Consider the following 287,782-nt stretch of genomic DNA (forward strand, 5'->3'; position numbering starts at 1 on the left):
GCTGTAATCTTTAAAAAATATATATCACTGCGATTTTAAGCCGCTTTTATGCGGTGGTTGTGAAGCGGTGATTTTTAAACTTACACTAGCCCCTAATTTCACCCTATCCGGAATCCTTGTATATCGGCCTCCGGAGGCGGCAGCATCCAAATGGGTAACAAATATGTCGGAACTCATCGGTCCACTAGCCATGAGAACTGCCAACTTTACTATTCTAGGTGATATAAACCTACACTTAGAGGATGAGAAATGCTCCTTGGTCAAAGTTCTTATAAATGACTTAGCAGCTATTAATTTAACCCTAAAGAATTCTGGCCCCACACACCGTGCAGGACACCTGTTAGACCCCATCTTTTCTAACCTCAATAACATTGAGACGCAGTCTGCCCAGCCTTTGCCTTGGTCCGATCACTTCCTGGTTAAATTTAATCTTCAGGTTGACATATCAAATAATGACAACACACCTTTACCCACTCAGTTCATAAGGAAATGGAAACAACTTGATATTGACAGTCTCAATGTCCTACTGGAAAAACATTGTCCTTGCACTAAGACTACTGTCCAACAGCTCTCCTCCACAGTACAAAACTGGCTTCTTTCAGCCATTGATTCCATTCTGCCTAAAACAAAGTTAAAACAAAACACCCACCGCTCTCCTGCACCATGGTTCGATGATATTTTACAAAATGAAAAAACTAAATGTAAGAATCTCGAACGTCAATGGAGGAGGTTTTACTAACCTGCAGATAAGGAAAAATATCAAATTCAGCTAACAGCCTACCAAAAACAGTGTAGCAAAGTCAAAGCAGAATTCATCTGCACGAAAATCACAAATGCTTTAGATCACTCTAAAACACTTTTCAAGTTAGTTAAAGAGCTGGCGGGATCCAATACGTCCCAACCTCCACCTGAGCTAAACAAAACGCAATGTGACATGCTAGCCAACTTTTTTATTAATAAAGTTGATAAAATCCACCAAGATATCAACTACGCTTCTAATGAACATGACTTCACTCCTGAAGCTACCTCCAATTGTACATCACATGCTTCAGGTAACACCATAGGTATTACTGATTGCCCTTCCCTGGCTGATACATCTTTTGCCACACTAGATAGTTGGCCCCTGCTGCATCCTGATATGGTTCAAGGGCTGCTAAAAACCATCAAATCGGGCTCCCCTAGAGACCCACTGCCATGTTCAATCTTAAAACAACTTAGCAGTAACGTTCTAACTACTGTTACTGATCTTCTTAATACGTCGCTACTGGAACAATCTGTACCCAGTGAATGGAAGCATGCGATGATTCATCCACTCTTGAAGAAAGCTGGCGCAGACCCCAACTTGCCAGCTAACTTCCATCCAATATCATTGCTACCCACCTTTGCAAAGTTATTAGAGAAGCATGTTCATCGCTGCCTTACAGATTTCATCACCATTCATGATCTGTTACCATCTCACAAGTCGGGATTTCGTGCAGGTTTTTCTACAGAGTCTACATTGCTAGGGGTGACCGAAAACATCAGTCGCATGGTGGATAAGGGCGAAACAGTAGCACTTGTGCTACTCGACCTCAGCGCGGCATTCGACACCGTGTCTCATGCGGTCCTCGCCCAGACTCTCCACTCCCTAGGCATCCGCGGGGCAGCTCTTAATTGGATCAGATCACTATTAGAAAACCGAACGTTTCAGGTATTCTCGCAAACCGCTTGTTCTGATACAAGAACATTCAAACACGGAGTAACTCAAGGGTCCATTCTTAGCCCGTTGCTTTTTAATATTTATATGAGTCCCCTGTCCAAGATTGTGGAAGACACTGGGCTTTTAATGTTTTCTTACGCTGAAGACTCTCAGCTGCTTTTTTCGCTATCAGCGGCAGATTCTGACAATTCTTCTTCCCTACAACTCGGACTCAGTAAAATCGCTGGATGGATGCAGAAAAACTTCCTAAAACTAAACGGCGAGAAAACCGAGTTGATCGTGTTGGGCAGAAACAAAGAACTCTGGGGACCCCAACACTGGCCAACTGAAATGGGTACCCCCCCAACCCCTGTCACACATGCTCGCAACCTGGGAGTCATTATTGACGACTCACTCAGTCTACACCAGCAAGCAGTAAAAACCTCATCTACCTGCTTCGCCATATTGAAATGGCTCAAAAAGATCTGTTGGATGTTACCTGAAAACACCAAGAAAACAGTTGTCAACGCCCTAATTACATCCAGATTAGACTATGGCAATGCTCTGTACCTGGGGGCAAATAAAGCTACTGTCCGCAGGTTACAGTCAGTACAGAATGCAGCAGCCAGACTACTCTGGAAAATTCCCATCACTTCTCCAACTACCAAATACATTAGGAAACTACACTGGTTAAAAATTGAAAATCGGGTCAAATTCAAATCCCTATGTTTCATGCACAAGATTTCCACCAATACCGCTCCAAAATACTTGCAAAGCCTGATGCGCCCCAACCGACCCTCCAGATCTCTTCGTTCCTCCACGGCAAATAATTTTGAAATCCCAAAGATCAAGCTGTCACGCATGGGTGGCAAGTCCTTTTCATTTCTAGGACCCATACTTTGGAATTCAATGCCACACACATTGCGGTCTGAACCAAGCTACATCAAATTCAGGAAAGCCCTAAAAACATGGCTATTCAACATCTAATTCCTGTAACCGCATTGACACTGGGATCTGTTGCACCGGGAAACCCTTTGTTGGGTAGCTGTGCGCCATACAAATGCAAACAAATAAATAAATAAAAATAACCCTGTCTCAGAATACGCAAGTATGCCAACTCAAAGATGGCTACTTCTGAAAAATCATGTCCACTTCAGTGTAGCCCACCCTAGGGGTGTTTCTAGCCTGGAAGTGTTTTACGCCTACCTGACCAGCTAACTTTCCTGCCTGTCCAGGTGGCCAGGAGGTCCTGGCCAACGGGGAGGGCGTCTTCCTCTCCTGCAAGGGGGGCCAGATTCACATTTCAACCGCAGCCGCTCTTTGAAGCTTACCGGTCTGGGGAGGCTAATCAGCAGGTCATCCTGTGGGAGGGGATGTTACACCCCCTTTATGGACAGGCTTTCATTCTAGACCACCTGAGAGCAGAGGCTCCTCCTCTTGAAGGTCAAAATAGTGTCTTGGGTGGCTGGCTGGTACAAACCAGTCAGGGAGCACACCAGAGGCTGATAGGTTTCCAAGGGTACCTCTAAGGTGCCCCCTGGGTGCATGTAGTGGTAAATTCATCAATGGAACCAGTGCAGGCTTACAAATATAAGATGTTGATACCAAACATCCCTATTTTCAGCGAAGCCATCATGTAGCTGGAGAACGTGTTTTCACCAGTGTCCAGCACATGTTTTAAAATGGCTTCCCTGTCCACTTGCACTGGAATTAATAGGACTGACCAGAACAGGGGGATATCTACTCATGCAGGTATGCCCTCACATGTAATATTCAGTACCCTGCCTTAGGGCTATCAGGCCTACTGTAGGGTGACTTTTCAAATATCACATGCAGTAGTTATAGGACATGGTACACATGGATGTGTGACATGTGTTTTCACTTTTCTCTGCAACAAGATACGCAGTCTGTAATGACAGCCTTGGATGTGCTTGGTGAGGGGTCCCTTACGGTGGCCAATTTGTGCTGCTGCCCTTAGGGACCCCCTTTAATACCTGAGGCCCTTGGTACCTGGTGATGGGTGAGGTGGAGTGACTGGGAGCACCAGTGAATGTGTTTCCTATGTTATTAATATGCAGTCAGGCAACCTCTGCTAGAGAAGTGTGATCTAGCCTCGGGAAATCTGATGGCTTCAGTGAGGAGGTTTGTCCAGCAAGGCCCAGAGCTCTAGAGGAAATGAAGATAGTAGTTGAATCAATATTGCTGCGTGTGCATGATTTCAAAAAGGGTGGTGCTGCAGAAGTTAAGAGTCTTAAACTACATTTAAATGGCATATTGGAACCCTGGGTGTGGGATAGTACGTGTATTAAAAGGCAGTAACCCATATACTAGGCTAAGGTCTATAAGGATCAGCTTAATGGCATCAAAGTCAACGGTACGATTAGTTAGGCGCTGCGCATGGATAATGTCTGAATGAATAAGGCAACAGCAATGACGCTCGAAGCATATCCAATGATTTGCCTTATTTATTGGTGATGCAGTAGATTCTCTTGCCCCTTCCTTAACTTTGGGAGGTTAATCATGTATATTAATGATTCCCTGGTGGCTTGGGTTAGAACAGCAGAATGATTAGAGCGCACCAAAGAAGAGTCACCCCACTTGATCAGGCAGGCTCTAATGGTGGACTGCTTATTTTGTTCAATCCTACTGCTGTTGTGAGATGAGGGGTTTGAAATGGTTCTGGCGGGGCAAGGATTGACTGCATTTGCGTTGTTACCTTTTTGTTGGTTAGCATACATTACATTATTCTTAACACCCGCACCCCCTAACCCGGTTCGAATACAATCAGTGTTGGGAATGCAGTGGTGGATCATGCTTCTATTCCCAATAACACAACTACCCAAAAAGAAACCACCATAAACGTCTGTTCTCATATGATGGCTAAGAGGTTCCACTCGGCAAACAGGGTAATCACTGTCCTGGTAAGTTAAGAATTTCTTGGTTAATCTATTGTTAACGTCAAAAAGTCTGTTAGCCTTGAGCTCTACATAGACACTACTTCTCTGCCTTCATTGAGGTCATGTCTCAGGCTGCTAAAAATACTTCTTATATTATCGAACCATGAGATCTCAGACATCGGCTCAGAAGTAGGATAACATTTCCTTTCCCCATCCCAGCTTGCAAGTGATGTATAGTGATTTGAGTGAGTTGGGGGGGACAAACTAGTCTGCTGATCATTCATAGCAGCTTCCACATGCAGCTGACCATTCGTGGGAACTGTCTGTGCACTCTATGATGCAACAGAACTTGGGGCCCTTTTCCTCACTAGGTTTTGTGGGTCAGCATGAGAAGGAATTGTCATACTGGGACAATCAACATTTGCCTTCGAATGTAAAATTAAGTTATTTTAGTCTTAAGGGTCTGCACTGCAGGCCGTTTTCTCTTTTTATTGAGGATGTCCTACATTTCCACAATCAAATTGTCAATATCCTGTAGGGTGCAATTGTCTGCCCTGTGACTACTGGTGGACTTCAGCTCCTTTCCGACACAAAGAAAAGTGATCGTCCACCTTTCTTTTGTCCATAATTAAATTCCCCCTTGGTTCAATGAGAAAATGGTACATACTAAACGAATCTCTAGTGTTGTGACCCCCTTTCATACAGATTGTATGATTGGGTATCGAGATGTGCTTTAAGACATGAGCCACAGCAAAGTTAGCACATTAAAACTTTAAATGGACAGGTGGACCCTCTGTATCTCCACATGAGCAGTTAAAATACTAGCCTTACTGGCAGTATTCTAATATTTTCCGGAGTGCAGAGCCAAGGGGCGTGGCCCTGCCCTGCCTCCTCCCGATGCTGATGGGTGCCGAAGGGCACGCCCTTGGCCGGGGAGTGTCCCACGCAGCGGCTGTCGAGGTAGCACTATATAGCGCAGATGGGGTCTGGCTCCTCTTCCCTATCTCTTGTGGTCTCTCATTGGTGCCATCCAGGCACAGTGCAGTATGGGGCTGGAAGTCTCCCCAGGAGGAAAGGCCTCCTGGGTAGTGGGACTCAAGGTAGCACTTTTAAAGTGCAGATGGGTCTAGCTCCTCCTCTGGTGGCCTCTTGTTGATGCCACTCAGCCGCAGTGCAGTATGGGTCTGGAAATTCCCCCCGGCAGAAAAGGCATCCTGCACAGCTGGAGTGAAGAGAGCGCTATATAGCGCAGAGAAGGGTCTGGCTCCTCCTATTCTCCTTCGTGGCCTCTCATTGGCAAAACTCTGGCTCAGTGTAGTATGGATCTGGAAATCCCCCCAGTAGACAAGGCATAATAAGAATAATTATTAATCTTTTAAGCATTAGTATCAACATTTTATATAATCTAGTAATTGATATTTAAATATAACAAAGAATACTATATTTGTAAGTATGACAGTTAATACTGTAATAATACATCAAGTGTGTTCCATAAAGGAATTTCCCTAATCTAAAATTAAATTAGAATTGAATAGAATTAGGTGTCAGTTCAGAAAAACAATACAGAATTCTGAAGAGAGAATAAATGCATAATTATAATGCCTTTGCACATCAATAAAAAGGAATGATCAAGCTGGAAAGTATTCTCAGCTTTAAATCAGCAGGCATCTAATAAACAGAATAGGCTAAGCAATTGCCCAAAAAGAGAGACATGGTCTAAAAAAGCTCAGAGAAGAATCTCCAGCAAATGTGAGTGAGAGAAGACACCCTCTACTCTAGAATCAGGCATTAATATAAACATACAATATTCTAAATAACATATTTCACTTTCTTCGTTCACACCATACAATAGGATTTCAGTAAACCCATGTGAATAGGTAAACTCGACAGTTTGCAACAACTGTGCAATGACCTACAAACACAGGTTCTTGAAAGGATACTTCATCCATATTTTGTGGTTCAGACAGTTTTTCCCATTAATCATCCTTTCTGTTGTCTCCTCTCCTCCCAGAGAGAACCTCACTATCAGTTGACTAATACATAACAAATGCCTATTTACTAAGTAACAGAAGCCTTCTGGAAAGTTGCAGCATCTGCAGCAAAAAAGCAAAATAAATAGGCATCTCATGCGAAACAACAGCTCAACATGAAAAACATGCCTTTTTAATGCTAGTGTATTATTTTGTATTCAATATGGCATCAACAGCTAAGCTAACTTAAATCAGCACATTACTATTTCTTACACATATATACTTATATTGTCTCAGTATGATTAGTTACTTCAATTTGCATTCACATATATGTGTTACTTTTCATATACTTTTTCACTTTTTAGTTAAATGTGTTTATGTTAGTCCCTAAAGTAATCCACACTTCTTAGATCTGGTTTGTAATAACCACTTCAACTCTCCTCAGCATCCCATCTTTGTGGTCTCTGATCTCTTGTATCTGTAAAACTTTTTTGGGTGCATAGAAGTATTACAGCGGATAACAGAAGACAAAATAATTCCCTGTTAATGAGTTCAGCAGTTAGAGGGCAAATTCTAGCGTTCACTTTGGAACAAAGAGGGTACTGGGGAATGCGTGCTAATTTATTTGAAGGGTACAAAAGGAGGTAGTGATGGACGGAGCATCTGAACCAATCAAACTCACACCCAGTCAACAGATCTGGGTTTAATCCATCACCGTTCGTTAGCTCACTCTGCCACCCCAGTTCAGACATGGCCATATGCAAATTAGTCTGACCCTGTGCCTCATGGGAACAGTCCAGCCCGAACTGCCAAGCCATGCCTTCCCTGGACTGGAAACAAGCTTCCGAGGACCGGTTTCTGGCATTTCAGCCGTCTTCAGCCCGGCTTGCTTGAATCCAGTGGCAAAGTGAGCAAGGGACTCACGTCTGAGCATACCCTGCCAACTTATGGCGAACAAAGTGGTACAAAAGGAGGTGGTGATGGACGGAGCATCTGAACCAATCAAATACTCACACCCAGTCAACAGATCTGGGTTTAATCCATCACCGTTCTTTAGCCCACTCTGCCACCCCAGTTCAGACATGGCCATATGCAAATCAGTCTGACCCTGTGCCTCATGGGAACAGTCCAGCCCGAACTGCCCAAAGCATGCCTTCCCTGGACCGGAAACAAGCTTCCGAGGATCGGTTTCTGGCATTTAAGCCGTATTCAGCCCGGCTTGCTTGAATCCAGGGGCAAAGTGAGCAAGGGACTCACGTCTGAGCATACCCTGTCAACTTATGGCGAACAAAGTGGTACAAAAAGAGGTGGTGATGGACAGAGCATCTGAACCAATCAAACACTCACACCCAGTCAACAGATCTGGGTTTAATCCATCACCGTTCGTTAGCTCACTCTGCCACCCCAGTTCAGACATGGCCATATGCAAATCAGTCTGACCCTGTGCCTCATGGGAACAGTCCAGCCCGAACTGCCAAGCCATGCCTTCCCTGGACCAGAAACAAGCTTCCGTGGACCGGTTTCTGGCATTTCAGCCGTCTTTAGCCCGGCTTGCTTGAATCCAGTGGCAAAGTGAGCAAGGGACTCACGTCTGAGCATGCCCTGCCAACTTATGGCGAACAAAGTGGTACAAAAGGAGGTGGTGATGGGCGGAGCATCTGAACCAATCAAACACTCACACCCAGTCAACAGATCTGGGTTTAATCCATCACCGTTCTTTAGCCCACTCTGCCACCCCAGTTCAGGCATGGCCATATGCAAATCAGTCTGACCCTGTGCCTCATGGGAACAGTCCAGCCCGAACTGCCAAACCATGATTTCCCTGGACAGGAAACAAGCTTCTGAGGACCGGTTTCTGGCATTTCAGCCGTCTTCAGCCGGCTGACTTTGAAAAGCAAAGTTTTAAGGAGTTTGCGGAAAGGCAAATGGTTGGACTGAATCCAGTGGCAAAATGAGCCAGGGACTCATGTCTGAGCATACCCTGCCAACTCATTGATGTTGTGGAATACTTCTCTTCTCGCCACTAATGGTAGTAATATGACATTAGGACTTACTTTCAATCACTGACTTTAGTGGGTTTTGGGACCTCCTCACTCATGTAATTTGTTTGCTTTAATAATGCAGCCTTTTTACTCGATCTCTTCGTATCATATATCAACTATCCTTGATCAGACAGAATTTGTTTACCCTTCCGGGTTGGAATTATCACCGGAACTGGGGTAAGAACACTATGATCTTTTCCCTACCATATTATTGGTTTTACCTATCTCACTTAGAATACATTTCATTAATTCCCCCTCCCTCTTTCCCTTTCTCTTTCTCTCTTTTTTCTTAGCCTATCCGACTTGGGATCCAGCTATTTAGGTACCATAAAAAATCGCTGACACAAAATATATCCTAGTCACTTGGGTTTCACTTGGAGCGTGCTTCACAGTCACTCAAATGTTTATTTGCATGTTTTCATGTTGAAGTACATTACGTGTGTTATTTACTGTTCACTTCCCGACACTGGGCTGGCACTTATGTTCGGACATTTTGGCCTTTCTATCAAATTTTTAGTTTTTGTATAAATTAATTTTTCCTTAGGAATTCTCTTTTGTTGGTCTCCATGCGTGTTGGGTGACGTTAGTCTAACATGCCACCAGAAATGGGTATGATTGGTATTGTTATGGACATGGATATCCATGCCCTGTTCTGAGGTCATCTTTTTTCAATTTTTCCAGCCCTGAGGAGTTGTAGAGATTTGTTTGTCTACAACTAAACACGTGTCGGCTGGCTGTGTATAACCTCTACTTGATGACCTATTAAAAAAAAAGGAGAACATAAAAGCTCCAGAACCAACGCTGGATTGTGTTTCTTCATCGCCAGAACTTTTACTTTACACATTGTTGTTTTCTGTTTCTGAGTGCGCAGGGTGTTCGTTTATTGGCACCGGAGCAATGATGGTTCCTCCAGCAACTACTGAGATCGGAAGGGCCTTGTTTGTGAGTGCCCTGTCCAGCAGATGCATATGAATTTGTGCAGAAGGTGAAACTGAAGGGAAACGTTCAGTTCTCCTCTGTGAAGTTGGCATCTCCACTTACACATGTAGTTGCCGACATATATCTATGTTTCCTCTGTGAAGTAGTACCATTAGTTAGAAAGTAAATCCAGCATAGTACTCCCAGGGACATGGGGAGTTACTCAAGATGTCACAGTACTACTAGTACCAGTACACAGGCAGTCCCAGTAAAGCTTGTGCAATTGCAGTGTTTCTCAAGCAGTAAAAGTGCTGCTGCCCATTGCATCAGGATGTTTATCGGTCTGCTAGTGTTGCCGGTATCATTATATTCCCCTCATTGTTGCAGGGCCCTTAGGGTTGTTCTTATTGTGGTTATATAATTGGTGGCCTTCAGCAGGTTTAACAGCCACTCTGTCTTCATGGTGCCTCTGACAGAGATCTTTGTAGTGATTGCGAGACGGGCAACATCTGCACATCAATTAAATACTATGCTAGTAAATGTGCACTCTCTGGGGGGCCAGGACCTATTAAGTATCTATGAAAGGTTCCAGCCAATTCCACCACATGATTGATCCCCTCCAAGAATGTTTCTACCCCGCTCACTGGCTGGGAGCTCTTAAGAGCCTAATCTCTGGCACGGCTGACAGATGGGCGTATGTCAACACGGCAGTAATGGATATTAGATTTTGGTATGAAGACTGTTCAGATTTCTGGACTCACCTTCACTCTAAACAAGCATTTGCAATACAATATTAAACATTATTTAATGTATACATGAGTCTGCTGGCAGAGATAGTCTGTCCATTTGGCATAAAAATAGTTATGTTATGTTATGTTATGTTATGTTATGCGTTTTTATTTGGCGCACAGATGCTCCAGCTAAGGAGCGTCCTGGCGCCCGACAAGGCAGCTGCACAACACAACTAAACAATAGACAAACAGTGTAAACAAACTAAGGGAATAAAAAGGTTTTCACCGCACGGCGAAAGGAAAGCAGATCCCTCATAGCACGGATCGCCGGGGGCAGGGAGTTCCACAGGACCGCCGCGCGAACTCGAAACGAACGTCCTCCTGCCCTACTCTGCTTAAAGCGCGGCACAACAACCAGTTCTAGGTCCGCAGATCTTAAGAGTCGAGCTGGGGTGTAATGGGCTAGAAGGGCCATAAGAATCATTGCTGGGGACCCCTTCAGAATTTTATAGGCGACACAGAGGACCTTAAACTGGATCCGCTGGGCCACCGGGAGCCAATGCAGTGACCGCAGGGTACTGGAGGTAGGACAGAATCTTGGGAGGCCTACCACCGCTCTTGCTGCGGCGTTCTGGATCCGTTGTAAACGCCCGATCTCTGCCTGATTCAGACCAACCAGTAAGGAACTCGCATAATCCAGCCTGGAGATGACAGTGGCTTGGATCATGAGTTGCCTGGTGGGGGCATCGAAGAACTTAAGCACTGGACGGAGCCCGCGCAGGATGCCAAAGCAACAGGCCGCCGTGCGTTTGGTATGACACACAAACGTAAGGGAAGGGTCCAGCCAGACCCCGAGGTTCTTAAGCTCGGCAACTGGGATGGGAGCAGGACCCAGATCCCCTGGCCACCATCTCTCCACCAGTTACACATGGCGATGATACACAACTTGTTGTGGCCGTAAACCATCCAGAAAAATCATCCTCCAGCTTAGGCCCCTGTCTGGAGAAGGTAGTTAAATGGATGGAGCTCTCCTGCCTGAAATTGAACGGAGATAAGACGGAGGCCATGCTCCTAAGCAACTCTCCAATCTTCAATCTTGGGCTACTGTGGCCAAATTGTCTTGGCCCTGCTCCAGCACCGAAGAATCAGATCAAAAGTCTGGGCATGTGGTTTGATTGATCCCTGTCGTTTGACTATCAGGCGGCGAAACTTTCATCCACATGCTATGGCATTTTGAGGATGCTTCGAAAAATTCTTCCCCTTCTCCCATTCCTTGCGAGAAGGATAATGGTCCGAGCTTTGATCCTCTCATGCCTGGTTTACGGGAATGCGCTCTATCTGGGAACCCAACAAGCCACCACCTCTAAGCTACAGGTCATTCAAAACTGCGCAGCTCAATCAGGGATTTGTTAAAGCGCGACTACTCACCTATAAGGGTGTCAAGGCGCTAGGGGTGGTTGCATGTTCCATTCAATCAAGGAGGGGTTCTGTCGAAGAGCCATTTTTTGAGGTTTCTTGCAAAGATGGGGAGCAATGTTGTCTGTCTGAGGCGGAGTGGTAGAGCGTTCCATGCATTGGCCGCGAGGAAGGAGAAGGAGCTTTCTTTCGATCTGGCCTTTCTGGTGCGGGGGACCACAGAGTAGGAGAGCTAGGCTGATCGTAGGGTCTTTTGGGGTTCGTGGAATTTGAGTCGGCTGTTCAGGTATGCTGCTCCGGTGCCGTGGAGGGCCTTGTGTGCATGGGTGAGTATCTTGAAAGTGATTCTCGCCTCGAGAGGGAGCCAGTGGAGTATGCACAAGTGCTGGGAGATGTGGCAGTCTTTTGGCAGGCTTAGAACTAGTCTTGAGGCAGCGTTCTGGATGTTCTGTAGCCTGCGGGTGAGGTTTTTGTTTATTCCAGCGTAGAGTGCATTGCCATAGTTGAGTCTGCTGGTGACCAGGGCGGGACTGACGGTCTTAATGTGTTTGAGGGGCATCCTTTGAAGGTCTTATGAATGAGGCAGAGGGTGTGGAAGCAGGAAGACAAGATGAAGTTGATTTGGCGGTCCATTTTGAGCTCGGAGTCAAGGATGATTCCCAGATTGCGTGTGTGGTCCTTGGGGGTTGGCGGTTTTCCATCAGTTCTGTGGGCTCGTGGGGGAGTGTGCTCAGGAGGAGGCTGGATTTGTGGACGATGGCGATTCCTCCTCCCGGGCGGGTGGGACGGTCCAATCCTGGAGATCTGGTATCCTTGGGGATGGCAATTTCCGGGCCCGAGGTGGTGTTGGTCCAGGTTTCGTTGAAGAACGCTACGCCCGGGGTGGTGCTGTCGAGGAGGGAAACCTGCGGTTGGAGAAGGGCCTCAATCACCAACACTAGAGAGTGCAGGGGCAGGCCTCAATTAATGTTGGAGCTGCGAGGGTGGGAGAGCAATTTCACTGACAATGAGTCAGTGGTCTTGCTCGCCTGTCTCCGCAGCGGCTGCCATTAAGTAGGGGTCGGGGAGGGCTGGACAGCTGGGAGGCGGGGAGGGGAGCTGGATTGGTCGCGCAGGGGATAGGGGCCGCGGGGGCAGCAGCGGCAGCGAAATAAGGGATAAAGGAATTAAAGGAAAAAGGGGAAAATAAGCAGAAAAAAGGCTCATAAGAGCAGAGATGCAGAAAAGTGCAAAAAGTGAAAAATAAAAGAGGGTAGAAAAACAAGTGAAAGAGCAGAGCGAGAGGAAGGAGACAGAGGTCCACTGGACCACCAGGGATGAGGCACCGGGAAACCTGCAGGTGGAGGAGGGCCTCGATTACCAACACTCGAGAGTGCAGGGGCAGGGGGCAGACCACACTTAATGGTGGAGCTGCAAGGGTGGGAGAGCAATTCCACTGACAAGGAGTCAGTGGTCAGCTCACCTGCTCCTTAAGATCCCTTATCGTCAATCTGCCAAGCCTGCACTGAAGACTCTTCATTGGCTGCCTATATTGGAGAGAATTAAATTCAAGGTTCTTTGCATCACCTACAAGTCATTCTGGGGGAAAGAACCGCCGATTAATTGATCTAATGCTACCCCTTACTGCCCTAACAGAAGCCTCCGTTCTGCTTACCTCTTGCTCATCGTGGTTCCATAAATAAAGAGAGCAAGAAGCGGCTCCCATTCCTTTTCCTACAATGCTGTTAGGCTCTGGCACACCCTCCCTCCCCACATACGTCGGGAGTCCAACCATTTGCCGTTCCGCAAATTCCTTAAAACTTGGCTTTTCAAAGCCACCGCCTAGTAATATTTTCTCCTCGGTCCGCTGCAGCTGATAGCACTGGGATGCCCCAGGGTAGCTACGCGCTTTACAAATGTTTTCTCATTCATTCATTCATTCACTCATTTCTCATTCATTCAATAGGCCTCGCATTTACAAAACTCTCCTAAATGCGAGACTTATTGAATTGCAAATGCTTGTTTGTCAAAGCGCCCATGCTCCCCTTTCCTTAGACGAGCCTCAGCTAAAGTAATTGGCGTGGCCGACATTGAAGTTAAAGTGCGGCAAGTTGACAAACCAATATTTTTTTTTGTAAAAGCATCACATGCAGCGTTTGCACTTTATTGTCAACTACGCCCAACCTCAGCCACCCCAACTCCACCGCGCTCCTCGACAACCTCGTCCAACATCGGACTGAAACAACTCATCCCCACCCACAAGGCAGGACACACCCTCGACCCCCAACTTCACAGGAGGAAACAACATCCACTTCAGCCACACCATGCAACCCCTATGGATGGACCACCACTGCGTACATTTCTCCTTCCCACCCACCACACATAAACCGACACCATGCCCCCATGCAGGAACTGGGGCAAGGTCACCATAGAGCACCTCAACTCCGCCTTCAACCACGCTCCTCCTCCCACCACAAACGCCACCAACGAACTCCGCAGATCGTTCACTGACTGCGCAGACAAACTCCCCCCCATCCGGAACTCCGACAGACAACGCCCCACAAAATCCACCTGGTTCACTACCGACCTCCGAGAATCCAGACGCACTTGCAGATGTCTCAAGAAAGTATGGAGATACAGCAAAACCCTGGAAGCTCGCTCTGGATGCAAAACCATTTAACAACAAGGGGTGGTGATGGACAGAGTTTCTGAATTAAGCAGAATACTCTCACCCAGTCAAGAGATCAGGGCTAGATCCAACACCGTTTTTTAGCTCACTGCACCATCCCAGCTCAGAACCTGGCTATGTGCAAATTAGTCTTTTCCTGTCCCAGTGCATGATGGGAACAGGGCAAACCAAACTACCAAGCCAATTCTTACACTGGGAAGGAAACAAGCTTCCGGGGACCGGTTTCTGGCATTTCAGCCGTCGTCGGCCCGGCTTGCTTGAATCCTGATGGTGCAATGAGCAAGGGACTCACATCTGAGTATACCCTTCCACGCTTAGGGTGGACAAAATATTTAACAACAAGGGGTGGTGATGGACAGAGTTTCTGAATTAAGCAGAATACTCTCACCCAGTCAAGAGATCAGGGCTAGATCCAACACCGTTTTTTAGCTCACTGCACCATCCCAGCTCAGAACCTTGCTATATGCAAATTAGTTTTTTCCTGTCCCAGTGCATGATGGGAATAGGGCAAACCAAACTACCAAGCCAATTCTTACACTGGGAAGGAAACAAGCTTCCGGGGACCGGTTTCTGGCAATTCAGCCGTCGTCGGCCCGGCTTGCTTGAATCCTGATGGTGCAATGAGCAAGGGACTCATATCTGAGTATACCTTTCCACGCTTAGGGTGGGCAAAATATTTAACAACAAGGGGTGGTGATGGACAGAGTTTCTGAATTAAACAGAATACTCTCACCCAGTCAAGAGATCAGGGCTAGATCCAACACCGTTTTTTAGCTCACTGCACCATCCCAGCTCAGAACCTGGCTATATGCAAATTAGTCTTTTCCTGTCCCAGTGCATGATGGGAACAGGGCAAACCAAACTACCAAGCCAATTCTTACACTGGGAAGGAAAGAAGCTTCCGGGGACCGGTTTCTGGCATTTCAGCCGTCGTCGGCCTGGCTTGCTTGAATTCTGATGGTGCAATGAGCAAGGGACTCACAACTGAGTATACCCTTCCACGCTTAGGGTGGACAAAATATTTAACAACAAGGGGTGGTGATGGACAGAGTTTCTGAATTAAGCAGAATACTCTCACCCAGTCAAGAGATCAGGGCTAGATCCAACACCGTTTTTTAGCTCACTGCACCATCCCAGCTCAGAACCTGGCTATATGCAAATTAGTCTTTTCCTGTCCCAGTGCATGATGGGAACAGGGCAAACCAAACTACCAAGCCAATTCTTACACTGGGAAGGAAACAAGCTTCAGGGGACCGGTTTCTGGCATTTCAGCCGTCGTCGGCCCAGCTTGCTTGAATCCTGATGGTGCAATGAGCAAGGGACTCACATCTGAGCATACCCTTCCACGCTTAGGGTGGACAAAATATTTAACAACAAGGGGTGGTGATGGACAGAGTTTCTGAATTAAGCCGAATACTCTCACCCAGTCAAGAGATCAGGGCTAGATCCAACACCGTTTTTTAGCTCACTGCACCATCCCAGCTCAGAACCTGGCTATATGCAAATGAGTCTTTTCCTGTCCCAGTGCATGATGGGAACAGGGCAAACCAACCTACCAAGCCAATTCTTACACTGGGAAGGAAACAAGCTTCCGGGGACTGGTTTCTGGCATTTCAGCCGTCGTCGGCCCGGCTTGCTTGAATCCTGATGGTGCAATGAGCAAGGGACTCACATCTGAGTATACCCTTCCACGCTTAGGGTGGACAAAATATTTAACAACAAGGGTTGGTGATGGACAGAGTTTCTGAATTAAGCAGAATACTCTCACCCAGTCAAGAGATCAGGGCTAGATCCAACACCGTTTTTTAGCTCACTGCACCATCCCAGCTCAGAACCTGGCTATATGCAAATTAGTCTTTTCCTGTCCCAGTGCATGATGTAAAAGTGGTCTGCTTAATTCAGACACTCTGTTCATCACCACCCCCTTTTCTGAATCGTTTTTGGCCACTATAGGTGTGGCAGGGTATACTCAGACATGAGTCCCTTTCTCACTGCACCATCAGGATTCAAGCAAGCCGGGCCAAAGAAGGCTGAAATGCCAGAAACCGGTCCCCGGTAGCTTGTCTCCTTTCTGATGAAGAATTGGCTTGGTAGTTTAGTCTGCCCTGTTCCCATGATGCACTGGGCCAGGGACAGACTCATTTGCATATAGCCAGGTTCTGAGCTGGGATGGTGCAGTGAGATAAATAACGGTGATGGATCAAGCCCTGATCTTTGGACTGGGTAAGAGTGGTCTGCTTAATTCAGACACTCTGTTCATCACCACCCCCTTTTCTGAATCTGGATGCAAAACCGCCATGACTGAATACCACCAACGCATCAGATCCACAAAATGGAACTTCATCCAGGACAGAATCCTCGCCAACTCCCGCCACTCAAAGGAACTTTTCAGCGTCATACAAGAATTCTCCAAACTCCCCAGTGAAGCCTCAGTTGCCCCCTCCCCCCCAGGACCTCTGCAACAAACTCAGCTCCTACTTCCATCTCAAGATCAAGTCCCTCTATGACGACTTCAATGAACATAAACAAGGCACCAACGCCACACCCATCTCCAGCAACGCCAGCCAGCCCACCATCTCTGCCTGGATGCCTGTCATTACTGAAGACACTGCCACAACCATGAAGCGCGTACACTCTGGAGCCCCCACGGACCCCTGCCTGCCACACATCTTTCACAGAGCCGCTGCCGCCATTGCGCACCAATTATGACACACCATCAACTCCACATTCAAAACCAACACGTTCCCCAACGACTGGAAACACGCAGAAGTCAAGGATGTAGCCTTAAGGCTAAAGTGGTCTACCTCGAAGTTGGAGAACCGCGTTTGAGTCTCGGCAACGACGTTCAACATCCTGTGATTCTGGGCAAATAATTTAATCTCCCTGTGCCTAAGAATGAACGTGTCCTTGTGTCACAAAACTGGTGCTCGTGTAAAGCGCTCTGATACCCGATATCTGTGGGTATAGTTTGAGCTATATAAAAATAAAACAATTTAAAAAAAAGAAGGCCTCTGTAGACCCATCGGACCTCAAAAACTACAGACCCATCTCTCTCCCCCCTTTCGCAGCTAAGGTCACAGAGAAGATCATCAAAATCCAGCTCACGAACTTCATAGAAACCTACGCAATCCTCGATTCCTCCCAATCCGGATTCCGCAGCAACCACAGCACCAAGACTGACCTCCTAGCCACCACAGACGACATCTGCACTCTCCTGGACCAGGGCCACATGGTAGCCCTCATCGTCCTTGACCTCTCTGCAGCCTTCAACACTGTCTCCCACTGCACACTCACTGCCAGACTCCACGACGTCGGCATACAAGGTACTACCCTACACTGGATCCGCTCATTCCTCAACCCAAAGAATCAGATTTCCGCCCTTCCTCTCTGAACCCACAGACATCAGCTGTGGAGTACCCACGCTCTTCAACATATACATGGCCCCCCCTTGCCGCCATCTTCAGAAAGCATGAACTCAGCATAGTATCCTATGCCGACGACATCCAGCTCATCCTTTCCCTCACCAAGGAATCCAACACCGCCAGATTCAGCTTCCAACAAGGGATGAAAGACGTAGCATCCTGGATGAGCAGCAGCTGCCTGAAGCTCAACTTGGAGAAGGCAGGAGTCCTCGGATCTACCCCCTCTGCATGGGACAACACTAACCCTGGGCGGAGTGGGAAGAGAGGGGCTATGCGGAGCCCCACAAAGTTGAGAACAAACTCAGTGAAACTCCACGTAGCTCCGGTACAACACCAGCCTCCCACCTGCCCTATTAACAGTTTGTTCAAACTGTTAAAAAATGAGTTAGAAGTAAATAAAAATGCCTTACCTTAGCTGCAGCGTCCCCGAGCTGCCCTCTTCATTGCATTCTTGGTGAAAACTGCACATGTGCGGGCGCCTGCGCATGCGCAGATTTACACCAAGAATGCGATGAAGAGGAAGATGGCAGCCCTGGGATGCCGCAGCTAAGGTAAGACATTTTTATTTACTTTTAACTTGTTTTTTAACAGTGTTAATCAATTGTTAATAGGGCGAGTGGGAGGCGGGGGCTGGCCAACTCCGCTCTGCCGCGGAGTGTGCATAGATTTGCCTATTCCGCATTCTCCGTGGAACGCAGAGTAGGCAAATCTCCGCACAATCTGTGAGCGGAGTTCTCTGCCCACGGTTAGACACCACCTGGTGGCCCACCACCCTCGGCATCCCCCCGGCCCCGACACCCATGGACCACGCCAACAATCTAGGCATCATACTTGACTCTTTCCTCACCATGACACGACAGATCAATGCCGTTTCCTCCATGTGCTTCAACACGCAACGCATCTTCAGCAACCCCTTCAAATAGCTCCCCTCCGTAACTAGAAAGGCCATCACCCACACACTCATATCTAGTAGACTGGACTATGGAAACGCCCTCTAGGCCAGAATCAACAAATCCCTACTCTGCAAACTCCAGGCCATACAGAACACCACTGCCAGACTCGCCCTCAGAATCCCACGACAAGTCCACATCACACAGCACCTGTGAGACCTCTATTGGCTCCCCGTGGAGAAGAGAGTTACCTTTAAGCTGCTCACTCACGCCTACAAATCCCTCCACAACACCTGACCCCAATACCTCCATGAATGAGTCTCCTTCTTTGCACCTAAGAGAACCCTCGGCACCCCCGACCTAGCCTAGGCCAAAACCCCTCACATCCGCAGAGTCAGAACGGGAGGAAGAGCCTTCTCCTATATCGGGGAAAAGACATGGAACGAACTCCGCTCAGCATCAGAGGATCTTCCACCCTGCAAGCATTCAGGAAGAGCCTCCAGACCTCGTGGCTCTTTGGATGAGACGGAGCTGCACGATAACCCTCCTCCCTCCCCTATTGCCTTGAGAACCACATGGGTGAGTAACACGCTTCACAAGTCCCTGATTGATTGATTGATGTATGCAGTAGGTGGTGCATAACACTGTTTAATTTTGGAAACCCAGGGAAACTAGTGGAATTGAGTACCGAAACCCTAAGACAGTAGATGTGAATTGCTGACATTCCTGAGGGTTGAGGTTGAAACACACACACTGTAGGAAGGAAAGCAGAACATCCTTTGTGCACAACAGTTTTTTTTTATTCCAGGAAGAGTTACTGGACAGTGGGATTTGGGCTCATTATTATAGAGATTTGCAACTGGTTTGGTTGGCACTGTAAGATCAGGGAATCATGAAAGAAAGGAAGGCTTAGGCTTCTGAACCATTATGAGACATGTTTCTGTGAATACTGACAACCAGGTGTGATCCCAGTTACTGCTTTATTCTGTGCTATAGCTCAATCATAATTAGTGCCGCTCCTGCTGTGTCACTGTTTCTTTGACAAAGGACAGGGCAGAGGAGAGCTCACTTGTAAGGAGCTGACAACTCCAACGTGAGTTTCAAAGGCTCAGACACTAAATTCCATTTGTGTCTGGATTTGGTCCTCAGAGGTGGGAGCATGAGTTAATCATTTGCCTCAACATCCTGTGATTCTGGACAAATCACAATCTTCACCTGCCTAAAAAAAACATGAATGCAACCTTGTGTAATGTAACTGGTGCTCACGTAAAGCCCTTCAGTACCTTCTTTGGGTCGAGCTCGTACTATATAAAACTGACAAAAAGTGTTATATTCCAATGTTCTCATTTATTCTGTATTATATTCTCTTTTTTTATGGTCTGGTGCATGTTGCATCACAGCCATCTCTGGTTACCTAGGTTATTAGAATGTTTGCTTATTTGAAGCTCCAGTTTGATCAGTTGCTGCGGTGGGCTGATGATGGGAGCTGCTCTGTGAGGGTCCTTGGTGCTGTCTTACTCTTCTACCTCTACTCCTGTGTGGATCACCTTTATTCAAGATGCAACATTAATTGGCAGCGAGGGTGGGATGAAGCCAGCACCCTGAGAACCCATTTCTACGTGTGCCTGCCTTCTATCAACACCCTTTTCTAGAAAAAGTCTCTCCTGGACCCTCGTCTTATATGCAGCCATTCCACCTTGGATTTTGTTGTTACTAGTGTGTTGAAAAGACTCAGCCAGGTAAGATTAAAGAGTCTTTATTCAGTTTAAGATGATAGCCACCAGCTCCTGCTGCCGGCCTGCTGTCACACCAGGACAAACTGTACAATCAAAGTCATCCATGGAGATAGAATTAAAACAGCGCCTGCAGCTTACTTTGAATCATCACAACACATCCCCCTTACATAGGAAACAAAAAGAAGGTAAATTGAAACAAAGATGACAACAGAAACCATGTGGAAAATTAATACACAACTAGCACATTTGTTATAAAACGTTGTAAATTTAATTATAGTTATGCACTGAAGAAATAATACCTTTGATGAAAGAATGAGGACATTTCATAGTTCTCATACTTTTTTTGAAGACGATGTGTTCTAGGAGGGTGGGATGAAGAGTCTCTAATGGGAAGTGCATCAGAAGTAGGTGAAACATCTGGACATGATGGAAACATAGATTTATCACCTTGAAACGTCACCAATCAACACATACTCCACTTACCTCCATTATGTACAGTGACAACATTTTTGAAAACTGCAACAATAACAAAAGGTTCCATGTAATCAGAGACACCTTTCTTGTGCTAGCGTGGTCAAGTTCAAGTTCAAGTTTTATTTTTATTTGCTTTGGTACTCCACTGAGGACCACAAATATTATACAGATAACATTCAATTACTACAACATTTAAAACTTCTCATGTTAGTACAAAGATAAAAAAGGTTTTAAAAATGTATAAAATTTATAATATACTAGTTCATTCGGGGGAGATTTGCATACGATAATCAGTTCCTTTACGGTGGTAATACGGCATCTGACATAAATGGGGTACAGATGTTTTGCCCTTGCTGTTACTACTTTTGGATTGGGGCAGGTGAACAGTAGATGCTCTAAGTCTTGCTCCCCGCCATTACATAGGCTGCATAATGTGGTTTCGTTTGGATGCCATTTCGCTGTTATAGTTTGGACGGGTAAAATGCCCAGCCGAAGCCGGATGATTGATCTCCTAGCGCCATGCGTGAGATTAAAATCTATATAATTCTGCGTTTTCTTGAGCGCCACTGTTTCCGTAATGTTTTTGTATAAAGTTAATTTGACGCAATGCGAGGAGTCAAGTTCAAAGCTAAGTCTTGGGGTATAGCATTTCAGAAAAAGTTTCAATTGAGATGGTGTCCACGTTAGCAGCAGATTGACATTAATATCCGCCAGTTTAAAGGCAATAGACATGTTTTTGAAGAATACATGTTTCGATGAATCGCAGTCAAAGGTCTCTGCTTTGAGCAGGGAGCGAAGAGTCCCATCCTTTGCATGTAGCAGGTTGTATGCCCACCTAATCACGTTGGCTATACCTTTAGAGTAAGAGCTCGTGAGTGAAAGTTCAAGGCGGAGAGCTTGTACTGGAATAGATTGCGATACCTTTAACATTCTCCTTAGTATTTTTCCTTCTTTTAGGTCCAGGAATGACCACTGTTTGATTGGAATGTGTTCCAAGGCGTATGATAGAACTGAAGGTATCTTCATACTGTAGACTTTTAGCAAAGAGGAGAAGTGTCTATTTCCAGAGGCCGCGAATAACCTTTGCAGAGCTCCTGCATGCATCTCAGATTTCCTGGACAAGTTTAGGAGCTGTTGATTGTTTTTTATAGACTAAGTAAATATCCTGCCCAGGTAGGTGTAGTCTTCAACCTCTTCGACTTTTTCGTCGCCCAGTCTCCAACAGTATTTGCTGCTTTTTTTCCTCCCTGAAAAAGAGACTATTTTTGTTTTGCTTCAATTAGGAATTAAATTTTTTTCCTGGGTATACTTATACAAGGCATCCAGATCGCTTTGCAGACCAAAGGGGGTTAGGTCCAGTACTTTAATATCGTCTGTATATAGTAGGGCATGTATATTTTGAGCTGCTACCTTTGGTGGGAAGCTACGCACTTGTTGTAGACGCTGCGGCAGATCACTGAGATAATGAAAACAGCAAGGGGGCAAGGAGACATCCTTGCTTGAGTCCGTTTGGCGTCAGGATCGGGTTGGTCAGGCCCTTTTCCCTCCCCATTTGAATTTGACACCAGGTTTCTGTGTACAGGGCAGTTATAATTCGTAGTAGCTGTTCTGGGATTCATAATTTCCTCAATTTATTCCATAGCAACGCTCTGTCCACTCAAGGAACGCTGTTGTAAAGTCAATACATGCTGCATACACAGGCTGGGATTTAACTACCACATATTTGTCAAGTATAGTTTGTAGCATCGCGATATTGTCTATGACTGAGTGCTTTGGCCTGAAGCCTGCTTGGTAGAGTGGAATCAGTCCCAGTGAAAATGCCCACTTTTTAAGTTGGTCCAGGACCTCTGCAGCAAAGATCTTTCCTGTGGCGTCCAATAGCGCTATTTGTCTATAATTGCCAGGTTGGTGTCTCGGTCCCTTTTTGTGTATTGGTACTACAATGCTCCCCTTCCAAGATTTTGGCATTTCCCCTGTCTTGAGAATGAAATTAAAGAGGGGAGAAAGCACCGTACTCCATCCCTTAGGGTCAGCCTGAAGGACCATGATTGGAATTTGATCTGGGCCGGTGGCTCCTGTTGATCTTGCCTTCCTTATGTGCATTTCCGTAGAGAAGGGGGAAGCAGTTCCAATGGGCGAGGGGTTTCCTTCGCATATACTTGTGGGGTTACTAGGCATTTTATAGGTTGTATTTAATTTATACATGTTGGTTATATATAAATCCCATTCTTTAGGGGGAACTGGGATAGCTTGCAGGGCCTTTTTTGTGCCTGTCTCTTTTGCAATTAAGGACCAGTAAGTGCGTTGGTTGTACTGCTTTGCTGCCATCCGCAGGTCGACCCAGTTTTTATCTTCTGCTGTACTTTTTATTCGTTGTTTCTCCCTCTTGAGTTGATTCTTCAATTTGTTGATTTCTGCCTGTCTTGGGATTGAGAGTTCCAGGAACTGTGCTCTTATCAGTTTGTTTAGCATTTTTGCGGTTGTGGATGACTTAATGGTTTTGTTTCCGTGCTTTGCTGGTACTGCTTGTTGCAATTTGTATTGAAGCATTTGTTTCAGTATCTCAAGAATTGACTCAAAGTTTGTTATTGGGTTGGAGGAGTGCTTTATCAGAAGAAGTTGATTAGTGTTTATTAAGGTGGTTATTTTATTGAGCGTAGATGAATTCCAATAGATCCGCCTTTGATTTGTCTTTACCATAACTGTACTGTGCTTAAACATGATATGGCTAGTTGGACATGTGATTGTTTTCCATTGCGTAAGTAATGACAGAATAGCATGGTCGCTTCCCTGGACAGAGTGAATTCGAAGATGTGAGACAGACCCAAATATATCCAAGCTACAGATCATATAGTCTAGGATTGATAAGGTATTAGTTCCCCGTCTCGTGTAAGATGCAGGAATGTCACCTTCCACATTCCCGTTTAGAATAGTTCCGTTTAATAGTGGGAGTGATGCTAATAATATTTTCCCCCTTTTATCGACCTTGTTTCTAATCGGGAACACCGGCACTGAAATTTCAAGAGCTTGTTCTTTGTACCAGTTTGCCCATTTTGATATTTCACTATTTGATAGTTTTCCATTAAGGTCGCCCATGATGATATATGGCAAATAGGCTAGGGCTTCTATTATTTGCTGGATACCGTCCAGGATGTCAACAAATAGCCCATCATTTTTTTGTCCAGGTGGAATATATACGTTAAAAAAAGATTTTTTTGCAGATCTGAGGGGTCTGTCCCCAGCCTGATCTTAATACATTGAAAGTGTTTAGATTTTGTAGTGATGATTTCTTGGGCCCAATTATACTCTTCGCTTAGTAGGATAACCATCCCTCCCTTCGCATCAACTTCCTGCGCAGGAATATCATAGGTGAAATACCCATCTTGATGAAAACTTTTTGTTGACCAGGTTTCGTGTAGCGCAATTATAGCGGGTTGATTTTTTGCGAGCTCAATCATTTTTTCTTTTGTTTTCCCTGCTATATTCCAGGATGATATCAATAGGCCATTGTTAAACAGAGTGATTTTTGTTCAGCGCTTGGTTTTTGTTGTTCAGAGTCTCTGCGATCCATAACCATGACTGATCTACTCTTACTGCATCCTTTTTTTGGGTACTTTGGCTCCAAATTTCCCTTTCTCCGTCCTTTACGGAAATAAATAGATTTTCTGCTGAATCTTCGATGTAATTGGTCATTTTATTTGGCTGATGGGGAATTTTTCGTAATGATCCCTTATGCCGATTTCTCGAGTTACAGTCTGAAGTTTTCTGTACTGAGGTCAAATCGTAGCCACATTTGTGGAGAGTCTCTTGTTCCTTCAAGATAATTCCTGGCAGCACAGGTGACCAAAATTCTACCATGGCAGTTTTCATGTTTTCTTTATCCGGGAAGGTTACTAAGTTAATTTCTTTTCGTGTTAAGGTTTGTAGCGGCAAAATACGTTGTAGGAGATTAATGATTCGGCCTCGATTGAGAGGGGCATCTTCTGTGGGAAGGAGCTCTGTTATTTGTAGGTGTGTTGATATTATCTCCTCCTGCGGTGAGTATTTATTTTGATGATCTTCGGGTCCTTTGAAATAGACTTTTAATGCTGGGCTTGCCGGGTCGTAAAGGAAGTCTTTTGCCCTTGGGTTTAACGCGTAGCTTTGTTGTGGGTTTTTATTTTCAGATTTTACCGTCGAGTTTCGATTTTTTATCTTTGCTGGCGTTTGCGATTTTGTACTTTCTTCATTGTCGAGCTGGATATCAGGGGAAGCAGTTGTCTTCTGAAATTTGAGTTTATGCGCTTTCTTCTTTTTGAATCTTCTTAGCGGCTTTCCCCTTTTTTTCTTTACCTCCACTTGTTTCTTTTTTCTATTTTTTCTATTTTGTAAATCCCACGCGTCCTCGCTATTTAAGTCAATGCTATCCTGTATTTCTTGATCCCCGGCAGGACTAGTCATGATATGTTTGTTTTTGGTATTCCTAAATATAGGATATTGGTTAGGCTCTCTGCTGTTTTCTTCTTTAAAGAGTTTCCTTAGGGAATATACGATAGTTTCACACTGGTTACTCATAGTTCCCTTGCATGATTTATTCCCTGTTTGTGTTCCAAATTCTCTTTTACCCGGAGCTAGATGGGTACTGGTGGTTTTGATATCACTTGTTGATTCTTGATTGTTAGCAGATGTTCCTTTTGTTTTTATTGACTCGGTTTGTTCTTTTTTCCTCTTTTCGTCTACTAGGAATTTTAAAATTCCTATTTGCACATCGAGTGTTTGATCCGAATTCTCCAAAATATTGCCTAAATGGGCGAGGACCGAGTCCAGGATTTTTTGCAATGTGAAAAGAGATTTAGACACTGGAGTATAGTTGTTCGTTAAGCTGGCAGTCTTAAACATAAAGAGATCTGGTGAATACTCCAGGAGGCCTTCTCGATCCGAGGATTTTAGTAGCGTGCTATTGTGTATGTCATCAGGCTCTATTTGTGGCCCGAGATCCATGTCTCTGTCTTTGGTAATGGTTTCTGGCCGTATGGGTTTATAGTCTGGGCTGTGTAGAATATTTGATAGGCCCAATGCTATTTGGCCATTTGATTCTATTTCCAGAGGTGAGTCCACCAGCTCCGTTAGAATGTTTTTTTGATCAGCCTCGGGAGTTTTTAGTGTGTGTTCTTTGGGGTGGTCTTTTATAATTCCCACTTTATCTTCCACTTCCTCCTTTATAACAGCTACTATAGCTGAGTTTGACAGATTTTTTGCTATTTGTCCATCAGTGATTAATGTTGTAAAGTACTTTCTTATTTCAGGAGTTCCTGTTATCCGTCCTTTTACCGCTTTATTAGAGGTCTTTCTGATTGCCTCTTCTGTTCCCATTCTTTTCATAAAGATGGTTCGTGATCTCAGTTTCTTGAAGGCCATTTCCCTGCACCGGGACTATTGGTAGTATAATCTCCGATGGTCGGGTGATACTTGCGTTTTACACCGGGCAGGGGGTTTGTTTGTCTTCCTTCCTCTGGTCTCTGCTCACTAGACTCTGGCTGGTGCTAGTGCCCAGATCTCGGCAGGCTGAGGGCTGCGGGCTGCCGCAGCAGTGCGGATCGTTGCGGGCGGCTCGGCGGGCGGCTCGGTTTGGCTTTTCCAGACGGTCCGCAAGCCTCCCGACTCCTGACTCCTGCTCCTCTCCTCTCCGGTCGTGATTCAGACTCGCTGGTTCTGGTTCTGCTCTCGAGCGCCCGTTCTGCTCTCGTGCTGAAATGGTGGTCTGTAGTGCAGACCAGTAGGGCACGCACAACAGAAAAAGGCCACTCCCGACCTGGTAAACCAGCCTCTGTTGAGTCTGCCACGGGTGTACACTCACCTTCAGCAGGGCTCCTGGCTCTCCTCTCACGCTTGCAAAGGTAGCTGAGCCGCCTCCCGGCCGTGCTGCAGTGCTGCAGTGCTGCACAGTGCCGCGTACGCTACACTCACAAGGCTTTTCGGGGCAGCACAGTCCAGTAGCCAGAGCTGCTGCTTCCTCCTTCCTTCAGTCCGCTCGTGGTCGGCTCTCTTTCTCGCTGTATAATCCCGCTGTGTGGTCCCGCTGGTTACACAGCGCTGGGTTTGCGTGGGGCTCACAGGGCTCACAGTCCAGATCTGCTGCCCTGGTCGCGTCCCTGCTGAAGTCCGCCTCTCTCCGGTACTGCTGCCGCTTCCTATACCGCCACCTGAGCGCACAGCTCGCCTGAGCCCCCGCAGGCCCCCACAGAACCACAAGATTATCGGACACTGTCGGAGCCGCCGCCGCCTCTCTACTGCTCGCGGTTCGCGGCTCCCAAGCTCGCAGTCTCGATCTCCCTCGTTCGCTGCTCTCTGCTGCTAGTGTGGTCGCTTGACCCAAACCCATTCTCCAATTTCCCATTTTACAATTTTGGTAGACTTTTTTTCATCAAACCTTTGTTTATATGAGTCTTGATACTCCGACAAGTCACTGTCTTCTCAAAAAAGCTACAAAGAAAATTGTAAAACAGGAATCTTGGATTGAAGATAAGGCAGCCCTAACAAAGAGGTCGCGTGGCTGGATGATCCTGGTCACCTATTCTTCTCAGGCAGCACAAAAGTATTTAGCTTTTGGCTTCACCAAACATATAAAAATCTAAATTTTAAAATACAGAATAGGCTTGTTGCCATGCACAAAGCACTTTCCACATTGGCTGAAAAACCAATCTGATTCTAACTGCCGTCTGTGTGGGACCGCGCAAGAAGATATGCTGCATCTCCTCTGTACGTGCAAAGATCTAACAGAGGAAAAAAGACAGCTTTTAAAACCACTTTTCAATCAGAGAGGCATCCGTACACGGAGACAGGCTGTGTTAGCGCGATTTGCACCTGGGGTCACGCAGCTTAACTGCAGGTTTGTGAAATTTTTAGGAAAAGTGGAGAAGAAAAGGCTAAATCAGATCAGCATTGCAGCTGAGAAGGAAAGAGACAGACGCTGTTAGAATAATTGCTTGCTTTTTTAATGGATTGTAAATACTATAATGTCTTTTAATCGATTTTAATTTTGAACTTGCAATGAGTTATTTGTAGCAATGGTTTTAAGTAACTCTGCTAAATAAAATAAACTTGAACTTGAGTCTTGATACAATTTGATTTTCTCACTCACCTCTTCTTCACTTAAAACAGGACCTTCAATTGGAGGTAACCAATTTGGGTTGAGTTTAGAAGAAGTAACCCTGCCACATAATATCTGAAATGGGGACCTCTGCAAAATACAGTTAACAGCAGTACGATGAGCCCACCATGTGTCTCCTAAAATTCCTTTCAAGGGAAGTCTCGACACCACTACTCTTTGCACGCATGCCTTGACTACTCTGTTCATGCATTCGGCCAATCCATTGGCTTGAGGCGAATACAGAGCAGTTCTCTGATGTATTATGCCATACTCATTCAAAAATTCATGCATTTCCTGTGAAACAAACTGGAGACCATTGTCTGTGACAATGTACTTTGGAACTCCTTCTGCAGCAAATTAATCTCTAAGAAAGTCAATCACTGCCCTTGTACTTACTGAGCTGACACGCCTGGTAGAAACCCATTTTGATGAATAAATCGCTAACAGAATTACAAATCTGTCTCCAGGGCCTAACAGCTCAAAAGGACCCATTAGATTTAAACCAAGTTTCACCCATGGTTCCTTGGGAACATCAACAGGAGAAAGTGGAGTACTGCTGACGACTTAGGACTTATCACAAGAGCCACATTCATTGCACTCTTTAACCACTTTCTCAACTTGTTCATCCAATATCTTTCTCGTAAGTGAGACTTAGTAAGACCTCTTCCCAGGTGTCATTCATGGGCTAAATTAGTTAATCTAGATCTAAGTGCTTCAGGCCAACCTTCAATAACAAGACGTGTTAATGATGGAAACAAGGGATCTTCTAGCCTGGAACTCTCCCATTCACATTCAGGAATGGTGGACTCCTTAACCCAAGCAACACTGAAGGTATCATTGTCAAGCAAATTCTCAGTGTTCTCAACAGGCAATCTTGACAAACAATCTACCACCTTGTTGGCCGTGCCAGGGAGATACTCCACAGAAAAGTTGTACTCTTTAAGACCTGCACTCCAATGCTTTAGCCTCGGAGTGAGTCTTTCACTTTCCATAGAAGAGAACACTTGCACTAAGGGCCGATGATCAGATCTAACCACAAAGGGAATGCCCCATAAATAAAACAAAGTGCCCCACTCTATGGCTAAAGCTTCCCTTTCAATGCAGGAGCATTGTTGTTCCGTTTTTTTAAAGCCCTGGAAGCAAATGCCACAACTTTTTTCTCTCCACACTCCACTTGTGGAAGTACAACCCCCAAACCACTCAAACTTGCATCAGTAGTGAGAATAGTTTTCTTCTTGGAGTCAAAATGACCAAAGGTAGGCTTTTTGCCAATAGTTTGTTTGACAAGATTGAAAGCAGAAGCGCACTCCAGAGACCAAGCAAAATGTACTCCCTTTCTTAATAAAGCTCTGATAGGCTCCACAATAGAGGCAAAACCTTGAATTAATTTAGATTAAAATTCTGCAAGACCCAAAAAGGATCTAACTCGGGCCTTGGGGGACGTACCTTGTTTGCGCCAGTGTGCTCTTTGTTGTTGGAGCATTTCTTTGAGCCCGATCCTTGTGCCCGCATCACCGCCACTCCTTGAATTGCCACCCGGGGTCTCCTACCGCCGCCACAGCTCCGCAACACTCGAGCGCGGCCGCAATGGGGGGGGAGACCTGCCTGGGGAAGGACTACGAGAACCAGCAGCCTTCGCGGCCGGGAGCCGCCTTCACCTGCGCCAGGAGGCGCTTAAACATCCTGCTACCCGGGCAAAGGGCGGGCCCTCTGTGGCTCTCGGAGGCCAGAAGAGGCTGGGCTGGGCCAATCCCTTTACATCTCGCTCCGGCCTACTAGAGACATTCAAGAGTTAAGGTACTTAGCCATTTGACTCTGGACCTTATGAACATAACTGCCTGCTATATTGCTTTTTGAAGGTGGGGTTTCTGCTCACTCAAACATCTTTTTAAAAATCACGTACTGTCTTAGCATAATTAGCAGATCATGTCACCAAGGGCCCCAAAGGAAAGGAAATCACTAGTGGGTGGGTCTGTGAGGGGCACGCTCGATCAATTTAAAACAAGGGCGGCTTCCATGCTGGAGCATGAGATAGCCATAACCGAGCTCCGCATCTCAACTGAACTCCAAAATAAACGTTAATCTTTAGGACCCCTCAAGCTAGCGACTACCCCGACGCCTAACCCAGACAGTGAGAGCTCTTGGCACAGTAATATTAGCACTCCCCCCCAGCTTAAAGATGCCACAAATTTATCTGAGTCCAATAGGTTATATAGCAGTAAAGATTTGAGTATGGAGCTTCCCTTAGTAATAACATCAGACGAATCTCTGCTAAAGAAAACTCGAAACTCCATAGTAACTAACAAACCTCGGGCACCAATACAAACAAAAGAACATACACTAAAGAGAAAAAGAGGTGGAAACAGGCATAGGGGTAGACAGGCTAAAATGACCAAGACGAATCTATATCCCCCTCAACATCAAACCGCAGGAACCGAGATTACAACAGAAAAGTCAATTCCAGGTCAGGTCCCAATGTCTTCTTCCTCAACACATGAGCTCATAGGAAACATTGAGGTCCTAGTAAAGTCTTTACTTCTTCCACTTGTTGAAAGAGTTAAGAGGATAGCAGAGCAACTAGGTACAATTGAGGCAGCTGTTAAATTAAACACTTTTTTTGAGGGATCTATCTAACAACACAGTTATCAAACCTATGACAGTGGAACCCGGGATATTTAATACCAGTAAGACCATGAACACTTTAGAACATACACATACACTGGTAGACAAAACTCAGATTCCAATTGCTGATAAAACAACGACTAGAGCAGAGGGTTATGAGGGGAATTAAACCAGGCCTGTGGCAACAAAGGGAGATATAGGCAAAACCAAACTATCAAGGACAGAGGGACTAGTGAGACATGAAACTGTCTCATCTACCACACGAGGAAAAAATAATAGGGTCAACTTAGACAATAGTAAAAATATTCGCCCTGTGGTTCTGAAAATTCTGAACCTGTGTTTAAAATATCATGATTCTGTTATGAATTTGGTATCAGTGAACCGCAAATGACGAATGCGGTATGCATGAGTATTTTCATCATGTTACACCAATGGATTCACTGTACATTTGAAGGTTTTGTATTGAACACTTGGGTTCCATCTTGTGAATAGCAGCCATGTTATGCATTGCCCTTACAGTAGGCTCTCACCATGGCAGAACAAGCATTTAAAGGACATAACCTTAGCATGGGTTTGTGCTGACTTCTGCATGACCTGACGACAGCTGACCCTGTTGCTTGAGGCTAACCTCGCCAAGCCAGTTCCTTGTTCAGCAGCTGGCGCAATAAAGATCAAAGAGCAGGACGTGTCCAACTTTATGGCCCACCATTCCCACTCCTCTATTTCCTTCCCATCTGTTTCTGCCTTTCCTTTAAGACATGTTCATCGATCTGAGTTGAAGGTTTTATGATGGGTTTGTCCGGCCTGATTGAACAGGAAACCAAGCATGTGTGCGATCCTTTTTTAGCCTGGACTTATCTTGAAAGTGGTGCTTTGTGTGCACGTCCTGGGAATCTCCAACTTAATGCACTTCAAAGCAGGAATGTGTGCTTAGGGCACAATATTCTGTATAAAAGGCCTGTGCGGAGGCCATGCAGACAGACTCCCTCATCCAGTTGCTTTATGTGTGACTGGGCGACAGAGCCTCACAATTAATTATAATAAAGATGTCTTTTCATATTTCAGATTCTGTGTTGATTTCTTTGCCACTTTTGAATGGACTACTTATTGGTAAGACCCCTGAGAAGGAGTATTGTAAATATTTGGTTCTTCAGCCCCATTGTGCAAATTGACCTCCCACCAGAGTCAGCCCCATACACTGCAGTATTAACTAGGGTCCCAGAACTACCAATAGGGAAAACTGAAGGTTACAGGGAACTTAAAAACAAAGTCATATACTGGCTGAGAACAAATAGACCACTACCCCCTAACATTAATGGGGAAATCCTTTTTGCGAGAAGGCTGGATTGGGTGGGACAGAGGCCTAAAGACACCAGAGGTGATGTCGTAATAATTAACTTTAGGGACCGTAGGGTCATCCCGTACTTAAATGACTGGTATCATGAAAGTGGAGGGGATGGGATCCAGATTCGAGACTTGAGCTATTTCTACCCAAGGTCCCTATTACTTCAGGATAATACCACGAAGAGCGCTTATCAGAGATTTCAAGGGGTCCCCATTTTTCAAATCCCGATTGCTAATAGATTCGATGCCTTCACAGGACTAGACGGAGTAGATTGACTTAATCGTGACAGATCTACGGTCCCATGCTCACAAGATCATAGGGACTGGTCATCCTTTCCATCACAGTCTAATGAGGAATCAAGTAAATGTTCCCACACTAGAGAGATCCCCATACAGGACGGTAGGAGAAATGTTGGCATGAGGCATGGGAGCGAGAAAAACATTGTTCTCAATATAGCTCTGCCTGATTCAATGACGCCCATTATAAATGGTAGTCTTGATAATAGCATTAAGAATTATCATTCGAACAACAAAAATGCTAAACCTAATGCTATAAAACATTTTAATAAAGCAATCAGCTTTTTAGCTAATCCCAATCAAATTCATGAAATAGGTGCCATAAACTCTTTACCATCTTGTATAAACCCACTTAATTGTGCCCAATCTCCTAACTGTACAGTGGGACTTAAGGCGCATGTACCTCAGTCAACTATAAGTAACCACACAGTAATTTCACCAGGGAGCAAACAGTTCATTTGTCCCGTGCCACTAGTAGGTAGCGATGATTTTATTCCCCCTGTACCCGTCGAAATTGATACTTTACTGGAATCTGTATCTTCCAGAAGTATTATAACCTGGAATGTGGCAGGTTTGTCCACCAAAATCAATGATCCGATGTGGCAATCACTGACTTTAAGTCATGGCATAATATGCCTGCAAGAAACATGGGCTAATAAAGAACTACACATGGTGGGATACAAAACTTTTTTTACTCCAGCTATACCTAGTCAAAGTGGAAGACACAAGGGTGGTCTATGTACGTATATTTCAACTACTACTGGACCCTCCAATGTTAAATTCTCCACTAATGATTATTACCAGATCCTAATTACATCATGGGGACACCTGCAAAATCTAGTGATGGTAAACTTTTAGAATGATATTCCCCCTGTACAAAGAGAGCATGTCATCAATAAACACTTAAAGGACCTTATCAAGACTGAAGAACATATGTCAGGAGACATGGCTCTGTGTGGGTAGGGGACTTTAATTGCTCACTATGTCCCCGAGGAGCAGCGGGTCTGTGTGGTATGGATGACGATAATGAAGAGGCTATGAGTCACTTTACCCACACCAAGTTAGGGGATATGTACAACATCATAACAGCTCAATTTTCTCTTTCTTTTATTAATGAACTTTGTTGCCCGCCCAAAATATTTAATCCAACTTTTAATGGGAGGGGGTCTAATTCGACCATTGATTTCACTCTTTTGTCAAACCGCTATGCAGGTGTGGTGTCTAATTGGGAGACCATTGTTACTGGCCTTAGCGATCACTATCCCATTTCTGTAACACTGAAGGTTAGGGATGGTGATTCTAGCTGCAAAGATAATATTACATATGACCTAAATCCAATACTTGCAGCGAAAAACGGGTTTTGCATTAAATGGGAAAAGGTGACACCCACGAATTTCCTAGAAAAACTCGTTAAGAACGCACACGAGGATTTTAAAATCTGCCTCTCACCTGAAGATGATCCCGATGCCATTGTTGGCTCAATTATAAAAATTTGTTCTAGTATAAAACAACTGCTTACTAGAACACCACAAAATCTCGCAAAGGGGTCCCAGGGATGGTTTGATGGAAACTGTACCAAGGCACTTGCTGCCCTGAAAAAAGCTCTTCATTCTTGCCCACAATCTAGAGCAAGCATGCAGTTAGCAAGGCGCACCTATCGGACTGCACTAATAAATAAGAAAATGGAGCTCAAATTGCAGGCATGGTCAGCCTTGCATGCAGCCTCTGAATTAAAAGATATTACTGCCTTTTGGAAGGCTGTCAACGCCCCATTCCTCCAAGGCCATCAGGGCCCCCAGATAGATAATGCCATTACATCACAGAACTGGGTTAACCACTTTGAGTCTTTGTACAATGAAATAGACCTCCCAGGAAAACATCCAAAGGAGTCTGTGACTTCCTTTCCACTGGGTATTCAGTTTCATCTGGAAGAGGTGATCAAGGCTTTATCAGAAAGTCCGGCGGGTAAGGCCCCGGGGCCGGACTGTGTCCATATTGACATCTTTAAGAGCACACCTGACCTCTGGGCACCCGTGCTGACTAGAGTACTGAACTCTTCAAATACAATTGGCTTCATTGCCACCTGGTCAGAGGCAGTAGTTGTCCCGATTTATAAAAAGGGGGACAGGAATGATCCTGCCTGCCATCGGCCAATTTCTCTACTCGATGGCCTAATGAAGGTCGCAGGTAGGATCATTCTAGCCCGAATCCAGGACTGGTTGGAAGAACAAGAGATACTTTCCAACCTGCAATATGGGTTTAGGACAGGAAGAGGGACAGTCGAACAGGGACTAAACTTAGCTCTAATAACAGCTAAGTACATTTATGCCAAAAAAAGCAATCTCTTTGTAACATTTGTAGACCTTAGCTCTGCATTTGATTGTGTTGACCATGGCATGATGTGGCAAACTTTAATGGACATTGGTCTGGACAATCATATCCTTACCTTTATTAGAGAGCTCTATACTGGGGCTGGTGCACGTGTCAGATTCGGTAAGATGGAGGAGTGTTCCGACATGTTTAGTTTCCGTAGAGGAGTAAGACTGTGGTGCATTCTTGCTCCCCTGCTCTTTACTCTATACATAAACAAGATCGGACCCATCCTGACTGAAGCCTACCACGATTACCCTACAGTAAACGGGTTGCCCATTCCCATACTTCTCTACGCGGATGACGCGGCAATCCTAAGGTTGGCCTACAAAAAGCGGTGTTGAAATTCGCGGAATTCATGAAAAATAGAGGTCTCCGCGTAAACGTTTCTAAGACTTACACCATGTCTTGCGGTCCCAAGAAACGAAGAACACCCTGTCTGATCTCCTTGGATGGTAGACGGGTAGAGCTTGCCGACAGATTCTGTTACCTGGGTGTACAGTTTGAGAGAAAGGGCTCATGGAAACCCACAGTAACTGCCAGGGCTCTGGCATTTACCAGAGCCTCTGGTGCCCTGGTAAATTTCGCGAAAAAACTAGGTGGTAGACCAATAAGGGAGTTACTGCAGATTTTTAAGCCCAAATGTGTTTCTACCGGGACATATGGGGCTGGTCTCTAGGGGATCGAGCCAGTGGAGGCTATACAACGTTTTGAGAATCGATTTTTACGGTACCTACTGGCCGTCCCAAAGAGTACGGCAACTTATGTGGCACACACGGAAGTGGCCCTGCCATATGTTACGGACATCATCAAATCAGCCCCGGTCTTATTATGGCATAATGTGTGGGTTAATCCATGTACCTGCCTGAAAAGAGAGATAATAAAAGATTGTTTGGCATGCGATGGAGCCAATAACATCAAATGGTTTACTTACGTTAAAAATTTGTTGTATGAAATTGGGCATCCTGAACACTTCTCCAACCCAGATAGTATGGAGAGCGTGTCCAGAATTGCCCTTAAAAAATCCCTCATACAACATCTTGAGAGCAAAAGATGGCGGGAAAAAAGATGTAAGAAGACTGTCATGGAGCACGATCTGATAAAAGTGTATGAGGGGATCCAGTTGTACCTTTTGATTGAGCAACCCCCTTTCCATCATATGCTCCTGACCTACTTTCGTTTAGAAATCTTTTACAGACTTTTTACCTTCCCACAGTGCAAACACTGGTCAAAAGAAAAAAGAACCTGTCCTTGTGATGATGTTTCATATCAGTCAAATATACATTGTATTTTTTTTTGCACTTTTTACAGCCATCCTAGGAAGAAATTGCTGAAACCTCTGCTTGTATTATGGGGCTTGAGGTCTTGTAGAGGGGCATATGACAAATTAAGATCCCTAGACAATCAGTGCACCATTGGTATTGTATCCTCTTTCTTGAGAGCAATCGTCAGGTTTAGAAAAACGATGTAAACCGGAATTTTTGTACCCGTACGTCCCTAGTAGTTGGAATGCTCACAACCTAAAATGATTTTCTATACTTGTTAGTTGTATTTTTATTATGCTTTTTACTTTTTTTAAACGTTTTTACCTGACTTTTTTTTTGTCTTTTTAACTGTATATACAATACGTAGTCATTTAAGCTGTATTAGACTTGTCTTTCATGAATGTGATTTTTATCTGTATGCTTTTATGAATTTGTTTTTACAATTCGAATAAAGCTTTTTGAAAAGAAATAAAAACTTGGGCCTTGTCTGTTGGGGCAGGAGCATCAACAATACTTTTTGCTAAATCTAATTTTGGTTGAATGCCTTCTCCCGATATCACATGTCCCAAATATGTCACAGAAGACACACCAATTTTACATTTCATGCGATTGACAGTTAAACCATTGTCGGCAAGTCTATGGAGAGTGTTTCTCAAAGTTGTATCATGTTCAAGATCATCTTTGCCGTAAATTCAAATGTCATTGGGAACTCCTTTCAAAACCAATTTCATTATTTGTTGAAAACAGCAGCCGCAGAGGCTAATCAAATGGCATTCTGATAAATCGGAAGGCCCCCAGTGGTGTGACAAAGGATGTGAGGTGTCTTGAATCTGGATGGAGGGGAACTTGATGGTACACTGACGATAAATCTAGAACCCTAAAAACTTTTGCACCCTCAAGTATGGTAATCGATTCAGAGATATTAGGAAGTGGTTGACAGTCTACCCATATCCATTTATTTAGGCTCCTCAAGTCAACACACATCCAAAGACTCTACCCTCCATCCTTAGGGGCCACAACCACTGGGGCCAACCATTCTGTTCAATCTCTTGAGTTCAGACACAAGAGGTTCTAACATCATATTGGGAACCTTCCTGACCTTATGTACAACAGGTAAGGCCTTTCTTTGAGTATAATTCGGTGCTCAAAATTTTTAAGTAGACCTAAATTATCAGAGAAAACTTGGGGAAACTCATCAAAAAACTTATTAGATGATTGATACATTTTGGTCCACTAACATGACTTGTTCTGATGGACATCTAGCATTTATTTATTTATTTATAGTATTTATAGAGCGCGAGCGAAGGCCCTTGGGCATCTCAGCGCTGGGATATCTGCCATATTCAGCCAAGGAGGGAAAGTGGGAATCACTGATTAAAGAGCCAAGTCTTGAGTTGTTTTCGGAAAGACCAAAGAGACGGGCTGGTTTTAATGGCATGTGGCAGTGTATTCCAGAGTCTAGGTGCCGACACGAGGAATCTTCTGTCACCGCAGGACACCAGTTTGGTGCGAGGTCCCACCAATTCGTGTAGGTTGGAAGATCGAAGGGGTCTGAGAGGACGACGGAGAGTGAGGTTTTGGATCAGAAAGGCTGGTCCTTGGTTGTGCAAGGCCTTATAAACAATGCAGAGGGACTTAAATTTAATTCTGTTTCTGATGGAAAGCCAGTGGAGTTCTCTGATGGTTCCTGACACTGAGTGGAATTTGGGGACACCTCCCAAAAGCCTGGCAGCCGCGTTTTGAATGGCTTGCATTTTATTGAGAACTCTTTCTTGAGTGTTCAGAAATAATGCATTGCAATAATCCAGGGTGGACAATACCAAGGATGTTATCAAGGTTTTGCCCGCTGTGGCCGGGAGGAAAGGAAGAATTTTTTTTATAAGTCGTAACTTATGGAAAGCGGAGGAGGTGATCTGATTAGCATGGGGGAGAAAGGTAAGACGGTCATCGAATATAACTCCCAGATTCCTCACCCTGCTCACAGGAGTGGGAGGAGGACCCAATGACAATGGCCACCAGCGGGAAGACCATTCCGGCGTCAAATTTCCGAATATAACAACTTCGGACTTGTCAGAATTCAATTTCAGGCAATTGGAAGCCATCCAATTCCCTATTGCTTCCATGCCCAGATTGAATTCGTCTGATATTTTTTGGCCATTATTCCTAATGGCAAGGACCAGCTGGGTGTCATCAGCGTAGGATGTAAGGCTCATCCCATGGGCTCGGATTACATTGGCCAGGTCCGACACATATATATTGAAGAGTGTCGGACTCAGGGATGAGCCTTGGGGTACTCCACATGGCAACGATAGGGTGGCAGACTGAAAGGATCATATGGTGACTACCTGGGTCCTTTGTGCCAGGAAGGAGGCCAGAAGAGTCTTAGCCCTTTGCTGAACACCCATGCTTTCGACATGGTCGATCAAGATGGTGTGATCGACCGTGTCGAAGGCCGCCGACAGGTCCAGCAATATGAGAACCGCTGTTCCCCCGGCATCCCGAATAGTTCTAATGTCCTCCGTGGCCTTGATCAGTGCCGTCTCAGTCCCATGATATTGACGAAAGCCAAACTGGGAGTCGTCCAGCAAGTGGTGTTCCTCTGTAAAGGCTGAAAGTTGGAGATTCAGAGCCTTTTCGGCGATCTTGGCCACGGCTGGGAGGCTGGCAATGGGCCGATAGCTCTTAAGTTCGTCCATGTCAAGATTCGGTTTTTTGAGCAATGGTCTTATTAGGGTTTTTTTTAGCGTAAGTGGGTAGATACCTGAAGTGATCATGGTGTTACAAATGGTGGTGATGACAGGTAGTACCACTTCGATCACCGGAGTTAGTACTCTAAGGGGACATGGGTCAAGAGCAGAGCCCGTCTTAATGGAAGACATAATGTCCCTAATCTGGGCTATAGAGACCTCTGCAAACTGAAGGAGTAAGGGGGTAGTACTAATGATACAAGCCGAGTCAGTGGTAGTTTTAGGGGTGATTTTAACACCATTGGCAAAGGCTGCATAGATGTCATTGACTTTGCTAAAAAAGAAATTAGCCAGTGCATCACAAAGCGGCTGGGAGGGGGGAGGATGTAAATTGGGCGAATAGCCTGCTAGCTGTTTGGTGGTTTCATACAAGGCCTTGTTAGAGTTTTTAGATAGTTCTATTCTCTCACAGTAGAACTTATTCTTGGCCTCGGTAATCATGGTTTTGTATTTAGCCACTATTTCTTTGTATTTAATTTTGGCCTCTTCAGAGTAATCTCTACGCCAGTACCTTTCTTTCTTCCTACACAGTTATTTCTGTGTCCTTAAGACGTCAGAGTACCAAGGGGCTGATGGAACTGATCTGTTGCGGGAGCATTGTTTGACCTGAACCAGTGCTGAGGTCGCGGAACCCACCCACTCATTATATTGGGTGATGGCAATGTTTGGATCGTGTGAAAGGAAAGGATTGGAAGTAGTCAGGAGTGATTCTAGACTGGCACCGTCGATGTCATTCCAGGCCAGATACGACTGGCGAAGATTAGCGCTTGTCAAGGGGACTCCAGTATCATAGGTGGTCAGTGAGGCCACTACGACATGGTGATCTGACCAAATGAGGGGAAGAATATGGGTTACATGTAAGTCCTCCAGGTTGGTAAAAATGCCATCAAGAATATGGCCCCCTTCATGAGTAGGGGATTTAACCCGCGAAGAGAGACCATATGTTGTCATATTCGCTAGGAAGGCGGCTGTGTCATTATCATCTGATTTGTCAAAGTGAAAATTAAAATCACCTAAAATGGTGAAGGAGCTATCCAGGGCTGTAACTTCCAAGACAGAGCTGATGTCGGAGATAAAGCCGGACCTATTTCCTGGTGGTCGATAAAGGAGAATGCCTTTAAAATTAACTGAGGGCGTCAGTTTGATTGAGAATTGAAGAGCTTCGCAGGAGAGGAGCGGTACCGCATTGATTCTAACCGCGTATGAGTCGCGGGCAATGATTGCTATCCCGCCACCTCTCTTGCGCTGTCTGTCCAATCTATAGATAGAGAAGCCATTGGGAACAGCGATTACTAAATCAGGGTCAGATGAATTGTCCATCCAGGTTTCTGTCAAGAATAATAAATCCAGCTTTTTATCCTCTATCAGCTCAGATATTTCCTGTCGATGTTTGCCGAGTGAGCGGACATTAATAAGGGCAATTGAGTGTGATCTCGAAGTTTTATTCTGGTTACATAAAGGTAGTTCCAGATATAAAGGAATCTAAGCAGAGCAGCTCTGGCAACAGCGAGGTGAATTTCCAGTAAGGAGCCTCGGATCAAATATATTGCATAAGTGGCCTAGGGAGGGACGCCATTGTCGGAGCTGATTGGATGTATAAATGCCTCTGGGGGGCATGGGATAAAAGCCAGGGGGGGTGGCCCTAGGCCCGGTCCCGGCGCGGACGGGCGCAGACGGGCTCGCCTTTGGCGTGCCTTCGGCGCGCCGCCGGCGCGGACGTGCAGGTCGGTTGTTTATATGCATCTGAAAGGGTGGGAGGAGGGTGGGAGGGGCGGAGATCTCGAGCGCGAGCCTTCCCCAGCCCAAGATGGCGGCTGAAGTTTCTCGGGAAGCGCCTAGCGCCTAGCAACAGTGGCGCTGTATGATGCGGGAGAGAGACCTGGGGCGATATGACTCTCGCTCCAAGGTAGGGGCTAATATTAAAAACTCCCTCTAAAATATATACAGGTTTTAAAAAGGTAATGTTATTAGTAGTCAATAACACTCACACTCAGCGATATAAATGACAGCGCGCAAGGGAGCGCAGAGTACCCCCAGCTTCCGCCTCAAGGGTGAGTTTTGGCAAAATATTAGGGTTTAAAATTATGCCCAAGTTTCTTTGGTGCCTCCATCCTAGGAGGTTATCACCGCGTTTAGCCACATAAATGTTTCCAATTGTCTCTCTTCCTTTAAAATGGATTTTCAAAATGACATAACCAGTTACATCTATGTGTGAACCTCCATAACTTACAGGATTTATATCAGGAGGAAACAGTTTGAGATCAGGAAACGTTTTGTCCCAAATTTCATTCCCAATCATAGTAAATGGGGAACCTGAATTGGCCAAAACAACAAATAATTTATCCCCAATCATCACATCACATTCTGGCACGTGAATATGTTTGGCATCTACCGCACCATCATTTCTTACGCTTAACATTGTTGTGTGACATCAACAGTGCGTACGTTCCCTCCAGACTTACATACCCTTGCATAATGACCTTTGATTCCACATTTTAAGCAAGTAGTATTTCTAGCATAACATTGGGGATAATTAGAAGAATAATTGTTACTGCCACATCTGTAACATTTCATTTTTCAAAAGTCTGGAAATGTCTTTGGTGTGGGATCGCGGACAACTTTGGAAACTTTATCCATATCTTCATGAGGATGACTAGAACACGAACAATGTTCTTTTTGAGTTACTTCATGAATACTACTAGGTGTCGGAGTGTCATCAGGAGTAGATTTTTGGGTTTTATTTCTTTGACCCAGCCAGACGTATTTTCCATTCCTTCGACAATAGCTACAGCTTCTTTGAGTGAAGGATTTTTTAAAAGAAGTTTTTCTTGGACTCTGGAGCTGTTAGTGCATCTAACAAGTTGGTCACAAATTAATGAATCTGTTAAATCACCAAATTCTCAAGTGCGAGGAAGAGTTTTAAGAGATGCTACATAGTTACCAACTTTTTCATTGTGTTCTTGGACTCTCATGAAGAATTTATGTCTTTCAAAACAACATTAATGCGAGGTCCAAAATATTTTTCAAACATTTTCATGGACATTTCAAAAACGTCAGAAGCATCACCACTCCCTTCACCAATGGGAATTACGTCAATGCTTTCATAAATATTGCACCCTTCAATCCCTAGATTATGAAGTAGAATTGCTTGTTTCCTGTTAGCTGAGAATTTTTCACCCCCAATTGCAACTAGATAAGAGTCAAATAATAATTTCCATCGCTTCCAGGTTAAAAGCGGTTCACCTTTTTCACAAAGAAAAGGAGGTGGTTGACACATGCTGGTAGTAGACATGGCAATAAAGAATGTACTTTGACTTGTAAGGTGTGAAATATAGTGTATGAAAGTCAATAAAATACGCAGATAAAAGTGGAGAAATTGCTAATAGTTGGAATGTAGAAAAGCAGTTTGCAAAATTTCCAATGTTGAAGTAGGCAATGCACAATTGCAATTTGTCACTAGATGGCAGACTTGTCAAACAAAACACAATGATAAAGCAAATTTAGCACTTGAGTAATTCTGTGTGAAGCATGAACATTATCAGGTTGATCTCGTCCTCTAGTTACATCTGATAACGGAGAGGAATGTCTCTTTTGGAGGTGCAGGCACAAAGTTATTTATTTTGTTCTTGTAATATCTCACCCTCGTCGCCAGTGTTGAAAAGACTAAGCCAGGTAAGATTAAAGAGTCTTTATTCAGCATGGTCAGCGACTGGCTGCCGCCCCCCCCATCTGACCACACCAACACCTGACACATGAACATGAGACCTGGTTATCTTTGGAAGGCGGGAGGTCGCAAGACCTCCCGGCCGTATTTATTAAGATATGAAATTAAAAGGTTTTTAATTGCATGATCAACAATTTATACAAAAATCAGCAGGACATTAGATACAATATTGTCAACAAGTTTGAGAGGCTAACCTTAACAGAAACTCTAATACAGATTGTTTCCTAACCGAAGCTAACATCCTCATCTTGATTTTTGTATACTACATTTCTGGCCATATGGCAAGGTCGCTAACCGGTGTCAGGTCCTACTAGCTGCGCCTTACCTAGTGATGTGCGCATGCGCAGCCGGTCCTGGTAATTACCCGGTCTACGCCGTGAACTCCATTTACCCACTAAAGGAGGGCCCTTACTCTGCGCCATCCGGTGACGTCATAAGTATGCGCGCGCGGGGTGGCTACCAGCCTAAGGAAAGCGTGACTACTCCAACCCGCGCCCCTTTGAAGCACCAGTTACCTTGCCCCTGGAGTTCTTGGAGTGGCCAATGGCCCCTCCCCCTGGACGGGAACCTCCCATGGATGATGCCCGTCCCCTCAGACCTTAAAATAGCTGCTCACCGGTCATGACCTTACCGCATGCCCCACACCTAATAAATACGACGACCTAGGAGAAAAATTCTAATGACAACTACTCTAGCTAACACATCAAAACATCAACTTAAAGCTACAAAGGGAAAAAAGTCCTAAGCACAATTGCAATATCATAACATGTTTCATCACAGTTCACTAAAGGGGAAAAAATTCCTAAAGAAAGCATCACCAGTATAATATACAAACCAGACACAGATCACTTATGCATATCAAGGATATCAACAAGCACCTACAAATTACGCTTAAACTAGACTAAGACAACATCAATCATTTAGTTTCAGGGATGGTGGGTGGGAAAAACAAGAAGCCCCGAGCGCGGGGCACAACACGCTGTGGAGGAGCGTCCAGGGAGAAGAGGGTCTCCTGGGCGCTCCCCGCTTCTTTATCCCCAAGGGGCTGGGTGGGGGTGGCTACGCCCCCACCCAGCCCCTCCCGGCACGCCCGCCCCTGACCCGGACATCCTACCATGGTATCCGGGTCAGGGAGGGCACCAACCAATCGGTGGTGGGGCGCGCCCAGGAGGGCACGCCCCACCACCGAGGGGCACAAAGGGAGGGGGCGATCGCCGCGCCGCCATGCGGGCGGGGGGGCCAAGAGCCCCCTCTTTTCACATGGTCAGCGACTGGCTGCCGCCCCCCCCCATCTGACCACACCAACACCTGACACATGAACATGAGACCTGGTTATCTTTGGAAGGCGGGAGGTCGCAAGACCTCCCGGCCGTATTTATTAAGATATGAAATTAAAAGGTTTTTAATTGCATGATCAACAATTTATACAAAAATCAGCAGGACATTAGATACAATATTGTCAACAAGTTTGAGAGGCTAACCTTAACAGAAACTCTAATACAGATTGTTTCCTAACCGAAGCTAACATCCTCATCTTGATTTTTGTATACTACATTTCTGGCCATATGGCAAGGTCGCTAACCGGTGTCAGGTCCTACTAGCTGCGCCTTACCTAGTGATGTGCGCATGCGCAGCCGGTCCTGGTAATTACCCGGTCTACGCCGTGGACTCCATTTACCCACTAAAGGAGGGCCCTTACTCTGCGCCATCCGGTGACGTCATAAGTATGCGCGCGCGGGGTGGCTACCAGCCTAAGGAAAGCGTGACTACTCCAACCCGCGCCCCTTTGAAGCACCAGTTACCTTGCCCCTGGAGTTCTTGGAGTGGCCAATGGCCCCTCCCCCTGGACGGGAACCTCCCATGGATGATGCCCGTCCCCTCAGACCTTAAAATAGCTGCTCACCGGTCATGACCTTACCGCCACAGGCCAGCATTGTTAACCGACGATCTGGCCTCCCCCTACCTAGACCTAAACCAGGAGCATACTTACTGTGCAAAAAACCCCTCCAACCAGGCCCATAGATTATTAGCCCTGCCTCAGTCCAGTGTACCCTGCCCCCCAAGTAGAACTAAGCGCCCCCAGATACACCCATGTGGAATCGTCAGCAAACGGAGGGCTTGAAATAGTTTGCCTAACAGTGTGTTGATCCTCTTTACCGAGTAATTCAACGCCCTGACCGAGTACCCTTCTCGCCCGTCACCAGGGATAAGTTGCAACCATACTACTGTGCAACCCGGGCAAGTCCTGGCCACCCACCCCGCAGTATAGATAATCACCCCAATAAGGGTGCACCTCCCCAGTTTGGCCAAATTATTCTCCCCCCCAGGCGAAGTATCACCACTGACGGGGGGGAGAGGGGGGGGCGGGCTGCTGAGCTAAGAGTCCCTGGAAGACTTTCCTAACTGGCTGAGCATAGGCCCCCTCTCTCAAAAAGTGAGATATTAAAACCCCGTTTGTGCCCCCTTTTCCTACGGTCTCTAGAAAGAAAAGCATTGACCCGGACATGTCTTGGCCGCCCACCACGCAGCAGAGATGATTTCTTCCATAAGGATGTGCCCACCCAGTTTGGCCAAATTGTTCTCCCCCAGGTGAAGTATCACCACTGACGGGGAGTAAGTTGTTAGGAGAGTAGCTTAGACCAAAAGAATTACTAACTGCCTGGGGCGTATGCCCCCCCTCCCCCCCTCAGGGGACGGAAACCCCTTCTGTTCCGCCCTCCTCCTACATTCGCTTGCAAGGAAAAGAAACATGTTTGGCACGCCTCACACATGAGTGGCCCACAACCAAGTCACCATTGTCCGTCGCACATCTTGCTGCTTTCGTTGAGCTGTTGAAGCCTGGTGATGCCCCGCGGCGAGTTCCTCCCCTGCGTTGACAGGTTTGAGAAAACCTGCCAGCACCGTTTGAGCCCCTGGGTGTCCATCCATGGAGATAGAATTAAAACCGCGCATGCAGCTTATTTTGAATCATCACAACATAGTACATCCATCTCCTACAGCAATATTCTTCTGTGACTGGTTTGAGAATTGCCTAGAAAATTTGGATACTACTTCGTGCTCTCTACCATTTAAGATTGATACTTCGTGCTACTTGCTGATTTCCCTTACTGCTGACAATTTTATTACCTACATTTATCTGCATTTCGCTATTTCAAGTGCTCGCGTTGACATGGTTAACCTTTGAAACCTCTGTGAGCACCAATGTCGAACTTTGGAATTTTCCCGCTTTCCAGATTCCTCTTCACAAGGCGATCCTCTTCAGATCACCCTCACCGCTGATCGTCCTCAGCTCAAGCTACAGCTGAGGTCAGACGCATCTGACGTTTCATTGATGATGTCTACGCACCACCCTTAAAGGCAAAGTTTTACTCCTTTAAGAGTTCTGCCTTCAACATTTTCGTCAGTTTCTTCACTTCAATAAGCTGCGCGGTGACACGCACACCTCTTTACAGATCTAACTGGAAATCTAGAATCGCTGACTATCTCTACGCACCAATTTTAAAGGCAAGCTTCAACCCCTTTAAGAGTTTAACTTCCACATTTTTGTCAGTTTCCCGTCTTTTCAATAATTTGCGTGGTGACGCGCACACCACTTCATAGATCTGACTGGAACCCTGGAATTCAAGTGCGGTGATACTCACACCTTTTCTTTGCCTATTATTAAGGTGTTTCTTCTTCTCTATTTCTTTGGTGAGTACTTTACGCGCGGTGACGTGCACACATTTTTATTTACACTCACATTTTTGGGAATTTTCCATTTCAAGGTTTCCATCATAATATACAAACTTTATTAACATTTCATTCAAGCGCGGTGAGGCGCACCACTTCTCTTCAACAGTTACACTTTACACATTTTGAATTGTACTTCATTTTCTTATTGTTTATTTACTTATTTCACTCTAATATGGCTCTTCAGACAGCCATCCGTCCTGCTCCATTTTTATCAGAACTTGGCACACCTAAAATTAAGTGGAACCAATGGTATAAATCATTTACTAGATACATATTAGCTATTGATGGTGTCAAATTTTCCACTGTTAGGAAGAATGCCACGCTTTATAATTGCTTGGTTTCTGAAGCTCAGAGGATTTTTAATCAACAACCACCCATAGTTCGTCCTCCTTCTGATGACTGGGATGAGTTTGCTGAAGCAATAGCCAGGTTAGAAAAGCATTTCAAGGATGAACCTAGTGTCATTGTAGAGAGACACAAATGTTATACTCGTAAACAACATGAAAATATTGATACCTTTCTGGCTGAGTTAAGAGTATTAGCATCTTCCTGTGAGTTTATAGGTCCTATTGAAAAATATCTTAGAGATCAGATTGTAGTAAATTGTTATGATTCTTAAGTCCAAGAAAGGATTTTATGTTGCAGGAATCCTTCTTTAACACCTCGGCTGCTAGGCGTTTTCCCCTCCTGTGTTGACTTTTGATTATTTTGGTTGTTTCATGACGAGCTGAGCTCGTCATGAGCATCAAAAGGGTTAACAGAAACACTGGAAATTGCCAGAATTAGGTAGGGATAAAGGCTTTAATATAGAAGCAGTGAACAAAATTATTCAAAAGCCTACTTTCAATTCTGGGTCTAATAATAATAAATCCAATGCTTCCAAACCTGATTAAAAAAAAAACGGATAGAAATACTCAATGCTTCAGATGTGGCTCAAAGTTCCACTTAGTCAATGCTCTCAAATGTCCAGCTCTTGGTAAAACTTGTTCAAATTGTAAGGAAATTGGTCATTTTACTAAGGTTTGTAGAAATATTAACAAAGTTATGGTTTTAAAAACAAATTATTCTCAGATTGCTCCTACTTCCCATTATGAGGATATTCAATGTAAGAAAATGTTATTATCTGTTGATATGACTAATACTGTAACTCACAGCTTTCCAAACTTTTCATGTTGGTGACACACCTTTTAGACAATGTTCATCTCACGACACAGTAATGCAACTGCTCTGGAACCACCTAAGGGGGAATCGGGGGGTTGTCCCCCCGTGAAAATTTTGAAAATATAGTCGGCAAATGGTGCATTTTAAAGCAAATTTGAGAAAGCAGGAAGGTTAATAAAGCAATTGTGAATCTGTTCTAACCAAGATGGTGGCTGGCAAAACTGGGTGTAAGGTTAGGTTTGTGCCTGAAACAAGAATATAATCATGCCCACATTGACACATGCCCCAGTGATTTAGGGCACAAAAAGGGTGGGTGCACTCACTGCAACCCTTCCAACCATGCACAAAGTCCGCCTGCTGCCATGCTGAATATGAGTTATACAAAAATCCATTCAGGAAGGTGAAATTGTGAGTGGTAAAACAATCATGCAACTTATCAGCTGGTCTCTACCCATTGAACTCGGATGGGACCCCTCTCCGCAGTGCGCCAAAAGCCAACAGAGCTTAGTCAAAAGGCCAAAAGCCAACAAGAGCTAGACAAAGTGCAAACACTGATTTTTCATACCGAAAAATAGCACAAAAAGAAATGGTGTCAAATAATGCAGGACAAAATAGAACTACCTGGAAAGTTTGTTATACGGCACTGTGAGCTTGCTACCCTGGGCGCTACACAACAGGCACCGCACTCATGATTTTTCAAAACTATATTTATACCTTATTTACAGTAAATATAATGAGAGAAACAGTTTTTACTGACCTCAGGTTGAGGGATGTGTAGATGGAAGAAACTGTGGCACAACCGGTTCTGCCTATCATGGGCTTCTGATGTCTGCGGGTGGGTGATGGCCCTGCTCCTATTAATGCAGGATGTATTGGATTGCACAAAGCCGTCACATGTTTCGCTCCCACAGGAAAGCACGTGGAGTTTCTTTGAGTGACTGAGTCCTAGTTTTGAAAATGTGTAGGAGTAAGATCTAATTAGCACCTTTAATGACATGAGGACAAATCGGCACACAACTTTTGACATTAATAACAAGGCTAATGATATCAATGAAATTGAACAAAAATAAATGTGTCAAATGAATAAAGTGACATCAGATCCTTTCGCAAATAGACTCCTGGCTTAAAAACAGCATTACAGCCACCTGGTGGGCCCAAACCAGCTCCTCCCACCAACTAATCTGGTCTGTGGCAGTGAGCACTCTGTGGTTGTATAGGTTCAACGCCTCCCATGAGCTACTTTGCATAGAGAACTCTGGAGACAGTTCTAGCCCTTGCTTGACACATTTAGCCTCTTTTGAGTGACAACTCACCGCACTTCCAAATGCATGAGCCTCACTCGCAATGAATGAGACTTTAGTTCTCTGTGGAACTGGGCTAACAAAAGGCTACACAGTCACAAAGCCTTAATAGTCACAAGATACCATTTTGAACCCTAGTGGAGTCTAAATATAAGGGCTAAGGTGTGACTTGATGTTGCTGTCCAAGTCCCTGGCTTCTTATCACACTGCCCACATAGGATACCTCACCACATGTGCCTGTGGTCCCTTTGCCAAAAGAGGTAAGGTACCAACCTCGCTTCTTGTCACCAGACAATGTTTCCAATATCTTACCTTTAACTTAAAAGGAAGGAATGAGTAGAAACTGCAGATGATAAACGGGGGTAGCAAGAACAGCCAGGGGTCAAGGAGGGCATGCAAACCACCCCTTCAGAGATGCCTGTCTTTTTAAACCCACACCACAAACTAGAAGTCCCAGGATGCAAGTGCTTTTCCATAAATTAGGCATGGATGCAGGTGCCTCACATGACGTAGAACGACTTGGAGAGCAGTGCTCTGCTAAATTAAAATAGTGTGACCGAAGATTACGGTGTGTGTATAGTGGTGCAGTGCAAAGCAATGTTGCTGGAACTGGCCTTTCCGTTGCAGCTGAACGTCAGTGCATGCTGCTCGGGGCAAACAGAAATATTCTCTTTAGTGATATAACGTTGTCAGGTTTTATTTCATTTTAGATCTACAACCTACATCAAATACATCTTAAGGCAACTAATATTATGGAGATTTACCTATTCTATGCGGTGCAAGACCTATTCTGTATCATAAATCGTTTTCTCTGAAATACTTCCATGCGAAGTGTTTTGTGAATTAGTTAAACACAGTATGGGTCCTTACTTGTGCCATGGTTGTTATGGGAGGCTTATTTCTGCATCATAAACATGTCCTCGGTTTTACAGAGCTCTAAACATCTTTGTTCGCATACAGCAGAAACACAAATCTGTCAAACCTTTCTTAAATTGGCAAATCCATTACCCTGTATTTTATTAGACAAAAGAAGTGCCTGGAAATCTTGCATTGCGGGGTCTGTGCCAAATGTTTCGCTTTGGGGGCCGATTCATAAGCAGACACATTAGTTTGCATTTTTTAAGGTTAAACGTCAGCTGCGTTGTTGATAGCGCTTATAAACTGCTTTTTTGAAGTCCTTCATCAAGGTGCTTTAGGTTCAGCTACTGCTGAAACAGTTAATGTTTTTAATCCCAAAACGGAGCACAAGGCATCAGCGTTCAAGTTATTGTTTGAGGGTCAGTGTGTAACATCTACCCCCCTCCCGCCCCCCGTTCCTCCTTGTCCCACTCATGTCACAACTTACCCTAGCGCCAGGAATGGGCAGCGGAGCGGAGGAGGCACTCTAAACTAGAGTGTGCATTCGAAGTGCTCGGCAAAGAGAATAAAGCCCCGCGCACAAGCCTAATGGTCTCCCTCACCGGCGCCTTCATCAGCGATGCGAAGTACCGTCCTGCTAAAAATGAATAAGCGCATCTCCTCCTCGTTCCGCGACACACCAACACGTGGCAGGCGACACAGTACCGTGTCGCGCCACACAGTTTGGAAAGCTGTGCTGTAACTCAATCTGTTCCTGATGGAGGTGATCCCATTTGACATGTTAAAATTGGGAATGTGGATACCAGAGCCACTGTTGACCCTGGCTCTCCTATTACCATTATTTCTGATCAACTTTTTATAAAGGAATGGAATGGCATAGATTTCTTTCCTCCAGATTGAGGCTGAAAGATTGTGCTCATAGCCGACTATCTTGGACTATTCTTTTCTAGGAGAAAGTCAAGGAACCAAACCGTGTCCAGAATACCCCAAAAGAGAGAATCTGAGAAGGAATCAGGTGGAAGTAGTTGATAACTGCCTAGAGCGAGTCCACCTTCAACAGCCAGTTGTTGAGGTAGGGGAAGACTGGGGTCCCTGACCTCAGAAGGTTCAGTGCCACCATCACATTTGTGACCGCCTGAGGTGCACTGTTTAGGACAAAGGGGGGCACAGCGAACTGGAAATGCTCCTGTCTCACCACAAACTGTAGGTAGCATCAAAGGCCTGCAGGAAGGGTATATGGGAATAGGTGTCCTGCAACTCTAACACCACCATCCAGTCCATGAGCCAGACAAGACCTGGGCCAGCGTGAGCATCTTGAACTTTACCTTCCAGAGGATGGGTTGAGAGGGCATAGGTCTAAAATAAGATGAAGGCCTCCATCTTCTATGAAATCAAGAAATAGAGGAAATAACAAACACAACCGGTTTCCGGCGCAGGCACACTCTCTATTGACTCTATGGGAAAAAAGGGCTTGCACTTCCTGTTGTAAAACAGACAGATGGTCCTCCAGTAAGTTGCTGGGAACGGTGGAAGTTGTGGTGGCATGAAAAGGAACAATTTGCAGGACCAACATGTCCGATGTTATTGCCTGCCAAACTGGCAATAATCGTTGGATTCTGCCTCCCTCTGGGTGGCTGTGCTCCACAAAAGGCATGCTAAAGGGGCTTGGCAGGTGGTGCTATGGGTAGAGGTGGTGGACTGGGAGGCCCATTTACCTTGATCGCATGGGCAGTGGGCACCACATCCTCAATGGCAAAACTGCTGGCCACCTTGTTGAGGTTAGACTAACTAATGGTACGGGATGTCTTTGCCACAATAAGAACTATAGGGCTGATGCAGTAGGCGAGGTGAGTGAGATAAGCCAGGGAGAGTGTCGTGGCCACACTCCATGAACTCCTCTAGAACAGAATCTGTCTTGTTGCCAAAAAGGCGAGTCATGAGGGACGAATGGACATCACCTGAAAAACCAGGAGACCTAATGGAACAGGTGGTGTCCAAGCCACAATGAATTGCAAACTTGGCCTTGTTTTGTCTTTCCTGTATAACCTAGGAGAGGACAGTTTGGAGATGTTCAGGAACACCTGGGAGGACATGAGCCACCTAACCCTAATAGCATCCCAAGGAGACAGCTGGCATTCAATGACCTAGTATCCAGGCTGGTGGATGAGAGGACTATCCTTACTAACGTATCCAACCGTAGTTAGAAACATGTTTATTTGTGTCCTGCTTATAGACACCTACACCACCAATCTTTTAGGGGAGGGGGTGCTGAGATAAAAACGTAGGGCTGTCGGGGGCAGGATGGTGGGGTCTTGTGATCTGCCAGTAGACCTGGGGGCCCAGAGAAAAGTTTGGTCCACACCCCCAACAAGGTACTCCAAAGAAGTAGGTTGGTAGCCTCCCTCCGTAGGAATTTGGGCATGGGGCAATATATGGAGGCATATAGAATTCTCTGCATTGAAACAAGTATATTGATGGTCTTTTCAATCACTAGATATTTATTGTGGGTTTGGATTTGAAGTAGCAAACATATTTAGGTAGTCCAGGAAATTGTAGTGCTTTTCAAATCCCACAACGGAGAGCTTTTCTCTGAAAGGAAGACAGCCCATTCATGGTTCTATTGTTAATGTTATCTGTCTTTGACTAACGAGCTAGAAAAATGTACATAGGATCCTGTAAGATTGTTTTACCACCTTATTGTACATTTGTATATCCTGCTACAGGGGGAAATACACTTGTAGGCCCAGGCTAGCTAGCCATTTTGAAATCATTAAAATCAGGCTCGCCGGCGGACCCCTGTCCCGCAAGGGTTCTGAGTGGGGTGGCGGGGATAATCTCTCCTGCGGTTGGGGCGCTTGTTAATGATTCACTCCAATCGGGTAGAGTGCCGCAGCAATGGAAACATGCCAAACTCCTCTCTCTCCTCAAGAAGCCCTCAGCAGATCCCTCCCTTCTGTCCAACTACCACCCCATCTCTCTTCTCCCGGCCTTAGCTAAGGTGTGCGAAAAGGTGGCCTTTAAACAGCTGGAGAACTTTGTTGAATCTTCCGGTGCACTGCACCCGGCTCAATCCGGGTTTAGGACATCTTTTAGCACCAAGACAGCGTTGGTGGAGATTACGGAGGCTATTAGAGAGTGCCTGGACGCGGGCGGCAGGGCGGTGCTGATTTTGTTGGACCTCTCTGCCGCGTTCGACACGGTACCCCACCTCCAGCTTCTCTCCAGGCTGTCTGATATCGGCATTACAGATATGGCCTTGTCCTGGGTCAAGTCTTTCTTGGATAACCGCTCCCAACAGGTGTGGATGCCCCCTTTCTCCTCGTCCACCAGTCTAGTGGCCACTGGGGTTCCACAGGGGTCAACGTTGAGTCCCCTCCTCTTTAACATATATCTTACCCCCTTGATCTATCGGGCAGAGAAGCTGGGTGCCAAAATTATGGCTTACGCCGATGACACCCAGCTTCTCTTCACTTGGAAGGGTGACGATCTTCAAACTGATGTGGCCCAGCGATGTCTGTCTTCTGTATTTGCTTGGTTGGCTCAGGCAAGCCTCAAATGCAATGAAGATAAATCTGAGATACTCCTCTATGGCCAATTCCCTCCGGCTTTTAGAGAATCCCTTTGGCCCGCGGGGTTCCCCTGCCCTAGTGGGGATTGTGGTGTCGCCAAGAACCTGGGAATCTGGTTCGGAGCCGACCTGGGCTTCCATGAACAGATTAATCGACTCTCAGGGACATGCTTTGGCATGCTCAAAGCCCTAAGGAGGTTCTTTCCCCTGCTCCCCCGCTCTGCCAGGAGACTGTGGCCAGAGCACTTATTCTAGCGCGTCTTGACTACGCTAATGCCCTGTACATCGACATCCCCGGGTATCTCCTGGGGAAGCTGCAGGTTATCCAGAATGCAGCTGTCAGGCTCCTGTTTAACATCCCGAGGAGAATGAGCGTTCGTAAGCAGCTCAACAACTTGCACTGGCTTCCTGTGGCTCTGCGAGTGCGCTTTAAAACTCTGACCCTGAAACATAAAGCTCTACACGGTCCATGCCCATCCTATATGAGCTCTAGGTTTGCATTCTACCTTCTCAACAGCTCTCTCCGCTCTGCCTTTCAAAGACTGTGGAAAATTAATACAGTTTGGTGAACATTATCTACGCCATCTTGCCTTTTTCCCGATGCCACACTTTTCGTCATGCACATCCACCATATTTTAGCCGTTACGATCAGAATCACCCTCACGAAAGACCCCCACGCACCGGTCATTCCCACTCTCACATGCCTTGCGCATAAGCGGCAGCCATTTTAAACACCATGGCCTCCCTGCCCCTCGCTGATAGCCAGCGCGTCTCTCTCTCTCTCTCTCCTAACCTCGCAAGCATCCCCCCGCACGCTGACAACCCCCGCTCTCTCATGCCTTGGGTCATAAACCCCTCTTCAGCGCAGCTTCACCACAGAATCCCATCCTGTTCCCAGCGCGACACCTCCCCTCATTCCTTTCATGGTCTCAGATCCTTTTGATGCAAACCCCCTTTCCCTGTGTCCCCGTTTGTCTTCCTTGTTCCCAGGCCGCCACCTGGCCCTGCGGATACTGTTTATTACCCCGTACAGTAGGAAGCTTCCCCTCCCCATCAAAAGACCCTCGAGCCGATCAAAGCCCCCACCCTATGAGATCCGATCAACTCCACGCATTCCGTGAATCGGCGGAATGCCCTGCTGCGCGACAATCATCACCTATTGTGACCGGGGTGGGGAATTCAACTGTAAATGTATGTGGGAACGGGCCTGAAGGGGAGATTCCGAGGATGTTCTTTCAAATATCAAAGTGTTGCGAGAATGTGTTACGTGCAATAAAGGTCATAAACCCTAGTATAAGAGGCCAGGCCTCAGAGATGTGGTTAGAGCACCTCGTGACGATACTTGCTGTCTGAATTGATGTGTTCTCCTCCGGAGAGAATAAAATCCTCGTTTCCTGCCTTCCAGTCTCCAGCGCCTGCTTCTTCATTGATTAATATTGGTGGGTCATAGAGGCGACACCGCCGGGCAACATAAAAGGGGTCTTTGGTTACTGGTTGTCTTTGAACCCCTTTTAACAAGACGGTTTGTAATTCCCAGGTTTCGACGAGCACAACTTGGGGGACAATCTTTTGTGGTTAAGGCTACCACCATGTGGAATGCTCTGCCTGAGTTTCTGCGACATACTAAGGAACTAGTTACCTTTAAAAAAAACTCCTCAAAACTCATCTGGTCAAGCAATCTGTGTAAACTTTCTGTCTTTCTTGCCACTGACCTCCCTCCGCGCTAGGATACTCGTGAGTAGCAGTGAGCGTTACAAAACTCTATATAACATAACATAACATCCCAGAGTGCCACTATGACACTCTTTGGACTGACAAGTTTGGCCCTTGGGTTTGCACTCTTGTCTAAGATGGGTCGCTTCTCTATTGTCGACTAATCCCTGGTACCATTCCCCTCACCCTCGTTCCATTTTAACCTTCCGTGATCTATCTAATGAGCGTTTATACTTTCAGTGGTTTACAATTCCATTTTAAATGTGTACCAAAATATGTATTGTCTAATCCTATAGTGCTATGCAGGTTTTAGCTGAATTCTCGTCAATGTTTTCTACTAATGCACAAATCTTATTGCTCCCCGACGACACCTACTACGCTTTGCAAGGATGTTTTTATATATGTTGTACTTTAATGATCTAGGAGATCAAAATAAAGTTATTATGATGATGGTATCCATAAATGCCTCGTTAAAAGGCAAGAGGAGCTCAGTGAATGTCTGCCATGGTTGGAGGACTTCAGGCAGAACAATGGTTTTGAATTCCAAGGTAGTTAGCTGAGGGTCAAGTAATTCAGCCACCCTATGCATCACCATGGTGTAAGAAGCGCTCTCCTTAGTGGCAGGACCAGGGGGTGAGTGGATTCTCGACTCATGGGAGGTACAAGGCCACTAGCGTACTTATAGGTTATCATACTAATTATCTTAGTGGTATGGCATCACAACCATCATAGTGATTGTCTGAATCTATGCCAAACAGGGAATGCAGGGCATGTGATCTCCTTGTGGAGGTGGCAGATTGAGTGGGGGAAGTAGTGCCTCTACAGCAGACAACTTCGCCTGTGGTCAAAGTTGAACCAGTGTTGAATCAGAGTAAGAGAAGACAATAGGTACCTTGTCTTCTGGTGTCAATGAAGTCAGCACCTGCATCAAATTACTGGGAACCGGCATGGATCATGGCGGCAAAGTTGGTACTTGAGCTGTAGACGGCCCCATGGTGGTCTCGGAGGGTGTTTCTTTGGCTTCGTTATCATGTGGAGTCATTCATCATGCTATTGCCTCTAAGCTTCTTCGGGGCAGAGCTGCAGTTCGCTGTCACGTTTGCGCTGTGCTCCACTTGCCCGATCATCCTGACTTAGGATTTTCCAACCTGACCGAGTGTGGAATACTATCCATGCACCCCATACAGGGAGTCTTAATTACATACTGTTTTGGATACACCTATTACTACATGTGGGGATCTTTCACCATCTTCTGAGCATGAGATGATACATTGATTTGCTAAATCCCAAACAGCAACAATCCGAGTGATCTTATAGGATCATATGGACCTTTGATCACTACTATGATTCCTGAGTCTTACTTTTCCTGCCAATTTATATGACACGAGGTTTTATGCGCCGAGCTAATCTCATCTTTATAGCCTTGAAAAAGTCAGAGTACTGATTCTTAGTACTGACAAAACACGTGTCGGCTGTTTCTTATCAACTTTAACTTTATGGATCTTCAAATAAAGAAAATGAAAATATGAACTTTTTCTGCTCCTTTGTCTTGTCCAAAAATTGAGATCACAGGATATATACAGCTCAAGTGCTGTTGATACTACGAGACTTATTAGTCTTTCTTGTACATGTGCTCTAGGAATGTGCTCTCTTTGACCCTTTCTCTTCAGTCTCGGAGGGTCCAATTGGCACCAAGGTTGAACCCACCAGCGGTATTTCAGCTGGAGAAACTCAACACCGTGGGGCCCGGAGGCAAGGTTCCAAAGAGTCAGAAAAGGGCCTCGCAGAACTCTTCGATCTTTTTTGGATTGGCATATGGCCCTGGAAACTTGGGGTGTGCCAGGATAACCTGTGGAATAGGCTTTGAGTTTGACCGAATTCGTGAGTGAAATAGAGATGTATGGTGCTACTCCCTGCACCTTCTCAAGAGAGTGTGAGTGGAAGGAAAGGGTCTAGTCATGCTTACATTTCTTGTGCTGTTTCTTCAACTTACATAACGACTTTGATTGAGGCCAACCTCTGGAACAAATTCTGCAACTTCTGGATCTAAAATGAGACCGGACCAAACGTTTGTCTTGGACCAGTCTAGCCGCAGAGCCTTCTGGTGCATGGTGATGGAAAGTTTCACTTTACGGTCTTGTATGGCCTTTGGTTTCATTGATGCGCACCCACTGCAGGTCTTAGAGTTGTGACTCGACCCACAACACCACAGGCAAATGTGATATGGGGAAGTTTGGACAGGGAGGTAGTAGAATAATTATACACATTCCCTGGTGTCCCCTCACCCTTCCCATGCATACCCGATTAATACTAAGAAACAATTTCAAAAATTCAGAAAAACCCCTGAAGATTCAGTGAGGAGATGCAGACTATTTTTGAATGTTACAAGTCTAATTGGTGTTTGTGAATCAGTTTCTAAAATAGGTGGTGATGAGTGAAGCAAGAGATCACTTAGTGGAGAAGTGTGGCTCAATGGTTAGAGCGGCATACCCTGATGCAGAGGTCTAGTCCGGGACCAGGGTTCAATTCCCTGCCTCGGCGGGTCTTGGGCTCAAAAACTCCACGGACCTGATAATTCTCGCCTCGGTGCCTATTCTAATCATAGAGTCCCACTCTGCAACTCTGGGCAATAGCTTGCTTAATCTCCACAACGCTAAGGATGCCTGGCCTTCACCCTGGGGGTGCCCAGGAATGGACGCCTCACAGGGAAAGCCAGGACGGGTTCCACAGCGGTATTCGTACAAGCGCCTTGAGACCCTTGCGGGTGGGTAGTGCGCTATACAAGTATTCAATTTACAATTTTACAATTTACAATTTATTTTACAATTTACAATTTACTTAATAGAGAAAGACCATTGGCCGCAGCATGATGCTGCTCAGGCTGCAACCAAGGATATATTGTTGAATGCAGTAATGGATTTGTGTCTGACCAAATTAGTTGGAAGAATATCCCTACCTCTAAACAAAATAAAGAATAACCACTTGCAGAGTATCCAGGTATACAAAAAATTGCATTTGAGAGGCACTCCGGTACTGCCTGACCAGTGGATCAGGCACAGGAAGCATAGGTGCTGTTTTTGTGCAGAGATCAATCAATCAAGAGGTATTTGGAGAGCATGTCTTGTCACCCTGGGAATGTGCTGCAGGTTTCATTTGAAGAGCAAGCTCTTGAGTTTCTTCCTGTAGTGGGTCAGGAAGGGTGCAGTGCGGAGGTGGAGGTGAAGGGTGTTCTATGCTTTGGCAGGGAGATGAGAGAAGGAGTGTCCTCCGGTGTGGCTACGGCAGATGCAAAGAGTCTGTGTGAGGGCGAGGTGGGTAGAGCAAAGGGTTCTGGATGTTGGGTGGAAGGTCAGGCGATGGTTCATGTAGTGTGGGCCTATGTTGTGGGGGGCTTTGTAGGCGTGGGTCAAGAGCTAGAACTGGCATCTCTTCTGAACTGGGAGCCAGTAGAGATATTTCAGGTGTTGGGAGATGAGTGTTCTCTTGAAGAGGTTGAGGATGAGTCTGGTCGCTGCTTTCTGGATTGTCTGGAGTCTTTACATGAGTTCGAAAGTTGTGCCGGCATATAGTGTGCTGCTGTAGTTGACTCAGCTGGTGATAGGGCCTGCGTCACCGTTTTCCTGGTGCCGATGGGGAGCCATCGGAAGATTTTGATGCATGCAGATTGTGTGGAAGCAGGCTGAGCTGATAGTGTTTACCTGGCGTTTCATGGAGAGTTTCCTGTCTAGTGTGATGCCGAGGTTGCAGGCGTGGTCTTTCTCTGTGAGGGTGGGACCGAGTGCTCCATTGGCCACCAGGAGTCGTTCTAGAGGGCAGTGTGTCTGTCTAAGATGAGGACTACCGTCTTGTCAGTGTTCAGTTTGAGGCAGTTGTCTCTCATCCATGTCGCGTAGTTCATCATGCAATTGTGGAAGTTGGTCTTTGTCTGGGTTGGGTTTGCTGAGAGTGAGTGGATGAGTTGGGTCTCATTGGCATAGGAGATGATGCTGATTTTGTGTGCTCTGATGATATTTGCAAGTGGTGAAATGTAGATGTTCAAGAGGGTGGGGCTGAGAGATGAACCCTAAGGCACTCCGCAAATAGGGCACTTGGGATGTGAGGTGAAAGGGGGAAGGCAGACTTTCTGGGTGCAACCTGTGAGGAAGGACACCATCCGAGCGCGTCATCTGTGATTCCAACCTGGCGACGTCGCTGGAAGGTATGTAGTGGGAGACGTGTCGAAGACTGCGGAGAGGTCCAGGAGGATGAGGGTGGCTGTTTCTTCTTTGTCGAGTAGGGCTCAGATGTCACCTGTTGCTGCTATGCGCGCTGTCTCTGTGCTGTGGCTGGCTCTAAAGCCCAACTTGGAGGGGTCCAGGACCTTGTTTCTTTCCAGATAATCAGTGAGGTGGATGTTGATGGCTTTCTCTAGGACTTTGGTGGGGAACGGTAGAAGGGAGATTGGACAGTAGTTCTGGAAATCTCTGGGGTCTGCTGACAGTTTTTTGAGAAGGGGCCTGACTTCTGTGTGCTTCCATGCATCAGGGAAGATGGTTGTTGTGATGGAAGCTTTGATGGTGGTGAGCTGGTGGCTGATCTCATTGTTTCTGAGGTTGAAGATCCGATGTGGGCATGGGTCGGTGGGTTCTCCAGAGTGGATGGATTTGATCAGGGTGGTAGTAGTTGGTGTGCTGAGTTGTTTCCATGTGGTTAGCTGATGGTTGCTGGTTGTGTTTGATGGGTTGCTACGGATGTCGAAGCGTTGGGGTTCAAAGTTTGCGTAGATGGTTGCGATCTTGTTATGGAAGTGATAGGTGAGGGAGTTGCAGAGCTCTTGTGAGAAAGGGATGGCGTTGTCTGTGGCTGACGAGCAGGATAATTCTCTGATGGCGCTGTTCTCGGTGTGGAGTGTGAGGGTTTCTCCTTTGCAACTTTAAGCAAGCGGTGGTAGCGGCTGAGGGTTACTTTGTAGGTGGGTCAGTCTTTGTCACTGTTGCTGGTTCGCCATTTCCTTTCTAGTTGTTTACATTCGTGTTTCAATGTGCCGAGATCAGGTGTGTACCATCTAGATCGTTTGGTGGGTTTGATCTTTTTAGGAGTTTTTGTGGGGGCAACTTGGTTGGCCATGTTGGTGATCCAGGCGTTGAAGTTCCAGGTTGGTTGTGATGTTTGGCTGGGCAGTGCTGAGGGCGTCTTTCCATTGCTGCTGAGTCACTTTGCTCCAGCTGTGGTAGGCTGCATTGTCTTGGGTGGCGGTGGTGCGTTGTGGGCAGGAAAGGGTGAAGTGCACAATGGTGTGGTCCATCCAGGTGAGCTCTGTTGTGTGGCTGTAGCTTATTCTGTTAGTGGATGTGAAGACAGGGTCTAGCGTATGTCCTGCTCTGTGGGTGTGGTACGTGATGATCAGCTTGAGGCCGATGTTGTCTAGTCTTTTCAGGAGGGCGGTGGTGTTGGTGGGGTTATCCAGGTGGAAGTTGAGGTCACTGAGGGACCTAGATTTTGGCGGCCCCGGCGGCCGTCAGAGGCCCCCGCGAGGGTGCTGGCCCGGACCCGCGAGCGGCGAGATCAGCTGGCAGAAGGGAGGCGGACCTGGTGCATGGGAGCCCGGTGCGGTGCCGCACGACTGGACAGCTGAGCGCGGCGACCCTGGGTGGAGCGGAGGCACTGGGCTCTGGACGGTGAGGCCTGTGCGACTGCTGGAGCTGGGACTTGGAGATTGGCGACCCTGAGGGCCGGGTGAGGCTGTGTGGAAGGATTGGCCCCAGGGTGCGAGGAACCGAAAGATCATCCGGCAGGCAAGTGGCAGGACTGTGGCACGGTGCACGCCCGTGGATGAATCGGGGCGTCGGCCCGGAGCGGCCCGGAGCGGCTCTCCACCCCCACTTCCACCCCATCTCCTCCTCTCCGGTGGAGCCACCACGAGACGCTGTGTCTTGGGCGCAGCGGGACACGCAGCCTGAGGGGTGAGTGGGGAGCTGCTATTTACCGGTGGTGGGGCGTGTGTATCCTTCCGGACTGTGGACCGCCATTGTCATGCTCCAGGCTGCGGCGGAGGGAGTGGGACGTCTGTGGGGCCCTTGACCACGGTGCACTTTGTTCTCTGCGGGGCGTCCGAAGTTTGGAGGGAGACGCACCTGGGTCGGCGGCTGTACCGGGCCACGGTGGCTGAGGCGCTACGTGGGTTCCTGGCGCACAAGCTGGATATAGAGCTGGGCGGCCACTACCAGATTGGCAGCAACAGGGACCTCTAAGCGGGGGTGCAGTTGTCCCATAGCGGCTGCGGGATACGGGTGTTGGCGGCCATTTCGTGATAGGGAGAGTGGAGGTCAAAGTGGTGGGGGGGTCCTGAGTGTTGACGGTCACCCTCCCCTCCTCCCCCGGGCCGCAGAGGTAATTGAAAACAAGCGAAGGGCCCTCTTTCCCACAGGGGCGGTCTGGTCCCCGCTGGCCGACTGGGACAGTGCGGAGGCAACTGTCAGAGGAGGAGCGCCGGACCGGGGGGTGAGCTACAGCCGTGGGGGATTGTAAGCTTCACATTAAACATCAGCGGAGACTGGCCGTGCTGGCACTGGACTACTGGGACATGACATTTTGTGACCGCGACGCCATCCTGTGACTGCTGCGGAGTAATTGAGTGGCACTGAAAGAGTGACCGGCTGGCATTGACAGGGGACTCTTAGAGGCACTGAGGCGTGGATGTGACTTGGACGTCGGACTGAGGCTGCCCTTAGAGCACACAGTCAGCACGATAATCCTGGGACGGGCCCCCCTCCAGCGACACAGCAGAGGCCGAGTGACACGCCCGGGGAGACTGAGACCACCATGACCAGAGGAGGAAATAGTGGTGGGACCCCGAAACAGGGGCCTATGGACACGTTTTCAGGCCCGAGCGGGGGAATCGGGAGCCTCCGGGGGCCCCCAGACATCGGGGCCAGATAATGCGGCCCCTATGGCGGCGATCACGCAATCCAGGGATATGCTGGACACAAAGATTGGGGCAGTGGGGGCTGACGTCACCCTCTTGCGCCAGGACCTACGGAATGCTGTGACCCGCATTTCTGAAGCCGAGTCCAGACTCTCGGAGGTAGAAGACAGCATGGGGACCTTAAAGAAAAAAGTGGCCAATATGGAAGGGATTCAAAAGGGCCTGGTGCTCCGAGCCGAAGATGCAGAAGGACGGGCTCGGCGCAACAACTTGTGATTTGTTGGCTTTCCGGAAGGTTGCGAGAAAGACAACATGGTTGGAGGGGTGGATACCAGCGGACTCCCTCTCCCGCGGCTTCATAGTCGAGCGAGCACACCGAGCGCTCATCAACAAACCTCCGGTGGGCGCCCGCCCAAGACCTGTGATAGCTCGGCTCCTCAACTACCATGATAGGGACACTATCATGCGGCAAGCACGTGCAAAAGAGCCCCTCATGTATGACAATCAGACGATCCTTATATTTCCGGACTACACTAAACAAGTCCAACAGCGTCCTTTACGACGGCCAAGGCGCGTCTGCATGACCATAAGATTCAATATGCCCTGCTCTTCCCGGCCCGCTTACGGGTGGTGTATCGGTCTCGTACCCTTTTCTTCAACACACCAGAGGAGGTGTTTAACTGGTCCCAAGAAACGGTTAGGGTCTGAGCACACACACCACCTGGTCATGACTCGGATTCATCCTCGACGGCGGCATCGCAGCAGTCTTCCCGGAGATCGCGGAGTGCGAGCAACTGGAGGTCCCGGTCCAAGAAAAGTCCTCCTTCTCCAGAGGGGCTAGATGAGGGAACGGATACACCAGACATTCTGAAGCCAGATCCTTGAAATACCGGCATGGACCTGAGGACACTATCTGCAGTTATTCATATGTGGTTAGCGAGTGGCACTTCCTGGCTCCTGCTGGAGACAATGGAAGGATGGGGGACTAGCAACTTCTGATGCTGTACTATTCCAGATAACCTGAGATGGGGTGGGGATGGGTGTGGGGGGGGCAACGATTTGGCTGGCGGACACGCTCCTCAAGTTCAGAGACGTTTATTGCCCCCTAAGGGGTAAGTTGGGTGTTGAGTTTGTAGTTCATGGGGATCCATTGGAGTGGGAGGCTTCCGGACTCCCGTTGGAGGTCGGAGCGCTCCTGCACCGCGACAGGTACTTCAACGTTGCTGAGGTATAGAGGTGGGGGGAGGCTAGAAGTTGAGGAGTTGTTGGGCTGGGGATTGGAGGGGGCTGGGGGGGCGGGGTGGAGGTAAGAGTTTGGGGGGGGGGGGTTGGGGCAGTTCTTTACAGCACGATGATTCACCAGGCTCTATTGTGGGTATGTATGCAGTTACAATTCCCGACACCCGGGCAATTAGAGTTCCAACCGATAGATGACGGCTAGAGGTCCCGAACCAGAGCTCCCCAGGGCATCGCTACGATTAGTGAGCTAGAATGTAAGGGGTATGCTGCATAAAATTAAGAGGGGCGCTGTGCTGCGACAGGGGAAAAAAGAGAAGGCGGATGTCCTACGGTTGCAAGAGATACATCTCCTGGGCACCAAAACCCTTAGTTTGCAGCGCTATGGATATCAACAGGTGTTCCATGCCGGCTTTGCTAGGGGCTCCCGGGTAGTGGCGATATTGATCCACCGCAGGGTGTCTTACGTCCACTCGACACAGTGGGTGGATGCTCAGGGCAGATAAGTATTGGTCAAAGGAATGATTGGAGGTGAACCAATGGTTTTTGGAAGTGTGTATGCGCCTCCCCCGCTGCAATGGTCACTTGTAGAGAAACTGTTCACCATCTTGGCCGAGATCCCAGACGTGATGGCGGTCATCGGGGGTGACTGGAACGATGTAATGAATGGTCAGATGGATCGCTGCAGACCCGGTGTGGGCAGATGGTGAGCGCCCCTACTAGGTTGAATGACATGGTGAGGGGAATGGGCTGGATGGATGCATGGCGCTATCAACATACACATAGTCGGGAATACACATATGTTTCTGCAGTACATAAATCCTTTTCAAGGTTGGATTACCTGTTTGCACACGGCATTCGGATTGGGAGGGTAGTCTTGACGGATATACTGCCGCGCGGTCTCTTTGACCATCCCCCCATTACTATTAATATCCTTCTAGATAAGAGGCAGCAGCCATTTCGATGGCGCCTCTCTACTTGGCATCTGCAACAAGCGAGAGGCCATAGTCCACTACTGGGAAGATAATGATGGATCGGGGACGGACGATGTGACTCTCTGGGAGGCTTTGAAGCCCACACTCCGAGGAGTAGATATAGCCTGGTGTGCGGCAGCTCGTAGAACGCGTAGGGAGGACCTAGAGAGGGCGGCGGATAGGGTCTGTGACCTGGAAGAGCGGTGCACGGCGACCGGGGATGATAGTGACGGCGAAGGCTGCTGCAGGAGCAGCTGGATTCTGCCTCTCTACACCTTGAGGAGTCAAGTCAGGTGTGGCTTGCTACACAGAGCAGAATCTACCAATGGGGAGAAAAGTCCAGCACAATGCTGTATAGGCTCTGCCAGGGCACCTTCCAGGCACAGACACTGCCGGCTCTTCAAAACGAGGCCGGGGATCCTTTGTCAGCCCCCGAGGAGATTGCGGATAGTTTTGCGCAGATGTATGACGTTAGCACGCATACATTTACCACGTATACCATTACCACGCATTTTTTACAACGCAGGACCCTTTACAACGAATGCCTTTACAACGCATTACACTACAATGCAGATACTATTACAACGCATACCATTACAACGTAAGTATAGGTAAGTATATAATATTTTAAAATAATGTAACTAATAATTATTTAAATATTTTAATTAATTATATTAATTTTTATTTAAGAATTTGTAAATATATATGTTAAAAATACCCCTATGCCCCTGTACCCAATAACCCAAACCCAGCCCTGAACCCTAAAAATACCCCTGTACCCCAAAACCAAAACCCAGCCCTGAACCCTAAAAATACCCCTGTACCCCATTACCCAAACCCAGCCCTGAACCCTATAAATACCCCTGTACCCCAAAACCAGCCCTGAACCCCAATAATACCCCTGTACCCCATAACCCAAACCCAGCCCTGAACCCTAAAAATACCCCTGTACCCCATAACCCAAACCCAGCCCTGAACCCTAAAAATACCCCTGTACCCCATAACCCAACCCCAGCCCTGAACCCTAAAAATACCCCTGTACCCCATAACCCAAACCCAGCCCTGAACCCTAAAAATACCCCTGTACCCCAAAACTAAAACCCAGCCCTGAACCCTATAAATACCCCTGTACCCCAAAACCAGCCCTGAACCCTAATAATACCCCTGTACCCCATAACCCAAACCCAGCCCTGAACCCTAAAATTACCCCTGTACCCCATAACCCAAACCCAGCCCTGAACCCTAAAAATACCCCTGTACCCCAAAACTAAAACCCAGCCCTGAACCCTATAAATACCCCTGTACCCCAAAACCAGCCCTGAACCCTAATAATACCCCTGTACCCCATAACCCAAACCCAGCCCTGAACCCTAAAATTACCCCTGTACCCCATAACCCAAACCCAGCCCTGAACCCTAAAAATACCCCTGTACCCCATAACCCAAACCCAGCCCTGAACCCTAAAAATACCCCTGTACCCCAAAACCCAAACCCAGCCCTGAACCCTAAAAATACCCCTGTACCCCATAACCCAAACCCAGCCCTGAACCCTAAAAATACCCCTGTACCCCATAACCCAAACCCAGCCCTGAACTCTAAAAATACCCCTGTACCCCATAACCCAAACCCAGCCCTGAACCCTAAAAATACCCCTGTACCCCAAAACCCAGCCCTGAACCCTAAAAATACCCCTGTACCCCAAAACCCAAACCCAGCCATGAACCCTAAAAATACCCCTGTACCATAAAAAACCCAAACCCAGCCCTGAACCCTAAAAATACCCCTGTACCCCATAACCCAAACCCAGCCCTGAACCCTAAAAATACCCATGTACCCCATAACCCAAACCCAGCCCTGAACCCTAAAAATACCCCTGTACCCCAAAACCCAAATCCAGCCCTGAACCCTAAAAATACCCCTGTACCCCAAAACCCAAATCCAGCCCTGAACCCTAAAAATACCCCTGTACCATATAACCCAAACCCAGCCCTGAACTCTAAAAATACTCCTGTACCCCAAAACCCAAACCCAGCCCTGAACCCCAAAAATACTCCTGTAGCCCATAACCCAAACCAAGCCCTGAACCCTAAAAATACCCCTGTACCCCAAAACCCAAACCCAGCCCTGAACCCTAAAAATACCCCTGTACCCCAAAACCCAAACCTGAACCCTAAAAATACCCCGTACCCCAAAACCCAAACCCAGCTTTGAACCCTAAAAATACTCCTGTACCCCATAACCCAAACCCAGCCCTGAACCCTAAAATACCCCTGTACCCCATAACCCAATACCCCTAATGTTTTAAAAAAAAGATAAACTTACCTATACTTACATTGTAATGGTATGCGTTGTAATAGTATCCGCGTTGTAGTGTAATGCGTTGTAAATACATGCGTTGTAAATACCCTTGCGTTGCAGTGGTTTCGTAAAAGATGCGTGGTAACGGCTGTAATGGTTGTATACCGTTTTGCGCGCTATTATGCGGTGCACTATGCCCCTAGGGAATCCCTCCCGGCGGACGCGGTCGATAAATTTCTTGCGGATCTCCCGCCGCAGGCGATATCAGAAGAGGAGCGAATGGAAAGGGAAGACCACTCGGTCCCCCCGAACGTATGGATGGGTGCCCCGATCCCCCCGGGAAACCGTTGTGGGCGGGGGCGTGTTTCGGCTGGTATGCCCAAAGCGGCGTAGCCGGAGCACGCCCTTCCCGCCCAGAAGGGGTTGTCCTAGACACCAGCCCGGAAGTCCGCGCACGGATGGGCGTACCTGAGGCGGGCCCCCGCCCTCCCGCAGATGGATAAATAGAGCGGGAATCCAACGAAGCTTCCTCTTGTTCCAGTGCTCTGAAGGCTGCACCACTCGTCGCTCGTGAGCCCTCGAAGGAACAAGCGGCAATTTTGAGAACTTGTAATCTTTGTTGTTTCTTTTTCAGTGTCAGGCGTGTGGAAGGTCTAGACCCTATGGACCAGGTCGAGCGAAGTAACCGAGAGCATGTCTGGCAAGAAAGCGGGAAAGAGCTCCGAGATGGAGAAGATGCTACGCACCTTGGTGAACCGAGTAGCGGTGATGGACCGAAAAATGGGTAAAGTGGACGCAATCGGTCGAGGCTTAGCGGACGTCAAGAAGTAGATGGCGGCCCAGAACACCCTCTGGGGGCGGCCTAAAAACGTCATAGGGCCGGCCTTGCCGGATGTCGCCCCGAAGGGTAAGGGTAAGAGAAGTAAGGGGAGGGCGGGTTCTAGGGAGGTCCCAATCCCAGAAGTCCCTCCATCGAACCCGGGCGCAGACAACCCAGTCGCGCCGGTGGATAGCCCGGTACCAGGTCCGGATGTGGGTTTACCAATCCCCGTAGTAATACCGCCAGTTGGGGATGACCAAATGCCCCCAGAACTGGCCCTTCAGTTAGCTGCAGTATTACCTTGGCTAAAGAAGGGAACAGGGGGACTGTGGCTGCGGGCGATCCGGCTGAAGAAGCTAGACTAATTGTTGAGCAGTTGCGGCAGTCAAGGGATGCCGGGACAGCGAATGTACCTTATATTCCCCCACAGGTAGCGACGATGGTCACGACGGATTGTGGTCGAGCAAAGACAACGGACACGGCGGCTGAGCCCGGTAAGAGACCATTGCCATTGGTGGGGGAGAGTTCAGTGCCTTCGAGGCGGGAAAGTTTGTCTCAGCACATTCCGGCGGCCACAAAGGATATGATATGGGGGGACAAATACATCATTATGTTTTCCCTTTTGACTGACCATCGAGAGATGGAATATGCAAAGACCCAGAAGGATTTATGGCACCCCAGCGTATGGCGGGCCAAGATGGCGGAATCCAGGGTCGACGAGACCATGGTGAACTGGGTCAGGGCCTTTTCTATTTTCACTGCAGTAATGGGGGAGCGTAAACCTGAAGTGTTGCCCGACTTAACATGTTATCAGAACAGGATCATGAATTTCTATGCAATGTACGGGGGAAATGAATGGAAGGAATATGACGTTAATTTTAGAAAAGCAAAAGAGTTTAACGAGGCTTTAACATGGGATTGTCTGGACACGGTGTCGTGGCATAATCAACTTTTGCCGGGACCTGCGGGTACGTCAGTGCCGAGCACGAGCGTTTCTGGGACATTCCAACAGAAGCCGGCACAGCCCTTTCGGACGAACGCCGGGGGAGAGCCGCATCCCAGGTCCGGCAGGAATGGAGGCAAGCGGGGGGTTTGTTGGGGATTCAACAAAGGAACCTGTACCAGGCCTCAAGGAACGTGTAGGTTCCGGCACGCTTGTTCGGGCTGTGGGAATTCCTCACACCCTGAGACTAGCTGCCGCTCCAAGTCCAATGGGGCGGGAGGAAGGGGGGATCCAAGCAGGATTGAGGTGGTGCCTTGGAAGCAAACATCTTCGCCCATTGATATCTTGGCTATGACCCCCTGGCTGAACCGATACCCAGATCATGTATCCGCCGGGATTTTGAGGAATGGCTTTCTGTATGGCTTCAGAATCCCGGTGGGAAATTTTCGGGGGAGCTCCTCCTGTAAGAATCAACTGTCTATTCAACATAACCAGGCGGTGGCCGCCAAGAAAATAGCGAAAGAGGTCAGCTTGGGTTGGCAAAATCAGACATCGAATCGGCATTCAGGTTGCTCCCGGTACATCCTCAGGACCAGCGCTTGCTGGGATTCACGTTTCAAGGGAAGTATTACATGGATAAATGTATGCCCATGGGTTGTTCAATTTCATGTGCCTATTTTGAAATGTTCAGCTCTTTTTTGGAATGGGCGTTCACCGAGGCCACTGGGCATAGACGGGTGATGCACTATTTAGATGACTTCCTTTTTCTAGGTCCGGCGGACACTGCGGAATGTGCGCAAACACTACGGGACTTCTGCACACTCATACGGGAGTTTGGGGTACCATTAGCGCCAGGTAAGACGGTGGGGCCATCTACCTCACTGGAGTTTCTTGGAATTGAGCTCGACTCAGTGGAAGGATGTTTCCGTCTGCCAATTGAGAAGGTGGCCAAGTTCAGGGCTTCCTTGATACAATGTCTCAGTAAGGACAAGGTGACCCTACACCAGCTACAACAGACAGTGGGTCAGCTTAATTTTGCCTTAAAAGTGATACCGATGGCTCGCCCATTCTCATGTTCCATTGCGCAAGCTATGGTAGGCCTCAAGGAAGGTCACCACCGCACTAGACTGTCGGCAGAAGTTCGCCAGGACATGCGCATTTGGTTGGCATTCCTGGCGGATTTCAACGGTCGAGTGGCGTGGAACAAACCCTCAGCATCGTCTGCCGAACTGGGTTTATGGACCGACTCAGATGGGAGTGTGGGATTTGGCGCAATCTTTGGTAACCGGTGGTCGGCGCAAACATGGCCGGCGTGGTGGCACTCAAGTGGCCTAACAGGTAACATTGGGTTCTTAGAGCTATTCCCCATTTGGGTGGCTCTGCTGGCATGGCCGGAAGACTTTAGGAACCGCTCAGTAGGGTTTTGGTCAGACAACATGACGGTGGTCGAGTGTATTAATCACCAGGCAGCAGGCTGCAAGTGGATATTGAGATTGTTGAAAGAAATTGTATTGCGATGCATGAGATTGAATGTACAATTCAGGGCAAAACATGTGCCGGGTGTACTGAATAATGCAGCTGATGCGCTCTCTCGTTCACACATGCAGGCTTTCAGGGGTTATCTACCCACAGCGGAACTAGTGGCGGCACCGTTCCCCGAAGCACTATGGCAGATCGGTGCCCCGGATTACAAGACCTCGTGGCAGCCAGCTTAGCGCCCAGGACGAGGAAAGCTTACGAGGGAGCGTTTCGTTCATACTGCGCCTCTTTAGGGCCGGTTGGGAGCCATAGCTGGGGGCGGGAAGAATCCTTCCTCGGATTTTTGGTGGCACTTCATTAAGGAGGCCGATCGGCGGCAACTGCCAACAGATATAGGGCAGCCATATCATTCATGGCACAGCTCCATGGGATACGGGACCCAACGGGTTCCTTCTTAGTCAGGAAGGCGCTCCGCGGTTGGTAGCGCCTGGAAGGTCGCAGACAAGATACAAGGCACCCGATTGGGCTAGACAGATTGTCCCTGCTACTAGCAAAACTGAATGAGACATGCTCCTCGCCCAGCGAGGTAATTCTGTTCCGAGCGGCTTTTGCATTGGCATTCCACGGGGTCATGCGGGTAAGTGAACTCGTAGCAAGGAACAAGAAGGATGTGGAGGGAGGTCTATGCAGGGATCATGTTCAAGTACGGGGTGATTCTTTGCTGATCTCGATAGCCAGGTCCAAGACAGACCAGGAAGCTCTTGGGAATAGTGTGGTTTTGCAGCGCGCCCAAGGGAGCTCCAGTTGTCCCATAAGGTACTTAGAGGACTACCTGGCACAGAGGTCGACAACAGGGGGGGGACCCTGCTTAGACACAAGGACGGCACCCCGTTGACGAGATTTCAGTTCCGGAGGGTGCTGGCAATTACGATTGCTGCGGCGGGCTCGAACCCGTGCGATTTTGGGAACCACTCATTCAGAATAGGGGCCGCTACTGAGGCTACAGCTCGGGGTTTGGGTACGGAAGAAGTGAAACAGTTAGGCCGTTGGTCCTCGAACTGTTTCAAGAGGTATGTGCAACTGCACATGTTGTAAAAGACTGCTGAAATGCACTCACGCTTGTTGTCTTTTGTTTGGATTACAGTTTCGCAAGCCTGTGACGCGGGGCGGAAATTGGGATCGACCCAACACCAGAGGACCAGCGGTCAAGGACCACCGACTGAAGATCAAGTGGTATGGGTCGTGGGCCACTCATACGTGAGGCGGGCCGGGGACGTATTCAAGGCAGGTGACGCGACTCACGCATCTGGGGAATACGGGTTCAGAGTGACCTTCCATGAGAAGGGAGGACTCTGTTTTGACCAATTTCAAACCTTTGTGGAGGAACTCTTAGGGCGGCAAAGGTCACCGCCATCTGTAATCATAGTACATCTGGGAGGCAACGACTTGGTAAGACTGGGAAGACGGGTGTTAGTAGAACACATATTGTCGGCAGTCAGCTGGTTGGCTAAGAGGCTCCCGGGGTGTACGATTGCCTGGTCCCACATGATCCCCAGAAGAATCTGGCGGGGGGGTATCTCTGTGTCGGCGTTGAACCACTCGGTAAAGAGGGTCAACAACAAAATTGAGAAATTGTTTCGCTCTGCGCATTTGCAAAGCATTCCCCATGGGTGTATCCGGGGTGATCACTGTTATTTGACTGACGGGGTTCACCTGTCCAGGGCTGGGAATGATTTACTCATAGGAGACTTCATAGCATGGCTAGTGGCATTGAGGAGACATGACCTTTAGGAGGTGTGGGGGGGCCGGATAGTCGGTCAACTATCTGGCCTGTGGCGGTAAGGTCATGATCGGTGAGCAGTGATTTCAAGGTCCCTAGGGGGGACGCCACCCAGTACGGATGGGAGCGCCCGGGGGGAGGCGGCCATTGGCAATATGCCCCTCCTACGAATTTCCAGGGGGCCGGATATCCGCTCCGGCGGAAGAGAGTGTGGGGAAGGGGGGGGGGGGGGAGGAGTCCACGCTGTCCTTCTTACGGATACCTCGCACGAGAACTCGGACGACCTTTAAGATGGCGTCGAGTGAAAGGGGGCCCCCACGACAAGGGAAGTTACTGTTGGCAGCGAGGGTAAAGTCCTCTGCGCATGCGCCACTCACACTGTGAGGGCGGGAATTTGGTAGTAGGGATCTGACACCGGTTAAGACCTTGCCCTTAATGCTAGGATGTACAATTTTATTTTAGAATGTTATGCATTTTCAGGATGCTAGACTCGGCTAGGAAACCTTTGTATTAGAGATTTGTTAAGATTAGCCAAAGAACTTGTCTTCATCAAAATGTAATGGAAGTAAAATTGTACATGATTCATGAAACGTTTTAATTTAAAGTTTTAAATTTTGTTTCATATTTTAATAAATACGGCCGGGGGGGTAACTCCCCCCAGCCTTCCAAAAGTTCAAACTTGTGTCTGTCTCCTCCCATGGGGAATTGGTGTTGGGAGGGGGTGGCGGGCATCCCGGCCCATATGGAAAGGGAAGACCACTCGGTCCCCCCGAATGTATGGATGGGTGCCCCGATCCCCCCGGGAAACCGTTGTGGGCGGGGGCGTGTTTCGGCTGGTATGCCCAAAGCGGCGTAGCCGGAGCACGCCCTTCCCGCCCAGAAGGGGTTGTCCTAGACACCCGCCCGGAAGTCCGCGCACGGATGGGCGTACCTGAGGCGGGCCCCCCCCCTCCCGCAGATGGATAAATAGAGTGGGAATCCAACGAAGCTTCCTCTTGTTCCAGTGCTCTGAAGGCTGTACCACTCGTCGCTCGTGAGCCCTCGATGGAACAAGCGGCAATTTTGACCCACCCACCAGCCCCTTTTTTGCAATGTTTTTTGTTTGAATAAAGTAATTGTTGGTGATATTCGAATGTATTAAAAAGATACAGTCACTTTTTGCATCATGGATGTTTGCCTTTGATTAAATAAATGTTTGTAGGACTTTTTTTCCTTTGTAGAAAAGTAGAGGAATGTATCAAATGATAAAATTGTCTTGTGCCTTAGGACCTTTTTCCCTTTGTAGCAATGTCAAAGTTGATGAATTGTCAAGCTGTTGCAGATTAGGCGTATTTTCTTTCCTTAGTAGGTAAAACAACTGTCGTATTTATTTTGGTCGGGCGGTAAGGTCATGATCGGTGAGCAGTGATTTCAAGGTCCCTAGGGGGGGCGCCACCCAGTATGGATAGGAGCGCCCGGGGGGAGGCGGCCATTGGGCCCTCCCACGGGGAGGCGGCACCCACTACGGATGGGTCGCCTAGGGGGAGACGGCCATAGGCACCTCCCAGGGGGAGACGGCTATATGTCCCTCCTACGAATTTCCCGGGGGCCGGATATCCGCTCCGGCGGAAGAGAGTGTGGGGAAGGGGGGGGGGGGGTGGGGGAGTCCACGCTGTCCTTCTTACGGATACCTCGCACGAGAACTCGGACGACCTTTAAGATAGCGTCGAGTGAAAGGGGGCCCCCACGACAAGGGAAGTTACAGTTGGCAGCGAGGGTAAAGTCCTCTGCGCATGCGCCACTCACACCGTGAGGGCAGGAATTTGGTAGTAGGGATCTGACACAGGTTAAGACCTTGCCGTTGGCCCTTAATGCTAGGATGTACAATTTTATTTTAGAATGTTATGCATTTTCAGGATGCTAGACTCGGCTAGGAAACCTTTGTATTAGAGATTTGTTAAGGTTAGCCAAAGAACTTGTCTTCATCAAAATGTAATGGAAGTAAAATTGTACATGATTCATGAAACGTTTTAATTTAAAGTTTTAAATTTTGTTTCATATTTTAATAAATATGGCCGGGGGGTAACTCCACCCGCCTTCCAAAAGTTCAAACTTGTGTCTGTCTCCTCCCATGGGGAATTGGTGTTGGGAGGGGGTGGCGGGCATCCCGGCCCATAATCGCCTTGAGCTTCCGCTGTCCACAGAGGAATTAGGAAAGGCCCTCAGAGAATTGAATACAGGGAAAGCCCCAGGACCCAACGGGTTCCCATGCGAGTTCTTTAGGAAATACCACCTCCAATTAGGGGCGCATTATAAGAAAGCTTTAGATGCAGCCAGGGAGTCTGGCCGCCTACCTGTGGATTGGAGGCATGCTGAAATAGTGTTTTTTTGTAAACCAGGGAGGCCCCCCGAACGTCATGAATTATATAGACCCATTTCGCTTCTAAATGTTGAGGCGAAGATATTGGCTAAGGCCCTCGCCAACCGCCTCCTTCCGTTAATCACTAACTTGGTCCATCCGGACAAGGCAGGATTTATGCCGCATAGAGCAACGAGACACAATATTAGGCGGGCTCAGGTGGCATTGGAGATGATGCGGGCCACAGGAACCCAGGCGGCACTTCTACCGGCTGATATAGAGAGAGCCTTTGACTCGTTGAGTTGGGTTTATTTACATGCACTCCTACCACTGTGGAATTTTAGTTTGCGAGCTAAACATCATCTGCGCCAGCTTGTCACCCACGTACGACGTGCACGACAGCCATTTTAGGTATCTTGGGGTCTCCCTGTCCACGATCGATCGCCAGCGCGCCCCTCTCACCCAGCAAGCATCCTCCGCGCACCCTGGCTCCCCCTCCCTCCCCCTCATGAGCATAACCCTTCTGCATGACCCTGTCCTTGGGAGTCATGCCTGCGCCTGACCAGCATCTCCTCTCCTCCCATGAATGCCCCTCTGTTGATAAACCTTCCCTCCGCGCTCGATTGTCCACGCGGCATGAATACCACTCCTTTGATGACCCCTTCCCCCGTGTCCAGCTGTCCACACAGGTCCGAGGCCATCGCCTAAGCCGGGAGATATCATTTACTGCCCCTTATTGTATGAAGTCGATCTTCTTCAAAGGACCCTCTATTGATCAAGACCTCCCCACCCCCTGGGATATGATCAGGCGCACACATCCTAAGACTCGGCGGAATACGCAGCTGCGTGATGACCCCCTCCTCTTATCAGCAGGTTGAGGACCTCTATTGTGGAGGTATATGGGGGTGGGATTGACACGAGGATTACGGGGATGTCTTTTTCCTTACTTCACAATGTTCTGATTGTAATAAAGAAAGGTCACATGCCATAAACCAGTGTATAAGAGGCCAGGCCTCCGAGAGGCTGTTAGAGCACCTCGAGACGATACCTTGTTGTCTGATCTGATGTGTTCTGCTCCGTCGGAATAAAACTTCTGTTTCCTGCCTTCTGGTCTCCGGCGCCTGCCTCATTGCTTGGTAATTTGAATGGTACAAAGGCGGTTAGCGCCGGGCAAATCTTGAAAAAGGTCATAGCCCTACCTTTTTCCACAATTGGCGGCCAACGTTGGGCCCATCAGCGACACGTGGATCCAGTGGGAGAGGTCCCGACGACAGAGTGAACGACTGCAACGATCGGGAGAGCTCGTGTCCGATAGACCCTCGTCTGACAGACGATCATCCGACCTTCACTAGTTACGAACAGACCTCTCTCGAGTGATCTACGGTCCTGACTGGGAACCATCAGGAGTGCCACGAACATCACGAAGAAGAGAGGACGATCGGGCGCTGGATTCAGAAGACAGGAAACCGTCCATGCGGTCCGGGTAAGGTCGTGTAGACACGACAAACTGAGAAATGATTGTTTGGTTTGGATAATACTAGTATTACGCTTTGTTGATACCTCTGGAGATTCACCGTCTGCAAACGGAGAAAACAACAGGCTCTCTCTTTGCAAGCAGTGAAGGATAGGTAACGCAGACTTTTGTCCCCATTGTAATCCGTCGTGCCTATCTTCCTCCCCCACTGTTTTCCCGAACTGTCGTTCGTGGATTGTTGTCTGGAGATTCTTTGTCTGCAAACAGGGAAGAACAAGGTCTCTCTTTGCAGGTAGAGAAAGAGTGGGTAACGCAAAACTTTAACACGTCGTACCCACTTATTCTCCCCATTGATTGTTTGATTGACCGTACATTAAGTGTTCGGTATTGGTTTTTTTGAGGTATTCACGGCCTACAAACAACGTAGAATAGAAATATTCTGTCTAGTCTTTGTCCGCCGTGATAAGATAGGTAGTGCAGACCTTTGTCCCCGTTGTAACCCGTCATGCCTATCTTCTCCCCACTGATTGGTAGCCTGTACAGCCCGGACCGCTTATTAGAGATGAACCATCCAGCTCCACTGGAAGGCACCCCTAATAAGGACATGTTCACTAAGCATGGACTAGTCGCTATAGCTTATACTAAGCTATGGCATAAATATACAAAGAAGAACCCTGAAAGTCAGTGGCCACCGATAGGTTCCTTTGATGAAAATAAAATAAAAACATTGGAAATAGCGCTCCAGAAAAATAAGACCACGCCCACTATGCTCGATAGTATAGGCATGTGGCGCAAAGAAACGGAACAACGAAAGAAAAGGGAAGAAGCAAAAATAGGGAAAGAATTACGAAAGGCAGCCCACCTAGCCGCTAAGCAACTAGAAGAAGAAATAAAAGAAAGAAAAGAAGCTGCACAAAACCAAGAATCAGGGTCGACAGGTCAATGTCCTGTTAGGACCCCCTCTGCGCTCTACCCTGAATTGCCCTCCAAACAACGGGCGAACGATGAGTTACTGCTAGGTCCCCCGATCATCTACATGCCCCCTCCATATGCCCCCTGCCAACAAAGCTTGCAAGCCCCGAGTGCGAGCGAAAGTGACCTTAGTGCTAGTGCACCAGCCCTCACGGCCTCCGCACCAGCCACATTAACAACATCGTCAGACGACCCCGAGGCTAGCAAACAACCACCAGCCAGACCAAATAGGTTGAGCAAAGATGAGCGGGATGGGATCGACAAAATAGCAAAGACATTAGTAGAACGAAGGGAGAGCGAAGAATACACAATGAACATATATAATTCGCATGCCGACAGCCACAGACGGCATTTCATTTTGCGATTCAGCTACCACACCCTGAACGCATATGAGGATAGGTATCAAAGTAAGGGCCCCGCTAAACTAACAACGCTGTATAGGAAGATTGATGTTGGAGATGGGACTGAATGTGAGGCGACGGAGCTCTTCATGCAGATGCTTGAGGTTTTCCGCCACCTCACGGAACAAAAACCAGAAGCCAAGGTTACAGTCCCTGAAACGACCTCAGTAGAAGTAGCCAATACTATGATGCCCATCAGAGAGGCGGCCCCTTACTGGATCCCGCCACGTGGCCAGGGAACAAGCGATGATATTAATCATGCAGATGCAAAAGGGAGGGTTGTGTACAATTGGGTTTACCAACCATGGGACCGACAAGATATCCTAAACTTTAAACAAACTCTGCCCGATTTAAGAAAGAACCCGACAGCATTCTATACCGAATTAGGCACAGCCTTGGGTTCGACGATAATGACTTTAGCGGACATTGACTTGTTCTTCGGGTTATGCCTGCCAGCTGACGTGTGGAAGCAAATCCGGAAGGCTGACCACACGGATCTGTTTGGACATACCTGGGACCAACTCGGTAAACTAGATAGACAGCGAGAGCCTGGAAGGAAACCAGTAAAGGACATACTAGAACTCCCAGACAAATTAGTTCAGAAGTTAAAGACACTGATCCCAGAGAAAAAGGTAGATTGGTCGATAGTCACGGCCTGTCGACAGAAACCCCAGGAAGATGTGTCAGAATACTTCTCCCGATTCGAGACAGTGTTCTCCGACTACAGTGGTCAAGACATGACCACCGCAACCGGACAGCACCTGTTCGTACAAAATTATGTAAAGGGCCTATCACAAGAGGTCTCCCAAAAACTGCAGACGAGTGAGAGTAGTTGGGGAGCCTCCAAACCCGCAGCTATCCTTCAGATGGCTCAGTATTACGAGCACCAAAAGAATGAGAATGATAGGGCGTCCGAGAAAAAGAAGAAAGATTTAAAAGAAAGGGTGATGATAGCCCAGATACAAGGTATAGCGGTAGGACGGGAACACCAAAGGGGACACTACCAATCGACCACCCCCAGAAATCTACTCCCTAAAGATCACACCCCAACACCCCACACTGGACGTAGAGACATTAGCAATGACCAATGCGCCTTCTGCAAAGGATTCGGCCATTGGAAATCCCAGTGTCCGGTTCTGCTAGAGATGAATAGAAACAGGGACCCCAGGGATGTGGCAGGTGGTCCGAGAAATAGAGTACAAGGACGAGGGCACACAAACGACACCAACAATGACAGATCAGGGAGATTGAACACATTTGACCGCCCCCGACAGAACCAATATCAACTGTCCGATGGTGAGAATGCCCCTGATTTTGCATAGGACTGCCAGGGGCAAGGGAGGGATCCAGTCAAGCTCTGTGTCGACCAGCAAGGTCCTTATGTCACCGCTAAGGTCCTGGGTACAGAGTCTCCATTTTTGGTAGACACTGGGGCGACACGTAGTGTGTTATCGAAACGACTGATTCCAAGGGCACCCTTGTCTGGCTCACACATTACATCGATAGGTTTCGATGGGACGCCCTCCACTAACCCCCTGTCCGTACCTATCACCTTTGACCTAGAAAACAACACCACTGACGCGACATTTCTGCTCTCCTCCAACTCCCCCGACGCCATCATGGGCATTGACTTACTGAAACATTTCCGAGCTACCATTAGGTGTTCCCCAGATGGGATCCGAGTCATCCTGTACGACAACCCAGACATGCCTAAATCTTGCCCTGCACGACACATGTGCCCCATAACCGATGCTGACCTGTCCTTGCTTGATACTCTGCCTCCGTACCTATGGGCCAAAAATGACTCTGATGTGGGACGAATGATGATTGACCCCATTCATATAACCATAAGACAGGACGCTATGCTCCCGAAACTCCCACAATATCGGATATTTCCCGAAGGCGAGAAGGCACTGGTAGCGATCATTCAATCTCTGGCGAATGCGGGAGTGGTTGAAGAGGTGGTTAGCAACGTCTGCAACAGCCCAATCCTACCTATTGTTAAGAAGCAAGGCGAAGGAGATGAGAAAGCATACCGCTTCATCATCGACCTGCGAGAAATTAACAAAGTGGTTGTACCCCAATACCCTGTAGTCTCCGATATCACCACCATTCTGACCCTCATCCCGTCCACTGCCACCACCTTCACTGTTATCGACCTTAAGAATGCGTTTTTCTCTATCCCCATCCATCCAGACAGCCGTTATCTCTTCGGCTTCACTTTAAAATCCCGCTCGTACCGATTTTGTAGAGCTCCCCAGGGGTACACTGAAAGTCCCAGCATTTACAGCCAGGCCCTCAAAAGACAGCTGGATGCCTTCCAGCTACCAGATGGAGTGGTGTTGATCCAATATGTCGATGATATCCTTTTGGCGGCCGACACCGCCCCACTTGCAATAACAGCCACTGTCCAACTCCTACACTTTCTTGCAGAAAATGGCCATAAAGTTTCCAAAAAGAAGTTACAGTTCTGCCAGCCACAAGTGACTTACCTAGGCCATCTCCTGTCCAAAGAAGGGAGGAAACTTACACCCGACCGAATCCAAACCATCCTAGACACCCCCATCCCAAAAACACAAAAGCAAGTCCGCTCTTTGGTTGGCCTAACCTCTTTTTGCAGACAGTGGTTACCTAACTTCAGCCTCATTGTAAAACCCCTACTTGCCCTATTAACCAAAGATGCCTCCTTCCCGCTCCCTTGGACCCCTGAGTGTCAAGCATCCTTTTGTGAATTACGAAAAGCACTCTGTTCAGCACCCGTCCTAGGAACCCCGGATTACTCCAAACCCTTCTCCCTCTTCACCCACGAAAGGGAGGGGTGTGCATTGTCTGTCCTAACTCAATCAATTGGTCCTAAGCAGCGCCCTTGTGCCTACTTCTCCGCCACTCTTGATCCTGTAGCCAGAGCTTTGCCCGCCTGCCTTCGAGCAGTAGCTGCCCCTGCTGTCTCTATCCGCCAGAGCGAAGAAATAGTACTTTCAAACTCCCTCACCGTGTTAGTACCCCATGCTGTCGACACCCTTCTGAACCAAACCAAGACTCAACATTTGACTAGCGCACGACTAACAGGGTACGAATTGACGCTACTTGCACCCCACATCACACTAAAGCGATGCACGACTCTGAACCCTGCCACATTACTGCCCCTGCCTGAAAATGACCCCGACGTTCCTCCCATACATGACTGTGTGACCCTCACGGACGAACAAACTAGGAGTAGAGTTGACCTCCAAGACACTGCTTTCACTGACCGCGATGGAGAGCTATGGGTAGACGGCTCATGCATCAAGCTCCCAGATGGCACCACTTCAGCTGCCTATGCAGTAACGACAGCCCGAACAGTAGTTGAAACAGCCTGCATCACACAACGATCTGCCCAGGCAGCAGAGCTGATAGCCCTCACACGAGCATGCATCATAGCCACAGGGACCACCGCGAACGTATATACAGACAGCCAGTATGCCTTCGGGGTGGTCCACCATTTTGGACTCCTGTGGAGGGAGAGGGGATTCCTGACGTCCCACGGCACCCCTATCCTCCACGGAGATCTAGTCTCCACCCTGATTAAAGCAGTTCTCCTCCCCAAACGATTAGCGGTGATCAAATGTCAGGCACACAAAAGGGTGACAGACTTAGTCGGACAAGGGAATGCACTGGCCGACATCACTGCACGAACCACAGCTGAGAATAGGACAGTGACACGCATGTATGTGACCAGGTCACAAGCAGAGAAATGGACTGACGCAAGGGAAATGATCAGAGATATCCAGTCGGCCAGCACCCCTCACGAACTGACCGAATGGGCAGGGGTGGGTTTGAAGGATGATGAGGGCTGCTGGCGAACAAAAGATGCAAACAAATGGTTGCTGCCTGACTCATACCTGATCCCCATACTGACTATGGCACATTCCCCCGCACACATAGGATCTGCACCCATGATCGAACTCATTTCCAAAGTCTGGCACAACGACAAAATCCCCGACTCAGCTAGACGCCTAGTCCAGCAGTGCCTTATCTGTTTGCAACACAACCCCGGGAAAGGAACTGTGGTACCCCGGGGAGGGTTTGGGACCCCCAATCACCCCTTTGAGGTCCTTCAGATGGACTACATCCAACTAGAGAGATGCCGAAGCTTGAAGTATGTACTAGTCATCGTATGTGCCTTCAGCAAATGGGTAGAGGCCTATCCAACCCGTGACAACACTGCCATGACAACTGCCAAAGTACTACTGAAAGAATTCTTCCCTCGCTATGGCCTTTGTCGAATTTTGTGGAGCGACAATGGCCCCCACTTCATAGCTGAGGTTATCCAACTAATCCTAAAAGGATTGGGGGTGAAACAGAGATTTCACGCAGTCTTTCACCCCCAATCCGCCGGCCTGGTGGAATGCCATAATGCCACACTGAAGTTGAAATTGTCAAAAATAGTGGCAAGCACCGGACTTAAATGGCCAGACGCTCCCCCTCTGGCCCTGCTATCGATGCGCTCTACCCCCACCAAACACCATTTGACCCCCTACGAGGTTGTATTCGGGCGACCGATGAACCTCTGGACCGCTCCCAAGCCAACCACCATTCATGACGTCCCGGACGTCCTACTATCTGATTATTTGTGCAAGTTAACTAAAACGTTGTCTGTCATTCATCAACAGGTGCAGCAGGCCATCCCCGATGCTTCCAGGGGCCCCGGCCACGACATCCAACCGGGAGATTTCGTTCTAATACAAAATTTCCAACGGACCAAGAGTCTGGAACCCCGGTGGACGGGCCCCTGGCAAGTGCTGATTACCACACGGACGGCGCTTCGAGTGGAGGGGAAGAGGCACTGGCTGCACGCGCATCACTGCCGGAAGGTCTCTGCAAACCTGGCCACGACAGAAAGCGTCAGCACCCAAGAAGAGCTCCTGAACAAAGACCGACCGACATTGAACTGTTATCCTGATACTGAGGCACTCGAACTTGCAAAATTCTCTGATCCCACTGTGCCATCCAGAGAAGGGTATTTCCTGCGTCGAAAGGAGGGAGCTTCGGCTAAGTAGGCCACGGACTAAGTTGAATCTCAGAACGGTGACCTAAGCACAACCAAGGGTTGCCGGGAGAGAAGCTAAACAAAGTCTGTGGTTCTGCCCGCTACCGAGCCCCTTGAAGGTGATGGAAGCGCCAGATAAGAAGATGATGGAAGCGCCAGATAAGAAGATGATGGAAGCAACAGGAAATACCCACTATAGAAACCCAAAGACTGACAATTTGCACAAATCAAAGACAATCGCCCTCTTTATTGTCTTCCTCTTCTGCCTCCTCCTCATGACCTCCTTCTGGATTCTGGAGGAAAGCACACCGGCTCATGAGGCATTGCTGCCTACTGCACAACCGACCCCCATGAAGGAGCATCACCTAATCTCCCTGTCGCCTCAGCTCCGAGAGAGGCGCAGGGAATTCTGGAACAATTCCTTCGTGCAATTGTTGCACCAACACAACCTTGCTGCAAATGCTACGAACTGCTGGATCTGCGGGTTGCTCCCGCATGCCACTGGACACTCCATCCCCTTCATCCCTTCTCCTTTCTCAGTTCACGGCTCCTGCCTCGCCTGGTTGATCCTCATGCAAGAGAGCCACAAGGACAACGCCACTTCCAGCCAGACAGTGTCGCACTTCTACTCTGAGTTCTGGCTGAACAAAACCAGAAAGACCTCTGCTCCCCTGTGTCCTGCGCTCACAGGCGCCACCTTCCTTAAAGACATTCCAGCCAAAGAACGAGTCGAAGTACAGGTACTCCACAATCCAGCTAGATCCACGTTCTCTCATCTGCAGAAACAAACTACCGCCACTCTGACTGTGGCTCTTTCAGTCATCAATGTCACAGGTCTTGTGTGTCTCGAAGGCCAGGGAACACAGCTGGTGGGTCACAGTTCCTGCCGAATGACCAGAACATTGAACTCAGTTGATTCCCCTTCCTTTGTTGCTTCTCCAAATATGTACTTTGTGTGTGGCACCAAAGCTTACACCTGGCTCCCGAAAGGTTGGAAGGGTATCTGTTACATTGCCTTCGTTCTTCCACCCACATATGTAGCCCCTGCCAACCATCACCGGCAGAGGCGTGCAGATGACATCGGACAAGCCGACTCCACTGGAGCCCAGTTCCTAGATGCAGCAAAGGGACTTGTTCCTCTGTGGGGCCCAATGGCAAACAGCCGCGCTATCCGACACCTGACCCAGGCAGTAGAAACAACGATCAACATCACGGCTGGCATCCTCGCCAACAACACGGCGGAGCTTCAGGCGGTCCGCCTTGTGACCCTTCAAAACCGCCTTGTCCTAGACGTGGTCCTAGCCGACCGAGGAGGAGCATGCCGCATCATCGGATCTAGCTGCTGCACCTACGTGCCAGATAACTCGCCTTCAGTCTACAAAGCCATTGAACACCTCCACAGACTTTCCTCAGAGGTTCACCAAGAGCAGGAAGGATGGTCGCTTGGGAGCTGGTTTTGGGACACTTTGAGGAACTGGGGTTGGAGGTTGTTTTCCTTCGTACTGATACCTGTTGTGATATTATGTGGGTGTTGCTTGGGTATTCAATGTCTACCCTCCTTGTGCAGCTTCGTTTCTAACTGTATGTGCCCAAAGACTTTGGACTTCCGAACTGAGCACATGAGTCCCCTCTACGAAGTAGAAATACGTGGCCTTATGGGGATAAATCCAAACTGACAAGTTGGCGAGACATGTTAAAAGGGAGGACTGTGGAATTTTAGTTTGCGAGCTAAACATCATCTGCGCCAGCTTGTCACCCACGTACGACGTGCACGACAGCCATTTTAGGTATCTTGGTCTCCCTGTCCACGATCGATCGCCAGCGCGCCCCCCTCACCCAGCAAGCATCCTCCGCGCACCCTGGCTCCCCCTCCCTCCCCCTCATGAGCATAACCCTTCTGCATGACCCTGTCCTTGGGAGTCACGCCTGCGCCTGACCAGCATCTCCTCTCCTCCCATGAATGCCCCTCTGTTGATAAACCTTCCCTCCGCGCTCGATTGTCCACGCGGAGGTATATGGGGGTGGGATTGACACGAGGATTACGGGGATGTCTTTTTCCTTACTTCACAATGTTCTGATTGTAATAAAGAAAGGTCACATGCCATAAACCAGTGTATAAGAGGCCAGGCCTCCGAGAGGCTGTTAGAGCACCTCGAGACGATACCTTGTTGTCTGATCTGATGTGTTCTGCTCCGTCGGAATAAAACTTCTGTTTCCTGCCTTCTGGTCTCCGGCGCCTGCCTCATTGCTTGGTAATTTGAATGGTACAAAGGCGGTTAGCGCCGGGCAAATCTTGAAAAAGGTCATAGCCCTACCTTTTTCCACACCTCGCCTGAATCTTGGACCCCAGTTTCTATCGTGCATACAGATGCTGTATACTGACTTGACGGCGTCTGTGAGAGTGGCTGGGGCGGTGTCCGGCATCTTTCCTATCGGACGGGGCACCCGGCAGGGGTGTCCCCTCTCGCCGTACCTGGTCGCCCTTGCCATGAAACCTTTGGCGGCGTGGGTGTGCATAGACGCACAGATGGGAGGCTTCGAATGGGAGGCCGGGCCATCGGACAGGATCACGCTCTACGCTGATGACGTGCTTTTCTTCCTCACGGACCTAAATAGGTCAGGACCGAGGGTCCTTGAAATTATGCGGGTGTTTGGGGAGGTATCGGGGCTCCATCTAAATGTGCGGGAATAACATAACATAACATGAGTATTTGTAAAGCGCACGTTCACCACTACGGGCCTCTTGGCGCTGAAATAACAGATGTTTGTTGTGGGGGCTCTGGGGGACGGTATGGAGCTGGGTACCTGAGCATCGGCTCTGCAGGGGGTGACCGGAGGCCTTAAGTATCTTGGGGTGTTCCTGACGGACATACCTGGAGTCTCGTGGGAGCGCAATGTCATTCCTGTCTGGGACCGGATTCGGTCGGACATGAAAACATGGTCCCGTATGCCCTTGAATCTCTATGGCCACTTGGCCATTTTCAATATGGTGGCCCTCCCTCGTTTGCTCTATCAACTACAGAACCACCCCTACCCTATATCGCCACAGTGGTTTCGCCAGGTGAATTCAGCGCTAGGCCAGTTTCTCTGGGCCGGGGTTGCAGTGAGAGTGGCGCTCCACACCTATTTCCTCTCTACATATTGCAGCGGCTTAGCATCTTTGGATGTCCTGTCCTATTATCAGGCATCTCACTTGCTGGTATTGAATGAGTGGTGGTATGGGGATCGGGGCGACCCGGCTTACGCCTTGGAGAGGTATTTGATGGAGGTGGACACCCTACAAACATTGTAGTACTCGGCTAGGAAGAGGAGGAGGCTCCCGGTGGTCACACAGGTGGTCTTTCAGATCTGGCGGCGAGCGCTTCACCGCATGGGATGGTGGAACAGGCTGACCGAGGAGACCCCGTTGTGGCAGAATGGTCGCTTACCGGCTCTGGCGTCCCTGCAGGGGTACCGCGCCTGGGGCGCAATAGGGATCTTGGCGCTGGCCATGTAATGAACGGCACTACCCTAAAATCATTCCAAGAACTGAGGGACGAATATAATATGCCCCAAAATCAGTTCTTTAAATACTTGCAGTTCCGACATGCCATCTCCCCTGTCCTAGAGGGCCTAGATTCCTTACCTGAGTTCAGCCCTCTGGAAGCTAAGCTATTCATGGGAGAATTGGAGGATAGAAAATATCCTGCATCTATCAATCGTTGGTTACACATTGTTCCTCCTCTCTTGACAAACTGCGGACCATCTGGGAGGGAGATGTGGGAGAGCTGGAGGAAGAAGATTGGAGGGAGGCTCTCGCTGCTCCTAGGGGTGCGGCGGTTGCCGTACGCTTACGATTCATCTAATTTAAATATCTACATAGAGCTTACTACACTAGAGAGAGACTGTGGCGAGCGGGTTTGATTGTGTCCCCCGAATGTCTGAGATGTGGCCGAGAGGTGGGCACCTTCCTACATACAGTATGGTCTTGTGGAGCACTGGAGAGATTCTGGACAAGTGTTTGGGACTGCCTAGATTAAGTATTGGGCAGGAAGCTCCCCCGTACACCGCAGTTAGGCCTTCTCCATGTAATGGAACAAGTGGGTGGCAACATCTACAAACAACACTTACTGCTCCTCGGCCTTACCGTGGCCAAGAGGGATGTGGCCCGTGCCTGGAAGGACCCTAGGGACCCCCGGTGGGAGTGTGGGAAAAGGGATTAGATTACTGTTATGGACTGGAGCGTCCATTGTTTGAGGCCCGAGGTTGCCCCAGGAAGCACTACAAAATATGGAAGAGATGGGCGGAGTACAGGGGATTGTGGCTGGAGCCGCCAGCACAGCGGGATGTAGATACTGAACAGACACTTTGAGAACCGGGTTGAGGGAAATTATGCATTACCAGTTTCATAATGATTCTATTTCTTGGACCTGTGAGGACATCAGGTTATTACGGGGTAGGGGGGTTAAGAGAACTATAGTAATTATGCTTCATTTTGACTACTGTATTGATTGCTACTCTGTGCATTTTGATTATATGCTCACAGCCCCTCCGGTGTTCGGAGTGCTCTGGTTTACTTGCAATCTCTCTTAAGAAAACAATAAAAATTTTGTTCTGAGAAAAAAAAAAGTCACATGACCACCCCTCAGCACATGGAGGCGGGTAAGCAGGAGGATGAATCTACAGGTAGATGGACATCATCAGAAAGATCCTTACCAAAGGTAAGTTATTTGTCTGATGCATAGTTCTACTTACTGAATCCTGACCCTCTTGAATCAGTACCAAAGCAGTACCTTCCAGAGCTGGGTCTGAGACTCTGGTAAAACCAAGTGAAAAAAGTCCTGCAATGCATAGTTTGTAAAACGCTCATCTTTTCAGACTTTCGGGTTGAGACAGTGACAGCTGGTGGAAAGGTGGACCAAAGTCTATGTGGCAGCTTTGCAAATATCCCACACAAAAACCCCCTGAGACAACACTGAAGAAGTGACCCTTTACTGGTGGAATAGGCACCAATGACCTTGTAAGGGTCCTTCTTGGAGAGGGTAAAGAAGATCTTTATACACAGAATGATCCAGCAGAAAAATGTCAACTTATGAATTTCGTGACAGAGTTTTCTTAACATTTGTCTGGAATTATTGGCAATTTTAAAGTGTAAAAAATTTAATAAAATTCTGTCAATATAGCTTTTTAATAGACTACAAAAACAGACTTTTGGTTTCAAATTGTGTTTTCTAAAGAAAAATACCTATTTAAAAACTATTGATAACAGTGCTACCGGATACAAGACATGGGCGGGATTATTAAGTGCTTCTAAAATGTATTAACTGAGACCCTGTGGAGGAAAACTATGTCTCAACTTAAGCTTTTTTGGGGGGAATTGTCTTTCATAATGAACAATATTTTCCCTTTACCATTGTGTATTTGGTAATTGGTTTTCTATTGATATACTTCTGTGTCCAGTCGATGTACTACCACGGCATGCATACAGTTTTTGGGCATGTGCACTCGGCAAGGCCTGCAGCCACGCCATGCACCCACTGCCCTTGGCCATAGAACTTATCTTGGGTTATATTTTGCTGTCTTGGTCACATGCCTTGGCTTTTGGCCATCACTCACACACAGACCCTCCATCCCCAGGGCCTTTGATGCACACCTCTGGCCATACAGCTGGCCGCAATGTGATTCACTCCACATGGCTGCACCCAACCCTAAAGGCTGCAGAGTTTTCAACATTTTCTGGACAAAAATACCAACTACAGGAACTTTAAATACAATCATATTCTGGCTTCTTGTAAATTCCTCCTTTTTTGCTGTTCCTGATTGTCTCTCACTTTGCATCTGATTATTTCAAATAAAGTAAGCAAAAAAGCTTTGGATGGAATGCTTGAATTAGTCTTAGCTATTCATCATTTTTTTAGCTCGCTATGCTACCTCAGGTTAGTCCCACCTATATGCAGATCAGCCATTGTCCTACTCCAGGAGGAACAGTCCAGACTGAACTGCCAAGCCAGGTCCTCTTCGAAACAGAATAAAAGCAGCCCAAGGCCGATCTTCCAAACAAAAAGTATTTAAATTCTTCCGTAAAGTGCCTTAGTCCTAAACGGGGCTCAAATGGGCCTCCCTCACCTCCTGATGATGCACGTTAGAGAAGTGTTTAGAAAATTGAGACTTTTCAGTGCTTCAGCTAATCATATTTGTACTTGCCATTCAGACACAGTTCTTGAACCAGCATTCTTGAATTTTCTCAAACACTCATTTATGTTTTTTAATTTATTTATATCGCAAAAACGAATGAGCGAGTTTACACTCTGAGTAAAGTAGTTTCTTTATGATAAATTAGAATTAATTCTATTCTCATGCTATTGGTGTAGAATACAACAATAGTTTCTGTGGGAACCTAGGTTCTTGTTGCAGTAATCTCCCACACTGTTTGCCTAGTTTTTAATGCAGCTTTGACTGCGGTGTACTGGGTCCCTGCTAACCAGGTTCCCAGTACCAGTGATCTTTCCCTAAAACTGTACAACAATTGACAAAACTTCAGCCACCATATAAATGACTAGTAAACGGTACCCGTGGTACCTAAGGCATTGGACCTGAAGAGGGTCCTCTGGAGCTGCAGCATGAATTGTGCCACCCTAGGTCACCAAGCAAACTCCAAATTGCAGGCTGCGTGTCTTGGTGAAGACAAAACTGAACAGTCTACATGGCACACATCTGTGTGTGCCATGCCCACAGATACTGTGTGAGGTATACTATTTGCAAAAAAACACCAAGGGTTGAGGTAAAATAAATTGCACCTGCTTTCTCCTGTGGCTTATAGTTCAAATTGATGGTGCTTGTGATTCCAAGGAACACAACCCCGTTTGTTCCGTCTAGGGCAAAGCCCAAAATCATAAGATACAATACGAAATCAGCACCCATCCAGGAAATATTATCTTTTTAATCTCGAATGTCCATAATACATGTACTGTGTGAGGTATAGGTAAGTCACCCCTACTGCAGGCCTTACAGCCCTAAGGAAAGGTGCACTATAACCCACCTTAGGACATATCTACCTGAACATGTATGACACGAAAATCCCCAAGTCTATTCTTGGAGATTGTAAGTGCGCAGGGAAGTCATAGAGTATATGGGCTGGACAATCATCATTATGAGTTCCCCAGCTCCATGATGGTTCACTGTACCAAACATCTGATGTTAATAAATCCTCAATGATGCCAGTATTGGATTTTATTCCAGGTCGGGAAGCTTCAAAGGTGATGCCGCCTTTGAAATGCAACTCCCCTTTCCTGACCTCACTTTTGGTGGGAGGACAGGCGGGAAAATTAGTTTGATTAAAAGATGGGCCCATATTCAGCCAGGTTGAGTACATTTTACATTTTTTATATTTTACTTTACTTTTTCATTGGATTACTTCCCTATTTTTGTTTTTAAAAAACAATTACATTCTTAGTCTGCATTTCTTTGGTTCACCATGTCGGTCCTTAAGAAAGTCTCTCACTTTAAATTTTGCTTTACTTTTGGAACCTAGTAAGATTCTAATTCTGTTTATTGATTGAAAGAGATGTTTGTTAAAATAATGTAATTTTATTTTTTAAATGGATTAATGAAATTATTTCAGTTGCAAAATAAATGTAATTTGCGTTTTTTTGGTGTGCAAAAGAATGTCACAAACTTTCCAACGTACTACCCTTAAACTACGTGCAATCTGTTTGGTTTTATTACTATAATTTAAATGTATACCTTGTGTATCCCACCCCATAAAAAAAATGTAACAAGCATCATGCACAACTATTTATTTTGGTTTCAAACTAATACTTGTTTTGTTTTTTCTATTTGAAAATTACCACGCCTGCCCACCCACAGCCCCCAAACTTCCTGCACCCCATCCTGAAAACATCATGTTAATTTAATTTTTATTAAGTAAATAAGTATTTTTCCCAAAAAAACATACCTGTGTATTAACACACTTAACCATCCACTTCCCCTATACCTACTGCACCCCGTCCCGGTATTTTTTATTTAAAATTTAACATGCTTACCCACCCATAGCCCCTAAACCTGCTGCACACCGTCTTGAAAGTATACTGCCTAAAATCTTTTAATAAATAAATTAATACTCAGGTAGTTATTTATGTTTGAAAATACCCCAGTATTAACACACTTACCCATCCACTGCCTCTATACCATCTGCACCCTGTCCGGGTATTTTATATATGATAAGCTGAATTTTGTATTTGGTATCAAATTAATACTCAGCTTCTTTTGTTATAATACCTGAATAATAGCATATTTACCAACCCAGAGACCCTAAATCAACTACCTCTTAAACATGAGTAGCTTAATCTGTAAATTATAAATTATTAAATTAATACTCAGGTTTTTTTTATGGTTAAAAATTCCTGAGTAATAACGCACCTTCCCACCCTCTGCTCCTATACCTACTGCACCCCGTCCCAGTATTGTTTATTTAAAAGGCATCATGCAGGACTATTTATTTGGTATGAAACAAATGCACAGGTTTTTTATATAAAACCTGAATATTAAAGTGTTTACCCCCACAATTTAATTGGTATCAAATTAATAGTTAGCTTCCTTTGTTAAAATTCCTCTTGTTTTATAGTGCAACATTGCTACCTAGTGTTCAAAATGCGAGGTACATTCTTGTGATGTAAAGACTAGCAAGGAAACAGTAATCGAAGTATAAAATGCATGGTGAATGTACTCCGAAGTAAAAACTTCGGAGTAAAGGTTGTTGTCCGTGCATTCCAAATACAACAAAAACGAGTGTCCTTCCTCTATTTTCACTCTACCAGTACAGCCAAGGTCTATTCAAAATGGCTGTTGTTCTAAAAAGGAACAAAAAGAACCCTCTTTTTTTGACAATACATACCAAATAGACATTCTTCAGATTCTGATTTACGTGAAAAAATACATTCCAAATCATATTTTCATTAACATTTTTGAAAACCCCTAAAAACATATAAATTCGGCCGACCATCATTTTGTGCTCAGTGGTAAACTGCCTTCCCTGGTGACTACATGCTGCTGAGGGGCGAGGAGAAAAATGACAGTTTCCTATACAGGCACTGGCACATATTGACTCAAGTATACACAGACCAAGCAAGAAAATCTTTATATGGCATTTATGGACCTCTCTGCCGCATTCGACTGTGTTAACCATAATGAGTTGTGGCAAGTCATGGGGCAAATGGGGGTGGAGGAGGCAATATTTTGCTCTAAAAGACAACTGTATGCAGGTGCTACAGCGAAAGTCCACTACGGTAGGCTGGGTGAGTGTATCAGATCCTTTAACCTTACAAATGATGTAAGTCAGGGCTGTGTAATTGCGCCCTTCCTGTTTTCATTGTACACCAATAAACTAAATGACTGTCTAGTAGAAAAGGTAAGGGGTATGCGCCAAGTGACTCCCCACCCTGCTGTATGCAGACGATGCGGTACTGCTAGCACAAACACCTATAGCCCGACAAAACTGTATATCTAACTATGTAATGTTCATGGAAATCCTTGACCTATATGTGAATAAAGCAAAGTCATTAATTATGTGTATTGGAAAAAGCAAAAAGAAAGGAAATAATGATATCACAGAGAGAAAGGTTGACATAGTAGCTAACTTCTCATATTTAGGCATCATCTTTGATAATAACTTGGGGGTCCATTAGGATGGCGGGCGGATTGCCCCCGTCAGGCCGGCGGTAGCCACCGCCGGCCTGGTGGGGGCAATCCGCCCGCCATCCGCACCTAAATTCCCCCCGCCATATTAGTATGGCGGGGGACCGCGGCAGACAGAAAGACCGTCCGCCGCTTTTCCGCCCAGGTCGCCTTGCGACCGGGGCGGAAAAGGATTAATATGGTGGCAGTGTCTATTAGACACCGTCAGCCATATTACAATGGGCTTTTGCAGATGCCTTTCTGTGGCAGCGATGCCACCACAGAAAGGCAGGCGGACTTCACTTCGGGGGCCCCCTGCGGGCCCCCAAGTGGACAGCGAGGTGGGGGTGCACATGGGGGGTACCTGTGGTACCCCCCCTACATTTGCATACGCAATGCGGATGGCACCGCGCGGTGCCTGCCGCTTTGTGTATGCAAATGCATACATTCATTTTTAGCATTGTGGCGGACAATGTTAAAAATCCAGGATGCGCCCGCCACAGTGGCCGGCGCATCCTAATACCCCCCACGGGACCCCCACCCTTATGGCAGGCAGTCCCATTCTCCGATGGGATGGCGGGCGGACTAAGTCCGCCCATCATCCTAATGACCCCCTTAGACTGGAAAATGATGGTGTCCTCGAGGGCGTTACAGATGAATAAAAGTATAGCCGCAAGGTTTGCATTGATGCTGGGCAATATCAGTACCCAGGCCGGGCGGGATGGGTGTAGGAGCAGATAAGTCAGCCAGGCTCTGTGCATCAAGATATCTTCATGGTCAGGGGCAGGCAGGTGGCAGGGATGATTTGGGGACAGCTGGGTCACTCCCGGAGCAGGTCTGAGGGGTCTTGACATCCCTACATAGGTGCTTCCTGGGCAGCTGGAGTCAGGATTGGACTCTTTGACTCTGTGTCGGTTATAGGGGGTCCAGTACCATGGGTATTGTTATGACACAGCTCCGGTAAGTCCTGGTGTCTTCACACTAGGTGTGGATACATATCTAACCATCTGAAGCTGGTGTACAGCTTCTGGTTCAGTTGCTGCGTCGCCGGGGAGCAGCAAGTTCGTAAGCCGGACTCTATGGGTTAGGTGCCTGTGACTGCAGGGAAGTAGCTCCTCTACTCCAAGGGAGTACTTTGCCAATTGTCTAAGGGCCGGAGGTTCTCTGGGGTTCTTGGACATTCTAATGTTACTAAGTGTGAATTTAAGCTGTGGAATGTTGAACTTTGAAATGTGAAGCGCACCTCAGACAATTGCTGGACGTTAGCTGAGAAGGTGCTTGTATTCCGTGTAGCCTGAAAATAAAGAACTCACAACTACCTGCCTTGCTGGCTGTCTTTATTACCACAGGGTCCCACCAAAATACTAAATATCAGGGATCAGTTTGTATGCCAGTGCAAAGACAAACAAACAAGACAGAAGCTACTAGCGATGGGAGGAAACCATGAAGGTGGCTAAAAGCATTGAAGTTTCGCAGGTTTCCTTGAAGGAGTTGGAGGACAAACCTACTGAAGCCATCAATGCGTTTGTGAGCAACAAATCGAGACTAAAGAATATTACCCATAGCAATGGTTTTCACAACAAAACCAAGAGTAGCAATACAACTATTTTTCCCAACAGCATGTGTTTTTGGTGTGGGAATGCACCACATCCTAAAGGTGGCAGATGCCCAGCTGCAAATATGGTTTGTAACTTTTGCAAAAAACAGGTCACTTTGCAAAGGTGTGTTTGATGAAAAGGGGCAAAAGAAAACCCGTGGCATGGAGTCCGATGAAGAGTCTGAGGTCATTCCTGTAGTCACAGATGTACTTAAGATTGTTTCGCCTGTGGAGAGTGAACCCATAGAGGGTTATCCTTCTCACTGCATTGACCCCAATGTTGAACTGTTGGTGGAAAAATACTAAAATTGATTGTAGATTCAGGTGCCAGAATTACTATGATCAGGCAGAGATTAATTGAAGAGACATGGTGTGATAGAGAGTTGAATCCGCCAGACCGTTCTCCAGTCTCCTATGAAGGTCATAAAATTGATCTACTGGAGTACATAGAAGACACACTCATGTTCAAGGGGAGAAAATCAAGGGCAAGGTTTATGTGGCGGTCAAGGGTTTGAACATCTTAGGCTGTTCCATCAAGGGTTGTTTGGGATGATACTTAAACCCGGTGCCAAAGAGCAGGTTTTGGTGGTTGATTGCAATGAAACAGGTGGTGATCAGAAAAGTGAGTTTCCTTCTGTATTTAGTGATGAGCTTGGTTTGTTTGCTTGAAAAGTTTTATATAGCGCATGCTAGACCCGGAGGTATCAGAGTGCTTTACATGAGTTACAGCGAGTTACAGGTTACATAGTTACATCACTTAAATCAGAGTCGCAGGGGGAGGCGGAGGGGGAGGGAGGGAACACACAACGGGAGAAACGAGGAAAACAATGTCAGATGTCCGACTGGGTAGGTGACGGATGAGGGGGTGAAACCAGGATCAGACTCCTCTTTAGCTGCATGTGACAGCTCCACCGGGTATCGGCCAAGGTTGCTCGTGCAGTACAGACAGTTTTGACGCCCATGGGGCATCGTCAGAGGTCCAACAGAAGAGCAGAGGAGCGTTATTTATGAGTGCTGGCTAGACCCTTAGGTATCAGAGCCCTTTACATTAGGCTACACAATGTTACACAGAATGAAAACAAATACACATTACGTCAAAAATGATGCAACAAATTGGGCGAGGAAAGAAAGGTGAGACAAATAGAGAGGAGGGGGAGGTGTGAAGGGAGAGGATGAGGGAAAAGATCGCTGGAGAGATGAAAAGACGGTAGGAGAGACGAAAGGAAGTCTGCCCCAAGACCGACTGGGTAGGTGACGTTCGAGTTGGGAATCCACAGCCCATCACCCCAATAGCTAAACAGGTAGCTCCATCGGGCATCAGCCAGATAGCTTGGTCTCAACTGACGAGGAAAAGTTCACAGAAGAAAGTCCAATGGATAGACAGGGTGGGAACTATCAGCAAGGACAGGTGAGGGCAATAGTCAATAGCAGGAAAGAGGAAAAGAGTTGAGAGGAGGGGAGTAAAGGGTATGGTGAAGAGGAGAAGGGAGAAAGGTCCAGTAGAGAGACGCAGGAGGGTTTGTCCAAAGCCTGGCTGGGTAGGTGATGGTGAAGGAGGGAAATCCATAGCCCATCTCCCCTTTAGCTCGCGAGGAAGCTCCACTGGGTGCCAGTCAAAATGTCTAGCTCTCAGCTGCCAATGGAAAGATCGCTGAGTCAAGTGTCAAGGAGGGTGAGCAGGAGCGGGGTCGGCGAGGGCTGATCCAGAACAGAACGATGACCAATGATTTTAGATCAGGAGAGATACTTGATCCCATGGAACTTCCCACCAGCTCAGTTTGGGAGTGCCCCGGTACCTCAGGAGTCCCCCGCGGAGGTAGTCCGGACTGGCCCCAGTCTCCATCTTCGGGACAGGCACTGCAGCAAACTCCACATCCGCCTGAGATGCAAGCATTGTGAAAGGCAAAGGGGGGGGGGGCAAGAAATCACGGAAGGCTTTCCACCATGATAGGAGAGGTGGAAGAGTCCGCTCCTAAATCTGCAGATCTTTGCCATTCCCCAAAGCAGTAGAGAGTGTTGGTCAAGGAACACAGTGATGGGGGGCCATGGGCACCACTGGGTTGAAAAGTGATGCTCAGAGAGTGGAAGGACGCTGAATAGAGCCTTACAGCCTCAACCAGGAAACCAAGCTTTCAAAGGACATAGGGAGAGATCACGGGTGCCATTAAAGGAAAGAAACGTTCCCTGGCGGTGATAGCACAGCCTTCCCATAGAGCAATGTCCTACAGGCTCATTTGCTGCATTCACCAAGATATTACATATGCCCAAAATGCCTCAGCCCCTCATTTCCTTACAGCCACGAAGTCCAGAATAAACCACACCAGCTCTGTAAAGCCCAGCGGGGGAACAAGATCAGTTGTGCAGTGAACTGTTCCCCACAAGACACAGACGTTGCATGTGGTCGGGCCCGACCATGGGGCAGCGCCCCTGATACTTTCGGACCACTTGGATCCCTGATGCGCTGCCTCCGGGACTATATCACCGTGGATGGGGCCGTGAGCCGCCAGTCGGGGGCCAAAGGCGAACCGCCGTCTGTAATAACCACCTGACCGCCATCTTAAGGTCAGGCAAGGCACGTGGAAGTGGCAATGCAGTGAGAGTAATGCTCCCTCTCAGCGTTGACAGGCCCCCGGAATCCCAAATACAGTGGGCCAACAGGGAGCCGCGCAGCGAGCTTCTCTCCAGTTGCTCCTGTACCTTGCTGTTACAGATAATGACTGCAAATACTCACATGTAGGATATGCATGCAAAGGCAGGGTCTGTGGAGCTTATACCTATGGTGATGTTATAAATGTAACTCAAAGACAATACTCACAGTGAACAAGAAACACCACCTAGGTAGACAGCTGTGCCCACGGATCCTGGCGATCAAACAGGAACACGCAAGGCAGTAACAGCAAGGGAGTAAAACTAAACACAAGCACAATAGACAAGGAGCTAGCAAGGAGGAATGCTTTACAGGAAAGAAAGTAAATCACAGGGCACACTTAGCAGAAAGCAGGTAACAAACATACAAGGCAACAGAAGCAAGACAACAGAATAGAAAGACAGCAAACTAGGAACTGGAACCAAGGAACTGGGAAGAAAGGCAGGGACTGGAAAGGGACATACAGAAGGGGAGGCTACAAGGGTATACTAGAATAGTGCAGGTTAAGGAATCAAGAAAACAAAGTAGCATAGAAGGCAGGCACTGGGGTAGGAACAAGAATTGAGCTAAAGCTCAGAAGTCAAGGTAGCACTGCAGGCAGTGCTAGTTCAGGAACAGGGAATTACGATAGCTATGGAGTCAAGGTAGCACTGCAGGCAGTGCTAGTACAGGAATAGGGAATTGGCTACAGCTCATGAAACAAGGAGTCAAGAGAGCACTGCAAGCAATGCAAATCAGGAACAAGAAATAGCTGAAGCCCAGGAACAAAGAATAACTATAGCTCAGGAACCCAGGAAACAGAAGCACTGCAGGCAGTGCTAATTCAGGTATTAGGAATAGCTATAACTCAGGAACTCAGGAAAAAAGGTAGCACTGCAGCAGTGCTAATTCAGGAGAAGGGATACTGCTGCAGTTCAGGAACAAGGAATACTAAGGCTCAGGGGTCAAGGTAGCACTGCAGGCAGTGCTAGTTCAGGAGGAGAGAAACTGCTGCAGTTCAGGAATAAAAAATGCTAAGACTCAGTAGCAGGAACTAGAATTGAGCTAAAGCTCAAGTGTCAAGGTAGCACTGCAGGCAGTGCTATTTCAGGGACAAGGGAAACTGCTGCAGCTCAGGAACAAGGGATACTAAGGCTCAGGAGTCAAGGTAGCACTGCAGGCAGTGCCAATTCAGGAACAATGAAAATTGCAGCAGGTCAGGAACAAGTCATAACTAAAGTTCAGGAAACACTGGAAAAAAAGATAGCAAAAGCTCAGGGAGCACTGGAAACAAGGATTGGTCTCACCGGTAAACAGCTACAATCACCAACACTGGGCTGAAGGGAGCTGGGTCTTAAAAGAGCTCTCAGTAATCACATGCATCAGGTGTGAGCAGGCTAGCAGCAGCGAGCCACAGGTGAGCTGAATTCCTCCACCAATCCTTGGCCTGCACGGGTAGAGACAAATCAGTGAGCAGGGAATTCTGGGTAATGGAGTTTTAGGCATGAGTAAGCTGGCTTCAAGTATAAGCAGGCTGGCTGTCACAAAACCCGGCATGGATTGGGAATGGATGTCAGTTCCCAATAAGTGTCCAAATAGCTGGAAGTCAGGATATGCATGCAGGGGAGTGTCTGGAAGCATATTAGAACACTGGAGAGTCCCACAGTTCAGCCCCCTGGTGGTGGACACGGGAACACAGGGAGTGAATCGTGACACCATGGTGGAGAGAAAAAAAAACGAAGGGGGCACTCTTGTGCCTCTGCAGCATGGGGTGCCAGCAGGGGGGCACAGGTAACACTCCTGAGGGCGCGCAAGAGCAGCTGCTGGCTCCTATAAAGAGTCATTTACAGCCTCATTAGGCTGCTGCCAGCGTAACTCAATTATCCTCGCCCCAATTCATTTTTTATCTAGAAAAGGTGTTGCACCTTGGTTTTCACTGATAGCATTTTTAATGTTTAGTCGGCTCTTTTTTAGTGATAGAAGAAATTTGTCCAACACAGTCTGCAGATTAGTTATAAAACTGTAGTGTATAGATTCAAACACATGAATGGGACAATTTCTTTACTTAAGTCATTTGTTATAGGCAGCATACACCCCGGAGAAGTCTCTTGATGCTGAGTAAATGCCAGCTGTTGAATGAGGACTATTGCATTGCAAAAAAGCCAGGCTCCTGAACTTCCGGTAATGTGTGTCATCTAGCTAACCTAGAGTCCAATATTCTGCCCGCTCTCCAGATGCCGGGACCCCTCTCCCTGTAAGGAGCTTGATAGCCCACCCTAGAGGTGTGGCTTCCTGAGGGCTACATGCTCATGTGAAAACCGATTTGGCAACTGATTTCCCCTCTCTGCTACTGATGTCAATCTGTCTAAATGAACAAAGAAGCAGCTGTAGTATAGTTCCTATTTTCCCAATAGGCCCTGCGCATTGGAATAACATAAACAGTAGTATCGACGTAGAAGTGCGGATCTTCCAGGCCTCCACTGACTATGCTAAACTTAATTGGGTTTGTTACCAACTAGCTCAGAGGTCACTGGAAACTTTCTTGACTGAATAGGAAGTGATCAGCTTCCCTGGCACAGCCAAGAAGGGATTCAGTTTTCCAACCGTGCAACATGACAACTTTGCTCCTCAGATCAAGAGTCAATCCCTAGGGTCGTGTGAAACAATAGAGTTATTTTACTCAGTCAGTGGTTGTGCAGTTTACTTTCACAATATGTAGAGAATAGAGAGACGGGCGTTTTCAATAAAGGGTAACATTTAATGAACAGTCTTTCTTCTCGTACAAGAGAAATGAATTGCCACAATTGCAAGACTTGTTATTATAAAAAAGTACGTACAGTTAGATGAGTATTGCGAAATAATACTGTAAAAGCATTAATATGGTTTCTTAGCCATACAATGGTTTAAAATGAATAAAACATAAATACATTCATATATACATTAGGCTAAAATACTCAACTGGTGCTTCTAACTACGCCTACCCCAGTGTACCTGACCTAAGCCTAATACTTGGGAGGGGAGTAAGTAAGTAGCTTTAGTTTAAGTTGGTTTTGCCAAGGTTTGCTTCAAGAATTCTCTCTAAGGGTTTAGTCAACACCATACCTCTGGAATAGAATGATGGAGGTCTGGTATCTCCTTCAGGGGGTCGATATCCCAGTCACCCGCAAGGGTAGACTAGAAACGCCGGAGCTGGATTACTCTGCAGGAGAAAGACAGCGTCTCTTCTCAGCACGTCGAGGAGGAGGAGGAGGAGGGGCAGCGTCCGCGGGCAGCTTGCATCTGCTGGGCTCTTGCAGGGGGACGGCTGTTCAGCTCCTAGGTTCACCACACCATCGTTCGCTAGTTAGCAGCGATAGCAGTAGCGATAGCAGCTATGGTATCATCAGCATGACAGCTCCTTCAGCTTCAGCGAAGACAGCAGCAGCAAACAGCAAACAGCAGCCGCTTCAGCAACACAACAGCGTTTGCTTAAGGCAACGTTGGTAATATTTATATCTGAAAGGTGCCTTGTTTGACGTAGGTTTTTGGACATAAGACGTCAATAAAGATGTCACTAAGAAGTGATCGTCTATCAGTGCTCATTAGAGTTCTATTACTAATCAAAACACAGCAAGCGGGGATTTCCAGGTTTGCTGAGTTTTTATCTTGTTGAAGAACTCAGAGTGTTAATCTAGGAATCCCAGATAGTAACTTCTGCTATGTCATTGCACTAATTGGTTGCAAAGGAAGTGGCAGAGAAAGCTATCCTGAAATGTGGCTCTGTTCGTGTGAGGCCAGAGACGAGTTTCTGAATATTGCACTTGAACGGTTATGCCAATATAGGGAATAAATGGATTTATAGCCGAATAGGGGCATAAGGTCACAGTATCGATCAGGGTCCAAGATTAGAACGCAACACAGCCCCTCTCAAGTGTGTCCACCATCTGCTCTTCAAAGGCAGCTTCGCTTTGGAGCTTGCCATTAGGGCGCACAACCTGTGTGGCTCCCAGCCCAGAAAAGGCAACACCTTTTTCAACTGTAGGCCTCAATTGTGCCTGGAAGTCATTTACACTACTCCTCTATAGGGCAAAAAGTCGTCTGGTGGCCAGCAACTATCCAGGCCACTGGAAAGCAAGGGTAACAGAGTGGTAACTTTCTACAAGTTGCCTTGGCATGATATGTACATTAAATTAAACATGGGAACATGTCATGTTTAATGTAATCAATATTTTGATATCATGAATCATTATTCTCTGTAGCCCCATTCAGAAGTTAGCACAGCTGAGTGGTCAGTATGTAATCCTGAACTCGCCAATAGAGCTACCATCTCTTACACAGCAAAACAACAATTTAGTGGGTTTGCTGTTAGAACATATAATGGTACATGTTCCACTTACTAATATACAGCACCATGCTTGAGGGCCTGACAGGCAGAACTTGGGGTGACTTGCATATATTTGAAGAGGATATGTTGACTTTGTCATGGGTGAAATGACAAAGTCGAGTTTTCAGTCAAAAGCCTGCTCCTCCAGTCAAAAGTGGCAGGCCGGGGAGTCACGTTTTTCACTGTCACTCGCAGGGTGGCACAATAAGTGCTGCAGCCTTGGAGGGACACTTTCACTTACAGGCCCTGGGTACCCTGGGCAAAACATACTAAGGGCCTTTAAGTAAGATAATCTATGCTAATTGAGTGCAGCCAATCAACCATATCTTTTCATGTAGCTTAGAGCACTGACAAGGAGGTCTGGTTGGCAAGACTTAGTGCACTCTCGGAGTCGAACAACCAGCATCAACATTGCTAAATGTTAGGGTGATCATGAAAAAAGGGGAATTTCCTTGCAGAGGCTGAATGCAAGTTCTTTGTCAGGGACACGTATAGTTTGGACAGAAATGATAATGAGAGGGGTATGGAGAGGGGCACAGAAACACAAGGTAATAGAGATGGCTCTTAGCAAAGAAATTTGTGGTGAGGGTATGGAGTTACCAATTAGCAGGTTGCATGAGTATTAGGCGACAGTCACATTTAGTATTTGAGGTTATTGTTTGTGGCTATTGGGCGACAGCCAGATAAACAGAACTGTCTGAAGGGTAACCAGTCACAGCTTCTTAACGGGCGGAGTGGTAGGGGCAAGGAGGGGGGGATGGGGCAACAGATGAAAACAGAAAAAAAGAAACTAAAACAAAACGTACCTGATGCAAGCCTGCCACTCTTCTTCTCCTTCCTCGCTGCAGCTCAGGCTCCCAGGATCCGCTGTGGACAATCCTGAGGCTGCTCTAATGTTTGAAAGCAGCATCAGGATTGACCTGAGAGCTGTGAATTTGCGTTTTTTAGGCTGGCAGGGATGGCAGCGCTCCTCCGCCATATCGGAGGAACCACCACTGGGGGTAACTGGATAACGTCTTACATGGCTCTTCTGGGTGGGCAAAGGATAGGATGTTTGGAGGTCACCTTGGGGAGTTAGAGGATAGGACACATGAAGGCAATGTTTGGGGTAGGTTGGATGGACGGTGGTTGAAAGGATGTTTTAAGGGAGTAGATGGTGTGGTCATTTGGGGAAATCGGTCAAGGTTGTGGGGGGCCAAGGGTGGAAGGGGATATGATATAATATGTATTAGTGAAGTGGGTTTCTTACTTAGGGGGTCATTATGATGGCGGATGGACCTGCATCCGCCCGCCACCCCAGAGGTGGAGGGACCGTCTGCTGGGGCAGCGGCGGTCCCTCCGTACGAATTAGGATGTGACCGCCACCCTGGCGGTCACATCCTGTATTTTTAACATTGCGGCGGGTGCCGCAATCGTAAAAACTGCATGCAGTGCATTTGCATGCACAAAGCATCAGGCACCGCGCGGTGCCTGCCGCTATGTGCAAGCAAATGCAGGGGGGTACAATAGGTACCCCCCCATGTGCACCCCTACCCCCCCTTCACCCTGGGGGCCTGCAACGGGCCCCCCAAGAAAAGACCGTATGCCTTTTCGTGGCGGCATTGCCGCCGCAGAAAGGCATGTCCCAAGGCTAAACCTAATATGTCTGGCGGTGTCTGACCATATTAGAGCTTTTCCGCCGCGGAACTGCGGCGGAAAAGCTGCGGACGGTCTTCCCGACCCCCCTGCCATCCTAATCTGGCGGGGGGTCTTTTCTGTCACCGCAGCGGTGAATCTGCATTCTCCGGGCCGGCGGCGGCTTCCGCCGGCCGGGAGGATGCGGATTCACCGAAATCCTAATCGGCCCCTATATTTGTAATGTTTTGAGACTAGCTAAAAACGTTCATTTGCTCTTATTTTTGGGTTTTTCTTGCGTGCCAGCTTGCCTGAAGATTGGAATGTTTTTGTAAATAAATCAGTATTAAAAAAACAGGATGTATGGTCACCTTTCTCTCCAATAAACAGAGACCTCCAAGCACAACTGTTAATGACTGGTGCCTCTTTGGGGTGCAGTCTTGTGCCTTGCTCTTCATTCTGCATGCATATTTCTTCACTTTGTACCCTTCCTCATTAGAAATTGAATTTTTCTTTCTTCATTTGTATATCAACTGTTTTATTGTTTGCTCTTTTATGGCCCTAGAGGCCGAAATAAAGTATTTATGGATGGATAGATGTTTTCTTTTTGCTCGAGTTAAATACTGAATCTGATGTTGAAATAACTGATTCAAGTACTCACAAATATTGGCTGTCCACAAGATTCAGTTTTTTTAAATTCTGTTTATTGTGATTGTCAAGAGTTTTGTTTTTCAATTCACATGTACATATTACAGTTCAGATCAATTTGATAGGAATACATATTCATGGAGTGTAATATACATTTGTTATTTAATCGAATAATCCTTAGGCCTACAGCTGGCGCTGTCTAGGACGTGTCTTGGTGCCTTGATACCCTCATGGGTGATAAGCAGCTCTCTACAAATCCACCTTACAGTGCACGACTTTGGGCTGAAGAGCCGGCTGCGGCCTGAATCGCCTTCCACTGCCGTCCCATCTGTTGGATTGAAATCAGTAACTGAACCAACCAATACGTGATGAGGATAAACAGGTCCAGGAGCTTCACCCCGCCCGTAATACCATTAAAGTAAGCCACTGAGTCGCTAAGCAAGCCTTTAATTAAATACAATGTCTAAGATTACACGTGAGGTTGTGTGAAACATCTAAGTGACACTTGTGGAAATCTTGAGCACCTGAGATTTGTCCAACAATAATAATTCACATTACTGCACGAGTGGAGTGTGTGCTTGAAGGGCCGGAAGGTTTGGTGTCTATCAGACCCACATCCCTGTTTTCTCTCTTTTGAGACGACATACAATGGCAAGAGCGTTACTGCTACTGGGTCTATAGAAGTTTTTTAATGATTGTCTCAACAAGTTCCCCACTGTGCCTAGAATGGTTTCTCAACAACAGTTACTTTGCCTACATGCTGCTCTGTACTGTGCTTGCAGTATCTTCTCCACTGTGCGTAAAAGTTTCAATCGCCGCCTTATATCGGTGTCTATATCGGTCTCGCACAGTAGTGGCCTTTAATATTTCGTGCATTTTGAGACCAAAATATATTTTTACTTTTAGATAATGTTTTTCTTAATGAACAGGAAAAAGCAGCTCCCCCAACAATAAAGATTTTAGAATAAACAGGACAAAACAAACATACACAAATCCAAAAGGCTAGCAGCCAGCATTGTACCTATTGGCTTTCTCAATGCTTGTTCTCTATTGTTTCTGTAGTCACCCCTTAACTGGCCTTCATCAGTCATTTTAAGTCTGGCACAGAGATAGCTTCAGCTGTCTTGTCAGCCTCCTGTAATCAAGCAATATACAAGTAAAAAATACATTCAAACATACATATACATGTTGAAGCTCTCCATCAATTGGTCTGTTTTTTTCCATACATATTTAGCTTCTGCCCACCCCAACATACAATGTAGGGGAATGTTTCAGCCCCCTTCTGCCATTGGCTCTCTTCTAATACGAGTAGCAGCCTTTTCCTGATAACATCTGCACAGCAGCTTAACGAGATGTGAGCTTCTGTGCCAAAGTGTGATGGTTTACGTTGCCAAATACTATTTCTTTCCACCTCTCATCCTATTTTTAAATTATTTGTTTTCATCTTTGTGTTTTAAACTAGTTGGTCTATTTACTAGAATGTCACGCTGCGCTGCGCAGCAAGTAGTCTTGTTGCACTGCACTGCGTGACAGGGTTAGGGCAGGATTGTGCCCTATTTTAGGCGATATGGTGCATTTCTGCCTTTTCCCTGCGCAGGCTCCATTTGGTGGCCTAGCGCCAATGCAGGCACCCCATGGTTCAAGGGTGTCTGAGCAGCATGCAGGATTGTTTTTGTGCAGGAAGGATTACCTTCCTGCACAAAAACAATCCCGAGAGGCATATTTATCTTTCCAGGTGTGCTACAGAATACAGGACATACAGACAGAGGAAGTAACAAGGAGAAATAAAGATATTTATCCTTGTTCCGTCCCACCTGAGACGGCGCAACTTTTTGGCGCATTCCCAGGTCTATCAGTTGGAGGTAAATCTGGGAATGGGTCAAAAACCCTGGAAGTTGCATGGGAACACCCACGCAACGCCCAGGGAACGTCTTCCCAGGGCACAGTAAGGCAATGCAGTGATTTGCTCTGCATTATCTTACTCTGGATTTATGGAGCCACTCAGGGCCACGCAAAGTGGCCATGCATAGCTTCATAAATCACATGCAAGGTTTGCGTCACTAGTACAAGAGCGACGCAAACTGGCTCATAAACAGCCGCAATGTCTTCCAGTCACAGTCATTTAAAGACAATGGTACCTTTTCTTTGCGAGATAAAATATCATATTTTCCTGCGATAGTCACTATAGGTATACCTGTACACACAACATTTCACAGCCACGTTCTTGTTTCAGTCATTCACGTTTGCTCTCTCTTCACCCCTCCTTCCTAAATAATGAACATTGAGTCACGGCGCCAAATCGGTTTGCATCAGGCCCCTGAGTACATATCCAAGACGCACTCAATCCTCCCCTCAGAGTTTATGAGGGGAGAAAACCCCTGTGCTCCAGAACTCCGTCTCTGTGCTCCAGAAGCAGGAGTGTGTTTGTGTTTTCTTTTTCTTCTGCTGCCCGCTGTACACAGTTTGTGTTTGCAATTTTAGATAGCCCCAACTCTGCACAAAAGCAGTGGGTGCTTTACATGAGCACAGGTTTCACTAGAAATGGTCATATTTTTTTGTAACACATGGAGATTTTGTGATTTTCCCAGAATCACAGGATGTTGAGCCAACGCGGAGGCTTGAACCTGCTTTCCTAGTCGGCAGATGTGGCTGTATCGCCCTCACCCTCTGTGATTCTACTGCCACACCCTCTGTGATACTACTGCCACACCATCTGTGATACTGCCACACCCTCTGTGATATCTGCCACACCATCTGTGATTTTACTAATCGTCTGTAATGACAGTACACACAGTAACCTTCCCTGGAGTTAGAGACAATACGTTACATTATACTCCGCTCCTTTCCCTGGTTACAGCGCTCTCTCACCTGCGCTGCTGACAGTCTCTTCACTCCCGTCCTGTCCCCGGCAGGATCCGCAGCGCCCCCGGATTCCGCCCTCCATTGTTGACTCCTGGAGAGAAGTAGGGCCGCAGGGTGGGGGGGAAGGAGGACCCGGAGAAGGTGAAGAGCAGAGACCGGTCATCCACATTGTACACCGAGAGCCTACCCGCCTCATAGTCCAGGAAGAGACCCACAGCCCTGGGGAGCTCACGGGGGGCCAGGAGGGTGGGAGGGGAGGTGTTAGCTGTGTATTCACCATCTCTGAGCCACACTGTCCAGTATCCTTTCTCAGGCGCTAGTGTGATCTTCCCCTTCCTGCTCACAGACTCGTCACACACCCCCAGGTCCCAGGCCGTCTTGTCCCCCACCTCCACCTCCCAGTAATGCCTCCCGGAGCTCAGCCTCTCTCTCCCCAGGACAATGGGGGCAGGATTGTATCTCTGGGGCGTGTCCGGCAGATCCTGTGCTCTGTCTCCGTGCCTCACGCTCCTTCCGTCCTCGGACAGGACGAGCCTCCTATGAGCAGTGTCCGGATCCAGGGTCACCGCAGCTGCAGGAGAGAGAAGCAGATACCAGAGCTCAGCAATCAATCACAGCAGTAATTACTCACCCAATCATGAAGCACCCACAGGCAGGTACTCACAACATAACACATCGCAGCCTTCTTTCCATACAGAATCATACAGCCCTCGCACTCTTCGTCTGGCTTCTTTAGTAGAAATGAAACGCTCTAGTATTGGAAAAACAAGTCACAATCTGGAGAGGAGGCCTGTGCTGCACGCCAGGTCTAAAGTGCCGGTTCTAGGTTCTAACACTGTGGGGAAAAGTTTCATACCACAAGACAAGAGTAACAGAATATGAAATGTAAGTAAACAGGTTCTCAGCATAATCAGCATAAGTAACTGATTTAAATCAATGGCACTAATATGATTTAATGAAAGTAAATTATAAAGAGAGTTCGGAAACAGCAGAAACCCCTCACAGCACCCTATCCCCTACCTCTTCATTCCGCCACAGTGACACCCACCCAAGTTCCCCTCTTTAGCAGTGAAATAGTGATTTCCCTCCCCACGGTCTTGGCCATAAGCACTACAAGGTCACATTTCTGCTAAATTCTCTGCCGACAATGAAACAGGTTTGCACAAAAACCAGGCTGTTTAAAAATCGAAAACTAAAATATGAGAGAAATATGGAGAAATAAAATCTGTGGGAGAAATGTTACAAACAAAGGCGTCCACGTGCATATGGCTGCCTCCTGTTTAACACGTTTTATTTAATTGTATAATATAAACGAGTGAAAAGCTATGTTTTTCGTGATTTACTTTTAAACTGAGCTTTCTTGGTGGATTTTTGATGTAAATTCAATCAACACTACAAACATCACGATAAAGGTTCCGGAACAGAGGGCCAATCAAGGCAGGCCTATTTCTGATGCTTTCATTCACGCAGTCCTGGTTTATTATTAGGACTCTGATGCAATGTTTTAAAATTTACCAGATATTAATCACATAATATCCGATTATTTCAATGCGATAATGCAAGCAGGCACATCTGATATAGCCGAGGAGCAGTGGAGCGCTGGACTCTCAAATATGAACGAACAATCTGGGTTGTGGGGTCGGCCTGAGACTTGACAAAGGAAACCAGAATAGGGTTTTTTGACCCATAACAGAATAAACCTTAACAGAGGGACTCCTCACTGCACAGAGCAGAGCACTGGTGAGGCTGTGGAAAGAAAAATCTGGGAGCGAGGGGAGGAGGCAGTGGCCAAGGGCTGTGCAGGGACTGCCGCTGTGCAGGGACTGGATTATGCTGTGCAGGGACTGGACTATGCTGTGGAGGGATTGAGATTGTGCAGAGATTACAATATGTGGGAAACATCCATTACAACGCGGATGTTACAACGCGATGCTGTTACGACGCGTCGGTAACAACGCAAGTCGTTACCACGATTTGCGCTGGAGGGCGCTAGAAGATTAAAAATAGTAAATTTACTATTCCAACACCTTCCCTAGTGTCCACGGGGACTGGTGTTGGAATAGTAAATTATACTATTCGATATCCGCGCCCCCAACGCAAGTCGTGGTAACGACTTGCGTTGTAAGGGACGCGTTGTAACAGCACGCGTTGTGACGGTACGCGTTGTACCGTCACCAATCCCACTATGTTGTGCAGGGATTGAGGCTGTGCAGATTGCATAATGCTGTGCAGGGACCGATGCATGCAGAACGTGGACTATGCTGCGTAGGGACGGAGGCAGTGCAGAGTTTGGAATATGCTGTGTAGGGATTGAAAATGCAGAGACTTGACTATGCAGTGTAGGGATTGGGGCTGTGCAGAGATTGCTGCTGTGCAGAGACTGGATAATGCTGTGTTGGGATTGAGGCTGTGCAGAGATTAGACTAGTCTGTAAATAGATTGCTGCTGTGTAGAGACTTGATTATACTGTTTGGGGATTGAGGCAGTGCAGAGACTTGATAATGCTGTGTTGGAAGTGAGGCTGTGGTGCAGAGACTTGATAATGCTGTGTTGGGAATGAGGCTGTGGTGCAGAGATTGGGCTATGCTCTGCAGAGACTTGATTATGGTGCGAAGGAATGTGGACAGTGTTACGTTGTGCAATGAGTATGCCAGAGTTTATAGGTATTGTTGGACAGGCCACATGAAGGGCCCGCTCCCCCTCTGCCGGCCGAGCCCGAGCCCTCAAGTGTTACACACCACCACTCCACGTTTTCCGTCCCCTCCGGGACCCCTGCCTCTGAACATCTCGACCTCTTGGGCCCGATCCCCTACTGGCCCGCGCGCCCGACCTGGGCGCCATCTTGAACCCTGCACCACGAGGCCGCGTGGCCTCTGATCGACCCTAACCCTGGGCCTGGCCAGGCCTCAGACATCCCGGCACCACCATCCACCCAGGAGGTGAGCGGACTACTTGGCAGGTCAATGGGAGAAAGAGGTGTCGATGGCTCTCCCCCGCCAGGTACCGCTCGCCCCCAGCCTCCCCGGGCGCTGGCTCCACCCCCCTGCTGGGTGTCTGGACTCCCTCATCCTGGACCCCCCGACCTCCAAGTGCGAGGGTCCGGACATCAAAGGGCAACAGCCCTATAACTGAGGCAGCTCCAGAGCAGGAAGGCAGTTGTATCCTGGAGTCGAGAGACGCAGAGAAGAACTCATCCTTGACGGACTACTGGCGCTGCCGTAGCCCTACCTTGGGAACTATCGTCCTGCCTGTTGGCGCTGCCGTAACCTTCGTAAACCTTCATCGTCGTCGGGACCTGCTGGCGTGGCCGCGGACCGTTTGTACCACCATCTTCATCGGGACCTGCTGGCTCCGCCGCGGACCGTCGCTACCTTCAACCATCTCGGGACCTGCTGGCTCCGCCGCGGCCCGATCATCTAGAACGCCGAGCTCGAGGATTGAGAGCTATCCATCCACCCAATTGGTAACAAGACTGTCCCGCTACCCCTTTTCCCCACCAGAGACCCGAACCGAGGGGACCCCTGAGTCCAGACCTCCTTGTATCATTTGACCGTACTCGAAGAATTGCTGATAAAGTATCGTTTAACCTTATCCTTGTGTGGTGTCCGTCTGTGGGGGGGGAAGTTACTTGTCTGTACGATCGCTGGAGACGGCTCTCCTTGGAGACCTCTCCCCTTATACTCGGCCGACCCTCCCGGTCCGTCTAACATTGGTGGCCAGCGGCGCGATCCGAATCACCGCATAATCGTACAGAGAGTAGCTCACCCCACGACGAAATCACGATGACAACCAAAGAAAGCGGATCCACCGAGAAATTTCAGATGGAGAAATTGGAAGAATACAGCCATCGTGAATTAAAACAATTCTGCATCGAATTAGGTATCGCTACCACCGGTCTAAGTACCAAAGATGATTTCAAGCAGGCCCTGGAGTCCTGGGCAGAAACCGGGGCCGTCAGACCCCCGGACCAAAATATCGCAGCAGTAGAAAAAGACACAGCGGCTCCCGAGGAGCGAAGAACGGGCCTCTCGCAAGACGAGATCCAGGAACGAGAAAGAACAAGACTACATGAACTAGAAATGGCCCGGCTCAAAATGGATGGTGAACTCAAGTTGGCCGAACAGAAACTGAACTTAGAACATCTGAGGCTCTGAGAAGAAAGAGAGGAAAAACAGAGACAAAGAGAGCTCGAGGAAAAAAGACTGGCATATGAACATGAGCGCAAATTAGCTGAGATAGACTTACGCAAGCAGAACAAGGAAACAGGGGCGACCGAGCAACCCCGCACCCCGGGAGCAACAGATAAGAAGGTACACATCCCCAAGGATGTCGTTCGAAATAGCTATGACCTCCCACCGGATCGATCGAAGCGACTGGGGAGCCGGTCTATGGGGGAGATTCCTCAATGAGGGCCGCGATGCCCTGCTACAGCTCCCGGACCATCTGATGACCTCCTATGACCACATGAAAGCGGCCCTCCTCACCCGCTATGGGCTCACACCCGAGATGTACCGCCAGAGGTTCAGAGACTGCACCCGCATCCCGGGTACAACTTGGGTGGAGTACGTTAACTATTTCAGCAGAGCCTTCGAGGGTTGGATCAAAGGAAGCAATGTCACAACTTACGAACAGCTCTTCAATCTCATGGTGTGGGAGCATCTGTCAAACAATTGCTTCATCGAGCTCCGGCAGCACCTCCTCGACAGCAAATTGACTGATCCACGGCAGCTCGCAGCCGAAGCTGACCGGTGGGAAATCACCAGAGTGGGCCGAAATGGGTCCTATGAACAGAACCGAAACCACCACGGTCAGCACCGTCCCCGAGGAGGAGGAGGAGGGGGCCAAGGAAGAGGAAGAGACAGCACTCCGGCCGCCCCCGCTGCCAGCACCACTCCCCCGGCCAACCGGGGCAGCACCCCGGCACGACCGGGATATAGGGCCAATGTCACGTGTCACCGATGCCAGCGAGTCGGCCACTACGCAAACGACCCAAATTGCCCACAGAACCAGAGCCCGAGACCCCGCCAGGTGGCTGCTGCTGCCCTGGGGGAAGAACAGATCTCCGAGGAACAAGAAGAATATGAGCAAGAACATCAAGAATGGGAGCCAGCCGCCATGGCTCTAGCCTGTTTAGGGGGGAAAGACATGGTCCCGCGGGTCCCCCTACCCGCTAACACCCGGAAGTACAGTCAATGGGTGAGCATCAATGGACGCCGGGCCGAAGCCCTCCGTGACACCGGGGCCAGTGTAACAGCCGTCCGCTGTCACCTGGTGACCCCAGAACAGTTCCTACCGAATATTCTCTGCCCTGTCCGTTCAGCCGATAACTCGGAGAGTCTGTGTCGGATGGCCTGCGTCCCTTTCGAATGGGGAGGAGTCTCCGGCATGTTGAAGGTGACGGTCCGAGATGATGCTCCCGTAGACTGCCTCCTGGGGAATGACCTTGAAAGCTCTCCGTGGGCAGCCGTAGAACGAAGAGAACACCTGGGGATGTTAGGCATCCCGGACTGGGCGTGCGTCACCACCCGGTCCATGGCCGCCCGTGCCAATCTCCGACCCGAGGAACCTGAATGGCCGGCGCCTCCTCCCCCGGTCGCTCCAGTAGAAGACGCCAACCGTGCCGTCCCCCCAGAACCAGCTCAACCTCCGGACCTCTCTGGCCTCGACCAGTGGCATCAAGAGGGGGGGCCCACACAGGAGCAGTTTCGCCAAGAGCAGAAGACCTGTCCCTCCCTCGAGGGACTCCGCCAACAAGCCCTCGCCCAGAGCGCAGGGGATACCTCCGGAACACATTGGGTCTATTGGGACAATGATCTGCTATACAGTGAACAAAGGATCGCGGAGTTAGGGACCAGTCGAGTGCTAGTGGTGCCCCTCCGTTTTAGAGACTTCTTGCTAAATCTGGCCCACGATGTCCCCCTGGCTGGGCACCTGGGTCAGGATAAAACTTACAGCCGCCTAGTGACCCACTTCTTCTGGCCTAAAATGAGGAATGACGTACTCCAGCATTGCCGATCTTGCCCCACGTGCCAAGCCAGTGGAAAGAGCGGCCGCAAACTAAAAGCCCCCCTGCAACCATTTCCAGTGGTCACCACCCCATTCGAGAGGGTCGGGATAGACATTGTGGGGCCCCTGGACCCCCGTACAGCACAAGGACATCGGTTCATCCTGGTACTGGTGGACCACGCCACCCGCTACCCCGAGGCTGTTCCCCTGCGAACTGTGACAGCCCCGGTAGTCGGCCGGGCCCTGATGGGGATCTTCTCCCGTGTGGGCTTCCCCCGAGAAGTCGTCAGCGACAGAGGCACGAACTTTATTTCAAAATATATGAAGTCCCTCTGGCAACAGTGTGGGGTCACCTACCGATTCACGACCCCCTATCACCCTCAAGGAAACGGACTCGTTGAGCGGTTCAACCGCACGCTCAAAGGGATGATTGGGGGGTTGGAAGAGCCCCTCCGTCGCCAGTGGGATGTGCTACTGCCGTGCCTCCTCTTCGCATATCGAGAAGTCCCCCAGAAGTCCCTCGGCTTCAGCCCGTTTGAACTGTTGTATGGACACCCCGTGCGGGGGCCGCTCAGCCTAGTCAAGGAAGGCTGGGAAATGCCCCCTCTAAAGAACCCTCCAGATGTCTTCAAATACCTCCTAACCCTCCGCAACCAGACCCGACGGTTCAGGGAGATAGCGAAAGCAAACTTGGAGGCCAGTCAAGAGGACATGAAAAAGTGGTATGACCAAAATGCCTCCTCCATCGAATTTGAACCCGGCCAACAAGTATGGGTAATGTCCCCCACCGAACCATGCGCCCTGCAAGACAAGTGGACGGGGCCCTTCAAAGTAGTCGAGCGCAAGGGCCCTGTCACCTATCTCATCGACATGGAATCTTCACGGAACCCCCTCCGGGTCCTCCAGGCTAATAGACTGAAACCCCATTTCGTGCGTTCAGAACTCAGCCTCCTGATGGCCACAGACAATGGAGCCGAAGAAGACTCCGAGCCCCTCCCTGACCTCCTACGGACTCGGGAGAAAGACGGCTCCGTGGACGGGGTCCGGCTCTCGGAGGCCCTCACCCTGGAACAACGCCAAGAATGTCGAGACCTTCTGCTGCAGTTCGCCAGCCTGTTCTCCCTCACCCCAGGTGTCACCTCCTGGTGTGTGCACGACGTGGACACGGGGGACAGCCCCCCTATCCGCCACCGGGCCTACCGCGTACCAGATCGGGTACGGGCCTGCATCCAAGAAGAAGTAACCAAGATGCTCACGCTCGGGGTCATTGAGCCCTCAGACAGCCCCTGGGCCAGCCCAGTAGTACTGGTCCCCAAAGCAGCCAACCCCGGCACCACACCGGAACTCCGGTTCTGCGTCGACTACCGGGGCTTGAATGCGGTCACCAGAACAGACGCACATCCCATCCCCCGGGCAGATGAACTAATCGACCGCATGGGAGCTGCCCGCTACCTCAGCATTTTCGACCTGACGGCGGGCTACTGGCAGATCGGCCTCACACCCCGGGCCCAAGAACGATCTGCGTTTTCCACTCCTGACGGCCATTATCATTTCAAGGTCATGCCCTTCGGCATGAAGAATGCCCCAGCAACGTTTCAGCGACTCGTTAATCAGGTCTTGGCCGGACTCGAAGGATTCAGTGCCGCCTACCTAGACGACATCGCTGTATACAGCCACCACTGGTCCGACCACCTCCACCACCTCCGAGAGGTGCTACAGGCCCTTCAGCGAGCTGGCCTCACGATCAAGGCCAGCAAATGCCAGATTGGTCAGGGGTCCGTGACCTACCTCGGACACCAGGTGGGAAGCGGCCTGGTGGCCCCTCTGCAGCTCAAGATCGCCGCCATCCAGTCCTGGCAGCCCCCCATCACCCAGACCGAGGTACGCGCCTTTCTGGGACTCACGGGCTATTACCGACGGTTCGTGAAGGACTATGGTAGCATAGTGGGGCCCCTCACAGAACTCACGTCCAAAAATCAACCAAAGAAGGTCAACTGGACCCCAGATTGTCAAACAGCCTTCGAACAACTGAAGGCCGCCATGTGCTCCGCCCCCGTGCTCCAGGCCCCCGACTACAGCCGGGAATTCGTCGTCCAGACGGATGCCTCCGACCACGGCATTGGGGCGGTCCTGTCTCAATTGAACCCCGAAGGCCTTGATCAGCCAGTGGCCTTCATCAGCAGGCGACTCCTGCCTCGAGAACAACGCTGGAGCACCATCGAGAGGGAGGCCTTCGCCGTGGTATGGGCCCTCAAAAAGCTCCGGCCCTATCTCTTTGGCACCCACTTTCGGGTACAGACCGATCATCGACCCCTGCAGTGGCTGACGCAGATGCGGGGGGAGAACCCAAAACTACTACGTTGGTCCATCTCCCTACAAGGGATGGACTTCACTGTGGAACATCGACCTGGACAAGACCACGCCAACGCGGATGGCCTGTCACGCTTTTTCCGCCTCGACGAGGAGAGTCCCCAAGAGGATGGGTGACTCTCCCCGCCTTCAGCTGGGGGGGGCGCATGTTGGACAGGCCACATGAAGGGCCCGCTCCCCCTCTGCCGGCCGAGCCCGAGCCCGGTCCCTCAAGTGTTACACACCACCACTCCACGTTTTCCGTCCCCTCCGGGACCCCTGCCTCTGAACATCTCGACCTCTTGGGCCCGATCCCCTACTGGCCCGCGCGCCCGACCTGGGCGCCATCTTGAACCCTGCACCACGAGGCCGCGTGGCCTCTGATCGACCCTAACCCTGGGCCTGGCCAGGCCTCAGACATCCCGGCACCACCATCCACCCAGGAGGTGAGCGGACTACTTGGCAGGTCAATGGGAGAAAGAGGTGTCGATGGCTCTCCCCCGCCAGGTACCGCTCGCCCCCAGCCTCCCCGGGCGCTGGCTCCACCCCCCTGCTGGGTGTCTGGACTCCCTCATCCTGGACCCCCCGACCTCCAAGTGCGAGGGTCCGGACATCAAAGGGCAACAGCCCTATAACTGAGGCAGCTCCAGAGCAGGAAGGCAGTTGTATCCTGGAGTCGAGAGACGCAGAGAAGAACTCATCCTTGACGGACTACTGGCGCTGCCGTAGCCCTACCTTGGGAACTATCGTCCTGCCTGTTGGCGCTGCCGTAACCTTCGTAAACCTTCATCGTCGTCGGGACCTGCTGGCGTGGCCGCGGACCGTTTGTACCACCATCTTCATCGGGACCTGCTGGCTCCGCCGCGGACCGTCGCTACCTTCAACCATCTCGGGACCTGCTGGCTCCGCCGCGGCCCGATCATCTAGAACGCCGAGCTCGAGGATTGAGAGCTATCCATCCACCCAATTGGTAACAAGACTGTCCCGCTACCCCTTTTCCCCACCAGAGACCCGAACCGAGGGGACCCCTGAGTCCAGACCTCCTTGTATCATTTGACCGTACTCGAAGAATTGCTGATAAAGTATCGTTTAACCTTATCCTTGTGTGGTGTCCGTCTGTGGGGGGGGAAGTTACTTGTCTGTACGATCGCTGGAGACGGCTCTCCTTGGAGACCTCTCCCCTTATACTCGGCCGACCCTCCCGGTCCGTCTAACAGGTATACATATAGGGTAGAGCTCTTCTGGGATTGTAGGGCTGTGCGGACAGTGGGTTGCTTGGAGTTCTGTGGATGTGCAGAGACTGGGGCGCTGTGCAAAGACTGGAGCTTTGTGCGAAGACTTAAGCTCTGTGCGAAGACTGGAGCGCTGTGCAGAGTCTGGGGCTCTGTGCGGAGTCTGGGGCTCTGTGTGGAGTCTGGGGCTCTGTGCGGAGTCTGGGGCTCTGTGCGGAGTCTGGGGCTCTGTGCGGAGTCTGGGGCTCTGTGCGGAGTCTGGGGCTCTGTGCGGAGTCTGGGGCTCTGTGCGGAGTCTGGGGCTCTGTGCGGAGTCTGGGGCTCTGTGCGGAGTCTGGGGCTCTGTGCGGAGTCTGGGGCTCTGTGCGGAGTCTGGGGCTCTGTGCCGAGTCTGGGGCTCTGTGCAGAGTCTGGGGCTCTGTGCAGAGTCTGGGGCTCTGTGCAGAGTCTGGGGCTCTGTGCAGAGTCTGGGGCTCTGTGCAGAGTCTGGGGCTCTGTGCAGAGTCTGGGGCTCTGTGCAGAGTCTGGGGCTCTGTGCAGAGTCTGGGGCTCTGTGCAGAGTCTGGGGCTCTGTGCAGAGTAGTCTGGGGCACTGTGCAGAGTAGTCTGGGGCACTGTGCAGAGTAGTCTGGGGCACTGTGCAGAGTAGTCTGGGGCACTGTGCAGAGTAGTCTGGGGCACTGTGCAGAGTAGTCTGGGGCACTGTGCAGAGTAGTCTGGGGCACTGTGCAGAGTAGTCTGGGGCACTGTGCAGAGTAGTCTGGGGCACTGTGCAGAGTAGTCTGGGGCACTGTGCAGAGTAGTCTGGGGCACTGTGCAGAGTAGTCTGGGGCACTGTGCAGAGTAGTCTGGGGCACTGTGCAGAGTCTGGGGCACTGTGCAGAGTCTGGGGCACTGTGCAGAGTCTGGGGCACTGTGCAGAGTCTGGGGCACTGTGCAGAGTAGTCTGGGGCACTGTGCAGAGTAGTCTGGGGCACTGTGCAGAGTAGTCTGGGGCACTGTGCAGAGTAGTCTGGGGCACTGTGCAGAGTAGTCTGGGGCACTGTGCAGAGTAGTCTGGGGCACTGTGCAGAGTAGTCTGGGGCACTGTGCAGAGTAGTCTGGGGCACTGTGCAGAGTAGTCTGGGGCACTGTGCAGAGTAGTCTGGGGCACTGTGCAGAGTAGTCTGGGGCACTGTGCAGAGTAGTCTGGGGCACTGTGCAGAGTAGTCTGGGGCACTGTGCAGAGTAGTCTGGGGCACTGTGCAGAGTAGTCTGGGGCACTGTGCAAAGTAGTCTGGGGCACTGTGCAGAGTAGTCTGGGGCACTGTGCAGAGTAGTCTGGGGCACTGTGCAGAGTAGTCTGGGGCACTGTGCAGAGTAGTCTGGGGCACTGTGCAGAGTAGTCTGGGGGCACTGTGCAGAGTAGTCTGGGGGCACTGTGCAGAGTCTGGGGCACTGTGCAGAGTCTGGGGCACTGTGCAGAGTCTGGGGCACTGTGCAGAGTCTGGGGCACTGTGCAGAGTCTGGGGCACTGTGCAGAGTCTGGGGCACTGTGCAGAGTCTGGGGCACTGTGCAGAGTCTGGGGCACTGTGCAGAGTCTGGGGCACTGTGCAGAGTCTGGGGGCACTGTGCAGAGTAGTCTGGGGGCACTGTGCAGAGTCTGGGGCACTGTGCAGAGTCTGGGGCACTGTGCAGAGTCTGGGGCACTGTGCAGAGTCTGGGGCACTGTGCAGAGTATGGGGCACTGTGCAGAGTCTGGGGGCACTGTGCAGAGTAGTCTGAGGGCACTGCGCAGAGTCTGGGGCACTGCGCAGAGACTGGGGCACTGTGCAGAGACTGGGGCACTGTGCAGAGACTGGGGCACTGTGCAGAGACTGGGGCACTGTGCAGAGACTGGGGCACTGTGCAGAGACTGGGGCACTGTGCAGAGACTGGGGCACTGTGCAGAGACTGGGGCACTGTGCAGAGACTGGGGCACTGTGCAGAGACTGGGGCACTGTGCAGAGACTGGGGCACTGTGCAGAGACTGGGGCACTGTGCAGAGTCTGGGGCACTGTGCAGAGTCTGGGGCTCTGTGCAGAGTCTGGGGCTCTGTGCAGAGTCTGGGGCACTGTGCAGAGTAGTCTGGGGCACTGTGCAGAGTAGTCTGGGGCACTGTGCAGAGTAGTCTGGGGCACTGTGCAGAGTAGTCTGGGGCACTGTGCAGAGTAGTCTGGGGCACTGTGCAGAGTAGTCTGGGGCACTGTGCAGAGTAGTCTGGGGCACTGTGCAGAGTAGTCTGGGGCACTGTGCAGAGTCTGGGGCTCTGTGCAGAGTCTGGGGCACTGTGCAGAGTCTGGGGCACTGTGCAGAGTCTGGGGCTCTGTGCAGAGTCTGGAGTGCTGCGTAGAGACTGGAGTGCTGCGCAGAGACTGGAGCGCTGTGCAGAGACTGGGGCTCTGTGAGTCTCTGCGCAGAAACTGGGGCTCTGTGCGGATCACTGACATAATGTCGATGTCAAAAATATAGAACTACAAAAATATTGAGCAAAAAATATAGAATACAAAAATATCGAATCCCTAGCTCCAAACAGGTAAGTACAAAAATTTTGAATCAAAAATATTGTTGTAAAAAATAGTCAAAATATCGATTTTTTTTAAATGTCTTAAAAGTAATTTAAAATTAATATAATAATAAATATAATTAATTTAAACATACTTAAAATACTTAAATAACCTTAAAATTAATAAATAATTAATGTAACTTAAAAAAATGTTTTAATACATATATATATATATATATATATATATATATATATATATATATATATATATATATATATATATATATTTTAAACGCTGAGGAAGGCGATACAGACGCCGAAATGCATTCGCCAACAACGAGGGGTTCCATTATGCTGAAATAAAGGTGCCTCCATCAGTTTCCCCGCTTGTGACCTAATTTTCTTCGTTATGGAGGAATGGATCTGTATATTGTAGCGCGGTTGCCAGAGACACGCTTATGAGGTCCCCGCAGCATTAAGCCGGCCTTGGTACAACCTGGTTCCCGTCTCGACGGATTGTTTGCCTCCAAGTTATTGGAATTGCCAAGGCTCACCAGCAGGCTCGGGAGAAATGACAGCGGTGTAGAAATCATCCGATTTCTCTTTGGGCAGGGAGGATTTTCCACCGAGTCCCCGCAGAAAATTAACCCGGAGGCTTGAGGGTTGCTGCGGTCAGGGGACGCGAGGAGACAGCTTGAAAGCGGCAGGATGCATATCTTTATTTGGGGACTCTCAATCTTGCTGACACTCGACCCACTCCCACCATATCCAACCAGCCAGAAACACTGAATTCTGGGACTTGCAGGCATTGTTTCACAAGTGATTGACACTTACCTGGGGGGTGGAGTCTGCTATCCAGTCACAGGATCAGGCAGGATATTTGAATCGCAACAGACACCTGAGCCCTGAACATACCCCTGGCGCTGAGGAAGGCGATACAGACGCCGAAATGCATTCGCCAACAACGAGGGGTTCCATTATGCTGAAATAAAGGTGTCTCCATCAGTTTCCCCGCTTGTGACCTCATTTTCTTCGTTATGGAGGAATGGATCTGTATATATATATATACATATATATCAACATAATATTAACAAAAAATATACAATATTTTTAGCGTAAGATAGCGAGAGGGTTACATTTACTATTACCACTTCAGTGAGTGCAACAGTAGAGAAAACATTGGATAGCGTAGGGGTAAAAATTACTATTCCCACTCCAGAGAGTGCAACAGTAGGGAAAGCATTGGATAGCGTAGAGCAGGGGTACTCAAAGTACGGCCCGCGGGCCAGTAGCGGCCCGGCAAGCCTTCAGTGGCGGCCCGCGGAACTTGAGACACATCGCACCTGTGTGTTTTTTTTTTACTTAAGCAAACACCTCGGGGACAAGCAGTGCGTAATCAGAGAGACTGCTCTGTGGGGGCCGGGCAATTCCAGCCACAGTCAAGAGTGGAGCTGCAGGGGCGCTAAGAAGCCTCATTAAGAAACAAATGGTCGTTTAAAGACCTGTGAAGTCCTGGGGTGCCCGGGAGGCTGTGTCAGCCAGGCTGACACACAGGGGGGAGGACAGCAGGAACTGAGAGCCGGGTGAGGGAGGTGGGAGGGCGGAGCAGGGAGTGAGAGCCCGGGTGAGGGAGGTGGGAGGGCAGAGCAGGGAGTGACAGCCCGGGTGAGGGAGGTGGGAGGGCAGCAGGAAGTGAGAGCCAGGTAAGGTGGGAGGGCAGAGCAGGGAGTGAGAGCCTTGCGAGGTGGGAGGGCAGAGCAGGGAGTGAGAGCCCGGGTGAAGGAGGTGGGAGGGCAGAACAGGTAGTGAATGCCGGGTGAGGTGGGAGGGCAGAGCAGGGAGTGAGAGCACGGTGAGGTGGGAGGGCAGCAGTGAGTGAGAGGCCGGTGAGGTGGGAGGGCAGCAGGGAGTGAGAGCCCGGTGAGGTGGGAGGGCAGCAGTGAGTGAGAGCTGGTTGAGGTGACAGAGGGCAGAGCAGGGAGTGAGAGCCCGGGTGAGGGAGGTGGGAGGGCAGCAAGGAGTGAGAGCCCGGTGAGGTGGGAGGGCATCAGTGAGTGAGAGCCCGGTGAGGTGGGAGGGCAGCAGGGAGTGAGAGCCCGGGTGAGGGAGGTGGGAGGGCAGAGCAGGGAGTGAGAGCCCGGGTGAGGGAGGTGGGAGGGAAGCAGGGAGTGAGAGCCGGGTGAGGGAGGTGGGAGGGCAGAGCAGGGAGTGAGAGTCCGGGTGAGGGAGGTGGGAGGGCAGAGCAGGGAGTGAGAGCCCGGGCGAGGGAGGTGGGAGGGCAGAGCAGGGAGTGAGAGCCTGGGTGAGGGAGGTGGGAGGGCAGAGCAGGGAGTGAGAGCCCAAGTGAGGGAGGTGGGAGGGCACCACGGAGTGAAAGCCAGGTAAGGTGGGAGGGCAGAGAAGGGAGTGAGAGCCCTGTGAGGTGGGAGGGCAGAGCAGGAGTGAGAGCCCGGTTAGGTGGGAGGGCAGAGCAGAGAGTGGGAGCCCGGTGAGGTGGGAGGGCAGCAGTGAGTGAGAGGCCGGTGAGGTGGGAGGGCAGCAGGGAGTGAGAGCCCGGTGAGGTGGGAGGGCAGCAGGGAGTGAGAGCCCGGTGAGGTGGGAGGGCAGCAGTGAGTGAGAGGTGGGTGAGGTGGGAGGGCAGCAGGGAGTGAGAGCCCGGTGAGGTGGGAGGGCAGCAGGGAGTGAGAGCCCGGTGAGGTGGGAGGGCAGAGCAGGGCGTGAGAGCCCGGGTGAGGGAGGTGGGAGGGCAGCAGGGAGTGAGAGCCCGGTTGAGGGAGGTGGGAGGGCAGCAGGGAGTGAGAGCCAGGTAAGGTGCGAGGGCAGATCAGGGAGTAAGAGCCCTGTGAGGTGAGAGGGCAGAGCAGGGAGTGAGAGCCCTGTGAGGTGGGAGGGCAGAGCAGGGAGTGAGAGCCCGGGTGGGGGAGGTGGGAGGGCAGAGCAGGGAGTGAGAGCCCGGTGAGGTGGGAGGGCAGCAGTGAGTGAGAGGTGGGTGAGGTGACAGAGGGCAGAGCAGGGAGTGAGAGCCCGGGTGAGGGAGGTGGGAGGGCAGCAAGGAGTGAGAGCCCGGTGAGGTGGGAGGGCAGCAGGGAGTGAGAGCCAGGTAAGGTGGGAGGGCAGAGCAGGGAGTAAGAGCCCTGTGAGGTGAGAGGGCAGAGCAGGGAGTGAGAGCCCTGTAAGGTGGGAGGGCAGAGCAGGGAGTGAGAGCCCGGGTGGGGGAGGTGGGAGGGCAGAGCACGGAGTGAGAGCCCGGTGAGGTGGGAGGGCAGAGCAGGGAGTGGGAGCCCGGTGAGGTGGGAGGGCAGAAGTGAGTGAGAGCCCGGTGAGGTGGGAGGGCAGAGCAGGGAGTGAGAGCCCGGGTGAGGGAAGTGGGAGGGCAGAGCAGGGAGTGAGAGACCGGGTGAGGGAGGTGAGAGGGCAGCAGGTAGTGAGAACCAGGTAAGTTGGGAGGGCAGAGCAGGGAATGAGAGCAGGGAGTGAGAGCCCGGGTGAGGGAGGGCAAATCAGGGAGTGAGAGCCCGGGTGAGGGAGGTGGGAGTGCAGCAGGGAGTGAAAGCCAGGTAAGGTGGGAGGGCAGAGCAGGGAGTGAGAGCCCTGTGAGGTGGGAGGGCAGAGCAGGAGTGAGAGCCCGGTTAGGTGGGAGGGCAGAGCAGGGAGTGGGAGCCCGGTGAGGTGGGAGGGCAGCAGTGAGTGAGAGGCCGGTGGGGTGGGAGGGCAGCAGGGAGTGAGAGCCCGGTGAGGTGGGAGGGCAGCAGGAAGTGAGAGCCGGGTGAGGTGGGAGGGCAGCAGTGAGTGAGAGGTGGGTGAGGTGACAGAGGGCAGAGCAGTGCGTGAGAGCCCTGGTGAGGGAGGTGGGAGGGCAGCAGGTAGTGAGAGCCCGGTTGAGGGAGGGCAGCAGGGAGTGAGAGCCAGGTAAGGTGGGAGGGCAGAGCAGGGAGTAAGAGCCCTGTGAGGTGGGAGGGCAGAGCAGGGAGTGAGAGCCCTGTGAGGTGGGAGGGCAGAGCAGGGAGTGAGAGCCCGGGTGGGGGAGGTGGGAGGGCAGAGCACGGAGTGAGAGCCCGGTGAGGTGGGAGGGCAGAGCAGGGAGTGGGAGCCCGGTGAGGTGGGAGGGCAGAAGTGAGTGAGAGCCCGGTGAGGTGGGAGGGCAGAGCAGGGAGTGAGAGCCCGGGTGAGGGAAGTGGGAGGGCAGAGCAGGGAGTGAGAGACCGGGTGAGGGAGGTGAGAGGGCAGCAGGTAGTGAGAACCAGGTAAGTTGGGAGGGCAGAGCAGGGAATGAGAGCAGGGAGTGAGAGCCCGGGTGAGGGAGGGCAAATCAGGGAGTGAGAGCTCGGGTGAGGGAGGTGGGAGTGCAGCAGGGAGTGAAAGCCAGGTAAGGTGGGAGGGCAGAGCAGGGAGTGAGAGCCGAGATGAGGTGGGAGAGCAGTAGAGAGTGAGAGCCGGGTGAGGTGACGGAGGGCAGCAGGGAGTGAGAGCCCAGTGAGGTGGGGGGGGGGGGGGCAGAGCAGGGAGTGCGAGCTCAGTGAGGTGGGAGGGCAGTAGAGAGTGAGAGCCGGGTGAGGTGACGGAGGGCAACAGAGAATGAGAGCCCAGTGAGGTGGAAGGGCAGCAGTGAGTGAGAGCCCAGTGAGGTGGGAGGGCAGCAGGGAGTGAGAGTCCGGTGAGGTGGGAGGGCAGCAGGGAGTGAGAGTCCGGTGAGGTGGGAGGGCAGCAGGGAGTGAGAGCCCAGTGAGGTGGGAGGGCAGAGCAGGAAGTGAGAGCCCGGTGAGGTGGGAGGGCAGTAGAGAGTGAGAGCCGGGTAAGGTGACAGAGGGCAGCAGGGAGTGAGAGCCCAGTGAGGTGGGAAGGCAGAGCAGGGAGTGCGAGCTCGGTGAGGTGGGAGGGCAGTAGAGAGTGAGAGCCGGGTGAGGTGACGGAGGGCAGCAGTGAGTGAGAGCCCAGTGAGGTGGGAGGGCAGCAGGGAGTGAGAGTCCGGTGAGGTGGGAGGGCAGCAGTGAGTGAGAGCCGGGTGAGGTGACGGAGGGCAGCAGGGAGTTAGAGCTGTGTGAGGTGACAGAGGGCAGAGCAGGGAGTGAGAGCCCGGGTGAGGGAGGTGGGAGGGCAGAGCATGGAGTGAGAGCTAGGGTGTGCGAGGTGGGAGGGCAGCAGTGAGTGAGAGCCAGATGAGGTGACAGAGGGCGGCAGGGAGTGAGAGCCGGGTAAGGTGGGAGGGCAGAGTAGGAAGTGAGAGCCTGGGTGAGGTGGGAGGGCAGTAGAGAGTGAGTGCCGGTTGAGGTGACGGAGGGCAGCAGGGAGTGAGAGCCCGGTGAGGTGGGAGGGCAGAGCAGGGAGTGGGAGCCCGGTGAGGTGGGAGGGCAGAAGTGAGTGAGAGCCCGGTGAGGTGGGAGGGCAGAGCAGGGAGTGAGAGCCCGGGTGAGGGAAGTGGGAGGGCAGAGCAGGGAGTGAGAGACCGGGTGAGGGAGGTGAGAGGGCAGCAGGTAGTGAGAACCAGGTAAGTTGGGAGGGCAGAGCAGGGAATGAGAGCAGGGAGTGAGAGCCCGGGTGAGGGAGGGCAAATCAGGGAGTGAGAGCTCGGGTGAGGGAGGTGGGAGTGCAGCAGGGAGTGAAAGCCAGGTAAGGTGGGAGGGCAGAGCAGGGAGTGAGAGCCGAGATGAGGTGGGAGAGCAGTAGAGAGTGAGAGCCGGGTGAGGTGACGGAGGGCAGCAGGGAGTGAGAGCCCAGTGAGGTGGGGGGGGGGGGCAGAGCAGGGAGTGCGAGCTCGGTGAGGTGGGAGGGCAGTAGAGAGTGAGAGCCGGGTGAGGTGACGGAGGGCAACAGAGAATGAGAGCCCAGTGAGGTGGAAGGGCAGCAGTGAGTGAGAGCCCAGTGAGGTGGGAGGGCAGCAGGGAGTGAGAGTCCGGTGAGGTGGGAGGGCAGCAGGGAGTGAGAGTCCGGTGAGGTGGGAGGGCAGCAGGGAGTGAGAGCCCAGTGAGGTGGGAGGGCAGAGCAGGAAGTGAGAGCCCGGTGAGGTGGGAGGGCAGTAGAGAGTGAGAGCCGGGTAAGGTGACAGAGGGCAGCAGGGAGTGAGAGCCCAGTGAGGTGGGAAGGCAGAGCAGGGAGTGCGAGCTCGGTGAGGTGGGAGGGCAGTAGAGAGTGAGAGCCGGGTGAGGTGACGGAGGGCAGCAGTGAGTGAGAGCCCAGTGAGGTGGGAGGGCAGCAGGGAGTGAGAGTCCGGTGAGGTGGGAGGGCAGCAGTGAGTGAGAGCCGGGTGAGGTGACGGAGGGCAGCAGGGAGTTAGAGCTGTGTGAGGTGACAGAGGGCAGAGCAGGGAGTGAGAGCCCGGGTGAGGGAGGTGGGAGGGCAGAGCATGGAGTGAGAGCTAGGGTGTGCGAGGTGGGAGGGCAGCAGTGAGTGAGAGCCAGATGAGGTGACAGAGGGCGGCAGGGAGTGAGAGCCGGGTAAGGTGGGAGGGCAGCAGGGAGTGAGAGCCCGGTGAGGTGACAGAGGGCAGCAGGGAGTGAGAGTCGGGTGAGGTGGGAGATAGCAGCAGGGAGTGAGAGCCGGGTGAGGTGAGACAGATATAGATAGAGACAGATAAAGACATATAGAGACAGATAGAGGCAGAGACAGATAGAGGTAGAGACAGCCAGCGATAGAGGGAGGTGGGAGGGCAGCAGGGAGTGAGAGCCAGGTAAGGTGGGAGGGCAGAGCAGGGAGTGAGAGCCCTGTGAGGTGGGAGGGCAGAGCAGGGAGTGGGAGCCCGGTGAGGTGGGAGGGCAGAAGTGAGTGAGAGCCCGGATGAGGGAAAAGGGAGGGCAGAGCAGGGAGTGAGAGCCCGGGTGAGGGAGGTGGGAGGGCAGCAGGGAGTGAAAGCCAGGTAAGGTGGGAGGGCAGAGTAGGAAGTGAGAGCCCGGGTGAGGTGGGAGGGCAGTAGAGAGTGAGTGCCGGGTGAGGTGACGGAGGGCAGCAGGGAGTGAGAGCCCAGTGAGGTGGGAGGGCAGCAGGGAGTGAGAGCCGGTTGAGGGAAGTGGGAGGGCAGAGCAGGGAGTGAGAGCCCAGGTGAGGGAGGTGGGAGGGCAGCAGGTAGTGAGAGCCAGGTAAGTTGGGAGGACAGAGCAGGGAGTGATAGCCCGGGTGAGGGAGGGCAGAGCAGGGAGTGAGAGCCCGGGTGAGGGAGGTGAGAGGGCAGCAGGGAGTGAAAGCCAGGTAAGGTGGGAGGGCAGAGCAGGGAGTGAGAGCCTTGTGAGGTGGGAGGGCAGTAGAGAGTGGAGCCGGGTGAGGTGACGGAGGGCAGCAGGGAGTGAGAGCCCAGTGAGGTGGGAGGGCAGCAGGGAGTGAGAGCCGGTTGAGGGAAGTGGGAGGGCAGAGCAGGGAGTGAGAGCCCAGGTGAGGGAGGTGGGAGGGCAGCAGGTAGTGAGAGCCAGGTAAGTTGGGAGGACAGAGCAGGGAGTGATAGCCGGGGTGAGGGAGGGCAGAGCAGGGAGTGAGAGCCCGGGTGAGGGAGGTGAGAGGGCAGCAGGGAGTGAAAGCCAGGTAAGGTGGGAGGGCAGAGCAGGGAGTGAGAGCCCGGGTGAGGTGGGAGGGCAGTAGAGAGTGGAGCCGGGTGAGGTGATGGAGGGCAGCAGGGAGTGAGAGCCCAGTGAGGTGGGAAGGCAGAGCATGGAGTGAGAGCCCGGGTGAGGTGGGAGGGCAGTAGAGAGGGAGAGCCGGGTGAGGTGACGGAGGGCAGCAGAGAGTGAGAGCCCGGTGAGGTGGGAGGGCAGAGCATGGAGTGAGAGCCCGGGTGTGGGAGGTGGGAGGGCAGCAGGGAGTGAGAGCCAGATGAGGTGACAGAGGGCAGCAGGGAGTGAGAGCCGGGTGAGGTGGGAGGGCAGCAGGGAGTGAGAGCCCGGTGAGGTGGGAGGGCAGCAGGGAGTGAGAGCCCGGTGAGGTGACAGAGGGCAGCAGGGAGTGAGAGCCGGGTGAGGTGGGAGGGCAGCAGGGAGTGAGAGCCAGGTGAGGTGAGACAGATATAGATAGAGACAGATAGACATATAGAGACAGATAGAGGCAGAGACAGATAGAGGTAGAGACAGACAGCGATAGAGGGAGGTGGGAGGGCAGCAGGGAGTGAGAGCCAGGTAAGGTGGGAGGGCAGAGCAGGGAGTGAGAGCCCTGTGAGGTGGGAGGGCAGCAGGGAGTGAGAGCCCGGTGAGGTGGGAGGGCAGAGCAGAGAGTGGGAGCCCGGTGAGGTGGGAGGGAAGAACAGGGAGTGAGAGCCCGGGTGAGGGAAGTGGGAGGGCAGAGCAGGGAGTGAGAGCTAGGTAAGTTGATAGGGCAGAGCAGGGAGTGAGAGCCTGGGTGAGGGAGGGCAGAGTAGGGAGTGAGAGCCCGGGTGAGGGAGGTGGGAGGGCAGCAGGGAGTGAAAGCCAGGTAAGGTGGGAGGGCAGAGCAGGGAGTGAGAGCCCGGTGAGGTGGGAGGGCAGTAGAGAGTGAGAGCCGGGTGAGGTGACGGAGGGCAGCAGGGAGTGAGAGCCCAGTGAGGTGGGAAGGCAGAGCAGGGAGGGCGAGCCCGGTGAGGTGGGAGGGCAGTAGAGACTGAGAGCCGGGTGAGGTGACGGAGGGCAGCAGGGAGTGAGAGCCCGGTGAGGTGGGAGGGCAGAGCAGGGAGTGAGAGCCCGGGTGAGGGAGGTGGGAGGGCAGCAGGTAGTGAGAGCCAGGTAAGTTGGGAGGGCAGAGCAGGGCGTGAGAGCCCGGGTGAGGGAGGGCAGAGCATGGAGTGAGAGCCCGGGTGTGGGAGGTGGGAGGGCAGCAGTGAGTGAGAGCCAGATGAGGTGACAGAGGGCAGCAGGGAGTGAGAGCCGGGTGAGGTGGGAGGGCAGCAGGGAGTGAGAGCCCGGTGAGGTGACAGAGGGCAGCAGGGAGTGAGAGCCGGGTGAGGTTGGAGGGCAGCAGGGAGTGAGAGCCGGGTGACGTGACAGAGGGCAGCAGGGAGTGAGAGCCGGGTGAGGTGGGAGGGCAGCAGGGAGTGAGAGCAGGGTGAGGTGACAGAGGGCAGCTGGGAGTGAAAGCCAGGTGAGGTGAGAGGGCAGCAGGGAGTGAGAGCAGGGTGAGGTGAGACAGATATAGATAGAGGCAGATAAAGACATATAGAGACAGATAGAGGCAGAGACAGATAGAGGTAGAGACAGACAGCGATAGAGACAGAGAGAAAGACAGAGAGAGAGACAGACAGAGAGAGAGAAAGACAGAGAGAGAGAGAGACAGACAGAGAGAGGGAGAGAGGGAGACAGACATAGGGAGGGATGGAGACAGAGAGACAGACAGAGAGAGACAGATAGAGGGAGAGAGGGAGACAGAGAGAGGGAGACAGACAGAGGGAGAGAGGGAGACAGACAGAGGGAGAGAGGGAGACAGACAGAGGGAGAGAGGGAGACAGACAGAGGGAGAGAGGGAGACAGACAGAGGGAGAGAGATAGACAGAGGGAGAGAGGAAGATAGACAGAGGGAGAGAGGGAGACAGAGAGAGGGAGGGAGGGAGACAGACAGAGGGAGGGAGGGAGACAGACAGAGGGAGGGAGGGAGACAGACAGAGGGAGGGAGGGAGACAGACAGACAGACAGAGGGAGGGATGGAGACAGACAGCGGGAGACAGACAGAGGGAGACAGACAGAGGGAGGGAGACAGAGGGAGGGAGAGAGAGGGAGACAGACAGAGGGAGGGAGACAGAAAGACAGAGGGAGACAGACAGAGGGAGGGAGACAGACAGAGGGAGAGAGGGAGACAGACAGAGGGAGAGAGGGAGACAGACAGAGGGAGAGAGGGAGACAGACGGAGGGAGGCATGGAGGGAGACAACCAAAGGGAGGGAGACAGACAGAGGGAGGGAGACAGACAGAGGGAGAGAGGGAGACAGACAGAGGGAGAGAGGGAGACAGACAGAGGGAGGGAGGGAGGGAGACAACCAAAGGGAGGGAGACAGACAGAGGGAGGGAGACAGACAGAGGGAGGGAGATAGACAGAGGGAGAGAGGGAGATGGACAGAGGGAGAGAGGGAGACAGACAGAGGGAGACAGACAGAGGGAGGGAGGGAGACAGACAGAGGGAGGGAGGGAGGGAGACAGACAGACAGAGGGAGGGAGACAGAGGGAGGGAGAGAGAGGGAGACAGACGGAGGGAGGGAGACAGAAAGACAGAGGGAGACAGACAGAGGGAGGGAGACAGACAGAGGGAGGCAGGGAGGGAGAGAGACAGAGGGAGGGGGGGAGACAGAGGGAGGCAGGCGGAGGGAGGGAGGGAGACAGAGGGAGGGAGGGAGACAGAGGGAGGCAGACGGAGGGAGGGAGGGAGACAGACAGAGGGAGGGAGACAGAAAGACGGAGGGAGACAGACACAGGGAGGGAGGGAGACAGACAGAGGGAGGCAGGGAGGGAGGTAGACAGAGGGAGGGAGGGAGGGAGGGAAGGAGACCGAGGGAGGCAGAGGGAGGGAGACAGAGGGAGGGAGGGAGACAGAGGGAGGCAGAGGGATAGAGGGAGACAGACAGAGGGAGACAGACAGAGGGAGGGAGACAGAGGGAGGGAGACAGACAGAGACAGACAGACAGAGGGAGAGAGACAGAAAGACAAAGGGAGACAGACAGACAGAGGGAGAGAGACAGACAGACAGAGGGAGGAAGGGAGACAGAGGGAGGGAGGAAGGGAGACAGAGGGAGGGAGGAAGGGAGACAGAGGGAGGGAGACAGACTGAGGGAGAAAGACAGAGGGAGATGGACAGTGGGACACAGATAGAGGGAGACAGATGGAGGGAGATGAGAGAGGGAAGGAAAGAGAGGGAGGGAGACAGAGAGAGAAAGAGAGGTAAGACAGAGAGAGACAGAGATAGAGGGAAGGAGGGAGCGAGAGAGAGAGATGGAGGGAGACAGAGAGAGGGAGGGAGAGATAGGGAGAGAGAGAGAGAGAGGTGTGTTTATGCTGGTCTGTTGGCTCAGTGGATGAACGCGTCAGCTGCAGGGGCCTGTGTTCAACTTCATGGTCACAGTTTTTTTCTTTCTAGCCCCTTCCCCCTCCCCCACTGACCCCGCCTCCACCTGTGCGGCCCACGGCCACAAACCACACTGTAAATTTGGCCCCCGAGAGAAAGTTTGTGAGTACCCATGGCGTAGAGGTAAAAATTACTATTCCCACTCCGGAGAGTGCAACAGTATGGAAAGCGTTGGATAGCGTAGGGGTAAAAATTACTATTCCCACTCCAATGAGTGCAACAGTAGGGAAAGCATTGGATAGCGTAGGGGTAAAAATTACTATTCCCACTCCAATGAGTGCAACAGTAGGGAAAACATTGGATAGCGGGAGAATAAAAATTACTATTCCCACTCCAGTGAGTGCAACAGTAGGGAAAGCATTGGACAGCGTAGGGGTAAAAATTACTATTCCAACTCCAGAGAGTGCAACAGTAGGGAAGGCGCTGGATAGCGTAGGCATAAAATTTACTATTTACTATTCCCACTCCAGAGAGTGCAACAGTAGGGAAAGCGTTGGATAGCGTAGGCATAAAATGTACTATTCCCACTCCAGTGAGGAAAGCATTGGATAGCGGGAGTGTAAAAATTACTAATCCCACTCCAGAGAGTGAAACAGTAGGGAAAGCATTGGATAGCGTAGAGGTAAAAATTACTATTCCACTCCAGAGAGTGGAACAGTAGGGAAAGCGTTGGATAGCGTAGGGTAAAACTTACTATTACCACTCCAATTAGTGCAACAGTAGGGAAAGCGTTGGATAGCGGGAGAGTAAAAATTACTATTCCCACTCCAGAGAGTGCAACAGTAGGGAAAGCGTTGGATAGCGTAGGGGTAAAAATGACAATTCCCACTCCAGAGAGTGCAACAGTAGGGAAAGCGTTGGATAGCGTAGGGGTAAAAATTACTATTCCCACTCCAGTGAGTGCAACAGTAGGGAAAGCGTTGGATAGCGTAGAGGTAAAAATTACTATACCCACTCATGAGAATGTGACAGTAGGGAAAGCGTTGGATAGCGTAGGGGTAAACACTACTATTCCCACTCCAGAGAGTGCAACAGTAGGGAAAGTAAATACTTCATATATGAATGAAAATAAATTAAATATTAATACCAATTACAAATAATTTAAAATAATTAACAATTTTATATAATATATTAATTAATCAATTAAAAATACAAATGAAAATTAATTAAAAATAATTACCTACTAATACAAATTATTTACCAATTAACAAAACATTAATTAACAATTAATACATCATTAAAAATTATAACAAAAATAACCAATAAATAAATTAAAAAATGTAATTATTTACAATTCAATTACTTCCCACACTATTCCCCTATAAACGCACAACCCACTACTGAAAATAAATGAATAAAATTAACATAATTATCAATTAATTAAAACTAGTTACCAATTATATTCTAATTACCAATTAATATTTAATTAACAATTAATTCAACATAAATAAACATATTTAATTAATTATAATTAAATTACTTCCCACCCTATTCCCCTATAAACCCACAACCCGCTACAGAAAATAAATATTAAAAAATTACCATAATTATCAATTATTCAATTAATTAAAATGCATTACCAATTATATTTTACTTAATTACCAATTAATAAATAATTAACAATTAATTCAAAATAAATACCAATAAATAAATTGACATATTTAATTGATTATATTTAAATTACTTCCCAACCTATTCCCCTATAAACCCACAACCCGCTACAGAAAATACATTAATAAACATAATTATCAATTAAACAATTAAAATTATTTACCAATTATTTTAATTAATTACCAACTAATAATTAACAATTAATTCAACATAAATATCAATCAATAAATTAACATATTTAATTAATTATAATTAAATTACTTCCCACCCTATTCCCCTATAAACCCACAACCCGCTACAGAATTATATTACGCAAAAAATAATACCATAAAATTAATTAAAATAAATTATAAAATAAATATACACTTTTCACACATATAGAAACATAAAAAACACTTTTAAAAAATTGATATTGACTTACTTACCTCAAATTCGATATTTTTGTTGTCTATAGTCTGTCCATTCTATATTTTTGTTGTCTATATTCTGTCCATTTGATATTTTGTCCATTCTATATTTTGGATTCGATATTAATGCTATTCTATTCGATATTTGTGTAGTCTATATTCTGTCCATTTGATATTGTGTCCATTCTATATTTTTAATTCGATATTAATGTAACTCGATATTAAAAACTCGATCTTTTGAGTGTATACCGCTCTGTGCAGAGACTGGGGCTCTGTGCAGAGACGAGCTCTGTGCAGAGACTGGAGCTCTGTGCAGATGGCATCTAGAGAGGGCTGGTTGTGCTGGGAGCGCAGAACTGATTAGATGTTTGTGTACATTCTGTGGTGGGCTATTCTGGAGGTGGGGAGCTGCATAGAGGGGAGAGATCTGCAGAGTCTAGGGAACTATCATGAACATTGTGACAGCTCCCATCTTAGTCATACCGTGACTGCTTTTAGCTTTTATTTATCTTTAATAGTAAGTGTAAAGTTCTTAGACACATGAAAAATGCTGATATCGGGGCTGCCTGCTGTCTAGGCTGACGTTTTACTGTTTTAGTAGTGTACGCTGTGTAGTGAACGCTGACATCACGTTAAGCCCCCTTGCTGCATTGGTTATTTTTTAGTTCTCGCCTGAGCCAGCGCGCATGCGCTGCGAGGATTCTAGTAAGGGCTTTCCAACTCGTACCACACGGTCGTGCGTGTGCTTTTTTTTTTCTTCACACCTATTGGCCTTTGCGTGCGTCTTTCTAATAAAGACAGCACGCAATTGGCCAAAGGCGGGTGCATGGCCATCCTTCTCTCTGCCTTGGCCTAGGCAGCTCGGGAGCAAGCAGCAGCGCCATCTGTTTCCAATTATCTAAATTGGAAACAGACAGTTGCGCTGGCCGTTATTGTATTTCAATGGCTTCCGCAAGCTTTAACTTTCGCAGCCGCGTTCCCGCAGCCGGGCACTGTTTTCTGTAAACAGCGCAGAACAGCTGAGGTTCCTGTGGGGGGTGGCTTCGGGACTTGCAAGACTCATTGCGGAAGGCTGAGCCAATGAAATATGTGAACTGCCTGCCAGCGTTTACAGCGAGGAGAGATGTATTCTTTCTCGTGGGGTTGACGGCTGGAAAGGTTTAGGACAGCGTGGCTACAAATCATGAAGTTTACAAGTGAAAAAAAAGAGGGTCAAAGTCCACGAGGGGTGTTTTTTGCCTCTTTGTCGTGAGTACATCCAGCGCCTGTCCGCCGCATTACTGCGGGCCGCGGTTGTTTCTACGACTGCCTCTGTCGTGTTGTGTGTAGAAAGCAGCCAGAGTTGCAAAAATACCCCAGCCAGAGTCATGCAGTGGGCCTCGGGTCTTTTATTTAGAATAGTGTTTGCGGGACCTGCGCTGCCCTGACATCCGAGCGGTTTGTCCTCTGGCTGAGGAATTTCAGACCCCATTGGAACCTATCTGGCTGCATATTTATAGTGTATATGTGTGCTAAACGTACTGGGGTGATGGCTGCTTATTTCAGAAGACCAGGAGAGAGAAACACTGGCATCTACATGTATGGGGGGCAAGTTGTATGTGTCTGCCAGTGTCCGTTCATGTCTACATTGTTAAAAGTGACCCCAGCAGTAATTTACCAAGAAACCTACAGGCTTGGGTAACTGAAGGGTGCTCTATTTGTGTCCCTCCTCCCCCGGCCCTCAGTGGAATTCCTCCCGGATGGGTTTCTCCGTAACACACACTGGTTCTGTCAGCTAATCGTTTGCATAGCGGTGACGCTGTAGCCGCCCCGGGGTGATTGCTTGTCGCAATGAGGAAGGCAGCGGACAAGTGGAACTCTGTCCTGTCATTAGAAGCAGTGCTTTGCATTGTCTCCAAGGTGACCAGTGTTTTTCAGTACACAGAATAAAAGCAGTGGGTCAAATGAACCAGTTAGCTCCAAATATACGTCTGAAAAGGACGCCCCAACATGAAGAAACGAGTGAAGTGACACTATCCCAAAGTGAGTATCTTTCCTGTGTTGAAAAATACCCATCAGTTGTCGATCCTGAACGCCCTATTCATCATTTGGGTTCCATCACACCGGGAAGGTAAGTGTTTTGAAAATTTTTAAATAGACAACATAAGTCTGTGTCTAAACAACAGAACCCAACATGTGTTAGCGCATATTAGGGTGTGAGGGGGCAACTGTAGAGCAGTGCAAGTGAGGGGGTGAAAAAAAGGTGAAAAGTGATATGTACACTAAAATTGGGTTGTAGAAAGGATAACAAACTTTATTAAACACCTTAAGACTCCCAAATCAATAAAATGCGTGCAACAATAGTGGCTTGAACATATAACCACTAATCATTCAGTACGGTCAACATGTTTCTGCAGACTTAAAGTGGAGCCTAATAGGTATCCTGCTGCATTCTTCAGGACTATAATCGCGACTGCTCATTAAAAAGGTGAAAAAAGAAGAATATCACCTGGGTATTTTAGTGGATCTTCATTCTCCTTGCTTTTCGAATCACAAGAAGGCGAGACGTCCAAACAGACATATAAAGGAAGACAAACAACTACAAAACAGAAAGTGAATTGGGTAACACATCCATTAGTCATGTGCATCAATGACCGTTAAAAGCAAATCCCATGCCATGGTTGACACGCACACTATCAATAACCTACAGTGGCAACTCTCACTTACCGAAATGAAAGGAGAGAAATGCTCCACCCCACCTGGCCACAGCTCAGGTAAATGGAGCCCCGCACTAGTGGGCAAAGAAAAGAAATTACAAAAGGTTACTGGACATGTCAGCAAACTGACTTCATTACCCCACCTTAGTCATAGCACTCATGTCAGTAATAATTGGTCTGTGTAAAACGGCTTTAGCTCTTTCACAAACGATCTTTATTCGCTGTTTACTGACGATCGTTTATTATTTTCCTTGGAGAGTTTTGTGTAAATAATATTTAAGTCTCTTATCTTCACACAGACTCTTGGCATCACCACTCGTTATCACCCATCTCAAGGTCATGTTGTTATTAGGTTTGAAACGCCTTAATTAAGCGTTTGAAAATGTCTCATCTAAGTTAGTAGATACGAGTCTGCCGATATTTCGTATCGCCCTCCCTCGCAATATTGCGAGAAAAAGTGCTATTAGTCCACCAGAAATGCCCAAATTGTAGCGCACCAAAGTTATCAAAAAGCGGCACATTTTCTCTTGTGAGACAGAGTACTATTAGTCTGCCTAAAGCGCCCAGATTGGAACGCCCAAAGTTAACAAAAAAAGCAGCACCCGCTCCCCTTAGCTCTCAATGCCCCGCCCATTGATCTTACCTTCCGGTCGGTACTCCGGACGTCCCTCTGGGCTGTCTCGGGGAGGTACCGAGCGGATCAGGAAGTGGTGCTAAATGCCCCTCTCTCTCTCCCTGCCGATCACGTGGAGCGCGTCATCCCAGTGCGCTCGGTCACGTAAGCGCGTCATACCAGTGCGCTCTCCTTAGGTCTGCTGGCAAATGTAGTTCCCTCATCGTGTGTTTACATTTCAGGCACATACTTCAATTTAACTCAACTCTGAGGATTGCTCAGTTCATGGCCGAACAAATGTCATCTGAACTGACTTGATTTCACCATGATTGGTATTTTGTGTATAAATCGGGGTAAAATCAAGCATCCACGTGAGGTTCAACATGCCGGGGCATTCAACATAGGTCTTGTGGGTAAAGTAGTTCGCTCAGTGTGTGTTTACATTACGAACCCAGAACTCAGTTTTATTTAGCTTTAAAGGTTTATTTATTCCATTACAGTGCATATCAAGCTAATACACCTTCTAGATACCTCGATCTTCTAATGATGGTCTTTTACTCTAAGAAGTGAAAAACAGGTATTATTTTAATATCATGGGCCAACTCTACAATATAATGCATACATCCTGAATAAATCGTCAGCTAATCAGATAACTATTTGAAAACATTTCTCTTAGCGATGTATCTGCTTGACCAGTATCTTATTTGGATTCTGTATGTTATTCAGGTCTCCTGCAGGTTAGTCTCATATGCTATGTTCTAATAAGAGAGCATGTAGTTGAAGATGTGTTCAAATGAGAGATGGGTGATAACGAGGGGTGATGCCAAGAGTCTGTGTGAAGATAAGAGACTTAAATATTATTTACACAAAACTCTCCAAGGAAAATAATAAACGATCGTCAGTAAACAGCGAATATAGATCGTTTGTGAAAGAGCTAAAGCCGTTTTACACAGACCAAATATTACTGACGTGAGTGCTATGACTAAGGTGGGGTAATGAAGTCAGTTTGCTGACATGTTCAGTAACCTTTTGTAATTTCTTTTCTTTGCCCACTAGTGCGGGGCTCCATTTACCTGAGCTGTGGCCAGGTGGGGTGGAGCATTTCTCTCCTTTCATTTGGGTAAGGAAGAATTGCCACTGTACGTTATTGATAGTGTGCGTGTCAACCATGGCATGGGATTTGCTTTTAACGGTCATTGATGCACATGACTAATGGATGTGTTACCCAATTCACTTTCTGTCTTGCAGTTGTTTGTCTTCCTTTATATGTCTGTTTGGACGACTCGCCTTCTTGTGATTCGAAAAGCAAGGAGAATGAAGATCCACTAAAATACCCAGGTGATATTCTTCTTTTTTCACCTTTTTAATGAGCAGTCGCGATTATGGTCCTGAAGAATGCAGCAGGATACCTATTAGGCTCCACTTTAAGTCTGCAGAAACATGTTGACCGTACTGAATGATTAGTGGTTATATGTTCAAGCCACTATTGTCGCACGCATTTTATTGATTTGGGAGTCTTAAGGTGTTTAATAAAGTTTGTTATCCTTTCTACGACCCAATTTTAGCGTACATATCACTTTTCACCTTTTTTTCACCCCTCACTTGCACTGCTCTACAGTTGCCCCCTCACACCCTAATATGCGCTAACACATGTTGGGTTCTGTTGTTTAGACACAGACTTATGTTGTCTATTTAAAAAATTTCAAAACACTTACCTTCCCGGTGTGAGGGAACCCAAATGATGAATAGGGTGTTCAGGATCGACAGCTGATGGGTATTTTTCAACACAGGAAAGATACTCACTTTGGGATAGTGTCACTTCACTCGTTTCTTCATGTTGGGGCGTCCTTTTCAGACGTGTATTTGGAGCTAAGTGGTTCATTTGACCCATTGCTTCTTTTTTCTGTGTACTAATTGTTTAGGGGACGTAGCAGTGAGTAGTCTTTAAACATCCCCTTGGGCCCTCCTCTCCCTGTTTATATGTATGACCAGAGTTTTTCACCATATAATCTTGTGTTCCGTCTCTGAATCCCTGTAAACCCTTTGAGCATGCAAACGAATATTTCTAGAGAATGGTGATCGTGCACTTTAAAAGCCTTCTATTTTCCCCCAAAAAACGTAGTCTAAATTCCATGTTGAATTTTGTTTTTCCGCCGTTTAAATGTTTTGTCTGTCTTACACATATCACACAGCTATTACAGACTGTTTTATTGTCTTTTCAGAACACCTATTGATTTCTAACTTGTTTTGCTCCTATTTGAAACATTATAGCTGTTTGAGACATAGCTACATTAATTCGAAGTATATTTTCAGCATCAGATAACTCTTGGAGGGAACTTCTAAGCGCATCGAAGCCACAGTTTCAAATTTGCTGGCTACGCGGGAGCATAACCATGGGCACTGGAATTATGCAATTCTGCTGCCATGGCATTTGCCGCACAATAATGTATTTACTTCGTGGTAAAGAAGGTTTCCCTTTTCAATTTCTTATTGCTGTATTTGGGTGTTAAATTGGTACTAATAAGGTGAAACGTGCTCTCAGTGTAAACATATTTACAGATGACAAAATAATGAAGTGCTAAGAATGCAAAAGATTCAGTAAAACTAAGTTGAACATGTTCTTGGGTCTGGATTGGTCAAACTGCTTCAGCTCCAGGGCATACCCCCGATGCGTAGTGCTTGCAGAAAGTATGCAGTGTACCCCAAATGGCCGCTTTGCATATCACCTTAATGTGAATGTGTCTTTGAAAGCCACCTGATGCTGCCTGGCCCTAACACTAAGAGTATGCCAGAGACAGAGTACATCAGTGTCAATTGGAAGGTGATGCTTTAGAGGGCTCTATCACCAAAACGGGGCAACCAAAAGTTAATGATCTTCCTTTGAGCTAGAAGAACGAGTTCACAGAGTGGAAAACCCAGGCTCTCTGTATCCACTACTTCACTCTCGGACATGGTATGGGACCGCACCGTCCTGCATTTTCGTAACCAGCAGCACCCAACAGGTACCCTTGCAGTACCCACCTCTGATGGCAATGGCATCTCCCCTAACTTCTAATTAGCCTCACTTTTCAATCCATTGTACAACTTAGCCTCAAGGAAGGAGGCCTAAGCGTAATCAGAGCATAAAAGAGGAGATCAGGATGACCACATATGAAACAAGCATTGGGACCTCTGGGACCGTAGAAGTTTTTAGTTATGCAGTACAATATCCTTGGTGCAACAACATCAACTGTTGCATGGCTAAACACTTATAAGGTTCCCAAAGGCGAGACATATCGGCTATGCCAATGCTTGCTATGAGGGAAGTTGTCCTTCTCCCCCAAGAGTATATTTAGCTTCCACAGCAGAGTTCAGATAACAATTTTACCATTACAAGTCTCTGTTTCTTTATGTTATCTTTGAGTGTGTCATTCATAAACAAAAGATTGTTTGGTTTGTCAATGTCTCCCTGAACTCGCCTCACGTGACCAACAGTAACCAGAAAATGCTGCGTGCACAGGGTTGCTCAGTGGGCAAGGGTTCGGCTGCAGTCCAACTGGCTTTCTAATTAAATGCTGTTGCATTGAACTAAGTCCTGGCATCAAAGGGTTAGACTCCTGACACCTTGAATATGAGGACACTCCAGGTCGTATCAGAACTGCGTGGGAGAAGGGCTGTGTACAGAAAAGCGGATTGTGCAGATTCAGGGCTGCCTGTACGGCGATGGCTCTGCAGAGAATGGAAGTCTGTGCAGAGAGGGATTGTGTCTGAAGAGGAGGAAGGGTCACACAGTAAAAGCCAGGCCTGGAATGGGCAGCGCCGGTCACCGATTGGATCGATAGAGAATGAAGTGATGTGGTGGGAGGAATGACTGTGCGGACAGTGAAGGACTGGGATTGTAAAAAGGAGATTGAGGAGAGAGGCGCTCCAGAGGGAGAGGAGAGGATGGAGGTCTGTGCAGGCAAAGGAGGAGCTCTAGAGGGAGTGGAGAGAGTGGAGGGCTGTGGAGAGAGAGGAGCTCCAGAGGGTGTGGAGAGAGCGGAGGGTGTGCAGGTAAAGGAGGAACTCCAGAGGGTGTCGAGAGAGCGGAGGGCTGTGCAGGCAAAGGAGGAGCTCTAGAGGGAGTAAAGACAGTGGAGAGAGAGGAGCTCCAGACAGAGTGGAGAGCTGTGCAGTGACAGAGGAGCTCTGCTCTAGAGATAGTGGAGAGCTGTGCAGAGAGAGGAGCTCCAGAGGGAGTGGAGAGGATGGAGGTCTGTGCAGGTGAAGGAGGAGCTCCAGAGGGAGTGGCGAGGATGGAGGTCTGTGCAGGTAAAGGAGGAGCTCCAGAGGGAGTGGAGACAGTGGATAGAGAGGAGCTCTATAGGGAGTGGGGAGAGAGGAGGGCTGTGCTTAGTATGGGAAAGTTAAAAGCACGTGTTGTTTTTGTCTGGAAATGTAACCACATTTAACAATCTTATATAACACAATAGCACACACAAGGCAACATAAAACAAAACAAAAGGGCACAACACAACAACCAGTCAAGGCAGAATGCAACGCAACAACCAAAATACAACACATAACATCACGTTGCAGTAATGCAGCACAAAAACGAGGCACCACAAAAACAAGGCACCACAAAGAACAGATTAATCACCGCCACAACAAAATGCCACAAAACAAATATGCATAAACATTAATGTCACACATTGGGACATCCAGAAACGTTCCGTCATAATATGGTGGTAGATGATGTTTGTACCAAGCACTGCCTTAACTTACCACCAGGGACATGAAATAACATCAGCCAACAGTGTCTGGGGCTCTAATGGCTGCAATGGAAATGTTATACCAGGAACTCCATGGACCAGTCACCACAGGTCTAGCAGTGCTACAGACCCCAGCAGCAGAGCAGACCCCAGCAGCATTGTAATGCCCAACAATGCTACAGACCCCAGATGTGCTACAGACCCCAGCAGCAATGTAATGCCCAACAATGCTACAGACCCCACATGTGCTACAGACCCCAGCAGCAATGTAATGCCCAACAATGCTACAGACCCCAGATGTGCTACAGACCCCAGCAGCAGTGCAGACCCCAGCAGCAATGTAATGCAATGCTACAGACCCCAGATGGGCTACAGACCCCAGCAGCAGATCAGACATCAGCAGTTCTACAGAACCCTCGGCCATGCAGATCCCTGAAGTGCTCCAGGACCTTGCAGTGCTCCAAACTCCACAAGCGCTGTAGGCCCCGAGCAGTGCTAAAGACCCCAGAATCAGTGAAGGTTTAAGCAGCAGTGTAAAGCCCAGCAGCACTACAGATCCCAGAAGTGTTACAGACTGCAGCACGGTGCAGGCACAGCAATGGTGGAGACCTCAGCACCAGTACAGAACCCAGCAGCCCTACAGATCCCAGCAGCACTACAGATCCCAGCAGCACTACAGATACCAGAAGCGTTACAAACCCCAACAGCGGTAAAGAGCTCAGCAACAATGTAGGCCTCAGCAGCAGAACTACAGATCCCAGCAGCACCTCAGATTCCAGCAGCGCTACAGACCCAGAAGTACTATAGACTGCAGCAAATATGCAATGCCAGCAATGGTGCAGACCTCAGCAGCAGTACAAACGACAGCAGCACTAAGGCTCCCAGCAGTGCTACAGAACCCAGACGTGCTACAGACCCCAGCAGTGGTAAAGAGCTCAGCAGCGATGTAGATCCCAGCAGACAGTGTCGGCTTCAGGGCATTGCAACCGGTACCGCAGCACCACACACCAAACTCAAGTGAACGCTCTTTGTATGACTGGCAGCGAGATATGGGCAGTCTGCAGAGATGTTTCTGTGCATGGCATTTTTTCAGGGTATAGTTGCAACATCATGTTGGTTAATGCACTTGGTGGAGACCATTTGTCTAGTCATACTTTTGACTCGTGATGAAGTTGCATGTAGGGCTAATGTTCAACGTGTAACATGTAGATCCCAGATTAGTATTATATGTAGATAACTCTTTGGATTATTGCTTTAGTGACAGAGATCCTTTTGTTAGTTGGAGTTTACCAGTTAGAATCCTTCTACTATAGCACAGTGAGCTGCATACAAATTGAAAGGCATCGGTTTAGAATCTTATTGTTATTTCCATCAGTGTTTAGTTATCCTACAGTTGCCAGAAAGGGTTGTCTTGAGTAGTAATACAGTTTAATAAATATGACACCCCCACTGATTGTGTTACATTTTTAAATCCTGAGTTTACGGATAGAGTTACTGACACTTTGGGCCTGGTTTGAGTTAAAACAGGGATGCACACCTGGTGCTAAGTGCTGTTTTGGGCCTTACTTTCCAGCTCAAATCCCGAATAGTGTTGGATGGTGGCCTGAAAGTAGCACAAAGTAGCACTATGCGCTACTTTACGTCAAAGATGTGTCCCATGGGTGCTAGAAGGATGCAAATCCCTATCTACTAACTTTCATAGAAAGGGGTTTTGCATAAAAACAATTGCAACTCCTCGATGCAGGTGTAAAGTTTATTTTCTTCAAACCTTTCAAACTTTTCATGTGTTCTGTGTAAACTGGTAAAGTGTTAAACTTTGTGAAAGCATAGAATTTTGTGTTGGAGGGGTATCCTTCCAGTCTAAAACCTATGCATTGACATCACCCCCCCCCCCCCCACCCCCCCCACATGGTGCAAGGGTGTGTTTGCTGGGGCACGGTAGCCCATAGCACTAAATGAAAGAACAGCAGCACTATATCTTAGTAGATTTGGTGCTGTTGTGCTCGGTCTTTTTCGTGCAGTGCAGCACAGCAACTCTGGTTACTGTGCATATTGGAAACTTAGTCAATCTGTCCCCTGGTTTCTCCAGGCGAAACACTTTTAACAAACAATGAATACCAGGATGGATGACGTGACTCCTACACCTTGCAGTCCTCATTGTCTAAAGTAACATTTCCTATACACACTTGTATAACTCATTGTCTCAGTATAATATGTTTGTGATGGAAAGTGCTTTGACAGTCTACACTGGGATGTGTAGAGCTATAAAACCATAAATGTGAGAGAGGGGCTACGGTGAGATGAGGAGCACCGGTGGAGGGTGGTAGTGAGAGAACCTGTGAAGAAGGAGGTCAATGGAGGTGAGGGTGGAAAAGATTGCCACAGAGGGCACCCCCAATGATAAGCCGGCCCTGCAGCAGCACTACAAGCACTACACATCCCAGCAGCAATACAGAACCCAGAAGTGCTACAGACACCAGCAGCGGTGGAGACCTCAGCAGAGGTGCAGACCAAGGAAATGCTACCAATCCCAGCAGCAGTGCAGACTCCAGCAAGAAGGGCACAAACTGTAGCTGCAGTACAGATCCCAGCAGCAGTGCAGATTCCAGAAAGGAGGGCACAAACTGCAGCTGCAGTATAGATCCCAGCAGTGCTGCAGACTCCAGAAGAGGTGCAGACCAAGGAAATGCTACAGATCCCAGCAGCAGTGCAGACTCCAGCAAGAAGGGCACAAACTGCAGCTGCAGTACAGATCCCAGCAGCAGTGCAGATTCCAGCAAGAAGGATACAAACTGCAGCTGCAGTACAGATCCCAGCAGCAGTGCAGATTCCAGCAAGAAGGGTACAAACTGCAGCTGCAGTACAGATCCCAGCAGCAGTGCAGATTCCAGCAAGAAGGGCACAAACTGCAGCAACAGTACAGATCCCAGCAGCAGTGCAGATTCCAGCAAGAAGGGTACAAACTGCAGCTGCAGTACAGATCCCAGCAGCAGTGCAGATTCCAGCAAGAAGGGCACAAACTGCAGCTGCAGTATAGATCCCAGCAGCAGTGCAGATTCCAGCAAGAAAGGAACAAACTGCAGCAACAGTACAGATCCCAGCAGTGCTGCAGACTCCAGCAGAGATGCATATGTCAACGGCAGAGAAGACCCCAGCAGTGGCACAGGCCCAAGCAGCTCTACAGATCAACAGATCACAATTCCAGCCGTGCTGCAGATCCCAGAAGTGTGAAGATCCTAGAAGTGGCACAGACCACAGCAGAATACAGACCGCAACAGAGGTGCAGATCACAGCAAGGGTGCAGATACCGGCAGAGGTGCAGATCCAAGCAGCAGTGCAGACCATAGAAGCCATGCAGACACCAGGAGTGGCTCAGACCACAGTAGAATACAGATGCAACAGAGGTGCAATCCAAGCAGAGGAGCAGATCCAAGCAATGGTGCAGATCATAGAAGCAATGAAAAACCCAGCAATGGCACAGACCACAGCAGAGTTACAGACCCCTGCAGCAGTGCTCGTTGTCTGTTCTCTTCCAAAGAGCTGCTGACACCTCTGATGTGCTCTACTGCCAAAGCACGAATAATACCAAAGCAAGAAAGAAGAGTCCATCTACCTAATAGCAGAGACTCTCCGACATGCTGCACATTATTATTAATTGAGTGATATCCAATGCATGAACATAGAGACTCTTAGATTCAAATCCTTGAAAACACTCACATAAGAAAAAACAAATGAGAAATAAGTGAGGAAATCAAAAGAAGGACAATCTGTAGTTACCTGCAAAGCGGCGGGCCCATCTCCACTCTAGGATACAAATATAGGAAATTAAAACAGTAGAAACACACATGGAAAATACACAAATCTGGATCTACATTAGGGTTTACAAATATAAAGATATATTTTATGTGGAAATGATCTGTAATCTAATTCACTAAAAAGGCAATTACCCTTACCACCCCTAACCAATACTTCAATCCCAAACTCCAACTGCTCCCCATCCCTTAGTCAAATCCTAATCCATAAACATAAATGAGCCTAACTCTATTCAGACGGGGCTTTTGACCCATGTGATTAAACCAATTCAGAAAGTAAGATTCCGATCAGCAGGAGGCTTGTTTAACTTTAGCGTGGCTCTTCGCCATCCTGGGCCATGGTGCGGCATCAATTCTGTGCACACCAATGCACGGCTGCTCCTTGGCACTCCGGCTGGCCGCCTAGCTGTATGGGGCCCTTGAATCCCCTGGGTTTTTGCTAGTGCATTTCTGCATTTTCACTTTGACTTATTTTGGTCCTAATTTTCATAGGATTTATTTTCATAGGAATTTTGCGGCAAAGGAGCACCTTTGCCGCAAAAATATAAATCAAGACCAGAATTTCATCTTAGATCCTGTGTATCATATACAAGTGTCTGCCCTCCAACACTTATCGCTCAGCTGAACAAAGGGCCATATTTATTAAAAAATCGCGCAGCAAATTATCTTGCTGTGCTGCATGATTGGGCAGGAATACCATATTTAACATTATACAGCACATTCCTGTCTTTTCCCTGCACAATATGCTGCGTATCACCAGTGCAGGCACGCTTGAACCATGGTGCAAGAGTGTCTGCAATGTACGAAGGATTTTTGTTATGCAGGAAGGGACACCTTCATGAACAAAAACAATCCTCTGTGGCATTTTCCTCTTCCTATGTGCACTGCAGGCACCTTCTGCAGTGCACATAGGAAGAGGAAAATGCCACATATAGAATATAGCGCATATAGAAAGAGGAAGCAACGAGAAGAAATAAAGATATTTCTCCCTGTTACGCCTCGCCTTTTGATGCATTCCCAGGTCTAACAGAAATTATAAATATGGGAATGTGCCAAAATCCATGGGAACACCCACGCTTCACCCATGGAACGCTTCCCTGGGCACAGTAACGTAACACAGCAATTTGCGCTGCATTACTCTCGATTTATCAAACCACACAAGGCAGTGCAAAATTAAATCTGGCTCTCCTGCTGATCCTCTCCCCCCGGATCTATAGGAAAATAGCCTCACGGCTGACACCGAGGCTAATAGAGATTTTTAATATGTCCCTGGAACAAGCTGCTGTACCAAGAAATTGGAAGATAGCGCAAGTTAGAACCATCCTAAAGAAGCCCACATTAGATGCCAGCGAACCAGGCAATTACCGTCCCATTTCACTGCTGCCATATTTCAGAAAAGCTCTCGAGGTCCTGGTAAGCAAACAACTAACTAATCACATAGAAAGCCATAAGCTTCTTGATTCCTCTCAATCAGGGTTTCGAGCGGCTCACAATACCGAAACGGCAGAGTTGAAATGGTCGACAACATCAGGCGGGCCTTGGACAAAAAAGAATCAGCTATGCTGGTTCTTTTAGACTTAGCTGCTGCTTTCGACACCATCTCCCATGATATTTTGTTACAGCGGCTCTGGGAGATGGAGGTCTGAGGGAAGGCCCTGGATTGGTTTAACAACTATCTAAAGGACCGCTCCACACCCGCCTGTTCGAGGTTCACAGGCTGCGTGTAGCAGACCAGTATGTATAACCCGCCAGAACTCTTATATCTAGCTCTAAACTTCTCTTTCTTCCTCTGCGGGTTCGCACTGTGCGTAACGGAGGCCGATCTTTTTCTTATCTTGCCCCTCACCTCTGGAACCAGCTTCCGTCCTACCTTACGTCCATCCCAGACAAACAACGTTTCTGTAGAGAATTAAAAACATGACTGTTCTGTAAATGAAATGAGACAGAACTCAGGTAGTGGAAGGGTCTGCAAGCGCCTTAAGACCCAACGGTGATCTGTGCGCTATACAAGACTGTCTGACTTTGACTTTAAGGTGGCCTAGCGTGGCTTGATAAATCTAACTAAAGAGTTGCGCCGCTCTTGCGTCCCATTGAGTGGTGCAAGGATGACAACTCTTTCATTAATATTCCCTCAACCTGCAAGTGGTTTATTGAAGCAGATGCAGGAGCAGAAGAGATGGACACTTCACTGCCACAGCTAAAGCCTCTAGAATAGTCTCTGACTGGATAATGTCTGCACCCAAAGTCTCATAAGCTGCAGAGTAAAACAAAGTTCTTATTAACTCCTGTGCTCACCAGGTACAGAGATGGTATCATGCGTGCTTAAGAAATATACCCTACTTATCACTACGAATGACATCTGTGCCGTTAGTTCTTGGGAAATGAGCCTGTTACATAAGGTAAGCTTATTGCAACCTCAAGTACCATGCCTAGAAGACAAATGTCTTTGGAAACCTGTAGTGACATTGAGAGCTAAATGTAACAAAGTTATTATTAATTTAATGTGCGTTTTCTATAGTGTTGTGTGTTTCTTTTCGGATACTTCACAGCTGACAGCATAAAAACAAGTGAAATGACAGCGGAGAGTCCAATCTGAAGACTGGATCCTGTGTCCGAAGTTCTACAATCACAATGTTTGGTCTGTGATGGGTTCAATTAGAAATCCCATACGGATATTTCTGGCTTTAACAGTTTCCAGAATTGTAAAGGGATGGTATCAGATCTCAAGGAAGAGGCGAGGCCATTCCATAATCTGTTTCATGTTCTTGAATGATTGTTGATCTATAACGTGAGCGGATGATGAGAGGAGGTTTCGTCCGGGAGTGATGTGCACAGATCATTTCTGCACAATTATTGCCTTAATAAGTCTTGTGGAACCTTCATTAAAAAAATAACCTGGTAGTTTTTCTCAAAAGCACCTAGAAGTGTGTGGTACACAGAAAAATTAACATGCACAACTGTATCTTTTTTAGGTAGTTCTGAGATTATACATTCTTTTGATGTCCTGAGGTACATAAACTACCAGGCATATGAAAATGGATTCCTAACTAGTGTCTGGGAAGGCAGGAGGAAACACGCAATGTCTATGCCCAACTGGCCGGCGCATGTAGTTAACATATTATACCACTGTCCTGGTGCCCAAGACAATCCCCCACAGTGTGGGCACAAGAAGATACCAGGGTAGACCAGGACGCTAACCAGCTAATTTCTTTCACCCGTCCTGGGGCACCGCTGGAAGCTAAGCTCTGCCTCCCTAAACTTCCTGAGAGCCTGAATAAAATATTACTTACCTTTGGTAACAATCGCTCTGGTGGATTCTTTACCTACCTACATATTCTTCACCTTATGAGTCTTCTCCAGGTGCCAGGTTCGATCTAGAAAATTTGCGAAAGTCTCCTTGCACAAAAGGGGTCGCCATGACACCAAGCCAACCCCTCCACCTCCCTGGATGGGAAGGAACAGAGCCATATTTGGTGCCATCTAACAAGCTGATATCAGTTCTCTGCCCTTCTCCCCACGCCTTTTGAGGCAGAAAAAAACCTGACAAGCTTAAAGAAATGCAGTGCACAAAACCAGCAAGGTAACCGCTCATCAGTCGCAGGCAAATTGATAAGAAATCTGCATGTAGAAACAGCAGCCATCAGAAAGTTTGTTACCAAAAATAAGCAACTTTTTATTTAAGGTAAGTGATCTGCGAGGGACCTGCAGATCCCGCGCCTCATGAATAAGTACTCAAGAGTAAACCCTGAAAAACAGGTCCGAGGACAGGAAGTACACTGAGAAATAGATTGTGAAAGATGCAACTGGATATCAGATCGATTGGTAGCGGCCCAAACAAATGCAAAACAAGTCAGAAGCCTACCCAAGGGACAAACCTATGCACACCTCAGGACAATAACAACCGTAACATAGAAACTCCTAGGAGAAAAACAGCCAGACACTTGGAAAGTAATGCCCAGTAATACCCAGAAACAATGGTCAAAGGAGATGGATTCAGCAAGCCAACAACAAAGCAAAAGTTATTCAAGGGAAGGAAAGCAGAACACTCTAAACCCCAACCCTTCTGATCAGAAGACAATGTCAAACACAATCACTACTTCTAGGTATGACATATCACCAGCAGGGAGCCTTGTCATGCTAACAAAAGACAGCAACCAACAAAAGGAATCTCAAACATCGACCAAACACAGGTTCAAACATGAAGTAAACCAGCAGAAAAGAAAGCCACAAAGCAACAAGGAAAAAAGCAGCTGCTAGATCCTCAAACATTCAACAGAGCCCAAAGAGTGAAGGATGGTTGCAATATGCAGGCAAAGTCCACAATCCTGCACACAACAAACAGCAACCTGGTAACTGAGTCAAGATAACTGCTCCCTCAAAGAGGCGTGTAAATGGGGATCCATTGGCCTGTATAAATGTTTAAAGGAAGTTGCATCATATCCAAAACGATGACAAAACATAAGCATTAACTCCAGAAAATGGCAGCAAATACCAAGTGAACACAAGGCTATAGAACCTGGGGAAAGTGGGCCACCAAGAACAGTGATGGACCAGAGAGAAAATGGAGCACAAGGGCATCCAATCTTAAAAGATTCACTGGCTCACTCTAATGCAAAAGAGCCAATCTTAGGCTGAACTCATCCCAGCACCCTTCATCTCTGATCAAAGGACAATAGCAAGTAGAGACACAAAAAGGAAAGAAGAAGAACCCGCTACCATGGCCAGCCATACAATGTGACAACATCACTTACCAAACTAAATAAAAATGTGAATGTCCAATACACCATACTTCCACAGGTGAAGCACTCGACACGCTGGGGAGTGAACCTTTTGAGGTTACCTGCCTCCAGGTCGAAGGCATCAATCAGGAACGATGGACAACAGAACCCAACCAGAGCGGTCTCTGAAGTAACCACAGATCAGTGAGCAAGACTCAGTGCTGCCCATCCTAACATTATTACAAACTGTAGCCGTCATCAATTTGAACTGTCCAGGTTTTCCACAGAAGAATGCCAAGAAGGCCTTAAAATGTATACATTGATCAGATGAAGCAGCACACCACATACCAAACCAGCACTGGCGCTCCACAACCTTTCACTACAGCCAGAGGGAATATGCGGATTAGGATGAAACAAGTAGTACCAGGGACGCGATTGACGAACAGCATCAAACTCAAAACAGGCATTATCTGAATGTAATACATGATTATGAGAAGGCGAACAGTGTCTGGGCCAGAAGATGACAAACGAAGATTAACCTATGACTAACTGTATAATAAAAAGATAAATGAAATAAAAAACAAGAATTATCTGTCTAGTCATTTACCTCAACAGTGCAGAAAAACAGAAGCCCCAAACCCTGGAACCCCAAGGAGGTCACCCCTTAACAACATCTGGCCACAAATACAAGCATACCATTAAGAGGGTGGGAAAGCATGAAAACAAACAAAAGGAACACGTCGAACTATTGCAACTTATTCCAGCCCAAGCAGATGTGACCCACTGCAGAAACTCCTTCCAGAATTAGGACACGGCCTCCAAGAACATGTGGAACAAGGTTGATGCGTACTTTTTACAACCACAACACACATGAGTACAGGTGCACTGGACCGGTGAAAACGAATGGGCAAACCCAGAAGATCTTTTAGGGACTCCGCAAGTCATGGCACTTTCCATCTGCTCTAGATAATGGGTGACGATTTCCTCAATGTTCAACAGAAGTGCATCTTCTGTAGCGCTCTTAAACACCCATCAGCCTCTCTGTGCATCCTCTAGGACCTCTGTATAGATATCAAGAACCAGGAAGGAATAGGTCCGTCTGGTCCCCTCTAGAACTTGCTCAGCTCCCGCTGAGAGGCCTCGAAGGGTCAATCCTGCAAGTCCCTCTGTGCAGCCATGGGGTCACCAAACCCGGCACTAAGGCCAGAGATACAGTGCACTGTAGGCTTTGTGAGTGTGACATTCTTTCATGCATCAGGCTAGAAGTGGATAACTTAAGGATTAACAAGCCCCAAAGAAGTTGCCGCTTTGAGGGAAAAAAACTCAATGAATAATATCCACCATACGCCCGGGGTTTATCCACAGTTTGGGGGGATATCGGTGGACATTTTCTGCCCGAGACCAATGAGGCGAGTTAGTGAAAGGAGGGTGATGGGACAGCCCTCGCCTAAATCTGGCTGCAAGACTATCTGAGAGATATAGTGCAAGGTCCTTATTATTTATGGGATCTGACGTCACGCATCCCTTGTCATAGCAGTGGCGGCTGGTAAACTTTGGAAGGGGCATAAACAAAGATGGACTGCATTAAATTGTAATACATGGTCAAGGGGGTGTGTATTCTTTATGTACTTAATAATCCTGCCATGTCATAGAGGGTGTGGGTGTGATAGAACAACTTTGCTGTCTATGCGAAGCCAATGGCAATTGTTGCAAAATGTGTTCCTTTCCCCGAATGTAAAATCGATCAACTGTGCATTTTATTTTCCAGACCTTAGCACGGGTTAGCAGCTGCCGGTGTCTCAAGCTAGACTCGGTTCTCTCCACAGCCAAGAATCATTATAGCCGCTTTCTCTACATTCAAGCAGGCAGTACGACTTTTGTTTCCGCTTCGCAGCACTTGTGCTTTTCATTTCATTTCAGACTTCACGTGCACTAGTCATTGGTGTTATTCACAAAAATGCCAGGAGTGTTAGTGACATCATCCTAACATTCAGCTGCGGATGACATTACAGGATGTGACGGCACATTTATTTTTGACCCTGGTGATGTTAGGGAAGGGGCTGCTGGATGACCTTTGACATAATGGCATTAAAGTAGTGACATGGCTGAAGCAACAATAAATGAAAGATTAAATGCAAGGTTAATAAAATATTTCAAAAACCGCAGTTGATGGACAGAATGCAGAACAATGTCATACATTCACCCCAGTACAGAGATCTGGGCCTAAATCCATCGTTTTTTTGCACTCCACACCACCCCAGTTCAGACATGGCAATATGCAAATCAGTCTGACCCTGTGTGAAAAAATATTGCAACAGGAGTCTAAAGCAGATATTAATCTATTTTTTAACCACACACACACACACACACACACACACCTGCACACACACACACACACACACACACACACACACACACACACACGCACACACACGCGCACACGCACACACACACACACACACACGGTACATAAACAAATGTATTTCAGGTAACTGCTTTAGAAACCTTTTGCATTATTTTATTGATTAATATATTTATGAAATACACATGTGCATAATCTTCATGATTTCACATTGTAGAGGGCACACTCAGTTGAATCTCTGGCCTCCTTGTGTGCCCCCTAGAAACTCCCTTCTAGAGATACTGAGGATATAAATACATACATTAAAATGCCCCAGTTTAGGATAAAAAGTAAACGGCACATATAACCATGTTTCCTTTAGTTCCTGTCACTGCCTATGGGACCTATCACGCCAGGGGTCGAAAGGTAGTGTCAGGGGTTCCAGGGAGCAAGGCAGGGGTCGCAAGTAGGAAGTCAGGGGTCGCAGCGGCTCCGATATGATGTCCATGGCACCAGTACCTTTCTCCTCTCATTGGAAGCGGGACCCCTTTCTGAAGTCTGCCATCCCCATATCATGACAGTGTGGGGTGGCTTCAGTGAAGCTTGGTGATTCCATCCCACTTTATGCTGAGGGGGAAACGTTGTTAAGAGTCTGATCTGAATGACATGAAGCCACACACTGGGCTTCTCTCTACAACTGCCAAGCATATATCTTGTTGCTGCATTGCTGCTTGCTTGCACCACCCACTGATGCAATACAACAGAATTTGTAAAGCACTGGGTTGCTTCAGAAGAAGGGTATCGGAGCTAGCGGCATGAGTGCGGAACAAACTAGAACTAACAGACCCCAATATAGAAAGCCTATGCATTAAAAATAAAAGTCTTAAAGAGTTTACGAGAAACGGATTCTGAAGTAGCGAAACAGAGCAGTCGGCAGAAAATTCCAGAGTTTGGCAGTCAGAGATGAAAAGGAACGGCCACCTCCTCTTGTCTTGCGAACCCTGAGAAGGCGCAGAAGCTTTAGAGCATTCGATCGCAACGATCTGCCCTGGTGGTAGCAGACCATCTACTTCTTAAATATAAAGGGCCTTTTTGCTCAAAGGCTCCATAAGCGAAGATGAAGGCCTTGAATTGATTGAGGCTGACAATGGGCACCCAATGTAGACTGCATAGGGAGGCAGCTACAGATGAGCTATTTGCGAAGTAAATTTGGAAGTAACCAAGGCATGGATGATGGTCTTGCAACTGTCCTCAGGAACCAGATGAAGGCTCTTCCCGAGAGATTTTGACTTAAGGAAACAACTATTGGAAACAGCTCTAATCTGCGGCTTGAAAGAAAGATAGAATCACATTTGTAGCCTGGATTTCTTACTGATGTGTAATGGAAGGGCTGCACAATGTAACTCCAAAGTCATTGCATCACTCCTGTACCTAGAGAGTGTGCCTGGCTGTCCAGCATTTAATACAAGTGAGGCTCAGGTAGAAAGGCATTCATCATTACCTTTCATATGCTCAGTCAGAGTTATCTAGACATTCACAGTTTACTAGACATTCTTATAGTTAACACTAATGACCAGTTTGTGGTTTCTCACCCAATGATTCAATTATCTTCATCTGTAGGTCAACTTCCTCTTTCACTACCCCCTCCTCCGCCTTCTCTTTCTTCTCCACTAAGGTATAGAAGTCTGTTTTCTGATCTTTCATATTTTCATACCTTGGAAAGAGACAAGTGGAAATGCTATGAAATTCCCATCTGCTTAGAAGGTACAGATAGAAGAGTAATTATGCATGGAGTCAAATAAATATGAAAAAATAAAAAAAGGTAGAGAGAAGATAGGGGTAGAGAAAAACGAAGAATGGAATACCAAGGCAGAAACAAAAAGAGATGTATGTATGTTGCAAATGCTACTTACCAGTATGCATCTGTTCTTGGCATGTAGGGCTGCTGACATTCATATCTTGTGCATAGATCGCCGCCTAGTGTTGGGTCCGGATCATTGCACATTGTTGTCCTGGAAGAGTCTTCGAAGTATCACGAGATAGGTGGCTCCTCCCCTGGACTACTGTGCGCATGGGCATCGACTCCATCCCCAGATTGTTTTTAGCCATTGTGGCCAAGATGGAGTGAAACTCAGCGAATGATGACCATGCTATGAGTATACATGTGAATACTGCAGCTGCTACAGGCGCCGGGGAGGAGGGCGGGCGATATGAATGTCAGCAGCCCTACATGCCAAGAACAGATGCATACTGGTAAGTAGCATTTGCAGTTCGAGGCATGTGGGCTGCTGAATTCATATCTGTGCATAGAATACATAGCAGTCCCTCCATTAGCGGCGGCCGCCCGTGCCAGCTGCAGCAGTTTGGAAAAGTGTCTTGAGAACAGCCTGCCCTACAGCTGCCTGCTGTTTGGAGTGCACATCTACGCAGTAATGCTTAGTAAATGTGTGTGTGGTAGACCATGTGGCTGCTCTACATATGTCCTCTAAGGGAATGTTTCCAAGGAAAGCCATAGAGGCCCCCAACTTTCTGGTGGAGTGGGCTCTTGGTGGAATGGAAAGAGTGCGTTTTGCCTTTGCATAGCAGATTTGAATACATTTCACGATCCACCTAGCAATACCAGCCTTGGAAATAGGGTTTCCTTTGTGATGTGGCGCAAAGGCGACAAAAAGCTGCTTAGTCTTTCTGAAATCTTTGGTCCTATCAATGTAATACATTAGGGCCCGTTTAACGTCAAGAGTGTGGAGCATCCGCTCCGCCAGTGACTCAGGATTTTGAAAGAACACCGGCAACTCTATGGTTTGGTTGATGTGGAACTGAGACACAACCTTGGGGAGAAATTTAGGGTTAGTGCGGAGCACTACCCTGTTTGAGTGAACTTGGAAGAAAGGCTCTTGGATTGTGAGGGCTTGCAGTTCACTAACCCTCCGTAGCGATGTAATTGCTACAAGGAAAGCCACTTTCCATGTCAAGAATTGAATCTCGCAGGAATGTAGTGGCTCAAAGGGGGGACCCATCAGTCTGGTAAGAACCACATTGAGGTTCCATTCAGGAGCTGGTGGAGTCCGTGGCGGAATGACTCTTTTGAGGCCTTCCAGAAAAGCCTTGATGGCAGGCACCTTGAAGAGTGAAAGGTGTTGTCTATTTTGGAGATAAGCGGCCATCGCAGACAGGTGAATGCGAATGGAAGTATAGGCCAGATTACACTTGTATAGATGGAACAGGTAACAGATGATGTTCTGAATAGAAGCATCCAGCGGATCAATGTCGTGGTTGCACAATAGATGACAAACCGCTTCCACTTTGCCGCATAGCATGCTCTAGTAGTGGGCTTCCTAGCCTCCCGAATGATGTCCATACAATTGGGAGGAAGGTTGAGGTAGCCAAACTCTAGGACTTCAGGAGCCAGATCGCCAGGTTGAGCTGTTGCGGATCTGGGTGCTGAATGTCGCCATGGCTCTGCGTCAGAAGGCTGGGTGTGAGATGTAGCCTTTGATGCGGTACCACGGACAGTTCTAGAAACGTGGTGTACCACGGTTGGCGAGCCCACGTTGGAGCAACTAGGATGAGAGTCATTGAGTGCTGCCTGAGCTTGCGTGCCACCAGCGGTATCAGAGGTGCTGGGAGAAAAGCGTACGCAAATTTGCCTGACCAGTTCATCCATATCGCATTGCCCTGCGACTGTGGGTGTGGGAACCTGGCGGCAAAGCTTTGGCATTTTGCGTTCTCCTCTGTGGCGAACAGGTCTATCTCTGGATGACCCCTCATTTGGAAGTACGGCTGGAGTACTGATGGATGTATCTCCCACTCGTGCATTTGGTGGCTGTGCCTGCTGAGCAGGTCCGCCATCTGATTGTCCTTGCCTGGGAGATGCTCCGCCATGAGGAAAATGTTCCTCTGAATGGCCCACTTCCACATGCTCTGAGCCAGATGAGACAGCTGCTGAGAGTGAGTGCCTCCCTGCTTCTGAATGTAGTACATGGCCGTCATGTTGTCTGTCCGGATCAACACAACCTTGTTGCACAGATGTACTTTGAATGCCTTTAAGGCCATGAAGATCGCCATCAGTTCCAGAACATTGATGTGCATCTTCCTCTGCTGCTGCGTCCATAGTCCCTGCACTGTGTATTGGAGTACATGCGCTCCCCATCCCTGGAGAGAGGCGTCCGTTGTCAGGATGATCTGTGGCACAGGCTCTTGGAACGGTCGGCCCTTGCAAAGGTTTCGTGGATTCCACCAATGCAGAGAGTTGTATGCCCGACCGCTCACCAACACTAGGTCTTTCAACTGGTTGTGAGCCTGCGTCCACTGACGTGCTAAGCACTCCTGAAGCGGACGCATATGTAGTCTCGCGTGCGGGACAATGGAGATGCAGGAGGCCATCATGCCTATCAACTGCATGAACACTCTTGCTGGAAGCGAGTGTTGAGGTCTGAATCTTTGGATCAGCGATTGAATGCTGTTGATTCTCACTGAATTTGGCTGTGCTGTAGCCGCTAGAGTGTTTATGGTCGCATCCAGATACTGTCGTATGTGAGCGGGTTGGAGATGGGACTTTGGGTAATTCAGTGAGAACCCCAGATTGTGCAGAAGATGAATGGTCAGGGACACGTGGGCGGCACACTGCTGAGCCGACTTGGCTTGAATAAGCCAGTCGTCCAGATAGGGGTAGACGTGAATGTTTTGATGTCTGTGATGCGCCGCCACCGTCGCTAGGCACTTTGTGAAAACCCTGGGTGCTGTGGTGACCCCAAAAGGCAAAATCTTGAACTGATAGTGTTGGTTTTGTAAGGTGAACCTGAGGTATTTTCGGTGTGAAGGATGTAGTGGAATGTGGAAGTATGCATCCTTCAGATCCAAGGTTGCCAGGTAGTCCCTCTGTTGAAGCAGTGGAAGAACCTGCTGCAGCGTGAGCATGTGGAAATGCTCCAAGAGGATGTAAAAATTGAGTGTCCTGAGGTCCAGAATGGGCCTGAGGGATCCGTCCTTCTTTGGAATCAGAAAGTACAGGGAGTAAACTCCCGCACCTCTTTCCTGCAAGGGCACGAGCTCTATTGCCCCTTTTTGCAGCATGACGTTGACTTCTTGCTGCAATAAGTGCAAGTGCTCGTCGGACATAGGACTGTTTTTTGGGGGTATGTTGGGTGGAGTGGATGTGAGCTCCAGACAATAACCGTATTGGACAAGTTTTCTGACCCACCTGTCTGTGGTGATGGACTTCCACATGGGCAGGAACTGCTGGAGTCTCCCCCCGACCGGTGTTGCGTGGTCGGGGGGCAGTGACAAGGCGTCACTGTTTGTTGGTGGTGGAGGACCTGAAGCTGTTGTTCCCACGTCCTCTACCTTTGACGTTGATGCCACGGTATCCACCGCGACCCTTGTTGGTATAAGAAGTTTGGGTGTTGCCTTTGTAGTATTGCGTTGACTGTGTATGTTGACCCCTTGAGGTGCCTCTAGTATTGGAGCGACGAAAGGACCCACCCCGAAACTGCTGGGATTGCAAGGCACCCATAGACTTCGCAGTGTCGGTGTCCTTCTTCATCTTCTCGAGGGTGGTATCAACCTCGGGCCAAACAGGTGGTCTGGGTTGACCGTCTGGTTTAAGATGGTAGTTTGAATGTCCGGCTTGAACCCAGAAATCCTCAGCCATGCATGTCTACGAAGCAGCACGCTAGTGTTAATCGCTCGCGCGGCGGTGTCAGCCACGTCCAGAGCACACTTAATGGAAGCATTGGTGATAAGCTTCCCCTCCTGTATCAACATCTCTGCCGCCTCCTTATACTGATCGGGTAAGTGCTGTAAAAGGGTCTCTAGAGTGTCATAGTGTGCCCTGTCATAACGCGCTAGTAGCGCCTGTGTGTTGGATATGCGCCATATGTTGGCTGCCTGCGCCGCCACCCTCTTCCCAGAAGCCTCAAAAACTTTTGATTCCTTGTCTGGGGGAGGAGCATCACCCGTAGTCTGTGAGTTGGCTCGCTTGCGTGCATTGGAGACAACCAGGGAATCCAGAGGCAGCTGTCCTTTGATATAAGTAGGATCGGTGGGCACTACCTTGTACTTCTTATCGATTCGTGGGTTGATGACTCTTGCTCGGGTGGGCTCCTTGAACACCTCAGCCGCATGTTTTAACACCCCTTTTCAGCATTGGCAGAGTTTTTACAGTTTTTTCAGAGACCGAAAAGGTGTCAAAGAGGAAGTCGACGTCCACTGGATCAGCATGGAGGTCGACGTCGTGATTGGCTGCCGCCCTCTCAATGAGGGCATTGAAAGCCGCAGAGTCCTCAGTTGGGGAAGTTTTGGCTGAGAAAAGCTGTGGATCCTGCCCTGAGTGCGGGTCCACTGGATCTCCACCTGCAGACCATGGTTCAGTCACATCCTCTGGGTCTGAGTAGACGGGGTAGCTATACTCATCCTCGTCATTGCCATCACCCTCCTCAACATGGGAATGAGTGGGTGAAAGTTCCTGAGCTTGTTGTGACACGGGCTCCACAAGGGTAGAGGCACCAGCAGAGTCCATCTGTCTCTTAAGTGGAATCTTGTACGGCTCCAAATGTGTTTCAGGGGTGATCTTTCTCTTGAGGAGAGAGAGCTTGCCCGTGTTGGCATCGATGAAAACCTCTTGACGCTCTTCTTCCGTTAGTTGCCGTGGCCGTGGGCCGGGGACCACCAACGCTGGCTTCGGCGTCGAAGACACCTTCACGGGCACTCCGGCCCCTGATTTTGCTGCAAAAGCCTTCGGCGCCGTCTTTGGAGGCAACGTGAAGAGAATCGGCGTCGACGCCTTAGCCGGTTTTTCTAGAGGCTTGGGCGGCACAGGGTCCTTCGGTTCGACTGCTGCGGTCCCCTCCCTAATCCGTTGAAGGGACTCCGTCACCTTCTTAGTGAACGAGGCGGAGGGACGCGCCGGCTCGAGAGAGTCTTTTGCAGCTTGTTTCGGGGAGGCGACCGACGATGCGCTCTTCGGCGTCGACGCCATTGCCCCCTTGGCCTTGTCGAGTGGAAGTGAGGCAGTGAGGGACTTGGGGTCGTCCTGCCGCTTCTTAGTGTCGAGAGTGGACTTCTTATGGTCGCTGACCTTCTTTGCGGGATCGATTCGACCCTTACTGGCGTCGACCGTCTTTGGCGCCGATGCAGCTGCGTCGGACCCTTTAACCTTCGGCTTCGACACGGCAGCCTTAGGGTCGGCCATTTTGGCGTGGCTCTTGAGCTCGACGGCCATCTTAGATTTCTTTGGCGCCGAGGCCTCGGAAGTGTTCGACCCGACCAGCGGGATCCGAGCTTTCGGTTTCGAGACGTCTGGCGTCGAGACCGTTGGTTTCACTTTCGGTTTCGACTGCACCGGGAGTGGCGCCGTATCAATGTACGTGGCCGGGCCGGCAGGCGGGGCCGTGGAACGTGAATCAAGGTCTTGGGTAAGGCCCGAAGGCGATCCCTCGACCTGGGCCTGATCATGGTGGACGGCCCCGGAGTCAGTGTGAGGAAGCTCCTCGTCCGAGCTATCCTCTACGGTGGCAAGGGCCCCGTCGTCGTCCCCTACCTCCTCGACCACCTCACCGAAATCCTCGTCCTCCGCGTCGTAGTCGTCCTCCACCTCTGACGCTGAGTTAGATTCCGAGATCTCATGGATATCGTCGCCCTCGACATCCTCAGCGTCGAAGATGTCCGTAGGAGGCGGTGCAGACCGCTGGGCCTCCAGGCGCGCAGCTCGGCGGAGCTTGAGTGTCTTTTTGGACCGGAACTTGGAACAGGCCATACACTTGGCTTCGTCGTGGTCCGGCGACAAACACTTGTTGCACACCGGGTGTACATCGATATGCGGATACTTCGAGGCACACACCGGGCACCGTTTAAATGGACTTCGTTCCATGATTGAAGAGGCAGGAGCGTCGAGTAGGCCCGTCCGCGCCGAAAGCACGCAGAAGGGCAATGTCAGCTCGGAGCCGAGGAAATAACGAACCCGAACGAGAGACAATACCGACGCAAGTCCTAAAGACCTTTTGGTCTTAAACAAAGTAAGTTAACAACTATCGATTCCGACAGAGGGAACCGAACACATCCGAACCCAATGGCGGAAAAAAACAATCTGGGGATGGAGTCGATGCCCATGAGCACTGTAGTCCAGGGGAGGAGCCACCTATCTCGTGATACTTCGAAGACTCTTCCAGGACAACAATGTGCAATCATCCGGACCCAACACTAGGCGGCGATCTATGCACAGATATGAATTCAGCAGCCCACATGCCTCGAACATATGGTTTCTATAGCCTGATTCTAGCCAAAAGGAAGCGAAAAGCAGTACTTGGTCAAGGACAAGAATAAAGTCAATGAGGAATAGGACAATGTAGAGATGTTGTTCCAGAACCTGGGTGCAAGTATGGAAAGTGCTTGCTGCCTTGTTTTAAAAACATGTTTTTTGCACTTCTTAATCTGTAGTCTGATGGTGTCCGGCTGTGGTTGTGTTGAGAACCACCAAAGATGATGGGGTTCTCTGCAAGATAAGAGTGGGTATTGGTTGTGATGTGAGATGAATAAGGATTATATGATTGTGAAGGAATGCATAAGGAGTTCATCCGAGAAAGATTTTTAAGTGCATTCCCGTAGAGGCCCGGAAGCCCTTAGTTCAAGGTCTAATTATAAATAGAATGGACTACGGGAATGCGCTTTTATCCTCCATAAATGAACACCACCTGAATAGGCTCCAGGTTCTTCAGAACACTACAGCTCGGCTGGTCCTTAACCTTCCGCGAAGATCTTTGTCAGCCCTTTGCCTAAAAAGCCTCCATTGGCTTCCGTTGAAAAAGAGAATTCTTCTTAAAACTCTATGTCTGGTCCATAAACACATGTATGAAAGTGGCCCCAGATACTGGTCAAAATAATTAAGTTGTTACCAGCCCCAAAGAGATCCAGCAATGAATTCCGGCTGACGCCCCTAAGAATACAAACCTCCAGAAACAGCGGCCGCGCGTTTTCTTTTCTTGCTCCTGTATCATGGAACAAAATGCCTTTTCACCTACGTATTATCTTTGAACACAGCTGTTTTTGTAAGAAGCTAAAGACCTGGCTTTTTGCAAACTAACCATTCTGTCTCTCCTGTTAGAGCCGTCTGCAAGCGCCATGAGACTCTCCGGATGTGATTTGTGCGCGATACAAATGTCCCTGACTTGACTTGACCTAGGTCAATGGAATAAACAGAAGGATCTCCCAAAGGGAAGTATATGAGTGAGAATCTATACTGTCAAATAAAGAAATAAGATGCAGCCATAGAACTAGGCCCCACCCCATGCCCTCCGACCACAAAAGAAACCTGGGCATTATCTTGGACATTACCCTTACCATGAGGCATCAGATCCTTGCTCTCACCTCCACTTGCCTTCACAGTCTCCACATGCTCAGAAAAATCATCAAATGGCTCCCTCCTGACAACAGAAAGACCGTTACCCAGGCCCTTATCACAAACTGATTGGACTACAGCAACACCCTCTATTATGGCACCTCCAAACACCTACGGCACAAGCTGCAAACCATTCAAAACGCCGCAGCCAGGCTAGAATTCAACTTTCCTCGCTGCGTGCACATTACACCTCTCCTCCAGCAACTTAACTGTCTCCAGAAACACTGCCAGTTCAAGATGCTCACCCACGCCTACAATGCACTACACAACCTGGGTCCCACCTACCTCAATCACGACTACACTTCCACCAACCAACCAGAAACCTCCACTTGACATCACTCACCCTCACACACACACACATCCCTGAATCCATGGAAGCAAGACAGGAGGAAGGGATTTCTATTACTTGGCAGCCAAATCCTGAAATGACCTCCCCCCGCACATTAGGACAGCCACGTCTCTTACAGAGGTCTGCAAAATAGTGAAAACCTGCCTCTTCAACTGAACCATCTTGAATAGTCCGCACCTACTCAGCGCCTGTGTACCCTCATGGGTGACACGCTCAAGCTCTACAAATCCACATTACATTTCAATACACTACAAAGATCAGAAAGGGACAAATCATGTATACAGTGGGGAGAATCAAACTGTCAATTGATCTATACAACACTAAATATGTTAATGATTTATAAGATATTTAGTAAATGTGAGTAAATAATATATCAATGCTCTCAAAGTTAAACAGTAAAGAAAAAGTACATGTTAGAAAACTGACTAATATTACTGTTAATAACGTGTCATTATATAGGTCATCATAACACACTTCTACTGTTTCTAAGTGCTGTAATAATTAGGGTTATAAACCATTTTATTATTATTTAATTTCCCAAAGCCATAAGAAGGAAAGCCTGGGTCTGTGGGTCTTTAGAATACTGCATGGTTCAGCAGCAACCATTCAACCCAGTAAGCCATACAATGAATATTTAAATACTGCTTTTTAATATAAAATATGCAAATTGAGAGGAAAAACACAATCCACTGAAGAAAGAGGTAAAGAAAAACAATGGCAAAAGATAGACTAGAAACAAAGAAAACGAGTAGTGTATAAAGGAAGGTTGAAAAAGACAGAAGTAAAAAAGCAATATAAACAATAAGCAAAAAGTAAGATATGGACCACATTAAGAAAATGGAAATTCGTGCATGAATTTAAAGGAAACAGAAAGCAACGAAAAAAAAAAATCCAGAGGCACATAAAGGAGACAGTAAAATAGAATACAAACTAGTAAAGGAAACCAGGAAACAATAAAAGAACATTATAAATGGAAAAATAAATACAAAAAGGGCAAATAAATGGAAATAAGACAATGAATAAGATGGGGATGGAGATGGAGATGGAGAAAACAAAAACTATGGAGGGCGGTAAAATTATTTTTAAAAAACTAAATATAAAGAAAAATATCATCCTACATCTCCCTGTTGAATAGCGTGTTTCCAAGTAAGCATGGTCGCTTTGCTCTTCACACCTAATTAGAAGATAGTGAGCTATTGAAAAATGGGCTTGCACGAGGGGCAAAAATACATAAAGACTGAAGTGTGATATAATTCATTTTAATAACTCCTCTTTAATGTTTTGATATGGTGAAGATAAATGTACCTGCTCAATATGTTCTTTGCATCCTAGGGAGTAAAACATAAACAGATCAACACGTGACAATGCAATTTACGATCACAGTAAAATTAACATTTTGAAAAGGATTCACAAGTTATTTACTTACATAACATTTTTATATGATAAGATACTGTTTGATTGGCTTTGTTCTATTGCACTGATCATCAGAGACTGTAGCTCTTTTAAATAATGTTAATGTATGCTTTTATTGTGAACTAGCAGCCCTTCCCGATGGTGTCCGGGTATGAATTGCTGCCGGCCAGTAGTATATTGTTTTGTAGGATTTCGTTTTGATAGCATTTCTTATCTGTGACAGGCCTGTGAAACGCTCCGATTCACAGTGCACTGCTGATGCACTTAAGAGTGCGCGTTCAGTAGTGTGTGAACTCTAGTTTCCCTATTTTATTTTTCCTTGCAATATTATATAGCGCGAACTCGACAACATGGCATGAGCACAATTTACAATAAAACACAAAAACCTCCACCTGTATTGAATCAAAAAGTGCTATTGAGGTCACTTGATACAAACGGTCTCCCTCCCAGGGCACAATAGATAAACACCAGAACAAAGAATTATGAATACATAATTCAGTTTTAATCAGAATTCATTGGAAAACAGGGTTCATACATTGTGCAACATTGAATGGCAAAATATAATCAAAACTAAATTAGTAATACTCCACACGACAATAGAGCATTCAAACAATCACAGTCACGCTCACTCATTCATTCGCAGACGTCAAGTTACTGCAAAGGTACATTCATTCAAAGGAACAGAAATTCGGGGGACGATCAAGGAAAGGGCAAATACCTAAGGGTCGGGTGGTGATCAAAAAGATAATATAGGTAGAATGGTAGCTGATAAATACAGAGTTGTATACTCTCATAGGTAAATAGGAATACAAATTAACAGAATTGACAAAATGCAGTAAATGTTATCACAAAGAAAATTATAAAGATTAATACTGGGGAGTATCTGTCTCCACAATATGTGACAATAACAAAATCAGGGGAAGCAATAGATCGTGTAGGTTTTGCCAAGTAGGTTCGTGGTGCCGACGTACGTTTCGGTGTGCGACCTCAACATGGTCTCACCTTCATCAGGGCACAAACCAATAAAATGTCAGGAGTGGGGGTATCTAGAAGTTAGATCGAGAAATGGGCAGGTCAATGGTGAGCCGCAAAGGAGGGAGGGTTTCCGGGGACAGGAAGGAATCGTTGCCGGATGGATGGGCTGGCGCAAAGCTGGGCAGCGCGCAGGATCAGGTCAGAAGATAGGGAAAATCCTCCAGGGGATGTGTTGTTGCGTGGCGAGGCGTCTCAAAGCCCGGACTGAGGTGCAATCTGCTGTAGGTTGTAACGGTGCAGAAACCGACAGGCCGGGGAAGGGTGGAAAAGGGGGAGTTCACGGAAGTCGGCCCTTCAAGGGCTAGGAGGTCGTTTTTTCCTTCTTGGGTCCGATATACGTGATGGTTCAATCAAGTTGGATGATAAGGCAGGCAGAATTCAGGAAACATCAGGTCCGTGAAGAAGGAATTCCAGAAATGAACGAAAACTGAGCACAATTTACATTACAGAAGAACACATTCATTTGTGGTAGGCACGGGGAGACAGAGAGATTTGCCTGTAATCACAGGATGCTGAGCTGATGCCGAGATTTGAATGTAGCTCCCCAGCTCTAAAGTTCGCAATTCTAGAACTTCAAGCGGAAGGTGTGTCTAAAAGTGTATGTCGGTGCTGGCCATCAATGAGAGAGACCTGTGCATTTTTCAAATGGGTGGTGAAAAAATATGAGTATGTTGCTGGAGATGTGGGCCGCCGTGCCACCAATGTACTTACCGGGGGAGGGTAAACACCCATTATTCCGCAACTTTCTTTCCGCATACCATCACTCCACATACTTTCATTACGAAAGTACCATGACTCCGCAATGCCATTATAATGCATGGCATTACATTTTATATGCTTTTACCACGCATACATTTACAACAAAATTCGTTGTAAATGCATGAATGGTAAAAGCATGTTTTTTTTAATGTTTGGATAAGGTAAGTATGGGTATAGGGGTATATGTTTTGGGGTACTGAGGTATATGTTTTGGAGTGTTTGGGTATTTTAAGGGTTCAGATATAGTTTTGGGTTATGGGGTACAGGGGTAGTTTTAGGGTTTAGGGATAGGTATGGGTTTTGGGGTACAGGGGTATTTTTAGGGTTCAGGGCTAAGTTTTGGTTTTGGGGTATAGGGGTATTTTTAGGGTTCAGGGGTAGGTTTGGGTTTTGGGGTACAGTGGTATTTTTAGAGTTCAGGGCTAGTTTTGGGGTACAGGGGTATTTTTAGGGTTCAGGGGTAGGTTTGGGTTTTGAGGTACAGGGGTATTTATAGGGTTCAGGGCTAGGTTTGGGTTACAGAGGTATTTTTAGGGTTTAGGGATAGGTTTGGGTTTTGGGGTACAGGGTATATTTATAGGGTTAAGATGGGTTAGTGTTTAAGGGTGTTGGGGTATTTTAAGGAGTAAGGGTGGGTTATGATTATGGGATGCAGGGGTATTTAAAGGGAGCAGGGTGGGATTAGCACACGATATGAGACATGGCATGAAGGGCGGAACGTACCACACGCCCCCAGCGTTTGTCACACCCCCAGCACACGCCCACAGCACAACGCAGACACGCCCACACGGGCCTACTTTGCTGGCACGGTTCTTTTACCTTTTAAATGTATATGGTGGGCGTCTGCATAGCCTATGTCCTTCTGCTGCAACTGCCCTTTCCAACGCTGTATTGGGTGTTGTGATTGATGCTGTGGTTCCTGAGATTACCCGCCTCAAAGGTTTGGGCTCTCTCTTTATTATATAAGTATGGATTGTATTTGTATATTTATTCTTTTATACAGCAGAAATGCTGCGAATCAAGATTTTCTTGACTGGACTGGACTACCAATTACAAGTAACTATATACAAAATATAAACAAATATGTTAATAATGAACACACATTTCTATTACTGACCTTCGCTTATGAAGTATCAATCACAGATTTACTCGATTAACCCATGAAAGCATTCAATCCAATGGAGCTCTACTGTAATAGTAAAGTACACTACTTTTACCAAAGTGTTAAATGGTCCTTCCTGAATATAAGATTAGACCACATACATTAAGAGCAGAAGATTATATGGAGGTGAAGTCAATTCTAAATGATGTGTAATCAGTATCTCAGCCTCTCCAGGACCCTTGGACTCGGTATGGAGCAGGGCACCTCTTTCTCTGGGCACAGGAGCAGCCACGGATTGCGGATATAAATGCATGAGGTATCTAAACCCTTTAATGCCGCTCCATGTGGCCCCACTCACGATCCTGCAGGAGGAATGGTCAGTGCCTTTGTGGTAATCAACTGTGGAAATGTTAAGACTGTCCTGCAACCGAACTACTCAATGTTTGTGTCACATTGGTCAGTGGAGTAAAGCACCAGACTATACCATTAAATATCATGGACTATGGGAATAAAAGGGTAAATAAACCTTTGACAGTAATGCAATACAGGTGAATTGAGATACTCTATATGTACATAAAGCCAATGACATCTCAGTAATTTAGCACGAAAGAACACAATAGAACATAACAACACTTCACTTTACACTAATAACTCTTAGGCATAAACCTGAAGGGTTTGCATTCTCAGCGACAGACACTTGTGGGACGAACAATGCAATCTCTAGAATGTGAGGGAGAGACAAATATATACTTCCTCAGTTAGAAAGATATGTGCACATTTCTTCATGTGCAAATAAACTCTCTTACTGGCAGCCCGTACCAGGAAGGGGTATATTTGTAAGGCCAATGACACAAGTGACCAGACAGGATTGAATGTGTAGTCTCAATGAGCTAGGCAGCTCTCAGTAGCATACAAGATTCTGCTTGTCTCATAACTTCTCTGCTTCAATCGACTATCAAAACAAAAAGTGCTGAGAAGTCCCTTCCTTATTCGTGCTTCTCTACCTGAATGGTGTTGCTGTAGAGGGCCTATGACCTCACAGTTACTACTAGGTCCAGACTCTCTACAGCTGTGAATGCCTACTCTGCTCCAGGCCAGATACATCTCTTCTTCTCTCTTCAATCAGAAACCTCACAGGGCTCTCTCTGGGCTAAACGAGTGTCCCAGGCCCTCTCTCACACCTTGAAGAAACCCAGACTTCTGTATAATGTTCTATTTTCTCCAGACCTATTGCACTGGGAATACAGGAAATACATGTTACCCGCTACTCTGCTTAACACAGTTCCCTTGGGGTGCAGTATATCTACTTGGCATTTCCAAAAATAAAAAACACAGTTTCAAATTTTCGAACCTGTGAGGAAGCAAAGAAACATCAGACCTATTCTAATCCACACATCTTAGGTCCCTCAGGACTCAGTGGTGTCAGCTGAATGGAAAGACTTTATGGAACAATGCATGTGCTGGCAGGATCTGAAGGTCCTAACAAATATCGGTCCATAAGGGCTAGTAAACTCAAAACTAATCACATTCCTGAAAGCAGCTAATAGACAAATCCATCCCAGGATTTGCGATGGGGTAGCAGAATCTTTAGATCAGAAAATTTATAAGATCCATTACAAAATCCTGAACCCTGGTGCTCTGGAATCAGTAAGCGCTCTGCTAATCACTAAACAAGTTTTGCTACTTTTTTGTTCCTTAAAAGTTTCCTCGTCACTGCATGATCTTGTCTAGCCTGGTTCATGAAAGTCCAACAGGGCTGGATACTATTACCGAAGTCAATGCTTCAATGAGAAAAGGCATCGAAGAAGAAACAATGGAACGAGCAAGGGTGACATAACTTCTTAGTCAAACTAAACTAGAAGCCCCATCCAACATCAACTAATGCCAACGATTCCTGTGTGTGCGGAGGTGTTGGAGGAAGTGACCAATGGACGGTAAAGTTTCATGAAAATTGAAAGTCAGATTAGAGTAGGAGCGAACAAAACCATCTGATGTTAATATATCCGCCTGCTATCCCTTGGTTACTGGATTAGACCTTGGTTGATAGGCTATGGTCAGGAAGATTGCACTGCTTTGTAAACGGAATGGTAATGTTGACGTAAGAATCTTTATTCTGATAACACAGCTGCAGCTAGATGTTATGCTAGAAGCAGACCACAGCCTCGGTCTTCATCTCCCAATATCAGTCTACATAATCAGATACTACTGGACCGGGGAACATCCTTTACGACGCGGATTTTACTCCGCAGTGCTTTTACGACGCGTCCGTTACAACGCAAGTCGTAACCACGACTTGCGCTGGAGGGCGCTAGAGGATTAAGAATAGTATATTTAGAATTCCAACACCTTCCCTAGTGTCCACGGGGACTGGTGTTAGAATAGTAAATTATACTATTCTCAATCCGCGCACCCAAAACAAGTCGTGGTAACGACTTGCGTTGTAAGGGACACGTTGTAAAAGCACGCGTTGTGACGGTACGCGTCGTACCGTCATACATCCTACTGGACCTTTAAAGCACAGGAATCCCTAGAGAGCCTCATACCTCTCATTGGGAGTATTAAACCTTTTACCTAGTTCCTTTTTTAAAGGCCTCTGTTACAGGTTCTCAGACTCATTTGGGAAGGTCACAAGGCAGACCGGTCTCCCTGTAGGGTTTGAGGTCGTCTGCCACTGGTGCCAGAGACATAATAAGTCCAGTACTTATCTTTTAAGAAAAGAGAGTACTTTTTAATCACAGAGTAGTATTAAATACTACAAATGGAACTTGATATACAAGGTAGTGATCTGATTACAATTCTCCCTTGTGGCTTTACATCTGTCAGGCCCCCACCAGCTAATCCCAACCTGGATGACTCCTTATGGCTGGTTCCCCCAGTAGTTACAGCAGAAGCATGAATGAAGCTCAGGTGCAGCCCAAATTATCCCCACAAATCAAAGGGAACTCAGTTCACATTCTTGAGCGCAGACAGTGCCAGGAGCCACCGTGGTGGTCAGGCAAGGGGAACTATCACAAAGCTCACCAGCAACAGGATTCATTTACTGCGAGGAGAGGACAGCGGTAATTACTCTAATCTGTGCCCCAGACCGCCCGCCTCCCGCTGCCAGACCTCACCTTCATCATCGGGTCCGGCCGCCGAGCGGAGCGCGGTGCAGGTTGCAGCCCAAGGACTACAACTCCCAGCATCCCTGAAGACGCATCCCGCGTCAATCACGCGCCAGGCGGCGCATAAAGCTGCTGTTACCCCGGTCGAGGGGGGGAACTATCACAAAGCTCACCAGCAACAGGATTCATTTACTGCGAGGAGAGGACAGCGGTAATTACTCTAATCTGTGCCCCAGACCGCCCGCCTCCCGCTGCCAGACCTCACCTTCATCATCGGGTCCGGCCGCCGAGTGGAGCGCGGTGCAGGTTGCAGCCCAAGGACTACAACTCCCAGCATCCCTGAAGACGCATCCCGCGTCAATCACGCGCCAGGCGGCGCATAAAGCTGCTGTTACCCCGGTCGAGGGGGGGAACTATCACAAAGCTCACCAGCAACAGGATTCATTTACTGCGAGGAGAGGACAGCGGTAATTACTCTAATCTGTGCCCCAGACCGCCCGCCTCCCGCTGCCAGACCTCACCTTCATCATCGGGTCCGGCCGCCGAGCGGAGCGCGGTGCAGGTTGCAGCCCAAGGACTACAACTCCCAGCATCCCTGAAGACGCCTCCCGCGTCAATCACGCGCCAGGCGGCGCATAAAGCTGCTGTTACCCCCGTCTCGCGGGACGCGAGCGGGACGCCGGGCGAAGCCCGGGCCAAGGGCGGGCCCGTTCTATCCCGTTCCAGACCGGGTAAGACTGGACTGGCCCTCCCCACTGACGCTTCCTCGCCCGATATATAGACTTCCCACTGTCGCATCAGTGTCATATCACGCTTACTCTTTCCTGACATTCTATTATTCTAATATATTGAATCCCCTTACTACTGCTTTACAAATATGTCACCGAGAAAGACCAGAAGTACTAAAACTTCCCATGCAGCCGAAATTATTGGACCAATTGACCACTTTATTGCACGGGCGAACGATGCGATTAACCAGGGAGCTCTTATCTTGGAAAGGCGGGTCTCTCAGGACCTGGCCGCAGCCAAACGTTCCTCATTGGGACTATTGGCGGCGGCTAGGACCCCTACGCGTACATCCAATCAAAGAGTATCTCTGGATGCACATACAGTCCCTGGCATTGTGGACCTGTCTGTGTCCATAGATCTCTCGACTACCCAGATTTCTCAGCCACCATCTTCTCAAACCCGTCTATCACTTGAAAGAACCCCGATTCTCTTCTCTAATGTTAGCGGGGAGGATTCTCACACCAGGGGGCTCCGGGAGGGTGCAATATCCAAGAAAAACTGTGGATCTAATGAGAATAAGACCACGTCCCTGATAGCTGCTCCCCTACCCCCCACAGATTTACAGATTTCTTCTACCACGCAGTTGCCTTCTTTAAACCACGTTACTAACCAACCAGTAATCATTCAGCATGAGGCACAAGTTTACATTACAGATATCACCAATCCTTCGTTAAGTGTACCTAACACAATGTTAAATGATAATGGGAATAGAGGGTGCGCTATTTCTAGTCACGATCCTCAAATGCTGCACAGTATAGAAACATTAATCAAGTCTTACATGCAACCCATTATATCGTCGTTGGAGAATCTAGAAACAGCTTTAGAAGTACTAACCAAAGAACTTAAATCCCGTAAGACTCCAACTTCTACTTCTTCGAAGGCCAAGACTTTAACTACTAAGCCCAAATTAAATTCCAACCCAAATTCTATTAGCATTGGGCCACCATCGCCTTCTCATGTTCCCAAACCTACCCCTATTATACCTACAGTACAACAGAACCCCCCTACCTTGGTTCCCCAGCCAACAAACCCAACAGCAGCCGCAAAGAGTGGCCCAGCAATTCCATCGGCCCCAGACCTTCTGTCGGCCGCTGCTCCTATCTGTGCTACATCTCACGTACCAGATTTACCCAAAACTCCAGCATCTAAGAATGCCGCTTATAACACCAAGCGGAAAGTTAGTTATTCCCATCATCTACCACCGGATGCCTCCCCGTTCGTCGTCATCATGACGGGGGTCCCAGAGTTGAACCCCAATACTGAGGAACCGGGGTGGTCTTTGAAAAACAAAGTGCTACATTGGTTGTCTGTTAATAGGCCCCCACCTCCCTATTCCAATAATAGACTGATTAGTGTTCGTAGGGTTCCGTGGGTTGGTAATGAACCTAAAACCACCTCTGGGGATTGCATTATTATAAATTTTGAAGACCCCCAAGCAGTTGAACATATTTGTTCCTGGGGGTCGCACCCTACTCACGAGGGAATAAGAACAAATCGCTTATCATTTTTCTACCCTCCAGCTAAACGCTTCATGTCTGGCCCAGATTGGAACTGGACCCAGGTAGGAAATTGGAATAGGAGACCCAACTGGGTAGATTGGTCAGATCAGGGGGCTAGAGAAGCTGGCTCATCTTTTGGTTGGAGAGGAGTCCCCACGCATAACAGATATGACTGTCTGGAGATGGTGGATTGACCACCATCTGTTAATATCTGTCACAATGCGTACTCCTCTCCTCCCAGTGTATTGTCTTCTACATCAGCAGATTTGTCTATCCAACAAAGTTCTGTAGTTCATTCCCCTGTTATCTCCAAAGCAATTGCCATTCCCTCTCTTTCCTCCCCGCATCCAGATAGTCCAGTAGACAATCCTCCAATTCTTCCAACCACTACGTTATCTGTACTATTCTGGAACGTCGCAGGCCTCTCAACAAAGATTACCCTTAAACCCTGGTTGGACTTTGTTTATACTCATCAGATAGTCTGTTTCCAGGAAACTTGGGTATCTGAAGCATTACATATACAGGGCTATAATACTTTTCACTCCCCAGCAATTAATACCACTCATGGTAGACATAAGGGAGGTTTAGCTATGTATGTTTCAAATAATTTGCTTGCTAAGAATATTTCAGTTCTCCATTCCACTGTTAATTACCAGATTTTAATGGTTAATTTTATTAGGAGTACGTCATACTGTTTTATTAATTTCTATAACAATTTAACCCCTGCTGATTGTGCGAAAACTGTTTCCGATATTTCACATATCATAAATGAGCAACGTTCTAAACACCCATCGCTCGTCCTTACAGTAATCTGGGGGGGGGATTTCAATGTCCCACTGTGTATCAACTATAAGAAAGGCATTTGTGGCCTATTGGACGAAGATGAATGCCCCCTGACACATTTCTCGCACTCTCAACCAGGTGAATCGATTAATGTCAGTCTTACCTTGTTGGAATTAACTTTTGCTAATGAACTTGTAGACCCCACTGTAGATTTTAAACCCACATTTCATGGTAGGGGTTTCTCAACTATTATAGATTTTATTTTATGTTCATATACCTTAAAGGGCAATGTATTAAAATTCAACACAGGCTCTGAGTTCTTTGGTGACCACTTTCCGAACAGCCTCACTCTCAGGATAGAAGCGGGCGAAACCCCAATAACCAGAAAGAGTTTACTGTCCCAGGACAGACTGGCTATGGATAGAACCAATGGTTTTTCAGTGAAATGGTCCAAAATAGACCCCATAATAACTTCTACAAAAATCATTTCAAAGGCACTCTCTCAGGTAAATATCTGTCTTGCGGATGAGTCTTCACCCACGCAAGTTATGCTCAGCTTTAAAGAGATTTTAAGCACCATACAGGCCGAATTATACCGTCATCATAAGCCAGGCAACCACTCTTTTCCTGGCTGGTTTAACACGGCCTGTCGCAAAGCCTTATCTGCCTTAAAAACAGCAACTCATAACTCTGTTAGAGACCAGAAGGAAATAGCTAAACTACGATTGGAGTACAAAATAGCCTTAAGGAATTGTAAAAAGGAGCATAAGAAGAACCTATGGGCTCAATTACACGCAAGCTGCCGTACTAAGGATAGCTCGCAGTTTTGGCTCGTAGTTAAATCTCCCTTTTTGGATAACGTAAACTCTCATCGGCACTTGGATGTGGCAGTGACCCCTGACGAGTGGGTATCCCACTTCTCAAAGATCTTTAGTGGTTCCCCCCCAGCCAGCACTATACAGGCTGCAATGGATACTGATCCTCTTGGAACACAGGTTTACCCAATAGATCTCCATTTCAGTCTAAGTGAGGTCACCCACGCCTTAACCATCTCCAAAACCGGTAAGGCACCTGGTCCCGACGGAGTCCCCCTTGACATCTTCGTTACCAATATAGAATTATGGTCTCCAATCGTCTATAAGCTGATGGTGGCAGCCTTAAATACTGGCCTACCAGACTCCTGGTCCTCCTCCATACTTCTTCCCATATTTAAAAAGGGCGACCGGAACAACCCAGCCTGCTACAGGCCCATCTCCCTCCTGGATTCCTTGGGGAAGGTCGCCGGACGCCTGATCCTGGAACGCCTCCAGGACTGGGCGTCTGAGAATAACATCATGACGGACCTACAATATGGTTTCCGGGAGGGGCTGGGCACCGTGGAGCAGGCTCTAAACCTAACCCTTTTAATAGGCAAGTACGTAGGAGCAAAGGGGGGTAATTTGTACTTGGTCTACGTCGACCTCAGTGCGGCGTTTGACTGTGTAATTCACGCCAAACTATGGTCCATCTTAGAAGATCTGGGTGTGGACCCCCCACTTATTAAGTTTCTGCGCGAGCTTTACTCAGACGCCACTGCCTGCGTGAGGTATGGGATTGGAGGCGAACTCACACCCCTATTTCCAGTCACCCGAGGTGTTAGACAGGGTTGTGTTCTGGCTCCCTTTTTATTCAACTTGTATACCAATGGGCTGGAAACGGCCATGTTGGAAGGGAGCCAGGACCTACCATCCATCAGTCATCGCCCCATCCCAGCACTACTTTACGCAGACGACTCTGTGATTCTTGCAAGAACCTTAGTGCAGCTACAAATACAACTTGACAAATATTGTAATTTCATGCTTTCTTTAGGCCTGAAGGTAAATAAGAGCAAAACCTTCGTAATGTATACAGGAACCAAGATTAAGAATCCAAAACCTCTCTTTATTGAGCATACCAGGCTGGAACGAGCTAGAGAGTATCCGTACTTGGGGGTGTTGGTGGATGACCAACTGTCCTGGAAGAGAGGGCTGGCAAGTAGAAAGCTCCTCTTTCAAAGGGCAACTTCGGCGTTAGTTTCCTTCTCTAGGAAGCTGGGTAAACCCGCCCCGCCTGAATTGCTAAAAATCCACCAAGCAAAGTGCCAAAGCATAGCAATCTACGGCGCGGGAGTTTGGGGCTATGTATCCACCGATGAATTACAGAAGGTTCAAAACGGCCTTTTAAAATATCTTCTGGCTCTTCCAAGTAGTGCCTCAAATTATGCTTGCCACATTGAGCTTGGTGTGGATTACCTTTCCGATGTTATCAAATGCCAACCAATCCTCTTATGGCATCGCATATGGACGAAGCCACAATGCCACCTAACACGCTCCTTGATTCTCGATTGTTTAAACCTGGCTCGCTGGAAGAAGATTCCATGGCTCCTCTACATTTTTAACTTCTTTCACGACCTGAACTGCCCACAATACTTTACAGAGCCCTCAACAATGGTAGACATTACTAGAAAATCCTTGAAAAATGTATGTCTTAACCAACTAAGGGATCTGCGCCTTCTGTCTGAAGTAACAAAGAAAACCAATGCGCATTTGTTGACGGTTCAAGTTTCCTTTAGTATACAACCTTATCTCACTTTTTATTTGTCAAACTATGAAAAGTATTTATTGACCAGGTTTCGTTTTAATTTGCTTTTTCGCCTTGTCACCTTTCCAACTGTGTCTGATTGGTCTCACGAACTAACCAAATGCCCATGTGATCATGAGTCTACCCAATCAACTATTCATGTTATCTTGTTCTGTGGTTATTATAAAGAAACACGCAAGCGCTGGATTATCCCAATCCTGAGACAAATGGGGTTGAGGTCCTGTCGCCCAGCACTTCTGGCGTTACAGATGCTAGAAACCCAATATGTAGCCAAAAATGTTGCCTTGTTTTTAAAATCCTGCCTGTTGATTCGTAGCAAAATTAATTCTACCATTTAAACATTGCTGTCAATATGATCTACATTTTTATCTTTTTATTCTTACTTGTATTTTACCATGTAATAATGTTTTTATATATTGTACTGTATGATGCACTTTTTATGATTATCACAAGTTAATCGAATAAAAGTATTTGAACTGAACTACATGTGGCAGCCTCCCTTCACTCTGCAGAGCAGAAGCCCTGGCATTAGAGCTGCCAGATTGAGAAGCAAACAGATCATTGGTGTAACCACAGAGGAGACTACTCCATCTCTGCAATGGTTATGATCCTTCAAAGGTCTGACAGAGTAAGGGCTATCGAAGGATGACCTCTACTATGTCCACCCACCTAATTTAGATGGCTGGATTTACAGGTCAGTTTTCACTGCCCGTCATTGCCAGAAAAACCCTGGCAGTGACAACTGCTCTATGTTTCCCTCACCATAGCAGAGAACTCCCATGGCAAGGGAAGCATTTTTCCCCCCAAATAAAAATCACATAAGGGAAAAAAAAATAACATAACAGTAAGTCAGACGGATGACTGTCATGTTGACGGAGCTGTACATCAAGTTTAAAAAGCATTGGCAGGCACTGCTGCGACAGAGGGCCCTACCAATGTTTTAACAATGTCCGCCAGCTTGGCGGTCATGTCTAAATTTGGTGGGTGGAGTACGCTTGACCTGGTGGTCATTAACTCCTCCACCAGGCCAAAAGGAGAATACTCTGTCTGTCAAAATGTAAATCGGACCAAGAGTTTCATTATTTGGAGATATGCGTTGTTTAAAGGTATACCATATAACATATTAGGTGCTGAAGCATTATTGATAAAATTGATAAAGACTTAGTCACGTCTTCAGATTGCATTGCTGCTCCAGTTGAAGACACTGCCCAGCTGTGTTACATGTCAGAGTATCAATATCCTGTGTCTCTGTATTATCTTTCATTCCAGTCACTTTTCCCTGGGTTTACTTCTAACCAACATATTCCTTTGTGTATTTTTTGTAGTGGGTTCAGGGAGTTGTGGAAGCATACATCTCTCCCACTTTATCAGGCTTACAATATTGATACTTTCTTACACTAATGAAGGTTTGCTGATCTTCTTGTTCTCTAGATTTATAACCTTTTCTTACCTTCAATAACTCCACATCCTGCTGCTGACACTTCAATTCAATCTCAGTAATCCAACTTCGTAGGACAAATTGCTGTTCTTCTAATGTTGTTACTGTCTCCTTGATGCTCTGCAGACTTTTCTTCTCTTCCTCCTCTAAGTTGCTGAGGTGGCGAGATTTTTCCTTCTCCAAAAACATCTGGAGCTTCTCAAACTCCTTAGTGATTTGCTCTCTCTGGCTCTTGAACTTGGCCTGCAGCATAAAAATAATTAATATATTCACGTTGCTAGCACCTCAGAAATGTGTAATACGTTTATCAAGGGACTCTGGGGTGACCTAGGCTTCCTTGGCATTAACTGGGTGATTGAGGGCCATCATATCTGTAATACCTGAGACAGGGGTGTCCAGTAGGACAGCAGAAGGCATAGAAGTAGTTTTTTCCCTACAGGAAACTCTGCTGTTCTGCTCTTGATACACACTTTACAATACATGATAAATAAAATACCAGATAAAAACTGACTCGAGACAGCAATCGGTTTCCTAAAAACCTCACAGCCTATGAATCTGCACTCATCCATGCCTGGCAAAAGTTCATAGATTTCACATAAAGAAATGATTTCTAACCACATGGGCTACAATATGAATCCCTTAAATGTCCATCTTCAAATCCATGTAATAGACAAACCTAAGCACCGGCTACGTGAGGCTAGCATTCACAAAGCTAATAGGTCCTTCACTTTAAGTGTGTTTGTGAGTGTGTGTGTTTCTTTCCATGCTCAACTCACAATAAAGGCCTTCAGGTTCCATATCAAGGAGCTTAACTCACAGCAGGAAGGAGTCTCTTTATTATTGAAGGTTAAACATCCCACTCCTTCCCCTGCACCGTCTTCCATCCTGCTCCTGCACGGAGCAGCCCAGGCACTGCCATGCCTACTCCGACCTCGAACCCTCCCTGCTGCATTCCAAAGTCAGTAGAAGACCCAAGAGAATTGTTGTGTTTTATGCAGCTACTGCTTGCCCCAGTCCTATTCCTGTACTTCTGGAATACAATGTGTTAATGCGTAAAGCTCTGAGGCCTCTGCCAGTCTAGTTTTTGCAAAGTCAGTGTGGGCTACACTATGACTGGTAGGGCTGGTTCATATATTTCATTGTACATTACACTGCCATCCCTTGTTTTATGCACACCCTTATTGAATTGTCAGTGTGGTTCTTTGAGTTGAAAGAGTTATTTCTACTTGGCTCCTGCAACAGGGACAAACACACTGGTGCCAAGTGTGTAGTCAAGATGTAAAACGTAACACAGCACAACTCTCCGTGCTGTGTCACCTCATACAGGGCAAAGTGCTAAGTGGTTTTTATTAGTGTTGATCAATCTTGTTTTGAGTTTATTTGTGTCTTTATTTTGTAGCAATAATACTCCTATGTTGATTGTTCGATGCTGTTTCACTAATCTTCATTTTATTGTGGGAGTTTAAGAGACAATCTAAATATTGTAACAAACAAATAACAACAATTCGTTTTTTCATTTAAATATCGCCTCAACGCATTTCGGATGCCTCTCACGCTTTGTCAGGAAGACTCAAAGCTTTAGGTATTAACCTACAAACAAGTGGTAAATCCTAGTCAATGTCTCAAAAACCATTCATTTATTTGCATGGAAAAAACTATTTACACACTATGGGACCTATTATGATGGCGGACGGACCTGAGTCCGTCCGCCACCATAGAGTAGGAGGGGCCTTCCGCAGGGGCAGCGGCAGTCCCTCCGTGCACATTAGGATGTGACCGCCACCCTGGCGGTCACATCCTGTATTTTTATCATTGCGGCGGGTGCTGCTTGAAGCAATGATAAAAATGTAAGTTGTGCATTTGCATGCACAAAGCGGCAGGCACCGTGCGGTGCCTGCCGCTTTGTGCAGGCAAATGCAGGGGGGTACCATAGGTACCCACCATGTGCACCCCCCACCCCCCCTTCAACCCTGGAAACAAAAATCCGTATGCCTTTGCACGGCGGAAATGCCGCTGTGTAAAGGCATGTTCCTCCAGACATCCTAATATGGCTGGCGGTGTCTGATAGACACCGCCAGCCATGTTAGTGCTTTTCCGCCGCGGACGGGAGGCGACCGTGGCAGAAAAGCTGCAGACTGAAAAACGATCCCCCAGCCATCCTAATCTGGCGGGGGGTCTTTTTCAGTCTGCTGCGGATTTCCCGCATCCTCCGGGCCGGCGGTGGATTCCGCCGGCCCGGAGGATGCGGGAAATTCGCAATCCTAATCTGCCCCCTTAGTCTGTATGAAGGGAACGTGACATATCTTGTATAGTTCATACAGAGACCCATTTCCAATGAGTGAAAAAATACAATATTTTTCTCAATGAATTCAATGACATTATTGAATGAGTGCATACACATACCACAGGGTTTATACATTTAATGCTGGACTGTTCAGTGCACTGTGTGGTGCCACTGCCTATCGAGCCATAAGTCTTGTCGATCACTCAAAATCTCCTGGGACAGGTCCCGCAAAAGAAACTGGTAGAACCAGCATGTCTATGTTTTGGAGCCTTAGGAGAGAATACTGGTTAGAGACCCCTGCTCCAGATGGTATATCTTGCCTCTCAAATGTCCAGATGCAACACACTTAACTTTGCCACCAGCAGGACTAGACCTGTGAGCAGCAGCATAAAAGGAGCAAGTGCATACTGGTCAGACGGTTGGCATAGGACAGTCCTCGGAGCCCTGGCTGCACTACACAGTGAGGGTGATAACCTCCGAGGGGCAGACAGACTAGTGGGTGGGGTGGAGCAAGAAGGCAATATCGAGGTGGTTGTAAGGCTAAAGCTAAGGCTCCACCCCGCCAAAGAGAAAACGACAGAGATTGAACCATAAATCACATAGCAACAAATTACCATCTTTGGTGTGGTATATGCCCAAATGCAAGTACAAGACCGAAGACCACTATTATGCTTTACTTTCTTGCATTTATTTTAATAGCAGCCAAGGATAATCTACAGTTCCCATCTTGATTAGACATAACGACAGCATGCAATCACAAAGGCAACAACCAATCATGTAAAAGCAAATCTAAAATCCTTTGACTGGGAGCAACAAGTCCTCTTTTCTTGATGTTCGCAGTCAAGATAAGTACTTATCATCCTTTATTTCCGAATATAACAATTCTGTTTATATTTCTATTTAAATTTGTGCTGTGTGTTGGTTAATAGATATTTCAACCTGACGTTACCCCTTGATTTGTGCAATCCAAGTGTCATCTGTGCACTTGCTGAGACATAATCAGCTCAGGAGCCTCACTGAGCCACACACTTGCTGCGGTTTCCCACCCTCTTCTCAGCTCACTGCGGCCGTTCAACCTCTCTCTTCTTCAGCAACATGTCGGAAGGAAGCATTGCACACAACCCCAGTGGCGTCACTAGGGTTGGTGTCACCCATGCGGTCGGCACCCCGCCCCCCGCACCCTCTTGTGGCGTCACCGAATATACCCCTGTATCCATGTAGTGTTTTGGCCTGGAGTGCTCTCCCTGCTGTAGGTGTGGAGCCCAAAAACTTCCTGCACCTGGCATGGGACTGGCCCATTCATTAGTTCTCGTGCTGGGCAAATGACAATTTGCCATCTGCTGGATATATAAGACTACACACAGTTATGAGAATTTGCTGCGAAATCTCACAAACTGCTCTAATATTGATGAAACCTATTGCTCCAGTCTGACTGCCGGTTGAATCGAGACCGAAAGATATCTGGGATCCCTCAGAACTGAAGAACAAATGTAACTGCACCTCTAGAGGCAGAGCTCCTAGTAGCCACTCAGAGGAGGTTCCCTGGATGTCCCGCGATGGGCGTCCCATAACACCCCTACCACCTGTGACGTCCAGGGATCAACACTGCACGGGGGACAAGGGGAGGGGGGGGGTGCGGGCTCGGAATGAAAAGAACCTTTTTGTCTCTCTACGGAGCGGAGACGCGTGTGCGCACTGCTGCCTGAGCTGGGATACAATACAAACACAATCAACTTTCAAAAGCAGCCCAAACCAGGCACAGACTTTACCGCTAGAAGCACGTTGCAAGAACAGTCTCCATAATTCGAGAACAAAGTTTGAAGGGTCGATTGACAGTGGCGTCACTAGGTGGGTGCGGGGGCAGCCTAGGATGTCGTTGATTCACTGTGGTATCTTGCGCTTGTTTCTGTTACACTTCATAGGAAGCCCAAGGCAATAATAGGGTTGCAATTAGTTTCCATAACGTAGGTGATATTATGAAATCATTCAACAAAGGTCTTTATGCAGAAGAGTATACCATTGCCAAAGAAGAAATCCCTCAAACATGCAAAACATTCTACTGCTCAGTGCAGATGAGAATGGCCCCTCGGGTTTTTCAGTTTAAGAAGTAATGAGAACAATAGTGACCCTAATAACCTTAATAATAAACCTCCTAGATGTCATGCTATCCCTGCCTGGGATCCGGGCGCGGGACTCCCCCATGCAGGCTGGTCCGCAGGCGGGGCGGGGGTCTCATTATTTTGCATTTTGGTGTCACCCCATGTAAAGGTGTCACCCGGTGAGATCCACACCCCCCTAGTGACGCCACTGCACAACCCCTCTTCATCCCCGAACGCAATCGCATGCTGTACTACATGATCGCCAATGCGCCATTCGCCTCATTGTCATACAAAAAAAAAAAAATCCAGTTTGTTTTACATCCGCCTCAGACAAGGGCCTGCCAGCTGTCAGGGAATTAATTCAGGTTTCTTTCAGTTAATTTATCTTATCCAATCTTAAATCTATTGGACTCTCACCGGCGTTATTTGAAGGGTCGGACTAGTCGGACGGACTCGACGAGACAGTGCCGGAGTCCACTCGGACAGGTGTTCTGTTATGATTAATTTCTCTATCTCACACGATGAGTGATGACACGTTGCACCACCGCTCACTGACTCACTCTACTCTCTCTCAGTCCCTGGTGGCGGGAGCGTGACCTGACCACAGCAACGTGACGCAGAGTCGTCACAGAGGGGCGGGCGCGGCTAAGAGCTTAATAGTTGTGCGCACTGCGCACAGTGCGCGAGGGCTGTCCCAGGGCCGTCACGTCGTCGTAGGGCTAAGATTGACGGCCCTGGGACCCAAACTGCTGGCTGGCTGCCTGGGCAAGAACTAAACAACAACAACGCTCTTGCTCACGCGTCGCTGCCATTGCCCAGACCGGACTCGAGGCCGCCAAATCCTGCCAGGGGGCCGCCAGTGATCCAAGTTCCACTTCCGAATCGATCCTCGTCTGTCGTCGTGGCGGCCCCTGGGGTTTGGCGGCCCTGTGCAGGTGCACAGTTTGCACATGCCTAGAGCCGGCCCTGCTCCCAGTCCCTGGTGGCGGGAGCGTGACCTGACCACAGCAACGTGACGCAGAGTCGTCACAGAGGGGCGGGCGCGGCTAAGAGCTTAATAGTTGTGCGCACTGGAAGACCAGGAGCCAGGGGATCGGTGTCCGTCAGGAGCAACAACAAGCCTTGGCAATGGCAACAAACATAGTAGACGAAAAAGGTGCAGTGTCAGGACCAGCAAGGTCCCAGTGACTCACCACGAGCAGGTAAGTCAGAGCAGGCCCGAGCAAGCAGGGGAGCCCACTGGAGCCAAAGAAAACCCTCAAGAGGACGCATAGGCTGGAGGCACAGGAGTCGCAAGAGGACATCGAGGACATTGAGCAGCTCACCAATGATGAAGGCTCAAGTTGCAGAGGATGCGGTAAGGAAGAAGTCCTGGGTAGCAGGAAATACTTTTTTTTTAAAATTCTTTTTCTTATGAAAAGGAACAAACAAAACATTGGCATCAGGTGGTCAACATATAGCATCATTGCAGGGTTTAAATTGTCATTCGTACAGAATAATAAATTACAATATACATAGATTTTTGGGATCACAGGGAGTCCTGTGTTTCAACCTCTCTTTGTCTCATCAGGAGTGTACACAAGTCGCCACGATGACTATTCTACGCCCCACAGATCTTCCACCACTTCTTCGGGCAGCCCCTTGCCACATACACTACTCTTTCCCTAAACATACACCAGTCTAGATCCTGGGCCCACTTAGTATGCTGGGGCGACTGGCTGGCTCCCCACAATTGAGCAATATTACGCTTCACCACCATACATGCCAAAGTCACCCACTGCTTCTGATATCCATTCAAATCCGTAGGTTCCCACACATTCAATATACATCTCCGGGCCTCTGGTCGTATCTCCTCCCCTAGCACTTCTTTGATCACATCATGTATATTCATCCAATAATCCTGTATCTCTTCACAATGCCATAGGATGTGTATGAAAGTGCCCAATTCTCCACAACCTCTCCTACATTCTCCGCTCACTGCTCGTCCCATGTGCACTAATCTCGGCCCCATGATATATGATCTATGTGGGATCTTAAGTTGCACCAACCTGAGCCTCATCTGAATCACAACCACTTTGGGAGAGGAAACAGCCTCTACCCAGTCTTCATCATCTAACTCTAGTCCATCCGCTCCCCACGCCGTTCTAATGCTCCCCAGTCGGTCTTCCATATTATTTACAAGCTTCCTATATATTAGGGAGATGTTTTTTTCTGGGATGTGGCCGTCAAGCACTCAGTCCTCAAGGGGAGAAGCCTCTGGAAGCTCTGTGCCTTTAGGTATGCGGGCAAGAAGGGCGTGTCTAATCTGTCGATACCGAAAGTGTTCCCTATCATTCAGATTGTATTGTTTTTAGAGAGACTCGAAAGTCTGAATACCGTCCTTCCCCCACACATCTTTAACCTGACTGATTCCGATTAGATCCAACTTATCGAACCCTTTTGACTTCCACAAGCTTCCGAGTCTCTCTGAGCTAAACAGGGGGGTGGCCATTGTCAGTCTCCCCTCCCCTCCCAAACTCTTGGTAGCCGCGTGCCAGACATGTACGGCATGAGCCGTCGGGCACGCCAACGTGAATCTTCCAGGCTTAGCATATACAGCTTTAATGATATCTCCACCTGGTGCCTGCCCACGGTCCATAGCTTAGCCTTGGTCTCCCGGAGGGCTATAAATCATCTGATTCACCGCCGCAAGATGCGAGGCCCAGTAATATTTCTTCAAGTCTGGGAGACCGATGCCCCCATCGTACCACGGGAGAGTCAGCTTGATAAAAGCTATGCGGGGCCTGCCATCCCAGAGGAGCTGTCGCTGGAGTGCCTCGATCTCCCTGAAATAAGTAGAAGGCACTGGATCCATTGTGTTTTGGAGCACGTATAGGAACCGGGGTAGGGCCATCATCTTAAACAACACTGCCCTCCCAGTTATGACAGGGGGAGAGCCCTCCAACGTTCTACATCTTTTTTAAACCGGCCCAGGGGGGTTGTAAGTTATTAGCATATCTCACCTTTGGGTCCAGTGTTATATATATGCCAAGGTATTTAAATCAGACTAGCTCGATCTTTATAGGGCATGACTGTGGGACCACAGGCGGCTCACCCGAATTAAAAACAATACCGACTTTGTCCAGTTTATAGCAAATCCGGAGTATCTACCAAATATAGCCAGGACATCCAAGAAATTACTCAGGGACGACCTGGGGTTAGTGAGGTATAGCAGGAGATCGTCCGCGTAAAGCGAAATTTTATCCTCCCACTCCGATGTCCACCGCAAGCCACGTATCGACCTGTCCCACTGGAAATCCCATGGAATTTGACAGGTTGCTGTAAGTGGTTACACACGTGAGTGGAGTATCTTGGGGCTCCCTCACATTGTCTTCCAATAATGCATCACGGGGTTGGTTCCGTGCCATTTTAAACCCCGCCGAGTGTTACCCTTCACGCTCCCTTTGGGGTTACTCTTTCATATGCATACATATACTCCCTTTGTTTAGTGCAATAGCTTAATTGGTTTTCATACATTGTATATGACAAACTAGCACGGCCCCTCGACTCTAGTTCACTTCTGTTAGCCCTTAACAATTTGAGCTAATGATAGCGTGGTGTGGCCACAATTTCTGGGCTTATACTATAGCCTTATGACCAACGAGCAGGGATATGCTGCATATATTTACTTTCATTAGCTACTGTAATGAGTCTGTGACACTCGGAGTTTCATTAGCACTACAAATAACTAAAGCTTGAATATCGGGCCCCGCGACTGCAGTGGAGCCGATTTTTCCATCCTGGGTATTTACCTACTATGGGCTTCTCTTTCTTTCTGTCCCCCACATTACCATCTCTATTGTCCACTTCTAATAAAGTTTCATTTGGAGCACACTGTAGACTCTGTGCTAACGCTCTAGTCTTCGGCGTGACGCCCGAGTCACGTGTCACGAAATGTATTCCACCATTGGTGGAGCCCTCTGTGCACGGATCGGACGCCCGGTGATGGCTCTTCCTGCCTTGGCCAGATCTTCAAATACTGCAGAGTGTACCAGCCCCGACATCCACGGGGTCCGGTACGAGGGTTAGACGTTAGGTGCCAAGCGGGTGCTAGGCGTCGCGGGCGTGAGTGTCTCCTCCCTCCGCTGATTTACAAGCTAAGTACACTATACTCAGCGCTTACCTGACCTTGTCTTTTTCCGTTTCTCTTGTTTTTCTTTGTCCCTTTACCCACCAGGGTGTGACAATTTCGCCTCCACCCCCCTCCCGAGACCCATGGGGTGTGGATCACTTCTTTCACAAGTGAGATCATCTCCTTTTGCTAAGAACGATGTAGGTGCATGAGAATGAAAGGTTGATATCACGCCATTACTTCAATTTGGCTATCTGGTCAGCTTTTTTGACACATTGATCGTCAACTCGCACCTCTGATACCACTGAACGCCCAAGTGGCGTGCAGGCACCCAAATAGTCTTTAGAATTAAGACTGCTACTGTAAATAATCACCTAATGAGACCGATGGTTGTGATTCACAAACCCCACGGTCTAGGCACTTTATCAAGTGAGCATGCTTTTCCCACCAACAAACTGCGCACTCACCTAAACCAACTGTGTGTGAATGAATGAATGAATGAAAGTATTTATAGAGCGCACGATGGCCAAACGGCTTCCTGGCGCTGAGAGCTCTAGAGAACAGAACAGACAGGGCCGAGGAAGTTAGCGGGGGTAGGCCTGGGCAAACAGGAATGTTTTGAGCGCTTTACGGAAGTGTGAAAAGATAGGGATAGAACGCATAGAAAGAGGAAGGGAGTTCCAAAACCGGGGCGCAAGGACAGAGAATCTGGTTCCACCAGTGCGAGTTTTGCGGAAACGGGGAACAGTGAGGAAGGCAGAGGAAGATGATCGGAGAGTACGAACAGGGGTGTGGGTAGAAATCAGAGAGTTGATGAACGCCGGTGCAGAGCGATCAAGAGCCCGATAGACAAGGCACCCTAGTTTGAACAGGGATCTCTGCAGGATAGGTAACCAGTGGAGAGATTTGAGGACAGGAGTGATGTGGTGAGTGTTGGGCAGATGAAAGATGAGATGGGCAGCCTGATTTTGGATTGCTTGAAGGCGGCAAGTTTCGTAGGCAGGAATACCCACGAACAAGCTATTTCCATAATCAAGGCGGGAAGTGATGAGGGCAGAAATGATAATATTAAGAGAGTCAAGGGAAAAGAAACGGGAAATTTTTCGGATCAACCGAAGGGAAAGAAAGCAGGAAGACACTACAGCACTGACCTGGCCATGCATAGACCGGTCCTGGCTGACCTTAATGCCCAACGTTTTGACGAAGGGAACGGGGGTGGGAGGGGGGCCAAGAATAGGGGGCCAAAAAGCGGAGGACCAAGGGCTGGATGAGCCGCCGGTCAGGACAAGCTCAGTCTTGTCTGGATTGAGCTTGAGGTGATTGGCGCTCATCCACCCAGAAATAAAAACCATGGTGGAGCGAAAAAAAGATAGGGAGTGAGAAGAAGAAGAAAGATCAAAGACGAGCTGGAGGTCATCTGCATAGTTATACACAGAGACCCCCAGCTCAAGGAGAGAAGAAATAAGGGGGTGAATGTAAAGGTTGAAGAGAAGAGGAGAGAGGGAGGAGCCTTGGGGGACCCCACAGGGCACCGGGAGGGGAGGAGCAGAAAAGCCGGGGAGGTGGACAGCTTGTGAGCGTCCTGTTAGGAAGGACGTGATCCAGGAGAGGGCAGGGCCTCGAATGCCCGCTGCGCTGACACGGTCCAAAAGAATGTTGTGGTCGACCGTGTCAAACGCAGCGGACAAATCGAGGAGAACCAAAGCTTGGGGAGAGTTGGTGTCAGCCTTAGCTTTCAGCTCGTCGAGAACGGCGAGCACCACAGATTCGGTCGAGTGGCCCGAACAGAAACCTGCTTGGTGGGAAGCAAGAAGATGGTTCTGCTCGATATAAGAAGAGAGACAGGAAGTGACGTAGCTTTCAAGAATTTTGGCAAGATAGGGAAGGAGAGAGATAGGTCTGAAATTAGAAGGGAGGGAGGAGTCAAGACCAGGTTTTTGAGAATGGGGGAAACAATAGCAGACTTAAATGAAGAAGGAACCAATCCAGTAGAAAGAGAAGCATTAAGGAGGGAAAGAGGGGTGGCAGGGCAAGAAGAAAAGAGAGTTTTCAGGATGCGAGAGGGGGCACAATCGGTAGGAGAGCCAGACTTGATTTTTGTGAGCAGAACTAAAAAGGAGTCCAAGGAAAGGGGCGGGAAAGAGGAAAAGGAAGAATTAGACACAGAGGGGGCAGAATGGAGTGGAGTGAAAGGAGTGATAGAAATGTTGGATTTAATTTTAACGATCTTCTCGATGAAGAAGTCGTTTAAAGAGGAGCAGAGGGCTTGGGAAGGAATAAAGTTAGGGCAAGCACGATCAGAGGTGGCCAAGTTGTTAACCAAGGAGAAAATCTCTTTAGATTTGTTAGCAGATAGGGTTACCTGCTCGGAGAAGTACTTGGTCTTGGACACAAGAATGGCTTTCTTGTACTCTTTAAGGAGAGATTTGTATTTGGCCTTGAGGTCGGGGCAGTAGCTGCGGCGCCAGAGGCGCTCAGAGCGTCTAAGTTCCAGTTTGAGGACCTTAAGCTCAGAGTTGAACCATCGGTGTGCCTCGTGTGGACGAATGGACTTGACTAGCTTGAGGGGGGCTACTAGATCGCAGGCGGAAGATAACCAGTTGCTAACTGCAGCGGCCTGTAAGTCAAGGGGAATGCCATTGAGATCAGGTGAGGAAGAGGCAAGGGAATGAGAAAGAGAGAGCAGGTCAGCGCGATTCCAGCTGCATGTAAAAACATTCTTGGGACGAGAGGATTTGTGAGGGGAGCCAAGGTTGATAGTAAAGAAAATAAGGGAATGGTCGGACCAGGTGCAAGGAAGGATGCTGGGGGGGGAAACTATGTCCTGGGATGACCAGACTTGGTCCAAGATATGTCCAAGATTATGGGTAGGAGTCGATACATGAGACTTGAGGTTAAGGCACAAGAGAGTGGCCGTGAAGTCCTTGGACGCTAAGTCCTCCCTGGGGTCACCAGGCCAATAATTAAAGTCGCCTAGCAGGAGAACAGAAGAGTTATTAACTACGAGCGTAGCAAGGAGTTCCTGCAGGGAGGCCACAAACAGAGGCATACTCAGGGGGGGGGCGATAGACAAGGACGACTGTGAGAGGTGCGGAAAGATTAGTGGAGCGGGCAACCAGAAAATCCACCCCACCTATAGAAGGTTGGGAGAGAAGCTGGAATTGGAGACTGGTTCGAGCAATCATGGCTACACCCCCCCCCCCCGTCTTGCCGTCGGGGCGGTCGGCCCGGAGGGCAGAATAAGAATGGGGGAGGATGGCTAGAATGTCAGGGAGAGAGGCCTCAGAGAACTATGTTTCCGTTAAAAACAGAATATCAGGGGAATCTGTGGTTAGGAGGTTGAACAGTTCTAATTGATGCTTGCCTGCCGAGCGAATGTTGAGAAGGCAGGCAGAGGCAATGTGTGGTGGTGAAGGTGTAGTGGGAGAAAGTCTGGTGTCCTGAGTGGGCAAGGAGAGCGTGGGCCGCGGAGAAGTGACACAGTCTGAGTGGGGGACATAGATACCTAGAGAGATAAGGTGCTGTGTGAGAGAATGGGATAGGGGCACATCAGCAGTGCAGGAGAGAAGTTGTGCAGGTGTGTATGCCAATGAAGAGGCAGGGGTTGTGGCCCCTGGTCCCGGCCCGTCGCGGACGGGCGCAGACGGGCTTCACTTCGGCGCGCCTTCGTCGCGCCCGCTGCGCTCATCCGCTGCGCGGCCGGGATAGAAGTGCCATAAAATAGGCAACCGGTAGTAGTAGGGGCGTGGCAGGGGGTGGAGGGACAGAGGAGCTGCCCCGCCAACCACAGAGCAGCCCGAGGTGGTAGCCACGCCCGTCCCCGCCCTCGTGACCTGCCCGTCAGAGGGGGAGGGAACGCTCAGCGTGGGGCGCTCTGGCGGCGGCAGCCAAGGGAATCCGGTGGCGACAAGGGGAGCGCGATGACCACAGCGCAGCCCCTGAACCAGTGAGGCATGGTAATTAAAAGAGTCTTGAAGCACTATTAAAAGCGAAGTTGCGCCACGCATAGGCAGCGTTGTTGCTCCCGGCAGAGCCTCGGGAGATCTGAACAGTTACAGTTACAGTGTTTGTAAATGTCTGTTCTTGTATCATTCCTTTTCAGGTGCAACCAGTCCCTCTGAAGTAGAGGTAAACTACCCTGACAACCTTTTTGAACTGTTTTCACGAAGTTTTTAATTTTTCTAAACTTTTCACTTTCACGTCCTCTGGTCAGGGTGGGCCTTAGCGCGCCCATACCGCCGAGGTACATCTCCCATGGTCCTGACGAATGCCAAGTTAATTACACACTACTGGCAGAAACCTGTTGACCCCACTATTTTTAAGGAAATAGCCGAACAATTTATTTGGCATAGTTTCCTACACATTGATTTTAATATGTCTGATTGGCCACTTAATAAAAATATTTTTTGATAGACACAATCTAGACATTTTTAACTATATCACTTATCACCTTCACAAAACACAAAACCAGCTCCGCAGTTACCTGGCGTCGCAGCACACCGGGGAGCCATTCGGTCTCTCCCGGTAGGCCCCTATGATGAAGCATGTCACCAACCAGGTTGGTGAGTGAGGGGCTTCTATACAAATCCATTGTGATTTCTATTTAAATCCAAGGAGATTTAAGTACTTCTAATACAGACTGGAAGGGACTAGTTTGCCCCCCTTCCCATGCTCCTTTTTGCATAAGTTACACCGGATCTTTCACGTTCCATGCATTAATTGGAGCAACTCTGCCAACCGCAGGTTGCCCGACCTCAACCTGTAACAACATCGGGGAATGATCTGAAATGCCCCTCCCCAGGTATCTAGCATCTCTAATTGTGTCCGCCATAGCCGCAGGTATCAATATGTAGTCTAATCTGGACATATTATTGTGTGCAGCGGACACTGAGTGAAGTGTCTCTGAGTCGGGTTACGGACCCTCCAGCTATCAATCAACCCCAGCGACTCGGGGAAGTCAGGGAGCCACCTCTGTGACGGTGTATGGAGTCGTGCCGGGAGTCCATCTACTCCCCCATCGAGTACTGCGTTGAAATCTCCCCCCAGCACCAGGAGACCCAGGGGCAGGGTTAGAAAGACAGCACTCAAATCCTTAAAAGTCTCTGATTGAAGGCCTGGAGGTACATATATGGACAAGAAGGTAACCGTCCTACCTCTCAACTGCCCCGAGACACCCACATACCTGCCTCTCTGGTCTGACCATGTAGCCTGCAGTTCAAACGGAAAGGAAGTTTTAATGAGGATACCAACTCCCCTAGACCCAGATGTAAACCCAGCATGCGCCAACAGTTTATATCCCCCTTTATGGAGGGCCATGCACCGATTCCCAACTAGATGCGTTTCTTGCAATAGTGCAACTTCCGGGGAGTGTCTTCTAATTAGCTGATTCACCATCCCTCTCTTGATCTTGTCACCCTGAGGAAATATAAATTTTATGGTCAAGAAATGTTCCCCAACGTGTACCCCACCGTCTCCATGTACGAGCTTAAAGTGCATGTAACTTCCCTCCTGTGCCAGCTATGAAGACGCAAATACATTTGCGTCCAACGTTAACATGTCCTCTTTCAGATCCACCCCGAACGGGTTGAATATTCCGTTCCTAAGTATGCCATGCCAAAGTCTTTTTGTGGTGTACTTTACACGTTTTTCAGCTCTGGCGAAGTAGGCCCTGAATACTGCCATCGAGCCTTTTCCTGCCTTCTGACTCTGAATGCCTCAGCCTGGGCTGCCTCTGTACCCGTGACCTCTGCCTTACTCCCTGCGCGGCTAACGGCGCTTAGCTCAGCCTGCTGCCTGCCAAGACTGTATTCAACCTTCGAATTATCTGCTCCGCTCCTCAAAAATACATTCCTGCCTACTAGTTCAAGTAAACATCCTTCCAGCTGCAGAGCAAAGGGCCCGGCCTCACAGTCTCTGTGCAAGTAATTCATAGCTTCTGTTACCATGGTAGGCCCATGCCCCCTCGCATCTCATGCAGACACGTAGACGCTTATACACGCACTCACAGTCAGTATAGAATAGCCTCTGCCCAAGAGACCTTTCCCTCTAGATAATATGGTTCCCAAACATCAGATATCAGATATGATATAGGTACGAGTTGATCTGACATGCCAGACTTCTGTCTCTTTCCGCTAGTGTAAATGTCAAGTTCCCTGCACCCTCCAGCTTCACGTCAATCACACGTCATGCAGCTGCGCGCGCATCCAGACCTCAGATTTCTGCTGACATTGCAAGATTCTGCTATGTACCCACCCACTTGTGACACTTTCATGTGACGTTTCTAGCACACACCTCTATGTTCACGCCTAGTTCACGCCTTTTGATTACGTATTGCTAATACGTGTGTGCTCTTATCTTGTTTCTCTCAGCTGTTACGCCTACTGTATTGGTATCTATTATATGCTTTAAGTATAAAAGTTATGTCTTGTCAATAAAGTATGCTCTATCCCTTCCTGAACCCCAGTGGTGTCAGGAACACGATATCCGGTTCAAGAACCATTCCTTTTTAAGGAATAAAACCCCTAAGAACTCTAACACCACGGACTCTGCGTCTTTCTTTCCGATTGAGTTATTCTATTTTTAGTACTTACCTGCATAGAAATTAAGACGGTAATTAAATATTTACCACAACCCAGACCATTGACATTCCAGCTCAACACTCTTATCCCCGATCCCTGGCTAGTATGAGACATTTACCCCACACCGCTAGTATTGAATTGCGAAAATGTCACCTGATGCAAAAGAAAAAAACTAATAATACTGCACTGATTACATTTGTAATTTCAAACCCCCCACCCACAACTCTTGACCCCCCCACCCTCCACCCTGCACCCCTGCATGCTGCTCGCGCACATCCCCAACTAGCAGTGTGCCTGTCGCCCCCCAACACTAATCTACAACTAACTAAAAGTAGTAAATGGAGGGAAGCCTAAACGACCCGCCCGCCTTCCCTCACCCAATCTTGCCATTACTTCTTAACTCCGGACTGGCGCAGTATAATTCCTAATCTAAGGTACCCGCCCCAAACATATTGTTTCTTATCTCTTGCTCGAAACAGATAGCAAATTAAGTCCTGCAGTCGCCATCATGGGTTCCCCTATTATTCTTCTGCTTTCTCTTGACCTCGATTTTCCACCTCTGTCGTATGCAAACTCTCCAACCAATCCGACGCCACCTCAGGATTATAAAAAAAACAGGTCTTCCCATGAAATTCCACCAGAAGGCGGGCCGGAAACATCATTGCATATTTTAGCCCTTTGTCTCTCATCTTCTTTTTCACTGACATGAAGCTCAGACGCTGTCTCTGCACCGCCTAAGTGAAGTCCGAGAAGAAGGAGAGGGTCACGTTTTTGTACTTTAAGGGGGGCCCCGCACAAGCGCCGTCGCCAGGATCGCATCTCTGTCGCGGAAATTAATGACTTTTGCAAATCATAGAGCGGGGCAGTGCCCCAATCCGTGACCTCCCCCAGGGTACTCTGTGTGCACGCTCGATCGTGAAGAAATTGCTTAGTCCGTTAAGCTTAAGGTGGTTAAGAATAAGGTCTTCTACAAACAGGTCCGGTTTGACCTTCTGATTTCTCGGGCACCCCAAGAATGCAGACGTTGTTACGCCTGGCCCTCCCTTCATAGTCATCCAGCTTACGATCTGTGAGGACCCTTGAGGTTTTGAGGTCTCGCACCTCTTGTTGCAGCAGGGACACATCGCCGATCAGGCTGGCAGTCTTGACTTCCAATGTCTTCACCTTCTCACTCGCCTTTGTAAGATCCGCCCATATCAGCCCCATCTCAATCGTTACCGTATCAAGCTTATCATTTAGGGCCTCCATCTTCTGACCCAGGGATAACTGAACCCCATTAATGGCCGCCATGAGATCTGTCAAGGTTGGCTCAGTGGGACCGAGCACGGACTCTTCTCCGCCCACCTGGGTTCTTTCACCTCCGTCGCGGACCCCTTGGGCAAGGTATATCAGTCCAGCTTGTTGGATTGAACACTTCTGGATTCCTTGGAGGATCTGGGCAGAGATCTATCCACATCGGTCTTGGTTGCCATCTCACTCCCCTGAGTACTGGTGCCAGGCACGTTTCGGAGCCCACCGCAAGCGTTCGTGTCACAGTGTATCTACACCTCCCTGACACCCATCAAGAGCAGAACACCATTTACGCCTCCGTCGGTCCAGCTCTGATCATTCAGCGGTTGTCAAGTCAGATGGAGTCCACCCCACCAAGGGCCATCTCTGGGCGAGTGCAATATTGCGACACGTCCTCCTGAGGCGCTCCTGCCGGAACGCGTCACAGTCAGTCTAGACGCAGGCCGCCTGCGTCAAGTCGCAACTCCACTGCCTCCACCACTTTTGATAGGGTACCCGGGCCTCAGGAGAAAAACCAGATAACCGGCCTGGTTGCAGAGAGTCACCCTAGCCAAACGAGCCACCATCCGGCGCGTCACGTAGGCAACAAGCTGAGTCTCAAGGGTTCTTCCCTCGCCGCCTCCAGCCCAGTGAACTCAGCCGACACTCCACGCGTTGCGCCACACTCAGCCGAAAAATGTCCAGCGGCCGATAGCGACAAGTGGACGGGGGGAAGGAGGAGGGGGTGCGCCCCCCATCTACAACTCGCGTTGCCCCCGTACTGGCCCCTCAATTCTTTTGGGGATATGTAGCCTTGAGTGTCAGTGTTTATCGCTACTTTCAACCCCTCTGAAATCCCGGGGAAACTTCACTGTGGGACCCGCGGGTCCCGGCCTGGCATGTCTGTTGTGCCCCACCCCCCTCTCAGTACTCCAAATGACTCCTGGGGCTCTCCGGGCGAGGGTCGGGCCGGACCGGGGTCCCCCAGCTACCGGCCCCCGTTGTTAACGCACTCGGGGCGGCTACTGCAGGTACTCGAGGTCCCGGCTTACCCGGATCTTCAGGCCCCAATTTACCGGACGACGTATCTATGGCTCTGAGCCTCGGAAACGGCTCAAAGTTGGGGTCACAGGCGTCGCTCCCTCGCACGAAGCCAGGAGCCGGGCACAGTCCCAGGATTTTGGACAGGATGATGTGGCGAGGTAGGGAGGTCGGCGGAGCCGGTCTCCTACGCGGCCATCTTGGTCGCTTGCTAGGCTCCTCTAGGTAGCTGAACCTTTAAGAGTCTCTGGGAGCTCAGGAACAACAGATCGGTCAGCTTGGTTGAGGTGCCTGCAAATGCAGGGGAGTGGTTCCTTCACTCCAAGAGAGATTCCTTCGGGTGTCTTGGATGTCCACAGGCCTGGATGAGCACAGGAACAGACAACGGAGAAGACTTGCAGTACGAAGAGACCAGGGGCAGCAGGAGTCTTCCCAGTTGCAGTCTCGGTTCCCAAAGCGAAGTACAACGAAGCCCAAAGTACCCAGACGGTTGACGATGAAGTAATTTCGGATCTGAATCTTGTCGCATGACGAATCTAAGGAACCACCCACAGGTCAGCCCTTAAGTCCACTAAGGAAAGGGTTGGGACGATTCAGGGATCCTTCCCACAGGAGTGGCTGGACAGTGGGGAGGATACTCCCATGTCCTTTGTCCAGTTTCAAGCAGGGCACCCTCACACTTATAACCAAGCACCCTGCCTTCAGGATTGGAAGGCCTGCCTTAGGGGTGACTTATAGGTTTTAAGTGCAGTGACCTCAGATATAAGAAAACTAATATCTGTCGTAAGTGGTGCTAGCACCAGCTTACACAGGCTGTTATGGCAAGCCTATAGTCACAATTCGAGTGGTCTTCCCTGGGTGACACAATACATGCTTCAGCCCATTGGGGGTCCCCTGATGCATATATGCCCTGGGTACCTTGGTAGCATATACTACGGACTTATAATGATGCACCACTAGCCAATTTGTGGTGTACCTAAGTACTCACCATGATCCAATTTAGGGGAAAAAGCACAGAGACTGGGATCCTGATTAGCAGGATCCCAGTCAGACTAGTCAGAAAAACATAATGATACCAGCAAAAAGCGGGGGTAACCATGAAAGCAGATTCTACTTTCCCACACCCTGATTGGTACATGTAATGTACTTGTAAGTCCCTAGTATAGGGTACTACATGTACTCAGGGCCTGTCAATTAAATGCTACTAGTGGGCTGTAGCATCACCCATTAAAGCAGCATTGTAAAACATGTCTCAGGCCTGCCATTGCAGCCTGCAGTGTAGTTTAAATCTGTCATTTCAACGTGGCAAAATAGACCTTTTGCCAGGCCTAAACGTTCCTTTTTAATATTTATTTATTTATTTATTTATTCAAGTTTTGTATAGCACTAGCGGACCCGAGGTTATCAGAGCGCTTCACAGCAAATACAAATAAGCATCAAAGACAGTGTGGAAGGTAAATAAGGGCAGGGAGCATAGGCGGGGAAGTACAAGTCTGCACAGTAACAACATTTGCGCAACCAAGTAATAGTCTCATAGTAACAACATGCGCGCAAATACAGGGCTGAGATCGAGAGCGAGTCATCCGGCTCTGGGATCGTAGAAATAATGGTCTTTCAAAGTCAAATGAGGGGTTCTCGTTACAATCCAGAGCGCTCCAGGAAGAGGGCTTTGTGTAGCATTTTGAATTTCGGGAAGGAGGCAGTCATTCTGATATGGGGAGGGGGTGGAGTTCCATATCTTGGGAGCATTACCCGCAAAGGACTTACTAGAAGTTTTGTGTTTTTGTGATTTCAAAGGAATGAGTAGGAGTGTGTTGGAGCTTCTGAGGTTCCTGCACTGACCGCCCCTTTTGAGTTTGGTGGCCAGATATTCTGGTTTGCCTGTATGCAGGGCTTTGTGTGTGAGGCAAGCTGTACGGAAGCTGGCTCGTTGGTCAATAGGGAGCCATTTTAGATCCTTGAGAGCCGGGGAGATGTGCTTGTATTTCTTTGTTCCCGTGACCATTCTTGCTGCAGCGTTGAGGGTAGGGGTCAGAGATCCCAGGTGAGATTTGGCTGTTCCAGTCAGAGTTGCAATGCCGTAGTCAATTCTGGAGAGCACCAGTGCCTGAGTGGCCTGTTTCAGGTCTTTCGTGGGGAGGAATGGTTTCAGTTTATAGAGAAGTTTCAGGTTAAGGAAAGCACTTTTGGCTGTTTTTTAGATGTGTTCTTTCATGTCCAGTTTGGGGTCAAGAGTGAGCCCTAGGGATTTTACGGAGTTTGTAGGTACAAGAGGAACATTAAGGGCGTTTAAGGCTTTGAGCCATTCTATTATTTGGGGGTTTTCATCTTTATTCGAGATGAGGAGCACTACTGTTTTATCTTCCTTGAGTTTGAGGTGGTTGGATGAGAGCCAATGTTGAACCTCTGTGAGTGTGCCGTTCAGTCTGTGGATGTCTGCGATCGAAGTGGTTTCCAGATAGAGTTGTGTGTCGTCCACGTAGAGGTGGAAGGGGATGTTGGAGTTCCTTAGAATTGATGTGAGGGGCTCCATGTATATGTTGAAAAGTTGTGGTGAGAGTACTGACCCCTGTGGGACTACTCTACTAATGGGGAGGGGGTCCGATTCGAAGCTTTTAATTTTTATTCTTTGTGTGCGGTTGTTGAGAAAGGAGGAGCACAATTTTAGTACCGTCTTTTCCAAACCCGCTCTCTCCTGGAGGACATTGAGTAGCAGGGTATGATCAACTGTGTCAATCGCAGCCAAGAGGTCTAAGAGGATGAGAAGGCTGCATTGGTTGGAGTCGAGCGACATGTGTAGATCATCCAGGACATTTAGGATTGCGGTTTCAGTGCTGCAGCCCTTTCTGAACCCTGATTGGTGTGGGTCGAGTAGATTTGTGTTCTCTAGGTGTTGGGTTAGATGTGACAGCACACATCTTTCCAGAATTTGATAAGAGTGGAAGGTTCCAAACCTCTGAAGTTGTTCATGGGGTCAAGGCAGGGTTTTTTTTTAGGAGTGGCGTGACTTGACCTAGTTTAAGGCAGTCAGGAATGGTGCCCTCGCTCAAAGAACTGTTGATGATCTTGGTTCAAATTGGGGCTAGAGTGAGCTTCAGGTCTTTGGTCAGTCTCTGGGGTAGCTGATCAAGGGAGTGTGACGAGGGTTTAGCGGTGGCTATGAGATTGCTTATTGCTTCAACCTGGATAGGCCGGAAGGACGACCAGCGAATAGCTGCGGTTGCTGGCCTGATGGGGATAGTTGCAGGGGAGGTGGGACTCTGTGTGGGAGGAGGGCCTAGCGCTGAATGATCGATTAATTTTGGCGATTTTTTCGTTGAAAAAGCTAGCAAAGTCGTCACAGTGAGATTTGGACGCCGCCATGCTGGCTGGCACTGGAATGGAGGTTTGGTTCCTGATGATGTTGAAGAGTTCTTTGGGGCGGTTTTTAGCATTGTCTAGAGCAGAACAGAAGAAGGATGATTTTTGCTCTTGATATGATTGTAGTAGATTTTGCGTGCTGCCTTGAGTTGGTCCCGGTTGAGGAAGGTGGGGTTGTTCCTCCAGGTTCTTTCCATGGATCTTGGGTGTCTTCTTTCTTTGTTAATGTCCGTGGAGAACCAAGATCTGGAGGGGATGCTTCTGGTTTTTTTTTGTTTCAGAGATGCCAGCTGATCCAGGGGACAAGCTCCAGGTTGGAATGGTAAAGCGAGGTGAGTTCCGTGGTTGAGAGGAGCTCCGTCGAGTTCAGGAGGAGTGAGCTAAGTCCATCTTCTAGCTTGTCAGGGGGGACTCTTGATATGTTTCTGACCCACTTAGGGGAGGTTTGAGTAGGTGGGAGGGATAGAGCCGAATGGTTGATATGGAAGAGGATGGCGTGATGGTCTGACCAGTCCACCGGGATGATGTGATCAATCGAAATTGCCTTTTTGTCTGCAATGATTGCATCCAGGATCGCTCCTCTATGGTGAGTTTCCTCTGAACAGTGCTGGATCATATCGTAGTCTTGTAGAAGGGTAGTGAGAGATTGGATGAGCGGGTTTTTTGTTTCATTCCATCTTAGGTTGATGTTGCCCAGAATTATTCTTAAGTCGCTATTGAGAGCGGCTTGAGTGATCAGATCCGACAGCTGAGCACCAAATTCGATAGAGTTGCCTGGAGGATGGTAAAGGAGAAGGCATTGAAGTGGGCTGTGGTAGGGCGAGTTGAGGTTGACCGCAAGACATTCAAAGGTGTTATACAGGTAGGAGGGGGCTTCAGTGATGGAGAGGTCGCTTTTGTGGATGATTGCTATTCCGCCACCTTTGTGTACGGGTCTGTCTTTGTGGATAATTGAGAAACCGGGCGGCACCAGCGTGTCCATGATGGGGAGGGATAGAGTGTTTAGCCACGTTTCTGTAATGAAGGCAACATCTAGGTCATGGGAGAGGATGGTTTCGGCTATTTCCTTTGCATGTTTGACGGTGGATCGACTATTGATAAGCATACAGTTAATGGGAGGGTCTTCATTCGGGTTCAAGTTGTCAGGATTAGCTCTGGGTAAGGAGGAGAGATAGGCTGGGCGTCTAGCGACTTTTTAGTGGGACGGGTCTCTCCCCACTCCAGTGATGACTTGAATCAAGGAGACGGGAGAAGGGTATAGGGGTTGTGCTTGGGCTGGCTGGTTAGGAGGGGGTTCGTAGGAAGAGACAAGGGTGCTCACTTCCTAGGGGGAGAGGGAGGGAAAAGTTCTTCTAGGACTGTCAACTCGCGCCTCAGTCCGGGGTGTAGTGAGTGGAGGCCGGGAACCTGGGGGGGCAGGGACCCGATAGGGGGCAGAGAGTCATTCCTAATAGGGGGCGGATGGAGGTGGGGTGGTGCGACGTGAGGGGTGGGCAGCTGGAGTTTCTCTAGGGAGGATAAGGTTTCCTTCAGGCCATAAATCAGGGTAGTGATCTGCGCTTCAAGACAGTCAAGGCAATGCGTCAGCTTGAGTGCTGTGGAGGGGGGGAGGGAGGGTGTAACTGAACCTTGAGTGAGAGGGGCAATGGGGCAAGTCGCTTTTAGGGGGGAGAGTAGGAGTTGGAGGATCAGGTTCCGGTTTAGAGTTCGATTGTGAGAGGACTAGAGAGGGAGCGGGGCTTTGAGGGGAGTTACTGTTAGGGGGATAACAGGAGTGGGAGGATCTGATTCGGGTTTCGAGTTTGGATGTGCGAGGGCTAAAGAGGGAAGAGGGTTTCGGTCCCTTTGGAGGTGATAGTTATCTTCACTAAGGGGGGACAGTATGAGGTAGTGAAGTGGGGGTTGGCGCAGGGGGCTGTGACTCAGAGTTGCTAGGTGGTCTGGGATCACTACGGGCGGGAGACTGAGAACTGGGAGTGCATTGGGAGACGTGGGGTGGAGGGTTGGTAGTCGGATGGGAAGGAGGGGGGGGCAGAGTTCTGGAAGGTTGGGTGAAAAGGGAAGAAGCCGGGGGTTGGAAGGGAGTGGGGGCTGGGGGAGACGTATGACTGGTGTAGTGACTATATTAACTGGACTAAAGTCCTATATACAGAGGCCAAGGCTAGAGTTAGAGTGGGATCACTGATCTCGAGTCAGTATCCGGTACGGCGCGGCACTAGGCAGGGGTGCTCCCTTTCCCCCCTTTTGTTTGCGCTGGCAATGGAGCCTTTTGCAGTGGAGGCCAGACCCGGCCGCTATTATAAGGGGTTGGCCTATAGGGCCAGGCCGCATGTCATTTCGTTATATGCGGATGACTTGTTGATGTTCTTGGCCGATGAGGAGGAGGAGTTGCTGGGGGCAAGACGATTGCTGGAACTGTTCGGGCGGTTGTCGGGTCTGAAGGTTAATTGGCCCAAATCTTGTCTGTACCCGCTGAGACGGGGTGAGCCGTGCCCCATTACGGCGCAGGAACTCCGATGGGAACCTCACTGCCTGCACTACCTCGGCGTCTATATTTACCACACCCCAGCAGATATGCTGGATGGTAACATCACTCGGTGTATTAATGCCTTGAAGGGGTGTATGGATTTCTGGGCTACTCTCCCGCTCTCACTGGCAGGTCGGGTCTCCTTGCTTAAGATGGTGGCACTGCCTAGGCTACTGTATTACTTTAGGACTCTCCCGATTTGGGTGCCGGGCTCAATCTTTCGGCGCCTGAGATCCCTGGTCATAGCGTTTTTGTGGGGCTCGGGTCGGCGGCGAATAGCACTGGATACCCTCTTGCGACCCAAAGATGAGGGAGGCATGGCGGTGCCTGATTTCGAATGCTATTACCTGGCGGCTCAACTGCAGACTTTCACACAGGAGGTCGCGAGGGTGTATCGAGGCCCGGAGCATTCTAGAGATGAGGGGACTCCGCGGCATGTGCTGGCGTATATCACGCTGCATCAAAAGCTATTGCTTAGGCATTTGACGGTGGAAGAGCAGACGTTCCGACTTTGCTGGAACAGGGCGCGCATACGAGCGGGAATCCGCCACATGTATGCTCCGGAGATCCCGCTGGGGATGATCACAGCTCTGCCTCATGGTGGAGAGTGGTCGAGGTTGCTAGGTTGGGAAGAGGCTGGGGTTCAGATGCTAGGCGATTTGTATGAAGACGGCGTATTGCTTCCATTTCAAGAGCTGCAGGAGCGGTTCGACCTTCCACGAGGCGATTATTTATTACATGCGGCGATAACGGGCGCCATGCAGGACCACTGGAGGGAGGGATTGCAGGAACCTGCGACCTCCATGGCGTGTCAATATGCGATGATGGCGGCCGGAACCTTTAAGGCGGTAACCTGTCTGTGTTCCAGAATGTTGCGGGAGGCCTTGCAGCCGCTCACAACTCTAAAAGCTAAGTGGGAACTGGACCTCCAAATGGAGATTCCTGACGCCACTTGGGGTCAACTATTGCGGAGGGCGCGGAAGAGCACGAGGAACGCTAGATTCCAACTCATACATTTTTATATTATTCATCGGGCATACCTCACACCAGGGAAAATACGGCAGTACTTTGGGGTGGAACAAGCGGCCTGTCCTAGGTGCAACACGCTGGGGGCGGATCTGGGACACATGCTGTGGGATTGCCATACCTTGGGGGACTACTGGCAGGAGGTTGGGAGAGCTTTAAATAACGCCACGGATAGGGAGATACATTATACCAAAGCAGTGGGGGTGCTACACTGGTTTCCACACACATCCAAAAATAAGAATACCAGCAGATTCATAGATATGGGGCTGATATTAGCGAAGAGGGAAATTACCAGGAATTGGAAATCGGAAGTGGGGCCCACATACAAGCGCTGGTATGGTGAATGTCTGAGGTGGGCAGCTTGTGAAAGCACTTTACGATACCAGATGGCTAGGAGGACCGATGATGAGAAAGCCATGGAGAGGGCGACAGCATGGGAAATGATGGTACAGGCACTTCGAGATGATAATGATGAGGAGGAAGGAGAGGATGCAGACTCTGAAGCGGCCGACCTCAGTAGCGCACCGAGGAGCACACCTTTAGCGAATGTCTAACTCCTCCTTGCACACACCAGACCTTATCTCTTTTCTAGGATTCTACTATAGCGCTGCCACGGGGGTGGAGGGGGGTTCAGGAAAGTGGGGAGTTGGGGGGGGGTGGTTGTTAGGGGGTGGGGGAGGGGCGAAAATTTAAAAGCAGTCCACATCTTCCTGTATTTCTGGCTATGGACATTGGACAAGGACGCAGGAAAAGGACTCATTATATTTGTTGCTCAGTCTTGTACCTGGAGACGTGGATGGCATGTTAGAGGGGGCGAATTGAATATGTGCCTTACTGCTATGTTACTCAACTATTCACCAATATGTTGTCTGTGCAATTATTTTGGTACTGCAATAAAAACGATGTTACAAAAAAAAAAATGACTGGTGTAGTGACTAAGCGCAGGGGGATGGGTACGTTGAGGTGATGGAAGCATGCTACAAGGGTTTGAAGTTTGTAAGGAGCCACTGGAGGGGGAGGTGACCGACTGGTGAGGGCAGTGAGCAGTAGCCGTCTTTAGTTTAGGGAAGAGGGAGTCGAAGAACTCTAGGTTCTCGTCTTTCGCCTGAATTAGAATGGTGCCATTCGCGAAAATGGTGATGCAGATGTCTCTGGACAGGACTGTTGGTTCAGGCGGGAGATAGTTAGTTTACGGTTGTGTTCTGTGAAGGTGGTTTTGGAGACAGGGAGGAGTGGGTTAAAGATGGTGACCCATAGGTCAGGCCTGATGGTATGGAAAATTAAGTCCATTTTTCTCTGCCCTCTAGATGAGCAGTGGTAGGTGTCCACAATTAGAGTTTCGGGGTGTTGCCTAATTAAATTCTGTTTAAAGCATTTTTTTGCTTTGAAGGAGAGACTGTGTGGGAATGTTATAGCGTAGGTGTTCTGTCCAAGAGGGGACAAGTGGTTGAGTGACGGCCAGGGAAGCGTGTCCAACTGCACGGCCGGAGGCATCCAAGTAAAACTAGTGGGGACGTTGGACCTCAGATGGGGAGGTCTGGAGGTGGGAGTCTAGGAGGGCGGCCGTATGTGTAGGAGGGGGGAATAGGAGAATCGGTCAGGGGGCTTCTCTGCGGGCGAGCCCGGAGCTACAGCAGGAAGAAGCCCTCGGCTTAAATGGGAAGCTTAAATGGTCAGCACAGAGATCGGGAAGCCCCTTTGAGAGGGTGGGAGCTAGGGCTGGGTGACCTGCTCCTGATCTCCCTGGTCGAGTTGACTTATACCTCACTCCTAAGGTAGGCCCTGAATTTCAACAGGGCAGTGTGCATGGTATTTACAAAGTAGGACATGTATGTTAAATGTTTTACATGTCCTGGCAGTGGAATATCTCAAACGTTGTTATCACGGTGTCAAGGCTGGCTCTCCCATAGACTAACACTGGTTTATCTTATTACATTTTAGAAGTGCTAAATTCAGTTTGAGAGCAGTTAGGAAAATATTTTAAGGACTCATTTGAATCGAAATGTAAAAACAACTTTAATGGTAAAGTAAGGATTTCATTTACTACTTTGGAAATTACACTTCTAAAAAGTTGCAATATCCCTGCCTAAACTTTTTGGAAACGTTTTGTGAGTGGCCAGCTAATCCTGGACTGTTGATGCCCGCCCCCCCCCCCCCCCCAAGGAAATGTGTGTTGCTTCTAGTCCTAGGACAAAGATAATTGGTACACAGAGGTGTTGTTGTTCCCATGGCAGAGTGGGCTGGGGGCTGTGCCCTGAAAACAGGGCCCCTGAAGTGACTTCAATGGTCAGTTGACTGACCTTCTGTATGAGCTACAGGGATACATGTTATATTAGGCCTTTCACTGCAGCTGCCCAATGGCAACTTGACCAGGACTTAACACTGCATTTTGGTCTCTGTCTGACACCGTATTTTTTTCAGAAGTGTACTCCTGCGGGAACCCAGTTAGCCTGGTGGATACTTCACCCCGGTTCAGTAAAGGTCTGTACTTGTTCAAACACATAGCTACAAACACCTATGTGACACAAAGGCTGACTGCTTCAACGATATTCGCGTAGAGTATTAGACACCGTTCATTTCTCCAACAAAACAAGATTAGTTGTTTTAAAGGAGTCTATAGAAAACATGTCCAGGCCCTGGGAAATTCGTCAATGACAACAGGAAGGCTTGAGGAGCTGGAACCCGCTAATGCCTCTGCCACTCACATTGCAGCTTCTCCCGATGGTACAGTCTAAAGGATGGATTCAAAGCCATTCAAGGGTATGGTGCCTCCTTTGACATGATGCCAAAGAGAAAGAAGCAAAATACTCAGGATTTACTCCGTCAACATTTTGCATGATGTGAAAATAGTTCTGGATTGGTTTGGCGAGTACTTTTCTAATCCAGCTCCTAATAGCCAAAGCCTCAAAGAATAATAGTTATATGTGTGTTTATGCACTAATACTATGTCAACGCCTTGTCAGGGGATAGTAGGCACTATATATATGCAAATAGCTCATGAATATTGAACTTTGAAATCATTCCCACCCACAGTAATCAAGCTGTATGGTAAGCACTTGCCGTCTTCTCTGCTACATAGTATCTGGAGTATCTTTACTGGACTGGATTTTCAAAACAGCTTAAGAATATTAAACACATTTCCACTTGCATCACCCCTAAGGGTGACCCACTAGGGAAATGGAATACCAGAATTCAACCATTACGTCCTACTGAAATATTCAAAAGACATTATTATGAAATAAAGATTTTAAAAAGCAAGTATCGGGTGGGGCCGGGTGGATGGAAGCTTGTTTTATACATCACAGGATTGCTTTTGGACATTGTGGAGACATGAACCAAGGAATGACGCCTCATGGGGACGGGAATCGGTAAAGAGAAATTAATGAGGATGGGACTTGGCTCTCAAAGATTAGTTAAATATATACGTATAAAATGTACCTGCCACACTCAACTTTGTGTTCATGAGTAATTGATGATTCCTATTGTATAATTCTGAGAATGTCCATGCCGTTTTTGTCATGTTTGTTTAAAATGACAATAAAGATATATTTATTGAAAAAAAAGATTTAAAAAAGGATAAAACATCATAAATGATCATATTCCTGGCTTTATGCATGGACATTTAAAGGTTACATTCCTACCCTGTGCACACTGCACTCTGAAATCTTCTCTTATGCCTCATCTACCAATGTAGCTCTTTCTTTTACAGGAACAGAGCAGCAAAAACGCACTTACACTGAGCTTTTGCTGTTGTTCATAACCCGGTCCTGTAGAAGGCTTCACCTTTAACAATTCAGTAAGGCAGAAATATATGTCACACACCATACGCTGAACCTATATACAATACAAGGCAGTCAGAGCAGGATTGTTTCTACTACTTGGTCTAAAGACTGAATAGGTTGACCGACACATGATGACTGGGTGTCAGATTCCACGAAGCCCAAGCACTGCAGGAACGTAGCATGCACCAGTCCCCTTCCCCAGCCCACAGGACACCCACAGGAATAACTCTATGGGTGCACCGGTAGACCTGAAAAGAGGGTGGTAAGTTGAAAAGACACCAAGTCTTCCACCCTTGTTGGTACCGGGACCCGGCTTCCGTGATCTTTACACTTCTGCACCTAGGTATAAGCAGGACAGAACAATACCATTCATGTACACTGTGCACCAATATATCCAACCCCCTGTGACCACGCTTTACCAAACACACAACCCTGCTCACCTGTGGCACATGCAGGCTCCGCCTTGCAAAGAGATGGAGTACTGTAACTTCAATCACCATGTACTCCTGTTGCTGCTCTAAGAAACTGGGCAGCAGGGGAAGGGGCCGTTTGGCGTAAGGTCCTCGTACCAATAAAGAATAATGAGGGGAAAAAGGTAGGCTTTAATCTGCAGCCTTTACCGAAAAAACCCCGTGATAAAAAGAACAAGGAAGGACTACAAACAGGGAGCCCTCCGTGGCGCTGAACACTCAGCGCGTTCCCAAAACAAACAGCCGCGGAGTGACCCGAAACGTCACTACCGCACACAAAGAGGCGAAGCGCCTTCAAACAGAGACGCGCTCGCGCTTGCAGCGTACCTCAGCACTTCAGCGTATTAGACACGCTGTAGAGAACGGGAGCCCCCGAACCCTCACTAAACGTACACACAAGGTGCTGGAACAAAAAAGACAAGGGGAGACAACAAAAGGAAGGTTTACCTGGATACCTCTAACACTCTAATGACAGACAACACGTAACACGAAAAACGGGTCAAAAAGCAAGGCAGGCAAGGAAACAAAAGGGAAAAGCCTCTACACGAGCCCGTGAGAGGGAAAGGGTCAACTACAAAGGATTAGGGCAGCAGAGAGGAGGCTCTGCTCAGCACGTTTCAGCAACCAACAACCAGGAAGGGAATCCAAACACTGGCAATATCGAGCACTGAGCCAGAGGTAGGACTAGTTTTTGTAGCCCAATCCCCGGTCATGTGATGTAAAAGCATGGTCACAAAGAAAGGACTAGCCTGAATCCTAACAGTACCCCCCCCCAACAATCCTCCCCACCGGTCTAGGCTTGGAGGGATGTGATCTATGGAATAATCTAACCAACCGTGGAGCATGAACCCCCCCTGCCGGCTCCCACGTCCTATCCTCTTTCGTATACCCCTTCCAATCTACCAAGTAGAAAAGACGGCCCCGGACCCGCTTGGAATCAAGTATAGCCTGGACCTCAAATTCCTCTTGGCCATCTACCAGGACCGAGGGAGGGGGTGGCAACACCTGGTCTGTCGGTACATAGGGCTTGAGCAGAGAGGTGTGAAAAACAGGGTGTACACTATACTCCTGAGGTAGCTTGAGCTTCATCGCTACAGGATTGATTACCTGGAGAATGGGATATGGGCCCACAAACCTAGGCTGCAACTTACGAGGTCCGGACAACCTCAAGTTACGGGAAGACAGCCATACCTGATCCCCTACATTGTAAGCTGGGGCAGGGATTCGGTGTTTGTCTGCCTGCTCCTTCATGGCCTCCTTTGCCTCTAACAGGCTCTTTCTGGCCAAAGCCCAGATGTCTCCCAAATGCCTACACACGTCGTCGATGGCTGGCACGCGTCCCGTGGGCTGTATAGCCATCGCCCTCGGATGGTATCCCAAGGAACAATAAAAAGGTGTCATGCCCAAGGCGGAATGCACACTGTTGTTATAGGCGAACTCCGCGATGGGTAGTGCCGTTATCCAATCACAAGACAAGGACGCAATCAGACACCGCAAGTATTGCTCCATCGTCTGATTAGTGCGCTCAGTCTGACCATCCGACTGAGGATGGTACGCCGAGGACAGACTGATCTTGGTCTTCAACACCCCACACAACTCAGTCCAAAAGTGTGAAACGAACTGTGCCCCTTTATCAGATATAATCACCTCCGGCAACCCATGTAAACGCACAATTGATGACATGAACACCACCGCCATCTCCTTTGCGGTGGGAAGTTTGGGAAATGGTATGAAGTGGGCCATCTTGGTGAATAAATCTACCACCACCAACACGGCGGTGAAGCCTGCGGCGGTAGGTAGATCGGTTACAAAATCCATGCTCAAAGAATGCCACGGACCAGGTGGAACCGGCAAAGGCTGTAACAGTCCTGAGGGTTTACAATGCGAAGGTTTACTAGTCGCACACACCGGACATGCACCGACATACCCCTGAACATCCCTTGACATGGACTCCCACCAAAACCACCTCATACACAAGTCCTTGGTCTTTCTCACTCCTGGATGTGCTGCCAGAGCGGAGGAATGACACCACTCCAACACCTCTTCCCTCAACCCAGGGGGAATAAACAACCTGTCCTCCTTATACAACAGTCCGTCTTGTAACACCACCAGGGGTAGGACTAACCAAGGGGCCAGATCCAATTGACTTAATCGGTCTTTCACTAGAGCAGGAAAATCATCCCCTGTCACTGCCCCTATTATTCTCTCACTGGCGATCATAGCCCTACTCGTACATGACGTACCTTCATCTCTTGCCTCCACATGTATTCGGGAAAGCGCATCAGATTTCACCTGTTGAGCTGCAGGTCTATATGTTATAATGAAGTCATATTCATTAAAGAATAGAACCCATCTCATCTGACGTGGTGTTAATGCCCTGGCTGAACGAAAGAATTCAAGATTCTTATGGTCAGTGTAGATGGTAATCACGTGACGAGCACCCCACAAGTAATGCCGCCATTCCTCAAACGCCAGTTTCACCGCCAGAAGTTCTCTCTCTGCCACCGTATAATTGCGTTCGGCTGGCAGTAAAGTTTTGGAAAAGAACGCAATCGGATGCATATGACCTGTGGCCTCATCTCTTTGTGACAATACACCTCCTACAGCACACAAGGAAGCATCTGTTTCTACGTAATACGGCAGGGCAGGATCTGGATGCACCAACACCGGGGCAGACACAAATTGTTTAAGCAACATACGAAAGGCGTCTTCAGTCTCACTGGTCCACTCAAAAGGGACACCCTTTCTCAAGAGGCGAGTCATTGGGGCCACTATATCAGAGAAATGCAGGATAAATCGCCGATAAAAATTAGCGAATCCAAGAAGCACCTGTATCTGTTTCACATTCGTAGGCACTGGCCAGGTCTCAATAGCCTGAATCTTTTTGGGATCCATACGAATGCCTGCAGCAGAGATGACAAACCCCAAGAACTCCACTTCAGAAGCTCCAAACTGACACTTCTCCAACTTAGCGTACAACTGATGTTCCTGTAACGTCTGCAATACTTGCAACACATGCTCAGTATGATCAAGCCCTTTCTCTGAATAAATGAGGATGTCATCCAAATACACTATAACGGTTTGGTCCAGATATCTACCAAGAACTTCATTTATGAAGAATTGAAACGCCGCCGGCGCATTGCACAACCCGAAGGGCATTACGGTGTATTCAAATAATCCATACTTAGTTTTAAAAGCCGTCTTCCACTCATCCCCTGGCCGAACCCTTATGAGATGGTATGCGCCCCGCAAGTCCAGCTTCGTGAAGATTTTAGCCTTGCGGAGCTGGTCCAGTAACACGGAGATGAGCGGAAGAGGGTATCTGTTCTTTACTGTGGCAGAGTTCAATGTGCGATAATCCACACACGCCCTCAAAGACCCTTCCTTCTTAGGTATAAAAAAGATTGCCGATGACACAGGCGAGGAAGAAGGACGTATGTAACCCATTGACAACATCTCATCTATATATGTCTTCAGATGGACCTCCTCAGGTTCAGAGAGAGCATAAACCCTGCTGCATGGTAAAGGGGCCCCTGGTATTAGGTCGATCTTACAATCATAAGACCTGTGTGGAGGGAGGCCTTGGGCACATCCTTTATCGAACACATCTTTATAGGCGGAATACTGTGGAGGAATCCTACCCGTTTCCGTCACCGCACAGGACAAGGGATCAATCTGCTCTGCCGCCACGACATAACAATTCTTTAAACAGTGAACCGAATCCAATGTAACCAGTCTCTGCACCCAGTCGATCCTGGGGTTATGTGTTTGTAACCACGGGACTCCCAGTACCACGCCGAATGAAGGTGCGTCAATTAAATCAAAGACCACGGATTCTACATGCCCGTTATCACACAATAACCCTAGAGGTTCCGTCTGTCGGGTGATACACCCCGACGTCAACTCAGTCCCATCGATGGCTCTCACGGGCTCTGGTTGTTCCTTTAAATGACACGGAACCATCAGCTTATCTGCCATCGAGATGTCCATGAAGTTCCCAGTGGCCCCGGAATCAAGCAATACCGACACCGGGACTCGGTTCTGTGCTGATAACAACAAGTGAGCAGTAATCACAAAATGTCTGGGAGCCTGATCTATCGCCCCTACCACTTCATACTGTGCCTTTCTTTCCCTATCAGCTTTTTGCTCCACTTGTATGCATGCCACCTTTTTCCCAAACCCCACACCAGAGGGCTTCACTGGACAGTCGCGTGCAAAGTGTCCCCCCTGCCCGCAGTACAGACACAAATTCTTCTCTCTCCTTCTTTTCTTTTCCTCTGGAGTCAAAGGACCCCGTACTCCACCAATCTCCATAGGCTCAGGAATGGTCTTACTCTCCCCTGCCGGCTTCACCTCAGGTTTCATATAACCATCCCGTGAATACTGCAACCGACTACGTTCTCCTCGCCTTTCCGTCACCCTGTGATTCAATTTCACCACCAAATCGATGAAAGCCGCACAATCCTCAGGCGGATCCACCACCTGTGACACAATGTCCTTCAACTCCTCGCATAACCCCTGATAGAATAGCGATGTTCTCTTCTCGGTGGGCCAATGCGTCTCAGACACCAATCGGTTGAAGTTGGCTATATAAGACAACAGGTCCTGCCTGCCCTGCCGTAACTTCAACAATTCTGCGTCACTAGCCTGCATGAACGCGTGTTTGGCGAATAGGCTACGCATCAACTCTTTGAACTCCAGATAATTGTACAACACACGGTCATTGTTTTCTACTAGTGGGATAGCCCATTGGGCCGCGTTGCCAGCCAGGTACGACAATATGAACGCAACCTTTGCGGAATCATCAGGAAAGGCATTTGTTCTACACATGAAGTGAAGCTGGCATTGGTTCATAAAAGTACCAAATTTCTCGCTCTCTCCTGAGAATCTCTCTGGGGGGGCTAAGGGTACTGCTACAGGGGTTGAAACTGTCACTGCTATGGGTGAACTGCTGCTTGCAGTACCTGCTCCTGCTCCTGCTGCTGCTGAGTACTGAAAAGTGGCCGGCTGGATCACGGGACTAGGTCCCCTATGCTGTGACTGTTCTCTAGCCCTTACCGCCACTAACTCCTGTTTCAGCCCCACATTCTCCTGTTGTAACTCTTGCACTTGTGCCTGTAGGGTGTGTACCGCCCCCATAATATCCTGCATTGAGGGCCCTCCCGTACCCCCACCCTCGTCATCCATGCTCGTCCGGGCAGTGCTATATTAACGTGGGCTCGATATTCTGTCAGATTCCACGAAGCCCAAGCACTGCAGGAACGTAGCATGCACCAGTCCCCTTCCCCAGCCCACAGGACACCCACAGGAATAACTCTATGGGTGCACCGGTAGACCTGAAAAGAGGGTGGTAAGTTGAAAAGACACCAAGTCTTCCACCCTTGTTGGTACCGGGACCCGGCTTCCGTGATCTTTACACTTCTGCACCTAGGTATAAGCAGGACAGAACAATACCATTCATGTACACTGTGCACCAATATATCCAACCCCCTGTGACCACGCTTTACCAAACACACAACCCTGCTCACCTGTGGCACATGCAGGCTCCGCCTTGCAAAGAGATGGAGTACTGTAACTTCAATCACCATGTACTCCTGTTGCTGCTCTAAGAAACTGGGCAGCAGGGGAAGGGGCCGTTTGGCGTAAGGTCCTCGTACCAATAAAGAATAATGAGGGGAAAAAGGTAGGCTTTAATCTGCAGCCTTTACCGAAAAAACCCCGTGATAAAAAGAACAAGGAAGGACTACAAACAGGGAGCCCTCCGTGGCGCTGAACACTCAGCGCGTTCCCAAAACAAACAGCCGCGGAGTGACCCGAAACGTCACTACCGCACACAAAGAGGCGAAGCGCCTTCAAACAGAGACGCGCTCGCGCTTGCAGCGTACCTTAGCACTTCAGCGTATTAGACACGCTGTAGAGAACGGGAGCCCCCGAACCCTCACTAAACGTACACACAAGGTGCTGGAACAAAAAAGACAAGGGGAGACAACAAAAGGAAGGTTTACCTGGATACCTCTAACACTCTAATGACAGACAACACGTAACACGAAAAACGGGTCAAAAAGCAAGGCAGGCAAGGAAACAAAAGGGAAAAGCCTCTACACGAGCCCGTGAGAGGGAAAGGGTCAACTACAAAGGATTAGGGCAGCAGAGAGGAGGCTCTGCTCAGCACGTTTCAGCAACCAACAACCAGGAAGGGAATCCAAACACTGGCAATATCGAGCACTGAGCCAGAGGTAGGACTAGTTTTTGTAGCCCAATCCCCGGTCATGTGATGTAAAAGCATGGTCACAAAGAAAGGACTAGCCCGAATCCTAACACTGGGGGTAAGTGTCTAACTTCCACACAGTACAGTTCTACGCTTCTTCCAGTCAAGTGGTCGCAAGCACCTATATGACTGACAAAGGCTTCAACCATATTCACGCTGAGTATTAGGCACTGTGGACATAGAATGGTCACTTGTTTAAAGTAGATACCTAAACATTGTGCCAGAATTCTAACTGATGTTATAAGGGAGACACTTTTTTGTATAGAAGGACACTTGACTTTGGTGACCCAGTTTTAGTATTTAAGTTTTTAATGGTTTTAACCATTTGGTCTAAAAATATTTACTATATCTCCCTATACACTATTTACCATTGATGTACGGTTTCTATTTTATCTACCCTAAGCACAAGCACTCTAACGGTAGAAAAGTATTTAATTTTAGATAAGAAATCCCAGTGAGAGTTTCATGATTTGGTTTTTGGAAATGTGTTTTAAACTGATGTTGTATGTATCGTTTTCTCTGTAAATACTTTGATGTATTCGTTTTATTAATATGTTTTATGACCATATATTTGTCGAATAAACAACTACTACTGAAAAACGTCCAAACTTGTAAGTAACTTTTCACAAATTGTATACATGATAACTAATATGAGCAGATAGCTGATGAATCTCGAATGCCTAACAATAGTACACAAGATAATTAGAAATATTTTTCGGTGAAAGAGCAGGTGACATGGAAAAAAGACCTGGGGGGGGTTACTGTTCCTATAGGAGCAGAGGAAGAGGGTAGGTGCACCGCACGAGGAGCCCTGCACCCCACATAGAGTGAACGTCCCCTGCCTCTACCAGAAGGCTTGGTTACCCATCTTCACATGGGACAATATCTATACACAGACCATACAGGTAGCACCCACGTATGGGGAACCTAGCATGTTGATATTTAGTGGGGAAAATATTTCACCATTTCCTTTGGTCCTGAAGAAGCGCTGCGGACCCTGCATAGACCAGAGAGGCACGAAACATGTTGACCCACATTAAATCACACTAACTACTTTGGCCCATCATTAACCTTTGAAGTAGCACTCACAAGCTTTCAACCTGACAGGGGAGTTTACAGAATAAAGATGCCTAGTCAGTTCTACTTCACTACCACCATACTTCACACATCACCCCACTTTGGACACCCTTGCACTCCCGACAACCGAATTAACAAGATCTCCTCCAAAGTGACCTTTTGGGTGACCCGTAGGGCATTGCAGCACCGGCACAATGTAAAGCACTCGCCCGATAATGACGCAGGACATCCCCAGGGATGTTTGAGGGCAAAAATAAATGGTTTTGTTGACTGTCCGGCCTATGGTTTGTCCGCACCTTTCCTATAGTAACAGTGACCTCCCAGGTCTTGAACTGATTACTATTTTGAGTACAGGTACTGGACCTTCATCAGCTCCAAGTCCCCTTCTTTTTTTGATACCGACATGGAAATATGCCCGGACTGCTTACCTTTGGAAATAGAAAAGAGGGTAACTTCTGCATCTGGGATTTATGACTGGCCACCTGCCTTCGCTAAAACCTATGGGTGGATTTACACCAAAGGAGGATAAAACTGCCTTTTAAAATCCTGGAGGTCACGAACCATAATGAAGGGAGGGGGAGGGGGCGGGGGAAGCTGGAGGAATGCAGAATGCCCGAATGACCACGGTCAAATTACACTCGCAGGAAAATCCACCAAATCCAAGGAGGGAACTGGATACTGCACGAGACACCCTGTTAAGATTCCTTAAAACAGGGATCTCAAATGCTTAGCTCAGGAGGTAAGCAGCTCTATATAGTGCAGCCCAGCTCAGTAAGTAAAACAGAAGGTTTAGCCACTTTATGAGAGGTAACTATTTATAGGTGAGTATAATTGTATTTACATTCTAAACTCCACATCTATTTATTTTTCAGATATATGTAGACGTGGAGTAAAGAATAGTACATCTATACTTACTTACACCTACATAATTGAATGTGATTGCATTAGTCAATATCCTGGCTATAATATTTTGTTATGACGGGTGATCACTACTAGTAATCCTGCAAGGTGTTGCCACTGTAATGATAATATTTGATGTGGTTGCAATTAGCGGTTCAGGACTATTTTCATTGATCAGAAGTAGCTCTCATTATAGAAAAGGAAGGAGGCCCCTGCCTTAACATGTAGTGATGCACTTTAATACTATCCTAGTTACCATCAGCCTTGGACTGGGGTCACCTCCCCCAAGAAGACATCAAAGCACAAATCGGGGACACAGTTGATCACCTTTACACAACATCCAAAGAAAACCTCTGAAAAACCCTGCAGACTTAAAGGGACTTTATGCCTTTATATTCTTGGACGCTGCAGGTGAAAGTTTCAAAGTACAGTCAGGAAAACCCTAATCCAGGTATGGCCAACCCCTGATAAGAATTCTGTGGTCTTGATGGAAACTAGTAAAGTGAGACAATGCTTAGAGTGCTTGCTCCTTCCTACTGATATATCAGTTCCTGTTCTCTTACCTCCAGTTCTGTCACTTTCGTCTCTTCGTTGCGATGCACCTCAAGAATATCCTCCAGCTTTTTCTTCAATCCGTCAAGATAACTCTGAAACTTCTCCTAAAAGGAGAAAGTCCACACGTTCAAACCCATAAACATATTAAGCAACTATCCTTCAGAGGTTGAGATACATACTTTATATAATTATATTGGTCTTTTAATAAAATTGTTTGTTACTGCCAAACGCACATGAAGATGCCTCTCTCAGAGGGAATGCTAGAAGGGCAGTAACTCCTATGGCAGGTTATCTGGACAGTACATCTGAAAACATTTTATCAGGGCAGTCATTCTGTAATCCATAGTCTCTGGGCAAACACTTCTCATGGCATGTTCTTCTCTGCAAGGGACTACTGATATTCACCAGAAACGTTTTTCGTTTTTTTGATAACCGACATGCTTAGATGCCATATTGGGATGATTTTATATTTCTAGCATAAGAAAGTTGGTGATGGGCTTTTATATCAGGCACATGATTTATCATGACAGGTATGGGCATTGGGACGAGAATTTCTATGATTGGCATGTTCTTCACACCGTGGTTATGATTATTGGTCTATTACCCCTATCCCCCGTACCGTCAATAGTGGAGCCCCCATGACAGGGCCCACCTGCCTATCACCAAGGCCTTCCTACAGTTAGACTAGGAACTTCCCTCTTCTACACTAGGGTGTGACATCACGAATGCTTGAAAACTCCCCCTTCTCACATAACTGCCACCATATTCCCATCCACAATGCCATCCACACTTTCAACTTCTTCGATGCACAGTTCGATACCTCCACAACATCCCCCTTCAGTTTTACACCCATAGTTGATAGTTAGTAGTTCCACATGGGTAGCTACAACTCCGATGACAGTTAAATGGGAATACACACAAAGAGGAGTTGACATGATAACACTGGGACAGATGACGTAAGAGCGGACTATGCATGCATGCCCAGCGGAAGTAGACCCGGTTAGTGCGAATAAAGCTGCCGGTGAAACACACACCAGTGGGAGGGCTCCGCGTAGGCAGTTTCTTCAGCGTCTGGGTCTATATCGTGGCTGTGATGCAGGGAAAAATATGAATGATACTACCTATAATCAGTTTTGCCCCCAATGGTAGTGATGAACTGATACATAATAACGATGTAAGATGTCAAGGTGTCATTTATAATGTAAAATCCCAATAAAAAATCTTTTTTAAACCAAAGGCATTCCGATGCACGGGTTAGGTAGTAAAGGGTCTATGATGCTATGCATGCTTTATAGCAAAGGAATTGTGAGGATTGACATGTTCTCAGATATACCATTTTTGATGATGGGCAAGGGTAGCCGATGGAGCATTTATGACGAGACGCATGTTGTGATATCCTGTGGTAACTATTTAGCAATCTCTGGATTTATGATTATCTTCTCCAGCACATGATTTCTGATGATGGGTTGCTCTTTTTACATTCTTTGTCTTTTAAAATGCTTCACTGATTTGCAGTGGGTGATTTCTGCCTTTCCATTCCCCTCATGGCTGACATTTAGGGGTGATGCTGAACTTTCCACAATCCTTTTTCGATGTTAGGCAGACTCTCACTAGTCTTACCCAGGAGGCATGTTAATCTGCTTCATCACCTTCCCCTCTCCCTTTCTTGCTTCCCGCTTTTATCACACTATTTTACCTGATCACTTATTTTTGTAGGATTCATTCGCTGGTGTATAGTTATTTATGCTCTCCATTCCTTCCTCTACTTAGCTTTAGCTTGCTAGTCATCTTGTTCACTAGGGTCACACATGGTATGCCCACACGTTGGTCCCAGGCTCAGTGTGCAACTGGATTCAAGCTACTCTAGCTGATAAGGGGTGAAACCCCGAAACAGTTCCCAGGATGCTTGTTTCCGGTCCATGGAGGACCTGGCTTGGCAGTTCGGGCTGGACAGTTCCCATGGGGCACAGGCTCGACTGATTTGCATATGACCAAGTCTAAACTGGGGTTGCATGGTGAGCAAAACAATGATGGATTTAACCCGGATCTCTTGACTGGGGGGAGGGGGGGGGGGGAGGTGTTTTGATTTGTTCTGCATTCCGTCCATCAATTGTGTCTTTTGCTTCCTTTTCTAAGGCATAGATGCAGATGTGGACATGGTGACCTCAGTATGGCATAAACGGGTTTCTAAGCAACTTCCAGATGTCCTCTTCTGCCTACACAGATCAAAATGTTTATTGGAACCCAGTTCAAAACCATGGTGAGCTGTGTTTTCATATCTCAATCCAGTATCACAGCAATACGATCAGCCATTTTAACCTGCTAAGTCAAACTGCAAATTCAGCTCCAGGCTGGCTGCGCAATAAGGGGCAGATAGCAGCAACTAAAGCAGTGGTTGTGTCGTGGTTTTACTTCTCTCTCTTTCCCTTCTATTCCACATCCTTGTGCCCTGCCCTTTTCTTTCCTTTCTATCCCTGTTGCTGGACTGCATCCCTGCATTCCATGTGTCATTGCTTGACACAGAATGCTCCGTTTTCTGTGGCTGCATCCTTGGAGGTTAGCTGATGCCTGGGCTGATGGTCCTTTACATGTACTTCTGAATAAACCAAGTTAAAGCCTTCAGTGTGCCCCTTGGACTTCTTTACAGGTTCCCTGTGTACGTGTATTTATTTATTCATTTGTAGAGCGCATGGTTACACCACCGGTGTATTCCCACACTGAGACAGAACTCTGAGAAGATGTGGCTGCCAGATGCATGACCCACGGATCATGCAGCCATTCTGACAATTATCCTTTATTTATATTATTATTTTATTTATTGAACTTTTAAGGCGCACAGCTACCCACAAAGGGTTTCCAGGCGCCAAGGGATAGATTAAAAGAAAGAGAACAAACACAAATCACTGCCGAAAGAGCCATGTCTTGAGTCCTTGACGGAAGCAGAGATAGATAGTTTCAGTTTTTAAAACAGAGGGCAGGGTATTCCAAATCTTAGGGCATAAGTGGGAGAATGAGTGACCGCCCATTTTCACCAGCTTAAATCTAGGAATTACAAAATCACCTTTGCAGGAAGATCTAAGAGAATGAGTGGGGTGATAAGCATGAATAAGTTCCTGTAGATATAGAGGGGCCGTACCCTGTTTGATCTTAAATAAATATCCTTGTTCAGATTTCACAAACAGACAGGTTTTTAGCTGCCTACGAAATCTGCTTTCGCATGGCTCTACTCTTAGCTCCATCGGTAGGCTGTTCTACATTTTGCTGGTACCTGAAAGAGTGTTCCTTCATTTTTGCTCTAAATATTCTCGGTACAGTCACCAGAGCTTTCTCCAACAATCTTAAACTATGCCTTGGGGTGTATTTGGTAATTAGCGGTTGGTGATATCTTGGGCCTTTCTTTAATAGGATGTGGTGGCAGAGCACCTTGCCTTGAACGTGACTCTCTTTTCCACTGGCAGCCAGTGAAGAGCTGTCAGGGCTTTCTTTGTGTTTCATCTTCGCGGAAGGCCAAGTACCAGACGAGCCGCTGCATTCTGTACCCGTTCCTGTAGTCCAATTGGGAAGTTATTACTGCATGTACTGTGGTTTTCCAGGCATTAGATGGTAAGAGATCCAGGACTTTCTGCAGAATTTTCATGGCCCCATATCATTTACCCGCTACCTTCCGAATTTGGCTCTCAAATGTCAACTCAGACTCAAACCAGACTACGAGGTTTCTTACTTCTGCTTTTGGGGTGGGTAATTGGCCTAGTGATTCAGGCCATCATGCGGATGACCATATGAATGGCATCTTGCCTGCAACCAGTACCTCAGTTTTATTCCCATTTAGCTTGAGGCAGTGATTCGACATTCAGTCTGCTACCTCTTCTAAACATTCGGAGAAGCGAATGGCAGCTTGGTCCTTGTTCTGTGATAGCATCACAATTAGCTGCGTGTCGTTTGCATAGGAAACAATCAACACCTTATGTTTCTCCTCTCGCTCTGCCAGTGGTTCCACATAAATGTTGAATAGAGTGGGGCTTAAAATTTAGTCCTGTGGAACATCCTGGGGCAAGGGAATACTCTCAAATAGATAGGTTTGCTGTGCGACTTGGAAGCTCAGTTCTGAAAGGAACAATGTCATCCAGCTCAGGGCGCTACGTCTGATGCCACACGTCTCTAACCTATGGAGGAGCAGTTTGTGGGAGACAGTATCAAATGCCGTACTGAGATCAAGCAGAATCAGTGCGGCCGTTTGTCCTTCGTCTGCATATTTTCTCAGTGTTTCTGTGGCCATGAGTAGTGCTGACTCTGTGGAGTGAGCCATTCTAAAACCTGATTGGGAGGGATGCAATAAACCGTTCTTGTTTATATGGTCTACCAGTTGTTTATTTGTTACTTTCTCTGCAATCTTAGCCACAATCATTAACAGTGAGATAGGGCGTAGATTTTCTAATATAGTTTGTTCTAATGTTGGTTTCTTTTAAGTGGCTTGACAATGGCCTGTTTCCATTTAGTGGGGACCACACCATTTTGAAAGGAGAATAGAATGAGCTCCGAGATATATGGCATAATCGTGATTGCTCCCTCCATTACAATTTTAGGTCGGACTGGGTCTAACGGGGAACCGGATTTTATCCCTTTTGCTATGGCTGCAAGTTCATCTAGTTCCTGGATCTTGAATTCATCCAGCGTCACCCCTACAAAGTTCGTCTGACTTCCGCAGGACAGGCCGATTCCTTGTTGCGCTTCTACCGGGAAGGTGTCATATATCTTAATCACTTTATTTGCAAAGAATTCTGCCACCTTGTTACAGCTCTCAACAGAGGTGGTTGTGTTATCTCTAGTTTCATGTGTTTCTGAGGGATTTTAATATGGCGAACATTTCTTTGGAGAAATTGCTAGCCCTTTCAATTCTTTCCATTTAAAATGTACATCTGCATTTCTTAATTAATGTGTGATATTGTTATAATTCCTTTTTATAGTTTTCTTTGGTGCTAAAACAATAATCCTTTCCCCATACTCGTTCAAGCCTTTTACATTTCTTCTTGGCCATTGTCAGTTCCTCATTGAACTAAGGTGCAGTTTATTTTTGGGGATCCTGGTGCTCCAAGGTGCTGTCTTATCTAAGTGCCTCTGTAATCCATGTTTCCAGTTGGCTATTGGCTAGGTTAATGTCTTTATCTAGTATAATTTGTTTTTTCAACAGCGCCTGGGTAAAAGAGGTGGAGTTAAAATTATTCCACTTCCTAGTAGTGTGTTCCTTGGTCTGTTGTTCTAGCCTCTTTCTGTGGGAGGGCACTGTAAACTGGATTAGATAATGATCTGACCAAGGAATTGGCCATGGTGTGTCAACCTCTGTCTCCGTAATATTTGAGAAGATGGGATCTAAAATGTATCCCCCTTGGTGTGTTTGTGTCCCTACTTTTTGTGCTAAGTTCAGTGCCAGTAGGTTCTTGCATATTGTACTAGCTTCTTGGTTCTGTTTGTTATCGAAGTGTATGTTTAGGTCACCTAGCACCAGAACATTTTTATAACGGAGAGCTGGGTGTACTACTTTCTCCTCCAGGCTTGTCATAAATTGTGATACTGGACCTGGCGGGTGGTAAATTAGGAAGCCAGCTATGGTGTTATCTTCTGTTGCTGCTAGGGCAAATAAGAACGCCTCACAGTTTTCTAGGTCTGCTTTTTTTATCTCACACTTCATTGTGGATTTGTAGATTATAGCAATATCGCCGCCTATTTGACCCTCTCGATCGTGCCTTACTAACTTATATTCGCTGGGGATTGTGTCCAGAACGTCTGGAGTGGAACTCTCACTAAGCCAGGTCTTGATCAAGAATAGAGCGTCCCATGATCTTTCCCTTAGTAGGTCATGGACCTCATATTTATGTTTGGCTGATGACCTGCAATTTAATAAAGCTAAGTGCAGCTTGCCTTCATTGTTACTGTTCGTTTTAAGTATTAAGGTCATATCACAGTGATCGCATTTTACGTTTTCCTACTATCTACATTTATGGTATGTTTGCATAATATTTCAGTGGGCTTTGAAAGTCTACGTAGCTCCTCAGCTGAATACTTAGTCCTTCCATCTGTCCCCAAAAGACCAGGGGTTCTGGCCCCTGGGCCCAGTCGGGCGCGGACGGGTGAAGACGGTCTTGCCTTTGGCGTTCCTTTGGTGCAACAGCGGCGCGCCCGCTGCGGGTGTCCGCTGCACAGCCTCATACACATCAGTCTTTAGAAGGGGATCGGTGGGAAGTTCTGCCTCACCGACCGCAAGATGCAGGTAAAAGTCAGTGCAATATGCCTATATCACAGTGCAAAAGTGATTTTGAGAGCATAAATTGTTAAAACAGAACTTTGTTAAAAACAGTGCCTAAGAAATGTTTCACGCGCACACACCAGCAGTCTCACCAGAGTGCCTCACGTTATCACCTGAAGCCAATTTTCGTCAGTTGGAGTGAGCCAATGTTGTGAATCGGACAATCAGGTTGTCCAGTGTCGTCCTAATCACCAGAATGGATCAGATGCAATATTCAGAATTCTTTGGCAACACAATTATTTGCCTGGACAGAGAAACATCTGTTGGCTCTGCAGGCTGTATAAGCTCAGCATCTGAAGAATTTCAGAGCCGATATTTCTGAATCAAAACCTTCCGTCACCAGTCATGTACTATCTGGCTCTTCCGGAATTCAATCAAAATTGGTGTCTATTTGGCACCCCTTGGATAGATTCTTTTGCATCTTCGCTGAATGCAGTGTTACCAGTGGTTTGCTCAGTTATATAATAATAGATTGCTATCTTGTTACATTTTATTTTTAACATTGAAACTCATGACTTTATTTTGTACCTCATCAAGCGAGATTGCAATGATTTTAATTAATTGTGCAATTAAATAAATCTATATATATATCTATCTAACTATCTATCTATCTATCAGAGGGGCGGTGTCTACAAGCATGGGAAGCTGCTTCAGTAATTTTGGGGGCACCTTTTTGGCCACAACATCCGTGGTTCTCCCTTCTGATGTCCCTCTCCAAAGGAGAATTTCTTCATCTCTCCCTTCAACCTTCCCCTCTTCAGTTCCCGAGCCTCCTGATGTCACAGCTGAAAGATCTCAGTTTGAAAGCCTAGAACATGAAAGGGTAAGCTTGCTACCTTTAGGGTGTTCAGCAGACGTGCTAAAGATATTCAGGAGTCACAGAAGCCATCAACCTTAGTGTCCTACAAAATGCATTGGAGATCTTTCCAGAAGTGGTGCGGTCAGAAAGCCCATGATCCTTTCACACTAGATACCATTCATGTCCCGGTGGCTTTAAAAAGTTTTTTTACATGGCTTGTCATCCTCTACCATGTCAGCTAAGCACAAGGCCATAAAACTCTTAAAGGGCGACGATTATGCAAAGATATCGTAGTTGCTGTGCCCTCTCCGACCTGGGACCTGGCGCGAGTGCAGAGAGGCTTGCAGTTGGTTCTTTTTTAACCCCTTGAAGAAGCTGATCTGTGGGGTTCTCCGTTAAAAAAGGTTTTTTTCTAGTCACCACTTTAGCAAGGACTTGAATGCATCAGTCATCTCTTTTCCCGATTGTTTCTTTCCAGTCAGGGTTAAATTATGGTTAGATCCTACATTTGTTTCCAAAATGTCATCATCTTACCAGCTATCTCAGGGAATAGGTCTTCCTGTTTTATAGTCAGAAAGTGATGAAAGTATTCCTTCTTTTCTGGATGTAAAAAGGGCTTTGTCAATCTGTTTGGATCATCTAAAAGACTTTAAACAAACCAGTGGGTGTATCATATGACACAGCGATTGAAAGGTAAACGAGCAACAGGGCTGGATTACCACACCGGATCCAAAGCACATGCTCAAAACCAGAGACACTAGTCCCCTGAACGTGCGCCGACTGAGCCAGCCTAATTTCTCGCGCTAGATTTTTCTTAACGAGCTACAGAGCCAATAGAGCTTTCACTTCATGTGCTCCCGCAGCGGGTACCATAGTGAAAGCTTCAGTAGAAGATGTGCTTCCAGTTAAACCTTGTTGAGTGTGTTGCTGTAAACTCCTGAAATGGCTTGGTGCATTTGCGGGGAATGAGATTTTGATACCTTTTCTGATCTCTTAGATACCTATCTCATTCATCTATTTTGGATCGATTGTTATCTGTCATTGAGTAAAAGGCAAACCCCGCATAGGTTAAATCAACCCCATAAACTGACGCAACTCTGAAGAACCACTTACGACTGATAAAGTTTTAAAAGTTTAATATCAAATCAGAATTAAGTGCATATACAATCCTCTCAGGATAAGATTCAACAAGTATACAGGAACTAGAAGGAACATAAATTCCCTAAAGAACCTAAGTCTACAAAAGAATACAATTAATATCAATTCCAGAATCAACAGATTAAAAACCATAGACACAAAGTGGATCCGTTGCGTCATCTACAAAAAGAGAATAAACAAGTTAAATCTGTCCCTACTCTATGCTAGGTGACATCCCTACTTCGCAAGTTCCTTACCTAAAAAGGTGTCAGCAGTTTGACTTCCAAAGAAGTTCAAACTCTCTTAGCCTCTTAATGGTAACTTATGTCGAGAAGCAGTACCCTCTCTGCCTACCCATCCGCTCTCTAAGGGTCCTCGGCCTACTGCTCTCTTGCGCTCTGCTCTTTCTCTCTGACTCCTCAGGCCATCTGCGCTCTGAGCTCTTCGCTAACCTCTCTCCAGGGTGCTGTCCCTAAATACACAATCACAGTATGGGTGGAACGCCCCTTTGACGCCCACCACGTACACATTCACATGATCTCATTCTACAGCTCTTTCCATAGCTTCATCTCTTCGCGTCGTCCGTTAAGTTGACCTTGCTTCTTAGGCACCATCTTCGTCTTCTTGCTGGTGACTTCATTGACATTCCATTTGACACTTTCAGAGCAAAGTCTATCACCTCAACAGAACTCTATTCATTACCGTTGTGATCATAACCTCGTTTGGTCCTGTAAACGGTCACTTAAAACAAGACCCCAAATTCCAAGCGTCTCTTATCTCACTTTAGGCCATAAACTTCGTCCAGCATTGTCACTTGAAATTTAACAAGACCTTTGACTCTTGGCTCGCGCGTACAGATCAAGGCTATCCCCTATTCCTGTGAGCCCACTAAATTACATAGAGCGGACTACACTCTTGCGAACCCTTGGTCAGTCAGGTTAAAACCACACATGACCACACTTTTCTAACATTCCTACAAACTCTTCTACACAGTATAACCTTTAACACACATATATATATAATCGAATTTAGCAAATCCTTTGATTATAAGCGAGTGCATTTTACATAGAATACAACGTTTATATTCTCGTCCTTACACAGTGCTATATAGTCTGCACATTTCTTCGCTTTACGTTTCATCTTCTTTCTCCGTTTAATAATTAGATACGTATATTCAGTTTAGCACGTTCTAACGTTCTTAAGCATTTCTATACATTTCTATATTAGCCCACTAGGTATACGGGCCTTTCTTAATTCTGAAGCACATTCTAAGGTAAATACAGATACATTTCCTATTACTTAGGTTACATCGGCTAAGTTTATGCTACAAGTGCTATTTCACGTTACAACTCCTACGTTTATGCGATATGCTTGTGAATATGGTACAGATATATTTTTTATTCAAATTGCGCTCTCTCAGTTCCCCCCTTTGATGACCTCCAGGGGTCATCACTAACATTGCAATTTGAATGACACCTTACACAGAACTAGTTACAAGATTCCCTCTTTTTATCGTTTCGAGAGCTCTCAAACTTTTATACTGTTGGTCTTGTAAAGCAGCTAATCTCCTTTCTTGCTCTCTCATGGACCTTTGTAACCGGTTCGTCCTATACCATTTGTACAGTTTCACTAACCCCAACAATGTGATTATGCAAATCAATATTATTAAGACAGGTTTCAATATGTACCACACAACGCTTTTACCAAGGTTGGCAAACCAACTTCCAACCTTTCCTACTCCATGACCTACTTTTTCCCAAACATTTATTTTTGATAAATCTTCGATTTCTTGGTGTATCTGTGTAATGTTCTGTATGACTTTCTTCAGTGGTTTTGAATTATCTGGAATGTAAGTACAACATTCTTGGACTTTCAAAGCCTTGCAAACTCCGCCCTCTTTTGCTAGCAGAACATCTAAAGCAAGACGGTTCTGAAGAACCATTGCCCTAATCGACTGCATCTCTCCTTCTACTAGCATCAATGACCTTGCAGTACTTGCAGATAATCTATCTACAACTATAGCTAGTCTCCTGATCTTAACATCGTTAAGTATCAAACCTAAAAGAGGAAACATCGCTCCAAATATGTCTCCAACTACCTCTGCATCTCCTACTTCTCTTTTCGCTCTTGTCGAAGCCTTTCCTTCTATGATCGCTAAATCCTTTGCATGATATATTTTGGGGAAGACAATTGCCAAGTAACACGAACCATACCAATTGTCAGGCAGTTTTACATAGGCATTTCTTCCACATACAAAATATACATTAGGAATCGCTTGCATCCCTTTCATAAAATCTTTCGTATAGTACTCTAACCTAAAAGAATGTTCGCAATTAACTTCACCTACAAATACACTCTCATAATATGTCTTGCTTCGAGTTAAACATAACTTTCCTTTCTGCGTTCTATCCAAAGCTATTGGACCATTGCTACCCTTCTTCTTGTGTGCTTTTTCTTCTTCGGTCCAATCTGTTTTCCACTGTCCTGACATTTTTAGAATCTTCTGTCTTCTGTACCGGTCATATACTTGTCCTATGAACTTTTTCTCTACCTCTGACACTTTGCAAATCAGATTATTTCTGCGTGCATATGAAGTATCTAGTGTATCCCAAGGAAGAAAGAATTTTGCTAATCGATCCTCCTTTTTATAATAGTCCCACTTATTCATTTGTTTATAATTCGGGACTTCAGGCAGTACCGAATCATAATTTGAAAAGTAGTACTCGAACCCTTCTCTACCATAAAATATACTGAGCAATAAACTACATGTTATCCCATAAGTCAGTGGGAGATGATGATATCTGATGCCTTCATCTACGGAAGCCGGCAATTGCATGCAAACATAACAATCCTTGGCCTCCATGGCATCAATATACTCGTATAATAGCTTGGCATATGCATTTGATCTAAAATTTCCCTGCGACTCGTCTACGTGTAACCTACGAGCTTCATCTGCCAGTAACGCCTTTTCACGGATCACATTGCTCTCCTCCTTCTTCCCAACAAGAGCAGGTCTCAAAGTCGTTACAGGCTTTACATCTGTTGTTTCCTTTTCACTTGTGTGTCCTACTATGTATGATATGGAAACTACTGTAATAATGAGAAAAATTACTACTGCTATTAGTGTACCTATTATGCATTTGGCTTTTCGGTTTGGGTTGCCGTTCTCCATGTTATCAAACAGCGTAGCTCTTTCTTTTTCGAGGAAAAAGTTTTCTTTTCAAGTCTTTGTTTCTTTATTCGATTTCTCAGTCTGTGAAACGCTCTTAATCAACAAAAAGTCTCTTTTTCACAACAATGTCTTTTATCTTCAGTACAGACAACCCTAAGCCTTCTCCATCCTCTAAATGTAATCCCTAATTTTATTCTTCTTTCCACTCGGCGCTAGGTTATCTTCTTCTTTATAGCTTAATTACAAAAGTCTTTATGCATCTACAATGATTCTCGTACCTGCAGCTCTAATAACATGTTCCAACAGTTCTAAACGAATGACTTTTTCTTCTTGTGCTGGTATTTGATGACCAAAAGTCGGAAACTCTAATCGATTTAGCACTAGATCTTTGATCCGACTTAAGTAAAGGGGATTGGGAAGTGTGAAAGTCAGTAGCCCCTCAGTCTCGATTCCAGGCGTCAACATCCATATCTCCACTGCCACAAATGGATCTAGATTGATCACCTGCACTTCTCTCACTCTCCCAGATTTCTGTCCCCAAGACATCTGCTAGATAAGTCCACTCTGGGGTGGCGTACCTTCGGCAGGGCACACGTACCCTTCTTGATCTTCTCGGACTCTCAGAGCCTGAGTCCGTAGCTTCTTCTTCTAGATCTGACTCTTCAGAGATCGGGACAAGGGTTCTTTCTGGATTTGCTTTTAAGCTTGACCTTCTCCTTCTTTCCGGCCAACTAGCTTCTCCACTCCTTGTCCTCCTGCTCCTTGTTCTTGGACTTGTCTCTTGATCACTTGCAGCTTGTTCGGTATCCGACTCGAACTCCCAGCTACTTTCTTCTTCTGAGGCGACTTCAGTCTCACTGGTGTCCTGACCGTCGTCAGCCTGTTCCGACACAGGCTCAGCCTCTTCGACCACCTCTACAGCTTGGCTTTCCCCCTCTGTGGCTTCTCCGCTTTCCGCTGGATTTTCATCCGAGAGAGGAGCTGTTTCTTCTAGAGGTGTTGGCACTCTTCGGGTGTGCGAGGCGTGTATCCAGTTGGGCAAGCCTCCACACTTTACTGCAGTGTTCGTAACTAGTATGACTTGGAATGGTCTTCGCCAGCGCACGTCTAGACAGTTCTTCCTGACATGCTTCTTCACCAGGACCCAGTCCCCCGGACACAGGTCATGGCACAAGTCTTGTGCTGATGGAACCTCTGCAGCCTGGACCTGGAGGGACACAGAATGAATGGCATCAGATAGTCCCTTGCAGTAGTCCAAGATCAAATCGTCTGTGATGTTCAACAATGCTGCAGTCGGAACCGATGGCAATCTCATAGCTCTCCCCATTAGCACTTTGTGTGGAGAGAGACCTGTCCTTCTATCTGGTGTGCTACGTATGCTCATAAGAACCAATGGAAGTGCATCTGGCCAACTCAGGGATGTCGATGAACAAACTTTGGCGAGTCTGGATTTAATCGTGCTGTTGATTTGCTCTACAATCCCTGAAGCTTCTGGTCGATAACTGCAATGGAGCTTCTGATCGATACTCAAGGCTGAACATAGCATCTTCACTATTTCGCTGTTGAAATGAGTTCCTCTGTCCGATTCCAAAGAGGATGGCACCCCAAACCTCGGTATCAACTCTCTAAGCAACAATTTTGCTACTGTGAGTGTATCGCACCTACGTGTAGGATAAGCTTCAACCCATCTAGAAAATATACAGACAATCACTAACACATATCTGAGTCGATTGCACTTGGGCATTTCAATGAAATCCAGCTGCATTCTATTGAAAGGCCCCCCAGACCTCCCTATGTGACTCAATGTGACTGGTGTTCTCTTTCCTACGTTTAGTTGCTGACAAATCGCACAACGCTGACATACTGCTTCTGCCGCTACTCTAAATTTCGGATTATACCACGTCTGTCTGAATACTCTCACCATAGCATCTCTACCTATGTGTGCTGATCCATGCAATTTCCTTGCCATTGGACTAACAAGTTCGTTTGGTAAAACTGCTCTCCCATCTGCAGAAATCCAAAAATTCATTTCACTTTTGGTACACCCAGCTGTTTCCCATGCTTTCTTCTCAACATCTGGTGCATTCTCCTGAACACACTTCAATTCGTCCCACGTATCTACAGTGTCTAACAACATAGTTAACTCAGTTCTTTCTTGTATTCCCCCCACTTTTACATTGGTGTGAGAATATCCCTGTTCTGCACAATAGCGTGCTACTTCGTCTGCATATCTGTTGCCTTGCGACACAAAGTCTATATTCTTTGTGTGCGCGGCGCATTTGACAACCGCTATGGCTGTCGGACCTTGTAATGCTTCTAACAATAATCTCACGAATTCTCCATTCCTAATAGGAGAACCCGAGGAGGTCATGTAACCTCTTTGAGACCATAACTGCCCGTAATCGTGAACTACCCCGAAACCATACTGGCTATCGGTGTATATGGTGACTCGAATTTTGTTACCTGCTAAACAGGCACGGGTCAAAGCAATAATCTCAGCTACTTGAGCGGAATGTACTCCTTCCAGGCAAGCGGCTTCCACAACTCTGGTAATTGTACAAACTGCATATGCTGCTCTCAGCTGACCGATATCGTCTCTTACGCATGAACCATCAACAAAGAATATTTCATCGGGGTCAGTCAATGGCTCATCTACGATATCTGGTCTCGGTTTGGTGCATAGTTCAGTCACATCAAGGCAGTCATGATCTGTACAAATTTCATCATCAATATCATTTGGAAGTGGCATCAAAGTAGCAGGATTCAAGACAGAGCATCTTTTTAGGGTCACATTCTCGGCAGCCAATATGACTTGCTCGTAGCGTGTGAGCCTGCTATTCGTCAGATGCTGAGTCTTAGTCCTGGTCATTAACAATTCCACAGAATGCGGTACGTACACCACTAACTGATGTCCCATAACCACACTTTCACATCTTTCAATGCTGACACCCGTTGCAGCAACGGATTTGAGACATCCGGGCAACGCTGCGGCTACTGGGTCTAATGTAGCCGAAAAGTAAGCAACTGGCCTACGCGCATTGCCGTGTATCTGGGCCAAAACTGCTAAAGCACAACCTTCCCTTTCGCAGCAGTAAAGCAAAAATGGTTTTTCGTAATCAGGCATTCCTAAAGCCGGGGCACGACACAAGTCCTCCCTCAGCTGCAAAAATGCCATCAAACAATCTTTGTCCCATGGTACCGGATCACTCACTCCTTTGTGCGTCAGTTGTAATAACGGTTTTGCCTTCAGTGAAAAGTTGGCTATCCACTGCCGACAATAACCGACCATGCCTAGAAACATCCTGACTTCTCTGTGTTTTAGGCGCGTTCATTTTCATGATCGCCTCTATTCTGTCTGGAGACACCTTCCGTTTTCTCTTTTCAATCCTATGGCCCAAGTATTGCACTTCAGTCAGACAATACTGCAATTTACTTGGAGACACCTTGTGTCCGTTCTCGGCCAAGTGATTTAATAAGGTGATGGTGTCTACTTTGCAAGCTTCCTCAGTTTCTGACGCCACTAGGAGGTCGTCTATGTACTGGACCAGAACTGAGTTCTTGGGCAGTACTAGACTTTCAAGATTTGTCTTCAGCAGCTGGTTAAAAATCGATGGGCTCTCTGTATACCCCTGGGGAATACGACACCATGTTAAAACGCGATTTTCCAGCTTAAAAGCGAACAGATACTGGCTCTCCTCATCTAAAGGAATCGAAAAGAAAGCCTGGCACAAGTCTATCACTGTGAACCATTCAGCTTGGAACGGTATCTGAAACAATATCACTGATGGATTCGGTACCACTGGACAACATGAAACAACGATATTATTAATCTTTCGAAGGTCCTGCACTATTCTGTATTTTCCACTAGGCTTCTGCAAACCCATAATCGGGGAGTTACATGGACTTCCCACGATCTCCTTCAGTATTCCCTGTTTAATCATGGATTCGATCACAGGCTTTATTCCTGCAATCGTCTCCGGTGTCAACTTATATTGTGGTGTTCTTGGATACTCGGCATTGGGTTTTACCATGATCTTTACCGGTTCTACCCCTTTGATCAATCCTATTTCTTCTCCAGTAAAATCCCACACCTCAGCTGACACTGTCTCCTTCAAGTCCTGTGGAAGCTCCTCCACTGTCAAGGTAGGATATAGCTCCACGCATTCCTGCGAGTTTACAACCTTAAAATCGGCATCATCATCGTTAGTCTGCACTTCTACTCCTTCAGGTGTGCAATATATTGTGCAATTTAGTTTACACAACAAATCTCTTCCTAGCAGACACACAGGGCTAGAATCACAAATTACAAACTGATGTTCATCAAATTCAAATTTATTTATTATGTTTTGGCTCTCAAAGAGGGCCACATAAACATGTACAGACAAAGTAACAAAAACATCAAAAGTGCAAGAGTCATAAAAGCATAGTATTTGAACCGTAATAGCTACACTGCAGACCAACAGTCCCACGAGGCCGGGCCGGCACAATCTTCCAGAAACATTAATAAATAGCTAAAAATCCTTTAAAAAAGTTAAAAACATAAGCACAGAACATTTCGTTCGGTGGGCAATAAAGTGCATGAAGAAAATCTTGTAAAGTGACAATGCTGAGGCGTAGACAAATTACTTTAAGCCATCGATTGCGCAAGCTACGTAACATAGGACAAATCAAAAGTACATGCATACAGTCCTGGTTATTCAATTTACATAAATTGCACAACGGTGAGGTGCCATGCCATTTGGACAGCAGCACATTAAGGGGGATTAAGTCGTACCGTAATAAAAACCAAAACCTACGGATCCCATGAGGTAAATTCCACAGGGCATACGGTTGAGGCTGTTTCAGTCTATAGGAAGAGATGAGTGGCTCCACATTCCTTTTATCTCCAACTGTTTTTTTGTCGGATAGAAAACAATACTCCCACGAAGCCTCCTTAAGGACCTGCTTTAACAGCATGGGAGAGTAGGAGAAAAGTGCACTTTCATCCAGTCTAAGGATTTTCACAGCCCTTCTAAAATTACTAACAAGTTTGGAGAACTCCTTAAAATTGCCCAAAAGTTCGTTTTTGAGTAACACTCGCAGGGTTCCCTCTCTTGCTCTGGCCAAGCTGGCTACCCACCTTATTAAGGCACACAGCCCCTGAACCCAGGCACTCCTGAGTCCAAAATCCAACCTGCAGGCGGCCAGTGGACAGGCATTGTTTAGAGCCGAGAGGGATCTTAGGAGATTCCCCTCAATCTTGTGGCAATAGTCCCAAAGTTTTATCTCTATTATTTCTATACCATACAAGATGGTTGCGGGGATTTTAGCTCTAAATACTTCCAAAAGGCTAGAAAAATGTCTTTTCCCCGTTGCCAGGTATAGGGACTTTATCCCATTGCCATGGGCAAGAGCTTTGCGAGAGCAATGCTCTATATGGAGATTCTCGCTCATATTGGCCGAGAATATTTTCCCCAAAAATGTATAGCAAGTTACGACCTCCAATCTATGTGCTCCAATAGCCCAGCCAAAGTTTGTCGAGCGGCATTTCTTCCTGCCAGCAATACACATCACCTTACTTTTATTAATATTAATCTTCATGTGGTGGTCCCCAGCAAATTCCTGAAGAGCCTGAAGCCGATTTGCCAGACCCACCGGAGTTAAGTCAAGCAATAGCACATCGTCGGCATACATCAGGCAGGCGATTGGCACCCCTCCTATCAACGGTGCGATCCCCTCACTGCGGGACACAACAGCAGGGAGGTCAGTTGTGTATAGGGAAAACAACAGGGGCGCTAATAGGCAACCCTGTTTAAGGCCATTCTGGGATGGTATTTTGGCCGAGAGTCCCCTCTCACCCCCCATTAAGACCCTGCACCAGGTGTCAGTGTGCAGAGCCCGCACCAATTCCAACAGGGGAGTAGGGACACCCAGTGTCGCCAATTTTCTCCACAGCGTTCCCCGATCTACTTTATCGAACGCTGTGGAGAAATCGATAAAGGCGACGTATACGACACCCCCTCTCACCTGGACATATTTGTCAGTAATAACCTGAAGGGCAGTCAGGTTGTCCAGGGTGCCATGTTCCCTTCGGAAGCCAGTCTGTTCCAACGGCAAGATGTTTCGCTCCTCGACCCAATCAGAAAGAGAACTCAGGAGGCATTTCGCAAAGACCTTTCCGATGGAGTCGAGGAGCGCAATCATGCGATAGTTACTGGGGCTGTCCCTTGCCCCCTTTTTAAAGATAGGGACCAGGATGCTTCCTCTCCACGATGCAGGGACACATTTGGAAAGATGGCATGCCCTAAACAGGGGGTATAAGATTTTGCTCCAGGTTAAAGGGTCTTGTTTTAGGACCGTCATCGGAAGCTCATCCGGTCCCATGGCCCCAGAGGAACGCATATTTTTTATAGCCAACTCGATTTCCTTCTCAGAGGGAAAGAAGACCGAGTCATCTGGGGTAGCATACACAATGTTATCCACACTTGTGGTCCCATTCCCTGCATATAAATCACGAATATGAGAGGACCATATATCTTCAGGTATAGCTATGGGAGTGGGGGAGTGGCGTGTACCACATCCTTTCCCGATTATTGCCCAAAAGTCTTTAATATTGCCATATGCAGCAGATTCCCTTAGTTTGATCCATACTTCATCCTCCCTGTCCCGTTTAATTTTTAACTTGAGTCTGCTTCTTTTTCTTTTTAACCTAGCGATATTTTTCCCACGTTCCGGTACCCTTTCAACATACTGTGCACGGATCAGTTTGTTTAATTCCCTATTTAAAGTACGGAGAGTCAGAGGGACTACCTCTCCTTTTTTCCTAGGGGGGACAGTTTTTTTAGTATTCAAAAGAATCTTTAACATGAATTCCTCAAAACAGACTATTTCATTTCCGTTCCACTCTTCTATTTCTTTAAGGGTATCGGTCAGTAACTCCTGGACCCCATTAATGGCAACGTCATTCCAGAAGCATCTTCCAGTTGTCGGGTGGAAAGTGGCCTCCTTGCCGTTTAGCGACCAGGATGCCGTATTCAAAGAATTTAACGAGATAGATATTAATAATATACTATGGTCACTCAGAGTCGTGGGGGTGATCTTTAGGTCAAGAATCTGAGGAAACAGACTGTAGCTGGCGATGGCATAGTCCAAAATGGATGACCCAAAGGGGGATTTGTGGGTATAATTTGCGGGGACGTCGGATGGAAATCTGCCATTTAAGATGATACCATCCCCGATCGCTAGTTCTTTTAGCAAAATCTTCCCCCTTTTGTTTGTCTTTAAATCTTCAGGAAAAAGCGTCTGGGGGATGCAATGTGCTTCCTCCTTGGCTTTATCCCTGAAGAGTTTTAGACTGGCATTTGATACTTTACAATTCAAATCACCAATAAGCAAAATTACAGGAAAAGGAGGTGAATTTTTTATCTTATCCATATGCTGGAGAACCCGCTGCAATTTGTCATTAAAACATTCCTCAGGCGGAATATACACATTAAAAATTACCATAGGGTATATTACATTATCAAGGAATATATTCTCTAATGTTATTGTCTGAAAAAGTCTACTGGAATCAATGTAATGGGAAAATCTCCATTGGAACTTATTTGACAGTAAACAGGCGAGGCCCCCCCTAGCATGCCCTTTCTTAGAGGGCGCAGCCGGTATTTCCAGAACATAGTAATCTTTTAAAGGCGTTAATCTGTCTATGCACCATGTTTCCTGGATACACAATATATCAGCCTCCAGAGTAGATAAAAAGGTCATTTTCTCCGGGCAGCTATGGAAACCGGCCGCATTCCAAGAAATTATGTTTAAGGCTGGGTTAAAGATGTTGGAACAATTTGGGGTTATCCTTATTTTTTGTTGATAATGCACTATGAAGCCAATTCCACCGGTTATTATCATCATTGAGTGTGGAATTCTCCACTAGTGGAAGAGGCTTCACGTGCGATACTGAGCGTTTTCCCCTGGAAACCCAAATTTTCAGGTCTCTCAGAGGAGAGGTATCCCCTTTTTGCTCACCACCCCTCAACCCCTGTTTATCAGAAGGGTTTGGCTTGCCTAGGGTAGAGATAGGGAGAATATCAATACCTAAGCGTTGAAAATTTTCAGCCTGCTCTAGTATCAAATTTGTTATGATAGGGGAGTAAAACTGATGTTCATCACTGTAATCTCCTATCTTCACTGACACTGGTTCTGTCAGAGGATTCGTCATTCTCCTATTTGCGACTCCTACCACCTGAATCGTCTCTCCCGACATTGGCAGGCCTGGGACTACCGCTGATCTCAAAGTGGATCGAGTGGCCCCCGTATCTACCAAAAAGGTCGTAGGACATCCAGCCACCTCAGCTTCTACGTATGGTCCTCTCTGGTCTACCTCCAGGGCTGCTCCTAGAGTACAGTCTTCTTCCCTATTCACTCGTTGCCCCGTAAGAGGATCAACGTAGTAGCATTCTTCTCCTCCTACGAACAGTGGCATTTGTCTATAGGTTTTCCCTCCATTTGCAATGCGAGGCGGTTGAGGAAACGGGGCTCGAGGAGTCTGAGTCCCCCCTTTGATAAACTTTCCCTTCGGGACTGCTGTTCCCTTTACCATGCTGGTTTGAACCTCATCCTCCTCCTGTTCTAATTCCCCCGTCTCGACATTATAAGGACACTCGCGTCTCCAATGTCCCACCTCGTTACATTGATGGCACCTCGTTGTCTTTTTCAGTGTCGCGATATCTACCCTCGGTCTCGGTCTTTCTTCCTCATCTCTGCTTTGATTATTCTGTTTCTTTCCTAGTGTTCCTGTTCCCTGTTGCCGCTGTCCACCCTTTCCAGCTGATTGCATCTGCACCAACATCAGCTTTTCCTTAAGTTTCTTTGCCTTCGAATCTATTTCATCGCTACAGTACCTTGCATACCTCAGAATCTCATCTAAAGGTTTGTTTTGCCAACAAATCAAATGCTGTTGAATCATTAAGCTTATGTCCGGTCTCAATCCCAGGACAAACTTCGACACAAACTGTCCTATGTCTTTAGGATCCATCACGTCCAACCCACTATACTGTTTGAATGCTTTCAGCAATCTCTCATAGAACTCGTGAACGGTCTCTTTCGGTTCCTGAGTTGTTCGATCTATCTTAACCCAGTCTATGTCCTGCACCGGCACTTTCTCCTTTAGCCATGCAATTACCCTCTCTTACTTTTCCATGACTCTCTCTGATGGACCATTCGTCTGGGCATCCCTCGCGGGTTCACAAGTGGGCCATTCGATACTAAGTTTACATGCCGTCCACAAATCTCCGGGTACTACGATATCAAATAGGGTGTTCAAATCGATCCACAGCACCTTAGAGATCTTCACAAACCTCTCTACCTGCTTATACCACTCAACGGGGTTCTCTCTTAGCTTGGGAAAGGAATTGGTAAATGCCGCTAAATCCCCCCTACTCCAGGGCACATGGACGTAGTTTCCGTTCGCGATTTCTCGCAAAGGGAAAGCTTCCATTCGCATTAGCTCTCCATCCGGGGACCTCGTAAGTGTACTCCTTCTGACGGATCCCCTCTCGGACCATCGTTCCTCCCATTTATCCAAATCCCTCCACACTCTGATACTCAGGATCAGTTCCTTTATGTGTACTTTCAGCCCAATCGTCCTACGCTCATCTAGATCCTGATCCGTGCAATTTAGCCTATGGTTGCCCTGTAAAGCTTTAGTTCGTGATAGGTCTATCATATACCTGTTTGCCAAATTAGATAAATTTTCATGGACTGACCTCGCTTTCCGAGTAACATCCTTAGACATAAACAATATTTCATCATGATCATACAGCTCTATCCTTTCCATTGGCAATGTGCTGTCTATGATTTCATCCAAGTCTGATTTTAAACTCATTACATCGAGCCGTTTTGCTTTTATGTCAGCTCAGTACCTCACTCCTAGGTTGTTCGTTTACATCCCTCTCACCCCCACTACGAGCCCTACGTCTCGGTGCAGGTGAGTTATGAGGCGTCCTTCTTGCTTCTCTTTGTTCCCACCTCTCTAGATCCCAAGCTCTCCCATCCTCCCATGGGGTATGGTGGAACAACGTTCTATCCCCCATTACTGCGTTCTGTCTTTTCGGCTCGGTCTCTCTAGATGCAAGATAGGATCCTCCGTTCTGTTCTATATCACTGCTATTCCCTTGCTGTCTGGTGTCACTTAATAAATGGAAAGGTCCTTCACGGTCTTCCATGTTCCCGCGATCCCGTCCGTGATCACTGGATGTATGGCGAGACCTTTCGCGACTCCCTATATTCTCGTGACTCCAATGTCGCACGTTTTCGCCCGGGGCATGGTGAGTGCACCTGAAGCTATCTCGATACTCCTGCGTCTTTCGTTCTCCCTCACTAAGGATGAGGCGAGGCACTCCCCCACACCCTGTGCTCTTGTCATCGCACATTTGTCTATTGCCACTGCTGGTATGGCATGTATCTCCTTTGCTTCCTTGACTCCCTCCCTCCCACTCCGGGCTGCTTTCGTCAGCTCCGCAGTGAGAGAGGATCCTGTTATCCTGATCTCTCCATTCTGCTTCTGTTTCTAATCTTTTATTCTGAGTCTCTTCGGCAGCATCCCATTCTTTCAAATATTCCCTTAATTCCTTAAAGGTTTTCGGTTTCGGTCCCCTCAGATCCATCTGTCCTCTCTGACCCCCCTGTTCTATCCAGGGACCCGTTGCTGAATCCAATGGGGTACTCCGACTCTTTGGTCCTAGCAACTGCCTTTGGGAATTGATCGTATTATTCCTACTTTCCATCTCTGCCCTTTCCCTGTCCCATCGTGCCTGTTCCTCCTGCTGGGCTCCCTCTGGGTTGTAGATTGACACTATAGGACCTATGGTAACAGGTACTTGTAGAGCATCTGGCAATTGATACGACCTTGCATGCTGCGTTTCTGGCACCTTCTGGACCACGAATCTTCCTACTACTCTCTGTACGGGACTAGATTGAGGTAGTTCCTCACCTTTCTTGGGTTCCCACTCTGTTACTGGGAGCGGTTTATATTCCCCCCACCTAGCTCCGTCCCCTTGTTGTGATTCGGGACTTTCGGCTTCTCTGTTGTACGGAGGTGGTCTATCTAACAATAGCCTCTCTATCAGATCCTCATCTGGCTCGCTATCCTCATCTTCCTCTAGAGGTTTCTTTTCTCCCGTAGCCTCGAGCATTGTGAACAGTTTGTCTGCTTCTATTTTTTGCACCCTCCACTTTTTAGCTTCATCGTCCCATTTAGCATCCTGCACTGCCTTTACCGATCGTCTCACTCTTTCTTGGCGCCTATTCAAGCTCTTCTCGTGTGCTGCTCTAAACCATGCACTAAGGGCTTCGAACTGTGTTGGCCTCGGTAGAGGTCTCGTTGCGAGCATTACCGCTTTCAGTTGGTTCAATACTTCTAATTTAAACGTCCCGTATCTCGGAAACGTCAGTTCCTTATTCCCTTCTGTTAGCTTATTCCACTCGGAGATCCATAATATTGAGTGTAAGCCTACATTCACTGCCATGTGATAAGCTGGTGTGCCTTCTGGTGGAGCTTCTTCTCCTGCATACAAATTTCTTCTATCTCTCTTAAAGATCGCCCTTAAACGCTTAAAACACTTCATTTTCAAGAATCTACGATTTTCCTTTATTCTCTTCCTTATTTACGTCCCGATGACAAACCACCAATCCCTGTGCGGCTCTCGCTAATCGGCCTATCCCGGCGCGGTTCTACACCAACCGGCCAATCTCAGCGCGGCTCTACGCTGACGTCACTCGTCCCCTCTGCAGCAGTTCCCCTCCTTTCTCAGCTCGTCTCGCGGTCTTGCATGCGTCTCATTCATACACCGAAAAATGACTACTTCCGTCCAAGCGATCACTTTTCTCTGACTGTACGTCCACAGTCTAACTGTAATTGTCACCTCAACTGACGAGACGTCTTCCTCTCACTTCAGATGCTCGCCTTAACTGATAGGTTACTTACACACAGTAAACGTCCGACCAGCGTCCGTTACTCATACACTCACTCTTACACTCCCCCTATCATCGGTCCTGCGGGCGATCAATGGTACCTCATGACCCCCTTTACAATGGTAGACAATTACTCTGGGTGTTCGATACACCCGAACCACTTAAGCCCTTCTCTGGATCTTAAGATTTTATCCGGTTGCGCGCGCTCACAACCTTCTCTCAATCACACTACAGGCATTCAAATCCGCTTGACATTACAACACAAGTACAACATAAAACACCGCAATCTGGCAACGCATGACCCTTATACTCACTCTCGACCGATTCTGCTGCTTTTCTCTCGACGCACCGTCAGCACCTTCTTCGGCAGGGATTCTTCTTCTGGTCGTCGATGACTAGGGACCTTGGGGTAATCTAAGCCTAACCTAGGTTGCCTTCCTCAAGAAGAAAACCATCCTCTGCTACCAACTGCGGGGAATGAGATTTTGATACCTTTTCTGATCTCTTAGATACCTATCTCATTCATCTATTTTGGATCGATTGTTATCTGTCATTGAGTAAAAGGCAAACCCCGCATAGGTTAAATCAACCCCATAAACTGACGCAACTCTGAAGAACCACTTACGACTGATAAAGTTTTAAAAGTTTAATATAAAATCAGAATTAAGTGCATATACAATCCTCTCAGGATAAGATTCAACAAGTATACAGGAACTAGAAGGAACATAAATTCCCTAAAGAACCTAAGTCTACAAAAGAATACAATTAATATCAATTCCAGAATCAACAGATTAAAAACCATAGACACAAAGTGGATCCGTTGCGTCATCTACAAAAAGAGAATAAACAAGTTAAATCTGTCCCTACTCTATGCTAGGTGACATCCCTACTTCGCAAGTTCCTTACCTAAAAAGGTGTCAGCAGTTTGACTTCCAAAGAAGTTCAAACTCTCTTAGCCTCTTAATGGTAACTTATGTCGAGAAGCAGTACCCTCTCTGCCTACCCATCCACTCTCTAAGGGTCCTCGGCCTACTGCTCTCTTGCGCTCTGCTCTTTCTCTCTGACTCCTCAGGCCATCTGCGCTCTGAGCTCTTCGCTAACCTCTCTCCAGGGTGCTGTCCCTAAATACACAATCACAGTATGGGTGGAACGCCCCTTTGACGCCCACCACGTACACATTCACATGATCTCATTCTACAGCTCTTTCCATAGCTTCATCTCTTCGCGTCGTCCGTTAAGTTGACCTTGCTTCTTAGGCACCATCTTCGTCTTCTTGCTGGTGACTTCATTGACATTCCATTTGACACTTTCAGAGCAAAGTCTATCACCTCAACAGAACTCTATTCATTACCGTTGTGATCATAACCTCGTTTGGTCCTGTAAACGGTCACTTAAAACAAGACCCCAAATTCCAAGCGTCTCTTATCTCACTTTAGGTCATAAACTTCGTCCAGCATTGTCACTTGAAATTTAACAAGACCTTTGACTCTTGGCTCGCGCGTACAGATCAAGGCTATCCCCTATTCCTGTGAGCCCACTAAATTACATAGAGCGGACTACACTCTTGCGAACCCTTCGTCAGTCAGGTTAAGACCACACTTTTCTAACATTCCTACAAACTCTTCTACACAGTATAACCTTTAACACACATATATATATATATATATATATATAATCGAATTTAGCAAATCCTTTGATTATAAGCGAGTGCATTTTACATAGAATACAACGTTTATATTCTCGTCCTTACACAGTGCTATATAGTCTGCACATTTCTTCGCTTTACGTTTCATCTTCTTTCTCCGTTTAATAATTACATACGTATATTCAGTTTAGCACGTTCTTAAGCATTTCTATACATTTCTATATTAGCCCACTATGTATACGGGCCTTTCTTAATTCTGAAGCACATTCTAAGGTAAATACAGATACATTTCCTATTACTTAGGTTACATCGGCTAAGTTTATGCTACAAGTGCTATTTCACGTTACAACTCCTACGTTTATGCGATATGCTTGTGAATATGGTACAGATATATTTTTTATTCAAATTGCGCTCTCTCACATTCGACGTCTACAGTGATTTATTTAGGGCATTAGATCTAATATCTAAGCCTGACAACCACTAGATTAGAATAGGATTGTATTATTGCTTTTGAATGGGATTTTCATTGCATTTGTATAATTTGAATTGAAATATTTAGGGGCACATGCATCAAAGGATTTTGCGATCGCAAACAGTGCGAATCGCAAAAATCGGCCGTTTGCAATCGCAAAATCTGCTTTTGGAATGCATGAAGGGTGAAGGCCCTCGCAATTTGAGAATTCGCAAATATTTGTGAATTCTCCAATTGCGATTGCATTTAAGGAATCGCATTTTGCGATTCCTTAAATGCAATGCATGAAACTTAAAATAATTGCGATTTCGCAATTAGGGGGAGCAAATTACCATGAAGTTGAAACTCATGGTAATTTGCGAAAACTTTGAAAAATGCACTTTTGTGCATTTTTCAAAGTTTCATGTTGTGCACACACATGCCCTTAGGGCATTTGTGTGCACAACATATGTGCACAGATTGATTTCAGGGGTGCAACAGGGTGTCCTTTGGACACCCCTGCAACCTTGAAATCGCATTCTCAATTTGCGATTTGCTAATTGCTAATCGCACATTGAGAATGTCTTCCCATTCATTCCTATGGGCCTCTAGGCCCATAGGAATGAAAGGGGAGGTATTCCTTAAATTGCGACTCGCAATTTGCGAGTCGCAATTAAGGAATATTAAGAAATCACATTTTTTTTAGCTATTTCTTGATGCATTGCATTTTGCGATTCCTTAATTGCGATTCCTTATTTTTCGCAATTAAGGAATCGCAAAAAGCAATATTGATGCATGTGCCCCCTAGTTTTATATAGAAACAAGTATTTGATTGGACATTGATTTATTGTTTGCACTGCTTGCACGTTGAGTTATGAGTTGCGTTTTCTGATCTGTATCTGCTCTCCCCCTCGAAGGAGCCTTGACTGCTTGTCCGACACTACAGAACTGACAGGCAGGTGCAGAAGGGGGGCTTGGCCCAGGTGAGAAGTATCCATACTAGTCCGGGCCCAGGGACATCGGGAGTAAAAGGCCTCAGACACCACTGGTTTGCCCAGTAACTCCTGCTTGGCCCGTGGCCCACTCAAAGGGCCTCTGACAATGTAGTTCTCTTATCCAAAGCCTGGAGCCCCAACTGAAGTATCTTCGGGCCCTCCGGCACAGGGGGCACCTCACAGTTTAAAGACCACTGGTGCAGGGCAATTCTATGAGGAACGTGTTGCAGTACACAATGCAGTGATTTCCGTTTCTTTAATTACTATTATCCTTCTTTTAAGGAGATTTCTGAATACAATATATATGTCATGTGATCAAACTTGCGTGAGGCGAGCAAATTGCGTCATGGCGGGCACTATGCCTGAACAATATTGGATTGATTTGGAATAAACTTGACACTGCATCCGTACAACATCGGAGTTGTCGGAATTTATTGGAGGTATCGTTAAGGTCTGTGCTTGGGTGTTCTGGCGAAGGATTGGTTATAATATATATATATATATATATTATAACCAATCCTTCGCCAGAACACCCAAGCACAGACCTTAACGATACCTCCAATAAATTCCGACAACTCCGATGTTGTACGGATGCAGTGTCAAGTTTATTCCAAATCAATCCATATATCAATCCATATATATATATATATATATATATATATATATATATATATATATATATATATATATATATATATATATATATATATTTCTCCTACCCGCAAACCACCCCTCCACCACAAATTTAATATAGCTGCCAAGTTTACTGGGTCATGGACTAGTGACAAGTCACACATGGACCTGGAAAACTTGGCAGCTGTACACATACCTCTACTCCTCTGAAGCATCTCGAATGGGAAGCCCGGCCCCACCCCACTCTCTGTTCTTTGGAGTTTGGTGTTTACATTTTTTCTTCTGCTACAAAGTGAGAGGCTTTTGTAAAATCAACTGTCTGACAAGCTTGCTGGGGTTCAAGGGGGTGTGAAAGGAAAGACTGTAGAAGGGTCAATTGTTTTTTTAACACATAAGACAATAATAACATATGTAAATAAACTGTACAAATATTTCAAAGTATATCACCAGTCCGTAACGCACAAATCAAGCACACTGTTTTAATTCTGAAGAGTGATGGAAACATAGATGTTAATAGGATCAAATCAAGACACTTTACTTGGTGATGAGGAAATAATAAAAATTCACTGAAACTCGATTTCCACAAATTTTCATTTGTGCGCTATATAGCTTTAATCAGTAAAACTGCATGTTTGTGCAAATTTAATGACTATTTCAATAGAAAATAGGCTGTCTAGTAACTACAGTGTGCTACCATGACATGCTTTTGTAATATATTACCGACAATGTGCTCCAAAGTGCACCAGCAGCTCCCTCACCAGGCCCCTGATTAATGGGCGAGGTTAATTTGCTGCACTTGTTAGGTCTCGCCTGGCGAAAGCAGCGCATGCGTCCCACCGCCACGGAGAGGACCTTTTGGAATCAATTCTCCCCAACGCTTGCATGCACGCGTCTGCATGGACAAAGATGGCTGCTCTGGCCATCTGTCCAATGCAGACAGCATGCGCATGTCCGACGCCATCTTGTCTAAATAGCGCGTTCACCTCGCTGCCTCGTTCACTCCCGCCGCCCACCCGAGCTCTGCGGCCTCCGGGGATCGGTAGACTGCTTGCTACGCGCCACGCACAAGATGTGCCTTCAGTTACCCTTTCAAGAGTTTGCACCGATTTGCCTCACTTTGCACGACCCTTTGCAAATCTGCCACTTATTGTACCAAGTATGCTGCACCTTTAAAACAGTATGCTGCACCTTTTGAACCTGCAGCAAAGAGGGCTCGCAGACTTTGTGAACTGTGCACGAGGGTTTGCAAGGGGCATTGAAAGTTCAATATAAATATACATAACATGACAACGGTATTCACGCACTTGATTTCGATAGGAATGCATGCATAACTGGAATTTTCAGATCCCAGCCCCCCTTTGGCGTGGCTGCGGGGTCTGTCAGAGAAGGGGCACATGACCAGCTGAGGGGCACAGCCCGGCCATGAAGGAAGCAGCTGCTCTCTGCACACCATCACAATTGGTAGCTGTGCGTGTGGAGGGTGGTGGGAGTGCGTGGGACACCTTGGCGCAGCAGAAGCACAGTGAGTGACCGGGGCATGTCCCTGGCATGAGTCGTATTTTGCCGGCACACTGTGAGAGGGGGGCGGGTCACAAATGATTGAAACAGGGGTCTCTGGTACTAACTGAAGTTGCTAATTTCTTAAGCAGTGTTTCTAGTAAAAATGGTTAATCCTACTTGGTCACAGTCTGTAATGTGAAGTCACGTTAAGATATCGTGGTTATGTGTTATGTTACATTATATTTTGTTTTTTACTGTATTGCTATGCGTCCCCCTCGTGAGGCTTATCTGAACTGGGCATAAGTGTATGGCCATTATTTTTAACGTAATCCGTGGTCTCACTCAGTAGTATGTTAGCATTTTTTTCCCTGCACGAGCAGAGTAAAGTGGACTGTATACCATGCATATCGCAGGTGAACGGAAATAAAACTAGCACGCGACCGAAGTTTTAAAGAGCACTGTGACGTAGCAAGCATGTAATGGACTCTTGTGCAAGCAAGGCCAATGCCCTCCTTACTGCTGGACGGTTAGGAGAATGCAACAATAAACTGGGGTCAGTAGGCCCCCAGTGCCACTGAATCGGCTGCCTCATTGGTAGCCACGCTCCTTAAAATGCATGCACACAACTTGGTGTATGCAGTGTTCATCACGCTAAATGCAAAACTATTTAATTCGCTGCTATATTTCATTCTAGTAATGTGTATCTGCAGACTAATGCTTTGTGTTCTGGAAATGAGTTGTACTTAATGTGCGTGCGCCTTAGACCTTTCACACATATGTTCGGAGATCGCACGTTTCTGTTCTGTTCATGAGTTGCTCACCCGCTTCAGTCAGTGTTTTTTTAATTTGCTTTCTGGGGTTTGTAAGCCACTGGTACCCTTTTTCAAATGGAAATACAAGTCCCAGAATGCACATAGAAACCCTGGACGGGATGTACTACTCACACAAGGACATGAAACTTGAGATCGCTGCGTTTGTGTGTGTGTGTGTTAACCCTGGGCGTAGTTTGGGTAGTTGCGCTATGCGTAGCTACGCAAAGTGCACTACACGAGATAAGCGTAGCGCTACGCGAACTGCGTAGTGGGCTGTTCGCGATGATTGCACAGTGCCGGATGCTTGTCCGCACTGTGCAATCATTGAAAACGGCTTCTCGCACAGTGTGAGCTGTCCTTTTCTGCCGCTCGAGTAGATTTTTACTTGAGCGGCAGCTTTCTCAACGCGGAATTGGTAGTTTCTCATCGCGAGCGGTCGCAAGCATACGTGACCACTCGCAATGAGAAACCTGACCTCTCCGCGTTGAGAATCTCGCTGGGAGGTTTATTTTCCTCGTTCGCGATCGGCAACTTGATGTTGCTGATCCCGAACGGGGAAAAAGTCTCGCCGGGATGTCATTTTGCTCGCTCGCGAACTTGACATTGAGGACCGCGAGTGAGCCAAAAATACCAACTACGCTACACTACGCGATTTTGCACTGTGCTACGTGCAATTCGTGTAGCGCTAAGTAGCACAAACTACGCAAACTTTGTGAGCGTAGTTGGCCGCCCAGGGTTAGTGTGTTTTTTTTAAAAAAAATGTTAACATTTATTTTTTAGACTTTCTGTGTTATTCACATGCACATCCCACACTACCGAAAATGTATCCATGCCCAAGTAGAAGACTCTTGTGTGTGTTCATATTCCAAAGCATCATAACGAGCAACAAAAGACAACACAGGGCCAGTCCGTACATGTACGGTACCAGTGCTTAATTTGTAACAGAGTAAGTTCAGAGGCCCGAAGTTGTCTTAGAATCCTGCCACTGGTTCTCCCGAAAACATAGAATCAGAAAAATAGTTATTCATTTTGGAAGGGGGTAACCATATCAACTTAAACAAGCATTAAAAATGCAATAGGTCTCGGCTTTGATTAAATTAAAGCCATTTGCTTTGCTATACAATATCATTAGCAAAGCAAATGGCTTTAACTTAATCGAAGGCGAGACCTATTGCCTTTTCAATGCTTGTTTTTTATTCGACACGTGTATTTTTTAAACTCCCCATGACTTTAGTGATGTAACATTGATAGGAGCACCCCCGCTCTGAAAACTGTTCCAGCAACACTGAAGGGGAGTCTGGCCTACACCTTCCCCAGACCTAGTGTATACACACTATGTGCTGACCTGGGCAGCCTCTCGAATGGAGTACCGTGTCGCCTAGTTCCACCCAGTTTTGTAGCAGACATACCTTGTACTCCTGGGCAGCTTCTCGAATGGGGAGCACCGTGTGGGGCTTGTGATCACGTGACATGCTGCAGACCACACAGATGGGCTCCTGGTCATCTTCACAGAACAGTTTCAGTTTCTCTTCGTGTTCTCGGCACAGATTCGCCTCCTGGGGGGTCGCACTCGGTATCTGAAGCTGTTTGGCGATTTCCACCATGTTCGCCAGGTGCCTGTTGGGTCGGAGGGTTTTACTTTGAGATATTTCCCTGCACTGAGGACAAGGGAAGTCTGTCTGCAGCCCCTCCCGGCACCGAGTGATACAGGACAGACAGAAGGTGTGTCCACACTCCAAAGACAGTGGGTCTGTGAAATATTCCAGGCAGATGGAGCAAGTGGCCTCCTCCTTCAGACTGCGGAGCGGGTTTGCTGCAGCCATGTTCCTGCCGGAGAGGAAGTGGTGAAGTTAAGTTTCGTTTCTCTCAGTTTGTGAAGTGGGAGTGTCTGTCTCTCTCTCCTTACACCCCTCCCACCTGCACTCGCTGCTGCACCTGCACAGAACTGCACTGCGAGTGTCTGCTGCAGAACAAGGAGTGTCTGTGGGTGAGCTGCGATCGTGGCAGCAGAGCTGAAGCGAATGCCTGTAACATAGGCCTATGTGCAGCAGATCAAGGAGTGTCTGTGGATGAGCTGCGATCGTGTTCGGCAGATCAGAAGTGTCTTCAACTTTTTCTAACCTGGAAGTGACTGTGACTGTGTGCACCAGAGCAAGGCGTGTCCGCAGCAGAGCTGGGAGTATCAATGTATGACCTCAGTGTCTGCATCTGAACTGGGAGCGCCAGTAGTTTATCTGTACTGGGAGTGCCTGCAGGTGTGTAAGCCAGGCCCCTGCAGCTCCTGCGGTGCAGGGCTAACCTTCCAGGAGCCTCACAAACTCTCAGGGGGGGGGAGGGGGGGGGCAATATCTGTCAAAAACAGGGCTTTAAGTGGGAAATAAAAACTGGGGGTGCTATAAAAAGGGGGGGGCAGACCTCAAAGGGATATGCATTTAGAGGTCGCAAGGGGCAAAGGCTGCTAATGGGAAAAAAAGAGCAGTGTAAAACCAAATGAGCTTCTGTGCCAGAAATCAAAGACTACAAATCCAATCCCTAAAAATAATTATGCACCACTGAGCGCCAATACATATTTGTTGCAAAGTACCTACACCCATGAAAGGGACTGCCAGTAAATGGGTGGAGCCTCACACAATCAAGGGGTCAGCCTGTGGTTCAAGAATCAATCCGAGGTCATCTCTCTCCCGAAGCATCATCAAAAGATGGTGGTTGCGGGAGGGACAGAGAGACTACGTCAGGTAGGAGGGTCGAGAGGGAATTCCCAGTTTAGTCATTTTCTGGGGCCATGAAACCTGCAAGTGAAAGAGTAAGAACGGAGAAAATTAAATATTCACTCTCCCGAGTCATAATTAGCCCCCAAAATATCGCTTAAAATAAAAATACACAAACGATCACTAACAGTTGTTGCAAAGGCCCTGATTAGATACACCTTGCTGCTGCAATGAGGTTACAGCCTCACCCACGATGGTATATAGGCTAGGGTTCAGGATTCGTACACAGGTCACAGATCATTTTTTCCCACTCTGCAGCAACTTTAAAAGATGTTGATGTGCCAAGAAAAGAATGCGAGTCTTTGCCAGCTTGAGGTGCAAAATAATGAAGTATAATTCCTCCTAATAGTTGTTAATCAATTTAAGGAGTAACTTAAAGCATATTTCTTCCTAAGTGGTTAACCTTGAAGCGCTCAGGCCTGCCGATCCGCAAGCACCTTGATACCTTATGTATGTGTGTAACAATAGTCGTGGAAAAAAAGAAAAAGAAAACGGACTACCTCTGCATGGCCTGAAAATAGAGCCCGATAGAGACCTGTTTCGGGGGCACCTAAAAATAACTGCCGGTGCTCAGACCCGGCCCACTTAAAGCCCTGGCCAAAACAGTCATAAAACGCGAGCAGAATACGCGTCGCAGTGTATTGCAGAACACGTGGAGTCACCCAATACTTTATTGGTTTAATCTGCAACATGGACGCGTGGATTGTGGCTGGAGTGGAGATCTTTTAAAACTGTCCGGACCTGCGGCCACAGTGCACAGCGAAACATACGGAGTCACACAATCGTTTCTTGGTTTAATCGGCAGCGCGAACGTGTGGATCGTGGCTGAATGCACTCATTAACCTGATACTTCGGGTCAAGAGATGACCGGAGTTCCCCTGGCGAAGGGATTCCCGAAATGCACTGGGAACACCCATTGGACACTTCACGTTGAATTCACCAGAAGCAGAATGTTATGATCAAAGTATATTACATGCCCAATATATTAGACACAAGAAATGTGTCGTCAAGAACCCTTTTCAGTTCTTTGTTCTTATTATAAATAATTGTGTGGATGCATTGGGCAACTAACGAAATTGAAAAAAATGATAAAAAATTATTGAAAATTGTTTACTTAAAACAGTGCTCCCGTGGGCACGAGTGGTGCACCTTGACATATGTGACAGAACCTGTACACATCTAGAAGTAAATATCTGTCAGATATCATATGGGAGGCTCGTTGACCTCTTTACATTTAGCAGGGGGGGGGGGGGTGGAGGGTTCGAGGTGGCATCGGTTTGCGCTGCGCCACTGGGGGCCGTATTACACATGACTGCGTCACTGGGTGTCTGCAGGTGACCTAGAATGTCTGAGTCTGTTCTGGGGGTGTCCACCTCTGTGAGTTTCGGGGTCTGTGCTGTGAGTGTAAGGGAGTACAAGATATTTATGACAATACAACGTTTACCCAAGAGGGCACCTCGGCGCTAAAAACAAAACGAACTTGACAGAAGGCGTCAAGGTGGGAGCGAGTGCAGCAGAACAAGAAGTGTCTGCCTGTGCGCCGGGAGTGTCTGAATGTTTGCTGTGACTGTGAGCGCTGTAAAGTTGGTGAAGGGCCCTAGGCCCGCATGTTAGGAGAGCAGCAATGATGGACACGCAGACACCAGATAGGGGTAGTGGGAATGGCCACGAGCACGTGCGCCCGGCCCCATTTATTGGCAGCGTCATGTGACACACACCATGACGTCTGTGGTGGGTGGGTGTAAAGTATGTTACATCACACCTGAACACTAGAACGTGTCCATGCTAGGACACTACATCCCTCCCATTTTTTAATTGCAAAGACCCACATTCAGAAATCAACCTGTGGGGAAAATAACATGTATCAGGATGCAGTAAAGTGTTCAGCTTCCGCAGTGTCTTTCTATCCGCCGCTGCTTGGAATCACAGATGATGTTCAATCTGTTGCGGGGAACATCAGTTCACAGTGGCACCGGTTTGTGGTGCTCGATGGAAACAGTCTGTTGACGACTCGGCAACCAAATTGTCCACACAGTCTTTCTTTTGTTGACTTCCGTGGCAACGGGTGCAGTTAAGAGTTCTTGTTGTTCGCCGTGGAATGATGTTCACATACCGGTCTCGGCCTTGGTTTCACTTGTGGTCTTTGTCTTACTTAGCAAAGTCAGATCTGTTGAAAGGCATCCCTCTCACCAGGATGACTTCTCTCGTTGGTGTTCCCCTGCCACGGGATATCCTTGAGGTCCTCCTTTCTCAGACTTGCGCTGGGCTGGATGTGCCACATCAGTTGCTCTAACGCCGCCGTCAGTGGGGGTATGGAGGAGACGATGTGCCTCCCCTCAGATTCTGCAGCCTCGTCCCGAAGGTAGCTGTTAGTTTCTGTCTTTGCTTGCGATGTCTTCGCCCTCCCCTGACCTTTCGGATGGGCGTTGGATGACCATCTCTCGTCGCGGGGACTGTCGTCCCGGAGGCCTCTGCCCCTGGGCCACCACGGCTGGCATTGTCCAGTGTCCGTGTGACCCCAGAGGTGGATCTCACAAACGGTCTCGCTTGCTCCTCTCCGCAGATCCTGGGTGTGCGGAAACATCGTCGGTCAGATCAGCTGATCTTTGCCACTGGTGTTCTTCCGGCCTGGTCCTCTTTGCCACTGGTGTTCTTCCGGCCTTGTGCTCCTCGCACCGTTGTCCTGGCACTTGTCGCCTTCCTTCTCTTCGGGAGTGTGAGAGGTCTTCCTGCACTCCTCTCCCTTTCCTTGGTTGGTTCACTGTGGGGACGTTGCTTCGCACTTACTTCTCCTTCCACTCTTAACTGTGGCAACAGGCCACGTGGATATACTTCCTTCCACTCTGGCAGTGGCAGACGTGCCACTCTGATCTCTCCTTTTCTTCCTTCCTTTTCGCGGTGGCAGAGTGCCACTCAGATCTCTCTTTTTCTTCCTTCCTTTTCTCGGTGGCAGACGTGCCACTCAGATCTCTCCTTTTCTTCCTTCCTTTTCGCGGTGGCAGACGTGCCACTCAGATCTCTCCTTTTCTTCCTTCCTGCTTCGCGACATCACTTGGTCCGATCTTGTGTCTTCTCTCCTGACCTGGCTCCTCCATGCAGGGCGCGCCCGCTGCATGTGTACCCCTGGTCCTGTCCCCGTCGGGGACACTTTCTCCTTCTTCCTCAGCAGCCAGAGTTGGTGTCGCGAACCCTCTTCTCTTGATTCTTGTTGGTGACGTTCGTGGGTCCACGTCCGTAGACCTTGTCTTGGTTGAACGTCCTGGACCGTTTGGCGGTCCACTTCTGCCGATGTCTGGCAGGCTATCTTCAGTCGTCCTGTCGGACTTTGCGGTTTAACAATTTTTTTGTTTGGGGACCCGTCGCGGGTCAGCACTTGATGGGCGATCATTCTGTGGATCGGCTTTTGGGAGGCGCCACGTCGTGTGGTCGTCCTTTTGCGCTGCAACAGTTCTTGGGGACCCGTTGTGGGTCAGCACTTGATGGGCTATCATTCTGCTGATCGGCTCCTGGGAGGTGCCACGTCATGTGGTCGTCCGCGATAACTGTTCTGCACGATGGCGCTGCCTGCGCTTTTCTTTCTCCCTGCGGTGGCTGTGCGTCGTCACGTGGCGCGTTATCTGCGCACTTACTGTTCAGGGCTCTTGGACGCCTGTTGCGTGTCGTTGGGTACTTGCTGCTTTGGCTGTCGTCGGGTACTTGCTGCATTGGACCGTTGGCAGGAGTAGTTGATACTGCGGTGAACACCTGTGGCCACTAGGAGTCGCTGCTCTCTCCGTCTTCTGATCGCAGCAGTCTTTTCCCTGGACGTTCTTCCAGTGCTTTGCAGTCGTTTCCTTCTAGACGTTCTGTCAGTGCTTGAGTTCTCGCTGAGGCGTTCGTGCCTCTTCCCACGTTGCGTTGGAAGTGGCGACTGCCGACTCCTTGCTGGTGCTTGTGGGTGTTTCCTGTGTGGTTGCGCACTTACTTGCTGCGTGGTAGTAGATTCTCCTTGGGGGCGTTACTCAGTCTGTTACCCCTTGCTACTGCTGATTTGACTGGTATTGTGCAATGCTTGTTTTCTTTCTTATTGATGCAGGTGCACTTTTCCTTTTGGCCACTAGATGGCGGTAGACTCCGACTTGGCCGCAGCCTGCCTGGTGGCTCTTGTCTTCCCTGTGTTGTGGGCTCTACTGTCTGTCCCTCACCGGCTGCACACAGGGGGCTGGAGCTGCTGCTGGTCACCTGGCCTCACGCTGCCTTCCTGGTGAGTCCCTTCCCTACTTTTGGGGGCGGGAGGGCGCAGGCATGATGGCGAGGCAGTTCTGTGGGTTTGTGGTGTGCAGGCTCCGTGTCTCGCACACTTTGAAGTTTTTTTGGCACATTTTCAAGCTTATCTTTGGCGGCGCCGGCCTCTTGCAGGCGCTTCCTTCTTCTCCTGCTTTCCCCTCCCAGCCCGCGGCAGCCTCGGCAGTCCTCACGCGGGCGGGGGGTGTTGATGCTTCCCTCAGGCGGGGGAGCGCGTCGCTCCTGTCACTCTTCCCTGGGCGGGGGCACTCGAGGTAGGCCGCGGGTGGGCTATGCCAGCTCTGCCTATTTAAATGCTGGTAATTATCCGGCCCTGCAGGCTCCACTTTCCGGTCTCCCGCCGCAGCAGCTTCACCTTGCACAAGCTGCGTGGCGGAGACCTGCCATGCTTGTCGCAGGCCGCGGGTGGGCTCCGCTGGCTCTGCAGTGTCTTTCCTCGCTGGGGTGCCGCTGGCAGGCCGCGGGTGGGCTTCGCTGGCTCTGCTCAGTCGTTCTTCCGCTGGGGGCCGTCGGCAGGCCGCGGGTGGGCTCCGCTGGCTCTGCTCAGTCGTTCTTCCGCTGGGGGCCGTCGGCAGGCCGCGGGTGGGCTCCGCTGGCGCTGCTGAGTCTTCCTTTGGGGGGCACTACCGGCGGGCCGTGGGTGGGCTCCGCTGGCCCGGATCACGTTGCGAGGGGGGTCGGGAGGAGGTTAGCTACTCCGCTCCCTCCCCCTCGTTGTTTATGTTAGTTGCGGGTCCGGCCGCACTTTCCCCCACGCCGTCGCTCGTCTCTGGGCCCCACCGCTTCCAGTCACACACGCGGCGGGGGCAGGGGACGACTCGGGCAGGCCGCGGGTGGGCTCCGCTGGTCCTGCTTATAATTGGGCATAGTTCATTAAAGTCACTTCGCCCCTGGGGCTCACCTTCGGCCGGCGGGCCTGATGCTCTGTCGCGGTCGTGGCGGGTGGGCTCCGCCCGGCCGGTGCACCTCTCCGGTGGGGGTCTCTGCCTCGCGGCCGTCGCAGGTGGGCACTGGGCGGTCTGCTCCTCCTTGTTGGTGGTGCTGGATGGTGGCGGCCGACGCGGGTGGGCTCCGGTCGGCTCGTCCTTCAAGGCTGGTGCGGTGGGCCTCCCAGTCGCTGCAGGCTGTGGGGCTCAGACGTGCCCACCGGCTTTCCGTCGCTTTGCGCCCTGCTACAGGGGGTGCCCTGCAGGTGGGCAGCCCTCTTCCCCTTTTTTCTTTTGCTGTGGGTAGTGGCACGCATGGGCTGCACTACCGACCTCGTCGCCAGTGTAAAGTTGGTGAAGGGCCCTAGGCCCGCATGTTAGGAGAGCAGCAATGATGGACACGCAGACACCAGATAGGGGTAGTGGGAATGGCCACGAGCACGTGCGCCCGGCCCCATTTATTGGCAGCGTCATGTGACACCATGACGTCTGTGGTGGGTGGGTGTAAAGTATGTTACATCACACCTGAACACTAGAACGTGTCCATGCTAGGACACTACAAGCGCCACCATCAGGAGGTCTGAATCCTCTCTGATTACTGACTGTTATTTATGGAATGGCATTTGACTGTCTTGGCTATTAATAAACAGTACCTTGCACGCTGGGATTGAATGGGAACAGCAACACTACGAGTCCCAGAATGCAATCTACCGGTAGCTGAAAGTTTTAGCTACCGGTAGATTGGCCCTGGCTAAAACGTCAGGGCAGGCCGAGGGGTCATGGGGTTACTTATCAGTTCTGGATCAGAGTATTGTGAGACTGCTTATCTGTGGGTGGCGAGAGTGTTATCAGTAATGCCTGCCTGCTTACCTGTGAGTAGTGTCAGAGCCGTTACTAGTGTGACGTTCTGAGATAGTTGTCAGGGCTAGAATTAGGGGCTCAGCTTGCATCCTTAACCCCTGTGCCTCGCACCCACCCACCAGAAGAGCATCTCATGTGCCCCCAACAAAACAGCATACAACTCTCACTGCAGAGAGAAAACTACTGCCCCCTCTCCAAAGAAGAACACCCCCCCCTCCCCCCCCCCCCCCCAAGCCCTACGAGCCACAAGAGCAGCACCTGCTCCCGTGGTTCCTCAGCATCCTTCCACAGCTGCACCGAGTCCTCCTGGTCCTCTTACAAGACTCCCAAATCTCGGGCGCCACCTTGTGGCCACCAGTATCAATGCCACGGCGACCAGCCTTGCACCGCGCGTCTAAACAGCTCAAACCAAAGAAGTCGCACAGACCGGACCGACAAACCTGTCAACCTCTAGACCCAGAGTGAGATCCCATAGGGGGATTGACGTGACGGTGGCAAATAAGACAGTCATGGAGGGCGAAACGTCGGTACCTCCTGAGGAAGCTGCTTGTGAGGCAAGAGCAGGAGGGGCATTTAGGCCTCGTAAAAACCAAACGAGCTACGAAGGTGCTGCTCTGGGGCGTGGAGTCGTAGTCGATGCAGCCATTGAGAGGGGTTGGAGAGTGTTATGTTCCTGAAGGTCCGCCCCCGGCGCCCCGAGGGCTGGACGTGTTGGTCATGTGACTCCCTTTAATAAAAAGAGGTCTAGCACGTGCGCGGGCGTTCAGAGAGAGAGACGCACAGACCGAGCAAGCAAACTTATTCCCAGTGTTCGACTGAGTTTATTCTAGGGCCACGTGTCAGGCCTAGTCAGGTTTAGATGCCCCTGAGTGCAGGTCCCAGAGTCATCTCCCTAGGGCAGTCCTGTCCCCATCACCCGACACAACAATTGGCGACGAGGGTGGTTGTCGATCCTTCGCTCAGGGTGTGTGTGTGCCCCTCCTGGGGTGAGGCGGCTGCGGGCGCTCCCAATTGCCTGCGGTGCTCGTGCCTTGCTGCCACACACACCCCCGCACTGCTCGCCTGGAGGAACGACTCTGATCCCTGGCCCTCGACAGGTGAGCGGCGCTGGCTTGCACCTCTCTGCTGCGCACAGGAGCTCGATTGGTCGCGCGAGGCCCTCCCTCTGTGGACACTCCACGCCCGGTGCCGCACCGTGCTTGGCTGCACGTGCGTGAATCGCACCTCGGCACGCCTGGCGAGGCGACACGGTCGGCGCCCGGTCCTGCCCAGCTGTTCGAGGGGACGTGGTGCTGACCCGTCCCGGGCCTTCATCCTACCACCCGACTCTGGAGCGCCAGGGCCATCATTGATTCGGCCCGTGGAAATTACCTCGCCGGAGCGCGGTCGCTGCTCCCTCCGCACTAATCGGGGTGCCCCTTCGGATCATCCCCCGGCCGCCCACGGACCTACTCCAGAGCGTCCAGGGCGATGGCTACCATTCCGCCCATTGAACCGTTTGTGGTGGAGGGTGCGCCCTCCACTCTCGCACCGAAATGGAAGGAGTGGGTGGACAGGCTCATAATATTCTTTGAGGCCACCAAGGTCCACAAGGAGCAGAAGCGCGCCATGATCCTTCATCTTGGTGGTAAGGACATCCACTCTATCAGCCGGACCCTCACGGAGGCGACTCCCAAAACCCACCACACCTTAATCAATGCACTCAACGCGCACTTTGAACCAATGGCCAACCAGGATTATGAACGATTCATTTTTCGGCAAGCACGGCAACTGCCAGACGAGTCGCTGGATGCCTACCACTCCAGGCTAAAGAAACTAGCACTAACATGTGGATTCCAGGACGTCACGGAAGAGATCAGGGGCCAAATAATCCAAGGATGCGCCTCTGCTAAGCTGCGCGAGAGAATTCTGGAGGAGTCGGGGAAGCCTCTACCAGATATCCTCACGCTGGGTCGCACAAAGGAGCTGTCCAAGGCCAGGGCAGCCCACATGGAAGCGGCGCTACAAGCCAACATGAAAATGGAGCCGGTTAACAAACTCCAAGTCCGCCCACAGCCCAAATGGGCAAAACGAACAACAACTCCTCAGGGCGGAGCTTCAGCGCAGTCATGTGGCTACTGTGGCGGCCCCAAACATCCGGCGCCAGAATGCCCAGCACGGGGCAAGAGATGCTCAGGTTGCGGAAAAATGAATCACTTTGAAAAAGTGTGCCGGTCCAAGAAGTTCGGCAAGCCTCGACAGACAATACACACGGTGGCTGAGCCCGAAGGTGCTGAAGGAGAACCCAGCAACAGTGATATGGACGATGATGAAGAGGAGCGATCCGTACACAAGGTGCACATGATCGGCACCGCCACCAGACGCACCAGGACGCTGCCACAGTGCGCCATACAGGTGGCTGATCAGGACATCATGGCGACAGTCGACACAGGCGCCTCGATAAATCTCATGAGTGCATCCCTCTACGGAGACATGGCTACTCCTCCCAGCCTCCGCTCCACTCCGATCACTGTTTTTGCCTACGGTCTGGACGTTCCCCTCCGCATCCGGGGAAAATTTAAAGCAGCGGTCCGACACGGGGACAAAATCACGCGAGCCAACATCTTTGTGTCGGAAGAGGGTCAAGGTATGCTCCTGAGTTGCCGGACGGCAGAGGACCTGGGGGTAGTCACATTCAAATTTGGTGTGCATGAGGAATCGGTACAGCAACTAATTGTAGACTTTTCTGACCTATTTGAAGGAATTGGCTGTTTCAGGGGCCGGGAGATACATCTGCACGTGGACCCCACTGTTCAACCGGTGGCCCTGCGACATCGTCGCGTTGCGTTCCACTTGAGACCACTGGTCGAGGAAGAGCTGCAGAAGCTGGAAGCAGCGGGGATAATTGAGAAGGTGTCCGGTCCCACCCCCTGGGTGTCGCCCATCGTGGTCACGAGGAAGCCAAAACAGCCTGGAGCGGTCCGGATTTGCGTGGACATGCGCTTACCCAATGCTGCCATCAAGAGGGAGCGCCATATCACCCCCACGATAGATGACCTGATTGGTGAGATGGCTGGCGCCCGGTGGTTCTCCAAGTTGGACCTTCGGGCGGGGTACCATCAACTTGTACTAGACAAGGAGTCCCGGAACATCACGACGTTCTCCACCCACATTGGGCTGTGCAGGTACACCAGGTTGAGCTTTGGAATCTCCAGTGCTGCCGAAGTTTTCCAAAATGTCATCCAGGAACTGATTGCTGGCATACCGGGGGTAATCAATGTCAGTGATGACATCATGGTGCACGCAAGAACAATCCCAGAACACAACCAACGCTTGGCGCAGGTATTCCGCAGACTCCGAAGTGCTGGGCTCACCTTGCACCGAGACAAGTGCGAATTCCTCCAGCACAAACTAGGATTTTTCGGGTACGTGTTCTCAGCCGACGGCGTCAACCCTGATCCTGACAAGGTCAAAGACATCAAGGATGCACCACCGCCCGCGACGGTCACGGAGGTCCGAAGTTTTCTCGGTATGGTGAATTACTGTGGCCGTTTCATAAGGGACTTAGCCAACCTGACTCTCCCTCTGCGTGAACTAACCAAAGACTCCACCCCATGGAGCTGGGGACCTGAACAGGAAAAGGCATTTCAAGACATTAAGAGCGCACTCTCCAGCAGCACCACGTTGGCGTTCTTTGACCCACGACACTCCACTCTCATTGCAGTAGATGCCGGACCGGCGGGACTGGGGGCCGTTCTGATGCAGAGAGCCCGAGATGAGATAGACTGTTGCTTTTGCCAGCCGGTCCCTCACGGACACAGAACAAAGATATTCCCAAATCGAGAAGGAGGCCATCGCAATACATTGGGGATGTCGTCACTTCCATTTGTATGTCTATGGCAAGCCCTTCACAGTGGTGACGGACCACAAACCGCTGCTGGCTCTGTTTTCAGGCACCTCCTCCAAGCCACCCCCTAGAATTGAAAAATGGATTTTACAACTGCAAGAATATAATTGCACCATCGAGTACCAGCCAGGGGCAAAGAATCCGGCGGATTACCTATCACGGCACCCTAGGCCCGCGACCCCTGAGGAGAAGGATGAGGCCGAGGAGACGGAAGCCTATGTACAGTGGGTCGTGGCCAGATCATGCCCGCGCCCCATATCATTGGAAGAGGTCGTGAGCACCACGGCTCAGGATGCTTGCATACAGCGGGCCAAAGATCTGCTCCGAACGGCCAACTGGCAGAAGGCCAAGGAGGGCTGGAGGGTACTCACACCGGAGGCTCAGAAGATAATGGACAGCTTATACCACGTGAGGGCTGAACTAAATGAAGATGCGGCGGGAAGCCTCCTGCGGGGGCATCGCTTGGTAATCCCGACGGCTCTGACAGGACGAGTGGTTCAACTGGCCCACATAGGACACCAGGGGATGGTCAAGACGAAGGCCCGGCTGCGGACGAAGGTATGGTTCCCGCTCATGGATGACATGGTGGAGAGCGTGGTGCGATCGTGCGCGGCCTGTCAAGTCACGGGTGACAACCCCCGTGAGGCCCCCATCATTGTGGAACCCAGGCCACGAGGACCCTGGGAGAGAGTCAGTATGGACTTTGGCAGCCTGCCGGATGGAAGACACACGCTGGTAATGATAGACGACCACTCAAAATATCCTGAAGTCGAAATTGTCACAAGCACCAGTGCAGACTGTGTCATCCCCAAAATAGAAAAGATCATTGCCACTCATGGAGCCATGAGAGAGCTCCGAACAGACAATGGACCGCCATTCCAGGGTCAAGACTTTGCTGAATACCTTGCGTCTCTGGGAACCCGTCACAGGCGCATAACACCTCGGTGGCCTCAAGCCAATGGGAAGGCCGAGAGGTTCATGAGGACTTTGAACAAGGTTATCCGTATCGCCCATGACAAGGGGCAGTCAGTGGAAATGGCCATTTTCACATTTCTCCGAAGTTATCGCCAGACACCGCACTCCACAACTGGGGTGGCCCCCGCACACCTCCTCCTGGGAAGGGTGATAACTGACTCCATTCCTCATCACCCCCAGTGGGCACCTGCAATGATAGATGAACACGCAGTGGAGAAGAAAAGAAATTCGGCATGTGAAAAGATCAGTAAGAGACGCCGGGCTGTGGCCCCGCACTTCAAAAGAGGTGATGTGGTGCTCATCAGAAATCGTGCAACTGGGGGCAAGTTTAAACTTAACTACGAGAAGCGACCATGGCGAGTCATTGGAGTGAAAGGCACCCGCCTCACGGCTATTCGAGGACGAGACAGGGTGACTCGAAATGTGTCTCATTTCAAACTGTATCATCCTTCAAGCCTTGAGCCAGGGCGCCAGCAAGGCGGTGAACAAACCGAAACCGCAACCACTGTGCCGGCTGTTGAATCAACACCTCGTCACGAGGTCAGGCAAAGTAGCGAGCATCAGGTTTCCAGCGAAGAAGTGGGAGGTGACGCGGAGGCCCTGGATGAGGCCCCAGATCCGGAGGGGGCAGACAGAGAGGCGCCAAGACACGAGTTGGAGGTTGGAACGGAACTGATGACTCACCGGGGGTCCCAACGTCAGCTACGTGATAATCCCACCCCCTCCGGCTGGCTGAGAGACTACTTTACGTAAGACTGTTCCCATTCACATATATACATGTGCTGTTTTGAACTGAATGCGCTGGCATTTAAAGGACGCTGAAGGTATCGGTCCAAATGTTTCATGAGCAAGAAAAGTTATGGTTCAGTTGTGTTCATTGTTTGCATTCTTTTGGTTTTTCCTTATTTTTAGGAGGAATGTTATGTTCCTGAAGGTCCGCCCCCGGCGCCCCGAGGGCTGGACGTGTTGGTCATGTGACTCCCTATAATAAAAAGAGGTCTAGCACGTGCGCGGGCGTTCAGAGAGAGAGACGCACAGACCGAGCAAGCAAACTTATTCCCAGTGTTCGACTGAGTTTATTCTAGGGCCACGTGTCAGGCCTAGTCAGGTTTAGATGCCCCTGAGTGCAGGTCCCAGAGTGATCTCCCTAGGGCAGTCCTGTCCCCATCACCCGACACAACAGAGAGTGCGCAGAGTGCGATGGCAGAGACACCTTTGAAAACTCACAAGCCGCCTATGTGTGAACGGAAAGTACCGAAAAGCCCCAAGGAATCTGTGGCTGTTGATAATAGGGCTCTAGCTGGGGTCTCCCAGGGGATGCCATTGCTAATATAGACTCATGTTCCCATTGAGGGAAGGGCTGGTAATGCTGCAGTTCTAGGCTTCCTAGATGTGTGTTCATGAATGAGGGTTTTGCCTGCAGTGTTGCCAAGCGACAATGGCGTTCAGTTTTCTTCCCACAAAGTGTACTTGAAGAGATTGTGAGTGAGGACCACGTCCCTGTATAATCCTAATGGCATGACTGAAAGATCTAAATATGCGCTGAAGGGCGCCATCCAGTCAGCTGTGAGGACTGGAGTAACATGGACTGACTGGTAAGTCCTAGTTGTCATGGCTGTATTGATGTGTATGATGACAGAACATGAGGCCACCAGTTAAACGCATTGAAAACAACGAGAGGGAGAAGACCCAGAACTAAGACTAATCCTGAGTGGATGTTTGAAGCGCAGTGTGACATTGGTGGATGGATGTGGTGGGAAACAGAATTAAGGCGGCGCCTCGGACAGCACTAGACCAGTTAGAATTAAGGTGGGTGAGTGTAAAGAAGCATTGGCAGGTACAAAAGAGTGAGAGTCAGTTTTATAAACCTCTGTAAGTAATTACGGTTATGCACAATTCGGAAGAGTTGAGCAATGGGAGGGTATACAATCTCAAACACATAGCTGTGCGGAGTGGAAGTAACTGGAGTGTTGTGGAGCTCCGTAAAGTTGGGGCAATGGATGGCCGGGGGGTGTGTGTGTGTGTGTGGGGAGGATTTCTTTCCACGCTCTGTTCATCCTCGTGGTTCTGGTCTTGAAGCGGGTTCCACCCTCATGCCGTAGTGTTGGTATGCAGGTAGAGTGAGTCGGCATTGTAGCTATTGAATTAGACAAGAGCAGCACATGCATGCCTTTGAATACCGATTCTAGTAAGGTTGGGGAGAGGATGTGGCCTAACAGCTACAGCAGTCGACCTCGAAGCTGGGGAAGCGGGTTCGTGTCTTCGCAGGGATGCTCCACCTCCTGTGATTCTGGGCCTAACAAAATGAATGTGTCGGTCTGTAACTAAACTGGTGCTTATGTAAAGTGCTCTGATACCTTAAGGTCAAGGTCGAGTTTGCGCTATATAAAACTCCCCGCCCCCCCCAAAAAAAGTTAAGAAACAACCAGTGTTGTGTAATTGTGTGATGGAAGTGAGATAGATGGAGGGATCTAGGCTCTTTGAACATTTCTGGGCAGTAGAAGGATAGATGTCCTCCCAGGCGGCTGAACAATTACATGTGTTTTAATAAGTGCGCCAAGACTTGCGTCCTGGGGCCTGTATGTAGGTATCTTCTCTTTGTGTAGCCATTGGTTTTCTTTTGTCAAAGGGAGGTACTGTGGTGTTGTCTTTTGCCTTTTACTGCTTCCACTCTAGTTCCAGGAACTTTACTTAGCAGTCCACTAGATCTGAACTGGATGTTGGCAAAACTAGCATGCGGATGTCCAGTCCGTCGACTCTACTAGGATTACGTTTATGAAACTTCAAGCAGGCTCCTTGATTCATTTACACTACAAAAGCAGAATACAGTGATCCCACTAAAGTGAATGGAAAATTAATACTTCCTTGGAGGATGACAGGGGTTTCAACATTGGATGATCCCATTAAAGGCTATGGAGGCCTTTTGTTGGTCACATGGGTGCCAAATGCGAGTGAACTGACAGGTATGATCTGAGAAGCAGCATGACCGTTTCCCACGACATATACTTCAGCCGAGGATGAGTGCTTCCATGTGATGGCTGGCCCGGCTTAGAGTAGCCTATATCCTTTGTGAGTCTGGGGTACAAAACGTCGCAGGGTATTGAGAGTGCATGGGAGGTGCTCTCCTTGCTCAAGACAATCTAAACCTATAAACGCAGAGGCACAGTGGCGGGTAATTATGAAATTAAGGCACTATTGGAAATTATCCAGAATTAGCCAACAAGTGAATTTCTACTTGGAGTGAGTACCCTATAGTTTTTCAATTAAGTCTGAGTCTGAGAAGAGAGGGTACTAGTTGTTGTGCCATTCATCATTAGGAGGCAGGAGATTGTGAGAGTCTTATGAAGAGCTGGAATATGGTATATTTGGAACATGTATTTCAAAGACAAGCGTCGTGGTGACAATAACTAGAAGTTGTCGATGTGTAGACCATCTTAGAAGTAGGGAATCCAGAGCACACCATGCTGCATCCTACTTGCTCCGCTGCTGCTGCACATTGAACCTGATGTGATTTTGCAGTTTTAGGTCTTGCCTGAGCCAGCACAAGCGCTGCACTGGCAAGACATTTAGTAGCTGGTTTAAAAGTGCTACCTTGCCGGCCACCAGCTTGCTATTACGAGCACAAGGGCGCGCGAGGTGCACAGCTTCCATCTGGCTTTCAGTGCGCACATGAATCCCCTCCCCCCTCCCTTCTCCCACTCCCTCCTCGTCAGCTTCATTTTCCTTTCACTTTCGTGCGGCCGTGTCACTTTCACGGCTGCGCGGCTATCAGCTACTTTCAGCGCGAGGCGTGCGCTGGTTCTTTTTTGCTCACCCATGTTGCTCTCACATCCACCCCCTCACCCTTCCCTGTGTTGCTTCAGCACTCACCACCCCTCCCCCAGCCCCCTGCTGCTTCCATGTTACTCCGTGTGGCTCAAGATTAATATCTCCGCCCAACCCGCCCTTATTGCTTCCACTCAGAACCCTACTGTTGCTTCTGTTTCTGCTCACGGGCCGCGCTTCACTTAAAAAATCCAAAACAGTTTGCATGTGTTATTCTCTCTCTATCGCCCTCGGCAGGTTCCTTCTCTTCCACCGAATCCCACCCACGTTTCGGCTTCCAGCAGAAATCCACCTCCCTCAGACTTATTTTTTCTCTTTAAATTCTCTTTAAATTCCTGCTGCTTGTTTATTTCACCATGAGACAAATATCTCTGTCATATTTCCTCGCGCACTCCTCGTTGCTTTCCGCGTATTCACATTAACCTTACCTACTGCCCCATGCAGCCCACATCCCCATCCAAAGACTAAAACGCTAAAAGATAGTTTTCTTTTCAATCATTCGGAGGATCAGCAGTTGTCGTTAGCTGCCGAGCAACCCCATTTTTGAAGAGTCATTTTGCTCAGGTTTAAATTCATTCTTTTATTTACCGCTGCAAGTGACATCTGCAGTCTCGGCTCACTAAACAAAAAAAAGCCAAATGTTTGGTATACGTTGTGGCACTTGCATGTATTGTGTTTACCCTGCGCGCTATAGCGTCATAAGGCATTCACTTCCATGCCTCATAGACGTCATCACGCTTTTTTTCATTCTCTTTTTTGGCTGATGCCACACATATTGCTAAAAAAGCATTGCCAAAGCCAATAGGTCAAAAATGCAAAACCGAGTGGCTTTTTCTATGCTTGCTTTATCTAGTTGTTAGCAGTATACTGCTGTGACATCCTATTTCATAACACCCTTACATAGCTTGAGGGCGTTGTTTACTGTAAATTACTGTAGATTGTATCCCAAAATCTCTCTGGAAATCAGAAATACAACCAAGTGACCGAAGATGCCTAGTTTAAACAAGGATTGTTCTTATTTGCGCGATATATGATTATTAATGTCAGGTGGGCTTAAGATATGTCTTCATTGCTGCCAGGCTTTGCTTCAAAGTCCTTCTGCCTCGCCGCTTTCCGTCTCCATTTGCTGAAGGCCTTGCTCTCTCTCCAAGGTAGAGCTGAAAACATAACTTCCCTCAACACGGTTCACCTCTAATAAAAGGCCTGCTTCTGTCTTAAAATCCTTATCATCAGGGTTCGGGTGCAGGTCCACACCTCTTTGTCTTCTTTTAAACGAATCATTATAGATTCGGGCCTTCTAAAACACCATTATGTAAAAGCCTTTCGCAATGTACACCTTACACGCTCACTTGAAGAACAGTAAATATGTCACTTCAGCTGTCAAAAGAATTTATTCTCATTTCCCGCCCCGTTCAGGAGCACATTGAGGCAAATATATTAGACACAGAACAACGCAATGTAAGGTGCATAATTAATCGAATTTAGCCCTGGTTATATAAAATGACTCATAAACCCCAAATGCCTCCTGTCTCGCCTTGGAATGTTAAATGTATAAAAGATAACTAGTGAAATAATTATCATTTTTAGAATCCGTCATAAATACTACTACCAGGCCCCTATGCAGTAAAGGTGTATCGCATCAGAGATCACTTGCCCTTCATTTAACCAAACAAAAGCATTTTAAATGCCTTGGTCTTCAATCATAAAATTCAAAGCATATTGACGCATGTTAGAACTGGCTATTTCTGATAGGCTAAGGCTGACGCCAAAGCCAGGCAGAAACCACCATTCTAGTCAGGGCAAGGGAGTCACAAGCCAAGATAACCCCTGCTCACCCCCTGGTAGCTTGGCACGAGCAGCAAGGCTAAACTCGGAGGCAATGTGTAAAGCATTTGCGCCAGCACACAACAGCAACAACATACTAGGCACACCACAAAAAGGAACTCCACACAAGGTTATATAAAAATAACTTCTGTATTGTAAACATACATCAGATAGTATCACATATGTACATTGTGCCAACTGGCACGGGCAATATTCACAAGGGATTATTTACACCAGGACAGGGCCACATGGGCCACTGTCAGAATCAACACTTTTAGGAATAGCACTTCTAGAACTTAGAATAAGTATAGCACAAAATAAGTAACTACTGGGAATAGGTAAGTACCACCTACGCAATCCTAAACACCTTAGGAGAATGTCACGCAGGGAACCAGGACCTCACTAGGACCACCTGTATTGGAAAGAACAACCACCTAAGTATAAAATACATCTAGGGGTATACGCAAGAACACATTACACATGATGCATCACCACATTCAGAGGTGTAAGGAAAGAAAACACATGATGCATAAACCAACACATTCAGAGGTGTAAAATCTAGGAAGACACATGATGCATAAAAACATTCAGAGGTGCCAGAACATAACTCAATAGCGCAAAAACACATGATGCCTAAAAACATCCAGAGGTGTAAGATCAAGGTGCGTAATCATATTAAATGCATTACATTTCCTAGCACCACATCATATTGCGCAAAACTTACATTAGGCAATTACCATCACACAGATAATCATATTGCGCCTAAATAAAATCACATACCAGCCCCCATCTAATAAAAGGGACTAAAAGAGCCCTGTGTCCAGAATGTCAGGGCGCGCTGCCTGCAGCGCCAGTCAGGGGTGCGCCACTAGCGCAAAACCTAAACGGTGCAGGTGCCCACTACTTGCTGGGCACCTGGGAACATCCCAAAACCGAAACGGTGCAGCTGCCCACTAATTGCTGGGCAGCTGGGAATCATCAAAAACTGCGGCAGGGCCCTCACTGGCCCTAGGACAGAACTGCACCAACATGTAAGAGCCACACAGGCTCTAAAACAATCATGCCCCAAGTCCCTTGGGGGGACTCTAAAAATCAATGTAGGCCATGGAGCCCCTTGGCTCCTAAAACAATTATGGCCCTCAAGCCCCTCACAGGGACTTTTGAGACAAATACGGGCCCTCGGTGGAGCCTCTCGGGACTCTAGACGACGTTGGGGCGACCCGCTGCCAACCGGGGCCGCCCAACAGCACCACACAAAAATGTGCCCCTACGTGGGAGCCTTGCAGGGCTCAAAACGACCAATGCCCGCAAGAACCTCGGGGCTCAGAGAAACACATCGTGGAGGAGCGGCCCGCGGCCACCTGGGCCGCTCGAACACTGCCTCCATCAGGCACTGCCACCCGCGGAGCTCCCCACCTAACCCCAACCCTTTGACACTCACCGGGCTGGTCGGGGGGCTCCGCTTCACTCGCAGCTTTCTCTCCTCTCGCTGCAGGGCTCCCTCAGCTCACGGGAGCCCTGTCGGCCGGCCGCCATGATTCTTCTCTTCTCCCGTGGGCTTTCATAAGCGCTGGGCCAATCCCAGTGCGGCCCTCGGGACGAGCCTCCCGCTGACGTGGCAGCTCCTCTCACGCTGCCCAATCACCACGCGGCTCGCAGGACGAGCCTCCCGCAGCCAGCCAATGGCTGCGTGGCTCCTTAGATCAGCTTCCCTCGGCGGCCCAATTGCAGCGCGGTCCCTTCGGTCTCGTCAGCGGACCCCGGGGGCTGATGGCGGTGAGCTTCCAGCGGCATACATGGGGTAGGCTCCCTTGGGTTTAAAAATAACAAAGCGAGGTAGGCACTCGCTAAATAACTCAATAAACGGGGTGGCACCCGTTCACTCGGCACACAAGGGGCAGGAGCGCTTCCCACACGGGATAGCCACAGCGCTCTGCCAGAAATCAGGATAAAGCGCCCACGAGGCGCTGGGGAGCCCAGAAATCATGAAAACGCCCCACAGAGGACCCCCACAGCAAGGAGGGTCCCAGCAGCTGCAGGGTATTACAGGACAAGGTTCTAGGGCAAGTGAAGTCTCCCAGCCATTCTCAGGCTAGGCAGAAAGGGCCCCCAGGAAGAAGTCCTCCATTAGTCCACCAGGTATCCAGGGGCTTTGCAGGGCCCAGGGATTCCCCTGGGCCCAAGCAGCAGCACGCCCCTGGTAGGATTCAAGTCAGAAACAAGAACATTTTGGAATGGGACACAGACCCTTTTTATACTGTAAAATCCTTTGTCTAAAGGGTGCAGGCAGTGTGAGAACCAGCTAGAACTGGGAATTCCTTTGACTGTGAGGGGCAAAGGCGACAGCCGCCCAGCGGGAGGTGGAGCCAGCATTGTGGCAGGCAGGCACAGCCTCATTCACTCCCAGGGGCTATCTCCTCCGACTTCCCTGGCAGCAGATGCAGCCTTTCATCCACGGGCTAACTCAGACAACCTCCTGGGGCTCCCCAGCCCCTTTCACCCTCAAACCAGACAGTCAATCCACAAGCAGCCCAAGGCACTCCTGGACCAGGCTCACCAGCCAATCACACGCCAGACACAAATTACACAAATATGCCAACTTCTAAAAGTGGCACTTCGACACTAGACACATTCATGCCGCATATATCATTACGCAGCATTCAATCTCACGTGTTCGCACATACCAAACTCGACCCTGCACTCCCCACACATCAGGAACTACCATGGGCATACATATTCCCCATTCATTCCTACGGGAGGGCAGGTCACTCACCACACATACACAGAGAGCTCAAGCACTTTACACTGTACCACAGTGAAAAAGTGCGCAGAGGCCTAAAATCACCACCACCAGGTTCCAGAAACAGGCTAGGAAAAAGCAAAAAGTCTCGGGGTGAACCTGCCAAAAGGGCCGGTCCAACAACGCATAATTACTAACTGGCCCTTAAATCATTATAGGCCGCAAACAAAACCATACGTACGCTCCGACCGCTCGGAGGGGATGGTCGGAGATGGTGTTGCAATAATCATCCATTCAAATTTTCAGTTCTTGCCTACGATTGTTGCGGTTAATTATCTTGTCATCCGTTCTACTTCTACCACGCCCCCTTTAACTTGTGTTCTTTTTTATCGCCCGCCGCAGTCTATGCCTCTTTTTCTCCAGGCAGTCCAGGAACTATTGGCCACGCTGGTGGTAAACAACTCTCGAAACCTGGTGTTGGGCGACTTTAATTTTTGGCCCTCCGATCCTCGGGAGGACCCTCTCTCCAAAGAATTTATTGACTTGCTTTGTAACCTGGATCTCTCCCAGCATGTTCATTCCCCGACTCACACTCATGGCCATATCTTGGACCAGGTCTGGTCAATTAATCTGCACATCTCTACTCCTGTCATTAGTCCTTGCCCCTGGTCTGACTATTCTTTTATTTCATTTTCCTTTGACCTAGGCCAGGCTAGCAAATCTCCGCTTCCATCCAACACTTGGGCCCGAAACTGGGGACGAGTGGACATACCTTTGCTCTGCTCCTCCCTTTCATCTTCACCTCCCAATTTACTTGAGCTCTCTCCCCACTCTCAGGCTGTCGCCATCAACAGCTGGCTCTCCTCAGCCTGTGATCAGTCGGCCCTCCCTAAAATGCCTCAGGACGCGGCGTCCTCATGACTCCAACAGATGGTTTACTGCCGAGCTAAAATCTAAAAAGCTGGCTCTTAGGCAGGCTGAGCGACACTGGAGGTTCAGGTATTGCCCGACCTTAAAATCAGTGTACCTCACCTTGCTACATGATTATAAAAAATCTATCTTGCAGGCTAAATCGAACATTTCACTTCTAAAATTCTCCTCTCTGCCAATAAGCAGAAAGACATCTTTTCCATTGTTCATGACTTGTCCACCTCTGATAGAGTTACTCTTAAGCCATCTCCTTCGCAAGCCCTCTGTAATTCTTTAAATGACTATTTTATTGACAAAATTACCACAATTAAAATTAACATTCCCCCTCCTTTACCCAACTTTTTCTGTCCTTAGTCTCCCTTGAATCCCCACCTTCTGGAGCAGCTCTTCCTGATCTCTGGGGAAATGTTCTCCTCCTTACTTACCAAAGTCAAATCTGGGTCCCCCTCTGACAGTTGTCCTGTCCATTTACTCAAAGAGATTTTCTCTGTCTGTCCGGACCCCCGTTACTACTCCTAAATAACTCCCTCTCACAGGGGACGGTCCCCGACCTCTTCAAATCTGCAAAAATGATTCCTATTTTGAAGAAGGCTGGGGCTGATCAGTCATCCCTCTCTAATTTTCATCCTATTTCCCTGCTCCCTTTTTTGGGGAAAATCTTGAAGAGCCATGTTACTACTTGCCTTAGCTCTTTTCGCACTTTTTAGACCCCCATCAGGCAGGCTTTCGTCCGGCGCACTCCACAGAGTCTGTCATTCTTTCTGTGCTGGACGAGCTTAGAGGTGGTGCCGATTCCAACTCTTCTCAGGCCCCAGTTCTCCTGGATTTGTCCTATGCCTTTGACACAGTCGATCATACCATCTTCATCGATCGTGTCAAGGGCGCGGGCATTCGGGGATCTGCCTTGGCGTGGATCACTTCCTTTTTTTGTAGAATCATCAGCAGGGGGTCCAACTGGCAGGTTTCTCTGCTGCCCCGCACCTCATCACCTGCGGTTTCCCCCAAGGGTCGTCTCTCTCTCCTCTTCTTTTCAATCTCTATATCTTTCCTCTTATTTCCGCCTTGCAGAAACTAGATGTCACGGTGTTCAATTACGCCGATGATCTTCAACTTATCTTTAACATTTCTCCTCTTCCCTCATCTGTTCTTAACTTCCAATCAATCATGACCTTCAACAGTGACTGGATGAATTTTAACCACCTTAAGCTTAACCCTGATAAGACCGAGTTAAATCAAATCAAGTCAAATAAGCTTTATTCGATTTTATCAAAAATCATAAAAGCGTACAAGTACAATTTATGCAGAAGAATTAAAAACAATTTTCACTTGAGCAAGGTTACAAAATAGATAAAACATTTCTCTAAAATTTAAAATCTACAGCAATCATTGGACAAAGGGCCTTGTATTCCACTGATCAATCAATATTGACGTGTACTACTTAACACATTGAGTTTCTAAATTTCATCACTGACTTCAAAAAGCGAGAAACAGCAAAGATAACATCCACATCTTCTAAGAGCAATAATTTCAAATATGCAGGTTTACATGTTCTTATCCCCCAGCGCTTAATTAAGGGTAGAAGGAATAGTTTCCTCGGGCTGGTATACAGATTACAGAAGAACATGATATGAATATTACTTTGTGTTGAATGGTCATCACATGGACATATTAATTTCAGCGAGGCCCAATCATTCTGTTTCGGTAGAGTGACCATGCGGAAGAAAGTCCCTAGGCGCAGCCTAGTCAAAAGCATGCGAGGATAGGGTGCTATTTCAGTCCCAAGATAAGATTGTAAGCCTTCAGTAGGGGTAATTTGCTGATAGCTTAGGATTGTACCTTTAAGTTTCTCTATGTCCCATCTTACACTTTCTAGGTGTGTAATTAGTAGTTTTTTATGGGCCGGCCTAGTCATGCTTTGTAAAGTCTCTGGATCATCGTAAAATTCAGAGTGTCCAATGTTAGAGAACATCGTTTGTACATATCGCAGCCATTTGACTTTTGCTGCACCATCCAGAATCATGCAGTCTTTAATGAGGTTTCTATTCAATTTACACTCCTCTGTAGTCCAAATCTTATGCCAAAGCAAACAGGGTGATATTTTTATGATGTCGCTAAGGTATTTAACGCCGGTCTCAATGTGAGTCATAAAAGTCGACGTAGTTTTTGACACACCCAGTAGGTAACAAATGAAAATGTTCTCACAAGTTTGTAACGAGGACACATTCTCAAAGCCCCAGAGACCTGCGCCATATGTAGCCGTGGCTATACACTTTGCCCGGTAGATCTGTATCATTTCTCGAATGGGTTTACCTCCAATTTTGCCTGCAAAGGTTCGTAGAGCACCTATGGCACGACTGAAGGCGAGTTTCCTAGCTGACACTGCATGTTTCCACCTTCCCCACCTGTCAAACACGATGCCCAGGTAGCAAAATGTGTCTGTTATGGCAATCTTTTGCTGGTCCAGATATATTGAGCATGGGGGTCTATTGATCTTTTGGGAGCAGGACATGGAGAAAGTTTTAGAAATGTTCACCTTCAAGTTTCTTTTGCCCATATAAGATGAAAATTCGTTTACTGCTCTCTGCAAGCCTACTTTTGTCCTTGACATAATTGCTGCGTCATCGGCATATAAAAGAATGGGTACGGGCCTACCATTGACAGCCGGGTAATCGCTTGACAGAGTTAATAAACTCTCAGCGATAGAATTTATATAAAATGTAAAAAGCAAGGGCGCAAGAAAGCAGCCTTGCCTCACCCCTCTGTTTATGGCAAATTTTTGTGAACATTCCCCCTGAGTCCCAAACCTTACTCTAGCCCCTGCGTCTCTGTATAATTCTTTAATGAATGTGAGAATAATTGAGTCCACCCCAATGTCCTCCAACGTCGACCAGAGCAGCGCGTGGTCCACGCAGTCGAATGCGGAGCTGAGGTCGACAAAGGTTACAAATAGGTCCCCTTTTTTAGCCTGCGTATACTTAGAGACTAATAGGGACAAATTTAGACATTGCTCAAGTGTCCCTAGTCCAGGGGTACTCATAGTACGGCCCGCGGGCCTGTGGCGGCCCGGCAAGCCTTTCCTGGCGGCCCGCGGACCCCCGAGACATCATACCTGTGTTTAACGTTTTTTTTGTAAGTGTCTGTAGCAGCGCGAGAGATTCTGCTGCTCTGTGGGAGCTGCCGGCCGGGCGATCCAAGCAATGGCCAGAGTAAAGCGTCAGGGGCCTAAGAAGAGGTGAAATACAAAGGCCACATTAACATGCAAATGGCCTGTTAAGTGCTCGGGTGCGGCTGTGAGTTGTGTGCGCCCCGGCTGGCACACAGGCAGGGTGAGATGACAGAGGGAGTTGGAGGGAAAGGGAGGGGGAGGGGGACGGAGAGGGAGTGAGAGGGAGTGAGTGAGAGGGAGTGAGTGAGAGAGAGAGAGTGAGTGAGAGAGAGTGAGTGAGAGGGAGTGAGTGAGAGGGAGGAGTGAGTGAGTGAGTGAGAGGGAGGGAGGGAGTGAGTGAGTGAGAGGGAGGGGGGAGGGAGTGAGAGGGAAGGAGTGGGAGATAGGGAGGGAGTGAGAGACAGGGAGTGAGTGAGAGGGAGTAAGTGAGAGGGAGTGAGAGGGAGTGAGTGAGAGGGAGTGAGTGAGAGGGAGTGAGTGAGAGGGAGTGAGTGTGTGAGAGGGAGTGAGTGAGTGAGAGGGAGTGAGTGAGTGAGAGGGAGTGAGTGAGAGGGAGAGAGGGAGGGAGTGAGTGAGAGAGACAGACAGGGAGTGAGACGGACAGGGAGGGGGAGGGAGTGAGGTGGAGATAGAGAGGGAGGGAGAGGGAGGGAAAGGGAGGGAGACGGAAAGGGAGGGAGACAGAGAGGGAGGGAAAGGGAGGGAGACTGATGGGGAGTGAGATGGAGGGAAAGGGAGGGAAACTGATGGGGAGTGAGATGGAGGGAAAGGTAGGGAAAGTGAGGGAAATGGAGGGAGACAAAGGGAAAGGGAGGGAGACTGAGAGGGAGTGAGAGGGAGGGAAAGGGCGGGAGACTGAGAGGGAGTGAGAGGGAGGGAAAGGGCGGGAGACGGAGAGGGAGTGAAAGGGAGGGGGAGTGAGAGGGAGGGAGACGGAGGGAAAGGGAGGGAGATGGAGGGAGATGGAGAGGGAGGGAAAGGGAGTGAGACGGAGAGTGAGAGGGAGGGAGACGGAAAGGGAGGGAGACGGAGAGGGAGTGAGAGGGAGGGAAAGGGAGGGAGACTGATAGGGAGTGAGATGGAGGGAAACGGAGGAAGACTGATGGGGAATGACATGTAGGGAACGGGAGGGAGACTGATGGGGAGTGAGATGGAGGGAAAGGGAGGGAATTGAAGGGAGAGGGAGGGAAAGGGAGGGAGAGGGAAGGAATGGGAGGGAGCGGGAGGGAAAGGGAGGGAGCGGGAGGGAAAGAGAGGGAGTGAGAGGGAGGGAAAGGGAGGGAGACGGAGAGGGAGTTGGAGGGAGATGGAGAGGGAGTGAGAGGGAGGGAAATGGAGGGAAAGGGAGTGAAAGCGAGTGAGACGGAGAGTGAGAGGGAGGGAGAGAGAGAGGGAGAGGGAGAGAGAGAGAGAGTGAGAGAGTGGGAGTGGGAGTGAGACAGAGAAAGACAGGAGAGAGGAGGGAGAGAGGGAAAGAGAGCTATAGAGAGGGAGGGAGACCGAGAGAGAAAGAGAGAGAGAGATGTGTGTATGCCGTGACAGCTCAGTGGACGAAGGCGTCCGCTGCAGGGACCTGTGATCAACCTCATGGTCAGTTTTATGTTGTTGCTCTAGCCCCGCCCCTCCCCCACTGACCCCGCCCCCCACCGATGCGGCCCTCGGACACAAACCAAACTGTAAATTTGGCCCCCGAGAGAAAGTTTGTGAGTACCCATGCCCTAGTCCCTTTCGGAACCCATATTGGAACTCCGAGATGACCTTTTTCTCTTCTTCCCAATGTTGTATTTTCTTGAGAAGAATCCTTCCTGCGACTTTCATAAGTCTGTCCAGTAGCGATATTGGACGGTAACAAGCAGGGTCGTCCCTGTTCCCTTTTTTAAATATGGGGACTACAATCGCGTCCGACCAGGAGGTAATGAACCCACATTTATTTCCCATATTCAGTACATTAGTTAGCAAAGGAACCCCAAAATCTGGCTCTGATTTATAGACATCCACTGGGGTGTAATCAGGGCCGGGGGCTTTGCCTGAGGCACTTTCCCTAAGGGCATCTTCAACTTCTAAGGTAGTAAATACCAGTTCAATCGGGTAAGGGGATGCTGGGGAAACAGTTAGCTGATTATCCTGTATTATACTATCTGCAGATGAAATCACCCTACATGGGTTCGGGGCATTCCCCTGGGTATTGTTAGAATAAAGATTACCATAGTGTTCTACCCAGAGCTCACCCGTTATGGCTACTTCCACGGAGTTGTCTCTATCTCTTAAATTATAGACAGATCTTATAACTTTCCAAAAGGCATTACTATCCTTGTTCCTAGCAGCTTCCCCCAAGGCTTCCCAGGCCTCCTTCTTCAGTGTCGCCCTCCGCTGTTTGATAGCCAGCTTATAATCTTGTCTCGCCTGACGAATTTGAACCCTATCTTTTGGATCAGCAGACAGAGCTTTCTTTAAATTTTTCAATGTAGATGTGCATCTAGAGTCAAACCACCCACGGGTATGCCTCCCATTGTCCTTGCAGTTCCTAGTCAGTGCATTTTTTATGTGACGCTGTATGTTAGAAAATGCAGCCATAATGCTCTTTGGGTCAGTATCTTCCTCTAAGCAGGCAAGAATGTCCGTGGAACAAGAGGATAGGAGGTTTTGAAAGAAGGATGTTGGGTTCATTTTCTCCCATTTAATTACTACTAGGTTCCTTTGCTTTGTCCCCCATCAGTTTTACCCCGAAGGTGATGGGATAATGATCGCTCATAAGGTCATCCCCAATTTTCCAGTAGGTTATAAAATCAGGATGAGTTGGTGATATCAACGCAAAATCAATTGTGGTTTTAAAACCTCTTCCATTATACGTTGGGGCAAAGGGAACCGGGGGGGGAGCATGCCTGGTTGATAAAAGTGAGGTCAAAGGTAAATATAACGTTGTTAAGAAGAGACCCCATGTTGGTATGGGAGAAGTGCAAGGGACCATCCTCCCCGAGATCTGACAGGCCGCACAAACCTAGCTCAGAAGACGGGCAGATGGTACAATTGAAGTCACCCACCCACAGCATTATATGATCCCCTGTACCTTGTTCTCTCAGTTTGTGGATATGATGCATCATAATGTTCATATTTGATTCCACTTCACTAGTTGGCAAATTATTATAGAAGTTCACAAGAATCACCCTTTGCGAAGTGCCCCATTTAAGTGATATAATTTGAAAATACTGACTGGATTGGAAGTTGCAAACTTTTACATCCCCTACATTCGAGATGTATGTGCACAGGCCCCCCTTGTTGCGACCCTGGGCTGATTGCACAGCAGGAGAGTGAAAGGTTCGATAGCCCAACATGTGGGCTTCCTCTGTAAGCCAGGTTTCTTGAAGACACAGGATGCCATACTTCTGCACAATCTCCAGCCAAGGTTTGTGGGTGATCTTTCTACCAAGGCCTGCTACATTCCAGGAAAGAAGAGAGTGCATTGGGTTTCTATATTCCTGTGAATGATGCCCTCCATTCCCCTTTATGCATTTCAGATCTTGCGAATGTGCGGGCTCTACCTGTCGTGTAACCTGGGCAGTAAGAGCGTGCTGTTCAGGGGGGTTTAAGTCTAGCCCAATGTGACTTGGAACTTGGGATCTAGGCATTGATTTTTCACTCGAGTCAGTCTCCATTGGGGGATTATGGGCATTGGTAGGGATTGAAGCAACACTCATTCCCAGTCAATCCACCTGATCCAGACACTCAAACCTATTCATAGTGGGCGCTCCTTCCCACCAGTTGTTAATAGGTTGCCAACCATCCCCGTGTCCTTTCCATCTGCGATTGTGCACTATTGACCAAGCCCCAGGTGGCTCAACAGTCTGTTTTGGAGGATAGAAAAAAGTAAGGGGTCTGTTGACAATAGATTGGTCAGTATCACCTGAATCCCATGAAGTGATATGTTGGGCTGTGTGGGGGTCTGCAAATGAAACCACTATGCAGTCGCCCGGGATGGATTTATGTGTACGACCCACCCATGGCACTCTCCTAACCATTAGAACCCTACTCCTAAGAGTGTTAGGAAGCTGCCTATTGACATTAAGCCAGTGAATCACCTTATTCTTTAGGGACCACTGGGTCTCCATGGAATGTGGGTCATGTACTGGTACACCAGCCAGTACAACGACATAGGGTCCGGCGTCAGGAGGGAGATCAATATAACCCCCACGAAAGTTCTGGCGACCATGGTACTGATTGGCTATACGCGCAGTAGGAGGCATATTAATCTTATTGGGCTTGTGGGCAACCTTAGGGACTGGTTTGGGTAAAGTCAGGTTCTCAGGGCCTTTTGTCACTGGTATTGAGAGTTTTGGTATGAAGGGAACTGGAACATTTGGCTTAGACCGGGATTTGGGTATTGGGGTAGGTTTAGGTGGGGGTAGAGGCAAGACAGGGGGCACCATTTCAGGGGCAGGGGAACTAACGTCAGTTACTGGAGCCGGATGGATACCATCATCACCATCCTGGGGAGTACCTTCAGCAATACGAGGAAAACTTGCTTCCAGTTGCTTTAGGCTAAGAGTGGCCAGGGAGACTAAGGTCTTATCCATCTCTAAAAGATTATTCTCAATACGTGAAAGTCTGAGTTCCAAAGGTGACAGTAACTGTTTTAATGTGACCCAAACTGTTTTAAGAAAATCTTCGTCATCACCCCCCTTGTCTCTGTCCCTCCCTGGCTCACTTTGCCCTCCCTCTATGAGTTTCTCGCCGTGTATGGAGAAAGGCCCTAAAATAGGGTCAGGGACCACATTAAGGTTGCTGTGTTCCTTGCCCCCCCCTTTTAGGTGGCTATCCAAGTTTGGCACTTCTATGGTCTCCCCCGTAGTGGGTAGTGTTCGCCTATTGTTAAAGAACTGCAACCTTGCAATTTTGGCTTTTTTGCGAGCGTAGGCAGACCTCGCGTTGCTTTTCTTTTTTAGAGTTGGCCTATCTTTATTTTTATTTTTCACTGCAGGGGGAGGGGGGTCAGGACTGTCAGGCAAAATAATGGCAGTCCCAGGTCCAATAGGCACGATTCCCTCGGAAGTTTTAGGGGGCACGGCAGTTAAGGTGGGTATAGGCTCTAGTAGAAGGGGAAGAGAAAGGGGAACATGGTGAACATCAGCATTAATTAACAGTGAGGGTGGGCAAGAAGCATGTTGTGGTGATGCAGCAGACGCAATTTTCCCCAGAGAAGATTTTTTAGAATGGGCAAAGGTCTGTGAAAGCCTACGTGCAGCATCAAGCTCAACTGACACCCTCTTCTGCATTTTAGTGATTTCAGCGTCAATTGCCAAGTTAGTCTTCACAAGAAAATCATCCAATGTCCCGCTGGGCTTACTCAGCCCCATTGCAGTTTTACTGCGACTACCCCGTGTGCTCATGGTAAGTCTGAATTACAGTACCGACAATGTGCTTAATACTAACAGTAGGCAAGCCAGTAAACACGAACCAAGGGGGTGGGCCAGGCCAGTCCTCTTTGTCCTCGAACGGCCTCAAACGGCCCGCTCTTAGCCCGGTCTTCGCCCGCTTCTTCGTCCGCGCACGTCCCGCGTTCGCGTTCGGGGCAGAGTTAAAATGGAGGAGGAGAGGAGGGGGCGGGAAGAGGAACCAGGTGCGCGCGGTGGACGGCGCAAGCACTTCTAGTCCTCGCAGTCCCGCTCCCTAGGCAGGTGACGTTTGTGGCTCTCCCCCAGCAACAGAACAGCGATGGTGACCGAGCTGGTGTGCTCCCAGGTCACAGGAAAGGCTCCACAAAGGGCTCCGCAGTACAAAGTGCCCCAGGTACGGCCACAAACAAAGTCCGCACTGTATTACAATTCTCGAGCGGCTCCCGCGCCAGCGGGGGCCGCGAGGAGTTTTTATGCCCGAGAAAGGTCGGAGGGAGGAGGGGGCGGGAAGAGGAACCAGGTGCGCGCGGTGGACGGCGCAAGCACTTCTGGTCCTCGCAGTCCCGCTCCCTAGGCAGGTGACGTTTGTGGCTCTCCCCCAGCAACAGAACAGCGATGGTGACCGAGCTGGTGTGCTCCCAGGTCACAGGAAAGGCTCCACAAAGGGCTCCGCAGTACAAAGTGCCCCAGGTACGGCCACAAACAAAGTCCACACTGTATTACAATTCTCGAGCGGCTCCCGCGCCAGCGGGGGCCGCGAGGAGTTTTTATGCCCGCAGAAAGGTCGGAGGGAGGAGGGGGCGTGAAGAGGAACCAGGTGCGCGCGGTGGACGGCGCAAGCACTTCTGGTCCTCGCAGTCCCGCTCCCTAGGCAGGTGACGTTTGTGGCTCTCCCCCAGCAACAGAACAGCGATGGTGACCGAGCTGGTGTGCTCCCAGGTCACAGGAAAGGCTCCACAAAGGGCTCCGCAGTACAAAGTGCCCCAGGTACGGCCACAAACAAAGTCCACACTGTATTACAATTCTCGAGCGCACCCGCGCCAGCGGGGGTGCGAGGAGTTTTTATGCCCGCAGAAAGGTCGGAGGGAGGAGGGGGCGGGAAGAGGAACCAGGTGCGCGCGGTGGACGGCGCAAGCACTTCTGGTCCTCGCAGTCCCGCTCCCTAGGCAGGTGACGTTTGTGGCTCTCCCCCAGCAACAGAACAGCGATGGTGACCGAGCTGGTGTGCTCCCAGGTCACAGGAAAGGCTCCACAAAGGGCTCCGCAGTACAAAGTGCCCTAGGTACCGCCGCAAACAAAGTCCACACTGTATTACAATTCTCGAGCGGCAGACCGAGTTAGTGCTTACTGGTGGCATCTCCAGTCCCTGGTCTTCTGCATTTTGGCCCTTGTCCCTGGGTTCCCCTCCTTCTCCGTCTGCTTCTGTCAAAACCCTTCGTGTTAGTCAGCAGTGATCTTTCTATGCACTCTCAAATTAGTGCGGTGGTCTCATCCTGCTTTCCTAAGTTACGTATTATATGTAAAGTTTCTCATTTTTTTTCTACTGCAGCATTGGAACTCATCCTACTAGCCATGGTCATATCTTGTTTGGACTACGGAAATGCTCTGTATGTTGGTATTCCTGCATATGAGCTTCGCAGTCTCCATCTAATCCAGAACCAGGCTGCCAGGATAGTTTTTAAACTTCCCAAGCACTCCCATGTCACCCCATTGTTAAAAACATTACATTGGCTCCCGCTCTCTGAACGCTCCCTTTTTAAATTGGGATGTCTGACTTTCAAGGCCCTTGCTGGTACAGCGCCTGCCTTTATCACTTCTAAACTTAAAGCCTATGTTCCTATTCGGGACGTGCGGTCCTCCTCTAAGCACCTTCTGTGCGTTCCCCGTTTCAGAAGGAAAAAACACGGTGGCATGAGTTTTTCTTTTTAGGACTCTTCTCTTTGGAACACTCTCCCCCTCAGCATTAGGACAACTGCCTCCTAAATGGACTTCCGCAGGGCCCTGAAGACCCAGCTCTTTTCACAAGCATTTGCTGAATAAGCGCCACCCCTGCCTCCTCCACCCCTGTACTTCCGTCCTCAGCGCCATGAAACCGTTTGGTCTACGAGCGCTTTATAACATTTTTCACTTTAACTTTAAAGGTGTTATTCTGTATAAGTAACTTGCTAGTGCTTTGGTGAAGGCTTCAAGGTTGAGCTCAGAATATTCAGATCGCTGCTTTTAAAGGCACTCAGAAGAATATTTTAAGAGGGATATGCCACATGAATCACTGTGAGGCAATAAAAAGATAGAACGGACACAAGGAAAGCGTGCTTTCCTCGATTTCCAGCGTGCTTCAGAACAAAGATGCCATTTTATGTTGTTGCACCAAGGATATTGTGCTGCATACCTGATTACTTATAAGGTCCCAAAAGCGAAACCTATTGGCTATGCCAATGCTTGTTTTCAGTGGTCATTGGCACTGAACCTGGTGGAGCTTTTGATGCCACAGTAGAGAATACTGGGGAGGTAGCAGCAGGGCAGGTTCCCTTTGACGCAGAGGCAATAACTATGTGCCTCTATTGCAGTTCATTTGAGAACGTTGAAACTGATTCAGAACCATTTTTAGGCATCCAGGAGTTACTCAGCTCTAATCGTGACAACCGACATAATTTACCTCTGGGTTAACAGTTGGCTAGGTTCTCAGGGTCTCAGATGGCTTTCTTTAGCAGTGAGATGATCCACACTTTATGAGAGTGTATGGGCCGATGCATTGTGTGAGGAAGACCTCAACTCTTTTGAGAAGTGGTACGAGTGATCATACTAAGAGGGATCTGAAACATAATATTATCTTCATAGGAGTGACCCTTAGGGCTAAGAGGATATACAAGAGGTCTGTAAGTATGAACATTTTAAAGACATCAATTAGGGTTTGTTCCTTTCATAATGGATGGGTTTGTGGTATGTTATATCCAGTTTTTGCAGTTTGCAAGAACCCTAGCAATAACAGCAGCAAAGGAATCCTCACTATCATCAAATATTTTGCTGCGCCTCCTGCCACCGCCATCAACATCACCACCTCACAAGACCTTTGCAACAAGCTCTTGGAATTCTTCTCTAACAAAATCACCTCCTTATACAGCACCTTTGACCCTCAACCGGGCCCCTCCACCAAACCCAACTCAATTTTCTACTACGGCCAAAGAACGAGCCCTAATCTCGCGGCATGCCATCACTACCATTGAAAGCTCTGCTACCATGAAGACCATCCACTCGGGCACCATCTGACCTTTGGCCCCACCACACTTACACCAAAGGACCCCTATCAACAAGCAAAACACTAACACCTATTCTCAATATCTCCATTGACTCAGCCACATTTTCGGTCATCTGGAAACATGCCACCATCATTGCCATGCTCAAGAAACCATTGGCTGCCCCAGCCATGCTTTCCACCTACAGACCCACCTTCCTCCGACCATACCTAGGAAAGGTCCTAGAGAAACTAATCAACCAATGCCTCGTCGACCACCTCAGCAACCACCAGCACCTCAACACTATACAGTCCAGATTCAGGCCCACCCACGACAGTACAGAAACAACACTCATCATAACCTCAGACAGCGTCCACATGATCCTTGACACATGCTCATCAGGCGCCTCCATGAGACTGGCATCCAAGGGCCCGCTCTCCGCTGGATTTACTCCTTCTTAACTGATAGATCAAAAGCTTTCAACCTGGCACCAAAGTTATTGGAAGCCCACAAACTCATCTGTGGCATGTTCAAGATTCCTTGCTCAGCCCCATCCTCCTCAATGCATACATAATCCTTCTGGTCAATGTAATCCGCACACACAACTTGAACATCTTCTCCTACGCATATGACACGCAACTCATACTCTCCCTCTCGGATAAGAACCCCAACACAAGTAACAAGTTCAGCAACTACATGTCAATAGTTGCTAACAGGATGGAATCCAACTGTCTCAAGCACAAAACCAATAAAATTGAAGTAGTGATCATTGGCAAGAACACCTCATTTTGGGCCAGATGTAGGAAGCCAAATACCGATCGCAAACGCCGAAATTCTCAGAATTTCCACATTTACGATTGCAATTCAGCCATGTGACATGCAGGGACAGAATTACCAAATCGCTAAATAAAAAATCGCTAAAAATAAAGAAAAACAGTTAACGATTCTTATTTAGCGAATATGCCACACCAACTCACTATTTTGCGAGTCGCTAAATAAGGAATCGCAAAATTAAGTCGCATACCAATGTACATAAACTCACAAATACCGATTTCTTTAAAAATCGCAAATTTGGAGTCGCAAATTAACACTGACTCAAAGCAGGTGGCAACCAGATGCACTGCTTATAAACCCCCCCAGAATGCATCTGCGTGAACACAATGGCGGCCCTCTGTGTCATTGCAAGGCGGATGCAAGCTGCAGCACTGAGGATCTGGAGACAACAGGAACACGTATACAGATTGCGCATCACACTATTCCACCTCACAGAGGCAGAAATCCATGAGAGGTACAGGCTTCACCCCACCACCATCCTAGACCTGATACGTGACCTGCACCCAATCCTGGAGCACCAGACATCAAGGGCGCACATAATCCCTCCACATGTACACGTCCTCTGTTGCCTGCACCTACTAGCATCTGGCAGTTACCAGGGGGTAATAGCTGTGGCTAGTGGTGTCTCACAGAGTTGCCTGTCACGCTTTTTCAACACATTCCTGGATGCCATGATACAAAGAATGCACCACTACTGTAAGGATCCACAAGTTGTTTCCGCAGGAGTGCCAGGAACTGATGACAGGCCCAAACCCTCCCTCTTGTAACACCGCGTCTATCAGACCATAGCACGCGAGGGTGACAAAGAGGGAAAGGAGGGAACAAAACAAGGGAAGGGGGGAGCAGACACCTTGGACCAGAAGCTTCAGCAGGTTGAACACAGGCACTGTAATAAAGAGGAAAATCACCAGTGTACAGGTAAAAACACCAAAACTGTCCTTTCTTCCCTGTACTTCACCTCTCATGTGTATATTACCTAAGGATAATCCTAAGTTATTCTCTCGAGCACCACACGTACCCCTCTTTAACTGCCACAACTAATCTCTCAACACTAGTCTCTCTGGGTTGACCTAAAAGGAAAGAGACAAATAATGAGATACTGGGGTATGTTCCTATTCTATGAGAAATATATCGAATCATAGAGGACTTACCCTAATGTGAGGTGTAAGGGCAGGGAAGGTGTTTGATGCTTTAAGGTGCGTTGCTTTGGTGGAGATATCTGTTCCAAGAAAAGACCTAACGATAACATATGTTTACAGAAACGAAAACCTATTGACACCGTGATATTCAAGTGTGCATCACAACTCACCAAATAAGTGATAATCAAAAGGTCGTGTGAGTCACTGGACATGGTGAAAGTAAATCCAAGCATATGATTAAAGTATGTGTGACAACTGGGATGTCAGTGAAAAGATTATTTAGTAATCCCAAAATATCTGGGGTAAGTGAAGGCGCCATGAATACCTATGTCTTCTCAGTAAAAAGCCTCTGTAAGTAAAAACAAATTGCAAATCAGCAATCAATTAAGCAAACCATTGCACTCAAAACCATTCCTAGTACAAATCTCAAAGATACCTACTCAATTTGTGATGATATTTCCAACCCACAAAGGGTTTCAGTCTTGGTGGCATCCTCAAACTTATTTTCTCTATAAATATCCAAGGATCCTGATATGTCCCGTTATCAAACTCTGTAAGAAAATCATGGCCCAAGATAACTAAAAAAATAACTGTCTTTGTGACAAAACCCTGATATATCCAATCATGCCAAAACTATCTCTAGCACCTATCGTGCTCATTGTTGTCCATTCCTCATTTATATTCCACATATTTCAGACCTGTATTTAAAGGTCACACATGCTCTTCAAATTATCAAACCATGTGTTAAGTGAACTCCCATGTAAACGGTCCCAAAAATTATTTGAAAAGTGTATTCTTCAATAGCGTCAAGGGTCAAATATGTAACTTGCTCAGGCATCCTCATTCCCTTTCTCTAAATTTAATCAAACCCCTATGTCAAAATAGCTACACAGTGGAAATGTCGCATGTCTCACTGTGGTTTTGCCCATGAGACGAGATAGCGCCACGCTCACAAATCACATACATGTGGAAGGAAAAAGCCCGTCCGCCTTTATTCGACATGAACAGACATTAGCCATTGCCCTCTTATGAATAAACCCGGGCACACACCACATTACCTAGATTCTATTAACTAGCTCACAACTCTCACCTTCAAATGAGAATTTCAACGCTCAGGACACCACCACTCGTGTGATACCAAATACGGTAACATGAGTCAATCTGTGAACAACCCACTTAAGTACCTGACGTCACTGGAATCAACAAATCACCAACTGCGCTTCTACACCACATAGTAAACACAGTCGAGGGATATCATATATATAAGCCAATTGCAAGCAACAGGCGGGATTACCCTCACTATACGAACTACTAGATGTCTCGGAGAGACAACTCATGCGCGCTGCCTACGCAAGACCTAAACAGGAGAGATCACAGTTTAAGGAGATGGAAGGATCCTTCATGGCAGTTAAGAACAGAGGCAGGTATCAAGTAGTTAAATGTTCAATGTATCTAAGGATTCACACACGTAAGCATTTTTACAATCTCTTGTACACTGCTTCCATTGTTCGAACTTACTCCACTTTTTTGGTGTGGCATACACTCGTTTATCAGGAAGAACTTCTCAGAGATATGAAAGGTCTTGGCTGATGATTTACCCTACACGCTATGCACTTTATAATACCCTGATAATGCACTTTGTTATTAGGGAGTATTGTCCAGGGCTGTGTAGGAAGCTGGCTCTTTATGTGATGTATCAGTTAATGATATACCTTGTAAAGAGTTCAGGGGGTTCCCTTATAAGTGGACAGGGGCTTCCTCTAGCAATCTCAAAGGTGTTCTATTAGAGGTTGTGTTGTCGAGCAGCCTTAGGCTTAACCAAGAGGAGTGCAAGACATCTGGAAATGCACACACTGATCAATAAATGACACACATGACTCAAGAAGGTGATCCACACCAATTTATAAAAATAGCAAGTATCTTTATGTATGTTTAGGCATCAGAAAGGAATTGTTCAGGTAAGGGCATTTTTAAATATAAATTATTTTCAGTTTGTTCATTCCTTTATTTCGGTCTCTAGGCCCATAAAAATATGCATAAAACAACAGTACACCAAATTTAGACAACAATAAAGTACAGTGCATCAAATTCAGCAAGTTTTGATTCCAGTTACAAACGTGAAGATTACCAGATGATAATCGGAGGGGGAAGGAAAACACATAAGGTGGACGTAAATACAAGGACAATCAATTCATTTGATATCAAACTACTCAGGAAACCGGGAATTAGAAAAAACATTTCAATAAATAATTAACACTTCCAAGTTATATTAAAACACATTCATATAAAAACTATTATACAAAGACAAATAGAACCGGAAGATAGAATTAAAATCTGTTGTCCTGTAGCGATAGGCACTTGGTATACACCTGTATTAATAGACCATTTTCTTTAACAATTTTTGATTACTTTTCTTTAACAATGAAGCCCCATCTCTTTCGCCACATGATGTTTAGAAACCGGGAGACAGCAAAGACGATTGGTTTAGAGGTGTCATATTTGAGGACTCGAAGCGCCTCTCTGCAGTGCTCGAACCACAGGTTCCGGCGAAGTGGTATTAGCCAAGAGCGCCGAGCGCCCTGGTATCCCGGGCAGAAAAATAAAACATGTAGTTCAGTTTCCTCTTGGCAGTTGCAAGCGGGGCACCCATGTACAGGTGGACCAGCCCATTTTGCAGTAAAGGCACGTAGAGGTAGAGTACTGTGTCTAAACTGCACATATATTTTCCTAGCTAATTGTGGTAGAATGTCATCCAGGAAGGATTCAAGTTTGTAATTATCCTTCACACTAAGAAACTGGATCGTAAGAGTGCCTATTTTTGGATTCATGTGAATGCCTTCCAAATTTTGTGCGCGATAGATTCTTAGTATTGTAGCTCGGGGAACCAGGGACTACTCCACAGGGTTGGCATACCTAGTTTGTTACATACATGCTTAACATGTGCAAACCAGGGGACCTTTTTAACTATACCAGAATAAGATAATAACTCAGTAGTTTCTACCTGGAATGCTGCAAGTTCAGGGGTTGCCCACAATCTCCTCCAGAAGGTTAGGGATCTTAGGGCAACCTCATCTTCAATCGGGGGAATGCCAAGATCTAGGCGCAGGGGGATTAGCGGGGTACTAGCTGGGAGGCCCCCAATTTGCCTGAAGAAACTGTTCTCCACCGCTGTTAAAGTAGCGTGGGAACAGTGCCCCCAGAGATCTGCCCCGTACAACGTGGCTCCCCTCGCTTGCGCCCTATACATCTCAATTGCTGGCCCAATGGGTTTAGTTGTAGAATCCCTTACCATTTTGGCTATGCACCCAGCAATCTGGGCTAGCTTGAGCTTGGCTTTAGCTATCTGGGCCACCCACTCCATATCTTCTGTAAGGGTGACACCCAGATAGTCAAAAACAGGGACCCTTTCCAGTGCTGTCCCTTTTAAGTCAGGATTGGGGCGCGTTTTCTTGGGCAGATTGACAATCATGAACTTAGTTTTGGTGGTATTTATCTCTAGCCCCCTGTCATTACAGAATACAACAAACCTGTCCAAGAGCCTCTGTATGCCCATCGGCGTCTTGGACAGTAGAAGAGTATCGTCAGCAAACATCAATGCCGACACCTTGGTGTTTGCTAACTTGGGGGCATCATTATCTACGACCTCTGCAAGTAGTGGGATGAGTTCGTTGACGAAGAGGCAGAACAGGCTCGGTGCAAGGACACAGCCCTGCCTCACCTCTCTGTCAACTCGGAGCCTGTTGGTTAATTCTCCTCCTCTTCCACATCTTACTTGGGCATAGGTGGAGTCATGCAGCTTAATAAGCAGGGCAAGTAGATTGGATGGAATACCCATATCCCTCAGGACCCCCCAAAGTTTGGATCTGGGCACCAAATCAAAAGCCGTTCTCAGGTCCACGAATATCAAATAGAGGCTGCCACTCTCTATTGATACCGTCTTCCAGGCAATCAGTTGGAATCTGAATACTTGGTCCACGGTGGAGGTGTTTTTCCTGAATCCGGCTTGATAAGGGCTAATGATGTCATTCTCCTCCATCCAGCCCTGAGTCTGATCTAATAGTACCCGTGCAAACAGTTTTTGTGTGACATCGATCAAACTGATCGGTCTATCGTTTTCAGGAAGTAACGGGGAGCCCTTTTTATAGATTGGGACTATTTCTGCCCCCGCCCACGTATCGGGGATGGGCATACCGTTCATGATAGCATTAAATAAGACCCACATATAGGGGCCCCAGACAGATGGTTCCTCACAAAACAAATCCCCAGGCAATTTGTCTAGACCGGGTGCTTTTCCATCTGGTAGCCTTTCTATCGCTGAGGTGACCTCTCGTAGTGTAATCCCAGGAGGGACCCAATTGCATTTCTGAAAGCTAGTGCTAGTAGGTCCTCGTTGCAAACAGTCTCAGGGCATGATACACCCCCAAGATCTCTATTTGCAGTTCAAAAAGTGGACACAGTGCAGTTTTTGAGTTCTGCAATGTTATCCAATGAAATGAAGACCAGTTCTGCAAATAGGTACAGTACAGCGACATACAGGACCAGCGACAAACGGGTGAGCAAGGTCCAAGGCAGTACCAACAGAATATCACCAGCGGCACGAGGGCAGCCGAGTGCAGGGTGCAAAACTGCATTGGGTTCCCAATGTTATTCTATGGAGATAAGTCTCTCTGAAAAGAGGCTGCAGGCTGTGGCAAGGAGGCTAGTCGGGCTGAACCAACAGTGGAGCGCAGGCCTCACGATGCTCGGGACATAGGGACACCTTTGGTCCTCTTCATCAGGGGTGAGGGGTGCAGAGGTGTCCTTAGGCGTCAGATTTTGCCTTACCAGAGCAGGAGAGGTAGAGAGGCCTGCGAGCATAGGCTGCAGGCGACAGCAAAAGATCCATGTGTGGTGAAACCATGATGGACTCGGGCTCTGGAGGGCTGGGCGACCTTGTTGGCACCATTGCCCACTTTGGCTCGGGCCCGGGCCAACCGGTGCGGCAGTAGCTTCAGGTGTCGGGTTTTGGAGGTTCTAGAGGCCTCAAAGTCCTTTCTTTTGGTGTTGCTGCAAAATGCAGGGAATGGGTACGCTGTCCCAAGGGAGGTCTTTGTTCTTTATTGAGGGCAGACAGTCTTCACAAGTTTCTGGAGTCAACAGCTATAGGACGAGTCGACTTTGGTGCAGTTTTCTACAAGGAATGCAGACAGGCTGGCAGGGTTGGTACCAGGTAAGTTGTGTCTTCTCCTCTTCTGCTTTTGCAGCTCTTTGGTGTCCTTTCTCTTCTTAGGTCATCAGGATCTGCTTCTCTGGTGGCAGGGTCTACCCTAAATACTGAAGTTAGGGGCATTAGGGGAGTATAGGGTAGCAGCCAATGGGCTACACTATGCCCCTAAATGACAATTTTTTCAGGGTAGCGGGCATAACCCTGTCTCAGAATACGCAAGTATGACAACACAAAGATGGCTATTTCTGAACAATCATGTTCACTTCAGTGTAGCCCACCCTAGGGGTGTTTCTAGCCTGGAAGTGTTACCCCTACCTGACCAGCTAATCTTCCTCTCCTGCAAGGGGGGCCAGATTCACATTTCAATGGCAGACGCTCTTTGAAGCTTACCGGTCTGGGGAGGCTAATCAGCAGGTCATCCTGTGGGAGGGGATGTTACACCCCCTTTATGGACAGGCTTTTATTCTAGACCACCTGAGAGGAGAGGCTCCTCCTCTTGAAGGTCAGAACAGTGTCTTCGGTGGCAGGCTGGTAGAAACCAGTCAGGGAGCACACCAGAGGCTGATAGGTTTCCAAGGGTACCTCTAAGGTGCCCCCTGGGTGCATGTAGTGGTAAATTTATCAATGGAACCAGTGCAGGCTTACAAATACAAGATGTTGATACCAAACATCCCTATTTTCAGTGAAGCCATCATGTAGCTGGAGAACGTGTTTTCACCAGAGTCCAGCACATGTTTTAAAATGGCTTCCCTGTCCACTTGCATTGGAATTAATAGGACTGACCAGAACAGGGGCATATCTACTCATGCAGGTATGTCCTCACATGTAATATTCAGTACCCTGCCTTAGGGCTATCAGGCCTACTGTAGGGGTGACTTTTCAAATATCACATGCAGTAGTTAGAGGACATGGTACACATGGATGTGTGACATGTGTTTTCACTTTTCTCTGCAACAAGATACGCAGTCTGCAATGGCAGCCTTGGATGTGCTTGGTGAGGGGTCCCTTAGGGTGGCACAGTTCGTGCTGCTGCCCTTAGGGACCCCCTTTAATACCTGAGGCCCTTGGTACCTGGTGATGGGCGAGGTGGAGTGACTGGGAGCACCGCTGAATGTGTTTCCTATGTTATTAATATGCAGTCAGTCAACCTCTGCTAGAGAAGTGTGATCTAGCCTCTTGAAATCCGATGGCTTCAGTGAGGAGGTTTGTCCAGCTAGGCCCAGAGCTCTAGAGGAAATGAAGATAGTAGTTGAATCAATATTGCTGCGTGTACATGATTTCAAAGAGGGTGGTGCTGCAGAAGTTAAGAGTCTTAAACTACATTTAAATGGCAAATTGGAACCCTGGGTGTGGGATAGTATGTGTATTCAAAGCCAGTAACCCATCAACTAGGCTAAGGTCTATAAGGGCCAGCTTAATGGTATCAAAGTCAACGGTACGATTAGTTCGGCGCTGCGCATGGATAATGCTTGAATGAATTAGGCAACAGCAATGACGCTCGAAGCCTATCCAAAGATTTGCCTTATTTATTGGTGATGCAGTAGATTCTCTTTGTCCCTTCCTTAACTTTGGGAGGTTAATCATGTATATTAATGATTCCCTGGTGGCTTGGGTTAGAACAGCAGAACTATTAGAGCATACCAAAGAAGAGTTACCCCACTTGATCAGGCAGGCTCTAATGGTGGACTGCTTATTTTGTTCAATCCTACTGCTGTTGTGAGATGAGGGGTTTGAAATGGTTCTGGCGGGGCAAGGATTGACTGCATTCGTGTTGTTACCTTTTTGTTGGTTAGCACACATTACATTATTCCTAACAACAGCACCCCCTAATCCGGTTCGAATACAATCAGTGTTGGGAATGAAGGGGGTGGATCAGGCTTCTATTCCCGATAACGCAACTACCCAAAAAGAAACCACCATAAACGTCTGTTCTCATATGATGGCTAAGAGGTTCCACTCGGCAAACAGGGTAATCACTGTCCTGGTAGGTTAAGAATTTCTTGGTTAATCTATTGTTAGATATATAGACACTACTTCTCTCACTTCATTGAGGTCATGTCTCAGGCTGCTTCTTATATTATCTAACCATGAGATCTCAGACATAGGCTCCTTTCCGACACAAAGCAAGTGATCGACCGCCTTTCTTTTGTCCATAATTACATTCTTTGGTTCAATGAGTGAATGGTACATACTAAATGAATCTCTAGTGTTATGGCGCCCTTTGATACAGATTGTATGATTGGGTATCGAGATGTGTTTTAAGACATGAGCCACATTAAAGTTAGCACGTTAAAACTTTAAATGGACAGGTGGACCCTCTGTATCTCCACATGAGCAGTTAAAATACTAGCCTTACTGGCAGTATTCTAATATTTTCCGGAGTGCAGAGCCAAGGGGGGTGGCCCTGCCCTGCCTCCTCCCGATGCTGATGGGTGCCGAAGGGCACGCCCTTGGCCGGGGATTGTCCCGCGCAGCGGGTGTCGAGGTAGCACCTTATAGCGCAGAGGGGGTCTGGCTCCTCTTCCCCATCTCTTGTGGCCTCTCAATGGTGCCACCCAGGCACAGTGCAGTATGGGGCTGGAAGTCTCCCCAGGAGGAAAGGCCTCCTGGGTAGTGGGACTCAAGGTAGCACTTTTAAAGTGCAGATGGGTCTAGCTCCTCCTCTGGTGGCCTCTTGTTGATGCCACTCAGCCGCAGTGCAGTATGGGTCTGGAAATTCCCCCCGGCAGAAAAGGCATCCTGCACAGCTGGAGTGAAGGGAGCGCTATATAGCGCAGAGAAGGGTCTGGCTCCTCCTATTCTCCTTCGTGGCCTCCCATTGGCAACACTCTGGCTCAGTATAGTATGGATCTGGAAGTCCCCCCAGCAGATAAGGCATAATAAGAATAATTATTAATCTTTTAAGCATCAGCATCAACATTTTATATAATCCAATAAATGATATTTAAATTTAACAAAGAATACTATATTTGTAAGTATGACAGTTAATACTGTAATAATACATCAAGTGTGTTCCATAAAGGAATTTCCCTAATCTAAAATTAAATTAGAATTGAATAGAATTAGGTGTCAGTTCAGAAAAACAATACAGAATTCTGAAAAGAGAATAAATGCATAATTATAATGCCTTTGCACATCAATAAAAAGGAATGATCAAGCTGGAAAGTATTCTCAGCTTTAAATCAGCAGACATCTAATAAACAGAATAGGCTAAGCAATTGCCCAAAAAGAGAGACATGGTCTAAAAAAGCTCAGAGAAGAATCTCCAGCAAATGTGAGTGAGAGAAGACACCCTCTACTCTAGAAACATGCATTAATATAAACACACAATATTCTAAATAACATATTTCACTTTCTCCGTTCACACCATACAATAGGATTTCAGTAAACCCATGGGAATAGGTAAACTCGACAGTTTCCAACAACTGCACAATGACCTACAAACACAGGTTCTTGAAAGGATACTTCATCCATATTTTGTGGTTCAGACAGTTTTTCCCATTAATCATCCTTTCTGTTGTCTCCTCTCCTCCCAGAGAGAACCTCACTATCAGTTGACTAATACATAACAAATGCCTATTTACTAAGTAAAAGAAGCCTTCTTGAAAGTTGCAGCATCTGCAGCAAAAAAGCAAAACAAATAGGCATCTCATGCGAAACAACAGCTCAACATGAAAAACATGCCTTTTCAATGCTAGTGTATTATTTTGTGTTCAATATGGCATCAACAGCTAAGCTAACTTAAATCAGCACATTACTATTTCTTACACATATATACTTATATTGTCTCAGTATGATTAATTACTTCAATTTGCATTCACATATATGTGTTACTTTTCATATACTTTTTCACTTTTTAGTTGAATGTGTTTATGTTAGTCCCTAAAGTAATCCCCACTTCTTAGATCTGGTTTGTACTAACCACTTCAACTCTCCTCAGCATCCCATCTTTGTCGTCTGTGATCTCTTGTATCTATAGAAATTCTTTTTTGGGTGCACAGAAGTATTACAGCGGATAACAGAAGACAAAATAATTCCCCGTTTAATGAGTTCAGCAGTTAGAGGGCAAATTCCAGCGTTCACTTTGGAACAAAGAGGGTACTGGGGAATGCGTGCTAATTTATTTGAAGGGTACAAAAGGAGGTAGTGATGGACGGAGCATCTGAACCAATCAAACACTCACACCCAGTCAACAGATCTGGGTTTAATCCATCACCGTTCTTTAGCCCACTCTGCCACCCCAGTTCAGACATGGCCATATGCAAATCAGTCTGACCCTGTGCCTCATGGGAACAGTCCAGCCCGAACTGCCAAGCCATGCCTTCCCTGAACCGGAAACAAGCTTCCGAGGACCGGTTTCTGGCATTTCAGCTGTCTTCAGCCCGGCTTGCTTGAATCCAGTGGCAAAGTGAGCAAGGGACTCACGTCTGAGCATACCCTGCCAACTTATGGCGAACAAAGTGGTACAAAAGGAGGTGGTGATGGACGGAGGATCTGAACCAATCAAACACTCGCACCCAGTCAACAGATCTGGGTTTAATCCATCACCTTTCTTTAGCCCACTCTGCCACCCCAGTTCAGTCATGGCCATATGCAAATCAGTCTGACCCTGTGCCTCATGGGAACAGTCCAGCCCGAACTGCCAAGCCATGCCTTCCCTGGACCGGAAACAAGCTTCCGAGGATCGGTTTCTGGCATTTCAGCCGTATTCAGCCCGGCTTGCTTGAAGCCAGTGGCAAAGTGAGCAAGGGACTCACGTCAGAGCATACCCTACCAACTTATAGCGAATAAAGTGGTACAAAAGGAGGTGGTGATGGAAGGAGCATCTGAACCAATCAAACACTCACACCCAGTCAACAGATCTGGGTTTAATCCATCACCGTTCGTTAGCTCACTCTGCCACCCCAGTTCAGACATGGCCATATGCAAATCAGTCTGACCCTGTGCCTCATGGGAACAGTCCAGCCCGAACTGCCAAGCCATACCTTCCCTAGACCGGAAACAAGCTTCCGAGGACTGATGTCTGGCATTTCAGCCGTCTTCAGCCCGGCTTTCTTGAATCCAGTGGCAAAGTGAGCAAGGGACTCACGTCTGAGCATACCCTGCCAACTCACTGATGTTTTGGAATACTTCTCTTCTCGCCACTAATGGTAGTAATATGACAGTAGGACTTACTTCCAATCACTGACTTTAGTGGTTTTTGGGACCCTCTCCTTCATGTAATTTGTTCGCTTTAATATTACAGCCTTTTTACTCGATCTCTTCGTATCATTGATCAACTATCCTTGATCAGACAGAATTTGTTTACCCTTCCGGGTTGGAATTATCACCGTAACTGGTCTAAGAACACCGTGATCTTTTCCCTACCATATTATTTGTTTTACCTCTCTCACTTAGACTACATTTCATTAATTCCCCCTCCCTCTTTCCCTTTCTCTTTCTCTCTTTTTTCTTAGCCTATCCGACTTGGGATCCAGCTATTTAGGTACCATAAAAAATCGCTGACACAAAATATATCCTAGTCACTTGGGTTTCACTTGGAGCATGCTTCACAGTCACTCAAATGTTTATTTGCATGTTTTCAAGTTGAAGTACATTACGTGTGTTATTTACTGTTCACTTCCCGACACTGGGGTGGCACTTCTGCTCGGACATTTTGGCCTTTCTATCAAATTTTTTGTTTTTGTATAAATTAATTTTTCCTTAGGAATTCTCTTTTGTTGTTCTCCATGCGTGTTGGGTGACGTTAGTCTAACATGCCACCAGAAATGGGTATGATTGGTATTGTTATGGACATGGATATCCATGCCCTGTTCTTAGGTCAGCTTTTTTCTATTTTTCCAGCCCTGAGGAGTTGTAGAGATTTGTTTGTCTACAACACGTGTCGGCTGGCTGTGTATAACCTCTACTTGATGACTTATTAAAAAAAGGGAGAACATAAAAGCTCCAGAATCAACGTTGGATTGTGTTTCTTCATCGCCAGAACTTTTACTTTATACATTGTTGTTGTTGTTTTCTGTTTCTGAGTGCGCAGGGTGTTAATTTATTGGCACCGGAGCA

The 287,782-nt window shown here is 48.1% G+C and overlaps 1 protein-coding gene across 1 annotated transcript; it reads right to left on the reverse strand.

Annotated features, from left to right (window-relative positions):
• Positions 1-101,859: 101,859 nt before the first annotated feature.
• On the reverse strand, positions 101,860-241,558 carry LOC147663457 (E3 ubiquitin-protein ligase TRIM39-like). The gene is made up of 8 exons (XM_086950438.1): positions 241,145-241,558; positions 210,353-210,448; positions 173,010-173,240; positions 159,762-159,784; positions 150,309-150,430; positions 141,623-141,649; positions 104,689-105,253; positions 101,860-102,955 (listed from the first exon to the last, which is right to left on the reverse strand). The coding sequence occupies exons 1-7, from the start codon at positions 241,556-241,558 to the stop codon at positions 104,709-104,711; spliced, it is 1,458 nt and encodes a 485-aa protein (XP_086806564.1). The 3' UTR covers positions 101,860-102,955; positions 104,689-104,708.
• Between the last annotated feature and the right edge of the window lie 46,224 nt (positions 241,559-287,782).

This window comes from Lissotriton vulgaris, unplaced genomic scaffold (genome assembly GCF_964263255.1).
Source record: "Lissotriton vulgaris unplaced genomic scaffold, aLisVul1.2 SCAFFOLD_1378, whole genome shotgun sequence".
Taxonomy (NCBI): domain Eukaryota; kingdom Metazoa; phylum Chordata; class Amphibia; order Caudata; family Salamandridae; genus Lissotriton; species Lissotriton vulgaris.

Bases quoted from the DNA above. Each gene is read 5' to 3' on its own strand.
- LOC147663457 (XM_086950438.1), bottom strand. From the start codon at position 241,558: ATGGCTGCAGCAAACCCGCTCCGCAGTCTGAAGGAGGAGGCCACTTGC. The intron at 210,449-241,144 runs GTATGTCTGCTA...TTCTCCTTTTAG, and splicing joins AAGCTGCCCAGGAGTACAAG to GAGAAGTTTCAGAGTTATCT. The intron at 150,431-159,761 runs GTACATTTATCT...TCTCTTTCCAAG, and splicing joins GCAAAGAACATATTGAGCAG to GTATGAAAATATGAAAGATC.